General features: G+C 46.8%; 1 long non-coding RNA gene across 1 annotated transcript; it reads left to right on the top strand.

Moving 5' to 3' along the window:
* Positions 1-128,795: 128,795 nt before the first annotated feature.
* On the top strand, positions 128,796-263,569 carry LOC135058021 (uncharacterized). The gene is made up of 4 exons (XR_010244539.1): positions 128,796-128,887; positions 131,822-131,895; positions 210,381-210,623; positions 262,973-263,569. It is a non-coding gene; the product is annotated as an uncharacterized LOC135058021 (long non-coding RNA).
* The last annotated feature ends 24,789 nt before the right edge of the window (positions 263,570-288,358 follow it).

The raw sequence follows: 288,358 nt of genomic DNA, 5'->3' as shown, positions 1-288,358 counted from the left end.
TTTGTGTGTTAATATATTTATATATATACAGGATGTTTATATATATATATGTATGTTTATATATATATATATATATATATATATATAGTGTGTGTGTGTGTGTGTGTGTGTGTGTGTGTGTGTGTGTATAGAAATGGCGCTCAATGGTCTCACAATCCGCTAATAAAAAGACAGCAGTCATGGCATTTTGCAACGTTTCGGGCATTTAATACCCGTCGTTAGGCAACCAGTAGTGGTTACCCGAAGACGGGCATTAAACGCCCAAAATGTTGCAAAATGCCATGACTGCTGTCTTTTATTAGTGGATAGTGAGACCATTGAGCGCCATTTGTTCGGTTTGTGTATGCTACATATGCTAATAGGCACCGTGGCAGATGGATCTGTGATTGGGAATGCCAGCTGATCGGAACACACACACACACACACACACACACACACACACACACACACACACACATATATATATGTGTGTGTTATGATTTTAATTTTAGACCTTAGGGCCCCCTTGTTTTACGTACCCCGGGCCCCCTGAAGCCTTAATCCGGCTCTGGTTCATACTCATACATAATTATGCATGGTTTAATGACAAATACTACCTCCAAATCACCGGGACTGCTATGGGGACGAGGTTTGCGTCAAGCTATGCAAACCTGTTTATGAGCAGGTGGGAAGACTATACCATCTGGTCTGATCGGGGGCTTGATGCAAACCTCGTCCTCTGGACAGGGTACTGTACTGTATATAGACTATCTTTTTTTTTTATTCGGCAGGGGGATCAAGACTCACTCACTAGATTCATCACACACATCAATGACAATAACCGCAACTTACAATTCATTACCATACACAGCAAAACAAAGGTCGTATTTCTAGATCTAAATTTTTTTGTCAAAGACAACAAAATACATACCAACACATTCAACAAGTCAGTGGACGTCAACAGTTTCATATTAGCCTCAAGCGGCCACCACCCAAACCGGCTGAATAGCATCCCATTAGGACAGTTCAAAAGACTCAGGAGGAACTGCTCCCAAGTCAGTGATTACGAGACACAAGGACAAGAATTAAGCTTAAAATTAAGAGAAAAACAGTATGATATGGAAAAGGAACGGGCAGCTTACACCACAGTGAAAGAAAATGATTGGTATCCCCTCCTACAATACAAAAAGAAACCAGAACAGAAAGCGAACAATGAAGAGATACTATTCATAACACAATACACAAAACAGGCAATCCAGATAAAAAGAATCAGAAACAAACACTTGCCCATTTTACTTGAGATGACACACTAGTAGATATCATACCTCCAAAACCAAAAGTAGTGTTCCACAAAGTGGCAGATATCAAGAAAAAGCTGGTACACAGTCACATACCACCAACAAACATAGTGCAAAGCCCCATAGACAGAACACACAGATAGGGGGGTTTCTACCACTGTGGGACCTGCATTGGCTGCATGACAACAAAAGCCAGAATCACTATGCCTACCCAAACAGTAACGTCCGTCTCAAATTCCACTAAATTCAAAATACAGGACAACATAACGTGCCACAGCAAGGGTGTCGTATACATGTTAGAATGTCCCTGCCCGCGACAATACATAGGAAGAACCATACGACCGCCCAAGATGAGAATAAATGAACACATACGGAATATAACAAAAGGTTCGGAAGAACAACCACTTTCCCTACACTACAAAGAATATCACGAATCAAATCCCATACTACTCTGGTTCACAGGACTGAAGGAGGTGAAGAAAAACTTGAGAGTGGGGAACTATATCCACAACATTAACAGGGAGGAACTCCGCACAATAATCAATCTGGGAACCCTGGCACCCAAAGGCATTAACCAGGACAATGAAATCCGGTCCATCATTTGCAAATGAAAACTAACATTTTAAAAATTCCGGGTAGACTATCCTTAGCCCACTGACCTTGACCGCTTCAATCAGAGAAAAACATTTTACAATATGTCAATACCACATATTGAACAGCCAATAGGAATCTTTATTTTAAGTACTATAAAAACAAATAAGAATAAACTGCAGCCAATTAGCACCCAAGCAAACATTCACAGGAGACCAGTTAAAAACCTCTTCATTTCATAATAAAGAAGGTGCAATAGTCATACGCGATCAGAATTAGCAGATTTATACAGCTAATCAGGTTTATTATAAACAGTTTATTTAATTTTACATTAAATATCATATTGAATTAAATGTATTGCAATATAGTCTGTCGCTACAAAATAATATGCAGCATCCAAAACAGACTGCACGAACAGTGGAGCTACATGTATCTAAAATGTGAAACTAAAAAGCACGCAGACCAGATTATGAATGTTACTTATATCAAGAAAGAGAACTTTTGGTTATTTAACTGAACTATTTATTTATACACCCCAGCAATTTGCATTCTCTCATGTGAAATATTGATATTTTATTTGAATACATTGTATTTATGTATTTATGTATTTATGTATAATCTGACCACGAATTGCAAGTAAAGGTTTCAGAACCATCACAATTTCTCTTATACCCATTCCAGAAACAAACCACTTTACTACACAGACACAAACTAGTTAGATTACAGGCAGAGCCGGCCCTAACCAATATGATGCCCTAGGCAAGATTTTGGCTGGTGCCCCCTAGCACCACTGTTGTTTCCACCTCTGACCTTGTTGTACCCCCTATATTTTAAATAGGAACAGTTTGCACATTTGGTGCACAGCCCAAAAAGGGGTGTGCAAGGGGCATGGCCACACGATAACCCCAATTCCAATTCCGAAGCACAGTACTGCAACTTTATTCACATATGATCATGCGATAGTGTCCATAATTCATATTACATCCCGCAGTAGTATCACTTTACCTTATAAACGTTACTTCTCACAGTAGAGCCCCTTATTCACATTACATCACACTGAATTGCTCCTTATTCACATTACACCACACCCTATTGCTCTTTATTCACATTAGATGACACAGTAGTGCCCTTTTTATACGCAACACCATATAGTAGAGCACCTTTTACACATAATGCCACACATTAGTAATGCATTTATACACATTCCACACAGTAATGCCCCTTACACATATGAGACACCTTATTAATGTCCTTATAAACATAATGCACCTTACACATTGTGACAACCTTTATTAATGCCCTTTTACACATAATGCCCCTTACACATATGCCGCACATTATTAATGCCCTTATACACATAATGACACACATAGTGCCCCCTACACATTTGCTGCACATTATTAGTGCCCCTATACACATAATGACACACATACAGTAGTACCCTGTTACACATATGCTGCACATTATTAATGCCCTTATACATATAATGACACACATAGTGCCCCCTAGACATTTGCTGCACATTATTAGTGCCCCTATATACATAATGACACACATACAGTAGTACCCTGTTACACATATGCTGCACATTATTAATGCCCTTATACACATAATGACACACATAGTGCCCCTTACACATATGTTGCACATTATTAATGCATTTTCACATGACACACATAATGCTCCTTACACATATTCCGAACACTACTGCACAACCAACCCACACATATGCACACAGCACTCACACTGCCACTAACACTGTGACCTCTGCCTCTGCTTGGATACAGATGTGTCCTCATAAATATTGCCTCAATGCTAATGTCGGGCACACCTTTTTTATGAAAGTGCATCTTATTTGCATTGCTATGTGGCTAGGATGCACAAGCAGCTTCTGATGATTAAAATGATATGCAGCATGCCTATATACTGTGTGAGACTGTGGCTGTATCTGCATATTAAATGCTACACACAGAATATAGGCATGCCGCATATCATTTTAATCAGCAGAAGCTGCTGATGCCCCTAGGTATATCAAATGCCCTAGGCAATGAACTAGTTTGCTTATGCCTATGGCCGTCTCTGATTACAGGCACCAAACACCTAGGGGTTGTAGCACAGTTAGATTTACAATCTACCCTATCCTACTGTATGAAAGGGGAGTGGACATCCCCCATAACTAGCAGCACACCCCATGAATATCTCTAACATACCTCAATGCGCAGACCTCCCCATTCTTCCACAGTCAATCACAATACACACAAAGGCATCAGAGTGCGACGGGCACACCCAGGAGTGATATATCTATTACACACACAGATATATATAAATATACAGTATATACTATATACTGTATATATCTATCTTTCTTGTCTTCTACTCTCACCATTGTTCCACCAGCTCCCCATTTCCCGTGTTAACCCTTGTCCTCCCATCTCCACCGTGATCTTCCCCTTTCCTCCCACCTCCCCATGTTCACCCCCATGTTCACCGACACTCTGCACTCTGCCCTCTGCCTTATATTGATAGCTCCACTCGCAGTGCAGGCTTAGTGAGCCTGAAGACCGGCTGATTGACACTAAATGGACACCTTTAGCAAAAGAGATGACTACTATATAATCAATTTGGTCGGTTTTGTTTGAATTTTTATTTTTTAAGACTTTTCAGAGTTTGTTTGTTTTTTGGCTCCACATGCTTTCACAGAGACCCCAACCTTTTCTGGGTCTGCAAAATCAGGACTGTCCAGCTGAAATCAGAACAGCTGGAAAGGTTGATTATTTAAGTACTTGCTAAAGGATGAGACAGTTCTTAATAACTTAAGATATACAGCACGGTAGGGGACTGAATGCATTCTACGTCACTCCCATAACAATTTTGGAAAAAAGATACTTGAAAAATATTTTATTAATTAATAAAATGTGATGGCACAATGTTTATGATTATTTGCAAGTGTAAGCAAATAACTAATTTAATAAGTATTGTTTACTGCTCTCAGAATGATGATAACTTTTCCAACAGCAATAGGAGAAAAAGACTTGCTCAGTACAATGCCTACAGCAAAAAGTATTCTTTTCCTAATGTACCATTGTACTTAGATAGCTTTGTTTCACTTCATAGCTTCCTACGTTACTACACCACAGGGGGTCAGAGCTCAGCTTCTCGTTATATGCTGCAGAACTGTTTTATATTTTATCAATAGAAAATGTGCCTGAATCTCCTCAAGGGGCTCTCAGCTATATCCTTCCTTCCACACGTACACTTGTTAGTATCATCTCGATGAGAAATGATAAGGGGAGAGACAAGAAAGGGAGATTTCGTTTTAAACCATGTAACTTTCCTGAGAGCTAAACTAGAACCGTGGAGAGCTGATAAAAAAGGGGAAGAAGTGTCAAAGTGGCTTTGGATCGACATTTTCAAACATTTTGTTGAAAAAGTCTATAATACTCCCCATTCAGTCAAATATCAAAAGTGTTAAATCTGCAATACCCAGGCCATGTTTTTAACCTTACCAGACAAAATTATGCCAAGGGGTACTGAGGACTTGACTAAAGCCTAGATTGAATCATGTTTAAAAGAGATGTTTATATTCTTTCTTTCTCTAGCATCCATAACGGATAGTGGGGGGACTTAGTGGTTCATTCCGACCTGAACGCTCGCTGCAGTTTCTCGCAGCGCAGCGATCGGGTTGGAACTGCGCATGCGTCGGTGCCACAGTCCGCCGGCGCATGGCAGCAGTCGTTGCCTAGCGATCGCCTCTGAGGGAGAGGCGGACGCTGGGTGGGAGGGTGCTGGATGGCGGCATCAAGGGGAAGCGGTTCGGCCAACACAGGCATGACCGGATCATTGGGGGGGCGACTGCGTGACGTCACACGCATCCACTGCAGGCCGGGGAGCGATGAGTAGCTCCCGGCCAGCACGCTAAAGCTGCGCTGGTCGGGAGCTACTCCTGAAGTGCAAAGGCATTGCACTTCTGCGGGGGGTGGGGGGGGTGCGCACTGACATGCGGGGCAGACTAGCCCTGTGCTGGGCATCCCCCCGCATGTCAGTGTGAATGATCGTAGCTGTGCTAAATTTAGTACAGCTACGATCAACTCGGAATGACCCCCTTAGTACGATGGGTATAGACGGAGTCCAAAAGAGCCGGTGCACTTTAAATTTCTTCACTATGTGCTGGCTCCTCCCCTCTGTGCCCCCTCCCACAGGCCAGTTTAGAAAAAAGTGCCCTCAGGAGAGGATGCACATCTCTGCAGCTCCAGAGAGTTTTCTTCAATTTCATTTAAAACTTTTAATATTTTCGGTATGCTGTTTGGGCAACAGCATACCTGCACCGTGGGAGTTTTTGGGGGGAAGAGGGGGACGGCCAGCGGCCATGCAAGGTATCAGAGCCACTTCCCCGCTGCAGGACCAGGGTCCTGAGAGGTTGTTTGTTCAGCGGGGCACTGCGCCTTAGCTGTCACAATCGCAGCACGCCACACACCCCTAACATATGCCTGAAGGTGATGTCTGTGGTGAGTACAAACCAGAGGCCCCGGTTAACAGTGTGGCTGAACATGGGCACGGCATACGGGACCCTCCATGGGGGGCCCGCTAGAGCCCCCCATGTAAACTGGATTGGAAAAGCTTATACTAGCACTAGTGTGAAGTTTTTAAGCATAATAGGAGACTTTGCCAGTATAAAAATCAGCTCCGGCGCCATTGGGGAAGGAAGGGGGGGGGAATGGAGCTACCTCAGAGCAGGACCAGAGGCATTTTAGCACACACAGCTCTTCCTGACACACAAGACACACTGGGAAACTGGTACAGGGTGAAGCAAAATAGGAGAGGAGACCCATGTAAACATGGGTAAGCGATGTGCAGTGTCTGCCACACCAGATTCTCCCCTTATCATCTGATTCTGTTTCATGTGAGCAATGCAGCCAATATTCACAACTCAGTGTGGGGGATGCTGGAGAGGGTCAAGAGCCCTTCTGGTTAGGGGCTCTTAAGAATATGATGTCTGATATGCCATCACAACTCACTGCTAATGTTCAGAAAACTCACCTACTACAACAGGCTGTTGCAGACTTAGCTGCTAGGGAAGATGTTGCACAGCCCCCTCTCTCTAGCTCAGGACAACAAAAGCGTGGTTTACTTGCTCTACTCTCTGATTCAGATGAGGATATACAGGAGGATGGGGATGACTTGGATCCCGTTAGTGGGGATTCCACTTCTGCTCAGGGTATTGAACCCCTCATTCTGGCTATATGGGAAAAGCTCCCTCTAGAGGACGCTGCGTCACAGCAGTTGTTTTTCTTTACACAAAACAAGCCTAATGTCACTTTCCCTGATTCTACAGAGTTAGATGACCTATATAAATTAGCCTGGAAAAATCCACACAAACAATACCAAGTGTCAAAAAGATTTTTGCACACTTTCCCATTTGCTCCTGAAGGTAGGAAATTCTGTGAAGAACCCCCGGGGGTTGACGCATCAGTCTCTTGACTGTCTTTAATGGAGGTGCTGCCTGCCCCTGGCTCCTTTACCATAAAGGACCCTGGGGACAGAAAAATAGAGACTACACTAAAGTCTATCTACACAGCAGCAGGTGTATCGCAGATGCCGGTCATAGGGGGTCATTCCGAGTTGATCACTCGCTAGCAACTTTTGCAGCGCTGCTATCAGATAGTCGCCGCCTATGGGGGAGTGTATTTTTGCTTTGCAAGTGTGCGAACGCCTTTGCAGCCGAGTAGTACAAAAACAGTTTGTGCAGTTTCTGACTAGCTCTGGACTTACTCAGCCGCTGCAATCACTCCAGTCTTTTTGGTCCCGGAATTGACGTCAAACACCCGCCCTGCAAGCGCTTGGACACGCCTGCATTTTCCCAAACACTCCCAGAAAAAGGTCAGTTGACACCCATAAATGCCCTCTTTCTGTCAATCACCTTGCGATTGATTGTGCAAATGGATTCGTTAAATCCATCACCCAGCACCGATCCTGTTTGTACCCACACGACGTGCCTGCGCATTGCGGTGCATACGCATGCACAGTTTTGCAGAGTTTTAACCTGATCACAGCGCTGCAAAAAGTTGCTAGCGAGCGATCAACTCGGAATGACCTCCATAGCACGTTGCTGGATGACCCATGCCATTCACACGTGGGCTTCTCAAATTCAGGAGGGCCTCTCCAGGGATATGCCTCTGGTCACTACGGTGACTCTCCTAAAGCACATTCAGGACACTGCACACGTCCTATGTGACTCACTCAAAGAGATGGGCAATATTAATGCTAGGGCTTCTGCATGGCAGTGTCGGCACGCAAGGCTTTGTGGTTGCGTCAGTGGATAGCGGGCGCAGAATCCAAGCGCAGTGTGGAATCCCTCTCCTTTTCTGGGGAAGTTCAAGTCAAAATGGAATCCCTGAGGGCAGTGATAGCGGGCCTGGAAGTACAGGAATTCCTGGTTTCCTTGGATATCAAGGAAGCCTACCTTCATATTCCAATTTGGCCACGTCATCAGGCTTATCTGAGGTTTTCCCTCCTGGACGATCACTACCAGTTCCCTTTGGCATGTCCACGGCTCCGAGGGTATTCACAAAGGTGATAGTGGAGATGATGTTCCAACTCCGGGTACATGAGGTCAGTGTTGTCCCTTACCTGGACAATCTTCTGATAAAAGCAAGATCCAGGGAGCTTTTATTGCTCCATATCGACCACACTATCCACTATTCTGTCATGACATGGGTGGATTCTCAATCTACAGAAGTCCCACCTGGAGCCAACTCAGCGATTCCTGTTCCTGGGGATGTTACTTAATACGGTGGCCCAGAAGGTGTTCCGCCTGGAGGACAAAGCGAGAACACTTCAGGAGATGTTCTACATGGTCCTTCCACCTGCTCGAGTGTCCATCCATCTTTGCATCAGATTGTTGGGGAAGATGGTCGCCTCATACGAGGTGATCCAATATGGGAGGTTTCATGCCAGAACATTTCAATTGGATCCCCCTGAGCAAGTCTAAAAAATATTTAGCTGATCACAATCAGTGCACCCCAGCAGCCGAAGCAAGAAGTGGACAAAAGTGTCACCAACACTTTAAGAAACATACAGTAAAACAAGTAATTTACCACCTCTTTTTCTCAGGCGCTTAACAATTAAAACGTCCAATAGATATTCAATCTGTATGGTTACAGGGATGATTGCCCTTCAAAAGATAAAACATAACACAGACATAGCGTAATACTGTAGCATTACTATGATGAACAATATGTAGAAAGAAAGTCCTGACTCATACCCAAAATAATGGTCTACTGAATGGTAGACTGTGTCGCTTTTTTTATGGAGCGGATCACCGGCTGGGCAATTTTCTTGGCTTTCTCAATGCATGAGGGATTTCTCTTTCAACCGTTTTAGTACATAAAATGAGAATACTAGAATAGTGTAGTACCGTAAAAGAATTTTTATTATTAAAACAAATAATCTCTAAAAGATGGGTTCTCACCAGACTGAGTGGTCTACACAAAGATAGACAAAAGCGTATGTTATTTAATAACAACCAGGCATCCCCAGGAGTGATCGTCCCCAGCCAGGCGAGAAGTCCACCAGAGTCCTGCTACCTTCACTGACGCGTTTCGATAACAATGGTTATCTTCCTCAAGGTGTAGAGGACGCCTGGTTGTTATCAAATAACATACGCTTTTGTCTATCTTTGTGTAGACCACTCAGTCTGGTGAGAACTCATCTTTTAGAGATTATTTGTTTTAATAATAAAAATTATTTTACGGTACTACACTATTCTAGTATTCTCATTTTATGTACTAAAACGGTTGAAAGAGAAATCCCTCATGCATTGAGAAAGCCAAGAAAATTGCCCAGCCGGTGATCCGCTCCATAAAAAAGCGACACAGTCTACCATTCAGTAGACCATTATTTTGGGTACGAGTCAGGACTTTCTTTCTACATATTGTTCATCATAGTAATGCTACAGTATTACGCTATGTCTGTGTTATGTTTTATCTTTTGAAGGGCAATCATCCCTGTAACCATACAGATTGAATATCTATTGGACGTTTTAATTGTTAAGCGCCTGAGAAAAAGAGGTGGTAAATTACTTGTTTTACTGTATGTCCCCCTGAGCAAGTGTTTTGGATCACATCTACAGATGCACTGGATGATTTGGCTGTCACCTCAGGCCAGGATTTCCCTCCTGTGGTGGCTGCAGTCCTCCAATCTCCTGGAAAGCCGGAGTTTCGGGATTCAGGATTGGATACTCCTCATGACGGATACAAGTCTGCGAGGATGGGGAGTTGTCACCCAAGGGGCGCAGTTCTAGGGCAGGTGGTCAGCCCACGAAACCTTCCTTCTGATCAACATTCTGGAACTTCAGGAAATCTACAATGCTCTGCTTCAGGCCTCTCCTCTGCTCACGGATCACGCAATCCAAGTTCAGTCGGACAACGCCACAGCGGTGGCATACATCAATCGGCAAGGAGGGGCAAAAAGCAGAGCCCGCATGCCAGCTGTGTCAAAGATACTACTCTGGGTGGAAATAAATGCAAGAGCAATGTCGTCAATCTTAATTCCGGGTGTGGAGAACTGGGAAGCGGACTTTCTGAGTCATCATGATCTCCACCCGAGGGAGTGGGGACTCCATCAGGTGTACCAGCAGATCATCCACCAGTGGGGCTGTCCACAGATAGACATGATGGCTTCTCGACTCAACAATAAGCTTCACTGGTATTGCTCACAAACCAGGTGAGGGCAGTGGATGCACTGACGTCGCCTTGGCCTTACGAGCTGGTCTACCTGTTTCCTCCGATTCCGTTGCTCCCAAGGGTGCTCAAATGAATCAGAAATCAAGTCCAGGCAATTCTGATAGCTCCAGATTGGCCTCGGAGGGTGTGGTACGCGGATCTTCTGGAGATGTCCATCGAAGACCCTTGGCCTCTACCACTACGAAGCTATCTTCTTCAGCAGGGTCCGTTCATCTACCCGGACTTATGGCAACTTCATTTGACGGTATGGAGGTTGAGCAGAACATCCTAGCTCACAAGGGCCTTTCCAAGAAGGTTATTGCTCCCAAGGTTCAGGCCAGGAAACCTGTAAAGTCAAAACACTATCATCATATCTGGAGAAGATATGTTTCTTGGTGCAAGGAACACACGTATCTGCCTGCAGAGTTCCACTTGGGACATTTCTTACATTTCCTGCAGGCTGGGGTGGATAAGGGCTTCCGTCTGGGTACCATTAAGGTCCAGATTTCAGCTCTTTCAATTTTTTTTCAGAATAAATTGGCAGTGTTGCCAGAAGTTCAGACCTTCTTGCAAGGGGTACTCCACATACAACCTCCTTTTGTGCTGCCTACGGCACCCTCTGATTTAAATGTAGTGTTGGATTTACTACAGTCCTCTTGGTTTGAACCTCTGACGATGGTAGAAGACAAGTACCTCACATGGAAGACGGAGATGTTCCGGCCCTGGCTTCTGCTAGGCGTGTCTCAGAATTGGGGGCCTTATCGTGTAAAAGTCCATACTTGGTCTTTTACGAGGACAGAGTGGAGCTCCGGACTAGGCAGCAGTTCCTGCTGAAGGTAGTCTCTGCATTCCACTTGAATCAACCTATTGTGGTTCTGTAAAGTTTTGGCACTTCTGCTCCTCTGGAGACATTGGATGCTGTGCGAGCCTTGAAGGTCTATGTCAGGCGAATGGCTCGGATCAGAAAGACGGATTCCTTGTTCGTGCTCTATGATGTATGCAGCATGATGTGCTCTATGATGTGCAGAAAAAGGGTTGTCCTGCTTCGAAGCAGTCCATTGCTTGTTGGCTTAGGCTTACTATCCAACAGGCCTATGTGTCATCAGCGTTACCTGTTCCTAAGTCTCTGAAGGCCCACTCTACAAGATTGGCCTAGGTGGCTGCCCGTGGAGTCTCAGCCTTGCAACTATGCCGAGCTGCTACCTGGTCGAGGTAGAACACTTTTGTTAAGTTGTACAAGTTTGATATCCTGGCCAAAGAGGATTCCCAGTTTGGGCAGGTGGTGCTACAGCAGTCTCCACACAATCCCGCCCATTCTGGAAGCTTTGGGACATCCCCATCGTACTAAATCTCCCCTATATACCTTATAGATGCTAGAGAAAACAGGATTTTAATTACCTACCGGTAAATTCTTTTCTCATTGTCCATAAAGGATATTGGGCGCCCGCCTCAGTGCGTTGACTTTTCTGCAGGATCTCTTTTATGTGGTTACCTGTTCAGCTGTTGCTGTTATTGTTACCAGCCGTTGCTGGTTGTTGTATGTTAGTGGTGTGCTGGTATATAAATCTCACCACTCCTTGTTGTTATGTTCCTTCTCTCATACTGTATGTGTCCTTTCTCCTTTGGGCACTGTTTTACCTATAACTGCCTGTGGGAGGGGGCATAGAGGGGAGGATCCAGTATACCCAGTGAAGAAATTTAAAGTGCATTGGCTCCTTTGGACCACGTCTATACCCATCGTACTAAGTCTCCCCAATATCCCTTATGGACTACGAGAAAAGGAATTACTGGTAGGTAATTAAAATCCTATTTTAGATACTGCAGATTACTGTAGCTGTTACTTAATGGCCTATGACATGTCTGGGAATTGTTTTCAGTGGCATCTGCCATATAGTAATGAAAGCATGAAACAAAGCAATGTTTAGGATACAATGTACAGTGTACTAAAGGGGTTTTGTTTTTTGGGGTGTGGGGGCACCACATTGCCAGTGGTTTTTCAGTTAAAAAGTACTAGATTTACTATCCTGCTTCTGGAGGGTGAAACTCAAAATAAAGGATACTGTATGTGTGGTACAGTACTGTAATTTAAACATTCCTAAATCATCTGCGGTGTACACTAAACCCGAAACAATTTCTGGCAAACTGCTTTTGGACACCAAAAGGAAAGAATATGGGCCCTCATTCCGAGTTGATCGGTCGCAAGGCGAATTTAGCAGAGTTACACACGCTAAGCCGCCGCCTACTGGGAGTGAATCTTAGCTTCTTAAAATTGCGACCGATGTATTCGCAATATTGCGATTACTAACTACTTAGCAGTTTCAGAGTAGCTCCAGACTTACTCTGCCTGTGCGATCAGTTCAGTGCTTGTCGTTCCTGGTTGACGTCACAAACACACCCAGCGTTCGCCCAGACACTCCCACCGTTTCTCCGGCCACTCCTGCGTTTTTTCCGGAAACGGTAGCGTTTTCAGCCACACGCCCCTGAAACGCCGTGTTTCCGCCCAGTAACACCCATTTCCTGTCAATCACATTACGATCGCCGGAGCGAAGAAAAAGCCGTGAGTAAAAATACTTTCTTCATAGTAAAGTTACTTGGCGCAGTCGCAGTGCGAACTTTGCGCATGCGTACTAAGCGGATTTTCACTGCGATGCGATGAAAAAGAATGAGCGAACAACTCGGAATGAGGGCCATGGTTTCACCAAATGCATTAACTTCTGGCTCTGTGCTAATAAGCATAGGTTTAATCTTCTAAGGAGAGTTCTCACACTTAGAGAGCCTGGTCCAATGTTGAGAAGAACTGGGTCTCTTCTTAGATCCAGTTTAAAAAAATTCTAAATTGTAGTGCAATCTAGAATTCATTACTGTACTTCATGAATACAAAAAAACAACACAAAAATCAATTTAAATGTAATGCCCCCAGCAGCATTTGATTGTTGAGCCCATCCCAGTGATTGCAAGTGTTGGTCAATGGGAAGGCACTGGAGGGAGATGAGACACAGTCCTCAAAGGGTTAATGTTAACAACACAGGTTAGCCACATCACTCAAAGATGGCATGGCTTGAAAGAAAGGTGTGATGTATTTTGTATCGTAGCCACCTTTGCTGCAAGTCAGGTGGGATCCAACTCTATAGTAAAACTTTCACACTTGATTTCTTAGGTGCCAAAAGTAATGGGACAAACTTTTAGGGCGTTGTGGCCACTGCCATGGCCCACCCCCAGACTATCAGGAGACCACAGGACTTCTTCCCAGCTCTCTAGCACTCCTGCATAAATACGACTAACGCTGGGATCTCGGCTTTTAGATGCCCGGTGGAGGGCGAGTGTAATGAAGCCACTTGTGGGCTCGGTGGTGAGCTACGCTTGCCACTAGTTCTATTCCCACTCTATGGGTGTCATGGACACCCACAAGTGGGAATAGTCCCTGTTAGTCGGCATGCCGACTGTCGGGACTGTAAGGGGGCGGGATTCTGGCATTGGTAATGTGACCGGCGGTCTCCTGACTGCCGGTCACTTAACTACCTCCCTGTGGAAGAGCCCCATAGCTGCATATTACCAAGCCCCAAATGCCAGGGTGGACGTGCTTCTCAAGTTTGCAGGTCGCTACAGTAAGAATTGCAGACAGTGGAAAAACTTCAGGAGCCCTTGAAGCTGAGAGAAGGGGAATCATCCTGCAATCTGGATTTTTATGCCACTGGGTGAAGGCTTGGGGTGTATGCCATTGCTGTACTCCACAGAGACATGCAGCTTAAAACAACAACAACATTTTTGGGATAAAGAAATGACTGATGGGGGCATAGCCAAATCCACAGATTTCCTGGTGATGCCCCATCCTCAGTTTTACTACTTTCCAATGCTGGGAAAAATGCTACAGTCTTCTATTAGATGGAAGCATGTGTTGGATAAAATCACTAAATATGGTCAGATCTCCTTATATGGCCCTATTCTAACAAAATAACACTCATTTATGCTTTCAGATGGGTTGGGTATGAAATCCCGGTAGTCACTATCCTGATGTCAGGATGCCAACAACGGTATACCAATGGTCAAAATCCAGACTGAACCCAGTAAGTATTTTAAAACTATCAATAAACCTAACTCTCTCCCTCCCACAGCCTAACCCTAACCATCCCTTCCTGCAGCCTAACCCTACCCCCTCCCACACACACTGCATAACCTTAACCTCCCCACCTCCACCCGCAGCCTAACCCTAACCCTCTCCCTAGTGCCTAACCCATGAACTTGACTTCAGGATCCATCAGGATTCACACAACCAGGATCCTGCTGTCAGGATTCTGACTGTCGTGATCCCAACTGCCAGGATCCTGACAACATCCCTTTCAGATATTATAAATGGTAATGTTAAAATACAGGAACAAATGACTTTTGAAATGCTTTGCTTTTCTAGGAAGATTAACCTATCACAAAAGCTCAATTTATTTAGCTTTTATGTGTATTTATATATTGAGTTTTGGGTTGCAAACTTACATGATTTTAGCTGTTTGTTTTATTCATTTTAATAAATTTTTTTTATCAAAGATTATCGATTTTTAATAGATTGGAAACCGTATCGAAATTCAAATACGTACCAAAACACTTGTGGGTGGCTTTGCCAAAACCAAATCACATTGATGAATTAGAACCAAACCCAAAATTAAAAGAAAAACCAAAACACGGGGGTCTGTGCACTTCTCTAAATGAAATCACTATTGCAGTTAATATGTTATCAGATGTGGTGAGGGGATGCAGTCAATTTACCTACAATCAAAATCTCGACAGTCAAAATACCGACAACCATTGACCGACGGTCAAAATCCTGACAAGGTCAAAATCTCGACATGGTCAAAATACCAACATTTAAAATACCGACAAGGTCATAATACCAACATTTAAAACGTCGACAGGTCAAAAAGTCAACATGCGTTTTTCATGATTTTTTTCATTGAAACCAATTTGTTCATACTTTACCATCCCAGTGGACATGGAGGGGGAATATACTGTTCCGTTTCTTGCGGCGGGCGAGCCGTGCAACCGCACGGGGCGCCTGCTGCGGCACTTTGCGGGTCCTTGTTTCCCCCTCCTCCCTCTTCCCGAGTACTCCTGCTCGCGGGGCGGAGTTTCGCGGAATGACGCGGTTGCGTTGTGACATCACGACGCAATCACGTCATTCCGCAAAACTCGGCCCCCCCCGAGCAGGAGTACTGATGACAAGAGGAGGGGGAGCCAAGATAGAAGGAGGAGGCGGCCGGCGCGAGGAAGGATAGGCGGCCCGAAGAGCGGGAAGAACCTCTTCAAATGTAAGTAGTCTCTCTCCCCCCCTCCCTCTCCCTTCCCCCCCAGTTGACACTTGACTGCCCCATGTGTAAAATGGGGACAAATTTGCTTGCCGCACTGTATAAAATGGGGACACTTGCCTGCCGTACTGTGTAGAATGGGGACTCTTGCCTCGTAATGTGTAAAATGGGGACACTTGCTTGCCGTACTGTATAAAATGGAGACTCCTGCCTGCCGTACTGTGTAAAATGGGGACTCTTGCCTGCCGTACTGTATAAAATGGGGACTCTTGCCTGTCGTACTGTATAAAATGGGGACTCTTGCCTGCCGTACTGTGTAAAATGGGGACTCTTGCCTGCGTAATGTGTAAAATGGGGACACTTGCCTGACGTACTGTATAAAATGGGGACTCTTGCCTGCCGCACTGTGTAAAATGGGGACTCTTGCCTGCCGTAATGTGTAAAATGGGGACACGTGCCTGCTGTCTGTAATTTGTAAAATGGGGACTCTTGCCTGCCGTACTGTGTAAAATGGGGATTTTTTTTCCTGTGGTGGCCGTGATGATCAGATCAGATGAGGCAACGCCCATTTTAATGAGACCATGCCCAATTTAATGAGGCCACGCCTCCTTGCTGGGAGCCTTGTTTGTATTTTGACCTTGTCGGGATTTCGACCGTCGGTCAATTGTTGTCGGGATTTCGGCCGTTGGGATTTTGATTGTGGGTATTTCATACTGATCCCATGGTGAGGGAACATTTTCTTTATTTAGAGTGTTATTTATACTGCTGTACTAATTACATGGCCCATGTACTTTTATTGGGACAAGCAAAATCAGTGCACCACATACATAGTTGTCAATAAACTGGGCCTAAGTCATGTTTGTACACAATAGGTGATTATCACGCAACAGAGAGATTACTGGCAGACCACACATGTGCTGTGAACGCAATGCACATTCGCGAAGGTCACGTTGCTATCTCGCAATGAGGATTTTATGGAAAAGTGATTGATTGGAATCGACCATTTGGAGGTGTCAAAGGAGAGTTTACAGGGAGTGGTTAGGAAAATGCAAGCATGTCTTGGTCATTTTCGGGGCATGTATCTGCTGATGGCTGCAAGCTTGTACATGCAAAACCAAGGTGTCTGATTGCTACTGCAGTGTCCAGTCTGCATAGTCATTGACCAACCCTTAGCCACGATGTTCCTCGTTTTTGTGTGTAGATCACAAATGTGTAAGCAAAGGGAAAATTAGTTTGCTAGGGCTCCGGTGAGCATCCCCTTCCATTTCAGGATGGCAGCTTCACTAGCTAACATTAGCAGTTCTGAAGCCTAGAAAATCGCAATTGCATTTGCGTAAAAACATGAATTAGGCCCGTTGGTATAAAACTGTTTTAAGAACAGTGCCACACAATCAGCAGCTTATGGTCACAATGGAAGTATCATCAAAAGCTTCCAAAAGACAGGTAGAAACAAACCAAAGACTGCGATTAATACTTACCTCAGCACAGGCTTGGACTGGCCCACAGGGGTACAGGGGAAACCACCGGTGGGCCCCACTGCCTGGGGGCCCACCTCCTGCTCTAAGGATCAGGTTCCAGATTGTGCACTTGAATTATACATTATACATATGTTACCTTATTCTGGACAATAGTGTATTTTCTACAGTGCATTGCTGTTATTAATCTGGTACATTATCATGAATGCAGCAGCTGAATTTACTGCACATATTTTTGAAGCGGCCCAGACATTGCACTCTCTAATGGTTAGTCAAACCAATGAGGTGACAGGCCACACCCCCTCTGCAGACTGACCACACCCCTAACATGGGCCCCTACCACTGCATTCCCATGGTGGGCCCTGCATGCCCCAGTCCGACACTGCCTCAGCAACAGTAAGAAGTGGGGCGGAGAGTAGCAATACACCCCATGACCAGATCCACAAACTTTCTGTAAACACCTTTAGCATTTATTTAGGATCAAAATGAAAGCAGAACAGGAATTTACAATAAGAAGTCCTGGTAATATCACTGATACTGGAGTGACAAATAAGGAGTACATATCATTTTAACCCTATAATCAGATAGTGCTGTTATTGAATATGATTTTTATACTGAACAAAGACTTGTGTTAATCTACCCATCTTTGCTCTGCACAGATTTTCATGAACCATTTATGATATATGTAATATGTTTTAATAGACTGAGGTTTTTGTGTAGATCTTTTAAATAAATTATTGATTTGTTTTATATATCAATTGGTGTACAAATTTATAGAGCTATTCATATACGAAATTATAGAATTCTGTGGTTATAAACTCTGATATACTGTAGATGATGAAGAAGATATAATATCTTGCACAAGTATCTATTATTGACTTCAAAGGGTAGTCCCTACTTTACGAAGTCAATTATACAGTAGATACATGAATTGAACAGATTGCACACACCTTCATTTAATGGAAATAAAAGTATTTTCTTAGGGTGCAATAATGGCATTGGTATTCCAAAGTTATATAACACCATACATCATTATGAGCAACATAAACCAAAATACAGTACAACCAGTATGAAGGATTAATGAGTCAAGATAAGTTAAAAAAACATTAAGGACTAAAACAACAACAGCTTATGTTTACACAAGAGTAACACAAGAAAGTGAAACTGTGGTACACGCAAGCTACGTTTTGTCTGTAGCGGTATCACTGGACCATTTTTGCTGGTTTTCCATTTTGATACGAATACGTAGTCTGGTTTTACTTTTGGATTTGGTTTTGGGATTTGTCCTTGACTAGTTTTGGATTATACCAAAAATTTACAGAAGAAGCTAAAATCACATAATTTAGGTCTCTTTCATTCCTAGAGTATTATTAACCTTAATAACATTAATTTCCACTCAGCTTCAATCTTTTGGCCAAAGGATGCAGCTAACTGGCTGGATACTAAATGACAGATCAGCGGTGCAAATACACTGTAGTTTATAGCACATCTAAAAAACATTGCCAAACAGAAGTGGCCAAAATGAAAAGTGGTGCATGACTGATGGCAGCAGCTGCAGCGCTAGTATTTGGTTGCTCTTCTCTAAACTGATCATTGTCCAATTTCCAATTCGCAGATTTACAGGATTTATAGGGGTATATTCAATTAGAGTCGGAAACTGCCATCTTGTTGAAAAGACGGCAGTTTCCAACTGGAATAGATCTGAAGGGGTTTCAACCTGTTAAATTTTTTCCGACAAGTCGGGAAATCCGACTTGTCGGGAAGCTATCGGAAAGCATGTGGATCGGTGGAATAGCCACCGATCCACGTGCTGCTGTCAGAAACGGGGCCTGATCTGACAGGTTTTGGTCCCCTATCTGACAATGTCAATCCGACTTTTAAAAAAGTCGGATTGACAATGTCGTTACCGAAACCTGTCGGATTTGGCCTGGCAGCTATTGGGAGCTGATAGGAGGAGATGAGAAGACCAGTGGGGAGAGCGGGAACCCAGTGGCTGCAGCAGCTAAGCAGGAGGATGGGGCAATGTCGCTGCTCACGGCAGCATCCACCCGGCTCCAGCAAGTGAGGTCCCGCTTGCTGGAGCAGGGCGGACACTGCCGTGAGGTGTGGCGGCGGTGCCCCATCATCCTGCTTTGCTGCTTTACCTGCTGGGTTCCTGCTCTCCCCACTGCTCTTCCCCATCTCCTCCTCTCAGCTCCCTCATCTCCTCAAACCAACTTCTTTTAAAGTCGGAATGAGATTGTCGGTACCGGCCAAATTCTGTTGGATTTGTCCGTCCATTGAATAGGTCCTGTTGGATCCATTCTGACAAATGCATGTTGGAATGGGTCCGACTTTAATTGGCTACACTTCATACATGTACATGAACAGTAGAAACAATAGAACTATTATTTTTTTTAATGTGCAGCTCAGTTCAAACTGAACAGTACAAACAATTGAAGAATATGTGACAGTGAGTCACACAATACACAGTGTAATGCTGCTTGTGACCAGCCATTTCAGATGGACACAGCACAGCTAATACAGCAGAGTACAGTGCAGCATACAGCAGCGTGCCTCCGTATATATTGACTGTATACAGAGAACAGCTGCTTCTAAGTCTGCAGTTTGAACAGTGGACACAGAAGAGCTAATACAGCAAAGTACAGCGTAGCAAGCAGTGCCAGGGGCAGAACTCTGGGAGGCAACGGAGTCATCTGCCGCCGGGCTCCTGCTCTGAAGGGGGAACCTCTCCTCTCATTCTGTGACACCATTGAATTAAGTTAATTGATATCTGTTGCTGTCTTTTCAGTGGCCAACCTATTCACTGGTCCCTGCACCTTACAAATCACATCCTTTTCATTATACTGTAGGTACACATTTTACAAGGGTCACACCCAAGATTAGAAACCACGACCTATTACACTGGAAGCAGACACCTTACTAGTGGAGCTATTTGCTCCTGTGTAGGAAATATGAGAATTTTAACTATATGTAGATACTTCTCTGACAATTACACGTAAATTCATATAGTTAGAATTCTCATGCTTCCTGTACAGTAGCAAATAGCTCCATCAGTAAAGTGTCTGCTGTCAGTGTAACAGGTCATGGGTTCTAATCCTCGGAATGACTGCTAAGAATTGTGTGATTTAAAATAAAACACAATTCAATGTATAAATACAGTATATACATTTTTTCAGAACACTCCACACACACACACACACACACACACACACACACACACACGCGTGCGCACACATACATACATTTATTTATCTTAATATAGGAAATATGGGGGGGGCACCAATATTTATCTTGGGCAATATTTATCCGGGCAACTGGGACGAACTTCCGCCACCGAGCAGTGGCGTGCCTGAGAGTGAAATGGCGCTGAGTCCCAGCAGTCGTGCCATATATAGAATCCAAAACCCATGAGAAGATGACACTGGAAGAATGATGTTTTGCCTTGAAGTGGAACCTGACTCTGGAGGAAAAATTGGAGCTGCTGCTCGGGAAGACTTGGATCCTGGAAGATCAGAGCAGATCGGATTCCAAGGAATCGAACCGCTCATCTCTAATTGTCAGAACACTTAAATAGTCAAACTCTTAACACCTTTCACTGCAGGTGATTTTATTAGTGATGTGCACCGGAAATTTTTCGGGTTTTGTGTTTTGGTTTTGGGTTCGGTTCCGCGGCCGTGTTTTGGGTTCGAACGCGTTTTGGCAAAACCTCACCGAATTTTTTTTTGTCGGATTCGGGTGTGTTTTGGATTCGGATGTTTTTTTAAAAAAACCCTAAAAAACAGCTTAAATCATAGAATTTGGGGGTCATTTTGATCCCATAGTATTATTAACCTCAATAACCATAATTTCCACTCATTTCCAGTCTATTCTCAACACCTCACACCTCACAATATTATTTTTAGTCCTAAAATTTGCACCAAGGTCGCTGGATGACTAAGATAAGCGACCCAAGTGGCCGACACAAACACCTGGCCCATCTAGGAGTGGCACTGCAGTGTCACGCAGGATGGCCCTTCCAAAAAATACTCCCCAAACAGCACATGACGCAAAGAAAAAAAGAGGCGCAATGAGGTAGCTGTGTGACTAAGATAAGTGACCCAAGTGGCCGACACAAACACCTGGCCCATCTAGGAGTGGCACTGCAGTGTCACGCAGGATGGCCCTTAGAAAAAATACTCCCCAAACAGCACATGACGCAAATAAAAGTGAAAGAAAAAAGAGGTGCAAGATGGAATTGTCCTTGGGCCCTCCCACCCACCCTTATGTTGTATAAACAGGACATGCACACTTTAACGAACCCATCATTTCAGCGACAGGGTCTGCCACACGACTGTGACTGAAATGATTGGTTGGTTTGGGCCCCCACCAAAAAAAAAGCAATCAATCTCTCCTTGCACAAACTGGCTCTACAGAGGCAAGATGTCCACCTCATCATCATCGTCCGATTCATCACCCCTTTCACTGTGTACAGCCCCCTCCTCACAGATTATTAATTCGTCCCCACTGGAATCCACCATCTCAGGTCCCCGTGCACTTTCTGGAGGCAATTGCTGCTGGTGAATGTCTCCACGGAGGAATTGATTATAATTAATTTTAATGAACATCATCTTCTCCACATTTTCTGGAAGTAACCTCGTACGCCGATTGCTGACAAGGTGAGTGGCTGCACTAAACACTCTTTCGGAGTACACACTGGTGGGAGGGCAACTTAGGTAGAATAAAGCCAGTTTGTGCAAGGGCCTCCAAATTGCCTCTTTTTCCTGCCAGTATACGTACGGACTGTCTGACGTGCCTACTTGGATGCGGTCACTCATATAATCCTCCACCATTCTTTCAATGGTGACAGAATCATATGCAGTGACAGTAGACGACATGTCAGTAATCGTTGGCAGGTCCTTCAGTCCGGACCAGATGTCAGCACTCGCTCCAGACTGCCCTGCATCACCGCCAGCGGGTGGGCTCGGAATTCTTAGCCTTTTCCTCGCACCCCCAGTTTCAGGAGAATGTGAAGGAGGAGCTGTTGACGGGTCACGTTCCGCTTGACTTGACAATTTTCTCACCAGCAGGTCTTTGAACCCCTGCAGACTTGTGTCTGCCGGAAAGAGAGATACAACGTAGGTTTTAAATCTAGGATCGAGCACGGTGGCCAAAATGTAGTGCTCTGATTTCAACAGATTGACCACCCGTGAATCCTTGTTAAGCGAATGAAGGGCTCCATCCACAAGTCCCACATGCCTAGCGGAATCGCTCTGTTTTAGCTCCTCCTTCAATGTATCCAGCTTCTTCTGCAAAAGCCTGATGAGGGGAATGACCTGACTCAGGCTGGCAGTGTCTGAACTGACTTCACATGTGGCAAGTTCAAAAGGTTGCAGAACCTTGCACAACGTTGAAATCATTCTCCACTGCGCTTGAGACAGGTGCATTCCACCTCCTTTGCCTATATCGTGGGCAGATGTATAGGCTTGAATGGCCTTTTGCTGCTCCTCCATCCTCTGAAGCATATAGAGGGTTGAATTCCACCTCGTTACCACCTCTTGCTTCAGATGATGGCAGGGCAGGTTCAGGTGTTTTTGGTGGTGCTCCAGTCTTCTGTACGCGGTGCCTGTACGCCGAAAGTGGCCCGCAATTCTTCTGGCCAACGACAGCATCTCTTGCACGCCCCTGTCATTTTTTAAATAATTCTGCACCACCAAATTCAAGGTATGTGCAAAACATGGGACGTGCTGAAATTTGCCCAGATGTAATGCACGCACAATATTGCTGGCATTGTCCGATACCACAAATCCCCAGGAGAGTCCAATTGGGGTAAGCCATTCTGCGATGATCTTCCTCAGTTGCCGTAAGAGGTTTTCAGCTGTGTGCGTATTCTGGAAAGCGGTGATACAAAGCGTAGCCTGCCTAGGAACGAGTTGGCGTTTGCGAGATGCTGCTACTGGAGCCGCCGCTGCTGTTCTTGCAGCGGGAGGCAATACATCTACCCAGTGGGCTGTCACAGTCATGTAGTCCTGAGTCTGCCCTGCTCCACTTGTCCACATGTCCGTGGTTAAGTGGACATTGGGTACAACTGCATTTTTTAGGACACTGGTGACTCTTTTTCTGAGGTCTGTGTACATTTTCGGTATCGCCTGCCTAGAGAAATGGAACCTAGAAGGTATTTGGTACCGGGGACATAGTACCTCAATCAAGTCTATAGTTGGCTCTGAAGTAACGATGGATACCGGAACCACGTTTCTCACCGCCCAGGCTGCAAAGGCCTCAGTTATCCGCTTTGCAGCAGGATGACTGCTGTGATATTTCATCTTCCTCGCAAAGGACTGTTGGACAGTCAATTGCTTACTGGAAGTAGTGCAAGTGGTCTTCCGACTTCCCCTCTGGGATGACCATCGACTCCCAGTTGCAACAACAGCAGCGCCAGCAGCAGTAGGCGTTACACTCAAGGATGCATCGGAGGAATCCCAGGCAGGAGAGGACTCGTCAGACTTGCCAGTGACATGGCCTGCAGGACTATTGGCTTTCCTGGGTAAGGAGGAAATTGAAACTGCGGGAGTTGGTGGTGTGGTTTGCGTGAGCTTGGTTACAAGAGGAAGGGATTTACTGGTCAGTGGACTGCTTCCGCTGTCGCCCAAAGTTTTTGAACTTGTCACTGACTTATGATGAATGCGCTGCAGGTGACGTATAAGGGAGGATGTTCCGAGGTGGTTAACGTCCTTACCCCTACTTATTACAGCTTGACAAAGGCAACACACGGCTTGAAACCTGTTGTCCGCATTTGTGTTGAAATAATTCCACACCGAAGAGCTGATTTTTTTTGTATTTTGACCAGGCATGTCAATGGCCATATTCCTCCCACGGACAACAGGTGTCTCCCCGGGTGCCTGACTTAAACAAACCACCTCACCATCAGAATCCTCCTTGTCAATTTCCTCCCCAGCGCCAGCAACACCCATATCCTCATCCTGGTGTACTTCAACACTGACATCTTCAATTTGACTATCAGGAACTGGACTGCGGGTGCTCCTTCCAGCACTTGCAGGGGGCGTGCAAATGGTGGAAGGCGCAAGCTCTTCCCGTCCAGTGTTGGGAAGGTCAGGCATCGCAACCGACACAATTGGACTCTCCTTGGGGATTTGTGATTTCGAAGAACGCACAGTTCTTTGCTGTGCTTTTGCCAGCGTAAGTCTTTTAATTTTTCTAGCGAGAGGCTGAGTGCTTCCATCCTCATGTGAAGCTGAACCACTAGCCATGAACATAGGCCAGGGCCTCAGCCGTTCCTTGCCATTCCGTGTCGTAAATGGCATATTGGCAAGTTTACGCTTCTCCTCGGACGCTTTTAATTTTGATTTTTGGGTCATTTTTTTACTGATCTTTTGTGTTTTGGATTTTACATGCTCTGTACTATGACATTGGGCATCGGCCTTGGCAAACGACGTTGATGGCATTTCATCGTCTCGGCCATGACTAGTGGCAGCAGCTTCAGCACGAGGTGGAAGTGGATCTTGATCTTTCCCTATTTTTTTAACCTCCACATTTTTGTTCTCCATATTTTAATGCGCACAACTAAAAGCCACCACAGGTATACAATGTAGATGGATGGATAGTATAGTATTATATAACTTATGGACGACGAGTGCACTGACGACACAGAGGTAGGTACAGCCGTGGCCTACCGTACTGCTATATATAATATACTGTATAATAATAACGGACCTGGTGGACACTGTCAGCAGACTGCTAAACTAGTATGAAGAAAAAAAAAGCCACCACAGGTATACAATGTAGATGGATGGATAGTATAGTATTATTATATTACTTATGGACGACGAGTGCACTGACGACACAGAGGTAGGTACAGCCGTGGCCTACCGTACTGTTATATATATATATATATATATATATACTGTATAATAATAACGGACCTGGTGGACACTGTCAGCAGACTGCTAAACTAGTATGAAGAAAAAAAAAAGCCACCGCAGGTATACAATGTAGATGGATGGATAGTATAGTATTATATTACGTATGGACGACGAGTGCACTGACGATACAGAGGTAGGTACAGCCGTGGCCTACCGTACTGCTATATATAATATACTGTATAATAATAATAACGGACCTGGTGGACACTGTCAGCAGACTGCTAGACTAGTATGAAGAAAAAAAAAGCCACCACAGGTATACAATGTAGATGGATGGATAGTATAGTATTATATTACTTATGGAGGTTGAGTGACGACACAGAGGTAGGTACAGCCGTGGCCTACCGTACTGCTATATATATATATATATATATATATATATATATATAATGTATAATAATAACGGACCTGGTGGACACTGTCAGCAGACTGCTAAACTAGTATGAAGGAAAAAAAAGCCACCACAGGTATACAATGTAGATGGATGGATAGTATAGTATTATATTACTTATGGACGACGAGTGCACTGACGACACAGAGGTAGGTACAGCCGTGGCCTACCGTACTGCTATATATATATATAATATACTGTATAATAATAAAGGACCTGGTGGACACTGTCAGCAGACTGCTAAACTAGTATGAAGAAAAAAAAAGCCACCACAGGTATACAATGTAGATGGATGGATAGTATAGTATTATATTACTTATGGACGACGAGTGCACTGACGACACAGAGGTAGGTACAGCCGTGGCCTACCGTACTGCTATATATATATATATATATATACTGTATAATAATAACGGACCTGGTGGACACTGTCAGCAGACTGCTAAACTAGTATGAAGAAAAAAAAAGCCACCACAGGTATACAATGTAGATGGATGGATAGTATAGTATTATATTACTTATGGACGACGAGTGCACTGACGACACAGAGGTAGGTACAGCCGTGGCCTACCGTACTGCTATATATAATATACTGTATAATAATAATAACGGACCTGGTGGACACTGTCAGCAAACTGCTAAACTAGTATGAAGAAAAAAAAAAGCCACCGCAGGTATACAATGTAGATGGATGGATAGTATAGTATTATATTACTTATGGAGGACGAGTGACGACACAGAGGTAGGTACAGCCGTGGCCTACCGTACTGCTATATATATATATAATATACTGTATAATAATAACGGACCTGGTGGACACTGTCAGCAGACTGCTAAACTAGTATGAAGAAAAAAAAAGCCACCACAGGTATACAATGTAGATGGATGGATAGTATAGTATTATATTACTTATGGACGACGAGTGCACTGACGACACAGAGGTAGGTACAGCCGTGGCCTACCGTACTGCTATATATATATATATATATAATATACTGTATAATAATAACGGACCTGGTGGACACTGTCAGCAGACTGCTAAACTAGTATGAAGAAAAAAAAAGCCACCACAGGTATACAATGTAGATGGATGGATAGTATAGTATTATATTACTTATGGACGACGAGTGCACTGACGACACAGAGGTAGGTACAGCCGTGGCCTACCGTACTGCTATATATAATATACTGTATAATAATAACGGACCTGGTGGACACTGTCAGCAGACTGCTAAACTAGTATGAAGAAAAAAAAGCCACCACAGGTATACAATGTAGATGGATGGATAGTATAGTATTATTATATTACTTATGGATGACGAGTGCACTGACGACACAGAGGTAGGTACAGCCGTGGCCTACCGTACTGCTATATATATATACTGTATAATAATAACAGACCTGGTGGACACTGTCAGCAGACTGCTAAACTAGTATGAAGAAAAAAAAAGCCACCACAGGTATACAATGTAGATGGATGGATAGTATAGTATTATATTACTTATGGACGACGAGTGCACTGACGACACAGAGGTAGGTACAGCCGTGGCCTACCGTACTGCTGTATATATATATATATACTGTATAATAATAACGGACCTGGTGGACACTGTCAGCAGACTGCTAAACTAGTATGAAGAAAAAAAAAGCCACCACAGGTATACAATGTAGATGGATGGATAGTATAGTATTATATTACTTATGGACGACGAGTGCACTGACGACACAGAGGTAGGTACAGCCATGGCCTACCGTACAGCTATATATAATATACTGTATAATAATAACGGACCTGGTGGACACTGTCAGCAGACTGCTAAACTAGTATGAAGAAAAAAAAAAGCCACCACAGGTATACAATGTAGATGGATGGATAGTATAGTATTATATTACTTATGGAGGATGAGTGACGACACAGAGGTAGGTACAGCCGTGGCCTACCGTACTGCTATATATATATATATATATAATATACTGTATAATAATAACGGACCTGGTGGACACTGTCAGCAGACTGCTAAACTAGTATGAAGAAAAAAAAAGCCACCACAGGTATACAATGTAGATGGATGGATAGTATAGTATTATATTACTTATGGACGACGAGTGCACTGACGACACAGAGGTAGGTACAGCCGTGGCCTACCGTACTGCTATATATATATATATATATATATATATATATACTGTATAATAATAACGGACCTGGTGGACACTGTCAGCAGACTGCTAAACTAGTATGAAGGAAAAAAAAGCCACCACAGGAGTGTTTTTCATGCAGACAAACGTATACTGGACTGGTGGTCACTGTCAGCAAAACTGTGCACTGTACTCCTGCTATAACTGCTCCCCAGTCCCCACAATTAGGCAGTGTGAGCAGTGCACTCAGCACAGATATATCATGCAGCAGTGCAGCACACTGAGCACAGATATGGTGGAGCGTTTTTTTCAGGCAGAGAACCAACGGATTAAACTGGTGGTCACTACTATTATAATCAAAACCCTGCACTGTACTCCCTAACAGCTGCTCCCCGTCCCCAATCCTCCCCACAATTATAACTAAGTCACTCTGTGTCTTTTCTACTATAACGGAGAGGATGCCAGCCACGTCCTCTCCCTATCAATCTCAATGCACGTGTGAAAATGGCGGCGACGCGCGGCTGCTTATATAGAATCCGAGTCTCGCGAGAATCCGACAGCGGGATGATGACGTTCGGGCGCGCTCGGTTTACCCGAGCCACACGGAAGAATCCGAGCATGGCTCGGACCCGTGTAAAAAGGCTGAAGTTCGGGGGGGCCGGTTTCCGAGAAACCGAACCCACTCATCACTAGATTTTATAAAACATTGTCTGATAAAAAAGCTGCTAAAATGGTTTGTCTGGGAAGTGCGAAGGCTTTTCAATGCGTTACATTGTCTCAATATACAGTCGCTGAAAGACTAAATGATTTGGCTTGCAATATAAGTGAGTAGATCAAAACAAAAGCATTAAGTTTCAATGCTTTTTCAATTACTTGTGATGAGAATACGGACTCGGTGGTGTAGATCAGTTAGCTGGGTTTTTTCGTGCTTGCAATGCGAAATTCAATATTTTTTAGGAATTATTAGAAATGGTATATTTATTTCTGTTTACGAACTTCTGCAAAAATATAATCTCTATCAAAGTTGACTTCTGTCGTGACGGATTGAGCTCCTTCCATGATGGGAAAAATCAGTGGTTTCATGACACTATTGCAAAAGAAAGCAAATGAAACGTGACGGACCTAATTTTCATCACTTGCATTATACACCAAGACGTTTTATGCACATAAGTTAAGATGGAAAATTTAATAAAACCTGTAAAAGCAACTATTAATTTTATAAGGGTGTGGTATGGCTGACCGGCGGTCAGGAGACCGCCAGTCAGCATACCGACGCCAGGATCCCGGCGGGTAGGGGCGAGTGCAGGAAGCACCTTGCGGGCTCACTGTGCTCACCACACTGCGCTCTCCACGCTGCGGGCACGGTGGTGTCCTGTGTTCGCCACGGGTTCTATTCCCACTCTATGGGTGTTGTGGACACCCACAAGTGGAAATAGTCCCTGTTGGTCGGCATGCCGACCGTTGGGATAGTGAGGGGCCGGGATGTTGGTGGAGGTCATGTGACCATCGGTCTCCCGACCGCCGGTCACATGAATACCATCCATTTTATAAGATCCCGTGGTTTAGACCAGCGACAATTTTCTGCTTTTTAAAAAGATTTAGAAAGTTAATATTCTGTTTTACCATACTATACAGAAGTGCACTGGCTATCCTACTCCATGGTTCTTGAAAGATTCTGAAAAAGATGAAATACTTAAATTTTTAGACATCAAAGAACAAGACAGCAGCCTGTTGTTGGATTCAATGTGATTACAAGATCTATCCTTCATGGTCGATATAACATACTTGTCGGATTTAAATTTGCAAGGAAAAGATAAAATTAAAACGAAAATGTACGGGCCAAGTTAAAACATTTAGATGTGCAGATGTGTCCTCATACATCATTGCTGCTGTCATGTTAAACAGTCCGACGCGTTTTCTCCTGTAATGTGGCATTTTGTATGCAAATAGAGCTGCCATCACATACAGAATATAGGCATGCCGCATAACATTTTAAACAGCAGAGTCTGCTTGTGCGTCTTATGAACACAGCTACTGTATGTGAACAAGATGCATTTTTGGCAAAAAAAGACTCCCGATGTTAGAAGCGTTGCATGGGAGCTGCCGGCTCACTCACGCAAGGGTATCTTGCAGTCAGGAGCGATTCTTGGTGCGGGCAAGCAGTGCCTGCGCCCGGGGCGCTGCAGCCTGGGGGCGCAGCCGCAGGCACCGCCGCCTACCCGCACCCTGCTACCCGCTCCCCGGCTGCAGCAGACCTCTAGTGTCTGTGCGGCGCTGCTATAGGAGAGACGTCATGACGTCTCTCCCATAGAGAGGAGCCGCGGCGGCCAGACGGAGCAGCAGCAGCAGCGGTCGGGAAGCAGGAGCGGGGCAGTGGTAAGTATTGTTTTTTTTATGTTTGTGTGTGTTTGACAGGGGGCACAGCAACAAGAGGCAAAGCAGCAGAGGGCACAACTATGGGCACAGCAGCAGAGGGCACAACAGGGGGCACAGCAGCAGAGGGCACAACTATTGGGGGCACAGCAGCAAAGGGCACAACAGGGGGCACAGCAGCAGAGGGCACAACTATTAAGGGCACAGCGACAGGGGACACAAGTACTGGGGACACAGCAACAGGGGGCAAACTATTGGGGGCACAGCAGCAGAGGCCACAACAGGAGGCACAGCAGCAGAGGGCACAACTATTGGGGGCACAGCGACAGGGGACACAACTACTGGGGGCAAAGCAACAGGGGGCACAACTACTGGGCCAAATCTACTGGGGGCAAAGCAACAGGGGGCACAGCAGCAGAAGGCACAACTATTGGGGGCACAGCAACAGGGGGCACAGTAGCAGAGGGCACAACAGGGGGCACAGCAGCAGAGGGCACAACTATTGGGGGCACAGGGACAGGGGACACAACTACTGGGGGCACAGCAACAGGGAGCAGAGCAGCAGAGGGCACAACTATTGGAGGCACAGCAACAGGGGGCACAGCAGCAGAGGGCACAACAGGGGGCACAGCAGCAGAGGGCACAACTATTGGGGTCACAGCGACAGGGGACACAACTACTGGGGGCAAAGCAACAGGGGGCACAACTACTGGGCCAAATCTACTGGGGGCAAAGCAACAGGGGGCACAGCAACAGACGGCACAACTACTGGGGCAAAGCACCAGAGGTCACAACTACTGGGGGCAAAGCCACAGGGGGCACAGCTACAGGGGGCACAGCTATAGGGGCAAATCAACTGAGGGGCACAATACTTGGGGCTAATCTGGGGGCATAACTGTGGCCACGCCCCTCCCCATATGAAGCCACACCCCTACTTTTTGATGCGCGCCTCAGGCGCGCACAAGTTGTTGTGCCGCGGGGGGGGGGGGGGGGATGTGCAAGTGGTAACTTTCGCACTGGGCGCCACAAGGTGTAGAACCGGCTCTGCTTGCAGTGCATGGTGTATTTAGGCTAGATGTAAGAGTGCACATCTGTAAATTACTTCTCTAAGAAAAACAGTTAAAAAATGAAGACTTAACATGCTTTCTGACTTGTAAGTCTTACAAAACCAGTGAAACTGTTTCGTACAAAAAGTACCCCAAAAGTTTTCTTTGTTTTCAATTGAAATAGAAAAAGTGCCAACTCATATGCCAATGGCTGTAATTGAGATTAAATGCAAATCAAATTTGAAGCTCAATTTCAATTAAGTTAGTTTACGTGACTTTTATAAGTATTTGCCTGCGCGATTTTTCGAATCTCGCAAAATCACACGTGAAGTTATATTTAAGTTCGGAAGTATCTACCAGTGCAAGCAATTATTCAGATTAATGCAAGGAAACAAGTTTCCTCTAGGCCCAGATTGTCAGACTTTCATTTTGGTTCAGTTTTTAAAGTTATCATATGCATTAAGATTTTTCTTGAAATAGTAAAACTAGAGACAGAAAAGAGATGTCAAGTATTGGGAAGAAAACATTAAACTTTCTTGTTGTTTTTTTCTTAATAATAAACCTTACAAAATTGCATATAATACTTATTCTTGCAGCCCACAGAATCTTTGTCCTTGATTATTTGGCTCAATTGCAATTTTGAGTTTGACATGCCTACTGCAGAGTATGGAAAAGCAAAAATAAACTGCAATAATAACATGAAGTACAGTAATTCTAATAGTTCCTTGACACCGTTCTGTGTTCCCAAACTGGAACTATCTAGGTCATCATAATTACCTTTAATAATAAATAAATATCCTTCACTTTGAGTAGACTCTTACTGAAAGAAAGTGGTCTACAGGCTCATCTCAATTTCTTTTCCATATGCCATTATTGACCATCTCCAAATATGAAGGGGTATATAAGGAGAGCAAAGGGTTAAAATCCGCCTTCCCTCTCAGTATCAGTGAACTCAGATGCAGTCCATGACTGCACTGGCTTCACTGTGACTGGCAGTGAGATCCTACCAGTCAGTCACAGACACTACAGGCAGTCCTATTGGGAGGTGATTCCTCCTTCTGGAACTGCCAGACCAGGCTGTGATAGGTAGAGAGCTGGCTTCCAGTAGGAAGCCACTTCCTGCCTTTCACACAGCCCAAACTGGTTTCTACATGCTGCAATTGATGCAGTCCATAGAAGTTGGAAGTTTGCACATGCGTTGTCGCACTGCGGCATCTGCACATGAACCAGTCATACCATCTTCTGGATCAGTGGCGAGCGGTGAGGTCAGTGGCTGGTGAGGCACTGCAGCCATAATGTCTGCCGAGGCCCACCGATGACCCATACCACCGCCGAGCTGATGCCTGCTACTGCCCCATAAGCAAAGCCCACTACCACTGCCGCTAATGGCCGCTGCAAATGCCAATGTACTGCAAAATTGTCACCACCAACCATCCCGGACCCCCTGCTGCTAATTTGTATCTCAGTACGATGTGCAATCGCCAAACTTGCGATTAGCAGGCAGCTAATATATTTTTAATTTTCTAAAATTTAAAATAAATATTATGGAGAGGGTGATGCCAGCAAGAGGATGACAGCAGTGGGTGACAAGATAGGTTGACACTGACAGCATTGGGTGACAGGGAGAGGGTGATGCCAGGGAGAGGGTGACAGCAGCGGGTAACAGAGAGAGGGTGACACTGACAGCATTGGGTGACAGGGAGGGTGATGTCCGATGAAGAGGGTGACAGCAGTGGTTGACAGAGAGAAAGTGACACTGTCAGCATTGGGTGACAGGGAGAGGGTGATGCCAGGGAGAGGTTGACAGCAGTGGGTGACAGAGAGAGGATGACACTGACATCAGTGGATGAGTGGGATGGTGACTCCATAGAGAGGGTGACAGCAGTAGGTGACAGAGAGAGGGTGACACTGACAGCATTGAGTGACAGGGAGAGGGTGATGCCAGGGAGAGGGTGACAGCAGTGAGTGACAGAGAGAGGGTGACACTGACAGCATTGAGTAACAGGGAGAGGGTGATGCCAGGGATAGGGTGAAAGCAGTTGGTGACAGGGAGATTGTGACACTGACAGCAGTGGGTGACAGGGAGAGGTTGATGCCAGGGAGAGGTTGACAGCAGTGGGTGACAGAGAGAGGATGACACTGACAACAGTGGATGACGGGAGATGGTGACTCCATAGAAAGGGTGACAGCAGTAGGTGACAGAGAGAGGGTGACACTGACAGCATTGGGTTACAGGAATAGGGTAATGCCAGGGAGAGGGTGACAGCAGTGAGTGACAGAGAGAGGGTGACACTGACAGCATTGAGTGACAGGGAGAGGGTGATGCCAGGGATAGGGTGACAGCAGTGGGTGACAGAGAGAGGGTGACACCAACAGCATTGAGTGACAGGGAGAGGTGATGCCAGGGATAGGGTGACAGCAATTGGTGACAGGGAGATGGTGACACTGACAGCAGTGGGTGACAGGGAGAGGTTGATGCCAGGAAGTGGGTGACACAGAGAGGGTAACAGCAGTGGGTGACAGGGAGAGAGTGACACTAGGGAGAGCACATTACATGTTGGCATTATAAAATACAACATAAACAGTACAGCCTGTGGTCCGTAGAACAGCACGGGTGAGCTTACACAATGTCACACTGAAGTGCTCGTCACTCTCTCCTGACAACCCGGCCACCCACCGCCGCAGCCGGTAAGAGAGAGGAAACAACAACCTGCTGCATGCAGTGGATCTCCTCGTCCTCCAGTACTTCATAGCTCCGCCGTTCTGCCTGTATTGATATAGGCCGAAACAGGGCTCACGGAAATGGGAATGGAGCAATTGGGAGAGGAGAGGGGATTGCAGTCCCTCCTCCCATTCGGGTCGGATTGCAAATACTCAGTTTGGCAGCAACTGCCTGCTCAGCCTGTCAGCTGCTGTGTGTTGCTGCTGGACATGCTGGGGGATGGGCGGGCACATACAATATAATATAAATGATAATTACAAATAATCCTAGATGACAGGGTGGGCACTATCTTGGTGTTCACACCCGCCCTAGGAATCCACCACTGCCCAATCACATCAGTCTCAGTGACAGGAGCATGCTTTTAAATGGGCTGAATGCATGCCCCTGTCACTTCTATAGGTGCAGTTTATAGGGCTTTTTTAATGGAATTTTGCTGACCAATGCTTGTCCGCGCCCCCCCCCCCCCCCCCCCCCCCCCGTTTACGGCCCTTTTACATTGACAGCGGTAGGCACTGAGAGCTGTGCCTCCAAACACATTTAAAACAGAGGTGAAAATTATTCAAATAATACAAAGTCTAAAGTATACTTATAAGTATTGTTTTAATCATTAATGACAGGGAAAGCACTGCCTCCCTTGCATCCCCTGACTGCACATCCCTGTTCTGGATCCTTTGCGCAGGTGCCGGGACTCGTGGACTTGACCTGTGCTAGGCAGGGCCGGATCTAGGGGGGGCGAAGGGGGCGACCGCCCCCCCTAACACAGTCATAGCCACGCCCACTTTTGAGCAGAAGAGAGCTCTCTGGGGAGAGCCTGAGGCAGAACGATGTGCTGCAGCTTATACCACAGCAGCACAGAGGAGCCAGGAGAGCAAGGGTTACAGAGCATTTGCCCCTCACTTGCTGGTGTGTGGGTACTAGGGCTAATAAAATAAATACAATTACCCCATAGCACAGTCACATGTACATAGAACAATCACAAAGCTCTATCTCAGTCTCACTCAAAAAGTTCAGTCAGAATTGAGAGAGGAGGAGTTAGGATTGCAGATGGGAGGAGTTGGGACTGTAGAGGGAGGAGTCAAGATTAATCAGTAAACCGCCCCCCCTAAAGAAAAGTCTAGATCCATCCCTGGTACTAGGCGGCCCCCAGCATGTGAGGAGGTGGATGCAGATTTTGCTGCATATGCAGCGATCTGGGTCCATCTCTGAATAACCCCCACTGTTACTTGTACACTGGTGATGGAGCGGAGTTTCATACAGCTCATCAGCAAGTGTGTGTATGCTGCAAATGGCTAGTGTTGCAGGGATACTGGAACAGATTTATAGCAGGTATTTACCAAGTCTCTCATAGCAGTTCTGTTTCCCATCATGTTACTCTTCACAGTAAAGACAAGATGAACCCTGTACATTCTCAGTAGTGATCTCAGTGGCCATCTTGGGATAGGACATGAAGCCTCCCTGGAGGACAGGAAGACTGGAGTCTGTGCACTCTTCTTTCAACAGAACCAGTACCCGATTAATTTATACAAGGCCTGATTAATATAAGTCAGCAGTCCCTCAGTGATAACATTAGTTCATACGCAATTTATAGGGTACATAATGGTTCAGTCCCGAAAACAGATGTCTTAGCCATGTGTAGGTGACAGTCGCATCTTAATACAATTGTGTTTGCTTGAAAAGTCTTAATCAGTTTTGTCTTTAATTTATAAAGCAATTTCAGAAATTCATAACTTTTTGCAGACTACTAAATTATAGAATACACTGGTCATCATGGCAAGTCAACTTAGTTACTATAATATTGTAGCAGGAATAGATGACACATACGATATTCTTTCATTGTGCAGTAGAAACTGGAAGTGGCAGACGTAATAAACATTTCAGGGAATGCAAAAACGTCAGATCGTGCAGATATTCTCCACATCTACAAAAAGACTGGCTACTTTGGGAAATCTTATCCCATCTGTTTCTAAAATTTGCATCCCCCGAGGTCAAGGTAAAGACGTCTACAGTATACATCATCCCAGTTTAAACGTACAAAGGAAATAGCATCCAATCACAGATGCATTATGATTTATTGATGCAATAGATCTGTGCCAGGTTAAGCAGCAGAATGCAGTCTAACCACTAAGTTCAGAATTATGTTAGAACCATATGTTACATCTATTTCAGTGCATAATGTGGGCAAGTTCAAGGTGATGCAATAATGGGGGGGGATGCCTTACACCCATTACTGTTAAAATATAAAACATAACATTCACAGGTTTAGCATAGATTTAGCTTATTTATTTGTGTAGTATAAAATAAGATTTTAAACCTACCGGTAAATCTTTTTCTCCTAGTCCGTAGAGGATGCTGGGGACTCCGTAAGGACCATGGGGTATAGACAGGCTCTGCAGGAGATATGGGCACCTAAAAGAACATTCTAGTATGGTGTGCACTGGCTCCTCCCTCTATGCCCCTCCTCCAGACCTCAGTTAGAGAACTGTGCCCAGAGGAGATGGACAATACGAGGAAAGGATTTTGTTAATCTAAGGGCAAGATTCATACCAGCCCACACCAATCATACCATATAACCTGGAATACACATAACCAGTTAACAGTATGAACAAATGACAGTATCGGTCCAAGACTGATTCTAACTGTAACATAACCCTTATGTAAGCAATAACTATATACAAGTCTTGCAGATTTTCCACTGGGACGGGCGCCCAGCATCCTCTACGGACTAGGAGAAAAAGATTTACCGGTAGGTTTAAAATCTTATTTTCTCTTACGTCCTAGAGGATGCTGGGGACTCCGTAAGGACCATGGGGTTTATACCAAAGCTCCCAATCGGGCGGGAGAGTGCGGATGACTCTGCAACACCGACTGAGCAAATGCTAGGTCCTCATCAGCCAGGGTATCAAACATGTAGAATTTAGCAAAAGTGTTTGAACCCAACCAAGTCGCTGCTCGGCAAAGCTGTAATGCCGAGACGCCCAGAGCAGCCGCCCAAGAAGTGCCCACCTTCCTAGTGGAATGGGCCTTTACTGAATGCGGTAACGGCAATCCAGCCATAACATAAGCCTGCTGAATCGCGTTACAGATCCAGCGCGCAATAGTCTGCTTCGAAGCAGGAGTGCCAATCTTGTTGGCAGCATACAGGACAAACAATGCTCCTGTTTTCCGAATTCTAGCCGTCCTGGCTACATAAATCTTTAAGGCCCTGACTACATCCAGGGACCTGGAATCCTCCAAGTCACTCGTAGCCACAGGCACCACTATAGGTTGTTTCATATGAAATGAAGACACCACCTTAGGTAAAAATTGAGGACGAGTCCTCACTTCTGCTCTATCCACATGAAAAATCAGGCAAGGGCTCTTGTGAGACAAGGCCGCCAATTCTGACACACGCCTTGCAGATGCCAAGGCTAACAACATGACCACCTTCTAGGTGAGAACTTCAACTTCACCGTTTGAAGGGGTTCAAACCAGTGTGATTTAAGGAACTGTAACACCACGTTCAGGTCCCATGGTGCCACTGGGGACACAAAAGGAGGCAGGATGTGTAGCACTCCCTTTATAAAAATCTGGACTTCTAGAAGAGAAGCCAATTCCTTCTGAAAGAGTATCGACAGGGCCGAAATCTGTACTTTAACGGATCCTAACTTTAGGCCCATATCCACTCCTGTCTGTAGGATGTGGAGAAAAATGACCCAGATGGAAATATTCCTTCGGAGCATTCTTGGTTTCACACCAAGAGGCATATTCCCGCCAGATACGGTGATAATGTTTTGCCGTCACCTCCTTCCTAGCCTTTATTAGAGTAGGTATGACCTCCTCCGGAATACCCTTCTCAGCTAGGATCCGGCGTTCAACCGCCATGCCGTCAAACGTAACCGCGGTAAGTCTTAGAACAGACAGGGCCCCTGCTGTAACAGGTCCTCTCTCAGAGGAAGAGGCCCAGGATCTTCGGTGAGCATCTCCTGAAGATCTGAGTACCAGGCCCTTCGAGGCCAGTCTGGAACAATGAGAATTGTCTGTACTCTTTTTCGTCTTATGATCCTCCACACTTTTGTGATGAGAGGAAGAGGAGTAAACACATCCAACTGGAATACTATGGTGTTACCAGAGCGTCTACTGCTATTGCCTGAGGGTCCCGGGACCTGGCAGAATACCTCCGCAGCTTCTTGTTGAGGCGTGACGCCATCATGTCTATTTGAGGAACTCCCCCGAGACTCGTTATCTCTGCAAAGACTTCTTGATGAAGTCTTTACTCTCCTGGATGGAGATCGTGTCTGCTGAGGAAGTCTGCTCCGGAATGAAGACTGCTGACAGAGCGCTTACGTGAGTTTCCGCCCAGCGAAGAATCCTGGTGGCTTCCGCCATTGCGACTGTGCTTTTTGTCCCGCCTTGGCGGTTCACATGAGCCACTGCTGTGACACTGTCCGATTTAATCAGAACCGGTAGGTTGCGAAGAAGACCCTCCGCTTGTCGAAGGCCGTTGTATATGGCCCGTAGTTCCAACACGTTGATGTGTGGACAGGACTCCTGGTCTGACCACAGTCCCTGAAAATTTCTTCCTTGGGTTACTGCTCCCCATCCTCGGAGGCTCGCGTCCGTGGTTACCAGGATCCAGTCCTGAATGCCGAACCTGCGACCCTCTAGAACAGAGGTTCTCAAACTCGGTCCTTGGGGGCACACACAGTGCATGTTTTGCAGGTCTCCTCACAGAATCGCAAGTGAAATAATTAGCTCCACCTGTGGACCTTTTAAAATGTGTCAGTGAGTAATTAATACACCTGTGCACCTGCTGGGTTACCTGCAAAACATGCACTGTGTGTGCCCCCGAGGACCGAGTTTGAGAACCTCTGCTCTAGAAGGTGAGCACTTTGCAGCCACCATAGAAGAGACACCCTGGCCCTGGGGGACAGTGTTATTTTTTTTTTTTTTTTTATATAATTGTAGATGGGACCCAGACTATTTGTCCAGAAGATCCCATTGAAACGTCCTTGCATGGAACCTGCCGAAGGGAATGGCCTCGTAAGTTGCCACCATTTTCCCCAGAACCCGAGTGCATTGATGAACTGACACTCTTTTTGGCTTTAGCAGGTCTCGGACCATGTTCCCACGTGAGGAAAACTTCCTTTTGTTCCATGTCCAGTATCATGCCTAGGAACGTCAGTCGAGTTGTCGGAACCAACTGTGACTTTGGCAGATTGAGGATCCAACTGTGTTGATGAAGCACTGTCTGAGTGAGAGACACGTTCTCCAGTAGTTGTCTTGACCTCGCTTTTATCAGGAGATCGTCCAAGTATGGGATAATCGTGACTCCTTGCTTGCGCAGGATCACCATCATTTTCTGAAACTGATAATGACCATCCTGTACCGCGAATCTCAGGTACTCCTGATGAGAGGGATATATGGGGACATGAAGGTAAGCATCCTTTATGTCCAGTGACACCATAAAATCCCCCCCTTCCAGGCAGGCTATCACCGCTCGGAGTGATTCCATCTTGAATTTGAATCTTTTCAAGTACAGGTCTAGGGATTTTAGATTTAAAATGGGCTTGACCGAACCATCCGGCTTCGGGACCACAAATAGGGTTGAATAATACAGTTTTCCCTGTTGGCTCAGGGGAACCCTGATAATCACTCGCTGTTGACACAGCGTTTGAATTGCAGCCAGCACTACTTCCCGTTCTGGGGTAGAAGCTGGTAGGCCGACTTGAAAAATCGACGTGGGGCACCTCTTCGAATTCCAGCTTGTAACCCTGGGAGACTATTTCTATCACCCAAGGGTCCACGCCTGACTGAACCCAGACTTGGCTGAATAGTCAAAGGCGTGCCCTCACCTGTGCGGACTTCCGCAGGGGAGCCCCAGCGTCATGCGGTGGACTTAGCGGAAGCCAGGGAGGACTTCTGCTCTTGGAAACTAGCCGCAGCAGGCGTCCTCTTGCCTCTACCCTTACCTCTGGCGAGGAAAGAGGAGCCCCGACCTCTTCTGGATCTATGCGACCGAAAGGACTGCATCTGATATTGTGGAGGTTTCTTTTGCTGTTGGGGAACAAAAGGTAAAAAAGGTAGACTTACCCGCGGTAGCTGTGGAGACCAGGTCCGCGAGGCCGTCCCCAAACAATACATCACCTTTGTAAGGTAAAACCTCCATATGCCTTTTTGATTCTGCATCCCCCGTCCATTGGCGGATCCATAAGGCTCTTCTTGCCGAAATAGCCATAGCATTGGCTCTCGAACCCAGTAATCCAGTGTCTCTTTGAGCGTCCCTCATATATAAGACTGCGTCCTTAATATGAGCTAATGTTAACATAATTGTATCCCTATCAAGGGTATCCAGATCAGCTGACAGGGTATCTGTCCACGCTGCTACTGCACTACATACCCATGCCGACGCAATTGCCGGTCTAAGCAAAGTACCAGTATGTGTGTAAATAGACTTTAATGTAGTCTCCTGCCTGCGGTCCGCAGGGTCCTTGAGGGCCGCTGTGTCAGGGGACGGTAGCGCCTCTTGGAAAGGCGTGTTAAGGCTTTGTCCACTGTGAGAGAGGATTCCCAACATACCCTGTCCTGTGTAGGGAAAGGGTATGCCATAAGAACCCTTTTGGAAATCTGCAGCTACTTATCTGGAGTTTCCCAAGCTTTTTCACATAACTCATTTAGTTCATGGGAAGGAGGAAAATTCATAACCTGTTTCCTTCCCTTAAACATGTTTATCCTCGTGTCGGGCACAGAGGGCTCATCAGTGATATGTAAAACATCTTTTATTGCAATAATCATGCACTGAATACTTTTTGTCACCCTGGGGTGCAATCTTGCTTCATCATAGTCGACACTGGAATCAGAGTCCGTGTCGTATCTGTGTCCCCTATTTGTGAGAAGGGACGTTTCTGAGACCCCGACGGGTCCTGTGAGTCGGTGCCATCCGTAGATTGAACACCTGTCGACACCCTGGACTCTGCTTTGTCCAGCCTTTTATGTAGTGAAGCTACACTTGCATTTAACATATGCCACATATTCATCCAATCCTGAGTCGGCACCGCTGACTGTGACACACCACTCATCTGTTCCACCTCCTCTTTGGATAAGCCTTCCGCTTCAGACATGCCGACACACACGTACCGACACCCCACACACACTAGGATATAACTATAAGGGGACAATGCCCTAAAGAAGGCCCTTTGGAGAGATAGAGAGAGAGTATGCCAGCACACACCAGCGCCAAACTGACCCAGGAAAACACAGACAGCGCTTTTATATATATATAAATTGATTTCCCCCACTCACTGCGCCAATTATGTGCCCCCCTCTCTTTTTTCAGCCCTCTGAGCTCTTCAGCAGGGAAGAGTCCGGGGAGCCAGCGTTCTCTGCAGCTTCTGAGGAGAAAATGGCGCTGGTTAGTGCTGAGGGATCAAGCTCCGCCCCCTCCAGCGGCGGGCTTTGGTCCCGTTCTGTATCTGAAAATAATGTCGGGGAATCGTTTATTTACTGCCTCAGCAGCCTAATAACATCCTTTTGTGCCAAAACGAGGTTTATTGCTGCCCAGGGCGCCCCCCCTGCGCCCTGCACCCATCAGTGCCATGTGTGTGTGTGTTATGTGGGAGCATGCGCGCAGCTTACTGCTGCGCGCTTACCTCAGGAAGATCTGAAGTCTTCTGCCGCCTGACGTCTTCCTTCTTTTCTAATACTCACCCGGCTTCTTTTTTCCGGCATCTGTGAGGAGGATGGTGGCGCGGCTCCGGGACGAACCCCAGGGTGAGACCTGTGTTCCGACTCCCTCGGGAGCTAATGGTGTCCAGTAGCCTAAGAAGCAGAGCCCTTAACTCTTAAGAAGTGGGTCTGCTTCTCTCCCCTCAGTCCAACGATGCAGGGAGTCTGTTGCCAGCAGAGCTCCCTGAAAATAAAAAACCTAACAAAATTCTTTTCACAGAAAACTCAGGAGAGCTCCCTGTAATGCACCCTATCTCCTCTGGGCACAAGATCTAACTGAGGTCTGGAGGAGGGGCATAGAGGGAGGAGCCAGTGCACACCATACTAGAAAGTTCTTTTAGGTGCCCACATCTCCTGCGGAGCCCGTCTATACCCCATGGTCCTTACGGAGTCCCCAGCATCCTCTAGGACGTAAGAGAAAGAAATAATAGCATATACAGTAGTTTCCATATACTGTACACTAGCTAATAGGGTACTCTGTATGAAGGGCAAAGTTTATCAAAGCTTGGAGAGAGATAAAGGGGTCTATTCATTAAGCAGTGAAGAGAGTGGAGAAGTGAGCCAGTGGAGAAGGTGTCTATGTCAATCGGTCAGCTGCTCCGTACAATTGTATAGTATGCAGTTATAATTGTTACTTCAATGCTGATTGGTTGCCATGTGCAACTTCTCCACAGGCTCACTTGTCCACACTTTTCACTGCTTCATGAATAGATCCCAAAGTACCATCTAATCAGCTTCTGCCATGTTACAGGCTGTGTAACACTGCTTATCCAATGAGCTTTCTTATTTGCAACTAGAGTGACAGCACACATGTCCATGTTTTCTCTACAGACAGAACCATGAAAGCATATGACACATTAGATCACCAGGGTGAGTTGCAGGCATATCTTCTCCTTTATTTCAACCTTGGGTGAGAAAACAGGTATAGCATAGACTGACAGTTGGGACAGCACAAGTAAAATATATATATATATTTTCCTTCCAAGTTTAGTTGTTAAAAACTAATACACAGAGGCCTGCATAAAGAATACTAAGGGGCTGATGTAGCAAATCTTGGAGAGAGAAAAAGTGGAGAGAGATAAACTACCAGCTTGTAACTGTCATTTTAACCACTTACCTGACGATTTTCACCCCCCAAAAAAGGCTCAAAAATTGTCTGGATTTTTATGAGTCAATTAGGTGAAGAACATGAATTTAACCATATCCAAAATGATTTTGGTTAAAAAATTAAAAAATATATTTTTTTGATTATTCTTTGTAAATATTTTTAAACATCGAAACATTGATCAGGAACATCGTGACAATCGGAAACATCGCGACCATCTTGGCTTTCATTTTGAAAGCTGGGACAGCCTCCAGGTTCACAGAGGGGTTAATTTACACTCCCCAGAGGCTGCTATTGTCTGCAGCCGCTGGATGGGCTGGAAGGGGGGCTGGAAGGGTCCTGCCACGCTGACCGATCAGCAGTGATCGGTAGCATGGCAATCAGTTATGGAGAGTGCTGGGAGGCAGAGGGACCTTCCAGTCCCCCTGAGAGCAGCAGCGGAGTGAAGTTTCCCTTCCCCGAAGCTGCAAACACTGTTTATCTGACTGGTCGCATCCTGTTCGACCAGGTAAGATAAAGCACTTGCATGCATGGTCGCATCTGATGCGACCATGCCAGGCAAGTGTTTAAAGGCTGTATTTAAAAATGACTGGAGCAAGGTTTGACACATTTCTCCCTAAAAAGATACAGCTTGCTGTAGTAACTTGCCTGTGCAAGATTTAATCTAACAATTTCTTCAGTAATTTACTGTATGTTATAGTAAGCTACATTCAAAAGATGAGTGATTCAGATTCAGAGAAATCCGTCAGAACTAGATTTTGGGATACCAATGCAAACCCAAAATCAGACCAAAACACATCTTTACCAAAACCAATGCCAAGGCACTAGAACCATAACCAAAACATGGGGTCTGCACTGCACACATCTCTATTACTGTACTGCATATAAAGTAAGTCTGGGGATGAGCTGTTGTTAAAGCCTTTGGTGATCACATGCAGTACTGGTACATTGTGGTAATGTTAGTTGGTGATGTGGTATTGGGGGGTCATTCCGACCCATTCGTATGCAACAGTTCTTCGCTGCAGTGCAAACGGGTCGGAACTGTGCATGTGTGGCACCCCTAATGCGCATGCGCATCGTTGCCCAGTGACAGCCATCGCCGGGCAATGTCCAGAAGAGAGAAGAAAGTGATCGCTAGCGCGTTCGCAAGAAGATTGACAGCAGGGAGGCGTTCCGGGTTGGATATTCACCGTTTTCCGGGCGTGTCCAGGCGTTTGGAGGGCGGATGTCTGGCGTCAATCCCGGGACCTTCGTCGCTGGATCCGTCGCACAGGGTAAGTAAGTCTGACCCTGGTCTTGTTTTGCAGGAAACTTTTTTAGCATAGCAGAGCTGCACAAGCGATCGCAGCCCTGCTATGCTAAAATACACCCCATAGGCAGCATCAAATTGATCGCACGAGCAGCAAAAAGTTGGTACGTGCGATCAACTCGGAATGAGGGCCCTTGTTAGTTGATGATGTGCACATGCGCTAATGGTGCAGTGAACTCTGCTTTGGGGAAAGTTGTTTCAGATATTCTCAGCTCATACCATGAATCATACTTGCCTACCTGACCCTCTCCATGAGGGAGAAAATGCTCTGTTCCTGGACTCTCCTGGTAATGTATGATTGCCATCACCTGTGGTGAGCTAGTTAATTGATAAGAAAGGTGTTTCACCACAGGTGATGGCAATCATACATTACCAGGAAAGTCCAGGAACAGAGCATTTTCTCCCTCATGGAGAGGGTCAGGTAGGCAAGCATGCCATGAATGGATTTCCTATTGCCAGGGCACCGTAGAATGCCCTCACTTGTGAAGAAAGTGGCTATAACAAGTACAGGTAAATTGGTGATTAAAGCAATATAATTATTGCATAGTGGTTATAATTAAATGCATCACTCATACTGACATATGTTCTTGTTTTGCAGCATCACAATGTGACAACACATTAGATCAGAGGTTCTCAAACTTGGTCCTCGGGGGCACACACATTGCATGTTTTGCAGGTAACCCAGCAGGTGCACAGGTGTATTAATTACTCACTGACACATTTTAAAAGGTCCACAGGTGGAGCTAATTATTTCACTTGCGATTCTGTGAGGAGACCTGCAAATCATGCACTGTGTGTGCCCCCGATGACCGAGTTTGAGAACCTCTGCATTAGATGCAATCTGCAAACATGCGTGGGTTCAACTCTGCTATATTGGAAGTTGCAATAGGGAAGGGACTAAAGAATTCAAGGGCCAAATAGGCCTGAAGAATAAATAAGCGGCCTGGTTTTTTAAGGAAGGAAACCTGGGGCTGGGAATGGGAGAAGGGGGGAGGGGAGAGGGAGGGGGAGGGGGAGTATGGAGCATGGAGCAGAGAGATAGCAAAGAGCATCCTGTAGGAAAAGGGGAGGAGAGCTACCTGTGAGGGTACAAAAGGTCAGGAAGGGCAGGCCTGCTTCCTCTTTCACCCTGGACAAGGATCTAAGAAGGCAGAATCCAAGCAGACATTAGGAGTCCAAGAAGATTCACAGAATCCAGGAATGCTACGAGCATAGGCGGATCCAGGGGGGGGACGCCCCTGCCCCCCCTGTCGTTAATGACTTCTTTTTTCAAAAGGATTACAGCAGCAGCACTACTGCTATTTCCGCAGTCAGATTTTATAAAAGAGGTGGCAGGCACTAGGACCCGCCGCGGCTCTAACAGCAAGTTCGTGTGGTAACCAATGGGGAGGCTGGAGCTGCTCACACCGCAACCTACATCCCCCACCCTACATCCCCCACTGCCAGCCAGACAGAGTCCAGAACAGGCGTGGGGTTCGAATGCCAGCATCGAGTAAGACTGTTACTTATGATGGAGCAGAAGGCTTCATTAGCCCTCACTGCACCGCAGTTTCTAGGTGCAGTCAAACTCAGCCTCAGCTTTGAGAAGGCGGCCCGTGTGATTGTGACAGGGCTGTCCTGCAGATGTCTTATGCTGCTTGTTGGAGATCCAGCTGGCTGTTTCTGCTAATCAAAGATGGTGTCCTGCAGTCTGAGTCTCAGTGCAGTGCTCCAAACAAGCTATGCTGTACCTGCCACCACCAACTAAAAACTATAATAATTATATTGTGCTGGGGTGTCTTCCAGGCTCCCATAACTAATGGAACAGGTGACCAACATTTCAAGGCCCAATCAGCCTTTTCATCAGGGTGAAACATTGGCAATAAACCAGGATGCGCTCCTACAGCCATTCATTACCTGATGGTGTTTTCTGTGAGGCCACGCCCCCTGAGATACCACTCCTCTTATCTGGGAGCACGCGTGCCTTAGGTGCATGTAAATATAACTATTACCATTACCCTATCATAGTGCCCCCCCCACTTTCATTTTCTTCTGGATCCGCCCCTGGCTACGAGTGCTAAGTATCGATTTATATCATACTTACCTACTTTGCTGCCTCCTCCTCCTGGAGGAGGCAGAGTTGTAGGTGCATGGGGGCGTGGCCAGCAGCAGGATGGGCGGAACGGGGGCGTGTGCCGAGAAACCGCTGTGCCGAGTAACGAGGCGCTGCATAGCGGGGTCGGAGCAACGATGACTCAATTCAGCGCGAATCGCGTCATCGGACCCCCTCGGGCCGTCCACTTGTTCTCTGATGCGGGCGGCCGAGGGGGAAAGCGGGAGGCTTGCCCACCTTTCCGGGGGTCCGGGAGGGTCACCCGATTTTCGGGAGCCTCCCGGCCATTCCGGGAGGTTTAGGCAAGTATGATTTATATATCCTATATATTACCCCTCCTGGCTCCCTAAGCAGGTTTGTAACCCCTGCAGCAGCACCTTAGCTTCCACCTCCCCAGCGGCCTTCTGAGCTATCATAGCCCCTTAGTACCACCGCACGCTTATGCTTTCCCTGCGCAACACCTGGCTCGTCAGCTACTTTCCATAGCGACAGCATTACCAGGAGAAATGCTCTCCCGCCCGGCGCCTTAGGGAGGGTGCTCACCACCCCTCCTCCCCTGCACAGGGGCCTCATATCCAGAGGACCCCCACACAGCTTCCCCCCACTCCTGCCCTCCGCATGGCCGGCGAAGGTAATCTAGCCCCCCCTACATAGTCGCAGGTTATGTCATGGCCATTCCTGGCATCACCCGCAGCATCGGGCCGCTGCACCCACCCCCCCAGGCACAGGCTATGGGAATCACCTTAAGTCAGCCATTTTTACCGGCAGAACAATGGCCGCACACCCCTACGGACGGACCATCACCCTACACAGCCCACAATTTACAAGGTGCAAATTATTGGCCCCCTCTGCGCACCCTCCCCCTGGTAACAGCATACAGGATACATTATTTATTAATTTATTTTCATTTAATTTATTTTCTTTTATTGTATTTTTTTTTCTCCTTCCTTTTTCCCGTTTACATTTTTTCTGTCATGTTACTATATAATGCTGTACTTTCCCCTTCACTTACTGTATTTACTACAGACGATCAGGCTACATGTCACATTCTCCTTCCGGCTTAGCTTTAGAGGGGCCCACATGAAACTTTGCAAACTATGGGGTAGATGTATTAACCTGGAGAAGGCATAAGGAAGTGATAAACCAGTGATAAAGCAGTGTTAAGTGCAAGGTGATAATGCACCAGCCAATCAGCTCCTAACTGTTAATTTACATATGGGAGCTGATTGGCTGGAGTGTTTATCACCTTGCATTTATCACTGGTTTATCACTTCCTTATGCCTTCTCCAGTTTAATACATCTGCCCCTAGATTAGCTGAAGGCTGCATAAGCCTGAGGCCATATAAGAGCCCAATTTTTTGTGATTGGTTGTTTATGACTAAGCAGTTGCTAGGTAGATTAGTGTTTTCTCGGGTATTTCCTATAGGATTATAGGGCAGTCCGTTAAGGGTTCAGGGGTTGGTCTTGGAATAATATATAAGCCATAGTCATGTGCCTCAGACTTCCTCTTGCCATTTTGGAATGCCCTCCCGCCCGCCCTGATTATATTTTTTCCTGCATCTTGTCTTTCTCGGTGGGCTCTTGACAGCCAGATTGGCGGGAAGTCGCTACCAACCAGCGGTCAGATGGGCATTAGTGGTCATTGTGGGGCACCCTCTTTAGAAGGACGGCAGGTGTGTCCTTACCTTGCGGTTGGACATTTAGACGTTCCCCTGCGGGAACCGAACGTTTGCCAGAGAAAAGAGTGGTGAGTCCGGCACAATGCGGGTTATGCAGGGAGGAGGCGGTGTTGTGGATTAGTCCCCTCCTTGGTTTTTGTGTTTCAATCTAAATGACTGGAGCTGGTTTCTGGTAGCGACTTTTCCTTTGCCATCCTCCAATATAAAATCAATTCAATTACAATTATAGTTTAAAGAACAGGTCAGCGATCAATAAATATCGTCTGACCTTTAACTACAGCTAACCGTGTCCGTGTCGTTATTTTAGTGTGTCGTTATTTTAGTGGTATGCTAGCTTAAAGAAGTGTTTGTCAATCGCCATAAAATTATGGGTACCTTAATGATTCCGTAGGAAGCACACAGAGGGACCACCAAGATAAGTATTATGCATTTACATTCTAGGTGTCTTGCTTCTGCGATCATTCATCTCTCCATCATTGGGGGTAATTCCAAGTTGATCGCAGCAGGAAATTTTTTAGCAGTTGGGCAAAACCATGTGCACTGCAGGTGTGGCAGATATAACATTTGCAGAGAGAGTTAGATTTGGGTGGGTTATTTTATTTCTGTGCAGGGTAAATACTGGCTGCTTTATTTTTACACTGCAAATTAGATTGCAGATTGAACACACCACACCCATATCTAACTCTCTCTGCACATGTTATATCTGCCTCCCCTGCAGTGCACATGGTTTTGCCCAGTTGCTAACAGAATTCCTGCTGCGATCAACTTGGAATTAACCCCATTGCCCGTTTCCTATGTTCCTTTCACTCAGTCCTTTGCTTCATTTTCCCCCTAGCGACTAAGGTAAGATCATACACCCCCCTCCTCAGTGTGTTCTTAGAATGAGCACAATGAGTGAAAAGTCCAGCACGGTCCACTGGTATAGTTGTGACGTTATTGCAAGAACTTTACTATACGCTCTCCAGTAACCTGCAAATAAAATATATGTGGAAGCTTAAGATAATCACTCCAGCCTTGGAGTTTGTTTTAAAAGACAAACGCATGGGAATCAGGTCATATAATAGCAGGACAGGTCATTCAGCTGCTGCAGGGAGAGCAAACCCCACATCTACGCAGCCCTCCCCTTCCCTGTTGCTTCCCTCATAAAGGGCCAGATGTACTAAGCCTGAAAAGTGATAAATATCACAGTGATAAAGTACCAGCCAATCGGCTCCTAACTGTCATTTTTCAAACACAGCCTGTAATATGGCAGTTAGGAGCCGATTGGCTGGTGCTTTATCACAGTGATATTTATCACTTTTCAGGCTTAGTACATCTCCCCCAAAATCTTTGCTCTCACAGTAACACACTAGCTTCCCCCCTTCTTAATTACTGATAACATATCCAGCAGACGCTTCCTGGCTGGGGGTTATCTCCCCTCCTCCAACAATGGGGGTAATTCCAAGTTGATCGCAGCAGGATTTTTGATAGCAATTGGGAAAAACCATGTGCGCTGCAGGGGAGGCAGATATAACATGTGCAGAAAGAGTTAGATTTGGGTGGGTTATTTTATTTCTGTGCAGGGTAAATACTGGCTGCTTTATTTTTACACTGCAAATTAGATTGCAGATTGAACACACCCCACCCAAATCTAACTCTCTCTGCACATGTTATATCTGCCTCCCCTGCAGTGCACATGGTTTTGCCCAATTGCTATCAAAAATCCTGCTGCGATCAACTTGGAATTACCCCCAATGTTGGTGTTTCTCTTTCATCTTATACCTTGCACATAACCCCTCTCAACAGTGTGACCAGTGTACTGTATACGGGGGAGGGGGTGTGAAAAAATAAAATGAGTAAATAAATAAAAGGTCATGAGGTGCTGGGTAAAATTACAGGGCTGTGGGGGTTATTGCAGCACATAGTGTGTATAAGTGTCATGGGAGACAGTATAATACGGGTCAGTGGTTACATTGCTGAGTCAGTATACATTACAGCAGTGGTTCCCAAACTTTTTTAGTCCAAGGCACCCTTTGGGTCTTCCTGACTTTTTCAAGGCACCCTTAAGCCAAAATAATTACCGAACTGTCCCTTTTTTTTAAAGTAGTTGGGTCAAACCAATGTTATCAGTATTTAGATGAGGAAAACATGTATAATCTATTCTATCTATCTCTCTATCTGTCTGTCTATATATATTCTGTCTGTCTGCCGTAATGTGCAAAAAAGAGGACGCTGTCTGCCGTAATGTGCAAAAAAGAGGACGCTGTCTGCCGTAATGTGTAAAAAAGGGGGAAGCTGTCTGCCGTAATGTATAAAAAGGGGACGCTCTCTGCCCTAATGTGTAAAAAGGGGAATCTGTCCGCCGTAATGTGTAAAAGGGGCTCTACCTGGTGTAATTGCATTGCCCCGGTTTTACATTGTGTGGGGCTCAGATGCCGTTTCTTGCACACAGCGCTAAAATGTCTAGTTACGGCACTGTTGCTAGGTATCCATTTCCCTGGCCCTGAGCAAATTCCCCTCACCAGATCCTCTCCAGGGGTGAGGGGGTGGACTTGGATGGGATGGGCGGAGGGGGGTAAAGCATTTTGTCGCACCTGGGCCCACCGCTCGCTAGTTCCGCCACTGATGCAGAGTGTGCGGGCCCCTGGGTCCAGAGGGGGGCCGCACCGCACACACTGCACCCATTTATTCGATACTTACCTTTCCGGCGTCCATTGGTGTTCGTGTGGGCCCCCTCCTCTCCCGTAGCCGCCACCGCCGCTGCTAGCGCACTGAGCACTAGAGATTCTGGCACAGTGCCAGAGTCCACAGTGCATGCACAAGACTCCGAAAAAATGGTGCTGCGCCTATTTTTTCGGCGTCCTGCGCATGCACTGTAGAGTCTCTAGTGCTCAGAGGGCTATCAGCAGCGCTGCTAACTATGGGAGATATAAGTCACTTATAGCAGGCACCCCCCTCCTATAGATTTCCCTATGCAGCATCTCACATACAGTATCACATATTAATATTAATATTTTACTCACTTTCTCAGCCAGCTCCTCTGTCACAGCGGCCAGGACTTCAATCAGCCGTCAGGACCCTTGCCCAGCGCACTCCTCGGTCACTCCAGGGCACTTCTCGGCCACTTCAGCGCACTTCTCGGTCACTCCAGGGCACTCCTCGGCCACTTCAGCGCACTCCTCGGCCACTTCAGCGCACTTCTCTGTCACTCCAGGGCACTCCTCGGCCACTTCAGCGCACTCCTCGGCCACTCCAGGGCACTCCTCGGCCACTTCAGCGCACTCCTCGGTCACTCCAGGGCACTCCTCGGCCACTTCAGCGCACTCCTCGGTCACTCCAGGGCACTCATCGGCCACTTCAGCGCACTCCTCGGTCACTCCAGGGCACTCCTCGGCCACTTCAGCGCACTTCTCGGTCACTCCAGGGCACTCCTCGGCCACTTTAGCGCACTCCTCGGCCACTTCAGCGCACTTCTCTGTCACTCCAGGGCACTCCTCGGCCACTTCAGCACACTCCTCGGCCACTTCAGCGCACTCCTCGGCCACTTCAGCGCACTTCTCGGTCACGCCAGGGCACTCCTCGGCCACTTTAACGCACTCCTCGGCCACTGCAACCTGCTTACACCTGCACCCCCTGCCGGCTGATTCCAGTCACAGGTTCCCCAAAGCACCCGGTCACAACCTGCACAATAACACCTCCCCTCCCCACAGGGTGACTCCCCCAGCACCTGAGCTGGCTAACTTTGGGCACAGCCACAGCACATCCCGCACAAACACCCCCCCCCCTCCCTCCCCTCTGCGCTGGCTAACTCCACACTGGCCAGCCGCAGCTCTCCTCTTCCTCCCTCCCCCGCCGGCTAACTCCACACTGCCCAGCTGCAAGCCACTCCACACTGCCCAGCTGCAGCTTGCCGCCTGCACTCTCTCCCTGCCCCTGCGCCCTCCCCTCCCCTTCGGGCGCCGGCTCTGTGCACACTGTGGTAATCAGCCTGCACTCTCTCCCTCCGGCTCGCCCCCCGGACCCTAACTGTGCGCACTGTATATCAGTTGCTGCCGCCAGCACCCGCTAGCCCCGGCGCCGGCTAACTGAGCGGACTACTGTGACACTGATCCTTCCTCCTGCTGCTGCCCGCACTCCCCTCCCGAAGCCACATGCGGACACATTCCGCACAGTACAGCACAGCACGTCCCGGCGCCGGCCACACTGGCCTGCCTCTCCTGTTGCCAGCACTCCCCTTCCGTACCAACAGGCGGAAGTAAAAAAAAAAAAAAAAAAAAAAAAAGCGGACAATCGGCTGCTAGACTGCGGCACCCCTGTCACAGCACCGCGGCACCCCAGGGAGCCGCGGCGCACAGTTTGGGAACCACTGCATTACAGCGTATAAGGTATGATAGGGTTATAGTATGCGATTGACGCAGATCAAGGATCACAGAAGTGCAATAATACAGATAGGTTACATTACCGTAATTGGGTAAATCGCAGCATTACAAGCAGAATACAATAAACAGAAAATATAGAGCATTGATGGGTCGCCATGTCGATCAGTGATTTCATAACAGTGTATAAGATGTGATAGAATACAGTGCATAAAGCACAATATAGTACAAACCAGTAATGTCACTAATGCAGGTGCCGCAGGTGGGTATTACACATGGGCTAACAGGTATGAGACTTGATAGTGAGATACATGATATTGCCATAAACGTATATGACAGTGTGTAGGCCAAATTAGTGATATCCAGTGGGCGTATAACAGATGTGCTATTGATATAATGTACAAGATAATACAAATCATTGATGTCACTGTGGCATGCGTTATTACAGTGTATAAGATGTAGTAGTGATATAATATACGATATAATACAAATCAGGAGGTTGTTTTGGCATGTATATTGCAGGGTAGAATATGGACTAGTAATATAATATCCAATATAATACAAATCAGGATGTTATTGCCGCACGGGTATATTACAGTGTATTGGGACGTACTAGTGATATAATATACAGCATAATGATTACTGGGGGCATTACTGCAGGAGCATATTTCAGCATTATAGGTATACTAGCGGGCTAATATAAAGTATAATACCAGATCGAATGGCCGGGGGTATTTTGCAGATTATAGAGGGGAATAGCGATAAATGATACAATATAAGGCAGAACAGTCATCACATTGCCGTGACCATGTATTATTGCATTGTAGGAGGTATATAACGAACAGTATAATACAGATCAGTGTTTTCAGTGCTGGCCGAAAATAGGCTGCAGTCTAGGAGGTATATTAGCAACATGTATTAATAAAGGAGCATGGTGACAGTGACACACCATAACTTTCATATTAGCCATTTTTTCTGTATTACCCGTGGCTTTAGCATGATTATTATTAGTATTGCATTTATTGGGAAGCCATCACAAGCTATTTGCAATGCCTTGCAGAGTGCATACATTAGAGCAATGCTGGGTACACAGAGCATAATGTTGCAGTAACAAAAGCTAAAAAAGAATACAGGTAACAATAAGCACCATGATTCTCATAGCACGGTACAGCCCAGCACTACACAGTACAACTTCCACGGTGCTAAACGCATGGTTTAATCCCCTGGCATTGTATTATTCGGTATATACTGATAACCGCTTAGTACAAATTAGCTTGTTCTATAACCTGAGTGTCATACAAAATGCAGGCCTGGGAGGCAAAGCAAGTAAAGATAGCACTCACAGTATAAAAGCCATCAAAGATACTTTAGGGAATGTGCAATATATTATGTTCACTTAGGTAGCATAATGAGGTAGACAGGACAGAAGGAGAATGAAAGTCAAAGGTCTAGGCGCACAGCTATGTCTTTAAACGCTGAATAGTACCTTGTCTCTGCATAAAGTAGGGGTCATTTCTGCATGTGCCTTAGCGGTATACGGGATAACCACGTATGACAACTAGCCTTGCGCAATGCGTGAAAAACAACTCGGTATAAACGCACCATTTATGGTGCAATGGTTAGCATTACTGCCTCACAGCACCGAGGTCATGGGTTCAATTCCAGTTAAGGGCATTTATTTGTGAAGTTTGTATGTTCTCTCAGGTGTCTTAATTCATATTACAGTTACTAGGTGTAGATCCTAGTGCGCTATATGTCGAGTATACTTAACCGGATTAAACCATACCATAAATACATAGGGTAACATCTCATTACCGATATGCCGGGAGTACCGATTTTGGATAGGGGGGATCATCCCATTGGGGAATAGGGAATGATACTTCTGTTGGAGACTCAACATGGTATTAGTAAGCCAGCTTTGTATACATTTAACATGAGTTTTTAAATTAATACAACTTCTTTGGCTCTATAAAGGCAGCAAGGTCACAGGTAACTCAAAGTTGCAGTGGTCAACAGCAGGCCAGAAATATGCCAGAAATGCCCACTGTTGTCCAGACATCAGGCATTCCGGACAGAGTAAGGCTGTGCCTAGGAAGTAACAATTTTATGAGTTTTGTAAAAAGTCCAAGTTTGTTCTAGTAAGGGCTGACCGGTATATATATGGTGAAAGCTATATGTTGGGGGTATGCAAGTACAAGTAAATTAATCTTTATGAAGGAAAACTGGTCAGAGCAGCAGCACAGTTGCAAGAGGAGAGGGTAATGCTGCGTGGGGGGCTTGCAGTAAGGGTATTGTGCATGGCCACAGTGCTTCGCATGTAGCTGCGGCCAGGCAATCATTCCTGGGATACTCAAAAAGCGTACATATAAACATCTACACAGTGCAAACTAACATTGATTTTCTACTTCACAGGGTAATCTCTATCAGCAGATTTCCACTAGACAGCCACAAGATCCTCATAGAGCTAAAGTGTTTTGCAGGATTGCCGGAGGAGGAGCCAGGAAAGCCTTTCGGCGGCAGGCTGGGAGGTTTTTATGTCCGAGGGGTAAAAACATTTAAACAGTCCCACATGGGCTGAATTACAGGAGAGATTATGTGCAGGGAGCCTACATTTACCCGAGTCCGATTGGGACACCTTTCCGGGGGAAGTAAGCTCCCTGAGTGTCTTTTGGGAAACCCAAGGCATTATGCTGCCCGCCGCTTTGGGGGAATGAAGGACTTTCCAATTTTTCCCTCAAAGAGGTTTTGTGGTTTTCACCTTCATATGGGTCACCCAAAAGCACTGTTCCTGCACAGCCATGCGGGTGCGGTTTGCAGGTCACTCCGATAGTTAGCGGGCAGCAGGCATAGGGCAGCTGGTAAACGTCTATTCAGGCATGGGAGGCAAAAGCCGGGGCCCTCATTTTATAAACCGGGGGCAAAAGGCCCCATTTTTCTTAGTCTGATGGAGACTGGCAGCATCATAGAGAGCATCACTATAAGTGGTAGTTAGGAGGCTTGGGGTCGCAGCGGGTGGCGGGCCTGGGTTCTAGGAACCAGGCTATGGCGGCAAGCAGTGCTCCTCGGTGGTCTGTAGTAGCGCAACATCGGTTGGCCGGCACTTCCCACAGATACTCAGCGAGTTTGTCGTGGCCTCAAGGGCCGACAAGGTCATCATCTTAAGGGTGGACCGGTGCTATGCCAATGGGGGAAGTGGTACTGCTCAGCTAATTTGCGCAAGGGCGGGACTTCGGTTCCGCCCCATTGTTTAATCTAGGAGAAACTTAATAATGAGGCTGTAGCCGGGGGCACGCACTGCTTTCTCGCCACCCACTTATAGAGTACCAATTCTAATTCAATCAATAAATTTGGCTGTGACCTTTTAAATCGCAATTCAGTTGTCCGAGTGATTATTGGGGGAAAAGGTAGTAGGTGGTGAAGGGCGAGTGTATTAATAAAACCAATGGACGGCTTAATGGGAATGATTTGCTATTCTCTGCAAAGCACTGCATAATATGATTGTACTATGTAAATAAATAAATAATTTTTGCCCATATACAGTACGCATCTTTTGTGGGTGTACTACTCCTACCTGTATACTTGATTGGGAGATTTCACCACCAGCCAACACTTGGGGGAAATGATGCACTTACATAGGTTTTTGTCCAGCTCTGCATACAACACGAGACCAATTATACGCCTTCACTGAGCTCTGTCAGAATGCCCCCGTTCCTGCTCAGGTGCAATCCTTCACTTGCAAGTGTAAAATGAGATTGAAATATGTTCCTCTCTACATTTCCTATATTTGCATACTTTCAGTTTTGGAGCAGCACAGTAGGAGAGCAGGCAAGATATGCCCCGCAAACAGGCATTCATTCACCTATGCATCAGACCTCAGAGTATAAGCCATAACAATTCCTGGCTGTTTCACTCACAGAAGAGGTATGGAATTTCTTACGTATGTATGTAGGGAATTAAACCCCCGAGTCTGTGAGTGTCTGCCTCCGTACAGGAAGGGTTACATAATGGTGTGAGGTTTTGTGTGGGGTGGGGTTTAAGACATACTTGCCTACCTGACCCTCTCCATGAGGGAGAAAATGCTCTGTTCCTGGACTTTCCTGGTAATGTATGATTGCCATCACCTGTGGCGAGCTAGTTAATTGATAAGAAAGGTGTTTCACCACAGGTGATGGCAATCATACATTACCAGGAAAGTCCAGGAACAGAGCATTTTCTCCCTCATGGAGAGGGTCAGGTAGGCAAGTATGGTTTAAGATTGGTTAGCCTATAGTGTGATGGCAGGGGTGGGGATTAGGGGCCATTTTGTGTTTGTGCCAGTTTGGATGCAGAAGCTCTGAGTGTGTGCAGTTTTCCACCTTCCATCCATTTTTGTTTTGGGTTAGTTGGTGTCAGCTTTCTTTGTGGCTGGAAAGAACAGCTGCAGTAGACATCTGCCTTGGGAACTTGAGGTACTCTCCCCTCCAATAAACAGCTTAGGCTGATTCTACCCTACTAGGGTCAGTGGCACCATTGATCCAGGTGGGCCTCATCTTGTGTCACTGGGGTGGGAGATGCATACCTCAAGTGTGGTAATGGGTGGGGATCTGGTTCCCCACACATAGAAGATCGGTGTGAGTATGCAGATGGAGACATTGCTTTGTGGGGCCTTTCTTTCTGTGAAACATTACTTAATCTATTCTTTCATTATTCTTGATTTAGTTAGTTGCTGGCTAGTACCCAGAAATAGAGTCAATTCTAAATAGATTAAAATGTAACAACAGATGTCCTTCCTTTCCCCCTAACACATGTCTCTGTATCATTACTTTATTATTGTTATGTTTAAGAGGTTTTACTTTGCACTGGTAAGAGCGAGGGGCACGTATCAGACAATGGGGAGTTTATAGGTGAGTTAAATGGATAATGTCTCTGTTATCGCCATGTGTCAATTTTAATTACTAAAACTCAGTCAGCAAGGGAGACCTGCAATAGGATGTATTAATAGAAACCAGTCAGTTAAATTCTCCAGGTAAGGCTTTTCTCATATAATCGGTTGTCAGGAGAATGTAGAAAGGCTGTGTATTGCAAACTTTAATGTATGATTATAGCCCCTCCATGCAGTAAACCAATGTCCAGAAAGACATAAATGTACAGTAGCTACACTCCACTGCATTACATGCTGAAATAGAGCAGCTAGATTAGTGCAGAAATGAAACAGTTTTGTTCTGTGGCAGTGGCGTAAGTTAATACCAGACGCCCGCAGGCGGTGAAAGATTATATTGCTCCCCCCCCCCCCCACCCCCACGGCCCAGTTCAGATATACACACACAGCCACATATACACGCATACACACACTTGCATATATACAAGTACACACCCAGCCACATATACACACAGCCATATACACAGACACACCTTATACAAACATAGCCACATATCTACATACTCACAGCCACATATACACACACACATACTGTATATATATATATATTATATATACAAATACACACAGACACACACACAGCCATATTTACACATACACACACCATCAGTTCCCTCTTCTCACCAGGTGCCGGGCAGCTGTGGTATCAGTTTGTGGGAGCAGGAGTCGGACAGCTGCACTGTGTGGCGGGAGCCGGCCAGCCATGGTCCAGAAGCCGGAGCTGGGCAGCTGCGCTGTCAGGGGGGGCGGAAGCCAGTCATTTCATGCGGGAGCCGGTCGTGTCATGTGGAAGCCGGAAAGCTGGGGGTGTCATGCGGGAGCCGTGCACACAGGGGTGTCATGCGGGAGCCGGCCAGCTGGGGGTGTCATGCGGGAGCCGGCTTTGTCATGCGGAAGCCGTGCACACAGGGGTGTCATGCGGGAGCCGGGCAGCCGCACTGTCACTAGAGACAATGGAGAAGGTGCCCACTTTACTACTGGAGCCCGGCGGCAGCCGACTCCATTGCCTCCCAGACTTCCGCCACTGTTCTGTGGTGAGAGAGGCCACAATAACAAAAGTCCGGATGAAAATCAATACTAATGAGTACTTAAGAATTAAGGGCTTTATTCTGGTTTGTTAGCAAACCAAAAAAGCAAGCAACTGGGCAAAACCATGTGCACTGTAGGGGAGGCAGATATAACTAGTGATGAGCGGGTTCGGTTCCTCGGAAACCGAACCCCCCCGAACTTCACCCATTTTACACGGGTCCGAGGCATACTCGGATTCTCCCGTATGGCTCGGTTAACCCGAGCGCGCCCGAACGTCATCATCCCGCTGTCGGAATCTCGCGAGATTCGGATTCTATATAAGCAGCCGCGCGTCGCCGCCATTTTCACTCGTGCATTGGAAATGTTAGGGAGAGGACGTGGCTGGCGTCCTCTCCGTTTATTGTTGAACTTGATTGTGCTTTATTCCTTAATTGTGGGGAGGACTGGGGAGCAGCTGTATAATATAGGAGGAGTACAGTGCAGAGTTTTGCTGATCAGTGACCACCAGTTTTATCCGTTATCTGCCTGAAAAAAACGCTCCTTATCTGTGCTCAGTGTGCTGCATATATCTGTGCTCACACTGCTTAATTGTGGGGACTGGGGAGCAGCTGTATTATATAGGAGGAGTACAGTGCAGAGTTTTGCTGACAGTGACCACCAGTATACGTTGTCTGCCTGAGAAAAACGCTCCTTATCTGTGCTCAGTGTGCTGCATATATCTGTGCTCACACTGCTTAATTGTGGGGACTGGGGAGCAGCTGTATTATATAGGAGGAGTACAGTGCAGAGTTTTGCTGTCAGTGACCACCAGTATACGTTGTCTGCCTGAAAAACACTCCATATCTGTGCTCAGTGTGCTGCATATATCTGTGCTCACACTGCTTTATTGTGGGCACTGGGGACCACCAGTATATTCTATAAGGGGAGTACAGTGCAGAGTTTTGCTGACCAGTGACCACCAGTATACGTTGTCTGCCTGAAAAACACTCCATATCTGTGCTGCATTGTAGTATATAGTAGGAGTACAGTGCATAATTTTGCTGACCACCAGTATATAATATATAGGAGTACGGTACAGAAGGCCACTGCTGTACCTACCTCTGTGTCGTCAAGTATACTATCCATCCATACCTGTGGTGCATTTCAGTTTTGCACAGTTTGCTGACCACCAGTATATAATATATATGGCAGTACGGTACAGTAGGCCACTGCTGTACCTACCTCTGTGTCGTCAAGTATACTATCCATCCATACCTGTGGTGCATTTCAGTTTTGCACAGTTTGCTGACCACCAGTATATAATATATATAGCAGTACGGTACAGTAGGCCACTGCTGTACCTACCTCTGTGTCGTCAAGTATACTATCCATCCATACCTGTGGTGCATTTCAGTTTTGCACAGTTTGCTGACCACCAGTATATAATATATATAGCAGTACGGTACAGTAGGCCACTGCTGTACCTACCTCTGTGTCGTCAAGTATACTATCCATCCATACCTGTGGTGCATTTCAGTTTTGCACAGTTTGTTGACCACCAGTATATAATATATAGCATTACGGTACAGTAGGCCACTGCTCTACCTACCTCTGTGTCGTCAAGTATACTATCCATCCATACCTGTGGTGCATTTCAGTTGTGCGCAGTATATATAGTAGTAAGCCATTGCTATTGATACTGGCATATAATTCCACACATTAAAAAATGGAGAACAAAAATGTGGAGGTTAAAATAGGGAAAGATCAAGATCCACTTCCACCTCGTACTGAAGCTGCTGCCACTAGTCATGGCCGAGACGATGAAATGCCATCAACGTCGTCTGCCAAGGCCGATGCCAAATGTCATAGTAAAGAGCATGTAAAATCCAAAAAAACAAAAGTTCAGTAAAATGACCCAAAAATCAAAATTGAAAGTGTCTGATGAGAAGCGTAAACTTGCCAATATGCCATTTACGACACGGAGTGGCAAGGAACGGCTGAGGCCCTGGCCTATGTTCATGGCTAGTGGTTCAGATTCACATGAGGATGGAAGCACTCATCCTCTCGCTAGAAAAATGAAAAGACTTAAGCTGGCAAAAGCACAGCAAAGAACTGTGCGTTCTTCTAAATCACAAATCCCCAAGGAGAGTCCAATTGTGTCGGTTGCGATGCCTGACCTTCCCAACACTGGACGGGAAGAGCTTGCGCCTTCCACCATTTGCACGCCCCCTGCAAGTGCTGGAAGGAGCACCCGCAGTCTAGTTCCTGATAGTCAAATTGAAGATGTCACTGTTGAAGTACACCAGGATGAGGATATGGGTGTTGCTGGCGCTGGGGAGGAAATTGACAAGGAGGATTCTGATGGTGAGGTGGTTTGTTTAAGTCAGGCACCTGGGGAGACACCTGTTGTCCGTGGGACGAATATGGCCATTGACATGCCTGGTCAAAATACAAAAAAAAAATCAGCTCTTCGGTGTGGAATTATTTCAACACAAATGCGGACAACAGGTGTCAAGCCATGTGTTGCCTTTGTCAAGCTGTAATAAGTAGGGGTAAGGACGTTAACCACCTAGGAACATCCTCCCTTATACGTCACCTGGACCGCATTCATCAGAAGTCAGTGACAAGTTCAAAAACTTTGGATGACAGCGGAAGCAGTCCACTGACCACTAAATCCCTTCCTCTTGTAACCAAGCTCCTGCAAACCACACCACCAACTCCCTCAGTGTCAATTTCCACCTTACACAGGAAAGCCAATAGTCCTGCAGGCCATGTCACTGGCAAGTATGACGAGTCCTCTCCTGCCTGGGATTCCTCTGATGCATCCTTGAGTGTAACGCCTACTGCTGCTGGAGCTGCTGTTGTTGCTGCTGGGAGTCGATCGTCATCCCAGAGGGGAAGTCGGAAGACCACTTATACTACTTCCAGTAAGCAAGTGACTGTCCAACAGTCCTTTGCGAGGAAGATGAAATATCACAGCAGTCATCCTGCTGCAAAGCGGATAACTCAGGCCTTGGCAGCCTGGGCGGTGAGAAACGTGGTTCCGGTATCCACCGTTAATTCAGAGGCAACTAGAGACTTGATTGAGGTACTGTGTCCCCGGTACCAAATACCATCTAGGTTCCATTTCTCTAGGCAGGCGATACCGAAAATGTACACAGACCTCAGAAAAAGAGTCACCAGTGTCCTAAAAAATGCAGTTGTACCCAATGTCCACTTAACCACGGACATGTGGACAAGTGGAGCAGGGCAGACTCAGGACTATATGACTGTAACAGCCCACTGGGTAGATGTATTGCCTCCCGCAGCAAGAACAGCAGCGGCGGCACCAGTAGCAGCATCTCGCAAACGCCAACTCGTTCCTAGGCAGGCTACGCTTTGTATCACCGCTTTCCAGAAGAGGCACACAGCTGACAACCTCTTACGGAAACTGAGGAACATCATCGCAGAATGGCTTACCCCAATTGGACTCTCCTGGGGATTTGTGACATCGGACAACGCCAGCAATATTGTGCATGCATTACATCTGGGCAAATTCCAGCACGTCCCATGTTTTGCACATACATTGAATTTAGTGGTGCAGAATTATTTAAAAAACGACAGGGGCGTGCAAGAGATGCTGTCGGTGGCCCGAAGAATTGCGGGCCACTTTCGGCATTCAGCCACCGCATACCGAAGACTGGAGCACCACCAAACATTCCTGAACCTGCCCTGCCATCATCTTAAGCAAGAGGTGGTAACGAGGTGGAATTCAACCCTCTATATGCTTCAGAGGATGGAGGAGCAGCAAAAGGCCATTCAAGCCTATACATCTGCCCACGATATAGGCAAAGGAGGGGGAATGCACCTGACTCAAGCGCAGTGGAGAATGATTTCAACGTTGTGCAAGGTTCTGCAACCCTTTGAACTTGCCACACGTGAAGTCAGTTCAGACACTGCCAGCCTGAGTCAAGTCATTCCCCTCATCAGGCTTTTGCAGAAGAAGCTGGAGACATTGAAGGAGGAGCTAAAACAGAGCGATTCCGCTAGGCATGTGGGACTTGTGGATGGAGCCCTTAATTCGCTTAACCAGGATTCACGGGTGGTCAATCTGTTGAAATCAGAGCACTACATTTTGGCCACCGTGCTCGATCCTAGATTTAAAACCTACGTTGTATCTCTCTTTCCGGCAGACACAAGTCTGCAGAGGTTCAAAGACCTGCTGGTGAGAAACTTGTCAAGTCAAGCGGAACGTGACCTGTCAACATCTCCTCCTTCACATTCTCCCGCAACTGGGGGTGCGAGAAAAAGGCTAAGAATTCCGAGCCCACCCACTGGCGGTGATGCAGGGCAGTCTGGAGCGAGTGCTGACATCTGGTCCGGACTGAAGGACCTGCCAACGATTACTGACATGTCGTCTACTGTCACTGCATATGATTCTCTCACCATAGAAAGAAAGGTGGAGGATTATGAGTAACCGCATCCAAGTAGGCACGTCAGGCAGTCCGTACGTATACTGGCAGGAAAAAGAGGCAATTTGGAGGCCCTTGCACAAACTGGCTTTATTCTACCTAAGTTGCCCTCCCTCCAGTGTGTACTCCGAAAGAGTGTTTAGTGCAGCCGCTCACCTTGTCAGCAATCGGCGTACGAGGTTACTTCCAGAAAATGTGGAGAAGATGATGTTCATCAAAATGAATTATAATCAATTCCTCCGTGGAGACATTCACCAGCAGCAATTGCCTCCAGAAAGTACACAGGGACCTGAGATGGTGGATTCCAGTGGGGACGAATTGATAATCTGTGAGGAGGGGGATGTACACAGTGAAAGGGGTGAGGAATCGGAGGATGATGATGAGGTGGACATCTTGCCTCTGTAGAGCCAGTTTGTGCAAGGAGAGATTGATTGCTTCTTTTTTTGGTGGGGGCCCAAACCAACCAGTCATTTCAGTCACAGTCGTGTGGCAGACCCTGTCGCTAAAATGATGGGTTCGTTAAAGTGTGCATGTCCTGTTTATACAACATAAGGGTGGGTGGGAGGGTCCAAGGACAATTCCATCTTGCACCTCTTTTTTCTTTCATTTTTCTTTGCATCATGTGCTGTTTGGGGACAATTTTTTTTAAGTGCCATCCTGCCTGACACTGCAGTGCCACTCCTAGATGGGCCAGGTGTTTGTGTCGGCCACTTGTGTCGCTTAGCTTAGTCACACAGCGACCTTGGGGCGCCCTTTTTTATTTTTCTTTGCATCATGTGCTGTTTGGGGACAATTTTTTTGAAGTGCCATCCTGCCTGATACTGCAGTGCCACTCCTAGATGGGCCAGGTGTTTGTGTCGGCCACTTGTGCCGCTTAGCTTAGTCACACAGCGACCTTGGTGCGCCTCTTTTTTTCTTTGCATCATGTGCTGTTTGGGGACAATTTTTTTGAAGTGCCATCCTGCCTGACACTGCAGTGCCACTCCTAGATGGGCCAGGTGTTTGTGTCGGCCACTTGGGTCGCTTAGCTTAGCCATCCAGCGACCTCGGTGCAAATTTTAGGACTAAAAATAATATTGTGAGGTGTGAGGTGTTCAGTATGGTTATTGAGGTTAATAATACTATGGGATCAAAATGACCCCCAAATTGTATGATTTAAGCTGTTTTTGAGGGTTTTTTGTAAAAAAAAAACCGAATCCAAAACACACCCGAATCCGACAAAAAATTTTCAGGGAGGTTTTGCCAAAACGCGTCCGAATGCAAAACACGGCCGCGGAACCGAATCCAAAACCAAAACACAAAACCCGAAAAATGTCCGGTGCACATCACTAGATATAACATGTGCAGAGAGAGTTAGATTTGGGTGTGGTGTGTTCAAACTGAAATCTAAATTGCAGTGTAAAAATAAAGCAGCCAGTATTTACCCTGCACAGAAACAAAATAACCCACCCAAATCTGGGATGCAGTTAATTTCTCGACAGTTGGGATCCCGGCGGTCGAAATACTGACGCCGGAATCCCGACAGCCATCAAAATGCTGGCAGTCATAATACCAACCGCTGACCGGTATTCCCTCTAGGGTGGTGGTCCATGCCACCACCCGAGGAGGAATATAATAGAGTGGCGAGCAATGCTTGCCACTGAGCCCGATGCATGGCGAGTGCAGCAAGCCTGCGAGGGGACATGCTGTGCTCGATGTCGGGATTTTGACTGTCAAATAATCATACTAAATCCCCAAATCTAACTCCATGCACGTTACATCTGCCCCACCTGCAATGCAGCATGGTTTCGCCCATTTGCTTACTTTTTTGGTTTGCTAACAAACCTGAATAACCTCTTAAGTTGGAGGCCCCAATATTATTAATTATTATGAGTGACAATGTTAAAGGAGAATTCCGCTATTATATATTTCAGTTACTTCCTTCTACCTACTGCATTATTTGGTACCAGTACCAACTATAGAAACTGTCCCATAAAGGAGGAACTCACCCTCTTCAGGTTCTTTATTTTTCTTTCATTATTAACATACCAGGAGAAGAGAAGGGATTGTTTTACAGACCATTTCTAAAGGTGTGTACACACGGTGAATCAATATGTTGTAATTACACTGTCATAAATGTAACTTTTTTGTTTGTACTTGTGTTTTAAGTGTTATTTCCTAATTGCCTATGTCTAAAAAAATATAGAAAATAGCAGTTATCCCCCACAAACTATGCTTTTGTAACCTGGACAGAGAATTTTGTGTAACAGATAATTCACCCTTTTCTCATCTGAATAGGTCATTTTCAAAGTATAAAATGTCCTGGTCACAAAATCAAAGTTTGAGGGGAATAAACACCATTTTACGTACTTTTGAGACATAGGGCCTTGTTCAGGTTGGATTGCTTATGCGATCCAATCCTCAGTTTCCCATGTTCGGGAAATTCTGCATGCACAGGAGCCATTCTGTGCATGTCAGAACAGGACCTCTGCTAGATTGACAGGTAGAGGCGTTCACGCGGAGGCGGCCGTTGTTAGGGAAAACATGTTACCCCCATTTTCCGGTAGTGTGGAGGACAAGGACTGCTGCACAGTAGCAGTTTCCTTGGCGTCACTAGCTTCCCTGTGACTGCAAGTCTGAGTAAGGTCAGACTTACTCAGACTGCAGTCGCAGATGAACATTGCGACTTATGGTTGTGATGTTCATCCCAAACTGTGATAACATCGCAGTTTTTAGCAATCGCAAATGCAGGAAGGAGGTGGTATGCACTTCCTCCTGCATTTGCATTGCTAAGGATCGCAATGCAAAACTGCTAAAAGTAGCTTTGCAGTTACAATCCAAACCGAAAAATTATTTAAGAAACAGCACTCACTGGACTACCCAAGGACAAAAACTTTGTTATATAGGACTTATCTCTGTAATCACATCTTGAAAGCACAGAAACACACTGTTTTCATCTGACCGATACATTGGGAATAACTGACCTTCTTTATTATCTGTAATCATGGGATTACTGCTGTCTACAGATTGTTTCCATGATTACAAATGTTGTGAACTGATAGATGGTATAATGGTTAGCACTATTGTCTCACAGTACTGAGGTATTGGGTTCAATCCCATCATGTCCATAACTTTGTAGAGTTTGTATATTCTTCCCATGCTTGCATGGGATTCCTGGGGGTACTTCAGTTTCCTCCCACAATTAAGAAACTTAGGGTGCTGGTAGGTTAATTGGCTTCTGACAAAAAAATAAAAATAAAATAACAACACATAAAGCATTAAATCTAATGTGTAAACTGTATTAATGTGTCAGTTTCAGGCATCAGAACTATACCCAATATCATAAATTATTATACTAAGCTGTAATATGTGCATATAATTAATAATGTCTGTCTAACTGCCAATTCTGACCACTTGCCCTCTTTTGTGTTAGTAATTGGGAGCTTGAGTCTAAAAAATGAAAATAATAATAATAATAATAATACAAAAACATTTTTTAAAGCATGTCATTCCTTTAAATGTGAATAAAACATGGCATACTTCATATGAATGAAAAAAGTTGTAATTGAATTAGATGCTTGAACCAATTGAATAAAGCACACTTAATGGTGTAATATAACATAAAATGTATATTTATTGCACTTATGAAAAAATGTAGGGAAATAAAATCCAGAAGTCTTTTTTTATACTAAATAGAATTCCACCTACAGATGACTAATTTATTTACTTGAACATAGCCTCCTAAATAATGTACTAGTTTCACCCATAGTTGCTCACTCTCCCAAAATGTCAGGAAGACTCTTGAATAACGGTTAACTCTCCCAAACTCCCAAGAGAACCTATTGGATCTCTCCAATTCCACAGAGAGCTGGGTGTTCCATGGGCTTGGTGTAGTGATTAGTGATGTCACATCCCATGGCTCCTCCCATGTGGACCTCCCCTCCAGTATCCCCTAAATAACCTAGGTAAAAAGTTGGCAAACAAGGTTTTATTGCCTTATCTTTCTTTTATTACCTATGCACAATTGTTTATATTTATTATACAGTATGTGAATTGGATAGAGATCTTGTTTTCATGTGTAGAATAATCACATCCAAACACAAGTTCTGTTTGATAGCTAAGGGCAGCAAAAATAGCCTAGCTGACATTGAGGATTTGGTAAGGAATACAAGAAAAACAATTAAAAGATAAAGCAAGGTACAGTATTTTGGTAAAAGTTTCAGAAGGATGTGCACACAGTCACACACAATACCAATAAACATTGCCTGATGGTGGAAACCTCTTTAAATTATACATTGGCATAAACTATGCCAAAAACATGCAAATATTGAACCTATGCTTTGTAAGGCTAAGCAACCCCCTACAGCAGGGGTAGGGAACCTTTTTTCTTCCAAGGGCCATTTGGATATTTATAAAATCCTTCGGGGGCCATACAAAAATTCTCAACTTAAAAAATTACCCTGCCCCTCAGTAGGTCTGCCCCTTAGAGGTACTATGCGCACGCGCCAAAAAATGGGTGAGGCCAATTAAAATGAGACGTGATACACATGTGCCCACCATTAGTGCAGTGTCAGATCCACAATTGCCCCCACAGTGCCAGGTATACAAATGCCCCCACAGTGCCAGGTATACAAATGCCCCCACAGTGCCAGATCCACAAATGGCCCCACAGTGCCAGATCCACAAATGGCCCCACAGTGTCAAATCCACAAATGCCCCCACAGTGCCAGGTATACAAATGCCCCCCACAGTGTCAGGTATACAAATGCCTCCACAGTGCCAGGTATACAAATGTCCCCACAGTGCCCCCCCCACCCAACTGTGCTGCTTACCGCTGATGCTGCTGCTCCATCCGGCGACGTGTCAGGGGGTCAGGACAGGGAGGAGAGCTTGGCTATGTTGGCGGTGGCGTGTAGGATTTCAAACCAGCCGCCGTTTCGTGAGCCAATCAGAGCCCGCGGACTGGCAGCAGTGGCTCTTGATTGGCTGCCCGTCCGCGAGCTCTGATTGGCTCATGAGCCGGTGGCTGGTTTGAAGTCCTACACGCCGCCGCCCGACATAGCCAGGCTCTCCTGACAGCTGAGACATGCTGCCGCCGAACTGAGCGGCGGCGTGTCTCACTGATACAAGCGGGTACAAGCGGGTGGGCCGGAGCTAACGGCTTTGCGGGCCTTATACGGCACGCGGGCCGGAGGTTCCCCACCCCTGCCCTACAGCAACTGATATACTTAATTCAAGATGTCACTGAACTACAATATCCAGCATTCACAACCATTCACTGACGTTGAAAATTCTGGACATGGTAGTTTTATATCTACTGTATGTATATCAATATTGTGATTGTTCTTTTAACTAAAAAAAAATTAATATACTGTAATGCAAAGATCCAGTAATTATTAAGTGTTGACATTTTTATTTGATTTAGCAAAAGTAAGTAGCCAAACACAAAGGTGCTTATTCTTTAGGAAGAATTGACCCACTACACATCCACAAACAATAGGTTCTGCATGGCTTAAGTAATAGGCCCATTGAAGTTAAAATCCCTCTACCCTCACAAGCCCTACATTTGTGAACTCAGAGTAAACTAGTCTATGTATACTTAAACTCCCTACATTGGAGCAATACTGAATTGCTCTGTAGCTTGATATCTGCCATCGCAACACGTGGTGAGTTGTATACCAAAGTAACGTGGTCTAATTGGGGCACAATGATAAATTTGCCCTTTACAGTAGAGAGACTGCCAGAAAATGGTGTTAAAAATTTGTCTTCATTTTCTGACAGGTTCAATGCTTGAAGCCTACCAGTGAATGCTGCTGTCACAAAAAGTCCCCTCTGGTCTCCACATGACAAACTATTGAAAATAAAGTATTGATCCCTCAGTAACAATCATTATTAATTACCCTTATGGTAAATACCAAGCCCAGTGACAAAAAGGATGGAAGCATGGATTACACAATTATCTTGCCATCATTTATTTAATGCCTATGGCAGTTCCAGTTGGATCTTGGAATAGGGCACTGTTTTTGTAAGGTCTTCCCTATCATTATCAGCTACGAACTTCATTTGTTTTGGAACATGCAACAGCTCCCATAGCTCCCATCTGCATCTAGTACTCTGACAGGTAATCTTGAAATGCCTTGCTCACAGCTCTGTTAATCCTCCATCTAATGTATCACTGAGACACTTACACATCCAGAAGCCTCAGGGATATACACAGTAATCAATCAAAGGGATGCCAAAGTGTGAGCACATAGACTGCATATATTGATGGAATATATGTTGTGTGCAGATCAGTGGCATTTTACATAGCCTGCAGCAGTACACGGTCACATAATTTGCACCTGTGATAAATACCAGCAAATTAATGACCCTACTGTATCTCATTACTTAATCGTAGCCAATTTCACTAATTGAATTTTATGATCACAGTTGTCTTTTCCTAGTATCTGTGTGTGAACATGTACTATTGTAGTCTTTTCTCACAATCTTTGTCCAACAGAAAATAAACCTGAACAAACCAATAAATATGTATTGGGATAGTAATGTTTTTGCAGTATTATATCTGTTGGTATATGGAGTGCGCGCTACTGCACTACCTCCATGATGCTCCATAACATGAAGCATCTATCCTTTACCAAGATGGCCTCTGTTGACTAGTGTGTGCATGCGCTGTGCATTGTGCCACTGTGTTTGAGCACCACAGTACTACACATGTATGAAGAACTCGGCTCCATGGGGGACCTGCAAATGCAATATCCTGCATAACCTGCCTACATACATAACTGTACGGTCTGCTGTATGCTCCGATCCATCTCTGCTAATTGCCTGTGTGACTGTCAGTTTGGATGTACAAAACCTGCGTACTGCAAAAAAACCCAAGCTCCTGGTTAAGTTTATCCAGCTAGTGTGTCTACAATATTTCTTTCAGTTTTTGTCTATTATTTATTACCTGTGTATACCACAAAATAGTGCACACATATCAACAGGATATGGGGCACATATAACATTCCTTATGGACCCATCTAATAAGGTCATCTGACTGTGGTAGGAGGCCCATATTTTGCCCAAAAATTATGCTACAGATGTGTCCTCTTATATCTTTGCCTACAATGTGAACGTAGAATGCCGCAACACAGCATATCATAGCGAGAGCATCTGTATACATGCTCCGGCTGGCTGTACAGCACAACCAACGGAGCTTGCGGAGGTCGGGGGTAGTGATGCTCCCGCTACCCATTATTGAACAGGGGAGCTGGTGGAGGTCTATTAGAGAGGGTAGCCGGAAGCTTAGCTCATGCTACCCATAGCTTTCAGAGTGTCGCCCGGCAGCAGTAATTGGGCCCCCCACTACCCATAGGATTACACGGTGGCTGTGCTCTATTGGGGCAGTGCCAGGATATGCAGCCTCAAGAGGACACATCTGTAAATACCTTAAGTCTACTCTATGCTAAATTTATTATAATTTAGTTTATTACAATTGTTCAGATTATAAATGTATTTTTTATTTTGTCTGTGTGGCACTACAAGTCTCAACATGGTAGCACCTCTTATTATGTTTAGAGGCGTGCAGTCCAGTGCCCCCACCCCATATAGTCTATATTGTGTACATGTGTTTACATTTGAAGGTGGAAACGCCTTTAACTTGGGCCAGCACCACTCCCACCTATCATTGGGTGTTTTTAATTAATATCTGTCTCGGCATTTGCAGTCTACTTATTGGAATAAACACTGTAGGGTATATTTACTAATGTACAGGTTTATAGAAGTGGAGATGTTACCCATAGTAACCAATCAGTTTGTAGTTATTATATTCTAGGTGTTAGATAAATGATAAGTAGAATCTGATTGACTGGTTGCTATGGACAACATCTCCACTTCTAGAAACCCATACTTTAGTAAATATACCCATATTAATGGTAAGTCCTGGATAAATGTATAAAGTATGTAGTAATAAGAATGGGTTCAGGGTGTGGAGCCCCCTGGGTTGGTGTGGCCGGGCTGCTTCAGGGCATCTTACTGTAACACTTTTTATCCTAAAAATTATTTCTTACTACTGTAACACTTTTTAACACCTTAATTACTACTTCTTACCTATATAACACTTCTGAGACTTAGTTGCTATGTCTTAATTATGTAACACTTTTTAACACCTAAACTACTACTTATTACTATTGTGATGCCTTGGTGGCCCGGGGGGGTCCCATGCTCTAGACTTGAGCCTTAGGAATGTTAGGGGTCCACTTGATGAGGTCACCTGGCTGTGGTAAGCGTGCCCATATTTTTGGCCAAAAATTATGCTAATAACCTCAATTTTACGCTATGCTTAAAAATGCACCTGCATTTTTCTTTTTTTCTGTATGAGACTTCAAGCTAAAATATTTATTCCACTAATAACACTAAAAACGGATAACTAGTGGCACTACTGAATATAACAACAAACCTTCAATATCTTTAATAAACATACTTATGTGATGGCCTTGTGAATTTCTTAGGACCATTTTGGGTGAAACTATTCAAAGCTTGGAATGAGATAAAATAGAGAGTACTATCTAATCAGTTCCAAAATGTAATTTCTTCAAACACAGCTAGCTTTGATAAATCTTCCCCTATGTATGTATAGGTAAAAGGTGTCTCTACCTTCAAGTGTACATACTAGTACAGAATAAAGGAAGGGAGGGGGGAGGCTGTTTGGACTGCCCAACTTAATTGTAAAGCCTTTTACTAGTGCCCCACCCACCTGCCCTTATGTGTTTTTAATTAATATGGTCCTTGCATTTGCTGTCTACATATTAGAATGGCCACTATTTTAGGTAAGACCCGGATACATTTATATAATATATCCATATTAGGGATGTTAGGGACACACCTGACGAGGTCACCTAACCATTGTAGGTGGGCCTACATTTTTGGGGAATAAATGTGACTAAGAACCTCAAATTTACTCCATGTTAAATTGTAGAGTTTATTATAATTGTTCTGATTGCTAGTGCTCACAGTGTATTTTCTTTTTTCTCTATGGCACCACAAGTATCAGCAAGGTAGCACCTCATATGTTTAAAATGAGGTTGTGCTGTCCAGCCCCTGCCCCCCTTTTTGTATTCTATAATCATGATCTCACCAGTTAACCTTTTCACTATTCCACGGAATACACTGCCTTAATTAAAACCCTTCCTAATTGAGTGTATTCTGCATCTTTTGAGCATTGTTTAACTTTAAATTAGGATCTCACCTCTGTATGTCATTTTTGGGGAAAAGGAATTAAGACATTGAGAGGATATTAATATTTGTATAAAAATCAAACATGGATATAGATTAAACAATACCAGGGTTGCAAAACAAGAGGATATTATGAAACACGTAAAAACACAAATAATGCAAATAAAAATAATTTATACCTTACAAAGTTAAACTAGTTGCCAAAGGTCAGCAATAAAAATGTGACCAGAACTAGAGTATGATGAAACAACTTTACTGAAGTACAGCATTCATTTGTGTGAACACTGAACATCTAGATTTAAAACTCCATCTCAGTCTGGTGAGATTTGTGCAGAACTATTCATACAATCAGCACCATACTGTAACTAGACATTTAGTGCCTTTGTCGAGAGAGAACATTGCTGCACCCCTACCTCCAGATATATAGTACAAATAATACCAGTGTGGCTAACCCACCTTGGCAGGGTTTTAGTGCATAGAGGGAAAGTCAGCTTTTCAAATTTCTTCCTGCACCCAACAATGCTTTTCATGTAACAACCTACAGGAAAGGGACAGAATCATTCGGTACATAGGTGTGGGGCCCAGAACCAATTGGGGCCCAACAATGTTGGGTCACATTCATCTCCTCAGCCTCTATTCCTCCCTATTGCTCCTAACTTGATGTCAAAAGAACAGAGCCGTGTCCTCTCTGATCACACAACTGTCATTACTATGCTTGTTATTAATATTATTATTTATTATTATTCTTGTTATCCTTTATTTGACACCACAATGGGTACCCAGTGCCTTACAAAGTACATAAACAGAAACATTATGAGTAAAACATGAAAAAAGTGGCTTACCGTAAAAGAAAATTGCAGGACCTAGACATGATTTATAAGCACTGTTGCATCACCAGTCATAATGCTCAAAGAACAGAGGGGTGGTCGAAACCAAAGGTAAGGTACTTTTATTAGCAGAAAAAAGGGGAGATGATGGTATGAGTGAAATTAGGAAAACACGTGAGGTAAGAGGGCCCTGCTCATGACAGCTTAAAGTCTAATGTTGAATGGGCAGACAGACAGGGGTGACAGAGGGGAGAGACTGTGAGCAAAGAACAAGGAGCACATATTTTTAAGAGACCCTTGATCTGCTCTAATAAGAGGGTAAGCCAGGAGGCAGTAGCATCACAAGGTGGGTGCGGGGGGTGCGGCCCACACCTGGTTGTTACCCTCCGAGGGGTGACACCAAAGTGCCGGCTCCTGCTCAGTGGGTGCTGTACTATATCATAACGTGCTGCAACCCGGCTCCTGTCACAGTGCAGAAGCCAGCACTGCAGATGCACCAGTTTCCGGGGGAAGCCCCCAACCCCACAATGTGCTGAAAACGGGGGTTTGGGCACGTAGCCATGCCCCCTGCCGCAAAGCAAAAACCCCTTTTCGCACACAAACAGGTGTTCTTCAAGTCTGCCAGGAGACATGAGTGGAATCTCTAGACCCTGACCCGAATGTTTCTATGGGGTCTTGTGATGCACTGTTCAGCATCTGCTGAAGGATTTATAAAGTCGTAAAATAGAGACCTAGGGCTGACTTAGCGTTAGAAGCATGTTCATTTTCTGTTGGCATTATACCACTCAAATATTGCAAATGCTAAATTTATTGCATTGAACATATGCACAACTTGTACTGGTACTCTCAGTCACACATACCTGATACTTTAAGCTTCTTGCTCTTTCAAAGACACAGTAGATAATACACCTTCATATGCAAGTTGACAACTGTATGGGCATTAGACAGACTTTAGCTATGCCCTTAAAGTCATGTCCCTACAGATGTGTCCACTATTACCTTTCTGAAAAGAGTGCCATGGCAGTAAATTTGGCATGACATGAATTCCTTTTGTTGTTGGGCCATCATGTTGTGCTGTGACAATTCATGACAATTCATAGTTTCACCACTGGGTGTCCAGTGCATCACGTAACGTAGCTTTCCACCAACATTGCTGTTAAATAGACACTGTAATCAGGTCGTTGTGATGTATGGCCAGCTTTAGAGTGTAATTGCTAATTGTGTAGGTGTGAAAATCACAGTGTGAGAGGCCTTTGAAGTAGACTCCTTGGGGGGTACAGATTTTATCCTGGCTGGGGGATGTTACTATATGTTGCTCATAGCACAGAGGTGAATGAAGTCTAAAGTGAAATTAAATAATAAGTTAAGAAAAACCTTAGTGCTAGAGAGTAAAAGAACATATAAGATTTTGCAATGATAAAATATTTCCAAATAAAGGGCCTCATTACGAGTTGATCGCACGAAGCTGCTTTTTGCAGCCCGTGCAATCATCTAATCTCCACCTATGAGGGTTGGTTTTTTCCCATAGCAAAGCTGCAATCGCTTGTGCAGGCCTGCTATGGTAAAAAATGTTGTGCAGTTTCTAAGTAGGTCTGGACTTAGGGGGTCATTACGACTCGATCGCAGCATGTCGTCGTTCGCACAGCTGCAATCGGGTCCGTGCTGCGCATGTGCGGCGGCTGCTATGTGCACGCATGGCCATCGCAGGGCAACGACGCTGGGACCGAAAAAAGCGATCGCAGCACCAATCGCACGAAGATTGACAGGCGGAGGGCGTTCCTGGGCAACTCACCGTTTGCAGCCGTTTTCGGGGAGTGGTAAGAAAAACGCAGGCATGGTGAGAGAAACGCAAGTGTGTCCAGGGCGAGTGTTTGACGTCAGAGCTAGGACCGAACAGGTTGAAAACATTGCAGCAGGTAAGTAAGTCACCGGCACCCCTGCACTGAGCATACTGCCGGCACTGCCGACACCCCTGCACCGAGGACACTTCTGGCACTCCCACACTGTCGACACTCCTGCACTGAGGACACTGCCGGCACAACTGCACTGGGGATACTGCCAGCACTCCTGCACTGAGGACACCTCCTACACTGCCGACACTGCCAGCACTTCTGCACCGAGGACACTTCCGGCACTCCCACACTGCCGGCACCCCTGACTGCTGACACTGCTGGCACCCCTGCGCTGGGGATACTGCCAGCACTCCTGCACTGATTACACCACCTGCACCTCTGCACCGAAGACACTACTGGCACTCCCACATGTATTGGAGATATATTAATACTTCACAATTAGCTGCCGCTGCTGATACTCCCGTGTGCCTGATGGATAAATTGCCCTGCACATATGGATGTCCATGTTGCTGCCCACGGTGCTGTTGGTGGCTAGAGGTGGGAGGAGAAGCCACCGGCATCTGTGATTCTGATGACCGGAAGTCGGACCCGGTCACTTGCTCGTTGCCAGGGGTTACATGCTCGTTGCCAGGGGTTACATATGCTTGTTGCCATAGGGGTTACATGCTTAGTACCAGGAGGTTACATGCTCATTCTGGGTAGCGCTGGGTAATGGTCTAGTACACAGGTTCTCAAACTCGGTCCTCAGTACCCCACACGGTGCATGTTTTGCAGGTCTCCTCACAGAATCACAAGTGAAATAATTAGCTCCACCTGTGGACTTTGTAAAATGTGTCGGTGAGTAATTAATACACCTGTGCACCTGCTGGGTTACCTGCAAAACATGCACCGTGTGGGGTCCTGAGGACCGAGTTTGAGAACCTCTGGTCTAGTAATACCCCTGGCATCTGTCTCCTAGAAGGGCCGTCTTCCATGCTGTCTGCATGGAATCTGCAGCTTCCAGTAGTAGGTAGATCCTAAGCATCTATTGTGCCGCTGCTGCGCCCCCCCCAGCCCCAGGACTCAGCCATCCAGGCTGCAGCCTTATGGCTGATGAGGCCCTGGGTCTCATGTTTCTTCACCTACTTGTATGGCAGGCAGAGCACCCAGTGACTTATTATGGAGCACAGCCCAAGCACTGGACTGATTTGTGGCAGACAGGCACAGCACCCACTTGTATGGCAGACAGAGCACCCGGTTACTTATTATGGCAGCACAGCCCAAGCACTGGACTGATTTGTGGCAGACAGGCACAGCACCCACTTGTATGGCAGACAGAGCACCCGGTTACTTATTATGGCAACACAGCCTCAGCACTGGACCGATTTGTGGCAGACAGATGCAGCACCCACTTGTATGGCAGACACTGCCGATCTTCAGACCGGATCCCAGTGAAATATATGCGGTATTGAAATACCAAAAATTCTCTCTACTCACACCTTAACCACCAAACAATTGCAAAAAATGACAAGTATCAATAGTGCCTTTTAGTTAGTATCATAATTTCCATATCGAATCTCTGTGTGGAGTTTGTATGAACTCTTCATCAGCACATTATCAATCATAAGGGAAAAGATTTTTTCAAACATATAGGCAACATTGAGCCAGGTACATGTTGGAAGTTAGTATGAGAGATGCATTGGAAAAATATTAATACTTCACAATTAGCTGCTACAGCTGATATTCCCGTGTGCATGTTGGATAAATTGGCCTGCACATATGGTTCATGGGGGTCATTCTGACCCGAACGCTGCTGCTGACCAGCCGCTGCGGGGCGTGTAGCGATGATTAGCTCCCGGCCAGCACGCTAAAGCTGCGCTGGCCGGGAGCTACTCCTGAAGTACAAAAGCATTGCCGCTGTGCAATGCTTTTGTACTTCTGCGGGGGAAAGAGGGGCGGAATTGACCTGCGGGGCGGACTAGCCCTGTGCTGGGCATCCCCATGCATGTCTCAGTTCCTGATCGTAGCCTTGCAAAATTTTGCAGGGCTACGATCAACTTAGAATGACCCCCCCCATAGCCGCAATTTTGTTAGCAGATGGGCAAAACCATGGGGGTCATGCAGACCTGATCGCACGCTAGGTTTTTTCGCTGCGCTGCGATCAGGTCATAACTGCGCGTGCGTGTGCACCGCAATACGCAGGCGCGTTGCACGGGTACAAAGTGGATCGTTGCTGAGCAATGGATTTAATGAAGAATCCATTCGCACAGACAATTGCAAGGAGATTGACTGGAAGAAAACATTTGTGGATGTCAACGGAACGTTTTCTGGGAGTGTTTGGTAAAACGCAGGTGTGTCCATGCATTTGCAGGGTGGGTGTCTGACGTAAATTCGGGGCAATCACTTTAGGCTGTTTGTGTCCGGAATTGACGTCAGACACCTGCCCTGCAAAAGCTTGGACATGCCTGCGTTTTTCCAAACACTCCCAGAAAATGTTCAGTTGCCACCCACAAATGCCCTCTTCCTGTCAATCTCCTTGCGATCTGCTGTCTCTGTGTCTCCCACCCTCTGATTTTCTTTCTCCTAGACTTTATCTCCTTCCCCATGACTCTCTCTCACATGACTGTCTCAGTGTCTCTCGCCATCTGACTGTCTCTCTCCCTCTAACTCTATCGCTCTCTCTCCTTTAATCTATCTCTCCCCTTCACTATCTCTGTGTCTCTGTCCCCTGAATTTGTTGCTATCTCCTCCTGACTCTATCGCTCTCCCCCTGACTCTGTCTCTCAGTGTCTCCCACCCTCTCATTTTCTTTCTCCTAGACTTTATCTCTCTCCCCGACTATCTCCATCAAAGTTTGTCTCTCTCCCTATAACTCTATCACTATCTCTCCTTGACTCTCTCTCTCTCCCCTTAACTTTCTCTCTATGTCTCTGTCCCCTGAATTTGTCACTCTCTTCTCCTAACTTTATCGCTCTCCCCCTGACTCTGTCTCTCACCCTTTGATTTTCTTTCTCCTAGACTTTATCTCTCTCCCTCTGACTATCTCTCTCACATGACTATCTCACTTTGTCTCTCCATCAAACTTTGTCTCTCTCCCTCTAACTGTCGCTCTCTCTCCTTGACTCTATCTCTCTCCCTTTAACTATCTCTGTCCCCTGAATTTTTTTGATCTCTCCTCCTGACTCTATCGCTCTGCCCCTGACTCTGTCTCTCAGTGTCTACCACCTTCTAATTTTCTTTTTCCTAGACTTTATCTCTCTCCCTCTGACTTTATCTCTCTCACATGACTCTGTCTCACTTTGTCTCTCTCCATCTAACTCTCTCTCTCCTTGACTCTATCTCTCTCCTCTTTACTGTCTCTCTGTCCCATTACTTTGTCGCTCTCTCCTCCTGACTCTATCGCTCTCCCCCTGACTCTGTCTCTGTACCTCCCAACCTCTGATTTTGTCTTTCAAGTAGACTTTATCTCTCTCCCCTGACTCTATCTCTCTCACATGACTCTGTTTCACTTTCTCTCTCCATCTGACTTTCTCTCTCCCTCTAACTCTATCTCTCTCCCCTTAATTATCTCTCTGTGTCTGTCCCCTGACTTTGTCACTCTCTACTCCTGACTCTATCGCTCTCCCCCTAACTCTGTCTCTGTGTCTCCCACCCTCTGATTTTCTTTCTCCTAGACTTTATCGCCTTCCCTCTGACTCTGTCTCTCTCACATGACTCTGTCTCAGTGTCTCTCTCCATCTGACTATATCTCTCCCTCTAACTCTATCACTCTCTCTCCTTTACTCTATCTCTCTCCCTCCTTTACTCTATCTCTGTCCCCTTAACTATCTGTGTCTCTGTCCCCTGAATTTGTCGCTATCTCCTCCTGACTCTATCGCTCTCCCCCAGACTCTGTCTCTCAGTGTCTCCCACCCTCTGATTTACTTTCTTCTAGACTTTATCTCTCTCTCCCTGACTATTTCTCATATGACTCTTTATCTCCATCAAACTTTGTCTCTCTCCCTATTACTCTATCACTCTCTCTCCTTGACTCTATCTCTCTCCCCTTAACTATCTCTCTATGTCTCTGTCCCCTGAATTTGTCACTCCCTCCTCCTAACTCTTTCGCTCTTCCCCTAACTCTGTCTCTCAGTGTCTCCCACCCTTTGATTTTCTTTCTCCTAGACTTTATCTCTCTCCCTCTGACAATCTCTCTCACATGACTCTGTCTCACTTTGTCTCTCCGTCAAACTTTGTCTCTCTCCCTCTAACTCCATCACTCTCTCTCTCCTTGACTCTATCTCTCTCCCTTTAACTATCTCTCTGTGTCTCTGACCCCTGAATTTGTCGCTCACTCCTCCCGACTCTATCGCTCTCCCCCTGACTGTCTCTCAGTGTCTACCACCCTCTAATTTTCTTTATCCTAGACTTTATCTCTCTCCCTCTGACTATCTATCTCACATGACTCTCTCACTTTGTCTCTCTATCAAACTTTGTCTTTCTCCCTCTAACTCTATTGCTCTCTTCTTGACTCTATCTCTTTCCCCTAAACTATCTCTCTGTGTCTCTGTCCCATGACTTTGTCGCTCTCTCCTCCTGACTCTATTGCACTCCCCTAACTCTGTCTCTCATTGTCTACCACCCTCTAATTTTCTTTCTCCTAGACTTTATCTCTCTCACATGACTGTCTCACTTTCTCTCTCCATCTGACTATAGTTTATTGTAATGTTAGCAGCCACACAGCAAAACACAAGCTAAAAATCATTCTCCATAAAGGAGCTGTACAATAAAGAGCATATTACCCCATATTAATAAAGATCTGTTTACAGACTACAGTGAGTGGCCAATTGAACACAGGAAAGTAGCAATCATGCCATAGCATTAGAGTCCAATTCCTAATTGTTTACAGTAGGTGTGAAAATCTCAGTGTGCGAGGCCTTTGTAGTAGATTCCTTGGAGAGTATAGATAGCATATATCCTGTCTGGGGGATGGCCTGGGATTTGAAATGAATAATTCAATTCCAATTTAAGTGTTTTCAGCTTCTAACTTTAGTCTATGCAGCTACAATATCAAAAGATTTTTTATACATTTCTTGATCCTTGCAATAAACAAATATGGTATTAAAAAATATAATTGATTCAACTTCCTTCATAACTGGTCAAATAATGTAAAATGCTCAGGAAATGCACTCTTGTCTGTGAGGGGAGCCTGTGCCATTCCTTAGAGGAGAGTAGGGAGTGGGCATCACAGCATCTACTGTATAAAAGGGCCTACACAGTACACATGGGGTGACTGTGCTGAGCGATCTGAGCGATGCTAGATCACTCAGCAAGATTGCTCAGCACACAGCGCTGCACAACAATGTGTCAACGATGTGTGCTGAGCGATCTGTCAGGGCCAGTGAACACTGGCCCTGAGAGGCGATCTGACTAGATTTATCCTGCATGCAGGATCTTAATCGCTGCACCATTGCGACAACTGAACATCTATGTACTTGGGATATACAGTACCTATCAGCCACATAATCACTGTTGAAGTCTGGTTCCAGTTTAAGAAATATAGCATCATAACTATTTATTTACAGTTTCTTACATAGCGCAGCATAATTCTTTCCCATTCGTCCATTTAAAAAATATTAGTTATTTTGTGTGCACTGTGACTGTGTAAAGTAATTGCTATCACACAGAGCTGCCACTGCTGTGATCGGGCAGCGTGGGGGATGGGACTTGCTTGAGCTGTGTGCACTGTGCCTGATTGTTGTCATTCTGTTGGGGGAGGGGAGAACACACAGAGCTGCATAAAGGGGGTCATTCCAAGTTGATCGCTAGCTGCCGTTGTTCGCAGCACAGCGATCAGGCTTAAAATCTGCATTTCTGTGCATGCATATGTCCCGCAATGCGCATGCGCGACGTACGGGTACATAGCCCTTTGTGGTTTTGCACAGATTCTAGCAAAGTTTTCCTTCACACTGGCGCCCGCTAGAAGATTGACAGGAAGGGGGCGTTTCTGAGTGTCAACTGACCGTTTTCAGGGAATGTTTGGAAAAACGCAGGCGTGTCTGAAAAAATGCAGGCGTGGCCGGGCATTCGCTGGGTGGATGTGTGATGTCAAATCTGGACACGAATAGGCTGAAGTGATCGCAAGCACTGAGTAGGTTTAGAGCTACTCAGAAACTGCACAAACTGTTTTTGCAGAGCTCGGCTGCACATGCGTTCGCACTTCTGCTAAGCTAACATACACTCCCCAGTGGGCGGCGGCATAGCATTTGCACGGCTGCTACAATTGGCCAGCGAGTGATCAACTTAGAATGACCCCCAATGCTTGGTGCTCAGACCTGCATTAAATGCTTTGCTCACTACAAGGATACTAAAGGTTATGATTTGTGACATGGATAGACAAGGATGGAAAAAGTAAAAAAATATGAAAACATTCCCAAAACCTTGTGTTGACCATATGTGTGTTTTAACCATTTCCATGTCGACCATTTGCTGCTGTGAGTAGTTGTTTCCTAATTTGGGAGCAGTCGGTATATAATGAGCTGTCCAGGCTCATGGTAGTATTATGTAGTTTCAGGGGTGGTGATATCTGCGCTCACCTGATGTCTAGGTGTATGTGTCTTACATTATTACCAGTAATTTATATAGCGCACACATATTCCGCAGCGCTTTACAGAGAATATTCAGCCATTCACATCAGTCCCTACCCCAGTGGAGCTTACAATCTATATTCCCTACCACATGTACACACACACATTTGCACAAGGGTTAATTTTGTTAGGAACCAATTAACCTATCACTATATTTTGGGATTGTGGGAGGAAACTGGAGTACCCGGAGGAAGCCCACTCAAGTACGGGGAGAATATACAAACTCCACACATTATAATGAGTGTACAATGGTGTGTTTGTAGTGTTCTTTATTGCGACACAATGCTCAGGTCACATGCATATTAATTAGACAGGTAAAAAGAGAGGTTTTTAAAACTGCACAGGACCTGTGTTTGGTTCACACTATGATTAGTTAGAAATTCAAAAAACCAACATAAAGGCAATAAAGGGTCAATTACTCCTGGCACTTGGTTGGTGGTGCTCCCAGAAAAAATAGTTCAATAAACTTTAAGCTTAGTACATCAGGCCCAGTGCACTGTCCCAAGACAGACAACTAATTAGATTTCCATTTGCCCTCCCCCCTGCCTTATGTTAATGCTAATTGATGTTGTATTGAGACTTTTGTTCAGTCTCTTAAGCCCAGTACTCACGGGCCGATCAAGGAGAGATGCGTGCTGAGCGAACCGCTCAGCACACATCTCTCCTGCCGCTCAGCACAGCGCGATCTGTGCTGAGCGTGCGGGGGGAGACGGGGGGGGCCGCTCACTTCACCCAGCGGGTGAGGTGAGCGACCCGCTAGATTGGCCTGCATGCAGGCCAATCTAGCAGCGGCGATAGCGATGTGCGGGGCCGCGCATCGCTATCGCCGAGGGGGCTACACACGGAGCGATCCTGCCGATATTCTAAGCAATCTAGTCAGATTGCTTAGAATATCGCTCCGTGAGTACCCCCCTTTACTCACAAAGTAGCACATGCACTGTAAAGGGTCAAATACTCCTGGCACCTGGTTGGTGGTGCTCCCAGAAAAAATAGTACAATAAACTGTATAAATGGAAAATCTTTACATAGGAGGTAAAGACAAAAGGAGACTTTAAGTCTGTCCTGGGGCACACTTGTCAAAAATGATTAATAAAATATAACTTTTAATATTCACAATTAAAAAAGATCATCTCACAAAGCGACATGGCGACATGTAAAAATTGTAATCATAAACTTTTTGATACAGTAATCCAATGTATTATTATAGTGAAATATGCAGTATGCGGTATTGAAATACCCAAAAATCTCTCAGAGGTGTATTACCTCGTTACAATACTTTGAGAGAATTGGCTTCTCTATACTCACACCTTAACCACCAAACAATTGCAAAAAATGACAAGTATCAATAGTGCCTTTTAATTAGTATCATAATTTCCATATCAAATATCTGTGTGAAGTCTGCCCGGCTGCTGGGATGAGAGAGCCAGGTACCTATATGGAAGTTACTGTAATATGAGAGATGTATTGGAGATATATTAATACTACACAATTAGCTGCCGCTGCTAATATTCCTGTGTGCCTGATGGATAAATTGCCCTGCACATACAGATGTCCATGTTGCTGCCCACGGTGCTGTTGGTGGCTAGAGGTGGGAGGAGAAGCCACCAGCATCCATGATTCTGCTGACCGGAAGTTGGACCCGGTCACATGCTCGTTGCCAGGGGTTATATGCTCGCTGCCAGGGGTTACATATGCTTGTTGCCATAGGGGTTACATGTTTAGTGCCAGGGGGTTACATGCTCAGTGCCAGGGGGTTACATGCTCATTCTGGGTAGCGCTGGGTAATGGTCTAGTAATACCTCTAGCATCTGTCTCCTAGAAGGCAGCTGCCATTTTAAAGGGCCGTCTTCCATGCTGTCTGCATTGAATCTGCAGCTTCCAGTAGTAGGTAGAGCCTAAGCGTCTATTGGACCGGTGCTGCCCCCCCCCCCCCAGGACTCAGCCATCCAGGCTGCAGCCTTATGGCTGCTCAGGCCCCGGGTCTCATGTTTCTTCACCAGCTTGTATGGCAGACAGAGCACTGAATGACTTATTATGGAGCACAGCCAGCCCCAGCACTGGACTGATTTGTGGCAGACAGGCGCAGCACCCACTTGTATGGCAGACAGAGCACCCAGTGACTTATTAAGGCAGCACAGCCCCAGCACTGGACTGATTTGTGGCAGACAGGTGCAGCACCCACGTGTATGGCACACAGAGCACCCAGTGACTTATTATGGCAACACAGCCTCAGCGCTGGACCGATTTGTGGCAGACAGACGCAGCACCCACTTGTATGGCAGACACTGTCGATCTTCAGACCGGATCCCAGTGAAATATATGTGGTATTGAAATACCAAAAATTCTCTCTACTCACACCTTAACCACCAAACAATTGCAAAAAATGACAAGTATCAATAGTGCCTTTTAGTTAGTATCATAATTTCTATATCGAATCTCTGTGTGGAGTTTGTATGAACTCTTCATCAGCACATTATCAATCACAAGGAAAAAGATTTTTTTAAACATATAGGCAACATTGAGCCAGGTACATGTTGGAAGTTAGTATGAGAGATGTATTGGAAAAATATTAATACTTCACAATTAGCTGCTGCAGCTGATATTCCCATGTGCATGATCGATAAATTGCCCTGCACACACGGCTCATGGGGGTCATTCTGACCCGATCGCTGCTGCTGACCAGCCGCTGCGGGTCGTGTAGTAATGAGTAGCTCCCGGCCAGCACGCTAAAGCTGCGCTGGCCGGGAGCTACTCCTGAAGTACAAAAGCATCGCCGCTGTGCAATACTTTTGCACTTCTGCAGGGGGGGGGCGTAACTGACCTGCGGGGTGGACTAGCCCTGTGCTGGGCATCCCCCGCATGTCTCTGTTCCTGATCGTAGCCCTGCAAAATTTTGCAGGGTTACGATCAACTCGGAATGACACCCCATAGCTGCAATTTTGTTAGCAGATGGGCAAAACCATGGGGGTCATGCAGGCCTGATTGCACGCTAGGTTGTTTTGCTGAGCTGCGATCAGGACATAACTGCGCATGTGTGTGCCCCGCAATACGCAGGCGCGTCGCACAGGTACAAAGTGGATCGTTGCTGAGCAATGGATTTAATGAAGAATCCATTCACACAGACAATCGCAAGGAGATTGACTGGAAGAAAACATTTGTGGATGTCAACTGACCATTTTCTGGGAGTGTTTGGAAAAACGCAGGTGTGTCAATGCGTTTGCAGGGTGGGTGTCTGATGTAAATTCGGGGCAAACACTTTAGCCTGTTCGTGTCCGGAATTGATGTCAGACACCTGCCCAGCAAACGCTTGGACACGCCTGCGTTTTTCCAAACACTCCCAGAAAGCGTTCAGTTGCCACCCACAAATGCCCTCTTCCTGTCAATCTCCTTGCGATCTGCTGTGCGAATCGATTCTTCGTTAAATCCATTGCTCAGCAATGATCCGCTTTGTACCCGTACGACGCACATGCGCATTGAGGTGCATACGCATGTGCAGTTTCGACCTGATCGCACCGCTGCAAAACAACCTAGCGTGCGATCATTTCGGAATGACCCCCATGGTTTTGCCCATTTGCAAATAAAATGCTGCTAGAATCAGGTCTGAACTACTCCCTCTAGAATCTCTTTATCAGACTTTCTGCTTGCTCAGTTTCTGAAAATGCCACCTGCTGTCTGAAAAGTGGTACTGCACTATATTTCAGAGGAGATACACATGGCTTGCCGTGTATATCTTAAGAGGAAAGCTTATCTCGGGCCATGAACGGCAGGCCATGATACTTTTTTCAGAAAGGTAATAGTGGACACATCTGTATGTTGGTTTCCTGTTAATAATTGAAGACGTTACTTACAAGCTTAACTTGTGTGCCTACACCAGCCCTAGCCAACCTGTGGCTCTCCAGCTGTTGTGAAACTACACATCCCAGCATGCCCAGCTACACTTGTGCTGTTAGGAAATGCTAAAACTGTTGCAGAGCATGCTGGGAGGTGTAGTTTCACAACAGCTGGAGAGCCACAGGTTGGCCAGGCCTGGCCTACACAATGCAGGTGAAAATGATATGCGTGCAACTTGCAACAACATAGGATACATCAATGTTTAGAAAAATAAAGTGAAATATCCTACAGAACTTGAAAACTTGACAGAAGAATATAATGAAATGTCAATGGGAAACCACTGTTCATGTCTACAATAAGACATTGGACCCATAACACAATATAAATCCAGATTCAGATTCTGTCATAAATCTGCAAATCTTGTACAGTTTTTGTTTTCACAAATAGTTTTGTACCTCTTATCCTCCTGCTCTGACCAAGTGTACAGTTTGTAAAGTTAATCTATATGATAGATTTACAGTAAATGGCTGCCACTGTGAGAAAGTCTCTCTCTCTTTCTCTCTCTCTCCTTGCCTTCCTCCTTCCCTCTCTATTTCTCCATCTGAAGGAATCTCCTTGGTAATTGCATGGACTGGTAGACTGAGTATAGGGCTTTACATTATCAAAGGTACAAGGCAGCTAAGAGCTGACTGGTTGGTACTTTATCTCTCTCCACTTTATCACTCTTGAAGACTTAGTACATCTCCCCCTGAATCATTTGTCATATGACTGTAGCTGCCATGGTAACTCCATGTGTCTTCTTATAAATAAACATTGGGGGAAATTGGAGGGAATTGAACCGGATAGTGAGCTTCAGTATTTGGAAAGTTTACATTTCAAACATGAGTAATGACTGAAAGAATTAACAATGAAAATGGGTAGGGGGGGGGGGGGGTAGGGGGCGAAGCCTGATAGGTATAGAGATCAGACGTTTATGTACAGAGCTCATACCTGCATCTAATTTTTATACAAATCTAGCAACATGATGACCGCTCACTGCACATACTCATTCTTTCCAGCCACCTACTGTGTCGCCAAGCTGGGGGTTTAGATCCAAGGAGCCGAGTCATACCTCCTGTGCCTGCGGTTGCGGCCTACTCCTGCACTGCAAGTCTCAGGCTGGATTTAAGCCGGGAATCAGTCGCACACACTCCAGATGCAGACCCATGGACAGCTTGCCAGCTCACATTGCTCAGCTGCCCCTTCCATTCTGCCCCCACTGACATTCCTAGGACTTCTGTAGGCTTCTACTCTTCCCTGCTGTCATCCCCGGGTCTCTTGCAGGCCCCGGTCCGCACCTGTGGAATCTTCTGCTCTCTGGTGGCCAACACATCCAGATGGAGTGGGCACTCACCTCCCTACACAAGGCTCCTTGATGACAACTGACCTCTGCCTCTTGCTCCATCTACCGCAGCCCACTGCAGGATGCACTGAGGTGCTTAGCAGCATAGCTAGTGGAGTGGCCATATGTGGGCAGACCCATACCCCTTTGCCTTTGGGGGGGTTTAATATGGGGTATAATTCCCCAGTGACACTGACCTTTTTGCAGTAAACATACACTTGGTGCCCTTAGGTCACACCTGCTTTAGTCATACTATTGTGTCTCATCCATACAGTAACATTTGGCAGTCAATCTACACATGTAGCCATTAGTTCTGTAATGGCTGCCTAATTGTTGGCCTATGGGGGTTTGTGCTAATCTAAAGCCCTTCTATGTGACATCTTCACAATCACATCATTCCAGTCTGATCATTCTACACTTTTAGCAGCTATTTTTACTGAATGTGGTCAGGAATAAGACATCCACTCAGAAGAAAGGCTATGGTCACCCCAGGGATTCCTCTTCTCAATTCGATATGAGACCATTTCCTCAACCCACTCATTTCGAGCAAGGTCTTGTTCTTGATGCTTCAGATTCTTCCCCCACTACATCTAACCCTCTGAGCCCACCCTTTGATGAGGACCTGACACCCCATCCGTCCTCTAATTTTGGGATCAAGATTAAAGAAATTTTAATCTATATTAAAACACTTCTAATCAAACAGGATCTTCAAGCCACCATCAGGCAAGGAATAGAGTCTGTTAAATGTGACCTGTTCCTATTTTCTAATTGCCTCACAATCCGAGAGGAAAATCAGGAATCTTTGAGTACAACCCTGTCGAAATTGAAGGAAATTTACTCCATAAATTCCACTAAACTGCAATCTTTATGGTCTAGAATGGACGATCATGATAACAGGGAGATGCGAAACAACAATTGCATCAGAGGCTTACCTGAAGACGTCACGCTTTCTGGTCTAGTAGACACTGTGATGAAGATTTTTAACAATATCCTGGGCAGTGATCCAAATAATAAAATAGTCTTCGACAGGATGCACTGGGCCTTTGGTCCCCGTGGACCCCCCTCTGTTAGACCAAGACAGGTAATTTGTCGACTGTGCTGTTTTTACTAAAAATGGGAGATAATGGGGGTCATTCCGAGTTGATCGCTCGCTAGCTAGTTTTAGCAGCCGTGCAAACGCTATGTCGCCGCCCACTGGGGAGTGTATTTTAGCTTAGCAGAAGTGCGAACGCATGTGCTGCCGAGCTCTGCAAAAACAGTTTGTGCAGTTTCAGAGTAGCTCTGAACCTACTCAGCGCTTGCGATCACTTCAGCCTATTCATGTCTGGATTTGACTTCATACACCCGCCCAGCGAACCCCCAGCCATGCCTGCATTTTTTCAGACACGCCCGCGTTTTTGCAAACACTCCCTGAAAACGGTCAGTTGACACCCAGTAACGACCCCTTCCTGTCAATCTTCTAGCGGCCGCCAGTGCGAAGAAAAACTTCACTAGAACCTGAGCACAACCACAAAGGGCTTTGTACTCGTACGTTGCGCGTGCGCATTGCGGGGCATACGCATGCGCATAAATGCAGTTTTTTCACCTGATCGCTGTGTTCAATGGTGACACCATACATATCTATCAGGACCTATTCTGACACATACTGCAACTACGAAAAGCCTTAAAACAGCTCACAGATTAACTTTGCAAACATCAACTAAAATACCACTGGGGCTTTATGTTCCATCTCCAAGTGACCTTCTCCAGTAAAATGCACTCCCTACATGCTTTGTGCAACCTTCCTTCCTGTTTCTCAACCTTAGGTTCTTTGTCTGTTGCGACACCTAACTGGAAAGATCCCATAACCCATCTGGATCTGCCCCTTCACCTGGAACAGCATTTCTCCTGGCAGAAGGTTCAACAACCTTGGAGACTGAGGAGGCCACCCAATTAAACTGAGTCAGATGTCACTTGAGGTCACTGTTACTCTTACTATTCCAGCTGTTATTACTGTTGTAACTGTTGCTTTAGTTTTTCTCAAAGGCCTACCAATAAGAACTGGCTTTAGGTTCTGTAATTGTGTTTTCATTGTACTGTCTTCTTGTGGACTATATTTTGCTTTTTCACTTATGTACAAAGTGGCCTACCCCCACTCAAAGTTTTACAGCTGGCACAGACCTCCAGATGCATTCTTTTTTAACCATCTCTGTGTTTATTTTATTATCCCATATGGGTAGCGCTTTTGTTACCGTTTTTGTTATATGGTTGGATGTTAATTCTCTAGTTCTACATGTTTTCCTTTTATTCTTATGATACCACATATTATTATATTTGCAAAATGTGGGCTTTTTCTATAGATAAATGTATCTGATTCTCAATGTACATTATTTAATTCATGGGGCTGTGTTTGACACTGACCCCTTGTGCCCCCCTAATTGCATTTCTTTGTTACTACCCAAAGAGACATTGGATTATGTTATATGCTCCAATGTCTTGGTCACAAGAATTTCATTACTGTTAGTTCATTTGTTTTTAAGCTATGCTTTTTTACCTTCTCTTTTCCTTCTCTTTTCTCACCTTTCTGCCCCTTGCCTTCTTTCTCAGGGATCACTATTGATTTTATTTTTTTTTTAAATGGGACAGATGACTACAGCTACTGAAATTATAGTTTACTCTATCAATGTCCTAGGCCTAAATATTCCTAAAAGAGGTCCAAGCTGCTTCCTCCCTCTGGCTGATAGGGTGAATGTTGTTTTGAGTCAGGAAACCCATTTAAAATTTGGCCCACAGTACCCTGATCTAAGTGATTGCCGCTTCTCCAAAGTTTTCTTTAGCAATAGTCTAGAGTGGAAATCTAAAGATGTGGCAATATTGTTTTCACTGAGACTTCACATTACCAATGTCACTATACATAAAGTAATTCCAGGCAGACTCCTAATAATTATCCAAATTTTCAACCAAGCTTTTACCTTTATTTACATGTATGCCCCTAACCATGCCCAACACACCTTTATCAAGTCGAGGCTTAATCAACTTGACTCCCTGGTGAAGGGTATTACTATCTTAAAAGGAGAACTCAACTAGATCCACCCTCAACACCTCCAATAATTTCCCTCAGTTTTCCAACAAAATATACTGTCTAGTTCATCGGGTTTAACATAGTTACCATCTGGCCAACTCTTGGAGGATCCTACACTCTATGGGTTGCAACTACTCATTTTACTCTCACCCCCACAATGTGTATCCCCAACTTGACTATCTGATTCTGAGTCATAGACACCTCCATCTTCTTACTGACACCTCTATTGGACTGATTACTGGGTAAGATCATGCCCCAGTATAGATGACTGTGGCTATTCTACACTACTCTATTGGACAATGAAATTGGCATCTTAATGAGTCTCTCCTACAAGGTGTGTATTGTACAGTTTAGATTTAATCAACTCTTGCTAATCACCTCACCCATAATGACACCCCTCATGTGTCTCAGCTTACCTCTTGGGTGGCTCATAAGTGTGTCCTCAGGTGTAAATTTATTCAGTCTGGCTCTTAAAAAACAAATCGGCACAAATTTTAGCTTTTCTTCAGTGGATTAGATTTCTTGAGACCTTCCATAAGTCCTGTCCGGTCGGTGTTTACATTAAAAGGACAGAGGTGCATGCAGCATAGAGATGTGCGTCAGCCCCGAAGATTTGGATTCATCAGCGGGATTTGGATTTGCCAAACAGCCATGACGGGATTTGGATTTTTTGCCAAAATTTGACAAAATACGCCAAAATAACATAATTTTTTATTATTTTTTATGCCCTAGAGTATTATTAACCTCAATAACATTAATTTTCAGTCATTTGCAGACAATTTTGACCACATTAATGCTCACAATGTTGTTTTCTGACACTTTAGGTCAAAGTCAGCAGCCAGCTGGCTGGTTACTTTGTGCCTCTGCCCTGTCGCCTAGTACTAACAGACAGCAGTTTGTAGCATATCTATGAAACACTGCCACACAGCAGTGGTATAAATGAATGGTGGTACAAGATGGAATTGTCCTTGGGCCCTCCCACACACCCTTATGTTGGATATTGAACAGGACATGCACACTTTAACAAACCAATCATTTCAGGGACAAGGACTGCCACACTTGTGGCTGAAATGATTGGTTTGTTAGGGCCAAAAAAAAAAAACAAGCTACCAATTGCCTTAAAGCAACAGCTCTACAGTGTCTACAAGATGTCATCGCCACTGCCATCCTCATCAGTGTGTACATCCACCTCATCATCATACAATATTAATTCCTCTCGGCTGGATCCCCCATTACAGATGTCTCTGTATTTTAATGTAATTGCTGGAACAGGTCTTCTGAGTGGAATTTCCAGTTCATTTTGATGAACATCATCTTTTCCACATTTTGAGGAAGTAGACTCCAACGCCTGTCACTCACAAGGTTTCCAGCTGTGCTGATAACTCTCTCCGAGTACACACTTGAGGGTGGACAGCTTAAGTAATACAAAGCCAGTCTGTACAAGGGCCTCCATATTGACTTTTTTCCTTCCAGTACGCCAAGGGACTCTGTGACATGCCTACTTTTACAGTGTCGTGAAAGTAATCCTCCACCATTTGGACGGTGACCGTATCAGATGGAGTTACGGTAGAGGTGTCACTACTGGGAAATTCATCTAGACCCGACCAGATGTCAAAATGGTCTTTGAACTGCTCTACATCCCCACGTTTTGGGGAAAACTTAGTTTTTTCCTGCCTGTTTCGGAAGAAATTGAAGGAGGAGACATCACTACAGACATGACTTCAGCTGCCAACTTGCTCTCCAGGAGTTCTTTACGACTTGAACCTAGAATCAAGCACGTTTGCCAAAATGTAGTGATCCGATTTCAAGATATTGTCAACCCTTGAATTCTTGCTTAGCAAAAAAAGGGCTTGATCTACAAGTCTGGCATATTTTGCAGATTCACCTTGTTGTATCTCCTGCTTCAATTTCTCCAGTTGTTTTTCCAAAAGCCTAATTAGGGGAAAAACCTGGCTTAAGCTAGCAGTGTTGGAACTGACTTCACAGGTGGCTACCTTGAAGGGTTTGAGCACCTTGCACAAGACAGAAAGTAATTTCCAGTGTGCTGGCGGAGGTACATACCACCCCCTCCTCTCCCAAAGTCATGGCTTATTGTATAGCTATGAATGCTTTCTGTTGCTCCTCCATATACTGAAGCATTTGAAGAGTGGAGTTCCACCTTGTCACCACCTCTTGCTGCAGTTGATGGAAGGGCAGATTCAACTCCTCTTAAAGCTGCTGCAATCTCCTGCATGCTGTTGCTGGACTGCTTGTTATTTTCTTAGCACCAGTTTCTGACACCCTACACATGTGATGAGCTCACTGAGGATGAAGTAATATGGTGGAGGTTCCTAAATGCTTAATGTCCCTACCTCTACTTTTTTAGTTTCCACAAAGGCTATAGATGGCTTGGCAAATGTTGTCAGGATTTGGGTGAAAACAATGACACTCATAGGAGGTGGATTTGTTGATACGTTTCCCAAGCATGACAATGGCTTTTCTTATCATGGCCTACAGATGCTTCCACTTGTGCCTGACTTATACACACAACATCCTCATTCTTATCCTCAAGATCCTCATTAGTGCCATTGTCTGCTACACAAATACCCCCTCATCCTCTTGTTTCTCAACGGTGGCATCTTCAGCAGGTCACCAGCAATACTTATGCTGCTCATCTCCACACATACAGATGGAGCAGTAATGGTGGAAGGCAGCTTCTCTGAGAGTTTAGGCTCACACATAGGATTTGGGGATGCAATTGGACTCTCCTCATGGATTTTTGAAATTTCTGTTTCTGAAGTTCGCACAGTTTGTTTTGCTGTCTTAGTGGTTTTCAGTTTTTTTACACCTCTAAAGTTTGAGTGACAAAGTATTTTATTGTCACGAGAGGCAGAAGATGCCTCACTAACAGTTGCAGAATCATCAGTCATAAATATAGGCCAAGCCCTGAGTCTTTCCTTGCCACTGTGTGATGTGAATGGCATGTGAATGGCACTTTCATTTTCTTACTGCTTGAGGTCTTTTTTTCTTTACCAGTTGTGTAAACTGTCTATGCCCTTGAGCATCAGTTTTAGTACTAGATGACATTAAATCGGCATCATGATTGGTGGAAGCAGCTGGAACGCTAGTATTTGGTTCTGTAAACTGATTGTTATCCATTTTTGAATAAACAGATCACAATTCACAAATCAATGTAAAGATGAGCAAACAAATTATTTTTATTTGTTTTATATTTGGGGGGGGACGCAGATTGTGCCACACTGCGTTGAGTCAGACCGCTTTGACACACGGTACTAAATACAAGTAACTATGGTGTACTAGTGTGCATTTATTTTGCACACAACAAACAATGTAAAGAGCAAAGAATTGTTTTTTTATTTTTGGGGGGACGCAGCTTGTCCCACACTGCGTTGAGTCAGACCGCATTAACACACAGTACTAAATACAAGTAACTATGGTGTACTAGTGTGCATTTATTTTGCACACAACAAACAATGTAAAGAAGAGCAAAAAATAAAAGATTTTTGTTCTATTTTTTGAGGTGAAGCAGATTGTGCCACACTGCGTTGAGTCAGACCGCTATAACACACGGTACTAAATACAAGTAACTACAGTATAGTGTACTAGTCTGCATTTATTTTGCACACAGCAAACAATGTAAAGAGCAAAGAATTGTTTTTTTATTTTTGGGGGGACGCAGCTTGTCCCACACTGCGTTGAGTCAGACCGCTTTAACACATGGTACTAAATACAAGTAACTGTGGAGTATTAGTATGTATTTATTTTGCACCCAACAAAGAATGTAAAAAAGCAACAACTAAAAAAAAAGTTTTTTTTATTTTTTTGGGGGGGACGCACTGACACAGCCCTGATTGACCCTGAAAGACCCTGATAGCAAAGTGATGGACGCACTGACACAGCCCTGATTGACCCTGAAAGACCCTGATAGCAATGTGATGGACGCACTGACACAGCCCTGATTGACCCTGACAGACCCTGATGGCCACTGACTGACAGCACTGTGGTGGACGTTCCACTTCTGACACAGCCCTGATTGACCCTGACACACCTTGATGGCTAGTGACAGCAGAGACTCTGACAGCCTGCCCTGAAAAGTACAGACTAACAGCACCCCACAGTACAGCTCCTCGCAGCATGGAAGCATGCATGAAAATGGCGCCAAGCCGCGTGACGTCAAGCCTTTATAGACTCAAAGGCTTGCAAGAAATCTGATGCGGGATGATGATGTTCAGCCTCTTGCATGCTCCCGAGCTTGTTGTGACGTTTGCGGGCCGGGCTTGCGAACTCTTGAGCCAGGCATGTTCGGAGCTGTTCTGATTCCACGGAATCAGAACCGCTCATCTCTGCATGCAGCATTTAACAAACCTAGGTGTGGAAGTGTAAGAACCATTTATACCAATGGGGGAACAAATCAGGGAGACTTCTGGCTAGGGCTTTACATGCACAATGAGCATCAGGTTTTATACACACCATCAAAGATAATCTCAGGTGTCCCACATTCACTGACCTCTAATATTACCTCCTAGTTTAAACAATACTATTCTACTCTTTATAAGGTGAAGGGACACTCCCCTCAGGCACAATCCCATCCCTCCTCCCAAGAAGTACTAGACTATCTCTAATCAGTAGCCTTCGAAACCCTTTCCGCCTCCGATAGGGACTTCCTAGAATTTTCTTTTACACTACAAGAGGTCGAATTAGCTATATACTCTTCCCCCTCTGCAAAATTCCCGATCCAGATGGCCTTACTATAACTTTCTGTAAAGCCTTTAAGGGTCAGTTGACCCCAATGCTTCTCCACACTTTCAATTCTGTTTCTACAGATAGAAGATCTCTAATCAATCTTTAGAAGCCCACAACTCAGTCATACCTAAATCAGGCAAGGACTCCTCAATCTGCCTGAATTACCTACCCATATTGCTTGTTAATGTCAACCTTAAACTATACAGTAAACTTATCGGTAACAGACATATTCACTCCTCCATAGTGATCAAGTGGGTTTAATCAGAGGCTGAGAAGCTTTTGACAACATAATCCAGGTCCTTAGCTTGATTCATTTAGCATTTCTGGGTATGGTGCCCACCACTTCCTGTCCACTGATGGTGAAAAAGCATTCGACAGGGTAAGTTGAATGTAAATGAGGTTGGTCCCCATCCATGTGGGATTGGGTTCTCCCGCTCTTCAAATTATTTTTGCACTGTACACGGTCTCTTTGGCTAGCGTATGAGTTAATGGTACCCTGTCAGAGTCATTCTCTATTAATAATGGCACTCGACTGGAATGCCCTTTGTCTCCACTGATTTTCATCCTTTGTATAAAGGTCCTGACAAGGACCATTAGGGATAACCCACTCATTTCTGATATCAAGTCGGTGGGGTGGAACACAAGCTAGCATTATTTGCTGATGATTTACTAGCCATAATTCAGACCTGATTGCAGCAGCACATTTGTTAGATAATGGCAAAACCATGCGCACTGCAGGGGGGGGGGGGGGGGTCAGAAATAACATTTTGGTGGGTTATAGTGTTTCTGTGCAGGGTAAATACTGACTGCTTTATTTTTTTACACTGCAACTTAGATTTCCGTTTGAACACACCCCACCCAAATCTAACTCTCTCTGCACATGTTATATCTGCCCCCCTGCACTACACACGGGTTTTCCCATTAGCTAACAAATTTGCTGCTGCAATCAGGTCTGAATTAGGCCCAAGATTTGATGCTTAAATTTGAAAAGTTTGGGAAACTGTCCAACTTTAAAATCAACTACTCAAAGTATAGGGCCTTTAGTATTGCTTCTCCCCGTTCCATAATATCTGGCCTTCAACATGCATTCCCGTTTACCTGCACCACTCTCATATCACATACTGTATCTGGGGATTAAACTAATAAAGAACCTATCAAAATGATGCCACACACATTTTAACCCCTTTCTAGCCTCAATCCTCTCAGATTACAATAAGTGGCATCTGAAACTACTCTCCTGGTTGGGTAAAAAAAATGTGGTTAAGATGAACATGCTCCCTAAACTGTTTTATGTCCTAAAGGCCTTGGCAATAACTGTGCCTGAGTCCTGGTTCCATTCAACTCTCTCTTGATCCGTCTATTTATGTTGTACCTGAAAAGATCAAGAATTAATTGTAAAATATTATCACGTCCTAAACAAATGGGTGGTCTTCAATTACTGGGTATTAAAACATGGGAATAAAATAGGGACATAAAGCAATGGGTTGCATAAGAGGGCCACTACATGAAACAGCACTTTGTAATAGCTCTGTGGTTACACTCCCTCTCCCCAATAATTGTCTCCCTAATCCAATGATATCCCCATGCTTTCCTTGTGGAATGTTCAGAGATGTCATCCTTTTATATTCTCGGTCTTTGGCCTTCTCACCTCCTGGGCTAAACCTAGGTTTCTACCTGGCTTCAATTCTTCTCACTTTCATAGTTGGACCATACTGGGTCTCTTTAAAGTCGGTCAGCCGCTGACTACCTCATTAATTAAACAATTTTCAGAGATTCAAGAGAGGTGGAATATTCCACATTCCAATTTTTTAAAGTTTCTGACAATTCGTCATTTCCTGAATACAGCTATTGGGACAGCCTTTGCCAAAAGGGATATTACCTCTTTCGAGAAACTCTGTATTTCATCTTGACCTCCCTCCTACACAGTGTCTAATTACTACTAGTTAACCAAACTACTTCTATCCCAACATATGCTAGGGTTTGGGATAAGGATCTGGACCTCTCATTATCTGTCCAAGAATGGAAGACTATTTTTCTTAAAGCCTACTCTAACTCAATTCGTACTACTGTAAAAGGGATTCAATAAAAGATTTTAATGCAGTGGTATGGGCATCTTTCTCTGCTTCATACTATGTTTCCCAGCAGGAGCCGGAGATGTTCCTCTGCCTTAGGTTCTGGTGGGATTGCCCTCGTTTATCAAATTTTTGGTCTTACGTTATTGCCATTTTCCAACAAATTCTATGTACTCAAGTGCCTACAAACCCCACATTTTGAATATTTAATCACTCCACAACACTGGTGACTGAATGTAGGATAACATTACTTTGCCACTTTAGTAATGCAGTGCGATCAGTCATTCCAGTTATTTGTAATTCTCCCAGTCCCCCTACACTCAAGGACTGGTTCCATACTTTTTGAAGATTGATTACTTCAGGTCTATGGAAGACATTCTGGTTTCCTAAACAGATAAACCTACTGCTTTTATTAGCAACTGGTTTCCCAAGTTGGAACATATGTCCTCAGTTGCATATCAGACTTTCATGTCCACGGCTCTACCAGACACGTGCATGCTGCGGTTAGGCAGGATGACAGGAGGACCGGATTTCAAGTAGAACACATACATTTGAATGTATGTGTTCACACAGTGCTGCACTGTGTTCTACTTGAAATCCTGTTGTGGCACTGGCCAGATCCTGTTCTTTGGCATCTGGCGAAAAGGCTATGTGTGAATCCAAAAACGCTCCTTCCTGTTGAATGGGTCCTGCAAAACGGGTCCAGCATAAATGTTATGTGTGGCCCAAGCCTAACTGTAATTTTTCAAGCACAGTCTGTTACATGGCAGTTAGGAAACTGGTTGGCTGGTGCGTTATTACTCTTTATCCGTCTCCACTGTATCACTTTTTAATTCTTAATATATTTCAGCATGTTTGAAAAATGACAGTTAGGAGCTGATTGGCACTTTATCTCTGTCCACTTTATCTCTCTCCATAGCTTAGTACAGAGGTTCCCAAGCTTTTTTGAATCACGGCGCCCTAGAGCATCGGAATTTTTTTCATGGCACCCCTAGGCCAAACGTTACATATTGAGAATTTTGAAAAGAAATATTAAATTAAATAAATTGTGTTTATACTGTATGTCATCCTTAGGTTAAATTGTGTGGCGAGGGACAAGATTTGCTTCTGTTTGTCCAAATATGTTATGACTGACTGCCACCAGCACTGGTTTTGTCTATTACACAGACCATAAATAATTTACATTGGTCCTGGACCACCAATTCAAGGCACCCCTGCAATTGCCCTGAGGCACCCCAGGGTACCATGGCACACAGTACAAGGCACAAGGCACCCCTGCAATTGCCCTGAGGCACCCCAGCACCACTGGCTCAGTACATAGACCCCTTAAGTCTCCAAATGGTTCTAGTAAAGGTAACATCTGTTTTATTACTGAATTCAAGGAGGCAGTTCTATATGAGCAGCAACAGATGACAAAAGATTGGCAGGGATTACATACATAATACCGTCGGACAAGATGCCAGCTGTCAGTATCCCGGCAGCGGCATCCTGACAGCCATAATGCCGGCAGCAGGGTGAGCGCTAACAGTCCCCTTGCAGGCTTACTGCACTCGCCACGCTGTGGGCTTGGTGGCTTGCTGCGTTCACCCAGAGTCTGCTGTAGGTATAGGCAAACTAGGCAAATGCCTAGGGCACAAGCAGCTTATGCTGATTAAAATGATATGTGGCATGCCTATATTCTGTGTGTGACTGCCGTTGTATCTGCATATGAAATGCTATATTACAGTGTATTCCTGGAAATCACTGTAACATAGCATTTCGTATGCAGATACAGCCATAGTTGCGTACAGAATATAGGCATGCCGCATATCATTTTAATCAGCAGAAGCTGCTTGTGCATCCTAGTTACAAAGCAATGTAAGTAAGACCCTAGAGCTGCCAGCTGACTCACATCAGGCATATCCTGCTGCATGGCGTATTGAGGCAAGATGTATGAGGACACATCTGCATCCAAGCAGAGCCAGAGGTCACAGTGTTAGCGTCCGTGTGAGTGCTGTCTACAGGTGGGTTGGTTGTACAATAGTGTTCGGCATATGATTAAGCAAGGGGCATTATGCGTGTTGTGTATAAATGCATTAATAATGTGCAGCATATGAATAAGTGGCACTATGTGTGTTATTATGTGTATAAGGGCATTAATTAAAGATGGCATAATGTGTAAGGCGCATTATGTTTATAAGGACATTTATAATGTGTGTCATATGTGTGAGGGGCATTACTTTGTGGTATATGTATATAAAGGCATTACTGATATGTGTCATTGTGTGTATAAGGTGCTCTACTGTGTGGCGTACCTTATAGAAAAGGGACTACTGTGGGTTCTGATATGAATAAAGAGCAATGGTGTGGTGTAATGTGAATAAGGGGCACTACTGTGAAGAGTAACGTATATAAGGTAAAGTGACACTACTGTGTAATGTAATGTGAATAAAGGACACTATCGCAGTATATAATGTGAATAAAGTTGCACTACTGTGTGGCATAATATGAATTGGGGTACTATTGTGTGGCCATGCCAATTCCCAGCAATGAACACGCCCCTTTTTGGGCTGTGCGCTAAACGTGCACACTGTTCCTATTTAAAATATAGGCGGTAGGAGCACCAAAATGAGGCCTGCTATGGATGAGGGGTAGTGAAGCCGGGAAAGGCGTGCAGGATCAGAGGTGGAACTAGCGGCAGTGCTAGGGAGCACCAGCCAAAATCTTGCCTAGGGCATCATATTGGTTAGAGCCAGCTCTGCAATCACCACAGGATCTATACCCACTCTATGGGTGTCGTGGACACCTACGACTGGAAATAGCCCTGGTGCACCGGGATCCTGACAGCTAAGAACTAGTATTTTATATATATTATTTTATTGCATTATTTTATTAAACAATAATGCACAAGGTGGCTACACTCTGTTTTTTCAAAAACAAAGAATTAAAAATAACTCATTTGGACTACTTGCTGCAGAGCAGATGTAGAATGGCATACATACTTGTTCAGATAAGTTCATATACATATATATAACAGTATATAGATATATACTGTACATACACGGCACACATCACATTAATCTCACACACACAGCAATATGCAATGATTTGCGGGTCTTCTGGGAGGGGCCGGAGCCAGTAAGACATGATTCCTTAGAATCATTATCCTTTCTCCAATTACCTGTGAATCGTGGCATTTTGTCATGATGAGGAGGGGCTTAACAAAATGGCAGCTGATACAAAATGGAAAAAAAAAAACAGAAAATGTCAGTCAGGGTTTTATTTGGGTACTCAGAAACTCTCCTGTGTGTGCCACTGCCTTAGAGTAACCATTATAAACTGTGTCAGTGTCACCATTGACCTTGCAGATCACACAATAGGCTAATTGGACACCATCTGAAATTAATTCTAGTGATTTTGATTACTTTAAAATGAAATCAGCTGTTTCTTGAGGATTCCTCTACTAGCACTGTGTGGGAAAGCAAAGAATTTCCCATGGTTGGAAAGGTTTTTTCAAAAACACTCTGGGATTAAGTTGTGGACAGACGAAAGTTAGGAGAAGGATATAATAAGATTTCAAAGGCTATTACGCTCCCTCTGAATACCTTTAAAATCTTTATTGATAATTGGAAAGCGTATGGCACAACCAATACCTTGCATAATGTAGATCAAGCCGACCCTCAAAATTAGATGACAGAACCAGGAGGAGATTGAGCAGAGAAGATACCAAGAGGCCAGTGACAACTTTGAAGGGCTTTCAAGTCTTTATGGTTGAGATTAGTTGGTCTGTGCACATAAAATGGAAGCAAAGAAAGACGGGGTAGCTTACTCAGTGCACATGAACCATATCAAGAAATTATACATTATTACTATTTACATGTTACCTTTTGGGGTAGAAGATAATGTAACCCTTATTTTTGCTATTTAAAATGTAACTTACTTTTTTTTATAAAGTATGCAGATGTTATAAACAATTGAGCAAAATAGCACTAGGGTGCTCAGATCCTGATGCGCATGCACACATCTCTGGGAAAATGTCACGGCGGCCATCTTCTCGACAATTTCTGCAGCACTGCTGCCATCGGGGCTGGACTCCAGAAGTAAGTATTATAATAAAAAAATGCACTGCACCCGTTATAAATATGCCATTGTTGTAAGACTATATAAATGATAATAATAATAAATATACACATCAACAGCATGTCCCCCTAAATGTGGGTATACACTACAGGACAATTCAGACAATCATCAATCAATATGGTGTGTAAACCCAATTCATAATGTAAACACTGCTCAGGTGGCATCGTCCCATCAGATGTGCTGCACGTCAGATGTGGAGATACAATGTATGATTTTGTGTACGAATAGTAGCATGTACACTCAACCGCACAACCACACAATATGTTGGGCAATCATTCCTTTGATGATGTTATTACTTATGTTCCTGGGGTACAATGGGGGTAATTCCGAGTTGATCGCATGTAGCAACTTTTTGCTGCTCGTGCGATCAACTAGACGCCGCCTATGGGGGAGTGTATTTTACCATAGCAAGGCTGCGATCGCTTGTACAGCCCTGCTATGCTAAAAAAGTTTTGTGCAAAACAAGACTAGCCCTGCAGTTACTTACCCTGTGCGATGGATCCAGCGATGAAGGTCCCGGATTTGATGTCAGACAACCGCCCTCCAAACGCCTGGACACGCCTGTGTTCGGATTTCCACACCCGGAAAACAGTATCTGCCCCGGAACGTCTCCCCACTGTCAATCGTCTTGCGATCATGCTAGCGATCACTTTCTTCTTTCTTCTGGTCAAAGACGCACGTGCGCATTGCGGGCGCTGCACATTTCTGACCCGTTCGCACTGCAGCGATGAACCACAGCGTGTGAACGGGTCGGAATGACCCCCATATGTACGCTTGAAATCATGTGTCCTGGGATCGTATCATTGATCGTGAAATTGAAAGTACCATTGAATCATTTGTGAAATGGTGTGTACCCAGCTTTATATAAAGGAGCATCACATATTGATCTGATCTTTTAGTGTCTGACCCACTTTCAAATATTAAGTCTAAGCCTTTGACTTCATAATAATTTCAATGATCACTTCTTTGTATAATACCAACATATTAAAATATAACTTATTCTTAGAATATAACTAACCCATCCTTTCATATTTATAGAATATCTTTAATTCATTGTTATTCATTTGCTGTAGCTTCCAGTTTTCTTTGTGTGACAGTTTTATTTTGATGTAGCTATGGAACAGTTTATTATCAATTACATAAATGCAAATTGCCACAAAACTGTTATTAATATACTAGGTGCTTCATCGCGCCCTACGGGCGCTCTTCACACCGTCGCAAGGGGCTACGCCCCTTTAACCCTTGCTTGCCTATATGGGGTTCAATATTTGTATTATATGGAGTATTACCTGCATTCCTTTGTTAGTGGTTAAATATTGCACAATGAAAGGGCGTGCGATGGTGAAGGAGGCGCAGCCTCTTGCGACGGCGTGAACAGCACCTGCAGGGCACGATGTACAGAATGAGCGGGTGCGGGGGGGGGGACTGCGGATGGGGGAGGTTGTCTGTAGATGCTGCAGGTGGAGGGGGGGCAGATGCGGGGGGGCCTGGATGGGGAAGGGTTGGGAGGTGCTGCGGGTGGGGGAGAGACAGAAGAGTGGGGGCTGTAGATGGGGGAGGGGTCCGGAGGCACTAGAGGTGGGGGAGGAGCAGGGGTGCCATGGGGGAGGGGCAGGTGCAGGGATGTTGCGGATGGGTGAAGGGTTCCGGAGGTGCTGTGGGATGGGAAGGGGCGGGGGTGCCGGGGGTGGGGTAGGGTGTCCGTGTCACAACTGAGGGCCTGAGCTGACGGGAGGCAGCCTCAGTTGTAGGGGCTGAGATGTAACGGAACCTGGGAGGTTGTATCAGACCCCTAGACATGTAAGTAACATGTAGAATAACTGCCCGAAGGCGTGACCACGACAACCAGGATAAAAGTCAATGATGTTTATTATGACAAACTCCGTAACACAGCAGCAGTAAAGGAAACATAAAAGTCAACAGAGGATAAATACAATTCCTGGGTACTACAGGGTGGCAAGGGCCACAGGCACTGGTAGGGTGAGACAGTTCTTATAATCTTCTAGTTGGAAAGTCCTTACCAGACCCGACTGCAGCAATGGAGAGAACCCAGGATCGTACCAGCTGGTGTTCCAGGAAAGGCTGGGTTGCCTAAGACAAAACGGCTGCTGTGGATACTGGCTGGAACCAGACCGTTGCCGGCACGGAGTGGATACTGGCCGGAACCAGCTAAACAACAAACGAACTTGAGAGCGATGAAATAATAATGACGTTTGGAGTTTGAGAGCGGTGAAATAATAATACCGGTGGAGAGTGGTAAACTGCAGAAAGGACACCGGCCCTTTAAGAGAAGCTGTACACTGCTGGAAGCTGGGCTGGAAGCAGGTGATTGATGAAGTTTGGAGTTTGAGAGCGGTGAAATAATAATACCGGTGGAGAGTGGTAAACTGCAGAAAGGACACCGGCCCTTTAAGAGAAGCTGTACACTGCTGGAAGCTGGGCTGGAAGCAGGTGATTGTTGTAACTGGAAACAGGTGAGTCCAGAATGGATCGGAGAGTCAGGCTACACCGCAGATGGAATGCTGGTGCGGGTCTCTATAGCAGAAGTCTGGAGACAGGAGCTGGAACCTGGAAGACAACCACAGGAGAGAGACAAACTGGAACTAGGTTAGACAACCACAGGAGAGAGACAAACTGGAACTAGGTTAGACAACCAAAGCACTGACGCCTTCCTTGCTCAGGCACAGCTTACTTATACCTGCAGCAAGGAAGGGGTTGGCTAGGCAATTATGCAAATCAACAATACAGAAAGCAGATTGGTGGAAATGCTCAGATGACAAAATCCAATATGGCTGCGCCCATGCAGACACTTGGAGGGAAGTTTGGTTTGTAATCCATGTGAGAATTGAAACAGTAATGGCGACGCCGGCCACAGGAGACAGGAGACGCCAGACTGACAAGCGCACATTTAACCACGCGGGCACAGCGGAGGCCGCGGCTGATGAAATCACCACTCTGACATTCTGCATGTGGAAACTCAGGAACAGCGGGATCCGGTCCTGGAACGCTGAGCCAGCCTTAGGAGGCATCTGAAGGGTAAGTAATGGCGTCCAGATACCCGGATCGTGATAGCAACCCCCCTTTAGGAGTGGCCCCAGGACACTTCTTAGGCTTTAAAGGAAACTTTGCGTGGAAATTTCGGACCAAGGCAGGAGCATGGACGTCTGAGGCATTGGTCCAAGAGCGTTCTTCAGGACCATAGCCCTTCCAGTCAATGAGGTATTGTAACTGACCGTAACGGAAACGTGAGTCCAAAATCTTGGCCACCTCGTACTCGACTCCCCGTTGAGTCTGAACTTTGGGAGCTGGAGGAAGTGCGGAATGAAACCGATTCAGGATCAGCGGTTTCAACAAAGAAACATGAAATGTCCTGGGTATTTTCAAGAAGGATGGTAACTGTAACCTGTAGGCAACAGGATTGATGACTTGTTCAATCTTGAAGGGTCCGATGTAGCGAGGTGCAAATTTCATGCTGGGAACTCTCAACCTCAAATTCTTCGTGGACAGCCACACACGATCACCCACCTTGAGGGCAGGAACCGCTCTACGCTTTCTATCGGCAAACTTCTTATACCTGAATGAGGCTTTAAGCAGGGCTGCGCGGACGTTCCTCCAGTTATTTGAAAACTGACGCAAGGTGACATCCACTGCTGGAACAGAAGTTGCGGGAAGCGGTTGGAATTCTGGGACTTTAGGGTGGAATCCATAATTAATGAAGAATGGTGTAGAAGAAGATGAGGAATGGTATTGATTGTTGTGGCTGAACTCGGCCCAAGGAAGGAGTTTAACCCAGTCATCTTGAGAGGAAGACACATATATACGGAGGAAGGCCTCCAAGTCCTGATTCACCCTCTCGGTTTGACCATTGGTCTGAGGATGGTAAGCCGTGGAAAACTTTAACTTGACTTGGAGGGCTTGACACAAACTTCGCCAAAATTTGGCTACAAATTGTACTCCACGATCCGAGATGATCTCTTCAGGAAGACCGTGAAGTCGGAAGATCTCTTGTATAAACACTTGAGCCAACTTGGAAGCTGACGGAAGACCGGTGAGAGGGATGAAATGTGCCATCTTGGTGAACCGGTCAACTACCACCCAGATGGTATTAAACTTGTTGCAGATAGGTAGATCGGAAACAAAGTCCATCGACAAATGGGTCCAAGGTCGACGGGGAACAGATAATGGAACCAGTTGCCCCGCAGGCGACTGGCGGGAGACTTTGTGTTGGGCACACTTTGGGCAGGAGGCAATAAATTCCATAACGTCCTTCTTCAGAGTTGGCCACCAGTAGGACCTAGAAATAAATTCAAGGGTTTTCTGAATGCCTGTATGTCCAGCAAAACGGGAAGCATGGGCCCAATGCATGAGCTTCTTCCTTAGAACTGGCTTAACAAAACTTTTCCCTGGTGGAGGCGTAGAGTCCATCCCTACCGTGGAGAATGCCAACGGATTAATAATAGGATGCTTGTCTGCAGACTCGGACTCATTTTCTTGCTCCCATGAGCGGGAAAGGGCATCGGCCTTACGATTCTGAGAACCCGGACAGAACTGGAGTTTAAAGTCAAACCTAGAGAAGAAAAGTGCCCATCTGGCCTGACGAGGATTCAGACATTGTGCGCCTTTGAGATATAAAAGATTTTTGTGGTCGGTAAGAATGGTGATTGAGTGGGAAGCTCCCTCCAACAGGTATCTCCACTCCTCCAGAGCGAGCTTGATGGCTAGCAACTCCTGATCGCCAATGGCATAGTTGCGCTCAGCTGGGGAGAACTTCCGGGAGAAGAAACTGCAAGGATGTAGATGTCCATCTTTGGCCCTCTGGGATAACACTGCTCCTACTCCAACGGAGGAGGCATCTACCTCTAAGATAAAAGGAGAGTCGGTGTCGGGCTGTTTCAGAACTGGTGCAGAGATGAACCGTTGCTTCAGAAGGTGAAAGGCCTGTGTAGCTTCCTCGGACCACTTGGACGGATTAGCACCTTTCTTGGTTAATGCAGTGATAGGCGCCACAATGGTGGAAAAGTCTCGTATAAATTTTCTATAATAATTGGCGAACCCTAAGAACCTCTGGACCCCTTTGAGGCTTAAGGGTATAGGCCAATTCTGGAATGCTTGGAGTTTCTCAGGATCCATCTCTAGTCCGGAACCGGACACAATGTAACCTAGAAACGGAATGGTTTTAACTTCAAACACACACTTCTCCAATTTACAATAGAGGTGATTGACACGGAGACGGGAAAGAACCTCTTTTACCCAGAAACGATGATCTTCGAGATTATTAGCAAAGATGAGGATGTCGTCTAGATAAACCACGACATGGCGGTACAAGATGTCCCTGAAAATCTCATTCACGAAGTGCTGGAAGACTGCTGGAGCATTGCTCAATCCGAAGGGCATGACGAGGTACTCATAATGTCCGTCACGGGTGTTAAAGGCGGTCTTCCACTCGTCACCCTCACGGATTCGGATGAGATTGTAGGCACCCCTCAAGTCCAGCTTTGTGAAAATAGTTGCACCACTAACTCTATCAAAGAGCTCGGTAATCAGGGGTAAAGGGTATCGGTTCTTGACGGTAATGTCGTTCAGACCTCTGTAGTCGATGCACGGACGCAGACCACCGTCTTTCTTCTTAACGAAGAAGAAGCCTGCGCCGGCTGGAGAAGAAGATGGTCGGATGAAACCCTTCGCCAGGTTCTCTTTGATGTACTCTTCCATGGAGTGTGTCTCAGGCAGAGACAATGGATAAGTTCGGCCTCGCGGTGGAACCTTCCCTGGAATGAGGTCGATTGGGCAGTCCCATTCTCTATGAGGAGGAAGGATATCAGCAGAGGCTTTACTGAACACGTCCGTAAAGTCTTGATATGGAGGAGGCGGAACATCAGATGACCTGGGGAAGGAAGAACAAACAGGAAGAACTTTGGCTAAACAAGTCTCAGCACAGGAGGGACCCCATGCCAGTATTTGCGTAGTCGTCCAGTCAATTGATGGGTTGTGGAGACGGAGCCATGGAAGGCCTAAAACCACTGGATGTGTGGCTCTTGGAATCACTAAAAAAGAAATATACTCAGAATGAAGAACTCCCACTCTCAGACAAACTGGAAGAGTCCTTAAGGAAATGACTGCGTCAAAAATCTTGCTGCCATCCACGGCAGTCAAAGAGATGGACGAGGACAGTCTCTCGGTGGGTAGGGACCACCGTTTAACATAAGCTTCGGTTATGAAATTCCCAGCTGCTCCGGAATCAAGGAGGGCAATGACGTTCCTGTAACGTTGAGCAATTTGGAGCGACACTGGGAGGTTACAGTCATGAGGAGATGGAGAGGAGATCATTACTCCTAGCCGGCCCTCTCCTTGGCGAGCTAGGATCTGGAGTTTCCCGGACGTTTGGGACAGGCATTGATAGTGTGCGACGGAGCTGCACAGTAGAGACAGAGAGACTCAGAGAGACGTCTTCGGCGCTCAGCGGGAGATAGACGAGAACGACTAATTTGCATAGGCTCATCCTTGGATGGAGATGGTTGATGAGGAGGAGGAGCAGAAGATTTAGGAGTAGATGATCTTCCTCGCTCAGTTGCTCTCTCTCTGAAACGTAGATCAACCTTCGTGCAAAGAGAAATTAGCTCATCCAACTTAGAGGGCAAGTCTCTGGTAGCTAACTCATCCTTGATGCGTTCTGATAAGCCATGCCAGAATGCAGCATACAGGGCCTCGTCGTTCCATGCCAGTTCGGATGCCAGGATTTTAAACTGTATAAGATACTGTCCCACAGTACGTGTTCCCTGACGTAAACGGAGAATCTCAGATGAAGCAGATGTTATCCGGCCTGGCTCGTCGAAGATGCGCCTGAATGTAGCTACAAAGTCAGTATAGGAGGATAGCAGGGGATCAGACTTCTCCCATAAAGGTGATGCCCAGTCAAGGGCTGAGCCACTGAGAAGGGAGATGATATAGGCAATTTTGGTACGGTCACTGAAGAAATTGCCAGGTAGAAGCTCAAAGTGGATTTCACATTGATTGAGAAATCCCCTGCAGAACCTTGGAGATCCATCAAATTTTGCTGGCGTTGGAAGATGAAGATGTGGACTGGAAATGGGTAAGGTGGGTGGGGTTACAGCTGGTGTCACTGTAGTGGACGCACCGGACGTGCCAGGTCCACGGAGGGTCGTTTGAATCCCATCCAGCCGTGTAGAGAGATCCTGGAGACAGCGGATGATGTGGCCCTGTGCAGCCTCCTGATGTTCAAGTCGGGCTGCCAGTTCTTGCATTGGCCTGGCCGCTTGATCCTGGTCTCCGGCTGGATTCATTAGGTCAGTGCTTACTGTCACAACTGCGGGCCTGAGCTGACGGGAGGCAGCCTCAGTTGTAGGGGCTGAGATGTAACGGAACCTGGGAGGTTGTATCAGACCCCTAGACATGTAAGTAACATGTAGAATAACTGCCCGAAGGCGTGACCACGACAACCAGGATAAAAGTCAATGATGTTTATTATGACAAACTCCGTAACACAGCAGCAGTAAAGGAAACATAAAAGTCAACAGAGGATAAATACAATTCCTGGGTACTACAGGGTGGCAAGGGCCACAGGCACTGGTAGGGTGAGACAGTTCTTATAATCTTCTAGTTGGAAAGTCCTTACCAGACCCGACTGCAGCAATGGAGAGAACCCAGGATCGTACCAGCTGGTGTTCCAGGAAAGGCTGGGTTGCCGAAGACAAAACGGCTGCTGTGGATACTGGCTGGAACCAGACCGTTGCCGGCACGGAGTGGATACTGGCCGGAACCAGCTAAACAACAAACGAACTTGAGAGCGATGAAATAATAATGAAGTTTGGAGTTTGAGAGCGGTGAAATAATAATACCGGTGGAGAGTGGTAAACTGCAGAAAGGACACCGGCCCTTTAAGAGAAGCTGTACACTGCTGGAAGCTGGGCTGGAAGCAGGTGATTGATGAAGTTTGGAGTTTGAGAGCGGTGAAATAATAATACCGGTGGAGAGTGGTAAACTGCAGAAAGGACACCGGCCCTTTAAGAGAAGCTGTACACTGCTGGAAGCTGGGCTGGAAGCAGGTGATTGTTGTAACTGGAAACAGGTGAGTCCAGAATGGATCGGAGAGTCAGGCTACACCGCAGATGGAATGCTGGTGCGGGTCTCTATAGCAGAAGTCTGGAGACAGGAGCTGGAACCTGGAAGACAACCACAGGAGAGAGACAAACTGGAACTAGGTTAGACAACCACAGGAGAGAGACAAACTGGAACTAGGTTAGACAACCAAAGCACTGACGCCTTCCTTGCTCAGGCACAGCTTACTTATACCTGCAGCAAGGAAGGGGTTGGCTAGGCAATTATGCAAATCAACAATACAGACAGCAGATTGGTGGAAATGCTCAGATGACAAAATCCAAGATGGCTGCGCCCATGCAGACACTTGGAGGGAAGTTTGGTTTGTAATCCATGTGAGAATTGAAACAGTAATGGCGACGCCGGCCACAGGAGACAGGAGACGCCAGACTGACAAGCGCACATTTAACCACGCGGGCACAGCGGAGGCCGCGGCTGATGAAATCACCACTCTGACATTCTGCATGTGGAAACTCAGGAACAGCGGGATCCGGTCCTGGAACGCTGAGCCAGCCTTAGGAGGCATCTGAAGGGTAAGTAATGGCGTCCAGATACCCGGATCGTGACAGTCTGGAGGCACCGCGGTGGGTGAGAGGCAGGTGCGGGTGGTGCAGCGGACGGGGAAGGGGTTCCGGAGGCGCTGCAGGTGGTGGAGGGGCTGGTGCGGAGGTGCCGTGGGTGGATGAGGGGGGACCGCAAATGGAGGAGGGTGTCTGCAGATGCTGTGGGTGGAGGGGGGCAGGTGTGGGGGGAGACATATATGGGGGGTGGATGGTGGAAGGGTTCTGGAGGTGCTGTGGATGGTGGAGGGCTGGGGGAGTAAGAGCCGCTGGTGGTGTAGGGGGTCTGGAGGCACAGCGTGTGGGGGATGGGTGGAGTGTCGCATGTGGTGGAGGGAAGGTGCGGAGGTGTGGTGCATTGGGGAGGGGTCTGGAGGCGCTGCGGGTACTGTACCTGCCAAAAAGGTAGTTGGAGGGTATGCAGTAACAGGGCCAGGACAGGGGTGACAGGGTCAGAACAGGGGTGACGGGGCCAGGACAGAAATGACAGGGACAGGATAGGGGTGACAGGGCCAGGGTAGGGGCGGCAGGACCAGGATAGGGGCGACAGGGCCAGGATAGGGGTGACAGGGACAGGATAAGGGTGACAGGGCTAGGATAAGGGTGACAGGGCCAGGATAAGGGTGAAAGGGCCAGGATAAGGGTGACAGGGCAAGGCCAGGGGTGACAGGGCAAGGCCAGGGGTGACAGGGACATGACAGAACACAGGGCTCGGGAGAGATTGGTATTAGGGACAAAACAGTGGTGACAGACAGATGTGTCTTACCGGAGTCACTGCTGCTGGCTGCTGCTGTTCCACTCCAACCTGTTGAGATCTGCTGCTGGTGGAGACTTGGCATGGCTGACTCTCTCAGGCTGGAGTCCTGCTTCCTCTGCCTGCCCGCATCCCTCCCCCCACTCCTCAGTCACACACCGCGAACCTGGCGCGGCTGCCGGGCACTGTGGTAAGTGGAGACTGGGAGTGACTGGTTAGCCCCCAGGAGACGCTGCGGCTGGAGGGAGGAGGGGGTCATAGCATGCACGCGGCGCGGACCTCGCGGCTGCCGGGCACTGTGGTAAGGAGAGACTGGGAGTGACTGGTTAGCCCCCAGGAGACGCTGCGGCTGGAGGGAGGAGGGGGTCGGACCCTGCAAGCAGCGCGGACTTCTGCAGCGCTGCCCGCCGGCTAAAGTGTGTGAAGGAGCTGGGCGCACCTCACTGCGGGCGGCTGCGCTGCAGCTAGCGGTGGGGTTGCCGGGGCTGGAGATAACAGAGGCAGTACGGAACCTGCACAGCGGCAGGTGCCCCACAAAACTGCAGCTAAGAAGCGTGGAGTGTGCCAGAAAGTGATGCTCCTCCGCGTCAGAGAGACCCTGCTGAGTATGCTGATGTGGGGGGTCAAGCACACAGTGAGCCGGTGCCCGTCTGTCTGCACGGCGTACCCCCTCACACACCCCCATACCTCACAACTGTCCTGATTTTCACGGGACAGTCCCATTTTTTGGGGTCTGTCCCACTGTCCCAACCGCGGGCTGCAGTGTCCCGCGGTGGGGGGGGGCAGTTGGGAAGCTCCTGTACTCGCTGTTCTGCTTAGCATGCACACAGCGTCTATTTAGTGGAGACAGAGGGAGAGGGGGCATCAGGGGGTACGGATTAAGGGGGGCCCCCAGCTGGAGTAGCTCTGTCCCAGCTTTGAAGCTCCCCCGTCCTGCCAGCAACAGCAGCAGCATTGTGCTACAGTCATCACACACTGCTGCGTGTTGGCAGGTCTGTGGTGTAGCAGGGAGGCAGTAGCCTCCCTGCTGTCTTCTGCCTGTGCGGGTGTGTAGGGGGGAGCAACCAACCCCTCTGGATTTACCCCTAGCTGAGGGGCCAAAATCCCATAAAAAATAAATAAATAAAATTCCGGAATTTGCATAAGGGGCGTGGCCACGAGGACCAAAATTAGGCCACGCCCCAAACACACAGCAGGCACAGCAATGAGATAGGGTTCCTGTCTCAAGTGCCCTGGGCCCCCCGGACTCATAATCCGCCGCTGGGGGCATGCCAGCAGCTCACAGAGCATGCCCCCTCACTGACGAAAACAGGGGCGTGGCTCGCGATTGCGGGTCCAACCGCGAAGCCACGCCCCCTTTCTCGTTGGCCATGCCCCCTTTTTGCTGTGCGTGTGTCCCTCCTGCCTGAAGAAAGCTGGGAGGTATGCACCCCTGCTTGTGCCATGCCCATACCATCTGCTCCTGCTCCTGCTCCAAGTCTCCTATAGATTTGCCCAGATCTGTGACTCATTTGACTAACTCCGCCCAGTGTTTTGACTCCACCCAGCATTAGCAAATGAAGCACAAAGTCACAGATCTGGGCTATTATATAGGAGATAAAACTGTTGTTAAAATAAACATAAATACAGTATATGTCTAAAATATTCAGCACTTGTGAACTAGCTTTAAAACAAATAGTGTAAATCCAAAAAAGGGGTTCCATATCAAGAGGTTTATTTATTAAGCCTTAATTATTAATTTAATCAAAAGGCACCATTTTAGGTCCAGAGTTATATAACAAAAGCTGAATTACTAGAGGCGATACCGTACCAGGTATATCTCCTGCATTCACCTAAATACCACATAACTTTGAATGGGGACTCGTTCACCAATTTGTAAACTCCAAGAATCAAGCCTTTTCGAAACTTGACTCCCTGATAACTAACGCCATCTTTAGCAATTGTGTTTGCTATATTTTCACTGGAAAGGGGCACTTGCACAAGCAAGGATTGGTAACATACATGCGCTGTAGGGTGGCCAATCCCAGGCCACTTTTTCAATGCCTGGAATCGGGATTGAAAAATGATCAATCCCGGGATTCCCGGGATTGGCTGCTTTTCAATGTGTATGACCAGCTCAGAAAACTTACACCAATGTAGCTAGGCAGGGGGTGAGGGGGGTGACACATCCTAGGCGACCCGGCGTCAGGAGGCCGTAGCAGGGCAGCGATGAGGTCAGGTTGGTGAGAGGTCGGCTTACTTCACGTCACGCTGTGCAGGCCAGCTGGATCCATGGGGGAAGGTGATCAGGGGGAGCTGAGCAGCATCTGATTGTCCTGAGGATGCTCAACGCTGCCCGGCATATAAAAAAACAGGTTTCTGGCCAATCCTGGAATCCCCTGTATTGGAATCTCCAATCCCGGGTTTGAATCCTGCCCAATTTTAGTGCGGGATCCCGATCCCAGGATTGGCCACCCTAATGCACTGTAGGTAAGCCGGCGGTGAACCTGACAGTAAATTGACAGTGTAGGCTTAGAACTGTACTTTTCACCCATTACCTGCACAGGCTAATGTCAGAGCCACTGTACCAGCAAGATAATTTTGATAAACAGGCATCAAAAAATAATTTCTTATCACCACCATATGTGTCAATGAGAAATTATAATTTACAGGGCCCCACTGCCATCAATGATAAATAGGACCCATGGGAATTTCTGAGCCATGGCACTATGGATCCAAGACATAATTCACAAAGGAAGTGAGTTCACACTGTAAAGGTCAAACAATATTCCTTATTAATTACTAGATCTTCAAATAAGTTATCAATTTCCAATTTAGACTTTAGCAGTAAAAATAGGATTTTATATACCTACCATTAAAATCTTTTCTCGTAATCCGTAGAGGATGCTGGGGTCCATTTTAGTACCATGGGGTATAGACGGGTCCACTAGGAGCCACTGGCCCTTTAAGAGTTTAATAGTGTGGGCTGGGTCCTCCCTCTATGCCCCTCCTACCAGACTCAGTCTAGAAACTGTGCCCGAGGAGACGGACATACTTCGAGAGAAGGAAATACACAGATAGTGGTGACATTCACACCAGCTCACACATAACAAAAGGAAAGCCAAGCTAACCAACTTAAAACGATTCAGCAACGACTGAACTAACAATACTTAACCAAGTAACTGTGCAGGAAAGACGAAGCACTGGACGGGCGCCCAGCATCCTCTACGGACTACGAGAAAAGGATTTACTGGTAGGTATATAAAATCCTATTTTCTCTTACGTCCTAGAGGATGCTGGGGTCCATTTTAGTACCATGGGGATGTACCAAAGCTCCCAGTACGGGAGGGAGAATGCTGAGGTTCCTGCAGAACAGATTGACCAAACTATAGGTCCTCAGAGGCCAAAGTATCAAACTTGTAGAACTTAGTAAACATGTTCGACCCTGACCAAGTAGCTGCTCGGCAAAGTTGAATAGCCGAGACACCCCGGGCAGCCGCCCAGGAAGAACCCACTTTATGGGTAGAGTGGGCCTGAACAGATTTTGGAATCAGCAAACCTGCTGAAGAATAAGCATGCTGGATAGTAAGCCTGATACAGCGAGAAATTGTCTGCTTAGAAGCAGGACACCCAATCCGGTTGGGATAATAAAGTACAAATAGTGCTTCCGATTTCCTGTGACGAGTAGTACTCTTCACATATATTTTCGAAGCCCGCACAACAGCCAAGGACTTTGAGGTAATCGAGGTGTCAGTAGCCACTGGCACCACAATAGGTTGGTTAATATGAAAACCGATACAACCTTTGGAAGAAATTGCTGATACGTTCTGAGCTCAGCTCTATCCTCATGGAAAATCAAGTAGGGGCTTTTGTGCGACAATGCCCCCAATTCTGACACATGTTGAGCAGATGCCAATGCCAACAGTGTGACCGCCTTCCAAGTAAGAAACTTCAAGTCTACCTTCTGTAAAGGCTCAAACCAATCTGATTGCAGAAACTGCAGGATTATATTAAGAACCCAAGGTGCCATGGGAGGCACAAAGGGTGGTTGGATGTGCAGAACCCCTTTTAAGAATGTCTGAATATCAGGAAGAGCAGCCAATTGTTTCTGGAAGAAAATGGACAAGGCCGAAATCTGGACTTTTATGGAGCTCAAACGTAGGCCCACATCCACACCTGCTTGCAGAAAAAGGAGAACAACCTAGTTGAAAATCCACTGTTGGAAATTTCTTGGGTTCACACCAAGACACATATTTTTTTCAAATCTGATGGTAATGCTTAGACGTTACTCCTTTCCTAGCCTGGATCAGAGTAGGAATTACCTTGTTCAAAATGCCCTTCTGAGCTAAGATCTGGCGTTCAACCTCCATGCCGTCAAACGTAGCCGTGGTAAGTCTTGATAAGCGAACGGCCCCTGTTGTAGAAGGTCCTCGCGAAGAGGAAGAGGCCTCGGATCCTCCAGCATTAATTCCAGAAGATCCGCGTACCAAGCCCTTCTTGGCCAGTCTGGAGCAATGAGGATCACCGGAACTCTTGCTCTTTTTATTATCTTGAGAATCCCTGGGATGAGTGGAAGTGGAGGAAAAACATACACTGACCAGAACACCCACAAAGTTACCAGGGCATCCACCGCCACTGCTTGTGGGTCTCGTGACCTGGAACAGTACCTCCAAAGCTTCTTGTTGAGGCGAGAGACCATCATGCCTATCTGAGGTATGCCCCAATGGCTTGTTACCTCCACGAATACCTACGGGTGGAGACCCCATTCTCTTGGATGGAGATCGTGTATGCTAAGGAAGTCTGCTTCCCAGTTTTCGACTCCCAGAATGAAGATCACCGACAGCGCCAGCACATGTCTTTCTGCCCAGAGGAGGATTCTTGTTACCTCTGACATTGCAGCCCTGCTCTTCATTCCGCCCTGCCTGTTTATGTAGGACACTGCTGTGACATTGTCCGACTGAACCTGAATGGCTTGATGTTGCAGAAGATGAGCCGCTTGTAGTAGGCCATTGTATATGGCCCATAGTTCCAGAACGTTTATTGGAAGGAGAGATTCCTGACTTAAACATCTTCCTTGGAAGTTTTCCCCTTGGGTGACTGCTCCTCACCCTCTGAGACTTGCATCTGTGGTTAGAAGGATCCAATTCTGGATCGCGAACCTGCAGCCCTCGAGTAGGTGAGAAGTTTGGAGCCATCAGAGGAGAGAAATTTTGTCTTTCAGCGACAGGCGTATCCGCTGGTGCACGTGAAGATGTGAACCCGACCACTTGTCCAAGAGATCCAGATGGAAGAACCGTGCATGGAATCTTCCATATTGTAGAGCCTCGTAGGAGGCCACCATCTTTCCCAGAAGGTGAATGCACTGATGAACCGATACCCGGGCTGGCCTCAGGACATCCTGGACCATCGATTGGATCACCAACTCTTTCTCCACCTTTAGGAACACCCTCTGCACTGCCGTGTCGAGTATCATCCCCAGGAAGGGCTGTCTCCTTGTCGACTCCAAATGTGACTTTGGAAGGTTCAGGATCCATCGATGATCCAGGAGTAGTTGAGTTGAGAGAGCAATACTCTGCAATAGTCTCTCCCTGGAAGATGCCTTTATCAGAAGATCGTCCAGGTATGGAATTATGTTCACTCCCTGCCTTCGGAGGAGGAACATCATCTCCGCCATGACCTTGGTGAACACCCTTGGTGCTGTGGAGAGGCCAAATGGCGATGCCTGGAACTGATAGTGACAGTCCTGTAGTGCAAACCGTAGGTAAGCCTGATGGGGCGGCCAGAACGGAACGTGAAGGTACACATCCTTGATATCCAGGGATACTAAGAATTCCCCCTCCTCCAGACCTGAAATTACTGCTTGCAGAGACCCCATCTTGAAATTGAATACCCTCAAGTAGGGGTTCAATGACTTGAGGTTCAATATAGGCCGTACCAAACCCTCCAGTTTTGGTACTACAAACAGGTTTGAGTAATAACCTTTGTGTGTTAGGTGAGGTGGAACTGGAACAATGACATTTGCCCGTACCAACTTTTGAATGGCTTCCTGTAGGATAGCCCTTTCTGTCAGCAAAGCTGGTAAGCCTGATTTGAAGAATCGGTGATGTGGGAGTTCCTGAAACTCCAGGCTGTACCCCTGGGTAACAATATCTTTTACCCAGGGGTCTAGGCACGATGATGCTCAGATGTGACTGAAGTCTTTTAGTCTCGCTCCCACCTGCCCGATCTCCAGGCTGGGAGGTCTACCGTCATGCTGAAGGTTTCTTTTCCTGTGAACCCGGTGGGGCAGGTTTTCTGGATTTTCCCCGACCTCCTCTAAAGAAGGTGGGGCTTTGGATTTTTTAAATGTTGCAGTCCGAAAGGACTGCAGTGTATGCGGAGGATAAGATTTCCAAGGCGGTGCAGCTGCGGATGGAAGAAAGGTTGACTTACCCACAGTTGCCGTGGATATCCACGCATCCAGTGCGTTCCCAAACAGGGCCACACCTGTGAAGGGTAGGTTCTCCACACATTTCTTGGATTCTGCATCCGCAGTCCATTGGCTTAGCCAGAGTTCTCTGCGTGCCGACACTGCTATGGCTGTAGCCCTTGCGTTAATAGGCTAATGTCCTTCATGGTCTCCGCCATTAAACCCGCAGAATTCTGTAAGTGACGTAAAAACAAATCAATGTCATTCCTATCCATATTATCTAATTCCTCAAGTAATGTGCCTGACCACTTTACTATGAATTTAGATATCCATGCACAAGCAATAGTGGGCCTTAAAGCCACGCCTGTAGCAGTGTATAGTGATTTGAGTGTAGTCTCAATCTTGCGGTCAGCTGGCTCCTTTAACCACTTGCCTGGCATGGTCGCATCAGATGCGTCCACACCATCAAGTGCTCTCTCTGACCTGGTCGCACAGGATGCGACCAGTCAGATAGAGAATGTTAGCAGCGGCAGGGAAGATAAACTTCCCTCCGCTGCTGCTGTCAGAGTGACCGGTAGGTCCCTCTGCCTCCCTGCACTCTCCCCCTGTGTCTGCCATGCTGCCGATCACTGCTGATCGGACAGCACGGCAGGATCCCCCCCCCCCTCCAGCGGCTGCAGACAATGGCAGCCACTGGGGAGAGTAAATGAACCCTCCCAAGCCACCCCCTGACCCCCCCCCCCCCCCGCATACCTGCAGGCTGTCCCGGCTTTCAAAATAAAAGCCGCGATGGTCGCGATGTTCCGATGGTCGCAATGTTTCCGATCGATGTTTTAACTAAAATCATTTGGGATAGGGTTAAATTCATGTTCTTCACCTAATTCACTCATAACAAAACACAACAATTTCAGAGCAGTTTTCGGCGAAATAAATCGTCAGTTAAGTGGTTAAGGCGGTTGAACCGGGGACAGGTAAAAACTATCTTTTCAGACAACCTAGATACAGAAGCGTCTACTATATAATGAGAATTCCTTTAGTGATCTGGAATTTTTTCTCTGGGTTTTCCCAGGATTTTTCAAGCAGAGAGTTTAAATCCGTAGAAGCAGGGAAGGTAAGGGAGGATTTCTTATTTACGGTAAAATAAGTCTCCTCTTCCTGTTTAGGTACCTTCTGTCACAACTGGCAAGGTTTGAGGATCCGGCAGCTGAGACTTGCCCAAGGAGGTAGTTGTCTGTAGGTGAACAAGACGAGGGGGTTGGATATAGTTCCTTCTCATAGGACAAGGGGCAACGAAGAGCGTAGGCGGGGCTAAGAGTCAGTGGATTGTAGTTCTTGTGGACAGGGCTGAGGTAGAGAACTGTGGCTGGTGAACGATGACTTAAAGACATAGTTGTAGACAAAGAACTGCGGGTTGTGGCTTGAAAGATGAGGTTGTAAATAATGAACTGGGGAACTATGAATGGCGATTAAAGACGTGGCTGGAGACAAAGAACTGTGGACTGTGATTTGAAAGACGAGGCTGTAGACAATGAACTGTGGAACTGTGAATGGTAGTTGGAGACGTGGCTGGAGACAAGGAATGGTGGACTGTGGTTTGAAAGACGAGGCTGGAGATAATGAGCTGCGGACTGTGGATGGTGATTTCAAAGACATGGCTGGAGACAAAGACCTGCGGACTGTGGCTTGAATGATGAGGCAGGAGACCCGAGGCTGACCGTGCCCAAAGAGTCTTACTGGACCGGGTTTTTCCGGGAGCGTTTCCACAGGCAGAAGTGGGTTAGGAACAGCAGGGCTGCAGCAGCAACTGAGAACCGGCTAAGCAGGATTAGGAGTAACCAGAATACGGCAAGAATCCTGGGAGCACAGGGCTAAAGCACCTACGACAGGGTTGTAATTTGAAGCACTGGTGTCCCTGTCCTAAACCAGCCCCCTTTTATAGGAAGAAGTTTCCCTGGATTTGCTGGAAGGAACAGGAAGCAAGAACTATGCCTCAAACTTGGTCTCCAACATGGCGGCGCCCGGTAATGCAGACCTTTTTACATAGCCACAAAACTCACTGCCCCTGGTCTCCTAGCAACAGCTCAGCAAGAGAGACCCGCTGCAGCGGCATCCCACTGCCATGAGCGGACCCCCTCACCACCGCTACCGCTGCCCCTGGACCCGGCGCAAAAGCCCACCTCTGCCGCTGCCCAGCCGCCTGTGAAGCCAGGCCCACGGCCCCAGCATGCCGGTAAGACCCCGGACGCTGACACCTTCCCAGTAATGTGCAAAACCTCCCTAATGGCTTCAATCATTAGTTGCACCCCCTTAGCAAGGGATGCATCCCCCCCTGCATATCCCCATCCCAGTCTCCTGTATTAGAGTCGGTATCAGTGTCAGCTTGCATTATCCGGGCAAGTGCACATTTTTGCGGGTATCTAGGTGGGGTTTTTGATGAAGTAGTGGGGGTTGAATACTGTAAACCCTCCATAGAGCTCCTCAAAAACTGCGTCTCTTTCTCAGAATGTGACATCCTTGCTGAAATCTGGGATCTCATTCCCCTTAAAGAATCCACCCAAGGAGGTTTGGATTCAGAAGTCTGAGAAAGTATATTGCAGTCCTGAGTACATGGAATAGACACCTCAGGAGAAGATAAACACTCTGCAGCACAGAACACAGAGTCCTTAGACATGGTAATGTGGGATATACACACACACTCACACAGGAAAATGTCAGATACAGTTTCCCCCCAGAGTACCTTCAGAGAGTCACAGAGTATAAAGAGCCAGCCACACAGCGCCCCTGTAGGCAGTTATTATGATAAAATCCCGGCGCTTGCTAACTATCCTTAATAGGGTAGTTAGAACTGTTATCACACTCCCCCTTGTCTATAACACCCTGGTACCGCAGAGGTATTGCTGGAGTTATGTGGAGGGCAGCGCTTCCTGTCAGCGTCTCTTCCATCTGATCTGCAGGGAGAAAATGGCGCTGGTGAGTGCTGGATCCGCTCTGAGAGGAAGCCTCGCCCCCTGTAATAGCGCGTGGCTTCCAGCACTTATTCTTTATACTGGCCGGAGGATTTTTAGTGTTAACAGCGGGATTAGCCCATGTTAACGTTGGGACCAGTGTAGGGTTAAAGCGCTGGCTCAGGACACCCATCCAGTGTCTACATATGTAATGTTGCTGAGCCTTCCAGGAGCTCAGCCTGTCAGAGCTACGCTCCAACCCTTGTGCCACCATACCCGCCGGCGACCCACTAACTGGGTCGCCGGCGCTGTATTCACCACTCTTCTATCTTCTGGCTCTGTTAGGGAGTGACGGCCATGCTGCGGGAGTGAGCGGTCGCCTTGTGGGCTTACGATCATCACCCTCAGGAGCTCAGTGTCCTGTCAGCGGAGTAGAGAACCATTAACTCTCCATTAAGTTGGGTCCTACTCCCCAAAAAGTCCCACGAAGCAGGGAGGCTGTTGTCAGCAGCCTCCCTGTAAAACAGCAAACTCTAAAAAAAAAAAACTAAGAAAACTCCTAGGAAGGAACTCCCCTATCTGTGACCGGCTCCTCCGGGCACATTTTATAAACTGAGTTTGGTAGGAGGGGCATAGAGAAAGGAGCCAGCCCACACTATTAAACTCTTAAAGTGCCAGTGTCTCCTAGTGAACCCGTCTATACCCTATGGTACTAAAATGGATCCCAGTATCCTCTAGGATGTAAGAGAAATATGATCATAAATTAATTCCTCATTGTTCCCTAAAATCTAGAGCATCAGCTTTTTTTGTTTGGATGTACTATGGCCTGGAAATCATATCATGCAAGAGGTACTGTAATTGCAAAAGCTATTTTATTAATACTTTAAAAAGCAGATTCATAAATATATTTTAATACGGGTTTCAGACAATAGTTTTGCTGTGCTTCCCAGTTATTTATTATCTAGATAACAGTATTTTCGATTTAAGTGGAGCTTGATTGCATTCCAGCCTCTTATGCATTATTGGCATCCTTGACATGTAGAAACTGGGTCAGTGAAACTCTAAATTCTATCCTATTCATCTTCTGCAAAGTGCTATGTGGAAAAATAAGTTAGAGCATTCAACAGTCTGGACAATGTAGAAACTGTATAACTCCTCCAAGTCACAGGTTCCAAATAAGGCATCAACTCTTAATTCTGTGCCAAGTCAGCAATTATGTTTAAGGTCAAATGTCCCTTTCTCAATAAGGATTTTAATATTTCTTCTCTCACTTAAGACTTTGGGTCTGATGCTGGGTTATATCTCAACTGCGTCTAAGATCACAATCATAAAATACAATTGTGCATATGCAAATGTGCAAGAATTACAAGATGCATTCTGTTTTGCAGCTGTAGCATATGCATCATTTTCACAAAAGGTACCTTTATGCCTATGTTTTAACAGTTGTTTTAGTAGGTAAACACACATTTGCTTTAGGTGTCCACTAGGAGCCATGGGCACTTTTAGGAATTTAATAGTGTGGGCTGGCTCCTCCCTCTATGCCCCTCCTACTAGACTCACTCTAGGAAACTGTGCCTGAGGAGACGGAAATACTTCGAGAGAAGGATAGATAAGGATAGTGGTGAGATTCCGAAGCAGCACACATAACAAGAGGAAAGTCAAGCTAACCAAATTTGAAACAGGAACAGCAACAGCTGAACCAACATTACTTAACCAAGTAACAGTGCAGGAAGAACGAAGCACTGGGCGGGCGCCCAGTATCCTCTACGGACTACGAGAAAAGGATTTACCGGTAGGTAATTAAAATCCTATTTTCTCTTATGTCCTAGAGGATACTGGAAATCCATTTAGTACCATGGGGATGTACCAAAGCTCCTAAAATGGGCAGGAGAGTGCTGAGGTTCCTGCAGAATGGATTGACCAAACTGAAGGTCCTCAGAGGCCAAAGTATCGAACTTGTAGAACTTAGCAAACGTGTTCGAACCTCACCAAGTAGCTGCTCGGCAGAGCTGTAAAGCCGAGACACCCAGGGCAGCCGCCCAGGAAGAACCCACTGACCTAGTAGAGTGGGCCTGTACAGATTTTGGAACCAGCAACCCTGCCGTGGAATAAGCATGCTGGATAGTGACCCTAATCCAGCGCACAATGGATTGCTTTGAAGCAGGACACACATCTTATTGGGATCATAAAGGACAAACAGCGAGTCTGATTTTCTGTGATGAGCTGTTCGTTTCACATACACCTTCAAAGCCCTCAAAACATCCAAAGACTTTAAAGTAGCAGAGGTGTCAGTAACAACTGAAACCACAATATGTTGGTTGATGTGAAACGCAGACACCACCTTTGGAAGAAATTGCTGATGAGTTCTGAGTTCAGCTCTGTCTTTGTGAAAAATTAAATAGGGGCTCTTGTGAGTCAACGACCCCAGCTCCGACACATGTTTTGCTGAAGCCAAGGCCAACAGTGTGACAGTATTCCACGTAAGAAATTTTACGTTTACCTCCTGTAACGGTTCAAACCAGTCCGATTGGAGAAACTGCAGCACCAAATTGAGATCCCAAGGTGCCGTGGGAGGCACAAAGGGAGGTTGGATGTGCAGAACACCTTTCAAGAACGTCTGGACCTCAGGGAGAGGAGCCAATTGTTTCTGAAAGAAAATGGACAAGGCTGAAATCTGGACTTTTATGGAGCCCAGACACAGGCCCACATCCACACCTGACTGCAGAAAAAGCAGGAAACATCTCAGATGAAATTCCACCGCAGAATATTTTCTGCTCTCACACCAAGAGACGTATTTCTTCCAAATATGGTCGTAATGTTTAGACGTTACTCCCTTTCTGGCTTGGCTCATAGTCGGGATGACCTTGTCAGGAATCCCTCTCCAGGCTAGATTCCGCCAATCAACTTCCATGCCATTAAACGTAGCCGCGGTAAGTATTGATAGACGAACGGTCCCTGTTGCAGAAGATCACCTGGTCTGGAAACCGGCCTTTCCCCACTCTTAAGAGCAAAGACGGCTCAGTTTCTCTCGTTGAACGCGGTACTTATTAAGTCCCGCACATAGCCGTGAAAATACGGACCACATCGGTGATTGGAGTAAGTGACATACAAATTAACCACAAACTCAATATACACAAGTCTGTGAGAGTTAAAAATAACACACAGGAGCTTAATAATTATAATATTTATATGGACATATGAACTTTGAAGGTCCACATAATACGTTCTATAATGAGACGCACAGCTCATGCCCATTGTTGCTTTTTTTCTTTCTAAATTGTTTCTGCAACATTGTATTGTTTTCTTGATACATGTCTGTTCTATACTGTGCACTGTACCTTTTAATGTACATTTTGGTTTTAATATAAAATTGAATTATATATATAACAAATGAATGTTTTCCTCGACACACGTTGGTATTTTATACACAATGGCCCTCATTCCGAGTTGTTCGCTCGTTCTTTTTCATCGCATCGCAGTGAAAATCCGCTTAGTACGCATGCGCAAAGTTCGCACTGCGACTGCGCCAAGTAACTTTACTATGAAGAAAGTATTTTTACTCACGGCTTTTTCTTCGCTCCGGCGATCGTAATGTGATTGACAGGAAATGGGTGTTACTGGGCGGAAACACGGCGTTTCAGGGGCGTGTGGCTGAAAACGCTACCGTTTCCGGAAAAAACGCAGGAGTGGCCGGAGAAACGGTGGGAGTGCCTGGGCGAACGCTGGGTGTGTTTGTGACGTCAACCAGGAACGACAAGCACTGAACTGATCGCACAGGCAGAGTAAGTCTGGAGCTACTCTGAAACTGCTAAGTAGTTAGTAATCGCAATATTGCGAATACATCGGTCGCAATTTTAAGAAGCTAAGATTCACTCCCAGTAGGCGGCGGCTTAGCGTGTGTAACTCTGCTAAATTCGCCTTGCGACCGATCAACTCGGAATGAGGGCCAATATTGTTACAAAATTTCAATACCCATTTATCCCAAGCGCAATTGGTTCTTTTCTTTTATTCCTAAACTTATAGATCCATAGAGGTTTATAACACAACAGCGAATGGGAGATACGGTAGATTGAAATTTTACCTATATGCATATTAGCATCCTGATTTATAATTGATTTTCAGCGCCGAGGCTATTTTTTAACCAATAACTGGATTACGAATACCTTTTCCAATGGAAGGAACACCTTCTGTGACTCTGTATCCAGTATCAATCCCAGGAATGGGAGCCTCCGTGTTGGCTCTAGGTGAGATTTAGGAAGGTTCAGAATCCACCCATGATCCTGGAGAAGTTTGGATGAGAGAGCAATGCTGTCCAGCAACCTTTCCCTGGATGGTGCTTTTATCAGGAGATCGTCAAGGTACGGAATTCTGTTCACTCCATGTTTGTGGGGTAGCAGCATCATCTCTGCCATCACCTTGGTGAACACCCTCGGTGCTGTGGAGAGGCCAAATGGTAGGGCCTGGAACTGATAGTGACAGTCCTGCAGTGAAAACCATAGGTAAGCCCAATGAGGCGGCCAGATCGGAGTGTGAAGGTACGCATCCTTGATATCCAGAGACACTAGGAATTCCCCCTCCTCCAGACCTGAGATCACTGCTCTCAGAGACTCCATCTTGAAGTTGAACACTCGTAAGTACAGGTTCAACGACTTGAGGTTCAAAATTGGTCTTACCGAACCGTCTGTTTTTGGTACTACAAACAAGTTGGAATGGTACCCCTTGTTTAGCTGATGAGGTGGAATTGGACCAATGACGTGAGTCTGTACCAGTTTTTGGATAGCATGTTGTAAAGTTATACTTGCCTCTTGTGAAACTAGCAAGGCTGATTTGAAGAATCTGTGAGGTGGGAGCTTTTGGAACTCCAGTCTGTAGCCCCAGGAAATAAGATTTATGACCCAGGGATCCTGGCACGAATTTGACCAGATTTGACTGAAGAATTGTAGGCGTGCTCCCACCTGACAGCCTTCCAGGCATTGCAGTCCACCGTCATGCTGAAGTCTTTGAGAAAGCAGAGCCTGTGCTCTTTTCCTGAGTACCTGCTGTTGCTGGTTTGCATGGTTTACTAATTCATCTCCGATCAAGGCCTCTCCAGTGAATAGTAGGCCTTCCACGCCTTTCCTGGAATCTGCGTCAGCAGTCCACTGGCTTCCACCATAAAGTTCACAGAGTCCTGTATATGCAGGAGTAAGACCACATCCCCCCTAGATAAGGAATCTAACCGCTCAAATTGATCATTTAGCAATGGCTTTAGTGATCCACGCACATGCAATAGTGGGTCTTTGGGCCACCCCAGCAGCTGTGTACAATGATTTGAGTGTAGTCTCAATGGGTTAATCCTGATAAGATTTTTCCATTTTTTTCTTTATCGTCTAGAGGAAAAAGAAAAGATGAGAGCAACCTTTTAGGGATCTGAAACTTCTTATCATGATTAACCCATGGTTCTTCAAACAGGGTATTCAATTCCTTTGATGCAGGAAAAGTGACTGAGGACTTCTTTTTTACATTAAAATAAGATTCCCCACACTCCTCTGACACCTTATCAGGAATATGCAGAACATCTCTGATAGCCTCTATAAGAGCCTCTATTCCCTGTGATAGAGCTGCACCCCCCACCCCCTGAGTCCACCTCCCCCTCCTCCATGTCTGACCTGTCAGCGTCAGACTGCAGGATATGGGCCAGAGATCGCTTTTGCGGACAAATGGGAGGGGACTGAGATGCTGTCTTGGGGACTCTGTTCATAAACTCATCCACAGTCTGTTTTAAGTATTGAGTCTCCTTCTCATTGTGGCACAATTTTGTAGAAAGAGTTGAGATCATTCCCTTAAGAGAATTAATAACCCATTCTGGTTCAGGCCCCGCCACCCCGCCAGCCTGTGAACCCTGAGTACCCAGTAGTGAGCCCCCTGGTGAAGAGGAACACTCTGCGTTACAAGAAACACATTCTTTGCCTGACATAATGTAATGTGACAGAGCACACACACACACACACACACACACACACACACACACACACACACACACACACACACACACACACACACAAGAAAGGTTATGCACAAGTAACCCACAAAGAGCCCTTCAGGGAGACACAGAGTTGTTTGGAGCCAGCCCCCACCGTGCCCTTACCGCTAATGCCAAGCTTAGCCGGGTCGCAGACTAAGTATCCTGATTGGGGACTTAGTACATTAATAGTCGCTCCCCCCCAGCTATGACCCCCTGGTACCGCTGAGGTAATCTGGAGTCACACCGGAGGAGCTGCGCTTCCCTGTCAGCGTCTGTGTCCACTGCAGAGGGAAAATGGCGCTGGTGAGCTGCTGGATCCTCTCATAGTGAAGCCCCACCCCTTCAATGGCGCGCGGTCTTCCCACTTTTTTTATACTGGCTGAGGAATCTGGTGCTTAAAATGGAGACAACCGTTTTAAGGCTGTTGTGCCAGTATGGGTACTGTGTACAGTGTACGGGGTCGCAGTTGTGTACTGTGTCCGGAGACGCATTCCGCCCGTGTAGAAGCAGTGCGTCTCCGTACCCTCATGCTGCCAGAATGGCCGGTGCCCCGCTAGCTGGGACGCCGGCTCAGTACTCAACACTGTTCAGTTCTGTTAGGGGTGGCAGCGTGCTGCGGGAATGTACTCTCACCGTGGTGGGGCATGCAAATAGTTCCCTCAGGAGCTCAGTGTCCTGTCAGCGGGGAATGGGACCATTAACCTTCAAGAGGTTGGGCCATTCCACCCCCCCCCCCCCCCCAAGTCTCACTAAGCAGGCAGGCTGGTGCTAACCTGCCCTGCCAGAAAATAACAAACATATAAAATAAATGCAGAAAACTCTTCAGGAGCTTCCATCAGCGTGACGGGCTCCTCTGGGCACATTTTCTAAACTGAGTCTGGTAGAAGGGGTATAGAGGGAGGAGCCAGACCACACTATCAAATTCTTAAAGTGCCCATGGCTGTCTATACCCCATGGTACTAAATGGACTCTAGTATTCTCTAGGACGTAAGAGAAATAACAAAATAACAAAGCTGAATGTCAACATGGTAAGTGTCAACCATGTGAAAAGTTAGTATTAGTATTAAGGTGCATACGAACCATATCGTTAGAAAACATAGGGGGTAATTCAGATTGCGTCGCTGCAGCGGCAGTGATCACAGTCTGAATTACTATGTGCAGTGCGCATGCGTGGCGGGCGCACTGTGCATGTGCAGCTAGTGAGATCGCCTCTGCCTGATTGACAGGCAGAGGCGGGGCGGGAGGGGGCGTGCCAACAGCATTAGAACGCCGTTGACGGGGTGCTGTCCGGACAATAGAGGCATGTTCGGACCGTTGGGGGAGGTAGTCCGCGGTGGCTGCGTGATGTCACACGCAGCTGCTGCGACCCGGGACGCGGCGGTTAGCCCCCTGCCAGCACGTAGGCGCTGCGCTGGCAGGGAGCTACTTGTCAGGTACAAAAGCATCGCCGCCGTACAATGCTTTTGTACCTGTGTCGGGGTGTGGGGCAGTGCCTGACATGTGGGACGGATTAGCCCTGTGCTTGGCTTCCCCCCGCATGTCAGAGAAACTGATCGTAGATGTGCTAAATTTAGCACAACTATGATCAGGTCTGAATTACCCCCATACTGCATATTGCACCGTGTGGATACACCTTGCGATGCCGATGCATGGTCCTGCGGGGTCGGTATCTCAAGAAAAAATAGACTCTGCAGGCATGGAAATGTTCACTATATTGTGTACAATCTAGTGCATATTGCACGTGTTTCCAGTAGTGACTGATATTAGCTTGCGATACCAATCGATGTCCCCCTGACATATCAGCCCAATATTCAAATGAGCTGTCAAAATCTGCCATAGCCAAAGTCGCACATAGTCAAAATCGCAAGTACATATAGAAAAAAATCGCAAGCAAATATAGGCCCTCATTCCGAGTTGTTCGCTCGCAAGCTGCTTTTAGCAGCTTTGCACACGCTAAGCCGCCGCCTACTGGGAGTGAATCTTAGCTCAGCAAAATTGCGAACGAAAGATTCGCAATATTGCGAAAAGACTTCTCTGTGCAGTTTCTGAGTAGCTCGAGACTTACTCTTCCAGTGCGATCAGTTCAGTGCTTGTCGTTCCTGGTTTGACGTCACAAACACACCCAGCGTTCGCCCAGCCACTCCTCCGTTTCTCCAGCCACTCCCGCGTTTTTCCCAGAAACGGTAGCGTTTTTTCACACACTCCCATAAAACGTCCAGTTTCCGCCCAGAAACACTCACTTCCTGTCAATCACATTACGATCACCAGAACGAAGAAAAAACCTCGTAATGCCGTGAGTAAAATACCAATCTTCATAGCAAATTTACTTGGCGCAGTCGCAGTGCGAACATTGCGCATGGGCAATTAGCGGAAAATCGCTGCGATGCGAAGAAAATTACCGAGCGAACAACTCGGAATGACCACCATAGTCAAAATTGGTGGTTCTGGGCTCCGGGGAGTTCAAGGGAAATTGCATAGTCAAAATTAGCCATAGTCAAAATATCACCGTGTGTATGCACCACAGCCTAAATAGATAACTGCCATGTAGTTATCACACACTATACCAATGCTTCAGGGAGAGGAGCGATTTTTTACAACTACATGTCCATGAAAATTTTTGAAAAGCCCTACGACTCATGCGTTACACAGTGTATGCAGAAAGATTCTGTTTTGATTGAGTTAAACAATATAAAAATTTAGAAAAATGATGGAAGTTGACTGGGAAGTAGCTACTAGTGCACGCAAAAATGGGCCATTAGGTGGGCGTATTATGTGAGTGTTGTGGGCGTATCAATGCAAGAGGCTGAATTCACAGACAAACAGCAGCAAGCAAAGGAGGTGTGGTCAGATGGAAACAATGCACTTTTCTTGGGTCTGGTGCAAGTTTCGATGGTGTGACTGATGGTGGCATATAAGGATGCACCAATCGACATTACACCATACATTTATGTTAAGTGGGCATTTGAGTCCTTGCCCATCCGGCCGAGGGAATGAGTTTGTAGGCAATTTGCATAAACTCACAGAGTGAATACCTCCGATAGATGCTGCTCCGTGTACTTTATTTGTAGTGTTAGAGCCAAATGAATGCACTCAACTAGGAGCATAAGTTCATCCCACTTGCCTAGACGCAAGTAGGAGTTTGGTGCCCCCCCATAAAAAAAGAGAAAACAAATGAAGTGATAACGCTCTCAGCTGGCCTACAGGAACCAGAGCTGCAAGGAAATGGCAGGACTCCAACTAAAGGATTTACTTGATCACCCCCAAAAGGACTTTGCACTGCTGGGAGCATTTGCCAATCGATTGACCATGTGGGGGACTTATTGTGAGCCATGGATGCCTTGGGTGTCTGCATGCCAGAGTTATCCACCAGCTGTGTCTCACTGATGAGAGACCAGGGACGTGTAGTCAGGGGAGGCAGAGCCTCACCTGTCAGGCTCCCTGTCATACTCAGAGTTCTCACTATGATTGGGAGAACAGAAAGAACATATTTACAACTTACAGTATAAGCATCTTTATACTAATGCAATCATCTTTATAGATAAAACTTACCAGAGTTGCAGGGCTCCTTCAATTGCAGGGAGAGATAGAGAGCAGGCAGCAGCACCTCAGTCTCATCTCTCACACTGTCAGACACTGCCTGTACAGATGGGCAGGGCTACACAGCGGCCAATCAGACCGCAGAGAACAGAGAAATGTGAGGCATGCCTCACAGTGGGGGCGTGTGTGAGCTCTAATGGACAGCTCAGATTGGTCATGTGACCAATCCAGGAAGTGCAGGAAGCCAGGAAGACCGGAGCTGAGCAACATGGCAAGGGAGGAGGGAAATGGGGAACCACAGTGCCAGCAGCAGCAGCCGGTGCACAGTGACTGAGGTTAGTAGCTGCCAGAACCTGAACTCTGTGTGTGTCAGGAATCTGTGTGTCTGGCATCTGTGGTGAGTACGGGCACAGGACTCTGTGTATACCTCCCAACATGACCCTCTCCAGGAGGGACAGAATGCTCTGCTCCTGAACGTTCCTCTTTATTTATGATTGCCATCACCTGTGTTGAAACACCTTTCTTATCCATTAACCTGTTCAAAACAGGTGCCGGCAATCATAAATTAAGAGAAAAGTCCAGAAGCAGAGCATTGTGTCCCTCCTGGATAGCGTCATGTTGGGAGGTATGCTTTGTGTGTGTGTTATCTGTAGTGAGTGTGGGGACAGGACTCTTTGTATGTGTGTTTGTGTGTGTGTGTGGCATCTGTAGTGAGTGTGGAGACAGGAACTCTGAGTGTGAGTGTGTGGCATCTGTAGTGAGTGCAGGGACAGGTGTGTGCGTGGCATCTGTAGTGAGTGCAGGGACAGGTGTGTGTGGCGTCTTTAGTGAGTGCGGGGACAGGTGTGTGTGGCATCTGTAGTGAGAGTGGGGATAGGTGTGTGTGGCATCTGTAGTGAGTGCGGGGACAGGTGTGTGTGGCATCTGTAGTGAGTGCGGGGACAGGTGTGTGTGGCATCTGTAGTGAGTGCGGGGACAGGTGTGTGTGACATCTGAAGAGAGAGCGGGGACAGGTGTGTGTGGCATCTGAAGAGAGAGCGGGGACAGGTGTGTGGCATCTGTAGTGAGTGCGGGGAAAGGTGTGTGTGGCATCTGTAGTGAGAGTGGGGATAAGTGTGTGTGTCATCTGTTGTGAGTGCGGGGACAGGTGTGTGTGTGTGTGGGGGGGGGGCATCTATAGTGAGTGCGGGGACAGGTGTGTGTGGCATCTGAAGTGAGAGCGGGGATAGGTGTGTGTGGCATCTGTAGTGAGTGCGGGGACAGGTGTGTGTGTGTGTGTGTGTGTGTGTGTGTGGCATCTGTAGTGAGTGTGGGGACAGGTGTGTGTGGCATCTGTAGTGAGTGCGGGGACAGGTGTGTGTGGCATCTGTAGTGAGTGCAGGGACAGGTGTGTGTGGAATCTGTAGTGAGTGCGGGGACAGGTGTGTGTGGCATCTGTAGTGAGTGCAGGGACAGGTGTGTGTGGAATCTGTAGTGAGTGTGGGGACAGGTGTGTGTGGCATCTGTAGTGAGTGTGGGGACAGGTGTGTGTGGCATCTGTAGTGAGTGCGGGGACAGGTGTGTGTGGCATCTGTAGTGAGTGCGGGGACAGGTGTGTGTGGAATCTGTAGTGAGTGCGGGGACAGGTGTGTGTGGAATCTGTAGTGAGAGCGGGGACAGGTGTGTGTGGCATCTGTAGTGAGTGCGGGGACAGGTGTGTGTGGCATCTGTAGTGAGAGCAGGGACAGGTGTGTGTGGAATCTGTACTGAGCGGGGACAGGTGTGTGTGTGGCATCTGTAGTGAGTGCGGGGACAGGACTCTGTGTGTGTGGGGACAGGTGCGTGTGTGTGTATTATCTGTAGAGAGTGCGGGGACAGGTGTGTGTGTGTGGCATCTGTAGTGAGTGCGGGGACAGGACTCTGTGTGTGTGGGGACAGGAGCGTGTGTGTGTATTATCTGTAGAGAGTGCGGGGACAGGTGTGTGTGTGTGGCATCTGTAGTGAGTGCGGGGACGTGTGTGAGTGTGTATGTTTGGCATCTGTAGTGAGTGCAGGGACAGGTGTGTGTGTGTGTGTGTGTGTGTGTGTGTGTGTGTGGCATCTGTAGTGAGTGCGGGGACAGGTGTGTGGAATCTGTAGTGAGAGCAGGGACAGGTGTGTGTGGCATCTGTAGTGAGTGCGGGGACATGTGTGTGTGCCATCTGTAGTGAGTGCGGGGACAGGTGTGTGTGGAATCTGTAGTGAGAGCAGGGACAGGTGTGTGTGGAATCTGTAGTGAGTGCGGGGACAGGTGTGTGTGTGTGTGGAATTTGTAGTGAGAGCGGGGACAGGTTTGTGTGTGTGGAATCTGTAGTGAGAGCGGGGACAGGTGTGTGTGGCATCTGTAGTGAGTGCGGGGACATGTGTGTGTGCCATCTGTAGTGAGTGCGGGGACTGGTGTGTGTGGAATCTGTAGTGAGAGCAGGGACAGGTGTGTGTGGAATCTGTAGTGAGAGCAGGGACAGGTGTGTGTGGCATCTGTAGTGAGTGCGGGGACAGGTGTGTGTGGCATCTGTAGTGAGTGCGGGACAGGTGTGTGTGGAATCTGTAGTGAGAGCAGGGACAGGTGTGTGTGTGGCATCTGTAGTGAGTGCGGGGACAGGACTCTGTGTGTGTAGGGACAGGTGCGTGTGTGTGTGTTATCTGTAGAGAGTGCGGGGACAGGTGTGTGTGTGTGTGGCATCTGTAGTGAGTCCAGGGACAGGTGTGTGGAATCTGTAGTGAGAGCAGGGACAGGTGTGTGTGGCATCTGTAGTGAGTCCAGGGACAGGTGGGTGTGTGTGGCATCTGTAGTGAGAGCAGGGACAGGTGTGTGTGGAATCTAGTGAGAGCAGGGACAGGTGTGTGTGTGTGACATCTGTAGTGAGTGCGGGGACAGGACACTGTGTGTGTGGGGACAGGTGCGTGTGTGTGTGTGTTATCTGTAGAGAGTGCGGGGACAGGTGTGTGTGTGTGTGTGGCATCTGTAGTGAGTCCAGGGACAGGTGGGTGTGTGTGTGGCACCTGTAGCGAGTGCGGGGACAGGTGTGTGTGTGTGGCATCTGTAGTGAGTCCAGGGACAGGTGGGTGTGTGTGGCATCTGTGGTGAGTCCAGGGACAGGTGGGTGGGTGGGTGTGTGTGTGGCATCTGTAGCGAGTGCGGGGACAGGACTCTGTGTGTAATCTGTAGTGAGTGTGAGGACAGGACACTGTGTGTGTGGCTACAGTAGTAAAACATAGTGTACAGATATGTTCCTGCTCTCCCTCCCCAGGTGCTGCTGAATCTATCACTGATGACTGTATTGCCCTGTGTAACCTGCTGCACCAGGCCAGCGATGTTCTGCAGGTAAGGGGGCAATGGGGGCACCTCACCCAAAAGTTAGTATTCAACAGTTTACTCACAACACTTGGGTGATGGCTGTGACCTGGCTATTACTGTATGTATGTTCTCCCTGTGTTTGCATGGATGTAGTGCAGGGACGTAACAGTTAAATTGTGTAGGAGGTGAGGCTCCTGGCACTGAGAGCCACCATTTGTGCCTCCCCAACTCTGACTTCACCGCACGTCACTGCGAGAGACGACAAATAACCCGCAGGGCGGGGAGCGTTGCCTAGCTACGGTATACAGTCTAACAGCAAGCAGCTTCGGCTTTCACAAACAACGGCCGGGGAATAAGTAAGCAGGTGAGAAATAGGCATGTACTGCCACGAACAACACTAACCAGTGCCGGTATATTACACATTGGATAAGCTTTTCATTCATCCATTCTTCATACAGCAATAATGAAATGCACATGAGAATGCGAAGGACAGTTTATAGCATTGCCTGAAGCAGTGAGTTAATCAAATTTCTGTAGCAGGGTAAACTGGGTTCCACAGGGAATAACATCGGGGTGTAGAGTAGGATCTTGATCCGAGTCACCAACAGGCTAAAAGCTTTGACTGTTCCCAGGATGCATAGCACCGCCTCCTCTATAACCCCGCCTCCGTGCACAGGAACTCAGTTTTGTAGTTGGTGCCATGCAGTGCAGGCAGACAACAGGCAGGGCTGCTCCAAGTAGCCCTCAGAAGAGCTTTTTTAAGTGAAAATTGAAGAATTCAAGGGCTGTAGCAGAGACACTGTGGGTGTTAGATGTCAATCAGACATCTCCTGCTGCAGCTCCATCACCTCCCCCAGCGGCGCCGTATACTCCCGCGCCCTGGTTGCCGGATACTTACAGTGGAGGCTCCGGTTTCAACATACAGGCACACACACCACCTCAGTCTCCAGGATCGCGTGGCCGCACTCTGTTATGAACCACAGGTAGTGGTTCATTCCTATTTTATGTTTATAGTTCTCTTGCCGGCCAGGATTTCCCTTTTCTCTAGTTTAGAAGGCTCTTGTTTGCTGCCGGTGGTGAGTCTGTGTAATTGCAGCTTGTTCCCATGTGTTCAGCCTCACCTGTCTGTTAATTGCACCTCTCAGTTGTGCAGCAGGGCAGCTGCACGACATAATTAATTAGGACTCTCTGTTATATTCTGGCTCAGTGCAATACACAGACGCTGGTGATAGTTCCAGAGTTCTTGAGTTCTGAGCTAGTCCCTGCCAGTTCCTGAGCTCCTGTCTAGCAGTGTCTGTCTAGCTGCTTCCAGTGTCGGTTCCAGTGTCTGTTCCAGTGTCTGATCCCGTGTCCTGCCGTGAAGCATTCCTGTCCAGAAGTCCTGTGGCTTTGTCTGTGCCTGGTCGAGTATCTGGCTTCTTGGTGTCCACCGGTCTGTCGTTTGGGATACTGCCTGTCCTCCGGTTCTGAGAGTCTGTGTCGGCTACATTGGGGGTTCCTGTCCATTTGCCAGTATTTGTACCGGTTCCGTGAGTAGCGGCTTTGCCGCGTCCGTCGGCCTAGGCCGCAGTATTCTTTGGTTATATTTGTTACTGGTGTTTTGCAGAGGGTTCTGCTTATGCTGTCACCACCGGTACACAACAGTATTGTGTCGGCGTGTGGACAGCATTTCCTTTGTTGTTCTTTTGCTTTGGCGGCGTGCCGCACATATATTTAGTTTTAGGGTTGTTAGTAGCCCCTAGCCTTCTGTTTGCTTTAGTTAGAGGTCCCCTTGTTATTATCCTGTCTCGGTTCACGCCTTGTCTCACTCTAAGACCTGGGGGCATCGGAGTTGGGCAGACCTAATCCGCCCTTCAAACGCGGCTGCCGTGGGCCCAAGAAACCATAGTCACTCAGGCGTGAACTGACCACACGGGTGAAACAATGGAGGTAGGGTGCTAGGGGCTATTTCCACACCATACCTTATTTCAGCGTCACGTTCTGGTGCTCTGGACTCACTACGCAACATCTCCCTTGTTCTGAGCACCAGGAACCTAACATTATCACCAGCCCTACAACAAAAAAGAAACAAAGCTAAATAGTAGTTTTTTTTCTTTTTTGGTCCAGTGTCTTGTCTAGAATTCAGTGTGCAGAATCCAGTCCGGTGTTTAGAATCCAGTCCTGTCTAGAATTCAGTGTTTAGAATCCAGTCCGGTGTTTAGAATCCAGTCCAGTCTAGAATTCAGTGTGCAGAATCCAGTCTTGTCTTGTCTAGTTTAAAAAAAAAATCCAGTCCAGTCTTGTCTTGTCTAGTCTAGTTTAGTCTTGTCTTGTCTAGTTTAAAATCCTCCTATGCCAACTATGCAAGCCCTGCAGGCATCTCTCTCAGCCCTGAACTCTGCTTTCAGTGCTTTGAAACCGAGCGACTGGAAGTTTTGCAGCAATCCTTAAAGCAACTGCAAAACCTTCTGACTAAAATATTGCTTATCTTGGCAGAAGTTCTTGAGAGTTCATCTACCTCTAAAGAGACTCTTGCTCACAATATGGTGACAAGAGAATCCTCAGGTTCAGTTGGAGAGAAAAAGTTTAAAAGTTTTCTGCGGCCCAGGCTCTCAGAAGAGGAGCGTCTGCGTCGCAGAAACTTAAATTTATGCCTATATTGTGGGGGTTTAGGCCACTATCTGCAGACCTGTGAGTTGCGCAAGCCAAAGTGTGGCGACAAGTCCTGCCCTCTGGCCAAGTTGAGTCAGGATACAAGACCTACTCCTGTCTCTACTGTGGCAGAGGTACTTGTCACACAACCCACACTAAAAAGCACTCTGTCCTATAATTGGGGTCCTTGGGCTAGGGAGCCCCGTTATAGATTCAGGAACCAGAGGAGAATGTTTCTCTCCTCTCTTGATTTTCCTGTTGAAGCAGAGTTGCAAACCCCTGGAGTGGTGCCCGATGCCCAGGGTCCTGGAGCGGTGCCCGATGCCCAGGGTCCTGGAGCGGTGCCCGATGCCCAGGGTCCTGGAGCGGTACCCGATGCCCAGGGTCCTGGAGCAGTACCCGATGCCCAGAGTCCTGGAGCGGTACCCGATGCCCAGAGTCCTGGAGCGATACCCGATGCCCAGAGTCCTGGAGCGGTACCCGATGCCCAGAGTCCTGGAGCGGTACCCGATGCCCAGAGTCCTGGAGCAGTACCCGATGCCCTGGGTCATAGAGGGACATCGAATATTATAGCTCTGGTGTCAATACCAGAAGGGGTCTCAGAAGCTGTTACCCCAGGTAGGGACTTGAAAAGCGCAACTCCAGAGAAGGTGTCTAAAACCATAGTTCTAGAAGGGAACTCGAGAAGCAAAACCCCAGAAGGGATCTTTGAAGTAATATCCCCAAGTGGGGTCTCGAGAGACACAGCCCCAGAGAAGGGTCTAGAAGTCGCTTCCCCAGGAAAGGACTCAAGAGGCATAGCGTTAGTGGAGGTTCTGAAGGTTATAGCTTCAGCAAAAGTCCTGGAAGTCATTGTCCCGGGAGAAGTTTCGATAATTATCGACTCAGAGAGGGAGGCTGACGGCCCGGTCCCAGAGAGGGAGGCTGACGGCCCGGTCCCAGAGAGGGAGGCTGACGGCCCGGTCCCAGAGAGGGAGGCTGATGGCCCGGTCCCAGTAAAAGAATCCGAGGTGCTGCCCCCAGCGGGGTTCCCGAAGGCCACTGCCCCAGAGGGGGTTCTGAGGGCCACTGCCCCGGGTGGGGTTCAGAAAGTCACTACCCCGGGTGGGGTTCAGAAAGTCACTGCCCCGGGTGGGGTTCAGAAAGTCACTGCCCCGGGTGGGGTTCCGAGGGTCACTGCCCCGGGTGGGGTTCAGAGGGTCACTGCCCCGGGTGAGGTTCCGAGGGTCACTGCCCCGGGTGGGGTTCCGAGCGTCACTGCCCCAGGTGGGGTTCCGAGGGTCACTGCCCCAGGTGGGGTTCAGAAAGTCACTGCCCCAGGTGGGGTTCAGAAAGTCTCAGCCTCGAGTAAGGTCAGTAGTGACCAGGTCCTAGCAAAGCACTCTAGTCAGTCAGATGGGAAGGAAGCAGATCCTGACTCTGTTGATATCTCAACATCTATAATCTTTGATGGGGACTTAGTCCAATTTCTGGCGCTTTACAAACACTATTACATCATTATGTTGTCTAGACCATTTCTGGGCATCACTTCAGAGAACCTTGTGCTCTATCTGATATATTCCTTTAGAGGGGAGCCTTTTGAGTGGGCATCCAATTTAATGAAAACTGAAGATCCCATTCTTCAGGATCCCCCAGCATTCAGTGATGCAGTTATTAAAAGATATGGTTCCAAAGAAATTGGTTCAGGTTCCTCTAGGTCACCCGTCTTATCTGCTGAGAGTTCACCGTATACTGTAAACTCGGCACAAGAGTCTCAGCCCGTTGTTTTGACTGCAGGATGTGCTTTTCTGTCTTCTTCTAATAGTAGTACTTTGCCTGAAAGTTCAGCTCCCAAGGTTAAGAAACCAATCTCTGATTTGAACCCAGTTTTGCTGGGAGGTACCATCAGTTCAGACAATGTTTGGGGAATTACCTTGGTCAGACCTCAAGAACTTTGTAAAAATAATAAGAAGAAAAAGAAATAATTATTGACTCTTGCCTTGATATTTAATTAAAAAAAAAGATTTTTTTTTCTCCTTGTCTTGTGTCCAGTGGCCACCGTCAAAGGGGGGGGGGGGGGGGCACTGTTACAAGCTGTTGCCACAGCTTGTTTCTGTTTTCTTGCCTGTTAGACCAGTGTGTCAGGTTTTTTTTGTATCCCTTGTTTTGGAAAGTCTGAATTTTGGGGTCCGTTGACCCCTCCTCAAGGGGGGGGTACTGTTATGAGCCACAGCTGTGGCTCATTCCTGTTTTGCATTTTGGTTATGTATTTTATGTTGTACTTCTGTTTCTGTTCCCCGTGGGTGTCATGGGGTGTTCGGAGTCCACCATTAAGGAGAGGGTACGGTTATGAACCACAGGTAGTGGTTCATTCCTATTTTATGTTTATAGTTCTCTTGCAGGCCAGGATTTCCCTTTTCTCTGGTTTAGAAGGCTCTTGTTTGCTGCCGGTAGTAAGTCTGTGTAATTGCAGCTTGTTCCCATGTGTTCAGCCTCACCTGTCTGTTAATTGCACCTCTCAGTTGTGCAGCAGGGCAGCTGCACGACATAATTAATTAGGACTCTCTGTTATATTCTGGCTCAGTGCAATACACAGACGCTGGTGATAGTTCCAGAGTTCTTGAGTTCTGAGCTAGTCCCTGCCAGTTCCTGAGCTCCTGTCTAGCAGTGTCTGTCTAGCTGCTTCCAGTGTCGGTTCCAGTGTCGGTTCCAGTGTCTGATCCCGTGTCCTGCCGTGAAGCGTTCCTGTCCAGAAGTCCTGTGGCTTTGTCTGTGCCTGGTCGAGTATCTGGCTTCTTGGTGTCCACCGGTCTGTCGTTTGGGATTCTGCCTGTCCTCCGGTTCTGAGAGTCTGTGTCGGCTACATTGGGGGTTCCTGTCCATTTGCCAGTATTTGTACCGGTTCCGTGAGTAGCGGCTTTGCCGCGTCCGTCGGCCTAGGCCGTAGTATTCTTTGGTTATATTTGTTACTGGTGTTTTGCAGAGGGTTCTGCTTATGCTGTCACCGCCGGTACACAACAGTATTGTGTCGGCATGTGGACAGCATTTCCTTTGTTGTTCTTTTCCTTTGGTGGCGTGCCGCACATATATTTAGTTTTAGGGTTGTTAGTATCCCCTAGCCTTCTGTTTGCTTTAGTTAGAGGTCCCCTTGTTATTATCCTGTCTCAGTTCACGCCTTGTCTCACTCTAAGACCTGGGGGCATCGGAGTTGGGCAGACCTAATCCACCCTTCAAACGTGGCTGCCGTGGGCCCAAGAGACCATAGTCACTCAGGCGTGAACTGACCACACGGGTGAAACAATGGAGGTAGGGTGCTAGGGGCTATTTCCACACCACACCTTATTTTAGCGTCACATTCTGGTGCTCTGGACTCACTACGCAACATCTCCCTTGTTCTGAGCACCAGGAACCTAACACACTCAGGGAGGAGGTAAGAGGATTCCCCAGGCGGGACCCACTGGAAATCGCGATCCGGCGTGGCCGGTGGGCCGCGCGCGCTGGCGTGGACACTGTGGCAGTACAGAGGTGGTCATTCCGAGTTGATCGCTAGCTGCTTTCTTTCTTTCGCAGCGATCAGGTCAAAAAAACTGCAATTCTGCGCATTCGTATGGTGCGCACTGCGCACGCGCGTCGTACTTTCACAAAAGCCGATGTAGTTTTACACAAGCTCTAGCGACGCTTTTCAGTCGCACTGCTGATCGTTGAGTAATTGACAGGAAGTGGGTGTTTCTGGGTGGTAACTGACCGTTTTCGGGGAGTGTGTGTAAAAACGCAGGCGTGCCAGATAAAAACGCAGGAGTGGCTGGGGAAACGGGGGAGTGGCTGGCCGAGCGCAGGGCGTGTTTGTGACGTCAAAACAGGAACTAAATAGTCTGAAGTGATCGCAAGGTAGGAGTAGGTCTGCAGCTATTTTTTTTTGTAGCAATGCTGCGATCCTTTCGTTCGCACTTCTGCTAAGCTAAGATACACTCCCAGAGGGTGGCGGCTTAGCGTTTGCACTGCTGCTAAAAGCAGCTAGCGAGCGAACAACTCGGAATGAGGGCTAGAGTCCCCACTAGACCACCAGGCCAAGGGCACAGGTGGTTTTGGCAAAAACTGTTTGTTATGTGGCCCACAGTACCCGGTGGTGAAGTCCAGCAAGGGGATAAGGCTTTGACCTGTAGCCCCTCCCCCAGCCCCAGGGCGCCATTTAGAGTAAATGTTTCAGCCCTGGAGCTGCATCTCTCTCTCCCTCTCACTCCCTGTCAGCGTTTGGGCCCCATTTTCAAATGCTGAGCTGATACTGGGACTGCTTGGGCAAATCCTCCTCTGTAAAGCCGCCTGCATGTCAGCACTGTCCATTTTACAGGACACTTACAGTAAGTATTCTACATGTCTATTGACAGTGTTAGTTAAGAAACAGTACATTTAGTCTGGGTAATGTAGTACAAGTTCCCTGTGATATACATCCAGTGTTTCACTGTGCATTGATATATCTGTTAATCTGTATAGCTTTACTTAGTATTGCTAGCCAGTGCAGTTTTATTGCCTGTCATAATTTCTGCATTGTACATGTGACTGTGTGTGTGCATATACAGCTACTGCGTGACTTCCATTCCGTGTATCACACAGGGGGCTAAGTGCATCAGGGTTAATATAGGTGTCGCACAGGATATACTCTTTGTGTATTTTCTCTGTGATTTTCAGTCACCATAAACCTCTTGAATCCTCTTTTCGTGCTTTCACTGCACAGGGGATTCTTGGTCAGGTATTATTCTGCTGATATTGGGGGTCATTCCGAGTTGATCGCCAGCTGCCGTTGTTCGCAGCGCAGCGATCAGGCTAAAAATCGGCATTTCTGCGCATGCGTATACACCGCAATGCGCACGCGTGATGTACAGGTACAAAGGCATTTGTTGTTTTTGCACAGGTTCTAGCAAAGTTTTCAGTCGCACTGATGGCCGCAAGAAGATTGACAGGAAGGGGGCGTTTCTGGGTGTCAACTGACCGTTTTCAGGGAGTGTTTGAAAAATGCAGGCGTGTCTAAAAAAACGCAGGCGTGGCTGGGCGTTCGCTGGGCGGGTGTATGACGTCAAATCCGGACACAAATAGGCTGAAGTGATCACAAGCGCTGAGTAGGTTCAGAGCTACTCAGAAACTGCACAAACTTTTTTCTGAGCTCAGCTGCACATGCGTTCGCACTTCTGCTAAGCTAAAATATACTCCCCAGTGGGCGGCAGCATAGCGTTTATGCGGCTGCTAAAACTAGCTAGCGAGCGATCAACTCGGAATGACCCCCGTTGTACTGTGTTGTCCGAGGTTCACTCTGTCATATAGTGTCAGCTTCTCAGGGCAATGGGTCTGCGGATGATCCCACAACACGTGGTGGTGACGCTACAGACACATTTGAGGAAAAAATAGCAGCGGAGGGTTCTGGTTCTGGGGGTTCTTTGCCCCCCAGTAGGGACATAGCGACGGGTGTCCATAATGAGCCACCTTGGGCTACTTTCTCTACTTTACTGAATACGCTTGTAACTAGAATCACGCCCCCTATGGGACCTCACGTGTCGGTACAGCCACACATTGTCCCTGCGGTTAATCCGCCATGGGCAGAACCCCTGTCCACTCAGTTACAGCAATTGAACCACTCACTGACTAAACAGAAATCTAACCCTCGCCCGCCTAAGACCAAGGGGTCCTCTAAGCGGGCCATTACTTCCTCACAATCCACCCACGTCCCAGACACTTCGTCTGATGAGGATGGCATGTATACTGTATACTGACCCCACAGACACTGATCCAGATACTTCTGATGGGGAATCTGTCTCACAGGTGGATGTTCCTTACTTATTGGAGGCTATCAGGCTAATTCTTCAAATTACTGATGACCCAGAGCAACAACACCGGTATCTATTCCCAAAAGATGATAACATTGCCTCAGTGCCTAGTGGGAAATATCTGTTTGGCAAAGGGTATCTAGGCGCTTCCATTACAGTAATAGCAGCATGATATGCCAGGTGTCCTGGTAATACTTTTAATGTGGTGCATTTTGTACCTTCCTTCAGCACTTTAGCGGAAAGCTGGATTTTTATTTGTGCTTTAAGCAATATATAAAAAACACATACAAAGGTGTTCCATGTCTCCTTACTCATTTGATTAATTTAAACCATAAATAAGTCCACGCACATGAGCATTTTTTAGAGAAAATACTTTTGCACAGTGGGGGTAATTTAGACCTGATCGCTAGGGTGCGTTTTTTGCATCCCTGAGATCAGATAGTTGCTGCCTACAGGGGGAGGGGGAAATCGCTGTGCCGGCGTGCGACCGCATGTGCAAGAGAGCTGCACAAACAGCAGTTTGTGCACTCTCTGCACAGCCAGAGCCGGCCATAGGCATAGGCAAACAAGGCAATTGCCTAGGGCATTTGATATGCCTAAGGGCATCAGCAGCTTCTGCTGATTAAAATGATATGCGGCATGCCTATATTCTGTATGTAGCATTTCATATGCAGATACAGCCACAGTCTCACACAGTATATAGGCATGCTGCATATCAGTCTAATCAGCAGAAGCTGCTTGTGCATCCTAGCCACATAGCAATGCAAATAAGATGCATTTTCATTAAAAAAAGGTGCCCGACTTTAGCATTGATGCAAGATTTGTGAGGACACATCTGTATCCAAGCAGAGGCAGAGGTCACAGTGTTAGTGAAAGTGTGAGTGCTGTGTGCATGTGAGCGGGTTGGTTGTGCAGTAGTGATCAGAATATGTGTAAGGAGCATTATGTGTGTCATGTAAAAATGCATTAATAATGTGCAACATATGTGTAAAGGGCCACTATGTGTGTCATTATTATGTGTATAAGGGCATTAATAATGTGCGGCATATGTGTAACAGGGTACTACTGTATGTGTGTCATTATGTGTATAGGGGCACTAAAAATGTGCAGCAAATGTGTAGGGGGCACTATGTGTGTCATCATGTGTATAAGGGCATTAATAATGTGCATCATATGTGTAAGGGACATTATGTGCAAAAGGGCATTAATAAAGGTTGTCATAATGAGTAAGGTGCATTATGTTTAAAAGGACATTAATGTGTCTCATGTGTAAGGGGCATTACTGTGTGGAATTGTGTATAAGGTGCTCTACTATGTGGCATTGCATATAGAAAGGGCACTGCTGTGTCGTCTAATGTGAATAAAGAGCAATAAGGTGTGGTGTAATGTGAATAAGGAGCAATTCAGTGTGATGTAATGTGAATAAGGGGCTCTACTGTGGGGAGTAACGTTTATAAGGTAAAGTGATACTACTGTGGGATGTAAAATGAATTATGGACATTATCGCAAGATAAAATGTGAATAAAGTTGCAGTACTGTGTGGCGTAATTGGAATTGGGGTTACTATTGTGTGGCCATGCCCCTTCCTAGCAAGAAGATGCCCCTTTTTGGGCTGTGCTTCAAATGTGCGAACAGTTCCTATTTAAAATATAGGGGGTACAAGGACTGCTATGGGTGAGGGGTGATGGTGCTGGGAAAGAGGTGCAAGGTCAGAGGCAGAACCAGCGGTGGTGCTAGGGGGCACCAGCCAAAATCTTGCCTAGGGCATCATATTGGTTAGGGCCGGCTCTGTGCACAGCCCAGGACTTACTCAGCCACTGCGATGATCAGGGCCGGAGCTGACGTCACTAATCCTCCCACAGAACGCCGGGTCCCTCCTGCATTTTTCCGGACACTCTCTAGAAACGGACAGTTGTCACCCACTCTCTTCCTTTCAATCTTCTTGTGATCGACGGTGTGATCGGATTTGTCGCACCATCCCGATGTTACACGGCGCTCCCCATTGCTGCGGACCGTCGCGTCTGCACATTGCAGCGATCAGGTCTGAATTAGCCCCTGTGTGTCTTGTCTGATTTTTTTCAAGTCATATCCATAGGCAGAACGGTAACCGTTTGGATGGTCGACCATGTTAAGGTCTACAGTCATTAGGTCGACCACTATTGGTCGACATTGACATGGGCATATGGTCGACACATGAAAATGGTCGACACATGACATGCCAACACATGAGATGGTGGACATGGCTTTTTTTTTAATAGATTTTTTACTTTTTCATAATTTACCATCCACGTGGACTACGATTGGGAACGGTAACCTGTGCTGAGCGCAGCGGCAGCGGAGCGAGGCACCTTGCTTCGCTCGCCATGCAAGGGGACATGGTGCACTAATTGGGGTTCCTGTTCATGTTATGGAAAAAAATGACACAAAATACAGTAAAAAAATCCATGTCGACCTTTCCATGTGTTGACCTGTCCTGTATCGACCATTTTCATGTGCCGACCATTAGTCCATGCCGACCATGTCTATGTCGACCAATAGTGGTGGACCTAATGAATGTCGACCAATAGTGGTCGACCTAATGAATGTCGACCTTAACATGGTCGACCATTCATACCAGAACCAGGCAGGAAGCATACATGCACCTTGGAGAACAATATAGGTCTGGCAAAGAAAATTCAGTGATTTGCGGTGTGCATCGAGTATCCTTTGTAAATGAAGCTGACTGTCTCATCAGTACTTATTTGCCGGAACATCAGCCTCTGTGATTTACAAAAAATATATATTTGACTAACTCTCTTATTTGTTGCACAATGCGGCTGTGCCATCTAGTGTACAATACAAAATATTACACACTACCCAAATGAAATAATTCAAATTATACAGTATCCCAGGCAGAGACTACACAATGTAAATACAGGATGCCAACTGACATAATAGAACAATTATTAAACGTAACATAATATACTGTAGATGTATTTCTTTAAAAAAAAAAAGTTAACTAAATATTTTTAACAAAATTGTTAACTCCATTAAAGTCAGTTGCAGCCGCTTATTTTTTATTTAAAACTAGCTGAATACCCGTGCTTCGGCTACGGAATTTAAAGAATAATGCCAATCTTTGTCAGGCTGTACCTCTGGGCTTCCCCGGATTGAAGCTGTCAAAATGCTGGTGCTGAAGAGAATAATCCGCCTCCTTCTCTGCTTCGTCCCGCCAGTGATGCTGCCCTGCTCAGTGCTGTAAATCCTGGGACGACAGGCCAAGCTCCGCCTGCTGTATGTTACATATGTTAGGTTTGTAGGCTGACTATGTCAAAGGGCCCTAGATCTCCTTGCTTAGCTTCGAAACTAAAATATGCCTCTGCCCCCACCCGTGTGTGCTTCTACCCAGGCCTGGCGCATACCTCTCAGCAAAGGGATGCAGTGCAGGTAGGCGCCAGGGTGGAGAGGCTCTACCCGCTCTGCATCCCTGTGCTGAGTTCCCCTGTCCTGCTGATGCCAGCTGCTGCGCATGTCAAACTCTATGACAGGCAGCGGCGCCGGCATCATGAAGCCTCCTCTCCCCCTCCCCTCCTCCCCTGTCACATACTCACAGTGCAGCCAGTCACAGTGTGCTGGGCAGATCTAAAAGGGGCGGGGCTTTGTGGAATAAGGAGCGGGGCTACACGGGACCAGGCTGCAGCCTGCATCACAGGAGGACGAGTTTCCAGACTTTTTCATGTAAGTGGCTGGAAAGTGTGTGTGTGTGTGTGTGTGTGTGTGTGTGTGTGTCTGTATGTATGTATGTACAGTGGGGGTCATTCCGATACGATCGCACGCTGCACTTCTTCGCAGCCGTGCAATCGGGACGGAACTGCGCATGCGCAGCGGCTGCATTGCGCAGGTGCGTCTTCGCCGTGCAGTAATGCCGTGAACGAAGAAAGCTGTCGCAGCGGCGACCGCAAGAAGATTGACAGGAGGAAGGCGTGTCCAGGGTGTCAACTGACCGTTTTCTGGGAGTGGGTCGGCAAACGCGGGCGTGTCCAGGCGTTTGGAGGGTGGATGTCTGACGTCAATTTCTGGGCCCTGCATCGCTGGATCTATCGCACAAGGTAACTATTACCCTGGTCTAGTTCTACACAAAACTTTTTTTGCATAGCAGGGCTGCACAAGCGATCGCAGCCTTGCTATTACAAAAAGCCCTCCCCCATAGGCAGCGTCGAGCTGATCGCACGGGCAGCAAAAAGTTGTTACGTGCGCTCAACTCGGAATGACCCCAAGTATGTACATGTGTCTGTATGTATATGTGTATGTGGTGTATGTGTGACTGTGCAGCATAATGTGTGTAAGCGTTACTTCTTCAGGGGGCATTACATGTATAAGCTTCAACGCTACAGGGTGCGTTACGTGTGTAAGTGTCACTGCTGCAGGGGGCGTTATGTGTGTAAGCATCACTGGTACAGGGGTCGTTGCATGTGTAAGCGTCACTGGTACTGGGGGCGTTACATATGCAAGCGCCACTGCTACAGGGTGCTTTACATGTGTAAGCGTCAATGCTACAGGGTGCGTTACGTGCATCAGCGTCACTGCTGCAGGGGGCGTTATGTGTGTAAGCATCACTGCTACAGGGTGCGTTACGTGTGTAAGCGTCACTGCTGCAGGGAGCGTTACGTGTGTAAGCGTCACTGGTACAGGGGTCATTATGTGTGTAAGCGTCACTACTGCAGGGGGCGTTACGTGTGTAAGTCCCACTACTACAGGGAGCATTGTGTGTATAAGCATTATGTGCGCTGTCCCTTTGTAAAGTACGGGAGGGCGCAAATTTATAGTTTGCAGGGGGGGCGCCGAACACCCTAGCACCGGCCCTGCCTCTACCCCTACCAGTGTGTGCCTCTATTCTTACCTGTGGTGCCTCTGCCTTACCCGTGTTTTCATCTGCCCCTACCCATGTGTGCCTCTATCCTTACCTGTGGGTGCCTCTGCCCCTACCCATGTGTGCCTCTGCCCGTACCCATGTGCCTCTGTATATTCCAGAGTTATGCCGAAAACCATGGGTTTTTACATCAACTCCTTCCCACCCCGACCCCTAGGGGTGCTAAGGGTGTCTTACCCCCACAGTATTTTTTTCCAGATTGTAAGTCATATGTGTCCCAAGTTTGGTGTAAATTGCTCCAGGCTTTCCAGAGTTATGCCGAAAACGATGGATTTTTACAATTCACTTTCTACCCAGCCCCACCCCTAGGGATGCTAGGGGTGTCTTACCCTCACAGTATTTTTCCCCAGATTGTAAGTCATATGTGTACCAAGTTTGGTGTAAATTGCTCCAGGCATTCCAGAGTTATGCTGGAACACACACACACACACACACACACACACACACACACACACACACACACACACACACATTAATTCTTAATTTTTTATATATATATATATATATATTACAAACAGGCTACACGAAGTCTTGAGACAGGATAATACAATGTTGTAAGCTTGTTCTAAAATGATACCATACTGTATACCATCAGAGGCGTCTCTAGAGAGGAGGGGACCCGTGTGCAGACTCCGTGTGTGGGCCTCCTCCTCTCCCGTAGCCGTCGCGCCGCTGCTAGCGCTCTGAGCGCTGTAGACTCTGGCACAGTGCCAGAGTCTACAGCGCATGCGCAGGAGTCCGAAAAATGGCCACCGTGCCATTTTTTCGGAGTCCTGCACATGCGCTGTAGACTCTGGCACTGTGCCAGAGTTTCTAGTGGTCAGTGCAATAGCAGCGGCGCGACGGCTACGGGAGAGGAGGGGGCCCACACACGGTCAGCGATGGACTCCGGAAAGGTAAGTATAGGAGAAATGGGTGCGGTGTGGGCCCCCCCCTGGACTCAGGGGCCCGTTTGCACCGCACATACTGCACCCATTATAGAAACGCCAATGTATACCATGAGTGGTCAAAATAATGTAAGCCAGGAGCTAGTCAGTCATGGCTTGTGCATGTGAAGATTTCGATAGATACTGTATCTAAACCAGGGGCGAAACAAGAAATTTGTAGGCCCCATAGCAAAATCTTAAAAGCCCCTCACACCCCACCCCCATTAGCACCGGGGGGTAAATAAAACACACATTTGCCCCCCACATGGAGAAAAAGGCATACCCAGCACTAGCACTGTAGGCGCAGTCCCTCTATGCACTACAACATTCTATTAGAGATGAGCGGGTTCGGTTCCTCGGAATCCGAACCCGCCCGAACTTCATGTTTTTTTACACGGGTCCGAGCGACTCGGATCTTCCCGCCTTGCTCGGTTAACCCGAGCGCGCCCGAACGTCATCATCACGCTGTCGGATTCTCGCGAGGCTCGGATTCTATCGCGAGACTCGGATTCTATATAAGGAGCCGCGCGTCGCCGCCATTTTTCACACGTGCATTGAGATTCATAGGGAGAGGACGTGTCTGGCGTCCTCTCCGTTTATAGAGATTCGAGAAGAGAGTGAGACAGAGAGAGACACAGTAGTAATTTGGGGAGCATTAGGAGGAGTACTACTACTACTAGTACTTGCTGAAGTGATAGAGAGAGATAGTGTGACTGTATTATCTGACTTGTGGGGGAGACACTGACAGTGGGGAGCAGTTAGAGTCTGAGAGCAGGACTCAGGACTCAGGAGTACATATAACGTACAGTGCACACTTTTGCTGCCAGAGTGCCAGCCACACTGCCATTGTTTGTGACCACACTGACCACCAGTATAATATATATTGTGATTGTCTGCTTAGGACTCAGGAGTACTACTTGCAAGTTGCTGATAGTGTGACCAGTGACCTGACCACCAGTTTAATAAATCACCACCAGTTTATGAGTTTAATATATATTATATATATATATATAATTGTATATAATATATATATAATATTGTATACCACCTAGCACCTACCCGTGTTTTTTTTTTTCTTCTTTATACATACTACTATAGTAGCTTACTGTAGCAGTCTGCGGTGCTGCTGAGCTGACAGTGTCCAGCAGGTCCGTCATCAGTCATTACATAATAAATATATAATATATACCTGTCCGGCTGCAGTACTAGTGATATTATATATACATATATATTGATTTCATCTCATTATCATCCAGTCTATATTAGCAGCAGACACAGTACGTTAGTCCACGGCTGTAGCTACCTCTGTGTCGGCACTCGGCAGTCCATCCATAATTGTATACCACCTACCCGTGGTTGTTGTTTTTTTCTTTCTTCTTTATACATACTACTATAGTAGCTTACTGTAGCAGTCTGCGGTGCTGCTGAGCTGACAGTGTCCAGCAGGTCCGTCATCAGTCATTACATAATAAATATATAATATATACCTGTCCGGCTGCAGTACTAGTGATATTATATATACATATATATTGATTTCATCTCATTATCATCCAGTCTATATTAGCAGCAGACACAGTACGTTAGTCCACGGCTGTAGCTACCTCTGTGTCGGCACTCGGCAGTCCATCCATAATTGTATACCACCTACCCGTGGTTGTTTTTTTTTTTTTTTCTTCTTTATACATACTACTATAGTAGCTTATTGTAGCAGTCTGCGGTGCTGCTGAGCTGACAGTGTCCAGCAGGTCCGTCATCAGTCATTACATAATAAATATATAATATATACCTGTCCGGCTGCAGTACTAGTGATATTATATATATATATATATATTGATTTCATCTCATTATCATCCAGTCTATATTAGCAGCAGACACAGTACGGTAGTCCACGGCTGTAGCTACCTCTGTGTCGGCACTCGGCAGTCCATCCATAATTGTATACCACCTACCCGTGGTTGTTGTTTTTTTCTTTCTTCTTTATACATACTACTATAGTAGCTTACTGTAGCAGTCTGCGGTGCTGCTGAGCTGACAGTGTCCAGCAGGTCCGTCATCAGTCATTACATAATAAATATATAATATATACCTGTCCGGCTGCAGTACTAGTGATATTATATATACATATTTATTGATTTCATCTCATTATCATCCAGTCTATATTAGCAGCAGACACAGTACGGTAGTCCACGGCTGTAGCTACCTCTGTGTCGGCACTCGGCAGTCCATCCATAATTGTATACCACCTACCCGTGATTGTTGTTTTTTTCTTTCTTCTTTATACATACTACTATAGTAGCTTACTGTAGCAGTCTGCGGTGCTGCTGAGCTGACAGTGTCCAGCAGGTCCGTCATCAGTCATTACATAATAAATATATAATATATACCTGTCCGGCTGCAGTACTAGTGATATTATATATACATATATATTGATTTCATCTCATTATCATCCAGTCTATATTAGCAGCAGACACAGTACGTTAGTCCACGGCTGTAGCTACCTCTGTGTCGGCACTCGGCAGTCCATCCATAATTGTATACCACCTACCCGTGGATGTTGTTTTTTTCTTTCTTCTTTATACATACTACTATAGTAGCTTACTGTAGCAGTCTGCGGTGCTGCTGAGCTGACAGTGTCCAGCAGGTCCGTCATCAGTCATTACATAATAAATATATAATATATACCTGTCCGGCTGCAGTACTAGTGATATTATATATACATATATATTGATTTCATCTCATTATCATCCAGTCTATATTAGCAGCAGACACAGTACGGTAGTCCACGGCTGTAGCTACCTCTGTGTCGGCACTCGGCAGTCCATCCATAATTGTATACCACCTACCCATGGTTGTTGTTTTTTTCTTTCTTCTTTATACATACTACTATAGTAGCTTACTGTAGCAGTCTGCGGTGCTGCTGAGCTGACAGTGTCCAGCAGGTCCGTCATCAGTCATTACATAATAAATATATAATATATACCTGTCCGGCTGCAGTACTAGTGATATTATATATACATATATATTGATTTCATCTCATTATCATCCAGTCTATATTAGCAGCAGACACAGTACGGTAGTCCACGGCTGTAGCTACCTCTGTGTCGGCACTCGGCAGTCCATCCTTAAGTATACTAGTATCCATCCATCTCCATTGTTTACCTGAGGTGCCTTTTAGTTGTTCCTATTAAAATATGGAGAACAAAAATGTTGAGGTTCCAAAATTAGGGAAAGATCAAGATCCACTTCAACCTCGTGCTGAAGCTGCTGCCACTAGTCATGGCCAAGACGATGAAATGCCAGCAACGTCGTCTGCCAAGGCCGATGCCCAATGTCATAGTACAGAGCATGTAAAATCCAAAACACCAAATATCAGTAAAAAAAGGACTCCAAAACCTAAAATAAAATTGTCGGAGGAGAAGCGTAAACTTGCCAATATGCCATTTACCACACGGAGTGGCAAGGAACGGCTGAGGCCCTGGCCTATGTTCATGGCTAGTGGTTCAGCTTCACATGAGGATGGAAGCACTCAGCCTCTCGCTAGAAAAATGAAAAGACTCAAGCTGGCAAAAGCACCGCAAAGAACTGTGCGTTCTTCGAAATCCCAAATCCACAAGGAGAGTCCAATTGTGTCGGTTGCGATGCCTGACCTTCCCAACACTGGACGTGAAGAGCATGCGCCTTCCACCATTTGCACGCCCCCTGCAAGTGCTGGAAGGAGCACCCGCAGTCCAGATTGAAGATGTCAGTGTTGAAGTACACCAGGATGAGGAGGATATGGGTGTTGCTGGCGCTGGGGAGGAAATTGACCAGGAGGATTCTGATGGTGAGGTGGTTTGTTTAAGTCAGGCACCCGGGGAGACACCTGTTGTCCGTGGGAGGAATATGGCCATTGACATGCCTGGTGAAAATACCAAAAAAATCAGCTCTTCGGTGTGGAAGTATTTCAACAGAAATGCGGACAACAGGTGTCAAGCCGTGTGTTGCCTTTGTCAAGCTGTAATAAGTAGGGGTAAGGACGTTAACCACCTCGGAACATCCTCCCTTATACGTCACCTGCAGCGCATTCATAATAAGTCAGTGACAAGTTCAAAAACTTTGGGTGACAGCGGAAGCAGTCCACTGACCAGTAAATCCCTTCCTCTTGTAACCAAGCTCACGCAAACCACCCCACCAACTCCCTCAGTGTCAATTTCCTCCTTACCCAGGAATGCCAATAGTCCTGCAGGCCATGTCACTGGCAATTCTGACGAGTCCTCTCCTGCCTGGGATTCCTCCGATGCATCCTTGAGTGTAATGCCTACTGCTGCTGGCGCTGCTGTTGTTGCTGCTGGGAGTCGATCGTCATCCCAGAGGGGAAGTCGGAAGACCACTTGTACTACTTCCAGTAAGCAATTGACTGTCCAACAGTCCTTTGCGAGGAAGATGAAATATCACAGCAGTCATCCTGCTGCAAAGCGGATAACTGAGGCCTTGACAACTATGTTGGTGTTAGACGTACGTCCGGTATCCGCCGTTAGTTCACAGGGAACTAGACAATTTATTGAGGCAGTGTGCCCCCGTTACCAAATACCATCTAGGTTCCACTTCTCTAGGCAGGCGATACCGAGAATGTACACGGACGTCAGAAAAAGACTCACCAGTGTCCTAAAAAATGCAGTTGTACCCAATGTCCACTTAACCACGGACATGTGGACAAGTGGAGCAGGGCAGGGTCAGGACTATATGACTGTGACAGCCCACTGGGTAGATGTATGGACTCCCGCCGCAAGAACAGCAGCGGCGGCACCAGTAGCAGCATCTCGCAAACGCCAACTCTTTCCTAGGCAGGCTACGCTTTGTATCACCGCTTTCCAGAATACGCACACAGCTGAAAACCTCTTACGGCAACTGAGGAAGATCATCGCGGAATGGCTTACCCCAATTGGACTCTCCTGTGGATTTGTGGCATCGGACAACGCCAGCAATATTGTGTGTGCATTAAATATGGGCAAATTCCAGCACGTCCCATGTTTTGCACATACCTTGAATTTGGTGGTGCAGAATTTTTAAAAAAACGACAGGGGTGTGCAAGAGATGCTGTCGGTGGCCAGAAGAATTGCGGGACACTTTCGGCGTACAGGCACCACGTACAGAAGACTGGAGCACCACCAAAAAACAACTGAACCTGCCCTGCCATCATCTGAAGCAAGAAGTGGTAACGAGGTGGAATTCAACCCTCTATATGCTTCAGAGGTTGGAGGAGCAGCAAAAGGCCATTCAAGCCTATACAATTCAGCACGATATAGGAGGTGGAATGCACCTGTCTCAAGCGCAGTGGAGAATGATTTCAACATTGTGCAAGGTTCTGATGCCCTTTGAACTTGCCACACGTGAAGTCAGTTCAGACACTGCCAGCCTGAGTCAGGTCATTCCCCTCATCAGGCTTTTGCAGAAGAAGCTGGAGACATTGAAGGAGGAGCTAACACAGAGCGATTCCGCTAGGCATGTGGGACTTGTGGATGGAGCCCTTAATTCGCTTAACAAGGATTCACGGGTGGTCAATCTGTTGAAATCAGAGCACTACATTTTGACCACCATGCTCGATCCTAGATTTAAAGCCTACCTTGGATCTCTCTTTCCGGCAGACACAAGTCTGCTGGGGTTCAAAGACCTGCTGGTGAGAAAATTGTCAAGTCAAGCGGAACGCGACCGGTCAACATCTCCTCCTTCACATTCTCCCGCAACTGGGGGTGCGAGGAAAAGGCTCAGAATTCCGAGCCCACCCGCTGGCGGTGATGCAGGGCAGTCTGGAGCGACTGCTGATGCTGACATCTGGTCCGGACTGAAGGACCTGACAACGATTACGGACATGTCGTCTACTGTCACTGCATATGATTCTCTCACCATTGAAAGAATGGTGGAGGATTATATGAGTGACCGCATCCAAGTAGGCACGTCACACAGTCCGTACTTATACTGGCAGGAAAAAGAGGCAATTTGGAGGCCCTTGCACAAACTGGCTTTATTCTACCTAAGTTGCCCTCCCACAAGTGTGTACTCCGAAAGAGTGTTTAGTGCCGCCGCTCACCTTGTCAGCAATCGGCGTACGAGGTTACATCCAGAAAATGTGGAGAAGATGATGTTCATTAAAATGAATTATAATCAATTCCTCCGTGGAGACATTGACCAGCAGCAATTGCCTCCACAAAGTACACAGGGAGCTGAGATGGTGGATTCCAGTGGGGACGAATTGATAATCTGTGAGGAGGGGGATGTACACGGTGATATATCGGAGGATGATGATGAGGTGGACATCTTGCCTCTGTAGAGCCAGTTTGTGCAAGGAGAGATTAATTGCTTCTTTTTAGGTGGGGGTCCAAACCAACCCGTCATTTCAGTCACAGTCGTGTGGCAGACCTTGTCACTGAAATGATGGGTTGGTTAAAGTGTGCATGTCCTGTTTATACAACATAAGGGTGGGTGGGAGGGCCCAAGGACAATTCCATCTTGCACCTCTTTTTTCTTTAATTTTTCTTTGCGTCATGTGCTGTTTGGGGAGTGTTTTTTGGAAGGGCCATCCTGCGTGACACTGCAGTGCCACTCCTAGATGGGCCCGGTGTTTGTGTCGGCCACTAGGGTCGCTAAGCTTAGTCACACAGCTACCTCATTGCGCCTCTTTTTTTCTTTGCGTCATGTGCTGTTTGGGGAGGGTTTTTTGGAAGGGACATCCTGCGTGACACTGCAGTGCCACTCCTAGATGGGCCCGGTGTTTGTGTCGGCCACTAGGGTCGCTTATCTTACTCACACAGCTACCTCATTGCGCCTCTTTTTTTCTTTGCGTCATGTGCTGTTTGGGGAGGGTTTTTTGGAAGGGACATCCTGCGTGACACTGCAGTGCCACTCCTAGATGGGCCCGGTGTTTGTGTCGGCCACTAGGGTCGCTTATCTTACTCACACAGCTACCTCATTGCGCCTCTTTTTTTCTTTGCGTCATGTGCTGTTTGGGGAGGGTTTTTTGGAAGGGACATCCTGCGTGACACTGCAGTGCCACTCCTAGATGGGCCCGGTGTTTGTGTCGGCCACTAGGGTCGCTTATCTTACTCACACAGCTACCTCATTGCGCCTCTTTTTTTCTTTGCGTCATGTGCTGTTTGGGGAGGGTTTTTTGGAAGGGACATCCTGCGTGACACTGCAGTGCCACTCCTAGATGGGCCAGGTGTTTGTGTCGGCCACTAGGGTCGCTTAGCTTACTCACACAGCTACCTCATTGCGCCTCTTTTTTTCTTCTTTGCGTCATGTGCTGTTTGGGGAGTGTTTTTTGGAAGGGCCATCCTGCGTGACACTGCAGTGCCACTCCTAGATGGGCCCGGTGTTTGTGTCGGCCACTAGGGTCGCTAAGCTTAGTCACACAGCTACCTCATTGCGCCTCTTTTTTTCTTTGCGTCATGTGCTGTTTGGGGAGGGTTTTTTGGAAGGGACATCCTGCGTGACACTGCAGTGCCACTCCTAGATGGGCCCGGTGTTTGTGTCGGCCACTAGGGTCGCTTATCTTACTCACACAGCTACCTCATTGCGCCTCTTTTTTTCTTTGCGTCATGTGCTGTTTGGGGAGGGTTTTTTGGAAGGGACATCCTGCGTGACACTGCAGTGCCACTCCTAGATGGGCCCGGTGTTTGTGTCGGCCACTAGGGTCGCTTATCTTACTCACACAGCTACCTCATTGCGCCTCTTTTTTTCTTTGCGTCATGTGCTGTTTGGGGAGGGTTTTTTGGAAGGGACATCCTGCGTGACACTGCAGTGCCACTCCTAGATGGGCACGATGTTTGTGTCGGCCACTAGGGTCGCTTATCTTACTCACACAGCTACCTCATTGCGCCTTTTTTTTTCTTTGCGTCATGTGCTGTTTGGGGAGGGTTTTTTGGAAGGGACATCCTGCGTGACACTGCAGTGCCACTCCTAGATGGGCCAGGTGTTTGTGTCGGCCACTAGGGTCGCTTAGCTTACTCACACAGCTACCTCATTGCACCTATTTTTTTCTTCTTTGCGTCATGTGCTGTTTGGGGAGTGTTTTTTGGAAGGGCCATCCTGCGTGACACTGCAGTGCCACTCCTAGATGGGCCCGGTGTTTGTGTCGGCCACTAGGGTCGCTAAGCTTAGTCACACAGCTACCTCATTGCGCCTCTTTTTTTCTTTGCGTCATGTACTGTTTGGGGAGGGTTTTTTGGAAGGGACATCCTGCGTGACACTGCAGTGCCACTCCTAGATGGGCCCGGTGTTTGTGTCGGCCACTAGGGTCGCTTATCTTACTCACACAGCTACCTCATTGTGCCTCTTTTTTTCTTTGCATCATGTGCTGTTTGGGGAGGGTTTTTTGGAAGGGACATCCTGCGTGACACTGCAGTGCCACTCCTAGATGGGCCGGGTGTTTGTGTCGGCCACTAGGGTCGCTTATCTTACTCACACAGCTACCTCATTGCGCCTCTTTTTTTCTTTGCGTCATGTGCTGTTTGGGGAGGGTTTTTTGGAAGGGACATCCTGCGTGAGACACTGCAGTGCCACTCCTAGATGGGCCCGGTGTTTGTGTCGGCCACTATGGTCGCTTATCTTACTCACACAGCTACCTCATTGCGCCTCTTTTTTTCTTTGCGCCATGTGCTGTTTGGGGAGGGTTTTTTGGAAGGGACATCCTGCGTGACACTGCAGTGCCACTCCTAGATGGGCCAGGTGTTTGTGTCGGCCACTAGGGTCGCTTAGCTTACTCACACAGCTACCTCATTGCGCCTCTTTTTTTTTTCTTTGCGTCATGTGCTGTTTGGGGAGTGTTTTTTGGAAGGGACATCCTGCGTGACACTGCAGTGCCACTCCTAGATGGGCCAGGTGTTTGTGTCGGCCACTAGGGTCGCTTATCTTACTCACACAGCTACCTCATTGCGCCTCTTTTTTTCTTCTTTGCGTCATGTGCTGTTTGGGGAGTGTTTTGTGGAAGGGACATCCTGCGTGACACTGCAGTGCCACTCCTAGATGGGCCAGGTGTTTGTGTTGGCCACTAGGGTCGCTTAGCTTAGTCATCCAGCGACCTCGGTGCAAATTTTAGGACTAAAAATAATATTGTGAGGTATTCAGAATAGACTGAAAATGAGTGGAAATTATGGTTTTTGAGGTTAATAATACTTTGGGATCAAAATGACCCCCAAATTCTATGATTTAAGCTGTTTTTTAGTGTTTTTTGAAAAAAACACCCGAATCCAAAACACACCCGAATCCGACAAAAAAAATTCGGTGAGGTTTTGCCAAAACGCGGTCGAACCCAAAACACGGCCGCGGAACCGAACCCAAAACACAAAACCCGAAAAATTTCAAGTGCACATCTCTACATTCTATGCCGCTCTGCACCCCCCTATAGTGCTTTCCACCCCTTTGTGCTTCTCTACACCCTTCTGTACTTCTCTATTTCCCTCTTTGCTGCTCTGCACCACTCTGTTCCTCTACATTCCTTAATAATAATAATAATAATGTTATGCATATAGCTCTTTTCTCCTAATAGGACTCAAAGTGCTTTACATTTGCCTTTACAGCACACAATACAAAACAAGCTTCACAATGGACATTAGTGAAATGCTTCAGTATACTTCTGTACACTATTCTAATTTATGATAACGCTGGTCCGTTTGCTGGACAGATGGAGGCGCATAGGATGGAAACACCCACCACTGAGAGGGACTGACATCATCACTGAGCATCCGCAGCCAGACATACACTGCCCATTAGGAGGAAAACAGAGGATTGGGAAGGATGCGAGGGACATAGAGGGGTGTAGAGGAGTGCAGAGGAGTTGAGAGGAACATAGAGGGTGGCAGAGGGGTGCAGAGGAACACAAAGGGGTGCAGAGGAACACATAGGGGTTCAGAAGAACATAAGAACATAGAGGGGTATAGATGGCTTCAGAGGAGCACAGAGGGGTGCAGAGTGATGCAGAGTAGCACAGAGGGGTGCAGAGGAACATAGAGGGTTGTACAGCAGTACAGAGGGATACAAAGGAGCATAGAGGGGAGTAGAGCCATAGGAGTTTCTGTAATGGGTGCAGTGTGTGCGGTGCACACGGGCCCATGGGTCGAGGGGGGCCCACACCTCAAACCCAGCACCCATATATTATACCTACCTGCCGGAAGTCCTGCGGTGAAAACCCTGCAGTGAGGACACAAATCACTTGGAAAATGCACTACCATTTCCGAGTGATTTGTGCATGCGCACTGGAGATGTCCCCGGGAACAAGGTGCGGGCATCCTGTTCCCAGAGACCTGCGCATGCGCAGTAGACTCTGGCATTATGCCAGAGTCTACTTGCTGCCAAATCGGACGGGACCCGTGTCGGAGGCTGCATGCGGATCCCATCCTCTCTTAAAATGCCCCTGTGTAGAGCAGTAAAGAGGGAAGCAGAGGTGCATAGAAAGGGTACAGAGAAGCAAAAAGGGATGCATAGCAGTACAGAGGGATGTAGTGGAGCACAGAGTTATTCTGTGCCGTACAATAGTGGGCTGTGGGTGAGGTGAGGGATGAATTCTATAAATATTTTACTTTCCTTCAGTGATAAAATGGGAATGAGATATGTTTTGGGGTACTCACACTGCTGTTGTTCCCCCCAATCCAGTACACCATGGCTTGGTTGTGAGTTGAGTCTCCAGTCAGGGGGAAGATGGTGCTATTCAGTCTCAGTTCCTTCATCCAGGCTTGTAACTAGAAATGTGCGGCGGGCACTTTTCGTGTTTTGGTTTTCGTTCTAATTCCATTTTCGTGTTTTGATTTTGGCTTGGTTTTGCCAAAACCACCCTTTCGAGTTATAATTTTGGTTTTGGATCTGGATGATTTAATAAAAAAACATAAACAGCTAAAATCACAGAATTTGGGGGTAATTTTGATCCTACGGTATTATTAACCTCAATAACATTAATTTCCACTCATTTCCAGTCTATTCTGAACACCTCACTCACAATATTGTTTTTAGGCCAAAAGGTTGCACCGAGGTGGCTGGATGACTAAGCTAAGCGACACAAGTGTGCGACACAAACACCAGCCATCTAGGAGTGTCACTGCAGTGGCAGACAGGATGGCACTTAAAAAAAAAAAGGCCCCAAACAGCACATAATGCAAAGAAGTAAAAGAGGTGCAATTAGGTAGCTGTATGACTAAGCTAAGCGACACAAGTGTGGGGCACAAACACCTCGCCCATCAAGGAATGGCACTGCAGTGACATACAGGATGGCACTTAAAAAAACTAGGCCTAAACAGCAAATGATGCAAAGAAGAAAAAGAGGTGCAAGATGGAATTGTCATTGGGCCCTCCCACCCAACCTTATTTTTGTATAAACAGGACATGAACACTTTAACAAACCAATAATTTCAGCGACAGGGTCTGCCACACGACTGTGGCTGAAATGACTGGTTTGTTTGGGCCCCCACCAAAAAAGAAGCAATAAATCTCTTCTTGCACAAACTGGCTCTACAGAGGCAAGATGTCGACCTCATCCTCTGATTCCTCACCCCTTTCAGAGTGTACATACCCCTCCTCACAGAGTATTAATTCGTCCCCACTGGAATCCACCATCACAGGTCCCTGTGCACTTTCTGAAAGCAATTGCTGGTCAAGGTCTTCACGGAGGAATTAATAATTCATTTTGATGAACATCATCTTCTCCACATTTTGTGGAAGTAACCTCCTACGCCGATCGCTGACAAGGTTACCGGCTTCACTAAACACTCTTTCGGAGTACACACTGGAGGGGGGGCAACTTAGGTAAAATAAAGCCAGTTTGTGCAAGGGCATCCAAATTGCCTCTTTTTCCTGCCAGTATACGTACGGACTGTCTGACATGCCTACTTGGATGCTGTCACTCATATAATCGTCCTCCATTCTTTCATTGGTGACAGAATCATATGCAGTGACAGTAGACATGTCAGTAATCATTAGCAGACAAACAATGGTAGTTGCTCGGTCATTCCTGGAGATAATTATGTATCAGGTGCTGGAAAGGGGGAGGGGTCACAGACAAACAGACAGAGAGGGGGGGTTGCAAATCCCACCCCTACATTTCCCTTCAGCAAACTAAAAATTTCCTGTAACCATACCTGAACCTATCTGGTAATAGAAATTCAGAGAATTAGTTTACACATGTTTGCAAACACATGTTTAAGCTGCTGAGCCACTTCAAGGCTTCTCCGATGTCAGCAGTCCTAACACTACATAATAGCAGTGCCCACATAGGATGTGGATGTGTTTTAGTAATAGCCTTTATCATGAGGCCTACTGTGACAAATTACATGGCCCTATGTGTGCATTCCCCCTCCTTTGCCTATATCGCAGGTGGATGTATAGGCTTAAATGGCCTTATGCTGCTCCTCAATCCTCTGAAGCATATAGAATGTTGATTTCCACCTCGTTACCACCTCTTGCTTCAGGTGATGGCTGGGCAGGTTCAGGAGTGTTTGATGGTGCTCCAGTCTTCAGCAGGCGGTGTCTGAATGCCGAAAGTGGACCACAGTTTTTCGGGCCACCGACAGCATCTCCTGCATGCCCCTTTCATTTTTCCAAAAATTCTGCACCACCAAATTAATTGTATGTGCAAAACATGGGACGTGCTGGAATTTTCACAGATGTAATGCACACACAATATTGGTGACGTTGTCCAATATCACAAATCCCCCGGAGAGTCTAATTGGGGTACCCCAATGTGCAATGATGTCCCTCAGTTTCCGTAAGAGGTTGTCAGCGGTGTGCCTCTTACGGAAAGCGGTGATACATAGCGTAGCCTGCCTAGGAACGAGTTGGCATTTTCGAGATGGTGCTACTGGTGCCGCTGCTGTTGTTGCTGCGGGTGGCCATACATCTACCCAGTGGGCTGTCACAGTCATATAGTCCTTAGTTTGTCCTGTTCCACTTGTCCACATGTCCGTGGTTAAGTGGACAGTGGGTACAACTGCATTTTGTAGGACACTGAGGACACTGTTTCTGACATCTCTGTACGTTCTCGGTATCGCCTGCCTAATGAAGTGGAACCTAGATGGGATTTGATACCGGGGACACAGTACCTCAAACAATTCTCTAAGTCCCACTGAACTAATGGCGGATACCGGACACACGTCTAACACTAACATAGCTGTCAAGGCCTTAGATATCCGCTTTGCAAAAGGATGACTGCTGTCATATTTCATCTTCCTCACAAAGGACTGTTGGACAGTCAATTGCTTAGTTGAAGTAGTACAAGTGGTCTTCCAACTTCCCCTTTGGGATGACGATCGATTCCCAGCAGCAACAACAGCAGCGGTAGCAACAGCAGGCGTACAACTCAAGGATCTTCTAGAGGAATCCCGGTTAGGAGAGGACTCCTCAGTCTTACCAGGGACATGGCCTGCAGGACTACTGACGTTCCTGACTGAGGAGGAAGTTGACATTGAGGGAGTTGGTGGTGTGGCTTGCAGGAGCTTGGGTACAAGAGGAAAAAGGGATTTAGGTGTCAGTGGACTTCTAACGCTCTTACCCAAAGTTTCACAACTTGACACTGACTTCTGATGAATGCGCAGCAGGTGACATATAAGGGAGGATGTTCCTAGGTGGTTAACATCCTTACCCCTACTTATTAAAGATTGACAGAGGCAACAGATGGCTTAACACCTGTTGTCCAGATTTGTGGAGAAATAATTCCACACCGAAGAGGTGGATTTTTTGGTATTTTGCCCAGGCATCACAATGGGCTTTTCATCCCCCGGTGCCTGATTTAAACAAAGCACATCACCATCAGAATCCTCATTGTCGGCTTCCTCCTCAGTGCCAGCAACACCCATATCCTCATCTTCAATTTGAATATCAGAAACTGGACTGTGGGTGCTCCTTCCAGCACTTGCAGGGGGCGTGTAAATGGTGGAATTAGCCACCTCTTCCCGTCCAGTGTTGGAATGCCAGGTATCGCAACCGCCGACACACTTGGACTCTCCTTGGGGATTTGTGATACCATCTTAGAACGCACAGTTGTTTTCTGTGTTTTATACAGCTTAATCCTTATCATTTTTCTAGCGGGAGGATGAGGGCTTCCATCATCATGTGAAGCTGAACCACTAGTCATTAACATGGGCCAGGGCCATTCCTTGCCACTCTGTGTTGTAAATGGCATATTGGCAAGTTTACGTTTCTCCTCAGACCATTTAAATTTATTTTTTTGGGTCTTTTTACTGAACTTTGGCTTTTTGGGTTTTACATGCCCTCTGCTATCACATTGGGCATTGGCCTTGGCAGACAACGTTGATAGGATTTCATCGTCTTTGTCATGACTAGTGGCAGCAGCTTCAGCACTAGGAGGAAGTGGTTCTTGATCTTTCCCTATTTTATCCTCCAAATTTTTCTTCTCCATTATTTTTCTGGAGTTATATAGCAATGGGGGTCATTCCGAGTTGATCGCTAGCTGCCGTTGTTCGCAGCGCAGCGATCAGGGTACATGCGCGATGTACGGGTACAAAGTCTTTTGTGGTTTTGCACAGGTTCTAGTGACGTTTTCATTCGCACTGGCGGCCGCAGGAAGATTGACAGGAAGAGGGCGTTTCTGGTAGAGATGAGCGGGTTCGGTTCCTCGGAATCCGAACCCGCCCAAACTTCAGTTTTTTTTACACGGGGCCGAGCGACTCGGATCTTCCCGCCTTGCTCGGTTAACCCGAGCGCGCCCGAACGTCATCATCCCGCTGTCGGATTCTCGCGAGGCTCGGATTCTATCGCGAGACTCGGATTCTATATAAGGAGCCGCGCATCGCCGCCATTTTCACACGTGCATTGAGATTCATAGGGAGAGGACGTGGCTGGCGTCCTCTCCGTTTATAGAGAAGAGAGTGAGACTAGAGTAGAGAGAGACACAGTAGTAATTTTGGGGAGCATTAGGAGGAGTACTACTATACTACTACTTGCTGAAGTGATAGATAGATAGATAGTGTGACTGTATAATGTATATCTGACTTGTGGGGGAGACACTGACAGTGGGGAGCAGTTAGAGTCTGAGAGCAGGACTCAGGAGTACATATAACGTACAGTGCACACTTTTGCTGCCAGAGTGCCACACTGCCATTGTGACCACACTGACCACCAGTATAATATATATTGTGATTGTCTGCTTAGGAGTACTACTTGCAAGTTGCTGATAGTGTGACCAGTGACCTGACCACCAGTTTAATAATCACCACCAGTTTAATATATATAATATATATTTCTCTAACGTCCTAAGTGGATGCTGGGGACTCCGTCAGGACCATGGGGTTTAGCGGCTCCGCAGGAGACAGGGCACAATAATAAAAGCTTTAGGATCAGGTGGTGTGCACTGGCTCCTCCCCCTATGACCCTCCTCCAAGCCTCAGTTAGATCTTTGTGCCCGGCCGAGAAGGGTGCAATCTAGGTGGCTCTCCTGAGCTGCTTAGAATAAAAGTTTAAGTTAGGTTTTTTATTTTCAGTGAGTCCTGCTGGCAACAGGCTCACTGCTACGAGGGACTTAGGGGAGAGAAGTAAACTCACCTGCGTGCAGGATGGATTTGCTTCTTAGGCTACTGGACACCATTAGCTCCAGAGGGAGTCGGAACACAGGTCTCACCCTGGGGTTCGTCCCGGAGCCGTGCCGCCGACCCCCCTTGCAGATGCCGAAGTTGAAGAGGTCCAGAGGTCCAGAAACAGGCGGCAGAAGACTTCCAGTCTTCATAAGGTAGCGCACAGCACTGCAGCTGTGCGCCATTGTTGTCAGCACACTTCATACCAGCGGTCACTGAGGGTGCAGGGCGCTGGGGGGGGCGCCCTGGGCAGCAATGTATTATACCTTTTTTATGGCTAAAATACATCACATATAGCCCTTGAGGCTATATGGATGTATTTAACCCCTGCCAGATCTCACAAACTCCGGGAGAAGAGCCCGCCGTTTTAGGGGGCGGGGCCTATTCTCCTCAGCACACGGCGCCATTTTCCTGCTCAGCTCTGCTGTGAGGAAGGCTCCCAGGCTCTCCCCTGCACTGCACTACAGAAACAGGGTTAAAACAGAGAGGGGGGGCACTTATTTGGCGATATGATTACATATGTGAAAATGCTATAAGGGAAAACACTTGTATAAGGGGTTGTCCCTGTATAATTATAGCGTTTTTGGTGTGTGCTGGCAAACTCTCCCTCTGTCTCCCCAAAGGGCTAGTGGGGTCCTGTCCTCTATCAGAGCATTCCCTGTGTGTGTGCTGTGTGTCGGTACGTGTGTGTCGACATGTAGGAGGACGATGTTGGTGAGGAGGCGGAGCAAATTGCCTGTATTGGTGATGTCACTCTCTAGGGAGTCGACACCGGAATGGATGGCTTATTTAGGAATTACGTGATAATGTCAACACGATGCAAGGTCGGTTGACGACATGAGACGGCCGGCAAACAAATTAGTACCTGTCCAGGCGTCTCAGACACCGTCAGGGGCTTGTAAAAACGCCCATTTACCTCAGTTGGTCGACACAGACACAGACACGGACACTGACTTCAGTGTCGACGGTGAAGAAACAAACGTATTTTCCTTTAGGGCCACACGTTACATGTTAAGGGCAATGAAGGAGGTGTTACATATTTCTGATACTACAAGTACCACAAATAAGGGTATTATGTAGGGTGGGAAAAATCTACTTGTAGTTTTTCCTGAATCAGATAAATTAAAGTGTGTGATGATACGTGGGTTTCCTCCGATAGAAAATTATTGGAGGTATACCCTTTCCCGCCAGAAGTGAGGGCGAGTTGGGAAACACACCTTAGGGTGGATAAGGCGCTCACACGCTTATAAAAACAAGTGGCGTTACCGTCTCCAGATACGTCCGCCCTCAAAGAGCCAGCTGATAGGAAGCTGAAAAATATCCTAAAAAGTATATACACACATACTGGTGTTATACTACGACCAGCAATCGCCTCAGCCTGGATGTGCAGCGCTGGGGGGGCTTGGTCGGATTTCCTGACTGAACATATTGATACCCTTGACAGGAACAATATTTTATTGACTATAGAGCATTTTAAGGATGCATTTCTATATATGCGAGATGCGCAGAGGGATATTTGCATTCTGGCATCAAGAGTAGATGTGATGTCCATATCTGCCAGACGATGTTTATAGACACGACAGTGGTCAGGTGATGCAGATTCCAGACGGCACATGGAAGTATTGCCGTATAAAGGGGCGGTCCATCGGACCTGGTGGCCATGGCAACAGCTGGAAAATCCACTTTTGTTACCCCAAGTCACATCTCAGCAGAAAAGGACACAGTCTTTTCAGTCTCAGTCCTTTCGTACCCATAAAGGCAGGCGGGCAAAAGGCCAGTCATATCTGCCCAGGGTTAGAGGAAAGGGAAGAAGACTGCAGCAGGCAGCCCATTCCCAGGAACAGAAGTCCTCCACAGCTTCTGCCAAGTCCGCAGCATGACGCTGGGGCCATACAAGCGGACTCAGGTGCGGTGGGGGGTCATCTCAAGAGTTTCAGCACGCAGTGGGCTCACTCGCAAGTGGACTCCTGGATCCTACACGTAGTATCCCAGGTGTACATTGGAAATTCGAGACGTCTTCCCCTCACAAGTTCCTGAAGTCTGCTTTACCAACGTCTCCCTCCGACAGGGAGGCAGTATTGGAAAGAAATTCACAGGCTGTATTCCCAGCAGGTGATAATCAAAGTACCCCTCCTACAACAAGGGAAGGGGTATTATTCCACACTATATTGTGGTACTGAAGCCAAACGGCTCGGTGAGATCTAAAAGATTTGAACAATTACATACAAGGGTTCAAATCAAGATGGAGTCACTCAGAGCAGTGATAGCGAACCAGGACGATATGGTGTCACTGGATATCAGGGACGCTTACCTACATGTCCAAATTTTGCCCTTCTCACCAAGGGAATCTCAGGTTCGTGGTACAGAACTGTCACTATCAGTTCAGACGCTGCCGTTTGGATTGTCCACGGCACCCCGGGTCTTTACCATGGTAATGGCCGAAATGATGATTCTTCCTAAAAGAAATATGGACGCTTTCCTGATAAGGGCAAGGTCCAGAGAACAGTTGGCGGTCGGAGTAGCACTATCTCAAGTAGTTCTACGACAGCACGAGTGGATTCTAAATATTCCAAAATCGCAGCTTTTTCCGACGACACGTCTAATGTTCCTAGGAATGATTCTGGACACAGTCCAGAAAAGGATGTTTTCTCCCGGAGAAGAAGACCAGGGAGTTATCCGAGCTAGTCAGGAACCTCCTAAAACCAGGAAAAGTATCAGTGCATCATTGCACAAGGGTCCTGTGAAAAATGGTGGTTTCTTACAAAGCGATCCCATTCGGTAGATTTCACGCAAGAACCTTTCAGTGGAATCTGCTGGGAAAATGGTCCGGATCGCATCTTCAGATGCATCAGCGGACAACCCTGTCTCCAAGGACAAGGGTGTTTTCTTCTGCGGTGGCTGCAGAGTGCTCATCTATGAAAGGGCCGCAGATTCGACATTCAGGACTGGGTCCTGGTGACCACGGATGCCAGCCTGAGTGGCTGGGGAGCAGTCACACAAGGAAAAAATTTCCAGGGAGTGTGATCAAGTCTGGAGACTTCTCTCCACATAAATATACTGGAGCTAAGGGCAATTTACAAGGCTCTAAGCTTAGCAAGACCTCTGCTTCAAGGTCAGCCGGTATTGATCCAGTGGGACAACATCACGGCAGTCGCCCACGTAAACAGACAGGGCGGCACATGAAGCAGGAGGGAAATGGCAGAAACTGCAAGGATTCTTCGCTGGGCGAAAAATCATGTGATAACACTCTCAGCAGTGTTAATTCCGGGAATGGAAAACTGGGAAGCAAACTTCCTCAGCAGGCATAACCTCCACCCGGGAGAGTGGGGACTTCAGCGGGAAGTCTTCCACATGATTGTAAACCGTTGGGAAAAACCAAAGGTGGACATGATGGCGTCCCGCCTGAACAAAAAACTAGACAAATATTGCGCCAGGTCAAGGGACCCTCAGGCAATAGCGGTGGACGCTCTGGTAACACTGTGGGTGTACCAGTCAGGGTATGTGTTCCCTCCTATGCATCTCATACCAAAAGTACTGAGAATCATAAGAAGGAGATGAGTAAGAACGATACTCGTGGTTCCGGATGGGTCAAGAAGGACTTGGTACCCGGAACTTCAAGAGATGCTCACGGAAGAACCGTGGCCTCTACCTTTAAAAAAGGACCTGCTCCAGCAGGGGCCTTGTCTGTTCCAAGACTTACCGCGGCTGCGTTTGACGGCATGGCAGTTGAACGCCGGATCCTGAAAGGGCATTCCAGATGAAGTCATCCCTACCCTGGTCGAAGCCAGGAAGGATGTAACCGCAAAACATTTTCACCGCATTTGGCGAAAATATGTTGCGTGGTGTGAGGCCAAGAAGGTCCCTACAGAGGAATTCCAACTGGGTCGTTTCCTACATTTCCTGAAAACAGGACTGTCTATGGGCCTAAAATTAGGGTCCATTAAGGTTCAAATTTCGACCCTGTCAAATTTCTTCCAGAAAGAACTGGCTTCAGTGCCTGAAGTTCAGACGTTTGTAAAAGGGGTACTGCATATACAGCCTCCTTTTGTGCCCCCAGTGGCACCTTGGGATCTCAATGTTGTTTTGAGTTTCCTAAAGTCACATTGGTGATCCACTCACCACTGTGGAATTAAAATATTTCACATGAAAGGTGAAGATTCTATTAGCCCTGGCTTCAGCCAGGCGTGTGTCAGAATGGGCGGCTTTATCATATAAAAGCCCTTACTTAATTTTTCATTCTGACAGGGCAGAATTGAGGACTCGTCCTCAATTTCTCCTTAAGGTGTTTTCTGTTTTTCACATGAACCAGCCTATTGTGGTACCTGCGGCTACTAGGGACTTGGAGGACTCCAAGTTACTTGACGTTGTCAGGGCCCTGAAAATATATGTTTCCAGGACGACTGGAGTCAGAAAATCTGACTCGCTGTTTAGCCTGTATGCACCCAACAAGATGGGTGTTCCTACTTCTAAGCAGACGATTGCTTGCTGGATTTGTAGTACAATTCAGCTTGCACATTCTGTGGCAGGCTTGCCACAGCCAAAATCAGTAAAAGCCCATTCCACAAGGAAGTGGGCTCATCTTGGGCGGCTGCCCGAGGGGTCTCGGCTTTACAACTTTGCCGAGCTGCTACTTGGTCAGGGGCACACCCTGACTGAGGAGGACCTGGAGTTCTCTCATTCGGTGCTGCAGAGTCATCCGCACTCTCCCGCCCGTTTGGGAGCTTTGGTATAATCCCCATGGTCCTGACGGAGTCCCCAGCATCCACTTAGGACGTTAGAGAAAATAAGAATTTACTTACCGATAATTCTATTTCTCGTAGTCCGTAGTGGATGCTGGTCGCCCATCCTAAGTGCGGATTGTCTGCAATACTTGTACATAGTTATTGTTACAAAAATCGGGTTATTCTTGTTGTGAGCCATCTTTTCAGAGGCTCCTTCGTTGTTATCATACTGTTAACTGGGTTCAGATCACAGGTTGTACGGTGTGATTGGTGTGGCTGGTATGAGTCTTACCCGGGATTCAATATCCTTCCTTATAATGCACGCTCGTCCGGGCACAGTATCCTAACTGAGGCTTGGAGGAGGGTCATAGGGGGAGGAGCCAGTGCACACCACCTGATCCTAAAGCTTTTATTATTGTGCCCTGTCTCCTGCGGAGCCGCTAAACCCCATGGTCCTGACGGAGTCCCCAGCATCCACTACGGACTACGAGAAATAGAATTATCGGTAAGTAAATTCTTATTATATATAATTGTATATAATATATATATAATATTGTATACCACCTACCCGTTTTTTTTTTTCTTTCTTCTTCTTTATACATACTACTATAGTAGCTTACTGTAGCAGTCTGCGGTGCTGCTGAGCTGACAGTGTCCAGCAGGTCCGTCATCAGTCATTACATAATAAATATATATTATATACCTGTCCGGCTGCAGTACTAGTGAAATTATATATATTGATTTCATCTCATTATCATCCAGTCTATATTAGCAGCAGACACAGTACGGTAGTCCACGGCTGTAGCTACCTCTGTGTCGGCAGTCGCTGGTCCATCCATAATTGTATACCACCTACCCGTGGTTTTTTTTTTTTCTTTCTTCTTTATACATACTACTATAGTAGCTTACTGTAGCAGTCTGCGGTGCTGCTGAGCTGACAGTGTCCAGCAGGTCCGTCATCAGTCATTACATAATAAATATATCTACCTGTCCGGCTGCAGTACTAGTGTGATATTATATATATATATATATATATATTGATTTCATCTCATTATCATCCAGTCTATATTAGCAGCAGACACAGTACGGTAGTCCACGGCTGTAGCTATCTCTGTGTCGGCAGTCGCTGGTCCATCCATAATTGTATACCACCTACCCGTGTTTTTTTTTCTTTTTCTTTCTTCTTTATACATACTACTATAGTAGCTTACTGTAGCAGTCTGCGGTGCTGCTGAGCTGACAGTGTCCAGCAGGTCCGTCATCAGTCATTACATAATAAATATATCTACATGTCCGGCTGCAGTACTAGTGTGATATTATATATATATATATATATTGATTTTATCTCATTATCATCCAGTCTATATTAGCAGCAGACACAGTACGGTAGTCCACGGCTGTAGCTACCTCTGTGTCGGCAGTCGCTGGTCCATCCATAATTGTATACCACCTACCCGTGGTTTTTTTTTCTTTCTTCTTTATACATACTACTATAGTAGCTTACTGTAGCAGTCTGCGGTGCTGCTGAGCTGACAGTGTCCAGCAGGTCCGTCATCAGTCATTACATAATAAATATATCTACCTGTCCGGCTGCAGTACTAGTGTGATATTATATATATATATATATATATATATTGATTTCATCTCATTATCATCCAGTCTATATTAGCAGCAGACACAGTACGGTAGTCCACGGCTGTAGCTACCTCTGTGTCGGCAGTCGCTCGTCCATCCATAAGTATACTAGTATCCACCCATCTCCATTGTTTACCTGAGGTGCCTTTTAGTTGTGCCTATTAAAATATGGAGAACAAAAATGTTGAGGTTCCAAAATTAGGGAAAGATCAAGATCCACTTCCACCTCGTGCTGAAGCTGCTGCCACTAGTCATGGCTGAGACGATGAAATGCCAGCAACGTCGTCTGCCAAGGCCAATGCCCAATGTCATAGTACAGAGCATGTAAAATCCAAAACACCAAATATCAGTAAAAAAAGGACTCCAAAATCTAAAATAAAATTGTCGGAGGAGAAGCGTAAACTTGCCAATATGCCATTTACCACACGGAGTGGCAAGGAACGGCTGAGGCCCTGGCCTATGTTCATGGCTAGTGGTTCAGCTTCACATGAGGATGGAAGCACACAGCCTCTTGCTAGAAAAATGAAAAGACTCAAGCTGGCAAAAGCACCGCAAAGAACTGTGCGTTCTTCGAAATCCCAAATCCACAAGGAGAGTCCAATTGTGTCGGTTGCGATGCCTGACCTTCCCAACACTGGACGTGAAGAGCATGCGCCTTCCACCATTTGCACGCCCCATGCAAGTGCTGGAAGGAGCACCCGCAGTCCAGTTCCTGATAGTCAGATTGAAGATGTCAGTGTTGAAGTACACCAGGATGAGGAGGATATGGGTGTTGCTGGCGCTGGGGAGGAAATTGACAAGGAGGATTCTGATGGTGAGGTGGTTTGTTTAAGTCAGGCACCCGGGGAGACACCTGTTGTCCGTGGGAGGAATATGGCCGTTGACATGCCTGGTGAAAATACCAAAAAAATCAGCTCTTCGGTGTGGAAGTATTTCAACAGAAATGCGGACAACATTTGTCAAGCCGTGTGTTGCCTTTGTCAAGCTGTAATAAGTAGGGGTAAGGACGTTAACCACCTCGGAACATCCTCCCTTATACGTCACCTGCAGCGCATTCATAATAAGTCAGTGACAAGTTCAAAAACTTTGGGCGACAGCGGAAGCAGTCCACTGACCAGTAAATCCCTTCCTCTTGTAACCAAGCTCACGCAAACCACCCCACCAACTCCCTCAGTGTCAATTTCCTCCTTCCCCAGGAATGCCAATAGTCCTGCAGGCCATGTCACTGGCAATTCTGACGAGTCCTCTCCTGCCTGGGATTCCTCCGATGCATCCTTGCGTGTAACGCCTACTGCTGCTGGCGCTGCTGTTGTTGCTGCTGGGAGTCGATGGTCATCCCAGAGGGGAAGTCGTACTCGTAAGCCCACTTTTACTACTTCCACCAAGCAATTGACTGTCCAACAGTCCTTTGCGAGGAAGATGAAATATCACAGCAGTCATCCTGCTGCAAAGCGGATAACTGAGGCCTTGGCATCCTGGGTGGTGAGAAACGTGGTTCCGGTATCCATCATTACTGCAGAGCCAACTAGAGACTTGTTGGAGGTACTGTGTCCCCGGTACCAAATACCATCTAGGTTCCATTTCTCTAGGCAGGCGATACCGAAAATGTACACAGACCTTAGAAAAAGAGTCACCAGTGTCCTAAAAAATGCAGCTGTACCCAATGTCCACTTAACCACGGACATGTGGACAAGTGGAGCAGGGCAGGGTCAGGACTATATGACTGTGACAGCCCACTGGGTAGATATATGGACTCCCGCCGCAAGAACAGCAGCGGCGGCACCAGTAGCAGCATCTCGCAAACGCCAACTCTTTCCTAGGCAGGCTACGCTTTGTATCACCGGTTTCCAGAATACGCACACAGCGGAAAACCTCTTACGGCAACTGAGGAAGATCATCGCGGAATGGCTTACCCCAATTGGACTCTCCTGTGGATTTGTGGCATCGGACAACGCCAGCAATATTGTGTGCGCATTAAATCTGGGCAAATTCCAGCACGTCCCATGTTTTGCACATACCTTGAATTTGGTGGTGCAGAATTTTTTAAAAAACGACAGGGGCGTGCAAGAGATGCTGTCGGTGGCCAGAAGAATTGCGGGACACTTTCGGCGTACAGGCACCACGTACAGAAGACTGGAGCAACACCAAAAACGCCTGAACCTGCCCTGCCATCATCTGAAGCAAGAAGTGGTAACGAGGTGGAATTCAACCCTATATATGCTTCAGAGGTTGGAGGAGCAGCAAAAGGCCATTCAAGCCTATACAATTCAACACGATATAGGAGGTGGAATGCACCTGTCTCAAGCGCAGTGGAGAATGATTTCAACGTTGTGCAAGGTTCTGCTGCCCTTTGAACTTGCCACACGTGAAGTCAGTTCAGACACTGCCAGCCTGAGTCAGGTCATTCCCCTCATCATGCTTTTGCAGAAGAAGCTGGAGACTTTGAAGGAGGAGCTAACACGGAGCGATTCCGCTAGGCATGTGGGACTTGTGGATGGAGCCCTTAATTCGCTTAACAAGGATTCACGGGTGGTCAATCTGTTGAAATCAGAGCACTACATTTTGGCCACCGTGCTCGATCCTAGATTTAAAACCTACCTTGGATCTCTCTTTCCGGCAGACACAAGTCTGCTGGGGTTCAAAGACCTGCTGGTGAGAAAATTGTCAAGTCAAGCGGAACGCGACCTGTCAACATCTCCTCCTTCACATTCTCCCGCAACTGGGGGTGCGAGGAAAAGGCTCAGAATTCCGAGCCCACCCGCTGGCGGTGATGCAGGGCAGTCTGGAGCGACTGCTGATGCTGACATCTGGTCCGGACTGAAGGACCTGTCAACGATTACGGACATGTCGTCTACTGTCACTGCATATGATTCTCTCCCCATTGAAAGAATGGTGGAGGATTATATGAGTGACCGCATCCAAGTAGGCACGTCACACAGTCCGTACTTATACTGGCAGGAAAAAGAGGCAATTTGGAGGCCCTTGCACAAACTGGCTTTATTCTACCTAAGTTGCCCTCCCACAAGTGTGTACTCCGAAAGAGTGTTTAGTGCCGCCGCTCACCTTGTCAGCAATCGGCGTACGAGGTTACTTCCAGAAAATGTGGAGAAGATGATGTTCATTAAAATGAATTATAATCAATTCCTCCGTGGAGACATTGACCAGCAGCAATTGCCTCCACAAAGTACACAGGGAGCTGAGATGGTGGATTCCAGTGGGGACGAATTGATAATCTGTGAGGAGGGGGATGTACACGGTGATATATCGGAGGATGATGATGAGGTGGACATCTTGCCTCTGTAGAGCCAGTTTGTGCAAGGAGAGATTAATTGCTTCTTTTTTGGTGGGGGTCCAAACCAACCCGTCATTTCAGTCACAGTCGTGTGGCAGACCCTGTCACTGAAATGTGTCACGAACCTCGGGCAGCGGCGACCGCGCTTGTCCCTGCGGGTGGCCTGGTCTGCCCGGCGCCTCTCTTCCCCTGTCAGTCTCCGGCTTCAGCGGCGGGTCGGCGCTGCTCTCCGGCGGCTTCCCGGAAGCAAGGGCGCCGCCATCACAAGCAAGGGCAAGGAGGCGGAGCAGGTCTGACGTCACCTGCCTGCTCCGCCAATCAGGCTAGGGCGGGGAATTTAAAATCAGATACCAGGCAGAGATCCGATGCCTGAGTATCTTCGTTTCTCCTGTGGAAGCTATGATCCAGAGCTCCCTCGTCCCTGCAAGCATCCTGTGCTTCCAAGCATCCTGTCCCTGCAAGCATCCTGTGCTTCCAAGCATCCTGTCCCTGCAAGCATCCTGTGCTTCCAAGCATCCTGTCCCTGCAAGCATCCTGTGCTTCCAAGCATCCTGTGCCTACAAGCAACCTGTGCTTCCAAGCATCCTGTGCCTACAAGCACCTCCGTGCCTCCAGTTACCTCCGTGTCTCCAAGCACCTCGTGCCTCCAAGCACCTCCGTGCCTCCAAGCACCTCCGTGCCTCCAAGCACCTCGTGCCTCCAAGCACCTCGTGCCTCCAAGCACCTCCGCGCCTCAAGCACCTCCGTGCCTCCAGTTACCTCCGTGCCTCCAGTTACCTCCGTGCCTCCAGTTACCTCCGTGCCTCCAAGCACCTCCGTGCCTCCAAGCACCTCGTGCCTCCAAGCACCCCGTGCCTCCAAACACCTCCGCGCCTCAAAGCACCTCCGTGCCTCCAGTTACCTCCGTGTCTCCAAGCACCTCGTGCCTCCAAGCACCTCGTCCCTCCAAACACCTCGGTGTCTCCAAACACCTCCGTGCCTCCAAGCACCTCCGTGCCTCCAAACACCTCCGTGCCTCCAAGGGTCTCCCCGCACTCCCTGTACTCCCAGTACCTCAGTGCCTTCAATACCACAGTGTCTCCAATATCTCAGTACCCCAGCCTTCATTATTTCTACAAGTCTTGTCTTACAGGAGACCTACAAGAATTCCTCTGGGCCTCCCGCCTGCCGTCTTAGTTCTGCATGAGGAAGACCTACATCCGGCCATCTCTACTACGACCCAGTGGCGGTTCCTCTTCCCGGTCATCGGAAGAAGCCCCGAGTCCACAACACTCCCAAACCAGGTCAGTGATAGTATACTCAGGCCTCATGGACTCGGGGGATCGGAACACGGACTCTAGTGCCATCCAGAACCTGGCTTCTCGAGTGCAAAGTCAGGAAGCAGCACAAGGTCAGGTGATGCAGTACCTCCAGCAGTTGTCCGGGCGTCTGGATCAGATTCAGGCGTCTCTGGCCTCAGTAATTCCGGCTCCTGTTCCAGCAGTCGCACCAGTTGCCGTTGCCAGCAATGTTCAACCATCGGCCGGTGTCACTCCACGCCTTCAGTTGCCTACTCCGTCCCGCTATAATGGGAATCCCAAAAATTGTCGTGGTTTCTTGAACCAGTGCGAGGTACATTTCGAGCTACTTGCACACAACTTTCCTACAGACCGGTCCAAGGTAGCATATATTATTTCTCTGTTGGAAGGTTCTGCTTTGGATTGGGTGTCTCCATTATGGGAACGATCTGATCCCATGGTTTCCAACTACACCAACTTCATCTCGTCCTTTCGAAGGATTTTCGACGAGCCCGGCAGAATGACCACTGCTTCTTCCGATTTGCTCCGTGTTCGGCAGGGCGCCCGTTCCGTGGGCCAGTACGTGGTTCATTTCCAGACCATTGCTTCCGAACTACGCTGGAATAATGATGCCCTGAGAGCTGCCTTCTGGAACGGTCTTTCCGACCGGCTGAAAGACGAGCTGGTTACTAGAGATCTGCCGGATCCATTAGAAGATTTGATTTCCCTTTGCGTCAAGGTGGATCTTCGGATGCAGGAGCGTGGAAGAGAACGTAACCGTTCGGATCGTTCCAGGTTCCGGAATCCTACTCCTAGGCCGGTGGCCTCACCTAGCTCAGATGAGCCCATGCAAATTAACCGCTCCCGACTGTCTCCGGAAGAACGACAGCGTCGTCGTGAGGGTAAACTCTGCCTTTACTGTGGAGCCGCAGATCATTTTCTTAAATCTTGTAAAGTCCGTCCGGGAAACGGGCAGACCTAGCTTGTTCCGGAGGAGTCAAGCTGGGAGTTACGACAAAAGCTTCTCCAACTTCGGACTGCTTGCTTCCAGTAACTCTAGTCTCCAATTCAGTCTCCAGGTCTTGTGAAGCCCTATTGGATTCCGGAGCTGCAGGGAACTTCGTTTCTTCCTTCTGTGCCCAAAGTTTGGGTTTAAAGTTACGGCCTATCGAGCGGCCAATTTCACTGACGGCTATCAACGGGACTAGAATTTCCAAAGGTCTCATAATGTGGCGCACGGGGCCAGTTAAGCTGCGGGTCGGGGCTCTACATCAGGAAGATTTGGAACTCTTGGTAATCCCAGAAATGCCCCATGATCTGGTTCTTGGAATGCCTTGGCTGAAAAGTCATAACCCCCACATCGATTGGAAGTCGTCACAAATTCTGTCCTGGAGTTCCTTTTGTCACACTAATTGTCTTACTCCTGTTTGTCCGCTCCGTGTTACCTCCAAAACGGATGAAGAGCACATTCCGGAGGCATATCAAGGGTACAAGGACGTATTTTCGGAACAAGCTGCTGACCTGTTACCACCTCACAGGCCTTGGGACTGCCCTATTGACCTTGTCCCAGGGAAGACGCCACCTCGTGGTCGCACATATCCTCTGTCTCTTCCCGAGACTCAAGCCATGTCGGAGTATATTAAGTCCAATATGCTCAAGGGATTCATTCGCCCCTCTTCCTCCCCTGCTGGTGCAGGCTTCTTTTTCGTGAAGAAAAAGGACGGGGGGTTGAGACCATGCATCGACTACCGCGGCCTAAACGACATTACTATTAAGAATAAATACCCCTTGCCACTAATCACAGAGTTATTTGATAGGGTTCGTGGTGCCCGCATTTTTTCAAAACTCGACTTGAGAGGAGCTTATAATCTTATACGCATCCGAGAGGGGGATGAATGGAAGACTGCCTTTAATACCCGAGATGGGCATTACGAATACTTGGTGATGCCGTTTGGTCTTAGTAATGCTCCCGCGGTTTTCCAGGGATTCGTCAACGAAATCTTTCGTGATATGCTGTATCAGAGCGTTGTGGTATATCTGGACGACATACTGATTTTTTCCAAGAATCTTGTCGAACACAGGACTCAAGTCAAAGAGGTGCTACACCGTTTACAAGAGAATCATCTCTACGCCAAGCTTTCCAAATGTACCTTTGAAGTAACATCTATTCCGTTCCTCGGTTATGTCATCTCGGGGACGGAGCTTCGCATGGATCCGGAAAAGTTGTCGGCCATTCGTGATTGGACTCAGCCTCTTTCCCTGAAAGCAATACAAAGGTTCCTGGGCTTTGCGAACTACTACAGGAAATTCATTAAAGGTTTCTCCACCATTGTTGCACCCATTACTGCCCTGACGAGAAAGGGTTCTAATCCTAGTTTGTGGCCTCCGGAAGCCATTGTAGCTTTTTCTCGCTTAAAGTTAGCTTTCACGACGGCTCCAGTTCTCCAACAACCAAATTTCGAGGAACCCTTCTTCTTAGAAGTTGATGCATCTTCAGTCGGGGTGGGGGCTGTCCTCTCCCAGCATTCCTCTGATAAGAAATTACATCCGTGTGGCTTCCACTCTCGTAAATTCTCTCCAGCCGAACGAAATTACTCTATTGGAGACCAGGAACTCTTGGCAATCAAATCTGCCTTGGAAGAATGGAGATATCTTCTAGAAGGGGCTAAACATGTGTTTACCATCTACACGGATCACAAGAATTTACTGTACATCAAATCCGCACAATGTTTGAATCCTCGCCAAGCGAGATGGGCACTTTTCTTTTCCCGATTCTCGTTCATTATCAAGTACCGTGCCGGGACTCTCAATATTAAAGCAGATGCGCTTTCCCGTTCACAGGTTCCCACAGACGAGGATGAACCTCCGGAGCGGGGTTTAATTCTGAATCCAGTTTCTGTCTCTGCTGCTTTAACTACTCCAGCTCCTCCTCCTGGAAGAATGTCCGTACCAGCTAGATTCCGCCCAGGAATACTACGGTGGGTCCATAACTCCAAGTTTTCCGGTCATCCCGGCGCTCAGAAGATGTACAAGTTTCTGCAAAGGTCTTACTGGTGGAACACCATGAGGAAGGATGTACAAGATTGCGTTAATTCATGTCCCCAATGTACACAACATAAATCTCCTCGTCTGCCTCCTGCAGGGTTACTTCGTCCTCTGCCTATCCCTGTGAGACCCTGGACTCACATTTCCATGGACTTCATCACTGACTTGCCCTGTTCCAAGGGTTGCAACACCGTTTGGGTTATCGTTGACCGTTTTTCGAAGATGGCACACTTTGTGCCCTTGACTGGTCTTCCGACAGCACCGAAACTGGCTCTATTGTTTATCCGAGAACATTTTCGTTTGCATGGGTTGCCACAAGAGATTGTTTCTGACCGTGGAGTACAGTTCACCGCCAGGTTTTGGAAAGCCCTTTGTTCAACTCTACACATTAAACTTAAGTTTTCGTCGGCTTATCATCCCCAAACAAATGGACAAACGGAACGAGTCAATCAAGATCTAGAGACTTTTCTTCGGTTGTATCTCTCTCCTTCACAGGACAACTGGGTGGAGTTGTTGCCTTGGGCGGAGTTTGCCCATAACCATCTGTTTCATTCTTCCACTGGGGAATCACCATTTTTCGTCAACTACGGGTTCCATCCCCGTGTTCCGGAATTTCCAAGCCTTCCGATAATAGAGGTTCCTGCTGTAGCGTCCACTCTACGACACTTTGGACAAATTTGGAGAAAGGTTCATGCTAATCTTAAGCAGGTTTCTGTTCGGTACAAGTTCTTTGCAGATAAGAAACGGCAAGCCGCACCTCAATATAAAGTTGGGGACAGGGTATGGCTGTCCACACGGAATCTCCGGTTGAAGGTGCCCACCATGAAATTCGCTCCAAGGTTCATCGGTCCTTACCCTGTGCTACAAGTCTTAAATCCTGTGGTCTGTAAACTGGGTTTGCCTGCCCATCTTCGCATACCTAACGCCTTCCATGTTTCTCTACTCCGTCCCCTCATACTGAATCGATTCCACTCAGCACTCCCAAGGCCAACGTCCGTAGTGGCAGAAGCTGGAGCGGAGTTTGAAATCAAAGCTATTCTGGACTCTCGTTATCTTCATAAAAAATTACAGTACTTGGTGGACTGGAAGGGTTATGGACCTGAGGAGAGAAGTTGGATTGGGGCTACTGAAGTAACGGCTCCTCGTCTGATTCGGATCTTCCACTCCAGACATCCGACTAAGCCCGGGAAGTGTCCAGGGGCCACTCCTGGAGGAGGGGGTACTGTCACGAACCTCGGGCAGCGGCGACCGCGCTTGTCCCTGCGGGTGGCCTGGTCTGCCCGGCGCCTCTCTTCCCCTGTCAGTCTCCGGCTTCAGCGGCGGGTCGGCGCTGCTCTCCGGCGGCTTCCCGGAAGCAAGGGCGCCGCCATCACAAGCAAGGGCAAGGAGGCGGAGCAGGTCTGACGTCACCTGCCTGCTCCGCCAATCAGGCTAGGGCGGGGAATTTAAAATCAGATACCAGGCAGAGATCCGATGCCTGAGTATCTTCGTTTCTCCTGTGGAAGCTATGATCCAGAGCTCCCTCGTCCCTGCAAGCATCCTGTGCTTCCAAGCATCCTGTCCCTGCAAGCATCCTGTGCTTCCAAGCATCCTGTCCCTGCAAGCATCCTGTGCTTCCAAGCATCCTGTCCCTGCAAGCATCCTGTGCTTCCAAGCATCCTGTGCCTACAAGCAACCTGTGCTTCCAAGCATCCTGTGCCTACAAGCACCTCCGTGCCTCCAGTTACCTCCGTGTCTCCAAGCACCTCGTGCCTCCAAGCACCTCCGTGCCTCCAAGCACCTCCGTGCCTCCAAGCACCTCGTGCCTCCAAGCACCTCGTGCCTCCAAGCACCTCCGCGCCTCAAGCACCTCCGTGCCTCCAGTTACCTCCGTGCCTCCAGTTACCTCCGTGCCTCCAGTTACCTCCGTGCCTCCAAGCACCTCCGTGCCTCCAAGCACCTCGTGCCTCCAAGCACCCCGTGCCTCCAAACACCTCCGCGCCTCAAAGCACCTCCGTGCCTCCAGTTACCTCCGTGTCTCCAAGCACCTCGTGCCTCCAAGCACCTCGTCCCTCCAAACACCTCGGTGTCTCCAAACACCTCCGTGCCTCCAAGCACCTCCGTGCCTCCAAACACCTCCGTGCCTCCAAGGGTCTCCCCGCACTCCCTGTACTCCCAGTACCTCAGTGCCTTCAATACCACAGTGTCTCCAATATCTCAGTACCCCAGCCTTCATTATTTCTACAAGTCTTGTCTTACAGGAGACCTACAAGAATTCCTCTGGGCCTCCCGCCTGCCGTCTTAGTTCTGCATGAGGAAGACCTACATCCGGCCATCTCTACTACGACCCAGTGGCGGTTCCTCTTCCCGGTCATCGGAAGAAGCCCCGAGTCCACAACACTCCCAAACCAGGTCAGTGATAAAATGATGGGTTGGTTAAAGTGTGCATGTCCTGTTTATACAACATAAGGGTGGGTGGGAGGGCCCAAGGACAATTCCATCTTGCACCTCTTTTTTCTTTAATTTTTCTTTGCGTCATGTGCTGTTTGGGGAGTGTTTTTTGGAAGGGCCATCCTGCGTGACACTGCAGTGCCACTCCTAGATGGGCCCGGTGTTTGTGTCGGCCACTAGGGTCGCTTATCTTACTCACACAGCTACCTCATTGCGCCTCTTTTTTTCTTTGCGTCATGTGCTGTTTGGGGAGTGTTTTTTGGAAGGGCCATCCTGCGTGACACTGCAGTGCCACTCCTAGATGGGCCCGGTGTTTGTGTCGGCCACTAGGGTCGCTTATCTTACTCACACAGCTACCTCATTGCGCCTCTTTTTTTCTTTGCGTCATGTGCTGTTTGGGGAGTGTTTTTTGGAAGGGCCATCCTGCGTGACACTGCAGTGCCACTCCTAGATGGGCCCGGTGTTTGTGTCGGCCACTAGGGTCGCTTATCTTACTCACACAGCTACCTCATTGCGCCTCTTTTTTCTTTGCGTCATGTGCTGTTTGGGGAGTGTTTTTTGGAAGGGCCATCCTGCGTGACACTGCAGTGCCTCTCCTAGATGGGCCCGGTGTTTGTGTCGGCCACTAGGGTCGCTTAGCTTAGTCATCCAACGACCTCGGTGCAAATTTTAGGACTAAAAATAATATTGTGAGGTGTGAGGTATTCAGAATAGGCTGAAAATGGGTGGAAATAATGGTTATTGAGGTTAATAATACTTTGGGATCAAAATGACCCCCAAATTCTATGATTTAAGCTGTTTTTTAGGGTTTTTTGAAAAATACACCCGAATCCAAAACACACCCGAATCCGACAAAAAAAATTCGGTGAGGTTTTGCCAAAACGCGGTCGAACCCAAAACACGGCCGCGGAACCGAACCCAAAACCAAAACACAAAACCCGAAAAATTTCAAGTGCACATCTCTAGTTTCTGGGTGTCAACTGACCGTTTTCAGGGAGTGCTTAGAAAAACGCAGGCATGCCATGGAAAACACAGGCGTGGCTGGGCGGGTGTGTGACGTCAAAAGCCAACCCTCCGTTAGAATCAAGGCACACGAAGAGTAAGTAGAGGGCTGGTCTTGTTTTGCACAAAATGTTTTTGCAGGTGTTCTGCTGCACAGGCGTTCGCACTTCTGCAAAGCGAAAATACACTCCCCGGTGGGCGTCGACAATGCGTTTGCACGGCTGCTAAAAACTGCTAGCAAGCGATCAACACGGAATGACCCCCATTGTATGGTACAAAAGAGAGTAGCTCTACACCACACAGGGCAAACCCTGTGAAAATTATTAGGATTAAATATTAATAACCCCTTTTTTGGAGTAAATAATACACAGCACAGGACAGCACCACTGAACTTATATGGCAGCACCACTGTACTAGACTTATACAGAATTATATGGACTTATATGGAATTATACGGTAGTATCACTGTACTAATACGCCAGTACCACTGTAATTATACGGCAGGATCACTGGACTTATACGCCAGTACCACTGTAATTATACGGCAGGATCACTGGACTTATACGCCAGTACCACTGTAATTATACGGCAGGATCACTGGACTTATACGACGTACTGCTGGACATATACGGCAGTATCAATGGACATATACGGCAGTACCGCTGGACATATACAGCAGTATCAATGGACATGTATGGCATTATCAATTGACATATACGGCAGTATCACTGGACATATACATCAGTATCACTGGACTGGACTTATACGCCAGTACCACTGGAATTATACGGCAGGATCATTGTACTTATACACCAGTACCACTGTAATTATACGGCAGGATCACTGGACTTATACGGCAGGATCACTGGATTTATACGACGTACCGCTGGACACATACAGCAGTATCACTGGACATATACGGCAGTATCAATGGACATATATGGCAGTATCACTGGACATATACGGCAGTATCACTGGACTGGACTTATAGACCAGTACCACTGGAATTATATTGCAGGGTCACTGTACTTATACGCCAGTACCACTGTTTTTATACGGCAGGATCACTGGACTTATACAGCAGGATCACTGTATTTATACGACGTACCGCTTGACATATACGGCAGTATCAATGGACATATACGGCAGTACCGCTGGACATATATGGCAGGATCACTGGACATATACGGCAGTATCTCTGGACATATGCGGCAGGATCACTGGACTGGACTTATACGCCAGTACCACTGTAATTATACGGCAGGATCACTGGACTTAAACGGCAGGATCACTGGATTTATACGGCAGTACCACTGGACATATACAGCAGTATCAATGGACATAAACGGCAGTACCGCTGGACATATACGGCAGTATCAATGGACATATACGGCAGTGTCAATGGACATATATAGCAGTACCACTGTAATTATATGGCAGGATCACTGGAATTATACGCCAGAACTAATGTAATTATACGGCAGGATCACTGGACTTATACGGCAGGATCACTGGATTTATACGGCAGAACCGCTGGACATATATGGCATTACCACTGGACATATACGGCAGTATCAATGGACATATACAGCAGTACCGCTGGACATATACGGCAGTATCACTGGACATTTACGGCAGTATCACTGGACATTTACGGCAGTATCACTGGACATTTACGGCAGTATCACTGGACTGGACTTATATGCCAGTACCACTGTAATTATACGGCAGGATCACTGGATTTATACGGCAGTACCGCTGGACATATACCGCAGTATCAATGGATTTATACGGCAGTACCACTGGACTGGATTTATATGGCAGTACCACTGGACTTATACGGCAGTATCTCTGGACTTATATGGCAGTACTACTGGACTTATATGACAGCACCACTGGACTTATACGGCAGTACCACTGGACTTATACGGCAGTATCACCGGACTTATACGGCAGTACCACTGGACTGGACTTATACGGCAGTACCACTGGACTTATATGGCAGTATCACTGGACTTATACGGCAGTATCACTGGACTTATACGGCAGTAGCACTGGACTTATACGGCAGTACCACTGGACTTATACGGCAGTACCACTAGACTCGACTTATACGGCAGTACCACTGGACTGGACTTATACGGCAGTACCACTGGACTTATACGGCAGTACCACTGGACTTATACGGCAGTACCACTGGACTTATACGGCAGTACCACTGGATTTATATGGCAGCACAGGGACACCACCACTGGACTGATGCAGGACAACCCAGCACCACTGCAATGGTCTGGACTTTTACAGCAGCACTGGACATATAGCAGCAGAGGACACCACCACTGTGACTGGACTGATGCAGCACAAAACTCCACCACTGGACTGATGCAGCACAAGACAGCACTGGAATGGCACATAAGACATGGCTGGTTGCCACACCACTTTCCTACACAGACAGACACTGAGGTGAGAGACACATCCTCTTGCTACACTCTCCAGGACTGTAGTGAAAATGGCGGTGATGCGCGGAACCTTATATGGAATCCAAACCCCGCGAGAATCCTGTAGCGGGTTGATGACGTTTTACCTTGTTCTGGTTTCTGAAAACCCGAGCCTGACTCGGATCCGGGCTCGGGCAGTGAAGTCTGGTAGGGTTCGGTTCTCTGAGAACCGAACCCACTCATCTTTTTCAGGCTTTTTCTCTGGAGCCCTTTGCTTCAGATCTCTTAATCTTCTGCCCTTCTGACGGGACACTAGCTAGAGAGTCCTCCTCATTAGGATTAGTGGGAAACATCATCTCTTTGCCCAGGCTTCCCACATCACCTAGAAAAGTGCTGCATCACAGCTGGTTTCCTGCATGGCCGGCTACACAGTGGGGGGGGGCTAGCGGCTATCCTATTTGGATGGAGAGCTGGAGGTGCCAGGCAGCTATAGGTATTGAAGCGGTGGGTGAGCTTGTCGGATTGGGACACTGGCCGCACAGACCACCCTTGCAGCCCTGGGCTAACAAGTGGCTCACGCGGTTGGCTGGATCTGTGCATGACGGGGTGGAGGGGGAGCAGCGGGCCCTAAAAACAGCTCATGCCCCATTGCAGCTGTGTCCCCTCCACCCACGATAGTTACGCCACTGATCTAAACGTTATGTATATTTTTGGTGGAATTTTTTCTGACACTTAGGGGTCTATTTAGTAAACTAAAGAAAATAAAACAAATAGGCTTCCCCATTTTACTAAAGCTCTTAGGACTAAATTTACTAAAGGGCTAAATTTTACTTTTCAAACACAAATAATCAGTACATTCTCTTGATCAACCAATAACAAAATATTATTAAGTATAAATAGCATAAAACTATATAATAAAAGAAAAACTGGGCAAAATCCACAAAAGGTTAGAAAGAATACTGAATAAACATACTGTCAAACTCTCATAAAAATCTACTTTATACAGTATACTCTTCAAAATATAGTAAAATACAGTTTGAAATGAAATAATATATCACTGAAGTAATACAATATGAAAGCAAGTAAACCCACTTTCAGACAGAAAAAAATCAAAATCCTGGGTTTTTCCCGGATTTGTAAAACCAGGAAAAACCCAGTTCCTGACCCCCTTTCATACAGCACATTTAACCCGGATTATTCCCAGCTCGACCCCTTTCAGACAGAACCCGTGTCAGCCCTGCAATAGACTTGTGTCATAAGATATGAGCTGTTTTTATGGCACACAGAGATGAGGTCATGAAAAGTGTGTGGTGACTGCTAACTACATTGCATTAACCATGGCCAACGAGTTACTGTTGAGTTTTTGCTGTTTTACACAACAAATGAGAGCATGATGCAGCTGCTTGCACTGTGCTACCTGGTCTTATGCCAAGAGGAGAAGGGAGTAATTTCTGTCGGAGAGGGCTAATACTCGACACCGGTATTTGCGCAGGAGGAGAGCCCTGATTTTGGGCAGCATTACGTCTACACTGAGATTTACCTGCACGACTAATCGATCGTTGTGGACCAAAGACCGCAGGCTTGGACAAGCTTTCTGGGCGACCGTGGAAGCTTTTCAACCAGAGCAGTGGATGGCACACTTTCGGATGTCGGGTGCTACGTTTTACTACCTGCTGGAACTTCTCACTCCAGCACTCACCAGGGGAAGCACCAACTGCTGCAAGACCATCGAGCCGTGCAGGAGACTGGCGACTGTGTTCTGGTGGTATGCAACTGGGGGAATACCGCACCAGGGGCAAATGCAGGATTTTCATGGGGGGGGGGGAGTTCCATACATGCATGCGTCCGTGTATAATATATATATATATGTACATGCACATCTGTACTTATATACATACATACTATATATATATATATATATATATATATATACACATACAGTACATACAGCATTCTTACAACACATAGCATACATACATTACACACGTAAACATACACATAGCATCCACATGCAAAATAATTACAAACACACACACAGCATATACACACACACAAAGCAAGTATACTTACACATTGGTTTAGTGGTTTGGGTTAGGGTATTAGGGCTACAGTAGTTTAGGGGTCGGAGCTAGTGGTTTGGGTATTAGAGCTAGTTTAGGGTCTGGGTTAGGGCACTAGGGATAGGGCTTGGTCGAGCGGCCTAGGACAGGGTACCAGGGCCAGTTTAAGTGTTTGGTTTAGAGGAAAGGGCATTAGAGATATGGCAACAGGGTTGGTTTAGCGGTTTGGTCCGGGGGCCAGAGCACTAGGAATAGTCTAGGGGATTGGGCTAGGGCAACAGGGTTAAAGGTACCAGGGTTGGCCCAGCGGGCCAATCTAGGATAGCAGGGCTAGGGGCCAGGGTGAGGTTTGAGACCAGGGTCGGGGTTGAGGGCCGACAGGGTGTGAGGATCAGGGCCACACATCCCAGATCCCCCAGGTCTGCACCAAACTTGGGGCATATGCCACGGTGTTTCAAACAAAAGCAATTATAAATAGGAGCAAGCAAAGTGGCTGCTCATTGCAGTGTCCATGCAGGAAGCTCAAACATACAGCACACAGGTATCTTCAATACACAGTACACAGGTATGTCCAAGCCAGAGCACTAGAGTGTTTCTTTAAATGCACAATACATAGCATAGGGTGTTTCTTTAAATGCACAATACATAGGTATCTCTAATGCTAGTTATATACCCACCTTGTTCCCTCCTATTCTATACTATGTGTTCCCACCTTGTGCACCCACCTTCTTTTGTCATATTCTACACTATGTATTTTTTATGTATGTAGTGGTTACTTACTGTTTCACGTGCAGAGCCAGGCCTGAGTATAGAGACTAGGGGGGTCATTCCGAACTGATCGCACGCTGACGTTTTTCGCAGCGCAGCGATCAGGTCATTACTGCGCATGTGTATGCACCGCAATGCGCAGGCACGTCGTACGGGTACAAATCGGATGTTGCTGGACGATGGATTTAATTAAGAATCCATTCGCAGAGCCGATCGCAAGGAGATTGACAAGAAAAGGGCGTTTATGGGTGTCAACTGACCGTTTTCAGGGAGTGGTTGGAAAAACGCAGGCGTGTCCAAGCGTTTGCAGGGCGCGTGTCTGACGTCAATTCCGGGACCGGATAGGCTGAAGTGATCGCAGCGGCTGAGTAAGTTCAGACCTACTCAGAAACAGCACAAACTATTTTTGTAGTGCTCGGCTGCACAGGCATTCGCACACTTGCAAAGCTAAAATACACTGCCTAGTGGGCGGTGACTATGCTTTTGCACGGCTGCAAAAAGTAGCTAGCGAGCGATCAACTCAGAATGACCCCCAAGACCTGTTGTGACTATACATTAGCTCACTCAGGCCTCACCTCACAATGCTGCTATGCCTGCCCCTTCTCTTCCCTGCAGCCTGTGCAGGCTGACACTGCATGAAAATTGGCTGGTCACCTGATAGGCACAGCAGAGGAGCTGAGAGGAGCTCAGAGTCAGTGTCAGAAATCACTGAGCTTAGCTGTGCTGTTGAAGAGGGATCCGATCGGTAGTGGTGGTCGGCTGCCCTCCTCCATGACTCATGGCCGAACCCCCTCCCCCACTCACGGGTGCCTCCTTCCCCTGCCCTCTCATGAATGGACACCACTCTCGCATCTCATGGATGGACCCCCCCCCCTCGTTCTTAGCAGTAACAACTTTCCCCCCACTCACAGGTGCCTCCTTACCCCGTAATCGGCTGGAACCTCTGCTACTCAGTGGGCCTCCTTAACAAAAAGGAAGATGCCAAACCTGACTGCCAGCAGCTCCAGTAATGGCAACGGGTGGCCTGTGCTCAAGTGCAGAGAAGGAGACAAGGTTCTCCTTCTCTGAAAGAAATAATGATGTCCATCAGGGGCGGGTTCTGAGTACTCAAAAAAAAAACCTCTGCGTGCGCCACTGTGCACCATCTCCTGCTTATTCGGTGTAGGCATATCAACGGTGTGTGTGCTAGTGCGGGAAGTGACCCAGGCATTACTGAAAAACCCTTTACCACTGCTTCATCTCCTTACCGCAAGGTGACCGACTGGATGATACCATAAAAGGTATCCTGTGATGTGGATATCCTCAGTGTGCTGGAGCCAAAGATGGGACCCACATACCCATTATTGCCCCCAGATACAACCCAGCTGATTACTACAACCGCCGGCCCCTCTATCATTCCCTGGTCTGGATAATTAGTACCCGCTCCCTCCCCCTTCTTGGTGTCACTGCTGACATTCTACAGAGCAGCTGCTGGAGTTACAGCCTATGAGAGATAGGATCAGAAGGCAGAGCCGGGACCTCCTGCAGGTACTGGACCGCGCTGTGGAGGGAATGAGTGCTGTACCTGGCATAATGTATACAAGCGGCTCTACCTGGCATAACATGTATAAGGTGCTCTACTGTGGCGTAACGTGTATAAGAGGCTCTCTTGTGTCGCGTAACATGTATAAGGATCTCTACTGTGTGGCATAAAGTGTAGAAGAGTACTGCTGTGCTATGTAATGTGACTAACGGACACTGCTGTGCTATGTAATGTGACTAACGGACACTACTGTGCTGTGTATTGTGACTAATGGACACTGCTGTGCTGTGTAATGTGACTAATGGACACTGTGCTGTGTAATGTGACTAACAGAAGCTGCTGTGCTGTGTAATGTGACTAACGGACACTACCGTGCGGTGTAATGTGACTAACGGACACTGCTGTGCTGTGTAATGTGACTAATGGACACTGCTGTGCTGTGTAATGTGACTAATGGACACTGCTGTGCTGTGTAATGTGACTAACAGACGCCGCTGTGCTGTGTAATGTGACTAACAGACACTACTGTGCTGTGTAATGTGACTAACGGACACTGCTGTGCTGTGTAATGTGACTAATGGACACTACTGTGCGGTGTAATGTGACTAATGGACACTGCTGTGCTGTGTAATGTGACTAACGGACACTACCGTGCGGTGTAATGTGACTAACGGACACTGCTGTGCTGTGTAATGTGACTAATGGACACTGCTGTGCTGTGTAATGTGACTAATGGACGCCGCTGTGCTGTGTAATGTGACTAACAGACACTACTGTGCTGTGTAATGTGACTAACGGACACTGCTGTGCTGTGTAATGTGACTAATGGACACTACTGTGCGGTGTAATGTGACTAATGGACACTGCTGTGCTGTGTAATGTGACTAACAGACACTACCGTGCGGTGTAATGTGACTAATGGACACTACTGTGCGGTGTAATGTGACTAACGGACAGTTCTGTGCTGTGTAATGCAGGTGTGCCGGCAGTGTTGGCAATGCAGGAGTGCTGTGTAATGTGACTAACGGCTGCTACTGTGCAGTGTAATGTGACTAACGGACAGTTCTGTGCTGTGTATTGCAGGTGTGCCGGCAGTGTTGGCAATGCAGGAGTGCTGTGTAATGTGACTAACGGACGCTACTAACGGACACACTACTGTGCTGTGTAATGTGACAAAACTGACTGGAAATTAGGGGTGTGCACCGGGCCATTTTTCAGATTTTGTGTTTTGGTTTTGGATCTGTATCTCCTTCGTGTTTTGGATCTGGATTGGTTTCGCCAAAACTGCCATTGCGGTTTTGATTTTGGATCTGGATTTTTTTTTTTTTTTTTACAAAAATCATAAAAACCGCTAAAATTACAGAATTTGGGAGTATTTTTGTTCCTACAGTATTATTAACCTCAATAAAATTCATTTCCACTCATTTGCAGTCTATTTCGACCACCTCACCAACATAGGTCAAAGCCTGGCTAAGCAACAGAGCAGCGGCACAAACACAAGGCAGTTATTTCTGTTTAAAAATGTTTTACAAATTAGTAATATATTAGCAATAACCAATTGAACCAACTCACAAGTACTATCAATAGAAAACAATCCAACACGGATATTTCCTGAGAATTGTGTGTACAATATCATTGCTCTAAACTAGTTACCAAACAGCAGAGAAAAAACAAACAAAACCATGTGTAAAATAGCAACAGCAGACATTGATGCCTCCTACACAAGTGCACATGCCTATTCTCAGTGCCCAGTCTGTACCTACCACCTGGGGGCCCTGGGTCACTGATGACTGGCACTCTGTGCCCATGTAAAGCCCTAATCAAGCAGACTTTTTTGCTGAGCAGCTCCTCAAAATCTCTCCAATCACAAAAAACAGCATTATGTACCTGCGTAGTACAGTGCGGGAATACTTTGGGACACACAGTTAAATATTGACCAGGTTACAGTGCTGGTCGGATACAGCGCTGGTCAGAATTAGTGTGGGTTACAGTGCAGGTTGGATACAGAGCAGGTTGGATACAATGCAGGTTACAGTGTTGGTCAGATACATTGCAGGTGGATACAGGGCAGGTCGGATACAGTGTACGTGGAATTCATTGCAGGTTGTATATAGAGCAGGTCGCATACAATGTGGGTTGGATACAGTGTAGGTCAGATACAGTGCAGGTTACAGTTCAGGTTGGATACAGTGCAGGTCAGAGTGCAGGTTGGATACAGCGCAGGTCTGATACAGTGTGCAATGGCTACAGTGCAAGGTCAGATACAGTGCAAGACACAGTGCGCTTTCAGCTACAGTGCAAGTTCGGATACAGTTCAAGATACAGTTTGGGTCAGATACAGTGTGGGATACAGTTTGGGTCGGATACAGTGCAGGTCGGAGTGCGGGTAGGATACAGTGTTGGTTGGTTACAGTGCAGGGTACAGTGAAGGGTGAAACAGTGCATGTTGGATACAGTGTGGTTTGGATACAGTGCAGTTTACAGTGGGTTGGATACAGTGCAGGTCGGACCAGTCGGATACAACAATAGTGCAGTTACTGTGGCAGTGGATGTCGGCATTGTCTTCAGTGCAAGGCTGTCAGCAGTGCAGGGGTGTCATCAATGCAGGGGAGCCAGGGTGTGTTGGCAGAGTGAGAATGCCGGCAGTGTCTGCAGTGGGGGGTTACAACAGTGTCCTCAGTGCGAGGATGTTGGTGGTGCTGGCAATGCGGGGTGCCGGCGGTTTTCTCAATGTGGGAGGACTGACAGTGTTGGCAGTGTTAGGGTGTTGATGGTGTCCTCAATGTGGGTATGCTGGCTATTGGCAGTGGGGGGTTCATGCATTGTCAGCAATGTAGGTGTCCCAGTGGTGTACTCATTGCAGGGGTGCCAATGCTGTCCTCAATTCAGGGGTGTCGGCAGTATCGGCAATGCAGGTGCCCAAGTGGTGTCCTCAGTGCATGGGTGCTGACAGTGTTCTCGTTACAGGAGTGCTGGCAGTGTGGGTGTCCCAGTGGTGTCCTCAGTGCAGGGGTGCCAACGGTGGCATCACTACAAAGGTGCTGCCGGTATTGGCAGTGCGGGTGTCCCAGTGATGTCCTCAGTGCAGGGGTGCTGTCAGTGTCAGTAATGCGGGAGTTCCAGAGGTGCCCTCAGTGCAGGTGTGCTGGCAGTGTTGGCAATGAAGGAGTGCTGGAGGTATCCTCAGTGCAGGAGTGCCAGCAGTGTCCTCAGTGCAGGTGTACCAGCAGTATGGGCAGTGCGAGGATGCCAGCAGTGTGGGAGTGTCGGCAGTGTGGGCGGTGGTGCTATTAGCATTGTGGGGGCATCCACCTTGCCCATCATACCCTATGGGGCCATGCTGATTTGCTGAGAGCCAGATGCTCTATCAGCCAATCAGCGGTCTTCCATAGGTTACTATGGAGACCTGCGTCCAAGCCAAAATCTCAGGATCCGACAGCGGGATCCTGAGGTTTTGCCTTGTTTTTGGATCCGAGTCAGGCTCTCAAAACCGAGCCTGACTCTGGGGTTGGGCTCAGATCTCAAAGTTTGGGGGGGTTTGGTTCTCAGAGAACCGGACCCGCTCACCCTACTGGAAATTAATGTCATTGGGGTTAACAATTCAATACTAATACAAAAATAGGTCAAAATTACATAATTTAAGCTGTTTTTATAAATTTTCAAGAAATCCAAAACCGAAACTAAATCATAATCTGGACAAAAAAACACTTGAGAGTGGTTTTGCCAGAACCGAAAAGCAAAACCAAAACACAAAGGTCCACGCACATCTCCAATATATGTGTGTGCATGTAAAGAACAAAACTGCAAAAAAACAAAACAAAAAACAAAATGTATCACATTCTATACAAACATCTATTTCTTGACTATCATTTTTATATTTGTGACTAGATGGTTCTATTTATAAAATAATATTTGTTGGAGACCTGCAAACATTACATATCCCTCCAATATACCATGGATGGACCTCAGCAAGCGATCTTTCTATTTTTCTAACAGCAGCAGCAGCAGCAACCCCCATGGGTTTTTGGAGCTAGCCTTAATAGGTAATGCCATCTTCAGATGGCATTATCCTATAGTAGACTGCAGGCTACATTCCACAGAAATCACTGGGAAAACCTGGCAATGGCATACGTAGTCAGTATACCGCACATACATAGAACGTCCCCATCTCCAAAGTAGAAGTGAAATTATTGCTTTGCGATCATTTTACTTCTTTACACATTTTGCAGCCCCTGTCCCTGCATGTAAATTTAAGTACATTTGGGCAAATGGCAATTTCTTAATGCTGTGAATAGCAACGATAATATATTTTAATGATTGGGTGTAAAGCCCAATATTTTGTAAATATACCCCCTGCAGCAGTGGTTTCCAAACTTTTTTGAATCAGGGCACCCTAGAGTATCAGTTTTTTTCTCACGGCACCACTAGGCCAAAAATTTCTTATTGAGAAATTTAGAAAGAAATATTAAATTAAGTAGATTGTGTTTATATGTCATCCTTAGGGTCGGTTGTGTGGTGAGGGACAGGATTTGCTTCTGTTTGTCCCCATATTTTATGACTGACAGCTACTAGCACTAGTTTTGCCTATTATATTGACCATAAATAATTTTGAATCGGTCCTGCACCACCAATCCAGGGCACCCCTGCAAGTGTCCCGAGACACCTCAGGGAGCCACGGCAAACAGTTTGGGAACCACTGCCCTAGAGCGTTTTTTTTTTTTTTGGGTGGGTGGTTCCCTGGTTCCCTCCCCTCCTTTCCCTGTTACATCTTCTATTGCTTTCTAATATAAAAAAAAAAAACTATGAACAGTAGTGTTGTGTTACTGTAGGAAATGTTTTGGGGTTTAATAAGTTTCAATTTTGTTCTTCATATTTCATATGTGCTCCTGTGCTCTCAACTTTTAATGATATTTCATTTTATCCCACATATTTAAGTACACATCCACCTTCTAAAAATATATGGTTGATGCTGTCATGCAGTTTATAAGGTGTTTAATTTGAAAGCATTGAAATTACTGGAATAAGTAAGAGTTCTCCTTTTGGAGGTGACAAACCTACATATGTTTTAGTGATTACATCGGAAAAAAAACCTTTGTGTGCGTCCCATAAAAAATTGTCTCAATTTTATGCACATTCCTTAAACTTCTAGTGGCTGATGTTTGCCTTTCAGGATACAATACACGACAGAGCGGTAACTAGACTTTTTGGTGCCCTGTGCCAGAGAGAGAATTGGTGTCTACAGTATGTAGTGTGCAGCCACACTTCCATTCCCTTGCAGCCACACACTACATAGATCTGCTCAGCCACAATGCTGATCAATTTTTTCACAAAGTACAAGGTAAGCTTCAAATAGTTGAATTCTCTATCTTAGAATTATCTACCTTTCTATGCAATGACAGATACTGCAGCTCATTGAATAGATTGTCTGACTGCAATGCCACATGTATTGGGTTTGAACCCCGGGTATGTCAGCATCTTGAAATGTAATAAAGGACAGTGTGACTGAATAATAAAGAAGTTGAGTTCATGAATGCTATATAGCTATTAGCAACAGAAAGGGTGAGAATAGGAGACAGGGGAGGTCCGGAGATGTTGGTATTCATAAAGGAGGGAAGCTGCAAGTGAAAGTACTTAAAACAGATAATTAACAAGTCCCGCCAACAGCGCCCCCTGCCTTGCAGTGATATGTGCGGTGCCCCCTCCGCACACACCTAGTTACGGCCCTGATACATGGATAGCTACATCACCACAGCAGTATGGGGTCCATTAATGTGTTAACTCAGTGATTATTAAACAGATTTCTGATTTCACTCCTCCATTCTATTTATTGATCCATAAATATTGGTAGAAACTTTTTTCTAAACTTTTGTACAATAAGCTGAAAACTGCCCCTTAAAATGTTATATTGTTCAAAACTAACAGGAATGTGTATCTCCAATGCAATTACTTAAATAAATGGTAAACAGTTATCCATTTTCTCAATTTTGTGAGATTAACTCTAAATTAAACTTTGAAAATGAGCAGTTTTCTTACTTTATCATATTTCGCATATGTCCAAAGTACAGTCAGTACTGCGATTATTACTGCAAATAAAATTATGAATTTGTTGTCAAATGCCAATAGATAGGGGAAAAGAAGATGAAGCCAAGTACAACTTGGATGCACATAACCCAGCTAAAATATTATCTTTATTATGGATTTAAAATCCCCTATATTAATATCAATTGATGGCTTAAATGCATTGGATGCAGTGCCGTTTCTAGCGGCGGGCGAGCCGTGCAACCGCACGGGGCGCCCGCCGCGGCACTTTGTGACTACTCCTCTCCTCCCTCTCTCTCCCCCCGAGCGCTCCTGCTCGGGGGGCGGGGCTTCGCGGAATGACGCGTTTGCGTCGTGACGTCACGACGCAAACGCGTCATTCCGCGAAGCCCCACCCCCCGAGCAGGAGCGCTCGGGGGGAAGAGAGAGGGAGGAGAGGACTGGAGATAACCATCGACGGAGGAGGCGGCCGGCGCGCGGGACCCGAAGAGCGGCAAGTTGTAAGTATTCTCTCTCTCTCTCTCTCTCCCTCCCTCCTCCCACTTGACACCTGCCGCACTGTGTAAAATGGGGATACCTGCCGCACTGTGTAAAATGGGGACACCTGCTGCACTGTGTAAAATGGGGACACCTGCCGCACTGTGTAAAATGGGGACACCTGCTGCACTGTGTAAAATGGGGACACCTGCCGCACTGTGTAAAATGGGGATACCTGCCGCACTGTGTAAAATGGGGACACCTGCTGCACTGTGTAAAATGGGGACACCTGCCGCACTGTGTAAAATGGGGATACCTGCCGCACTGTGTAAAATGGGGGCACCTGCCGCACTGTGTAAAATGGGGACACCTGCCGCACTGTGTAAAATGGGGATACCTGCCGCACTGTGTAAAATGGGGGCACCTGCCTGCGTACTGTGTAAAATGGGGACACCTGCCTGCGTACTGTGTAAAATGGGGACACCTGCCGCACTGTGTAAAATGGGGACACCTGCCGCACTGTGTAAAATGGGGACACCTGCTGCACTGTGTAAAATGGGGACACCTGCCGCACTGTGTAAAATGGGGATACCTGCCGCACTGTGTAAAATGGGGACACCTGCTGCACTGTGTAAAATGGGGACACCTGCCGCACTGTGTAAAATGGGGATACCTGCCGCACTGTGTAAAATGGGGGCACCTGCCGCACTGTGTAAAATGGGGACACCTGCCGCACTGTGTAAAATGGGGATACCTGCCGCACTGTGTAAAATGGGGGCACCTGCCTGCGTACTGTGTAAAATGGGGACACCTGCCTGCGTACTGTGTAAAATGGGGACACCTGCCTGCGTACTGTGTAAAATGGGGATATCTGCCTACGTACTGTGTAAAATGGGGACACCTGCCTGCCGCACTTTGTTAAATGGGGACACCTGCCTGCCGTACTGTGTAAAATGGGGACACCTGCCTGCCGCACTTTGTAAATGGGGACACCTGCCTGCCGCGCTGTGTAATATGGGGACACTTGCCTGGTGTAATGTGTAAAAAGGGGACTTTTTTATTTTTATTTTTTCCCCCTGTGGTGGGTGTGATATCAGACGAGGCCACGCCCACTGTAATGAGACCACGCCCATTTTAATCAGGCCACACAGCCTTGTCGGGAGCGCGCGCGCCTTTGGCGCGCGCATGCTTTTTTTCTGGCTATATGGGGGGGGCACGCAATTTTTTTTTATAGCAATGGGGGGGGGGGGGGGCGCATTTTGAAATCTCGCACTGGGAGCCAAATTGTCTAGAAACGGCCCTGAATGGGGACACCTGCTGCACTGTGTAAAATGGGGACACCTGCCGCACTGTGTAAAATGGGGACACCTGCTGCACTGTGTAAAATGGGGACACCTGCCGCACTGTGTAAAATGGGGATACCTGCCGCACTGTGTAAAATGGGGACACCTGCTGCACTGTGTAAAATGGGGACACCTGCCGCACTGTGTAAAATGGGGATACCTGCCGCACTGTGTAAAATGGGGGCACCTGCCGCACTGTGTAAAATGGGGACACCTGCCGCACTGTGTAAAATGGGGATACCTGCCGCACTGTGTAAAATGGGGGCACCTGCCTGCGTACTGTGTAAAATGGGGACACCTGCCTGCGTACTGTGTAAAATGGGGACACCTGCCGCACTGTGTAAAATGGGGACACCTGCCGCACTGTGTAAAATGGGGACACCTGCTGCACTGTGTAAAATGGGGACACCTGCCGCACTGTGTAAAATGGGGATACCTGCCGCACTGTGTAAAATGGGGACACCTGCTGCACTGTGTAAAATGGGGACACCTGCCGCACTGTGTAAAATGGGGATACCTGCCGCACTGTGTAAAATGGGGGCACCTGCCGCACTGTGTAAAATGGGGACACCTGCCGCACTGTGTAAAATGGGGATACCTGCCGCACTGTGTAAAATGGGGGCACCTGCCTGCGTACTGTGTAAAATGGGGACACCTGCCTGCGTACTGTGTAAAATGGGGACACCTGCCTGCGTACTGTGTAAAATGGGGATATCTGCCTACGTACTGTGTAAAATGGGGACACCTGCCTGCCGCACTTTGTTAAATGGGGACACCTGCCTGCCGTACTGTGTAAAATGGGGACACCTGCCTGCCGCACTTTGTAAATGGGGACACCTGCCTGCCGCGCTGTGTAATATGGGGACACTTGCCTGGTGTAATGTGTAAAAAGGGGACTTTTTTATTTTTATTTTTTCCCCCTGTGGTGGGTGTGATATCAGACGAGGCCACGCCCACTGTAATGAGACCACGCCCATTTTAATCAGGCCACACAGCCTTGTCGGGAGCGCGCGCGCCTTCGGCGCGCGCATGCTTTTTTTCTGGCTATATGGGGGGGGGCACGCAATTTTTTTTTATAGCAATGGGGGGGGGGGGGGAGGGCGCATTTTGAAATCTCGCACTGGGAGCCAAATTGTCTAGAAACGGCCCTGATTGGATGCATTTGAAAAAGTACATCTTCAGTCTTAATATCATAAACAATTATAATCATAACATTATCTTTAGTATATGTAGGCATTTAAGCCATCAATTTCGTTTGCAGGCCAGGTGTCTGACGTCTATTCTGGTCCCGGACAGGCTGAAATGAGCGCAGCTGCTGAGTAAGTACTGGTTAACTCAGAAACTGCACAAAGTTTATTTGTACTGCTCGGCAGCACATGCGTTCGCACAGCTAAAATACACACCCCTGTAGGCGGCGACTATCTGATCGCAGCGCTGCAAAAAACTGCTAGCGAGCGATCAGGTCTGAATTGCCCCCATACTGTATTTCAATTTAAACCAGTTGGTAGCACCATCAGAACCTTTAGCTATTTACCTTTTTGGACTCATCTACAATATATTTCCAAAATTTGGGTTAATTAGATACAAGAGAAGGTACCCCAATTTCTGTTTACATAATAATGATCTTAATCTTGGTGCGGGTTATCTCCCAGGAATGGTAAGAATATCAGTCTTTCCATTGTTGGACCTTTTCAAAATTATGACTTTGCCTTTTTTCTCCTGTTATGTGTGAATGTAAAGTTTAATTTCATGGGGTACTGCAAATAGCAAAAAGTTGAATTAAGAAATAATTAATACCGTTTTTCCACTGCCGCAGTAACCTGGGTCATTGCTGGGTCTACTCGGGTCATGGCTCAGTGGAAAAATGTTCTAGAGACATAAGCTGGGTGCAGTTACCTGGAAATATGACCCAGGTAACTATCAGGGTCGGAGCTTGGTAATGGTGCAATGTAAATGGATGACCTAGTTCAGTTACAAGCCTATGGAGAGCTGGGTCAGTCTATGGTTGTTGTTGAACAAATTTGCGCTTCCTGATCTGGGGATGCAGTTACTATCCTGACAGTCGGGATGCCAGCAGTCATGTGACTAATGCCAGAATCACAACACCACTCAGAATCCTGACGCCGGAACACCAAATGCCGACATCACAAAGGTAAGTATTGGGTCCACTGTTAGGGTTAGGACCAACCCCAGTGTCTTAGCGCTAGCCACCACCTCCACTATCTTAGTACTGTCAAGTCCTTGTATTTTTCATCCCATCCATGAGTGTACCAGGTGAGGCAGCCATGTTGGGCACACTGCAAAGAATACACTGTGGGAGATAAGCCGTGCAAGGACCCAGGGCATAAGTAGGAAAACTGACACTGGTATATAAGTATTATATACACTGTATGAGAACATCCACATGTAGTACATTCTCCCCCTGAAGGTACAGCATACAGGCATAAATACAGTGGGGTGGAAGTACATGGTGAAGCAAAAGCAGTAGCTAGGGAAGAAATAATGGTAGGCAGAGTGATAGTGGTTGGTAGACAAAAGTAATGCAGTAAGCATGGCAGTGAATGTTGGACAGTGCAGCGAGAAGGAGTGGCCAGTAACTTAAGCAAACTAATGCTGTCTGGGCATAGTCCATGATGGAGAAAAGCTGTGGCTCCCCCCTCTACTCCTTGTTCACCTGTAGGGGTCTGAAGTTGTCATAGGCCTGAATGTAGTGACGGGGCCAATACCTGCAGACAGGGGTGATGTGAGGCCACTGGGCAGCTGCAAGGGATAGGCATGTGGAAACAGAGAGGTGAATAGAGGCATCTCCAGCAATGCAGCTAGCAGGCTGGTAGTCTAGGAGATCGGGAAACGAATGGGAGCATCTCCAATAATGCAGCTTGCAGCAGGATCAGTGGTGGCATGTGACAAGGAGCCCCTGGAGCTGTGAACATCAGTCGTGGGCAAAGAGATACATTGAAATGAGTAGAGACACATGACTTAGCTCAGTGGAGCGTCTCAGAACAGTGTCTCAGCACACAGCTCCTTTGGAGTGCATTGCAAACTGTGCACATGCAGTGTGTGCATGAGTGAGTGCAGAGACTGCTGGCAGTGCCGGGACTCATGGAGGGTGTGACTCAGACCTCTGGTAGTGGGTCAGCTATTTGGCTGCACTGAATGAATCCAAATGGATAAATTAATCTGATTCGTCTTCACTGAGTCTGCACTAGTGTATCTCATAGGCAGTCAGGCACAGCAGCAGCCCTGACCCTGAGCAGCATCACACTACTCCCTTCCAGGGGGGGGTGGCACCTGGGAGTGCTGCCACCCAATCACTGTGACTGAGAGAGGCTACTGGTGGCTGTCTCAACACACCAAACTTTGAGTGATTTAAATCAACTTGTATTGAGACATGCACTCAGTAGCCATCTCTAGTGGACATCGATGCAGCTGGGAATGTGACTTACCCAGCCTGCAGGACGATGAAGCGAGTAGCCACCATGGCAGGAGGGCCAGCCAAGATGGGGGTTCTGTCAGGGAAGGGTGTAGTTGCCTGGACCGGCTCAGATCAAATAAGAGCCACACACACAGCAGGTAGCAGGAGGTCTGGACATCTACCGGACTGGAACCAGTTCCTGATTAAATGCCAGAGAAAACTTTTGACGACATGGCAGCTGGACTAAAGATCCAGCCTGTGGCCCCACCCATGGAAGCAGGCCGCGATAAAGATCAACCGCCTGTGGCTCCGGGAACAGCTCAGCAGGTTCCCCCTAGCAGTAAGTGAGGTGTGGGACGGCACATGGAGAGCTGCCAACAGGGAGGGGATCTCCCGAAATTGCAGGATGCAGGGTGCTCGTGGTGTGATCATGGAGCTAGTAATAGCAATCTGTGTGACTATCCTCTGTATAATTGTGTGACTACCCTCTGTATAACTTATTTTACTTTTTCCATATTTTATTAGTTCATCATCTTCAATACACTTTTTATTTTACATGGTTTTACGCAATCTATTTTTGGGTTCAATATGGAATACCAGTGATTGGGATGCCGGCTGTCAGAATACCGACAGCAGCATCCTGATGAGCAGAATCCCAACAGGGAATGGTAAGTATACTTACCTTCCCCACATGCAGGGGTTAAAGTGGGGGGGAACAGGGTGGAACTAAGGTCCACCACTTATAGTGGTAGGTTCCACCTCTGCCATGACCCTGCACAGTACTGTAATTCCAACAGAAAAGTTGGCCATCCACGCCAAAAGATGCAGGCGGTGCTAGTGTCACTGATGAGCTGAAGCTACCTCTCCCTTCCTCAGATCCTGATGGCTCCATGGTCCTCTTTCACCTGCAGCTCGCCACTGCTAGTACTCATACATGCTTAGGTCTCAGCAGCTTCCTTTTCTGGCACAGTGTATGTAATGTCATGGCATCACCACTGCTGAAGTGAACTCTGTGCATGCTGAATACAAGGTGAGAAGGACACAGGGCATGAAGCTGCAGGAGGGACATGGAAGGTGAGCTGCTGGAGTAACAGAGGCAGAGATGTGTACAAGGGGCAATACTGTGGGCGTTATGTGTAAGGGCCACTACTGCTGTGGACATTTTGTATAAGGGGCACTACTGAGTGTCATAACATGTGTAAGGGGTACTACTGTGTAGTGTAATGTGAATAAGGGACACTACAGCGTGACGTACCATGAATACAGGGCACAAGTGTGAAGTAAAGTGAGTAGGGGGCACTACTATGTGGTGTAATATGAATCGGGGCACTACGTGCAGTGTGATGTGAATACGATTGTGCTACTGTGTGGCATAATTTTAATTGGAGGTGCTATTGTGTGATCATGCCCCTTCCTTGTGAGACCACACCCCTTTTTTGCAACACGCACCTTCAGTGTGCACTGTCTCATTATGAAGTATGGGAGGTAGGGCATAAATTTATAGCTTGCAGAGGGGTGCCGAAAACCCGAGCACTGGCCCTGGCTCTGCCTAATAGAAGGGGGTATGTGGTGGGGGAAATGAGTTCCACCACCTTTCCAGGACAACTTTAAGCCCTACCCACATGGCTCCCTAACCTTAGCCCTCCCTCTCCACAGCCTAAACCTAAACATCCCACTCCCGCAGCCTAACCCTCCATGGTGATGCCTGAACCTAACCCCCTCTTCCTGCATCCTACTCTAACCCTCCACCCCCTGTAGCCTAACCCAGCGTGGTGTGCCTAATTATAAACCCCCCTCCCCACAGTTTTAACCTAACCCCCCGGCCCGCAGCCTAATCCGTACCTAGACAGCCTAAGCCTTAAACCCCCTAGGGTGGTGTGCCTAATTATATACTCCCCTTCCACAGCCTAACCCATCCCTTGACAGCCTAAACCTTACCTTCCACCCTTGGTTTACCTGTCCAGAGTCCCGACACTTGCTAGTTTGGGATCCCGAGGGCCGAGATTCCGGCATCAGGCAGTTGAACCTATTAGAGATGCCGAAGTCAGCATTCCAAGTAGTGTTGGAATCCTGGCGTTGGTAATGCGACTGCCGGGATCCCGACCGGATCTTCTCTTTTCACATATCTTCATTGTTGAGGGCTGCATGGCCTTTTTCCATTAGTCTGTCACCTACAGTATTATATACGTAACAGTTATTTGACCACTATATCCAGCAGTATCTGCAGTGTACAGCCTACATCACAGTGCACAGCCTGCATTACAGTGTACAGTTTACATTACAATGTACAGCCTGCATTACATTACAGCGTATAGCCTGCATTTCAGTGTACAGCATAAATTACCATACGTCCCACCTGTCTCGATTTTGTCGGAACAGTCGCGTTATCCACGGTCTGTCCTGCTGTCCCACATGCGGGTCAAATATCACACAGTGGGGGGAGAGAGCAGTTGGGAGATCCCCCCTGTCACTGGCTGCTCTGAGCAGAGCAGCAGTGAATAGATGCTGTGCGGATGTGCACAACATCTATTCCCCAACAGGGAAGGACGGGGCATGGCCAGCAGCTCACTGAACGCTGTCCATGCCCCCATAGTGACATAAATGTGGCATGGCTAGCGATCGTGATTCTTGCCACGAGGCCACGCCTCCTTACAGTGAGACCACGCCCCTTACAGTGAGGCCACGTCCCCCAATTCTGGTTGCGCACGTTGTTGTCCCTCCTGAGCTGTCACAGAAGTTGGGAGGTATGCTTTATAGTGTACAGCAGGCATGTCAAACTCAAAATCCCAATTGGGCTGAATGATCAAGGTCTAAGTCTAATGGCCCTCATTTTGAGTTGATCGCTCGCTAGCTGCTTTTAGCAGCAGTGCAAATGCAAAGCCGCCGCCCTCTGGGAGTGTATCTTAGCTTAGCAGAAGTGCGACCGAAAGGATCGCAGAATGGGGTGAATTTTTTTACAAGCAGTTTCAGAGTAGCTGCAGACCTACTCCTTCCTTGCGATCACTTCAGTCTGTTTAGTTCCTGTTTTGACGTCACAAATATGCCCTGCGTTCGGCCAGCCACTCCCCCGTTTCCCCCGGCATACCTGCATTTTTACCTGACACACCTTCGTTTTTTAGCACACTCCCGGAAAACGGTCAGTTACCTCCCAGAAACGCCCACTTCATGTCAATCACTCACCGATCAACAGAGCGACGGAAAAGAGTTGCTCGACCTTGTGTGGAAATCAAATGTATTAACCCATGGAGGTCTGGATTTGAAGTCACACTCAAAATTAAAGTGGAAAAACACACTACAGGCTGATCCAACTTTGATGTAATGTCCTAAAACAAGTCAAAATGAGGCTCAGTAGTGTGTGTGGCCTCCACGTGCCTGTATGACCTCCCTACAATGCCTGGGCATGCTCCTGATGAGGTGGCGGATGGTCTCCTGAGGGATCTCCTCCCAGACCTGGACTAAAGCATCTGCCAACTCCTGGACAGTCTGTGGTGCATCTTGGTGGATGGAGCGAGACATGATGTCCCAGATGTGCTCAATTGGATTCAGGTCTGGGGAACGGGCAGGCCAGTCCATAGCATCAATGCCTTTGTCTTGCAGGAACTGCTGACACACTCCAGCCACATGAGGTCTAGCATTGTCTTGCATTAGGAGGAACCTAGGGCCAACCGCACCAGCATTTGGTCAAAAGGGGTCTGAGGATCTCATCTCGGTACCTAATGGCAGTCAGGCTACCTCTGGCGAGCACATGGAGGGCTGTGCGGCCCGCCAAAGAAATGCCACCCCACACCATTACTGACCCACTGCCAAACCGGTCATGCTGGAGGATGTTGCAGGCAGCAGGACGTTCTCCTTGGCGTCTCCAGACTCTGTCACATGTGCTCAGTGAGAACCTGCTTTCATCTGTGAAGAGCACAGGGCGCCAGTGGCGAATTTGCCAATCTTGGTGTTCTCTGGCAAATGCCAAACGTCCTGCACGGTGTTGGGCTGTAAGCACAAACCCCACCTGTGGACGTCGGGCCCTCATACCACCCTCATGGAGTCTGTTTCTGATCGTTTGAGTAGACATGCACATTTGTGGCTTGCTGGAGGTCATTTTGCAGGGCTCTGGCAGTGCTCCTCCTGTTCCTCCTTGCACAAAGGTGGAGGTAGCGGTCCTGCTGCTGGGTTGTTGCCCTCCTACGGCCTCCTCCACGTCTCCTGATGTACTGGCCTGTCTCCTGGTAGCGCCTCCATGCTCTGGACACTACGCTGACAGACACAGCAAACCTTGCCACAGCTCGCATTAATGTGCCATCCTGGATGAGCTGCACTACCTGAGCCACTTGTGTGGGTTGTAGACTCTGTTCCATGCTACCACTAGAGTGAAAGCACCGCCAGCTTTCAAGAGTGACCAAAACATCAGCCAGAAGGCATAGGAGCTGAGAAGTGGTCTGTGGTCACCACCTGCAGAACAACTCCTTTATTGGGGGTGTCTTGCCAATTGCCTATAATTTCCACCTGTTGTCTATTCCATTTGCACAACAGCATGTGAAATTGATTGTCAATCAGTGTTGCTTCCTAAGTGGACAGTTTGATTTCACAGAAGTGTGATATTGACTTGGAGTTACATTGTGTTAAGTGTTCCCTTTATTTTTTTGAGCAGTGTATATATATATATATATATATATACACAAACAAACAAACATAAAACCACAGCACTCGCCACCCCAGAAGCGGGGTGCAATGTCTGCACTTTCCACTCATGGCCACCTACTTAAATATATACAAACAGAAAATTCTGCACTCACCATAGCAAGATCACTCATCCTCACAACATCAATAAATAAATGATGGGGGCTTAGTTATATATACAGGTCGAGTTTCCCTTATCCAAAATGCTTGGGACCAGAAGCATTTTGGGTAACGGATTATTTTGTACTGGATTTCAGAATACTGTTGTTTTTATACCCCCACTATAGTGCTAGTTACACATAATGTCCCCCATATAGTGCCATTTATAAGTAATGCCCCCATTATAGTGCAAGTTACATATAATGCCCCCCAGTATATTGCCAGTTACACATAATGTCCCCAGTACAGTACAAGTTACACATAATGTCCCCCGTATTGTGCCAGTTACACATAATGTCCCCCTGTATAGTGCCAGGTACACATAAAATCTCCAAGTATAGTGCCATTATAATGGCAGTTACACATTTCTCCAAGTATAGTACCAGTTACACATAGGGGGTATTCAAATGTTATCGCTCCTCTGATCTCCCATCTAAAGTGATCCAGCATGATCCCCCACCGTATCATGACAACAGTCTGTCCCCCTCCCCCAACATGACACCAACCTCATCCCCCCCACATCATGACACCAGCATCATCCCCCCCCCCCCCACAGCCTGGGCCTCCACCACCACATCCATCCCACATCATGATACCAGCCTCATCCACACCCCCCCACATCATAACACCAGACAGGACAAACCAGCAGTAATAACATGAAGTCCAATGCCTTGCCAGTACAAGCACTATGTCCGCCAGTCGTTCCTTACACCCTCTATTGCCCCGCAGCATCACTGTATCTTACCGGTAGCAGCTGAGGCACTGTGTGGCATCTGCATTGGGGACCCCCAGTGACGTCCTGAACAGGAAGAAGGGCGGACCGTCCTCTGGTCACGCCTACCGGTAACGTCTCGAGCTCTCATGGTATACCATGCCCACCACTCCAAGCTGCAAGCCGAATCATTCCAAAAGGACCCCTGCCTGCGGGCCGCAATAGGATGAATTATGGGCCACATGCGACCATCGGGCCGCGAGTTTGACACCCTTGGTGTGCAGCGTACATTACAGTGTACAGCCTGCATTTCAATGTACAGCCTACATTACAGTACAGCCTACATTACAGTGTACAGCCTGCATTACAGTGTACAGCCTGCATTACAGTGTACAGCCTACATTACAGTGTACAGCCTGCATTACAATCAGGGCCAGTTCTAGACCTTGTGGCGCCCAAGGCGAAATTTTCCTTTGCACCCCCCCAATAGGAAAAAAGGGGTAGTGCGTGTGGCAAAAATAGGGGCGTGGCAAAAATAGGGAAGGGGCGTGGTCACAGTTATGCCCCATGTAGCTGTGCCCCCTGCTGCTAAGCCCTCAGCAGTTGTGCCCATGTAATTTTACCCCCTGTTGCTGTGCCCTCCGTAGTTGTGCTCCCTGTTGTTGTGCCCCCTGTTGCTGTGCACCTGTAGTTTTGCCCCCTGTTGCTGTGCTCTCAGTAGTTGTGCCCCCTGTTGCTGTGCCCTCAGTAGTTGTGCCCCTGTAGTTGTTCCCCTGTAGTTTTACCCTCTGTTGTTGTGCCCTCAGTAGTTGTGCCCCTGTAGTTTTGCCCCCTGTTGCTGTGCCCCTGTAGATTTGTCCCATGTTGCTGTGCTCTCAGTAGTTGTGCCCCTGTAGTTTTGTCCCCTGTTGCTGTGCCCTCAATAGTTGTGCCCCCAGTAGTTTTGCCCCTTGTTTGTCCCGATCCGGGTATCTGGACGCCATTACTTACCCTTCAGATGCCTCCTAAGGCTGGCTCAGCGTTCCAGGACCGGATCCCGCTGTTCCTGAGTTTCCACATGCAGAATGTCAGAGTGGTGATTTCATCAGCCGCGGCCTCCGCTGTGCCCGCGTGGTTAAATGTGCGCTTGTCAGTCTGGCGTCTCCTGTCTCCTGTGGCCGGCGTCGCCATTACTGTTTCAATTCTCACATGGATTACAAACCAAACTTCCCTCCAAGTGTCTGCATGGGCGCAGCCATCTTGGATTTTGTCATCTGATCATTTCCACCAATCTGCTGTCTGTATTGTTGATTTGCATAATTGCCTAGCCAACCCCTTCCTTGCTGCAGGTATAAGTAAGCTGTGCCTGAGCAAGGAAGGCGTCAGTGCTTTGGTTGTCTAACCTAGTTCCAGTTTGTCTCTCTCCTGTGGTTGTCTTCCAGGTTCCAGCTCCTGTCTCCAGACTTCTGCTATAGAGACCCGCACCAGCATTCCATCTGCGGTGTAGCCTGACTCTCCGATCCATTCTGGACTCACCTGTTTCCAGTTACAACAATCACCTGCTTCCAGCCCAGCTTCCAGCAGTGTACAGCTTCTCTTAAAGGGCCGGTGTCCTTTCTGCAGTTTACCACTCTCCACCGGTATTATTATTTCACCGCTCTCAAACTCCAAACTTCATTATTATTTCATCGCTCTCAAGTTCGTTTATTATTTAACTGGTTCCAGCCAGTATCCACTCCGTACCAACAACAGTCTGGTTCCAGCCAGTATCCACAGCAGCCGTTTTATCTTCAGCAGCCCAGCCTTTTCCTGGAACACCTGCTGGTACGATCCTGGGTTCTCTCCATTGCTACAGTCAGGCCTGGTAAGGACTTTCCAACTAGAAGATTATAAGAACTGTCTCACACTACCAGTGCCTGTGGCCCTTGCCACCCTGTAGTACCCAGGAATTGTATTTATCCTCTGTTGACTTTTATGTTTCCTTTACTGCTGCTGTGTTACGGAGTTTGTCATAATAAACATCATTGACTTTTATCCTGGTTGTCGTGGTCACGCCTTCGGGCAGTTATTCTACATGTTACTTACATGTCTAGGGGTCTGATACAACCTCCCAGGTTCCGTTACATCTCAGCCCCTACAACTGAGGCTGCCTCCCGTCAGCTCAGGCCCTCAGTTGTGACATTGTTGTTGTGCCCTCTGTAGTTGTGCCCCTGTAGTTTTGCCCCCTGTTGCTGTGCCATCAGTAGTTGTGCCCCTGTAGTTTTGCCCCCTGTTGCTGTGCGCTCAGTAGATGTACCCCCTGTGCCCCTAGTAGCGGCGCTGGAAAAAAAAATACTCACCAGCCCCGCTCCTGCTGTCCTCCATCTCCGTACGCCACTCCTCGGATCTATGGGAGAGACGTCATGACGTCGCACACCGCACAGACACTAGAGGTCAATTATGACCTCTAGCATCTGCTCCCACAATGCTGTGTGGTGCGCAATGATGTCAGGTGCACGGCAGCGGCAGTAGGGCTCTTGCCTCCGCAGTGGTGCCCTGAGGACATCGGTGCCCCGGGCAAAAATCCTGCTTGCCCGTGGCAAGAGCCGCTACTGATTACAAGGTACAGCCTGCATTACTGTGTACCGCCTGCATTACAGTGTACAGCTTACATTACAGTGTACAGCCTGCATTACAGTGTACCGCTTACATAACAGTGTACAGCCTGCATTACAGTGTACCGTTTACATTACAGGGTACAGCCTATATTACAGTGTACAGCCTGCATTACTGTGTACCGCCTGCATTACAGTGTACAGCGTACAGCCGGCATTAGTGTGTATGGAAATCAGTTACTGCCTGTTGGGATCCCGGCGATCGCAATACCGACGCACGAATCCCGACAAGTGGAAAAATGGCGGCGCCGGAATACCTGCGACACAGGCTGTTCTCCCTCTGTGGGTGTCCACAGCACCCATAGAGGTAGAATATAATCTGTGGTGAGTGCAGCAAGCTACTGTGCTCGCCTCACTGCCGGCATACTGGTGGCCTTGATGCCGTGGTCGTTATACTGATGGACGGCATCCTGGCCGCCAGTATACTGTATCATACCGAATCCCTATGTACAGCCTATATTACAATGTAGGGCTTACATTACAGTGTATGGATTCAGTATGATATGCCGGCTGTCTGGATCCCGGCGGGCAGGAGACACGCCGGGATCCTTTGGCGAGCGCAGCTTCGGTCACCACAGGGTAATATTCCCCCTTGGGTGGTGACGTGGACCACCACCCAAGTGGGGATACCGGGCGGAGGTCAGGATTCCGACTACCGTTATTCCACCAGGTGTCGGGATAACAGTTTCAGTATCCTGACAGCCGGGATCCCAATAGCCAGCAAATTGAATGCCTCCCCAGTGTACTGCCTACATTACAGTGTACAGCTTATATTACAGTGTACAATCTACAGTGCATTACAGTGTACAATTTGCATTACAGAGTACAGCCAACAGTACATTACAGTGTACAATCTGCATTACAGTGTACAGCCTATATTACAGTGTACAGCTTACATTACAGAGTACAGCCTACAGTACATTACAGTTTACAGCCTACATTATATTACAGTGTACAACCTACAGTGCATTACAGTGTACATTCTGCATTACAGTTTACAGCCTATATTACAGTGTACAGCTTGTGTTACAGTGTTCGGCCTACAGTACATTACAGTGTACAGTCTACATTACATTACAGTGTACAGCCTACAGTACATTACAGTGTACAATCTGCATTACATTAGTGTACAACCTACAGTGCATTACTAGAGATGAGCGGGTTTGGTTCGTTGAGATCCGAACCCCTCCGAACTTCACCTATTTTACACGGGTCCGAGGCAGCCTCGGATCTTTCCGCCTTGCTCGGTTAACCCGAACGAGGCCGAACGTCATCATCCCGCTGTCGGATTCTCGCGAGATTCGTATTCCATATAAAGAGCCGCACGTCGCCGCCATTTTCACTCGTGCATTGGAGATTGAATGGAGAGGACGTGGCTACGTTCTCTCCCTGAAAAGCTCCATATCTGTGCTCAGTGTGCTGCAAATATCTGTGCTCAGTGTGCTGCAAATATCTACGTTCTCTGCCTGAAGAGCTCCATATCTGTGCTCAGTGTGCTGCAAATATCTACGTTCTCTGCCTGAAAGCTCCATATCTGTGCTCAGTGTGCTGCAAATATCTGTGCTCAGTGTGCTGCATTGTGGGGACCACCAGTATATAATTATAGTAGTACAGTACAGTAGGCCATTGCTGTATCTTGCAGCTCCGTGTCAGACTCAGTTCTAGACAGTATCCTGATCATCAGTGCTCAATATCTGCTGCATTGTTGTGTGACCAGTATATACTATATATATATATTATATATAGTAGTACAGTGCAGCATTTTGGTGACCACCAGTATACTAGTACAGTACAGTAGTCCATTGCTGTATCTTGCAGCTCCGTGTCACTTCAAGTATCCATATATGTGCTGCATTGTTGTGAGCTGTATATATAGTAGTACAGTGCAGCATTTTGGTGACCAACAGTATATAGTTGTACAGTACAATAGTCCATTGCTGTATCTTGCAGCTCTGTGTCACTGCAAGTATCCATATCTCTGCTGCATTGTTGTGAGCAGTATATATAGTAGTACAGTGCAGCATTTTTAGGACCAACAGTATATAGTTGTACAGTACAGTAGTCCATTGCTGTATCTTGCAGCTCCGTGTCACTTCAAGTATCCATATCTGTGCTGCATTGTTTGTGAGCAGTATAGTAGTACAGTGCAGCATTTTGGGGGCCACCAGTATATATATATATATATATATATATATATATATATAGTAGTAGTACAGTACAGTAGTCCATTTCTGTATCTTGCAGCTCCGTGTCACTTCAAGTATCCATATCTGTGCTGCTTTGTTTGTGAGCAGTATAGTAGTACAGTGCAGCATTTTGGTGACCACCAGTATATATATATATATATATAGTAGTACTGTACGGTAGGCCATTGCTGTATCTTGCAGCTCTGTGTCACTTCAAGTATCCATATCTGTGCTGCACTGTATGTGAGCAGTATAGTAGTACAGTGCAGCATTTTGTGGACCACCAGTATATATATATATAGTAGTACTGTACGGTAGGCCATTGCTGTATCTTGCAGCTCCGTGTCACTTCAAGTATCCATATCTGTAGTGTAGTGCATTGTTTGTGAGCAGTATAGTAGTACAATGCAGCATTTTTAGGACTAAAAATAATATTGTGAGGTGTGAGGTGTTCAGAATAGACTGAAAATGAGTGGAAATTATGGTTATTGAGGTTAATAATACTATGGGATCAAAATGACCCCCAAATTCTGTGATTTAAGCTGTTTTTGAGGGTTTTTTGTAAAAAAGCACCCGAATCCAAAACACACCCGAATCCGACAAAAAAATTTCAGGGAGGTTTTGCCAAAAGGCGTCCGAATCCAAAACACGGCCGCGGAACCGAATCCAAAACCAAAACACAAAACCCGAAACATTTCCGGTCCACATCTCTATGCATTACAGTGTACAATCTGCATTACAGTGTACAGCCAATATAACAGTGTACAGCTTACATTACAGTGTACAGCCTACAGTACATTACAGTATACAGCCTACATTACAGTGTACTACCTACAGTGCATTACAGTGTACAGCTTATATTACAATGTACAACTTACAGTACATTACAGTGTACAATCTGCATTACAGTGTACAGCCTATATCAGTGGCGGAACTAGCGAGCGGTGGGCCCAGGTGCGACAAAATGCTTTGGGCCCCCCCTCCATCCCATCCAAGTCCACTCCCTCACCCCTGGAGAGGATCTGGTGAGGGGGACCTGCTCAGGGCCAGAGAAATGGATACCTAGCAACAGTGCCGTAACTAGACATTTTAGCACTTTGTGCAAGAAACGGCATCAGAGCCCCACCCCTGCATGCAAAACAGGGGCAGTGCGTGTCGTAGGCGTGCGCAAAAATACATAGGGGCGTGGCTTCGTGGGGAAGTGGTGTGGCCACAAAATAATACCAATTCATAAAACGGTGCACAGTAGTCTCCATTATTCAAATTACGCCGCACAGTAGCACCACTGCACCAGGTAGAGACCCTTTTAGACCTTACGGCGGACAGATTCCCCTTTTTACACATTACGGCAGACAGCGTCCCCTTTTTACACATTACGGCAGACAGCGTCCCCCTTTTTACACAAAATGGCAGACAGCATGCCCTTTTTACACATAGCGGCAGACAGCGTGCACTTTTTACACATAACAGCAGACAGCGTCCCCTTTTTACACATAACGGCAGACAGTGTGCCCTTGTTACACATAGCGGCAGACAGCGTACACTTTTTACACATAACGGCAGACGGCGTGCCCTTTTTACACATTACAGCAGACAGCGTGCCCTTGTTACACATTACGGCAGACAGCGTGCCCTTGTTACACATTACGGCAGACAGCGTGCCCTTTTCACACATTACGGCAGACAGCGTGCCCTTGTTACACATTACGGCAGACAGCGTGCCCTTGTTACACATTACGGCAGACAGCGTGCCCTTGTTACACATTACGGCAGACAGAGTCCCCTTTTTACACATTACGGCAGACAGCGTCCCCTTTTTACACATTGCGGCAGACAGTGTCCCCTTTTTACACATCACGGCAGGCAGATTCCCCCTTTTTACACTTTACGTCAGGCAGATTCCCCCTTTTTTTACACATTACAGCAGACAGTCCCCCTTTTTGCACAGAAAGAAAGAAAGAAAGAATGAATGAATTATACTTACCCTCTGCCGTGGCACAGGCTCCTCGGTGCAGCTTCTCCAGAGATCCCGGGCAGGAGAGAAGGAGGAGGAGTTAGGTGGAGGAGGGAGCCGCAGCAGCGCTGTGTAATTGGTGGAGGCGCTGCTGCTGCTGTCCCTCTGCTTCACTATAGGCTCTTCTCCGCCGCTGTGAATGCTGGGATGCACTTCACAGCGGCGGAAGACAGCCTATAGTGAAGCAGAGGGACAGCAGCAGCAGCACCTCAACCAATGAAACAGCGCTGCTGCGGCTCCACCTCCCTCCTCCTCCTTCTCCCCCCCCATGCCGCTGCGCTTTTCTTCTCTCCTGTCCGGGCGGCTGTGTGCTGCGGGCAGGGGTTGCCCGCAGCACACAGCGGCATGTAATGAGTCAGTTTGACTCATTACATGCTTTGGGCCCCCGGACAGAGGTGGGCCCCAGTGCAACGCACTGGTTGCACTGGCGGTAGTTCCGCCTCTGGCCTATATTATAGTGTGCAGCTTACATTACAGTGTACAACCTGCATCACAGTGTACAGCCTTTATTACAGTGCACAGCTTACATTACAGTGCACAGCCTACAGTACATTACAGTGCAGAGCCTTCATTACAGTGTACAGCCTATATTAGTGTACAGATTACAGTACAGTGCACAGCCTACAGTACATTACAGTGTACAACTTGCATTACAGTGTGCAGCCTATATTACAGTGTAATAGCCGGCATGCAGACTGTCAGGATTTTGAGGCAGAGGTATTGTGACCGGTGGTTCCTTTTTAAAAAAAATATGCATATTGCTCTCCACATTTAATTTATCCCTTATGTTTTACCAAGCACTGTGTCACTTATTTTGACTGTTAATGTATATGCACTTTTTCTCTCCTCCCCTCGTCCTTCCAGGGTGCTGCCAGCATTACCGTCATATCCCAGTTGGATTTTCCACTGTTCCACACACACCAACCTTGTACTGAAGCTATCCTTACTCTACATTGCTGTTGCCTAGCATCCGCCTCTTCGCCCTACCCAGTTCCCAGCACACCCTGCACCGATAGACAAGCGCCGATGACTTTGCGATGCCAGCGCCACCCCGACGCGCAGCGGAAGGAGAGACCACACGCTGAGACTTCGGTCTCCTTATTTAAGGTAAACCTTGCACCTATCACTTTTATATACACACACATACAGTACATGTACAGAAACCCCCACATTAAATTCCTGCATTTGCCACTGACTTGCATTACAGTGTGCAGCCTATATTATAGTGTACAGCTTACATTACAGTGTACAACCTACAATACATTACAGTGTACAGCTTACATTACAGTGTACAGCCTATATTACAGTGCACAGCTTACATTACAGAGTACAGCCTACAGTACATTACAGTGTGCAACTTGAATTACAGTGTGCAGCCTATATTACAGTGTACAGCTTACATTACAGTGTACAACCTACAATACATTACAGTGTACAGCTTACATTACAGTATACAGCCTATATTACAGTGCACATCTTACATTACAGTGCACAGCCTACAGTACATTACAGTGCAGAGCCTTCATTAGTGTACAACTTGCATTACAGTGTGCAGCCTATATTACAGTGTACAGCTTACATTACAGTGTACAACCTACAATACATTACAGTGTACAGCTTACATTACAGTATACAGCCTATATTCATACTTACCGACAATTTGGCTGCCCCCTCCGGGAGGAGGCAGCCAGGTCGGAGCAGCGGGGGTGTGGAGATGCGTCTTGATGATGCTTAGGGGCGGGGTTGGGGGTGTGGCTGCACGATCACGTCATCGTGGCCCCGCCCCCTGTCTAGCAATGCCGTTAATATTGACATTGCAAGGCAGGGGGCGGGGCCAGGATGACGCGAATCGCGTCATCTGACTCCCGGACCGCGCACTTTGAACTGCGCCGCCGGGGGTTATGCAGGTGATGCGGGTGGGTTGCAGGTGGTGGGCACTCGTCCGGGAGACTTGCCTTTTCTTCCGGGGGGCCGGGAGCGCCACCCGATTTTCGGGAGCCTCCCGGCCATTCCGGGAGAGTAGGCAAGTATGCCTATATTACAGTGCACAGCTTACATTACAGTGCACAGCCTACAGTACATTACAGTGTAGAGCCTTCATTACAGTGTACAACTTGCATTACAGTGTGCAGCCTATATTACAGTGTACAGCTTACATTACAGTGTACAACCTACAATACATTACAGTGTACAGCTTACATTACAGTGTACAGCCTATATTACAGTGCACAGCTTACATTACAGTGTACAGCTTACATTACAGTGTACAGCCTATATTACAGTGCACAGCTTACATTACAGTGCACAGCCTACAGTACATTACAGTGTACAACTTGCATTACAGTGTGCAGCCTACATTATAGTGTACAGCCTAAATTATCAAATAGAAATGCATAATTCACTGAAACAAAAATATTTCCTATTACATACACAATGTTGTAAATTAATTTATTTTATACAAGTACCTGTAGAGGGCAGCATGTTACCTCCATTGTGAAATTGAAGTATGTCAGAAAAGCTAAAAATATAAAGCTAACATACAGCTGTATTTAGATAATGTAATAATGTTAAAAATTCTTATAATGTATGTTCCCTGAAAATGATCCTTTATACTGGAAAATACTGTATTGACAAAGTTTAGAGAAATCATTGCAAGGCTAGAGAAGATGTGCTTTAAAGTGGGTACACACTAGGCGATGTGCTGTATGAGTGACGTCGCCTAGTGTGTTCCCTTCCCTGCCCGGGCGGGCGGCGGCAGTGCGTACACACTGAGCGATATGCAATTGCTATCATTCAGTGATAGCACACCATGGTCGGGCCGTGCATGCAGTTTTTGAATGACAGTCCAAATTGAACGGCATGCACGGCTGACAGCAAGGGTCGATAACGATCCGTGGGACCACGCATCGTTCATCGATGGCGGCATACACACTTAGCGATAAAGTAAACAACGTCGCCCAGGAAGGGTCAAAATTAGCGACGTTTAATTTATCTCTAAGTGTGTACCCACCTTAACATAATCTTCTGAGATACTGTAGTACGGCTACATGGCAAAAGCTCAGAGATCTATATGAACTCAGTCACAAAAAAGCACAATTGGCCACAGACCGCAAATGAAAACAGTTTATTTGGAGGCTGTCACGACAATAGGATGTATAACTGGAACCTCACCGACAAAGATTATTGAAAATTGAATAAGCAAAAATAAATACAACATAAACTACACATGGCCAGTGATTGGATTAAAACTACATAATCTCTTTTTTTTTTTTATATAATAACCTATTAGGACATTTCATTAGCTGAATATTATTAGTAGCTGGTCCATATGTAGGAAACAGTTGTTTATTAACCCTTTTACACCCACACAGCCGGGTCACTCCCGGGATGCGTCCAGGGATGCATTCCCGGGACTGACCCCTTTCACGCTGCAGTAAGACCTGGGATCGACCCGGGACAGCTCCATTTACACTGATCCTGGGATATCCCTGCAAATTAGAGATGTGCACCAGAAATTTTTCGGGTTTTGTGTTTTGTTTTTGGATTCGGTTCCGCGGCCGTGTTTTGGATTCGGACGCGTTTTGACAAAACCTCCCTGAATTTTTTTTTTCGGATTCGGATGTGTTTTGGATTCGGGTGTTTTTTTTACAAAAAACCCTCAAAAACAGCTTAAATCATTTGGGGGTCATTTTGATCCCATAGTATTATTAACCTCAATAACCATAATTTCCACTCATTTCCAGTCTATTCTGAACACCTCACACCTCACAATATTATTTTTAGTCCTAAAATTTGCACCGAGGTCGCTGGATGACTAAGCTAAGCGACCCAAGTGGTCGACACAAACACCTGGCCCATCTAGGAGTGGCACTGCAGTGTCAGATAGGATGGCAGATTTGAAAAATAGTCCCCAAACAGCACATGATGCAAAGAAAAAAAGAGGTGCACCAAGGTCGCTGTATGACTAAGCTAAGCGACCCAAGTGGCCGACACAAACACCTGGCCCATCTAGGAGTGGCACTGCAGTGTCAGACAGGATGAAAGATTTAAAAAATAGTCCCCAAACAGCACATGATGCAAAGATAAATTAAAGAAAAAGAGGTGCAAGATGGAATTGTCCTTGGGCCCTCCCACCCACCCTTATGTTGTATAAACAGGACATGCACACTTTAACAAACCCATCATTTCAGTGACAGGGTCTGCCACACGACTGTGACTGAAATGACTGGTTGGTTTGGGCCCCCACCAAAAAAGAAGCAATCAATCTCTCCTTGCACAAACTGGCTCTACAGAGGCAAGATGTCCACCTCCTCCTCATCGTCCGATTCCTCACCCCTTTCACTGTGTACATCCTCCTCCTCACAGATTAATAATTCGTCCCCACTGGAATCCACCATCTCAGGTCTCTGTGTACTTTCTGGAGGCAATTGCTGCTGGTGAATGTCTCCACGGAGGAATTGATTATAATTCATTTTGATGAACATCATCTTCTCCACATTTTGTGAAAGTAACCTTGTACGCCGATTGCTGACAAGGTGTCCGGCTGCACTAAACACTCTTTCGGAGTACACACTGGAGGGGGGGCAACTTAGGTAAAATAAAGCCAGTTTGTGCAAGGGCCTCCAATTTGCCTCTTTTTCCTGCCAGTATTAGTGATGAGCGGGTTCGGTTCCTCGGAAACCGAATCCCCCCCCCTGAACTTCACCCATTTTACACGGGTCCGAGGCATACTCGGATTCTCCCGTATGGCTCGGTTAACCCGAGCGCGCCCGAACGTCATCATCCCGCTGTGGGATTCTCGCGAGATTCGCATTCTATATAAGCAGCCGCGCGTCGCCGCCATTTTCACTCGTGCATTGGAAATGTTAGGGAGAGGACGTGGCTGGCGTCCTCTCCGTGTATTGTTGATGCAAATATTTGTGCTTGCTTATTGCTTAATTGTGGGGACTGGGGAGCAGCTGTATATTAATAATATAGGAGGAGTACAGTGCAGAGTTTTGCTGATCAGTGACCACCAGTTTTATCCGTTCTCTGCCTGAAAAAAAACACTCCTTATCTGTGCTCAGTGTGCTGCATATATCTGTGCTCACACTGCTTAATTGTGGGGACTGGGGAGCAGCTGTATTATATAGGAGGAGTACAGTGCAGAGTTTTGCTGACAGTGACCACCAGTATACGTTGTCTGCCTGAAAAACACTCCATATCTGTGCTCAGTGTGCTGCATATATCTGTGCTCACACTGCTTTATTGTGGGGACTGGGGACCACCAGTATATTATATAGGAGTACAGTGCCGAGTTTTGCTGACAGTGACCACCAGTATACGTTGTCTGCCTGAAAAACCTTCCATATCTGTGCTCAGTGTGCTGCATATATCTGTGCTCACACTGCTTTATTGTGGGGACTGGGGACCACCAGTATATTATATAGGAGGAGTACAGTGCAGAGTTTTGCTGACCAGTGACCACAAGTATACGTTGTCTGCCTGAAAAACACTCCATATCTGTGCTGCATTGTAGTATATAGTAGGAGTACAGTGCATAATTTTGCTGACCACCAGTATATAATATATAGGAGTACGGTACAGAAGGCCACTGCTGTACCTAGCTCTATGTCGTCAAGTATACTATCCATCCATACCTGTGGTGCATTTAAGTTTTGCACAGTTTGCTGACCACCAGTATATAATATATAGCATTACGGTACAGTAGGCCACTGCCGTACCTACCTCTGTGTCGTCAAGTATACTATCCATCCATACCTGTGGTGCATTTAAGTTTTGCACAGTTTGCTGACCACCAGTATATAATATATAGCATTACGGTACAGTAGGCCACTGCTCTGCCTACCTCTGTGTCGTCATTCGTCAAGTATACTATCCATCCATACCTGTGGTGCATATCAGTTGTGCGCAGTATATATAGTAGTAGGCCATTGCTATTGATACTGGCATATAATTCCACACATTAAAAAATGGAGAACAAAAATGTGGAGGTTAAAATAGGGAAAGATCAAGATCCACTTCCACCTCGTGCTGAAGCTGCTGCCACTAGTCATGGCCGAGACGATAAAATGCCATCAACGTCGTCTGCCAAGGCCGATGCCCAATGTCATAGTAGAGAGCATGTAAAGTCCAAAAAACAAAAGTTCAGTAAAATGACCCAAAAATCAAAATTGAAAGCGTCTGATGAGAAGCGTAAACTTGCCAATATGCCATTTACGACACGGAGTGGCAAGGAACGGCTGAGGCCCTGGCCTATGTTCATGGCTAGTGGTTCAGATTCACATGAGGATGGAAGCACTCATCCTCTCGCTAGAAAAATGAAAAGACTTAAGCTGGCAAAAGCACAGCAAAGAACTGTGCGTTCTTCTAAATCACAAATCCCCAAGGAGAGTCCAATTGTGTCGGTTGCGATACCTGACCTTGCCAACACTGGACGGGAAGATGTGGCGCCTTCCATCATTTGCACGCCCCCTGCAAGTGCTGGAAGGAGCTCCCGCAGTCCAGTTCCTGGTAGTCAAATTGAAGATGTCACTGTTGAAGTACACCAGGATGAGGATATGGGTGTTGCTGGCGCTGGGGAGGAAATTGACAAGGAGGATTCTGATGGTGAGGTGGTTTGTTTAAGTCAGGCACCCGGGGAGACACCTGTTGTCCGTGGGACGAATATGGCCATTGACATGCCTGGTCAAAATACAAAAAAAATCAGCTCTTCGGTGTGGAATTATTTCAACACAAATGCGGACAACAGGTGTCAAGCCGTGTGTTGCCTTTGTCAAGATGTAATAAGTAGGGGTAAGGAGGTTAACCACCTCAGAACATCCTCCCTTATACGTCACCTGCAGCGCATTCATCATAAGTCAGTGACAAGTTCAAAAACTTTGGATGACAGTGGAAGCAGTCCACTGACCAGTAAATCCCTTCCTCTTGTAACCAAGCTCCTGCAAACCACACCACCAACTCCCTCAGTGTCAATTTCCACCTTACACAGGAAAGCCAATAGTCCTGCAAGCCATGTCACTGGCAAGTCTGACGAGTCCTCTCCTGCCTGGGATTCGTCCGATGCATCCTTGAGTGTAACGCCTACTGCTGCTGGCGCTGCTGTTGTTGCTGCTGGGAGTCGATCGTCATCCCAGAGGGGAAGTCGGAAGACCACTTGTACTACTTCCAGTAAGCAATTGACTGTCCAACAGTCCTTTGCGAGGAAGATGAAATATCACAGCAGTCATCCTGCTGCAAAGCGGATAACTCAGGCCTTGGCAGCCTGGGCGGTGAGAAACGTGGTTCCGGTATCCACCGTTAATTCAGAGGCAACTAGAGACTTGATTGAGGTACTGTGTCCCCGGTACCAAATACCATCTAGGTTCCATTTCTCTAGGCAGGCGATACCGAAAATGTACACAGACATCAGAATAAGACTCACCAGTGTCCTAAAAAATGCAGTTGTACCCAATGTCCACTTAACCACGGACATGTGGACAAGTGGAGCAGGGCAGACTCAGGACTATATGACTGTGACAGTCCACTGGGTAGATGTATTGCCTCCCGCTGCAAGAACAGCAACGGTGGCACCAGTAGTAGCATCTCGCAAACGCCAACTCGTTCCTAGGCAGGCTACGCTTTGTATCACCGCTTTCCATAAGAGGCACACAGCTGACAACCTCTTACGGAAACTGAGGAACATCATCGCAGAATGGCTTACCCCAATTGGACTCTCCTGGGGATTTGTGACATCGGACAACGCCACCAATATTGTGCGTGCATTACATGTGGGCAAATTCCAGCACGTCCCATGTTTTGCACATACATTGAATTTGGTGGTGCAGAATTATTTAAAAAACGAGAGGGGCATACAAGAGATGCTGTCGGTGGCCCGAAGAATTGCGGGCCACTTTCGGCATTCAGCCACCGCGTGCCGAAGACTGGAGCACCAGCAAATAGTCCTGAACCTGCCCTGCCATCATCTGAAGCAAGAGGTGGTAACGAGGTGGAATTCAACCCTCTATATGCTTCAGAGGATGGAGGAACAGCAAAAGGCCATTCAAGCCTATACATCTGCCCACGATATAGGCAAAGGAGGGGGAATGCACCTGACTCAAGCGCAGTGGAGAATGATTTCAACGTTGTGCAAGGTTCTGCTACCCTTTGAACTTGCCACACGTGAAGTCAGTTCAGACACTGCCAGCCTGAGTCAGGTCATTCCCCTCATCAGGCTTTTGCAGAAGAAGCTGGAGACATTGAAGGAAGAGCTAAAACAGAGCGATTCCGCTAGGCATGTGGGACTTGTGGATGGAGCCCTTAATTCGCTTAACCAGGATTCACGGGTGGTCAATCTGTTGAAATCAGAGCACTACATTTTGGCCACCGCGCTCGATCCTAGATTTAAAACCTACGTTGTATCTCTCTTTCCGGCAGACACAAGTCTGCAGAGGTTCAAAGACCTGCTGGTGAGATAATTGTCAAGTCAAGCGGAACGTGACCCGTCAACAGCTCCTCCTTCACATTCTACCGCAACTGGGGCTGCGAGGAAAAGGCTAAGAATTCCGAGCCCACCCGCTGGCGGTGATGCAGAGCAGTCTGGAGCGAGTGCTGACATCTGGTCCGGACTGAAGGACCTGCCAACGATTACTGACATGTCATCTACTGTCACTGCATATGATTCTCTCACCATTGAAGGACAGTCCGTACGTCAGACAGTCCGTACGTATACTGGCAGGAAAAAGAGGCAATTTGGAGGCCCTTGCAGAAACTGCCTTTATTTTACCTAAGTTGCCCACCCTCCAGTGTGTACTCCGAAAGAGTGTTTAGTGCAGCCGCTCACCTTGTCAGCAATCGGCGTATGAGGTTACTTCCAGAAAATGTGGAGAAGATGATGTTCATCAAAATGAATTATAATCAATTCCTCCGTGGAGACATTCACCAGCAATTGCCTCCAGAAAGTACACAGGGACCTGAGATGGTGGATTCCAGTGGGGACGAATTAATAATCTGTGAGGAGGGGGATGTACACAGTGAAAGGGGTGAGGAATCGGAGGATAATGATGAGGTGGACATCTTGCCTCTGTAGAGCCAGTTTGTGCAAGGAGAGATTGATTGCTTCTTTTTTGGTGGGGGCCCAAACCAACCAGTCATTTCAGTCACAGTCGTGTGGCAAACCCTGGTATGGATGGATAGTATACTTGACAACACAGAGGTAGGTAGAGCAGTGGCCTACTGTACCGTACTGCTATATATTATGGTATATTATGGTATGGATGGATAGTATACTTGATGACACAGAGGTAGGTAGAGCAGTGGCCTATACCGTACTGCTATATATTATATACTGGTGGTCAGCAAAATGATGCACTGTACTCCTACTATATATACTGCGCACAACTAAAATGCACCACAGATATGGATGGATAGTATACTTGACGACACAGAGGTAGGTAGAGCAGTGGCCTATACCGTACTGCTATATATTATATACTGGTGGTCAGCAAAATGATGCACTGTACTCCTACTATATATACTGCGCACAACTAAAATGCACCACAGATATGGATGGATAGTATACTTGACGACACAGAGGTAGGTAGAGCAGTGGCCTACTGTACCGTACTGCTATATATTATATACTGGTGGTCAGCAAAATTATGCACTGTCCTCCTACTACTGCGCACAACAACTAAAATGCACAACAGGTATGGATGGATAGTATACTTGACGACACAGAGGTAGGTAGAGCAGTGGTCTACTGTACCATACTGCTATATATTATATACTGGTGGTCAGCAAAATTATGCACTGTCCTCCTACTACTGCGCACAACAACTAAAATGCACAACAGGTATGGATGGATAGTATACTTGACGACACAGAGGTAGGTAGAGCAGTGGCCTATACCGTACTGCTATATATTATATACTGGTGGTCAGCAAAATTATGCACTGTACTCCTACTATATATACTGCGCACAACAGGTATGGATGGATAGTATACTTGACGACACAGAGGTAGGTAGAGCAGTGGACTACTGTACCGTACTGCTATATATTATATACTGGTGGTCAGCAAAATTATGCACTGTACTCCTACTATATATACTGCGCACAACTAAAATGCACCACAGGTATGGATGGATAGTATACTTGACGACACAGAGGTAGGTAGAGCAGTGGCCTACTGTACCGTACTGCTATATATTATATACTGGTGGTCAGCAAAATTATGCACTGTACTCCTACTATATATACTGTGCACAACTAAAATGCACCACAGGTATGGATGGATAGTATACTTGACGACACAGAGGTAGGTAGAGCAGTGGCCTACTGTACCGTACTGCTATATATTATATACTGGTGGTCAGCAAAATTATGCACTGTCCTCCTACTACTGCGCACAACAACTAAAATGCACCACAGGTATGGATGGATAGTATACTTGATGACACAGAGGTAGGTAGAGCAGTGGCCTACTGTACCGTACTGCTATATATTATATACTGGTGGTCAGCAAAATTATGCACTGTCCTCCTACTACTGCGCACAACAACTATAATGCACCACAGGTATGAATGGATAGTATACTTGACGACACAGAGGTAGGTAGAGCAGTGGCCTACTGTACCGTACTGCTATATATTATATAATGGTGGTCAGCAAAATTATGCACTGTCCTCCTACTATATATACTGCGCACAACAACTAAAATACACCACAGGTATGGATGGATAGTATACTTGACGACACAGAGGTAGGTAGAGCAGTGGAATACTGTACCATACTGATATAATCAGAGCTGCCCCTAACCAATATAATGCCCTAGGCAAGATTTTGGCTGTTGCCCCCTAGCACCACCGCTGGTTCAGCCTCTGACCTTGCACCTCTTTCCCAACACCATCACCCCTCACCCATAGCAGTCCTTATGTTGGTGTTTGTACCCCCTATACTTTAAATAGGAACAGCTCGCACATTTGGCGCACAGCCCAAAATGGGGTGTGTTTTTGCTGGCAAGGGGCATGGCCACACAATAGTAACCCCAATTTCAATTAAGCCACACAGTACTGCAACTTTATTCACATTTGATCATGCGATAGTGTCCATAATTCATATTACATCCCACAGTAGTATCACTTTACCTTATAAACGTTACTCCTCACAGCAGAGCCCCTTTTTCACATTACATCACACTGAATTGCTCCTTATTCACATTACACCACACACTATCGCTCTTTATTCACATTAGACGACACAGTAGTGCCTTTTCTTTACGCAACGCCACATAGTAGAGCACCTTATACACATAATGCCACACATTAGTAATGCATTTATACACATAATTCCACACAGTAATTCCCCTTACACATATGAGACACCTTAATAATGTCCTTATAAACATAATGTGCCTTACACATTATGACAACGGTGATCTCACCATGTGCTTTCTTCTAAAAAACGAACAAACAAAACAAACACTTTTACTTCATACTTCCACCCCACCGTGTGGTATTCCTGTGAGGTGTGCCTCCACTGATTGCAGCATCTAACACAGTGCACCACAAATTGGGACCTCTGGTGGTTTCTCTGCGGGCAGGATGTGCCTCACGTGGATTGTTCATACAGGTTATATCATACGACTACACAAGTGCCCGTTCTCCCTTGTATGCACTGGGCCCATGTATAGCTTACCTCCCAGTGTAACCTCTCTAGTGCGCCTAAGATGGCTGCCTCATCTGGTACGCTTGTGGATGGGCTGAAAATACATGGACCTGCTAGTTTTGTTTGTAACCTACGCTGAATGTTAGGATGCTGCAATCAGGGCCGGCGCTACCATTAGGCAGCTTTAGGCAGCTGCCTATTGGCGCCAGCCATTGGAGGGCGGCACGCTCCTCCGGAATTAGTTTTATTTAAAAATCATATTGTGCTGGGCTGGCTAGCGGCGGCTGCAGTGCGGGTCTAGGCGGCCGCAGCCACCACAATCAGTCACCCTCAACCCCGGCCTCAACCCCGGCCCGGCCACTGACGTCTGCCGCGCCCCCTCTGCTGGCGGTCCAGACAACAAGCAGGAAAAGCTGCGCGATGCTTCTGTGTCCTAAAGTCCGGGCAGGCAGCAGTATTGTCCTCTCCCTCCTCCCCCTGCAGCCATAGGCAGGAAGGTCTGATCGCTGCCCCAAGCCTTCCATGCTCCCTCAGCGGACGCCGTTTACCACCTGAGCTGGCCGCCCACCTGCTCCTGGCTCCTTCCCTTGTGTTTTGCCTGTCCCGGGCATGCTCCACCTCCTGCCCCTGATTGTTCAGTGTATAGAGAGGAGCGACGCAGTGCTGCCGTGGAACCGCACAGCAAAGACAGTCCCAGCCACTGTCAGCAAAAGAAGTATGTAAAAATTGTGTATGGCATCTTGATCTTAAACTACATAAGGGTTAATGGGTATAATTTATATAAAGGAGGGGGGGGGCAGGGTGGTAGGCACAACATATATAAGGGGTAGGGATGATTTAAAGAAAATCTGTAAGGGTGTTCACAAAATGCTACTATATATTACATTTATATATATATATATATATATATATATTAGTGATGTGCACCGGAAATTTTTCGGGTTTTGGGTTTTGGTTTTGGGTTCGGTTCCGCGGCCGTGTTTTGGGTTCGGACGCGTCTTGGCAAAACCTCACCGAAATTTTTTTGTCGGATTCGGGTGTGTTTTGGATTCGGGTGTTTTTTTCAAAAAACCCTAAAAAACTGCTTAAATCATAGAATTTGGGGGTCATTTTGATCCCATAGTATTATTAACCTCAATAACCATAATTTCCACTCATTTTCAGTCTATTCTGAACACCTCACATCTCACAATATTATTTTTAGTCCTAAAATTTGCACCGAGGTCGCTGGATGGCTAAGCTAAGTGACCCAAGTGGCCGACACAAACACCTGGCCCATCTAGGAGTGGCACTGCAGTGTCAGACAGGATGGCCTTTCAAAAAAATTGTCCCCAAACAGCACATGATGCAAAGAAAAAAAGAGGCGCAATGAGGTAGCTGTGTGACTAAGATAAGCGACCCAAGTGGCCGACACAAACATCTGGCCCATCTAGGAGTGGCACTGCAGTGTCACGCAGGATGGCCCTTCAAAAAAATACTCCCCAAACAGCACATGATGCAAAGAAAAATGAAAGAAAAAAGAGGTGCAAGATGGAATTGTCCTTGGGCCCTCCCACCCACCCTTATGTTGTATAAACAGGACATGCACACTTTAACGAACCCATCATTTCAGTGACAGGGTCTGCCACACGACTGTGACTGAAATGACTGGTTGGTTTGGGCCCCCACCAAAAAAGAAGCAATCAATCTCTCCTTGCACAAACTGGCTCTACAGAGGCAAGATGTCCACCTCCTCCTCATCGTCCGATTCATCACCCCTTTCACTGTGTACATCCCCCTCACAGATTATTAATTCGTCCCCACTGGAATCCACCATCTCAGGTCCCCATGTACTTTCTGGAGGCAATTGCTGCTGGTGAATGTCTCCACGGAGGAATTGATTATAATTCATTTTAATGAACATCATCTTCTCCACATTTTCTGGAAGTAACCTCGTACGCCGATTGCTGACAAGGTGAGCGGCTGCACTAAACACTCTTTCGGAGTACACACTGGAGGGAGGGCAACTTAGGTAGAATAAAGCCAGTTTCTGCAAGGGCCTCCAAATTGCCTCTTTTTCCTGCCAGTATACGTACGGACTGTCTGACGTACGGACTGTCCTTCAATGGTGAGAAAATCATATGCAGTGACAGTAGACGACATGTCAGTAATCGTTGGCAGGTCCTTCAGTCCGGACCAGATGTCAGCACTCGCTCCAGACTGCCCTGCATCACCGCCAGCGGGTGGGCTCGGAATTCTTAGCCTTTTCCTCGCACCCCCAGTTGCGGGAGAATGTGAAGGAGGAGCTGTTGACGGGTCACGTTCCGCTTGACTTGACAATTTTCTCACCAGCAGGTCTTTGAACCCCTGCAGACTTGTGTCTGCCGGAAAGAGAGATACAACGTAGGTTTTAAATCTAGGATCGAGCACGGTGGCCAAAATGTAGTGCTCTGATTTCAACAGATTGACCACCCGTGAATCCTGGTTAAGCGAATGAAGGGCTCCATCCACAAGTCCCACATGCCTAGCGGAATCGCTCTGTTTTAGCTCCTCCTTCAATGTCTCCAGCTTCTTCTGCAAAAGCCTGATGAGGGGAATGACCTGACTCAGGCTGGCAGTGTCTGAACTGACTTCACGTGTGGCAAGTTCAAAGGGTTGCAGAACCTTGCACAACGTTGAAATCATTCTCCACTGCGCTTGAGACAGGTGCATTCCACCTCCTTTGCCTATATCGTGGCCAGATGTATAGGCTTGAATGGCCTTTTGCTGCTCCTCCATCCTCTGAAGCATACAGAGGGTTGAATTCCACCTCGTTACCACCTCCTGCTTCAGATGATGGCAGGGCAGGTTCAGGTATTTTTGGTGGTGCTCCAGTCTTCTGTACGCGGTGCCTGAACGCCGAAAGTGGGCCGCAATTCTTCGGGCCACCGACAGCATCTCTTGCACACCCCTGTCGTTTTTTAAATAATTCTGCACCACCAAATTCAATGTATGTGCAAAACATGGGACGTACAGGAATTTGCCCAGATGTAATGCACGCACAATATTGCTGGCGTTGTCCGATGTCACAAATCCCCTGGAGAGTCCAATTGGGGTAAGCCATTCTGCGATGATCTTCCTCAGTTGCCGTAAGAGGTTTTCAGCTGTGCGTATTCTGGAAAGCGGTGATACAAAGCGTAGCCTGCCTAGGACTGGTTTGGCGTTTGCGAGATGCTGCTACTGGTGCCGCCGCTGCTGTTCTTGCAGCGGGAGGCAATACATCTACCCAGTGGGCTGTCACAGTCATTTAGTCCTGAGTCTGCCCTGCTCCACTTGTCCACATGTCCGTGGTTAAGTGGACATTGGGTACAACTGCATTTTTTAGGACACTGGTGAGTCTTATTCTGAGGTCTGTGTACATTTTCGGTATCGCCTGCCTAGAGAAATGGAACCTAGATGGTATTTGGTACCGGGGACACAGTACCTCAATCAAGTCTATAGTTGGCTCTGAATTAACGATGGATACCGGAACCACGTTTCTCACCGCCCAGGCTGCCAAGGCCTGAGTTATCCGCTTTGCAGCAGGATGACTGCTGTGATATTTCATCTTCCTCGCAAAGGACTGTTGGACAGTCAATTGCTTACTGGAAGTAGTACAAGTGGTCTTCCAACTTCCCCTCTGGGATGACGATCGACTCCCAGCAGCAACAACAGCAGCGCCAGCAGCAGTAGGCGTTACACTCAAAGATGCATCGGAGGAATCCCAGGCAGGAGAGGACTCGTCAGACTTGCCAGTGACATGGCCTGCAGGACTATTGGCTTTCCTGGGTAAGGAGGAAATTGACACTGAGGGAGTTGGTGGTGTGGTTTGCAGGAGCTTGGTTACAAGAGGAAGGGATTTACTGGTCAGTGGACTGCTTCCGCTGTCGCCCAAAGTTTTTGAACTTGTCACTGACTTATGATGAATGCGCTGCAGGTGACGTATAAGGGAGGATGTTCCGAGGTGGTTAACGTCCTTACCCCTACTTATTACAGCTTGACAAAGGCAACACACGGCTTGACACCTGTTGTCCGCATTTGTGTTTAAATAATTCCACACCGAAGAGCTGATTTTTTTTGTATTTTGACCAGGCATGTCAATGGCCATATTCCTCCCACGGACAACAGGCGTCTCCCCGGGTGCCTGACTTAAACAAACCACCTCACCATCAGAATCCTCCTTGTCAATTTCCTCCCCAGCGCCAGCAACACCCATATCCTCATCCTGGTGTACTTCAACACTGACATCTTCAATTTGACTATCAGGAACTGGACTGCGGGTGCTCCTTCCAGCACTTGCAGGGGGCGTGCAAATGGTGGAAGGCGCAAGCTCTTCCCGTCCAGTGTTGGGAAGGTCAGGCATCGCAACCAACACAATTGGACTCTCCTTGGGGATTTGTGATTTCGAAGAACGCACAGTTCTTTGCTGTGCTTTTGCCAGCTTAAGTCTTTTCTTTTTTCTAGCGAGAGGATGAGTGCTTCCATCCTCATGTGAAGCTGAACCACTAGCCATGAACATAGGCCAGGGCCTCAGCCGTTCCTTGCCACTCCGTGTCGTAAATGGCATATTGGCAAGTTTACGCTTCTCCTCAGACGCTTTTAATTTTGATTTTTGGGTAATTTTACTGATCTTTTGTGTTTTGGATTTTACATGCTCTGTACTATGACATTGGGCATCGGCCTTGGCAGACGACGTTGATGGCATTTCATCGTCTCGGCCATGACTAGTGGCAGCAGCTTCAGCACGAGGTGGAAGTGGATCTTGATCTTTCCCTATTTTTTTAACCTCCACATTTTTGTTCTCCATATTTTAATGCGCACAACTAAAAGGCACCACAGGTATACAATGTAGATGGATGGATAGTATACTTATGGATGACGAGTGACGACACAGAGGTAGGTACAGCAGTGGCCTACCGTACTGCTATATACAGTATAATGGACCTGGTGGACACTGTCAGCAGACTGCTTAACTAGTACTACTAGTATAAAAAAAAAAGCCACCACAGGTATACAATGTAGATGGATGGATAGTATATTTATGGACGAGTGACTGACGACACAGAGGTAGGTACAGCAGTGGCCTACCGTACTGCTATATACAGTATAATGGACCTGGTGGACACTGTCTGCAAACTGCTAAACTAGTATAAAGAAAAAAAGCCACCACAGGTATACAATGTAGATGGATGGATAGTATACTTATGGACGACGAGTGACGACACAGAGGTAGGTACAGCAGTGGCCTATCGTACTGCTATATACAGTATAATGGACCTGGTGGACACTGTCAGCAGACTGCTTAACTAGTACTACTAGTATAAAAAAAAAAGCCACCACAGGTATACAATGTAGATGGATGGATAGTATATTTATGGACGAGTGACTGACGACACAGAGGTAGGTACAGCAGTGGCCTACCGTACTGCTATATACAGTATAATGGACCTGGTGGACACTGTCAGCAGACTGCTAAACTAGTACTACTAGTATAAAAAAAAAGCCACCACAGGTATACAATGTAGATGGATGGTAGTATACTTATGGACGACGAGTGACGACACAGAGGTAGTACTAGGTACAGCAGTGGCCTACCGTACTGCTATATACAGTATAATGGACCCAGAGCCGTCTTAACAGCAGTGTAGGCCCCTGGGCACAGCAATGCACTGGGGCCCCCACCCACCCATCAGCGGTAGGGGTGGGGGGTGCTATCAGCAGCAGCTTTGATGTCCCACGGGGGGGGTAAGGGGGTTCTATCTATCGCTCAGCATGTAGTACCTGGAGATATAATTTCTGCTAATTACTCCTTTACTGCACAAATGGGACCGGAAGGAGAACACTAAACTGGAGAAAGGGACATTGGGCTGAATGAAGGGGCCCTGGTACATGAATTCCCGGGTGGTAGGGGGTGTTTAATACACAGGGGAGGGGTGGATAGAGGAGTGGGCTTAATAATATTCATAATTTTCCGGGGGTCAGGGCAGCTTGCTTTACTGCAGATATCTCCAGTTCCTGGAAATAGATTTCTTAGCTTTAATGGGATAAAAAAAAAACAAGATAGTCCCACCTTTCAGGAGGTACTGGGGACACCTTTCAGGAGGTACTGGGGACTTGGGGATCAGACTTCAGGAGCCAGAGCAATCCACCAACAAAATATAAAACTGCATATTAAGCGTGTGGAGCTGGAGCAGGGACCAGCTGCTTGAAGGCTGATATATCAGGCTCTGGGCATAGTAGAGACAAGCCACTGAAAGGGGAGAGTCCCAGCTTTTGGAGTATACCTTCAGAAAAACTCTAAGTCTGACAGAACCTGAGATATCTGGCTGGGAAAACAATTAACAGGCTTAACAGGCTTGGATGGGGACCACTGCTTTGAAGTCAGATATCTCCGGTTCCCCAGGGCCGATTTTCAAAATTCTGGTACCCCTGGAAAGAGGGAACCCTCAGCAATCAGCCTAGGGCCCTTTTACTCCTGGGGCCCTTGGGCAAGAGCCCATTGAGCCTATACGAAAAGACGGCCCTGAATGGACCTGGTGGACACTGTCAGCAGACTGCTAAACTAGTACTACTAGTATAAAAAAAAAGCCACCACAGGTATACAATGTAGATGGATGGTAGTATACTTATGGACGACGAGTGACGACACAGAGGTAGGTACAGCAGTGGCCTACCGTACTGCTATATACAGTATAATGGACCTGGTGGACACTGTCAGCAGACTGCTAAACTAGTACTACTAGTATAAAAAAAAAGCCACCACAGGTATACAATGTAGATGGATTGATAGTATACTTATGGACGAGTGACTGACGACACAGAGGTAGGTACAGCAGTGGCCTACTGTACTGCTATATACAGTATAATGGACCTGGTGGACACTGTCAGCAGACTGCTAAACTAGTACTACTAGTATAAAGAAAAAAAGCCACCACAGGTATACAATGTAGATGGATGGATAGTATACTTATGGATGACGAGTGACGACACAGAGGTAGGTACAGCAGTGGCCTACCGTACTGCTATATACAGTATAATGGACCTGGTGGACACTGTCAGCAGACTGCTAAACTAGTACTACTAGTATAAAAAAAAGCCACCACAGGTATACAATGCAGATGGATGGATAGTATACTTATGGATGACGAGTGACGACACAGAGGTAGGTACAGCAGAGGCCTACCGTACTGCTATATACAGTATAATGGACCTGGTGGACACTGTCAGCAGACTGCTAAACTAGTACTACCAGTATAAAAAAAAAAGCCACCACAGGTATACAATGTAGATGGATGGTAGTATACTTATGGACGACGAGTGACGACACAGAGGTAGGTACAGCAGTGGCCTACCGTACTGCTATATACAGTATAATGGACCTGGTGGACACTGTCAGCAGACTGCTAAACTAGTATTACTAGTATAAAAAAAAAGCCACCACAGGTATGCAATGTAGATGGATGGATAGTATACTTATGGACGACGAGTGACGACACAGAGGTAGGTACAGCAGTGGCCTACCGTACTGCTATATACAGTATAATGGACCTGGTGGACACTGTCAGCAGACTGCTAAACTAGTACTACTAGTATAAAGAAAAAAATCCACCACAGGTATACAATGTAGATGGATGGATAGTATACTTATGGACGACGAGTGACGACACAGAGGTAGGTACAGCAGTGGCCTACCATACTGCTATATACAGTATAATGGACCTGGTGGACACTGTCAGCAGACTGCTAAACTAGTACTACTAGTATAAAGAAAAAAAGCCACCACAGGTATACAATGTAGATGGATGGATAGTATACTTATGGATGACGAGTGACGACACAGAGGTAGGTACAGCAGTGGCCTACCGTACTGCTATATACAGTATAATAAATGGACCTGGTGGACACTGTCAGCAAACTGCTAAACTAGTATAAAGAAAAAAAGCCACCACAGTTATACAATGTAGATGGATGGATAGTATACTTATTATTATTAATGGATGACGAGTGACTGACGACACAGAGGTAGGTACAGCAGTGGCCTACCGTACTGCTATATACAGTATAATGGACCTGGTGGACACTGTCAGCAGACTGCTAAACTAGTATAAAAAAAAGCCACCACAGGAGTGTTTTTCAGGCAGACAAACGTATACTGGTGGTCACTGTCAGCAAAACTGTGCACTGTACTCCTGCTATAGCTGCTCCCCAGTCCCCACAATTAAGCAGTGTGAGCACTCAGCACGGATATATCATGCAGCACACTGAGCACAGATATGGTATGGAGCGTTTTTTTTTCAGGCAGAGAACGGATAAAAAAAAACTGGTGGTCACTATCAGCAAAACTCTGCACTCTACTCCGAGTCCTAACAGCTGCTCCCCAATCCTCCCCACAATTAGTAATAAAACAAGCAATCAACTGTCTCTTCTACAATTATAAACGGAGAGGACGCCAGCCACGTCCTCTCCCTATCAATCTCAATGCACGTGTGAAAATGGCGGCGACGCGCGGCTGCTTATATAGAATCCGAATCTCGCGAGAATCCGACAGCGGGATGATGACGTTCGGGCGCGCTCGGGTTAGCCGAGCAAGGTGGGAGGATCAGAGTCTGCTCGGACCCGTGTAAAAAAAGGTAAAGCTCGGGTGGGTTCGGTTTCTCGGAAACCGAACCCGCTCATCACTAATATATATATATATATATATATATATATATATATATACATACATACATACATACATACACACACACAGTGGTCGAAGTGGGGCGGTATACAGCGGTATGGTATACCGCCACTTCTTCCACTCTCCTGGAAATGAAAATGTGCAGCAGGAGGCGAGGGAAATGGCCATCCTGCTGCACATTGTGCTCCTGTCCCTGATCGGCGGCTGTGTAGAGCGCTGTACTAGCTCACAGCCTACACCAACCCTGCATTATGATTACTCTATGCATATTAGGTTTACATTTTTATGCCTGTGTATTGCTGTATTAATCTTCTGTATTATGCTTGTTTTGATGTAAAGCGCCTTGAGTCCTGTTTGGAGAAAGAGCACTATATAAATAAAATGATTATTATTAATTATTATTACCCACATAACCAGATGTTTAACAATTGGGGAATTGTGCTGTGTGTTAAAAATTGTAAACATTTACTTACTATTTTTCTGCAAAGTTGGGGTGACGGTCACGGCACTTTGTACAGTCCCACTGTCACTGGTCTGAGCATCCACGACGTCATCAATGGTGGCAGTTATGCTGTCATCGTTTCTGTATATGTTGATGGACGGGTGGGGGGATGTGTCATGTTCGTTGTCCTCAGGTGTGTCGGCAATTATCAAGGGTGATGGCGGGCAGACGTCACTGATTGTCTGTGTATCTTCTGGACTGCCTTCTGTAGCAGTGTACTGTGAACTGGAAGACAGACTCACCGGACTGCAGATAGCTGTGTGTCCAAAGATATTTGCACAGATGTCATAGTACTGCCAGTCGATATAGCCAACCCCGCTCTTTTTACGGTTGTTGTCATGCACCTTCAAGAACTGCTTTTTAAGAGTTTTCATTTTGTTTAACACTTGCTGTTGTGTGCGGATGATTCCTCTGGCTTCCAGCATCTGTCCAGGTCACCATGCTGCCTTCCTCAATCGCTTCCAGGACGCTCCCCTGGGCTCTGAAAGATGACATCATCTTTTCTGAGCCTAAGAAAGCTCCAATCCGAGGCCTTTTAACAGTCCTGGGTAGTGAATCCCGGGACGGGCCCTATCACACTACACAGCTTCCCGGGACGGTCCCGGATTCAACCCAGGTCGAGACCTGGGTGGAAATCCCGGGATGCTTGTCCCAGGAAATTGTCCCTGTACCCTTTCACACTGAGAAAAATCCCGAGATGATGTGCGTTCATGTGCAATATCCCGGGATTTTTTTTGCGAGTGTAAAAGGGGTTGCTCGAGTAGCATACAATGGTTAGTACAAATATTTGGACATACAGTAACTTCCTACTGTAGGTCCTGTCAGTCACAGGCAGTCCCATTGGGAGGTGTTTCCTCCCTCCGGGACTGCCAGACTGGGCTGCGATAGGCAGATAACTGGCTTCTTGTAGGAAGCCATCTCTGTGTCATCAGCCCTATCCAGCTTCTATGGGCTGCAGCCGGTGTTTGTGCATGCGGAGTCAAGCCACAGCTTGTGCGCATGCTCTAGTCCCAGCTCCTGACAACTTCATTATGCAAGTGCTGGGACCTGGCCAGTGGCAGCAGCAGCAGGGGTTCTCTTACTCCGGCAGACCAGGCCCTGGCAGCGGCAGCCCTCCCTCCTCCATATAGGTAGGAAGAGCCGCTAGTCCCAACTCATAATGACTCCAGAACTGTACTAGTAGGAATTGATAAATATTCCTTATATCAACTTTAGTCTGCATTAGTATGAATGGTTAATGTTTCTCTGACGTCCTAGTGGATGCTGGGTACTCCGTAAGGACCATGGGGAATAGACAGGCTCCGCAGGAGACTGGGCACTCTTTAAAGAAAGATTAGGTACTATATCTGGTGTGCACTGGCTCCTCCCTCTATGCCCCTCCTCCAGACCTCAGTTAGAATCTGTGCCCGGCCAGAGCTGGATGCACTTAGTGGGCTCTCCTGAGCTCACTAAAAAAGAAAGTATTTGTTAGGTTTTTTATTTTCAGTGAGATCTGCTGGCAACAGACTTACTGCTACGTGGGACTTAGGGGAGAGAAGCAAACCTACCTGCTTGCAACTAGTTTGTGCTTCTAAGGCTACTGGACACCATTAGCTCCAGAGGGATCGAACACAGGGCCCGACCTCGATCGTCCGTTCCCGGAGCCGCGCCGCCGTCCCCCTTGCAGAGCCAGAAGACGGAAGATTCCAGAGAAAATCGGCGGCTGAAGACTCTGGTCTTCAATAAGGTAGCGCACAGCACTGCAGCTGTGCGCCATTGCTCCCACAGCACACCACACGCTCCGATCACTGGTGGGTGCAGGGCGCTGGGGGGGGGGGGGGGGCGCCCTGGGATGCAATTTGTATACCTTACTTGGCAAAATGCACATAATACAGCTCTAAATTGTATATGTGCCTAATCCCCCGCCATAAATATTATTAAAAAAGCGGGAGAAGCCCGCCGCTGAAGGGGCGGGGCTATCTTCCTCAGCACAGCCAGCGCCATTTTCTCTTCACAGCTCCGCTGGAAGGACGCTCCCCAGGCTCTCCCCTGCAGTATACACTACGGCAGTGGTTTCCAAACTTTTTTGAATCACGGCCCCCTAGAATATCAGAATTTTTTTCACGGCACCCCTAGGCCAAAAATTTCTTATTGAGAAATTTAGAAAGAAATATTACATTAAGTAGATCGCGTTTATATGTCATCCTTAGGGTCAGTTGTGTGGTGAGGGACAAGATTTGCTTCTGTTTGGCCACATATTTTATGACTGGCAGCCACCAGCACTGGTTTTGTCTATTATATTGACCATGAATAATTTGAATTGGTCCTGGACCACCAACCCAGGGCACCCCTGCAAGTGTCCCGAGGCACCCCAGGGAGCCATGGCACACAGTTTGGGAACCTCTGCACTACGGAAAGGGTAAAAAAAAAAAGAGAGGGGGGGGCACATACATTTAGGCGCAATTGTGATAATAAGCAGCTATTGGGGGGGGGAATTAACTTTGTACTAGTGTAAATCCCTCTGTTATATAGCGCTCTGGTGTGTGCTGGCATACTCTCTCTCTGTCTCCCCAAAGGACTTTGTGGGGTCCTGTCCTCAGTCAGAGCATTCCCTGTGTGTGTGTGCGGTGTGTCGGTACGGCTGTGTCGACATGTTTGATGAGGACGCTTACGTGGAGGCGGAGCAGGTGCCGATAAGTGTGATGTCGCCCCCTGCGGGGCCGACACCAGAGTGGATGGATATGTGGAAGATATTAACCGACAGTTAATAAAAGGTTCGATGACACAGCTTTGGGACAGCCGGCATCTCAGCCCGCGCCTGCCCAGGCATCTCAGAGGCCATCAGGGGCTCAAAAACGCCCGCTACCTCAGATGGCAGACACAGATGTCGACTCGGAGTCTGTCTCCAGTGTCGACGAGGATGAGACAAATGTACAATCCACAAGGGCCATCCGATGCATGATTACGGCAATGAAAAATGTGTTGCACATTTCTGACATTAACCCGGTTACCACAAAAAAGGGTATTATGTTTGGGGAGAAAAAGCAGCCAGTGACTTTTCCCCCATCTGATGAGTTAAATGAATTGTGTGAAGAAGCGTGGGGTTCCCCAGATAAGAAACTAGTGATTTCTAAGCGGTTACTAATGGCGTACCCTTTCCCGCCAACGGATAGGTTACGCTGGGAGACATCCCCTAGGGTGGACAAGGCGCTCACACGCTTATCAAAAAAGGTGGCACTGCCGTCTCAGGATACGGCCGCCTTAAAGGAGCCTGCAGATAGAAAGCAGGAGGCTATCCTGAAGTCTGTGTATACACACTCAGGTACTATACTGAGACCTGCTATTGCTTCAGCATGGATGTGTAGTGCTGCAGCAGCATGGTCTGATTCCCTGTCAGATAACATTGATTCCCTTGACAGGGACACTATTTTGCTAACCATAGAGCATATTAAAGACGCAGTCTTATATATGAGGGATGCACAGAGGGACATTTGCCGGCTGGCATCTAGAATTAATGCAATGTCCATTTCTGCCAGGAGAGTATTATGGACTCGGCAGTGGACAGGTGATGCTGATTCTAAAAGGCACATGGAGGTTTTGCCTTATAAGGGTGAGGAATTGTTTGGGGACGGTCTCTCGGACCTCGTATCCACAGCAACAGCTGGGAAGTCGCCTTTTTACCTCAGGTTCCCTCACAGCCTAAGAAAGCACCGTATTATCAAGTACAGTCCTTTCGGCCTCAGAAAGGCAAGCGGGTCAGAGGCGCGTCCTTTCTGCCCAGAGGCAGGGGTAGAGGGAAAAAGCTGCACCAGACAGCCAGTTCCCAGGAACAAAAATCCTCCCCTGCTTCCACTAAGTCCACCGCATGACGCTGGGGCTCCACAGGTGGAGCCAGGTGCGGTGGGGGCCCGTCTCCGGAACTTCAGCGACCAGTGGGTTCGCTCACAGGTGGATCTCTGGGTTCTACAAGTGGTATCTCAGGGATACAAGCTGGAGTTCGAGACGTCTCCCCCTCGCCGTTACCTCAAATCAGCCTTGCCAGCTACTCCCAAGGAAATGGAGGTAGTACTGGCGACAATTCACAAGCTGTACCTCCAGCAGGTGATAATCAAAGTTCCCCTCCTTCAACAGGGACGGGGTTACTATTCCACAATGTTTGTGGTACCGAAACCAGACGGTTCGGTGAGACCCATTCTAAATTTGAAATCCTTGAACACTTATATAAGGAAGTTCAAGTTCAAAATGGTATCGCTCAGGGCGGTTATTGCAAGCCTGGAAGAGGGGGATTATATGGTATCACTGGACATCAAGGATGCTTACCTACATGTCCCCATTTACCCACCTCACCAGAAGTACCTCCGATTTGTGGTACAGGACTGCCATTACCAATTCCAGACGTTGCCGTTTGTTCTGTCCACGGCACCGAGGGTATTTACCAAGGTAATGGCCAAAATGATGATACTCCTTCGAAAGAAGGGAGTTATAATTATCCCGTACTTGGACGATCTCCTTATAAAGGCGAGGTCCATGGAGCAGTTGTTGGTCGGAGTAGCACTATCTCAGGAAGTGCTACAACAGCACGGCTGGATTCTGAATATCCCAAAGTCGCAGCTGGTTCCTACGACGCGTCTGCTGTTCTTGGTTATGATTCTGGACACAGAACAGAAGAAGGTGTTTCTCCCGGAGGAGAAGGCCAAGGAGTTGTCATCTCTGGTCAGAGACCTCCTGAAACCAAAACAGGTGTCGGTGCATCACTGCACGCGAGTCCTGGGAAAGATGGTAGCTTCTTACGAAGCAATTCCTTTCGGCAGGTTCCATGCAAGGATATTTCAGTGGGATCTGTTAGACAAGTGGTCCGGATCGCATCTTCAGATGCATCGGTTGATCACCCTGTCCCCGAGGGCCAGGGTGTCTCTGCTGTGGTGGCTGCAGAGTGCTCATCTTCTCGAGGGCCGCAGATTCGGCATTTAGAACTGGGTCCTGGTGACCACGGATGCAAGCCTCCGAGGTTGGGGGGCAGTCACTCAGGGAAGAAACTTCCAAGGACAATGGTCGAGTCAGGAGACTCCCCTACACATAAATATTCTGGAACTAAGGGCCATTTACAATGCCCTAAGTCAAGCAAAACCCCTGCTTCAAAACCAGCCGGTGCTGATTCAGTCAGACAACATCACGGCGGTCGCCCATGTAAACCGACAGGGCGGCACAAGAAGCAGGATGGCAATGGCAGAAGCCACAAGGATTCTCCGATGGGCGGAGAATCACGTGATAGCACTGTCAGCAGTGTTCATTCCGGGAGTGGACAACTGGGAAGCAGACTTCCTCAGCAGGCACGACCTCCACCCGGGAGAGTGGGGACTTCATCCAGATGTCTTCCAGCTGATTGTAAATCGTTGGGAAAGGCCACAGGTGGACATGATGGCGTCCCGCCTCAACAAAAAGCGAAAAAGATATTGCGCCAGGTCAAGGGACCCTCTGGCGATAGCTGTGGACGCTCTAGTGACACCGTGGGTGTACCAATCGGTTTATGTGTTCCCTCCTCTTCCTCTCATATCAAAGGTACTGAGGATAATAAGAAAGAGAGGAGTAAGAACTATACTCATCGTTCCGGATTGGCCAAGAAGAACTTGGTACCCGGAACTACAAGAAATGATCTCAGAGGACCCTTGGCCTCTGCCGCTCCGACAGGACCTGCTGCAGTAGGGGCCCTGTCTGTTCCAAGACTTACCGCGGCTGCGTTTGACGGCATGGCGGTTGAACGCCGGATCCTGATGGAAAAGGGCATTCCGGTTGAAGTCATTCCTACGCTGATAAAAGCTAGGAAGGATGTGACAGCAAAACATTATCACCGCATATGGCGAAAATATGTTGCTTGGTGTGAGGCTATGAAGGCCCCAACAGAGGAATTTCAGCTGGGTCGATTTCTGCACTTCCTACAGTCAGGAGTGACTATGGGCCTAAAATTGGGATCCATAAAAGTCCAGATTTCGGCCCTGTCTATTTTCTTTCAAAAAGAACTGGCTTCACTGCCTGAAGTTCAGACGTTTGTTAAGGGAGTGCTGCATATTCAGCCCCCTTTTGTGCCTCCAGTGGCACCTTGGGATTTCAACGTTGTGTTGGAGTTCCTAAAATCACATTGGTTTGAGCCACTTAAGACCGTGGAGTTGAAGTATCTCACGTGGAAAGTGGTCATGCTTTTGGCCTTGGCTTCGGCTAGGCGTGTGTCAGAATTGGCGGCTTTGTCATGTAAAAGCCCCTATCTTATCTTCCATATGGACAGGGCAGAAATGAGGACTCGTACCCAATTTCTCCCTAAGGTGGTATCAGCGTTTCATTTGAACCAACCTATTGTGGTGCCTACGGCTACTCGGGACTTGGAGGCTTCCAAGTTGCTGGACGTAGTCTGGGCCCTGAAAATCTATGTTTCCAGGACGGCTAGAGTCAGAAAAACTGACTCGCTGTTTATCCTGCATGCACCCAACAAGCTGGGTGCTCCTGCTTCTAAGCAGACTATTGCTCACTGGATCTGTAGCACGATTCAACTTGCACATTCTGCGGCTGGACTGCCGCATCCTAAATCAGTAAAAGCCCATTCCACGAGGAAGGTGGGCTCTTCTTGGGCGGCTGCCCGAGGGGTCTCGGCTTTACAACTTTGCCGAGCTGCTACCTGGTCGGGATCAAACACGTTTGCAAAATTCTACAAGTTTGATACCCTGGCTGAGGAGGACCTTGAGTTTGCTCATTCGGTGCTGCAGAGTCATCCGCACTCTCCCGCCCGTTTGGGAGCTTTGGTATAATCCCCATGGTCCTTACGGAGTACCCAGCATCCGCCAGAGAAAATAAGAATTTACTCACCGGTAATTCTATTTCTCGTAGTCCGTAGTGGATGCTGGGTGCCCGTCCCAAGTGCGGACTTCTGCAATACTTGTATATAGTTATTGCTTAACCATAGGGTTATTGTTCTGAGCCATCTGTTGAATGAGGCTCAGCTGTTGTTCATACTGTTAACTGGGTATAGTTATCACAAGTTGTACGGTGTGATTGGTGTGGCTAGTATGAGTCTTACCCTGGATTCCAAATCCTTTCCTAGTAATGTCAGCTCTTCCGGGCACAGTTTCCCTAACTGAGGTCTGGAGGAGGGACATAGAGGGAGGAGCCAGTGCACACCAGATATAGTACCTAATCTTTCTTTAAAGAGTGCCCAGTCTCGTGCGGAGCCCGTCTATTCCCCATGGTCCTTACGAAGTACCCAGCATCCACTACGGACTACGAGAAATAGAATTACCGGTGAGTAAATTCTTATTTTCTCATATGAACTAGAGCAATGTCCCAGTCAGAGACAGAATAAGAAAGGGGTTACCAGGGGCAGCCATCCCACACCACTCACACATTAGGGTCCCCCACATACTGCAATTTGAACAGGAGGAGACTTCCTCCGGCAACTCAGCTGTTTAGTAACAGTGGCTGCCGAGGAGCTCCTCCATGCACAGTCAGTGTCAGTCTTGCGGGATAGGGAAATCCCGTGAGACAGTGACTGTGAGAAGTCGGCTGCTGAAGCGTGCTGTCCCAGTGCTACTGTTCTCTGTAGGTGACGTCAGGGAGTGAGAGTGTGTCTGTTGGTGTGTGTGTGGGGTGGGGTGGGGGTGGGGGGGAGCACCATTGCCGGCAATTTTAGTGGTGGTGCGGGACCATATAACCTCCATTGCTCCGGGCACCCACCAGCCGTAATCCAGCCCTGGTACCAGTTAATTAACTCCAGATCACACTTGCAGATAGGATATTGTTGAATTCCAGTACCACTGTATCTCTTACCTACTGGCTGCTGGTAGTGCTATTTTGCAGAAAACAGGAGGACAGCATGGTTAGCAGAGCCATAAGTTAAAAAGCTGGTGTGATTCTTACCTCCCAGCTGATATGCAAATTACTTGGAGCTCTAGGAAAGACGGCCCCAGGTGTACAAGACAGGATGTTGTTGATTTGCAGGCGGTAAGGATACTAACACTGGAATCCCGACCGCTAACAATGCCGACAGCAGGAATGTCGGATAGCAGGGGCTATTCCCACTTGTGTGTTTCCACGACACCCATAGAGTGGGACTAGAACCTGTGGCGAGCACAGTGAGCGACCGAGCCTGCTGCGTGGCAAGCACATCGAGCCTGCAAGGGGCTCCAATCCTGGCCCCCACCGGCATTCTGGCGGCTGGGATCCTGGGGTCGGTATGCTGACCTCTCGGATCCCAACCACCGGCATTACAGCCCCAACCCTACAAAACATGCCAACTTCCAAATACACAGTGTACTCTGCAGTTCACATGAGGGCGGCCCCAGGATCGGAAGACTGTAACAACCGCAATGTGTAACTGGGATAAAGTAATGCTGAACTGTAACCACATGTGTGACTTGATGCATTTTTCATACTGAGCCAGTTTAGCATTACATGGTCCCAATTGAATCTATTGTAAAGAAAGAGAATGGGGTTGTACTGCTAGGTGCACAAGAATATTAATTAAAATTTAACTTTTATTTACATTCATTTAAGAGACCGATGCTCGGTCAAAATGCGAAATATGGAGGTTAAAACTAAAGGAAGTAAACGAATGTGCTCAAGATAGAAGGTGAAAAGAATTAAAAAATGTGTCTGCTCCTTTGGTTGTGCTGACTCTGTTATAGCTTGTATTAATTCAGAATAAATGTCCTTATGTGTCACATGTGTCTCTGTCTAATTAGTACTTTATTTAAATCCTAATATCTATGAAGCTGCTGTCCTATTGTGTTCACTATGTCAGATGCGGTGGAAGTGTCCACCCTAAGTTGAACTACTCATCTCTATCCCCCATGTTCTCACGTCTCTTATAAATGGTTAATAACCATATTCCATTTATTATAATGACACTCATATTGGCTGTGATGTCATTGAACACCCGCCGTTGTTTTGGTTATATATTTCTCCCTGGATGCACATGTATAAAGGTGTCCACCCTAGTGTATAAATGCCAGCAGTAACAAGGTATTGGATTAAACACGTTGTTATTGCTACTGATGGGCCATCTGATCTACATTAGTTTCTATGCCTTGCCATTCAGGCTAGGGGACATAATATAAAAAGTATGCCAATGGGGATTGATAAGCACTGTGGCTGGGCTTCTGTTCCTTATTATTACAGGAGTCTTTGGTGATCAGGGTATTTAAAACACCCGTGGCATACTTAATTGAAACGATGGTGTCACGGATTACTTGTACTACCCTATTTTGCACAGCAAAATCTAACTACCATCCTGGGAGGATCCTCACTCCCAAATGACACTCTGGTGAGGGGATTGCAGATGGCAGTGCTTTCGTGCTGCTAGGTAGACTGTATGACTGTATAATACAAATGTGTGATTATTCCATATGAAACTATTGCGGCATTAAATACGGTGCTATCTAATTAATGACAGGGTGTGATATTCTGAGCATCAGATGGACTGGGGACATATACCGTATATACTCGAGTATAAGTCGACCCGAATATAAGCCGAGGCACCTAATTTTACCACAAAAAACTGGGAAAACTTATTGACTCGAGTATAAGCCTAGGGTGGGAAATGCAGCTCTAGCCGTACACATCCATTCGCACAGCGAGCATGTTGATGCGCAAGAAAAGATTTATATATACACACGTACACACACAAACATATAATATGCACACACACACATGTAACTGCATGTATACAGTATTTGGCGGCTCCAGCATCTGATACAACACTACATACACATGTATAATTGCAGCCCTGTATGAGGAGTAACTTGCCGCCCACTCCCCAGGCATGGAGGGGTCTAACATACATGCCAGCAGCCCCCGGCCAGGGCACATCAGCTCTTTGCTGCTTGTACATTATTCAGGACACTACCAAATTGCATAGATAAACTGGTGGTACCTGAAACACAGCACAGGATCCCAAACGACACTCAGCATGGTCCTAACATCCGGGAGTCGGGAGGACGTTCTTTTTACTTCTAGTGGTTGTTCAGCCTCAGCGGTGCCAGCCACTGATTGGATGGTTCCGCCATCAGCCATCAAAAAGTGAGAGGGGCTGTATTTGGGGCGGCTGTTTGGCTGCAGCTGCTGTCATTCAGGCCAGCTGGGAGGGAGGAACGACTATTGGTGCTGCTGTCCTGCAGAGCTATCAGCCGTCACTAGGAAGTTAAGCAGCTGGGCCATGAGATACTGCACTGTTGATGCTCTCCGCAGCCGCACTTTACATGCACAGATCGGGAAAGGCTGAGCTGTGTAACTTTGAAGCTGTGTGTGTTAGCGGCAACGGTGGTGAGGTCCGGCCGGGTGACTGTTCAGCAAGAGCAGCAGCGGCGGCAGTGCAGCGCGTATCTCACTTGCTGAACAGTCACCCGGCCGGACCTCACCGCCGTTACCGCTAACACACACAGCTTCAAAGTTACACAGCTCAGCCTTTCCCGATCTGTGCATGTAAAGTGCGGCTGCGGTGATGTCACTGAGAACGGGCCGTGGCTACTAATAAGAAAGGGGTCCTGTCCAGCAAGACTCCAGCCCAATACACCGCTGGCGGGTGGCATGCGACCCGGGCCCTCCACTCGCTGTCAGAGAGGCCGGGCCCGGGACAGTTGTGGCCCCAGCACCCCCTTGATGCCGGCACTGGCCGCTCAACCGGAAGCAGGAACTTTTGATTGTGGTCCTGGAGCATCACTCGAGTATAAGCCGAGGGGGGGCTTTTTCAGCACAAAAAATGTGCTGAAAAACTCGGCTTATACTCGAGTATATACGGTAATTGTCCACTTGCCATGTATGATCCAATCCTGATATAGTAAAAAAAGAAAGAAAGACAGGTGTATCCACAATCTCTACATGATACCTGTATTCTCCTAATCTGTAGGCGATGTCTGAGACCTGCTGGCTGAAGTATTTAACCTAATTAGCGGGTATTCCCGTGTTAGCCATATATTATACAGACCATTCTAACTAAAGAATGGGTGGAGATGAAATTAGAAGTCTATTTCTAATGAAGATGGACAGAATAGAGATGGTGGCATTGCATCAGTGTATAGCCTAATCAGCATTTGTCCGATTAGTGGGTATTCCCATGATCACTGTGCAGTGCCAATTACTTTAGCAAGAAACTCTAGAATAGAGAGTGAAAGTGACAGAGGTACTAATAGTGAAATATTGATTGTTAGATGGGTATCCCGACTGCATCGGCTATTGATCAGCATTTGTCCGATCCATGGTAACTACCATGTTTGCCGTGCAGTACTTGAATATCCCAGCAGACACATGAAGCAAGCTACAGTCAGCACAAGAGCATCGGAGCAGATCACTGTGCCGATGCGCGCATTTCGCAACAAGCTTTTTCGAGGCTGGTGATGGTCCCAATTGAACACTGCAATTATCTGATAACTGCCGTGTGAAGGACCTAATTCAGACCTGATCGTCAATGTACTAAATTTAGCATATCTACGATCACTTTCACAGAAATGCAGGGGGACACCCAGCACAAGGCTAGTCTGCTCCGCATGTCTGGCTCTGCCCCCCCCCCCCCTCCCAGATGTACAAAAGCATCGCACGTGGCAATACTTTTGTACCTGAGGAGTAGCTCCCTACCAGTGCAGCTCCTGCACGCTGGCAGGGAGCTACTCGTCGCTTCCTGGGTCGCAGCGGCTGCATGTGATGTCATGCAGCGGCTGCATGTGATGTCATGCAGCCGCTGCGGCCTGCCCCCCCCCCCGGTCCGGGCACGCCTGCGTTTGCCGGACTGCACCCCAAAACAGCGGGCAAGTGCTGCCGGCCCGCCCACTCCCATCCAGCAACTGCCTCAGCCTGTCAGTCAAGCAGAGGCGATCGCTGGGCTGAGATGGCCATCGGCTCTCTGGCATACTCAAGTCAGACCTGATCGCCCGCTGTGCACAAACAGCAGAGATCAGGTCTGAATTAGGCCCAAAGTGTAGTCACTTGTTAGCAAATGGACAATGATGAGATGTCACCATAATTAGAAGGTTGACAAAATATCCCTGGTGGTATAGAAGTGAGTTTCCTGTTTCAGCGTGTGCAACAGCTCCAGAGACTTCCCAGTGAATAGTGTATGCCAAATCTAAACCCTAACCCTCTGCAGCCAGTCTGTGCAGACGTGTCAATATAATAACGGAAACAAACAAAGCCAGTGGTATTGGAAACCAATTCCTATGCAACTCTCTCAGAAATCAGGGGATCGCCAACCCCTTTTAACTCAAAAATGAAAAATAAAAAAATGGAAGTAAAGGGAGCACGAAAGTGAAGGTAATATCAAAATTTAATGTAACAGAATATTTATATAATTGTTACAAGAATACATTTGTATTATACAATAACCTCAAGCCACTGTGAAAACTGACAAATCTCAATAATTTGATATCTTGCATCTCTCCTAAAAATAACAAATATCTAAGAAAAAATATATACTGTATGATACATAATTGTTTGTTACAATATAGCTATCACCTCCAAACAGTATTCAGGATTCAAAATCTTACACAATAGAATCCAAAATCACGAAAACACAATACTATATGTAATACCATTTATATGATTAGTATTTTAGCTCTATATTTTTTTTCATGATTATTAGCAGTATCCAGAAAAACTTGAAATGGTTTTTATAGGTATCCGGTCAGGTGGTCGACAATGATAAGGTCGGCACTCATCAGGTCGACCACTGTTGGTCGACATTGACATGGTCGACGTGGACAAATGGTCGACACATGAAATAGGTGCACATTAAACCAAGTAGGCATATTTGCAGTTATATTATGTGTGATACAGTTGCCAGGTTTTAATTTTCTGTTTGTATATATTTAAGTAGGTGGCCATGGGCTACATGCACCCCACCCTATGAGTGGTGAGTGCAGACATTGCACCCCGCATCTGGGGTGGCGAGTGCTGTGGTTTTATATTTATTTGTGTATATATATATATATATATATGTATATATATATATATATATATACACACACATACATACATACATACATACATACATACATACATACAGGGTCTGTCCGGAAAGTAATGAGACTAAATCCGAGAAAAGTTTTTATTGAACTTTCAGATACATAGGGTTACTAATCTTCAAAGTATGACCCTTGAGCATCGATAAACCATTCCCAGTGTGTCTGCCAAGCTTGGTGTGCCTCCTTGGAGGCATTAACCGGAACGTCCTTGAGTGCTCTTGTCACGGCTGCTTCCACTTTGTCAACAGTCTGAAAATGGTGTCCTATCAGGGGGGACAAAAAGTAGTCAGCCGGGGCCAGATATGGACTGTAGGGTTAGAGGCAGCGTTGTCATGTTGTGCTTGGCCAAAAACATCCTCACTTGCAGCAATGTGTGACTTGGCACATTGTCGTGATGGAGAACCCATGTAGTGGCAATCTCCTTGCGGATGTGGAGGACCCTGTTTTTCAACCAATTGAGCACTCCCGTGTAAAATGCACCATTTACAGTTTGGCTGGTAGGTAGAAATTCCTTGTGGACCACACCATTCGAGTCGAAAAAGAAAATGAGCATGGATTTGGTCTTTGATTTGCTCATTTGGCCCTTTTTGGGGTGAGGTGACCATGGTGTGTGCGAATCTGCACTTTGCCTTTTGGTCTCCGGATCGTACTCAATGATCCAAGTTTTGTCACCTGTTATCACTCTGTCAAAAAAAATTATGCTCACTTTGCACACACTCCAAAAGTTGGCAAGAATTCACCACACGCTTGTCTTTTTGATCATGAGTCAAAACCTTGGGGCCCAATCAGGCACACACCTTTCGCATCGCTAATTCGTTTGTCAAGATCTCCTGCACAGTAGTTTTTGGAAGTCCCAACCTTTCTGCTACCATTCTAACACTCAAACGATGGTTAGTGTTCAAAACATCGTGCACTATGTCCACATTTTGCTAATTTCGGCTTGTTGAAGGTTGTCCAGAGCATGGTTCATCCTTAACATCTTCTCTGCCCTCCTCGAAGAATTGAAATTAGCTATAAATTTGCACCTTGGACAAGGATTCCTCCCCGAAGGCCTTTTGAAGCATGGCAAGCGTCTCGGTACCCGCTTTCCTGAGTTTAACACAAAATTTGATCGCATATCGTTGCTCGATGGTACGCTCCATTTTGAACCTCGACCTAGGTAAAAAAGGGAAACTTCATTTAGAGATCGATCCATACACTGTAGAGGCTCAAAGGCAACTGCCGCCACCGGGAATGTATAGCAGAGACACCCCTCCACCTATCTCATCTAAAACTACATGTTCCAAGGCTTTAAAGGAAAGGTTATCTATTTTTGAGTTACAACATTTAGCAAAATGTTTCTTATGTGTTCTAATAGTCTTATTTTTAACTGCCTTTTAGTTTTTCCAACATATCTGGCTCCACAGCCACAATCCAATAGATACACTACAAGTGATGTTTGGCAATTCATTACTCCATTGATTTCCCATGATTTGGTTTTATCTAGACTCCAACCCCTTTTCCTCTCTTTAATTACGTATTTACACATCTTGCATTTCTTACATGGAAAGAAGCCACTCGTAGTTCCTAGCCACATTCTGTCTGTAATCTCAGGCAATTTGCTTGGTGCCAACCTATTTTTTAAAGTCGTAGCTCTTCTAAATATCAATTGTGGGGTACCTGGAAGTATCCTGGATAACACTGGATCTAGTTTTAATACATCCCAATGTTTATTTAAGATGCTTCTTATTTCTTTATTTTTAGTATTATAATCAGTGATGAAGGGTATAAAGGTATTATCAGTCTTTATATACTAGTAACTTAGATCTCTCCGTATTTATGAATTTTTCCTGACATTTATCAACCAATGCTTCAGGATAATTTTTCTCCTCAAATCTATCTCTATAGAGCATAGATTGTTCATCAAATTTCATGTCACTCACACAATTGCACCTTATCCTAATAAACTGAGAATATGGTATATTATTAATTCATTTCCTAAGGGGGCAACTATTGTAATGGATGTAATTAAACCCATTACTATTGTAATGGATGTAATTAAACCCAAGATGTAATTAATAGTGATGAGCGGGTTCGGTTTCTCGGAAACCGAACCCCCCCGAACTTCACGCTTTTTACACGGGTCCGAGGCAGACTCGGATCTTCCCGCCTTGCTCGGTTAACCCGAGCGCGCCCGAACGTCATCATCCCGCTGTCGGATTCTCGCGAGGCTCGGATTCTATCGCGAGACTCGGATTCTATATAAGGAGCCGCGCGTCGCCGCCATTTTCACACGTGCATTGAGATTGATAGGGAGAGGACGTGGCTGGCGTCCTCTCCGTTTAGAGTAGACTAGAGAGTAGTAGAGACACTTGATTTACTAATTTTGGGGAGCATATTAGGAGTACTACTTGCTGATAGTGTGACCAGTGACCACCAGTTTAATTAATCCGTTCTCTGCCTGAAAAAAAACGATACACAGTGTGACACAGTCACATACCATATCTGTGCTCAGCCTCAGTGTGCCCTCAGTGTGCTGCATCATCTATGTAATACTGTATATCTGACTGTGCTGAGTGCTCACTGCTCACACAGCTTAATTGTGGGGGAGACTGGGGAGCAGTTATAGCAGGAGTACATATTTTAACAGTGCACACTTTTGCTGCCAGAGTGCCACTGCCAGTGTGACTGACCAGTGACCACTGACCACCAGTATATTGTGATTGTCTGCCTGAAAAAGTTAAACACTCGTGGTGTGGTGTTTTTATTCTATAAACGCATTCTGCTGACAGTGTCCAGCAGGTCCGTCATTATATAATATATACCTGTCCGGCTGCAGTAGTGATATATATATATTTTTTATATCATTATCATCCAGTCTATATTAGCAGCAGACGCAGTACGGTAGTCCACGGCTGTAGCTACCTCTGTGTCGGCAGTCGCTCGTCCATCCATAATTGTATACCACCTACCCGTGGTGTTTTTTTTTTTTTTCCTATCTTCTTGATACTAGTAGCTTACTTTAGGAGTCTACAGTGCTGAGCTGACAGTGTCCAGCAGGTCCGTCATTATATAATATATACCTGTCCGGCTGCAGTAGTGATATATATATATATATTTTATATCTCATTATCATCCAGTCTATATTAGCAGCAGACACAGTACGGTAGTCCACGGCTATAGCTACCTCTGTGTCGGCAGTCGCTCGTCCATCCATAATTGTATACCACCTACCCGTGGTGTTTTTTTTTTTTTTCTATCTTCTTGATACTAGTAGCTTACTTTAGGAGTCTGCAGTGCTGACAGTGTCCAGCAGGTCCGTCATTAATTATATAATATATACCTGTCCGGCTGCAGTAGTGATATATATATATATTTTTTATATCATTATCATCCAGTCTATATTAGCAGCAGACGCAGTACGGTAGTCCACGGCTGTAGCTACCTCTGTGTCGGCAGTCGCTCGTCCATCCATAAGTATACTAGTATCCATCCATCTCCATTGTTTACCTGAGGTGCCTTTTAGTTGTGCCTATTAAAATATGGAGAACAAAAATGTTGAGGTTCCAAAAATAGGGAAAGATCAAGATCGACTTCCACCTCGTGCTGAAGCTGCTGCCACTAGTCATGGCCGAGACGATGAAATGCCAGCAACGTCGTCTGCCAAGGCCGATGCCCAATGTCATAGTACAGAGCATGTAAAATCCAAAACACCAAATATCAGTAAAAAAAGGACTCAAAAATCTAAAATAAAATTGTCGGAGGAGAAGCGTAAACTTGCCAATATGCCATTTACCACACGGAGTGGCAAGGAACGGCTGAGGCCCTGGCCTATGTTCATGGCTAGTGGTTCAGCTTCACATGAGGATGGAAGCACTCAGCCTCTCGCTAGAAAAATGAAAAGACTCAAGCTGGCAAAAGCACAGCAAAGAACTGTGCGTTCTTCGAAATCACAAATCCACAAGGAGAGTCCAATTGTGTCGTTTGCGATGCCTGACCTTCCCAACACTGGACGTGAAGAGCATGCGCCTTCCACCATTTGCACGCCCCCTGCAAGTGCTGGAAGGAGCACCCGCAGTCCAGTTCCTGATAGTCAGATTGAAGATGTCAGTGTTGAAGTACACCAGGATGAGGAGGATATGGGTGTTGCTGGCGCTGGGGAGGAAATTGACCAGGAGGATTCTGATGGTGAGGTGGTTTGTTTAAGTCAGGCACCCGGGGAGACACCTGTTGTCCGTGGGAGGAATAGGGCCATTGACATGCCTGGTGAAAATACCAAAAAAATCAGCTCTTCGGTGTGGAAGTATTTCAACAGAAATGCGGACAACATTTGTCAAGCCGTGTGTTGCCTTTGTCAAGCTGTAATAAGTAGGGGTAAGGACGTTAACCACCTCGGAACATCCTCCCTTATACGTCACCTGCAGCGCATTCATCATAAGTCAGTGACAAGTTCAAAAACTTTGGGCGACAGCGGAAGCAGTCCACTGACCAGTAAATCCCTTCCTCTTGTAACCAAGCTCACGCAAACCACCCCACCAACTCCCTCAGTGTCAATTTCCTCCTTCCCCAGGAATGCCAATAGTCCTGCAGGCCATGTCACTGGCAATTCTGACGAGTCCTCTCCTGCCTGGGATTCCTCCGATGCATCCTTGCGTGTAACGTCTACTGCTGCTGGCGCTGCTGTTGTTGCTGCTGGGAGTCGATGGTCATCCCAGAGGGGAAGTCGTACTCGTAAGACCACTTTTACTACTTCCACCAAGCAATTGACTGTCCAACAGTCCTTTGCGAGGAAGATGAAATATCACAGCAGTCATCCTGCTGCAAAGCGGATAACTGAGGCCTTGGCATCCTGGGCGGTGAGAAACGTGGTTCCGGTATCCATCATTACTGCAGAGGCAACTAGAGACTTGTTGGAGGTACTGTGTCCCCGGTACCAAATACCATCTAGGTTCCATTTCTCTAGGCAGGCGATACCGAAAATGTACACAGACCTCAGAAAAAGACTCACCAGTGTCCTAAAAAATGCAGTTGTACCCAATGTCCACTTAACCACGGACATGTGGACAAGTGGAGCAGGGCAGGCTCAGGACTATATGACTGTGACAGCCCACTGGGTAGATGTATGGACTCCCGCCGCAAGAACAGCAGCGGCGGCACCAGTAGCAGCATCTCGCAAACGCCAACTCTTTCCTAGGCAGGCTACGCTTTGTATCACCGCTTTCCAGAATACGCACACAGCTAAAAACCTCTTACGGCAACTGAGGAAGATCATCGCAGAATGGCTTACCCCAATTGGACTCTCCTGTGGATTTGTGGCATCGGACAACGCCAGCAATATTGTGTGTGCATTAAATCTGGGCAAATTCCAGCACGTCCCATGTTTTGCACATACCTTGAATTTGGTGGTGCAGAATTATTTAAAAAACGAGAGGGGCGTGCAAGAGATGCTGTCGGTGGCCAGAAGAATTGCTGGACACTTTCGGCGTACAGGCACCACGTACAGAAGACTGGAGCACCACCAAAAACGCCTGAACCTGCCCTGCCATCATCTGAAGCAAGAAGTGGTAACGAGGTGGAATTCAACCCTCTATATGCTTCAGAGGTTGGAGGAGCAGCAAAAGGCCATTCAAGCCTATACAACTGAGCACGATATAGGAGGTGGAATGCACCTGTCTCAAGCGCAGTGGAGAATGATTTCAACGTTGTGCAAGGTTCTGCAACCTTTTGAACTTGCCACACGTGAAGTCAGTTCAGACACTGCCAGCCTGAGTCAGGTCATTCCCCTCATCAGGCTTTTGCAGAAGAAGCTGGAGACATTGAAGGAGGAGCTAACACAGAGCGATTCCGCTAGGCATGTGGGACTTGTGGATGGAGCCCTTAATTCGCTTAACAAGGATTCACGGGTGGTCAATCTGTTGAAATCAGAGCACTACATTTTGGCCACCGTGCTCGATCCTAGATTTAAAACCTACCTTGGATCTCTCTTTCCGGCAGACACAAGTCTGCTGGGGTTCAAAGAACTGCTGGTGACAAAATTGTCAAGTCAAGCGGAACGCGACCTGTCAACATCTCCTCCTTCACATTCTCCCGCAACTGGGGGTGCGAGGAAAAGGCTCAGAATTCCGAGCCCACCCGCTGGCGGTGATGCAGGGCAGTCTGGAGCGACTGCTGATGCTGACATCTGGTCCGGACTGAAGGACCTGACAACGATTACGGACATGTCGTCTACTGTCACTGCATATGATTCTCTCCCCATTGAAAGAATGGTGGAGGATTATATGAGTGACCGCATCCAAGTAGGCACGTCAGACAGTCCGTACTTATACTGGCAGGAAAAAGAGGCAATTTGGAGGCCCTTGCACAAACTGGCTTTATTCTACCTAAGTTGCCCTCCCACAAGTGTGTTCTCTGAAAGAGTGTTTAGTGCCGCCGCTCACCTTGTCAGCAATCGGCGTACGAGGTTACATCCAGAAAATGTGGAGAAGATGATGTTCATTAAAATGAATTATAATCAATTCCTCCGTGGAGACATTGACCAGCAGCAATTGCCTCCACAAAGTACACAGGGAGCTGAGATGGTGGATTCCAGTGGGGACGAATTGATAATCTGTGAGGAGGGGGATGTACACGGTGAAATATCGGAGGATGATGATGAGGTGGACATCTTGCCTCTGTAGAGCCAGTTTGTGCAAGGAGAGATTAATTGCTTCTTTTTTGGTGGGGGTCCAAACCAACCCGTCATTTCAGTCACAGTCGTGTGGCAGACCCTGTCACTGAAATGATGGGTTGGTTAAAGTGTGCATGTCCTGTTTATACAACATAAGGGTGGGTGGGAGGGCCCAAGGACAATTCCATCTTGCACCTCTTTTTTCTTTCATTTTTCTTTGCGTCATGTGCTGTTTGGGGGGTGTTTTTTGGAAGGGCCATCCTGCGTGACACTGCAGTGCCACTCCTAGATGGGCCAGGTGTTTGTGTCGGCCACTAGGGTCGCTTAGCTTACTCACACAGCTACCTCATTGCGCCTCTTTTTTTCTTTGCATCATGTGCTGTTTGGGGAGTGTTTTTTGGAAGGGCCATCCTGCGTGACACTACAGTGCCACTCCTAGATGGGCCAGGTGTTTGTGTCGGCCACTAGGGTCGCTTAGCTTACTCACACAGCTACCTCATTGCGCCTCTTTTTTTTCTTCTTTGCGTCATGTGCTGCTGTTTGGGGAGTGTTTTTTGGAAGGGCCATCCTGCGTGACACTGCAGTGCCACTCCTAGATGGGCCAGGTGTTTGTGTCGGCCACTAGGGTCGCTTAGCTTACTCACACAGCTACCTCATTGCGCCTCTTTTTTTCTTTGCGTCATGTGCTGTTTGGGGAGTGTTTTTTGGAAGGGCCATCCTGCGTGACACTGCAGTGCCACTCCTAGATGGGCCAGGTGTTTGTGTCGGCCACTTGGGTCGCTTAGCTTAGCCATCCAGCGACCTCGGTGCAAATTTTAGGACTAAAAATAATATTGTGAGGTGTGAGGTGTTCAGAATAGACTGAAAATTAGTGGAAATTATGGTTATTGAGGTTAATAATACTTTGGGATCAAAATGACCCCCAAATTCTATGATTTAAGCTGTTTTTTAGGGTTTTTTGAAAAAAACACCCGAATCCAAAACACACCCGAATCCGACAAAAAAAATTTGGTGAGGTTTTGCCAAAACGCGTTCGAACCCAAAACACGGCCGCGGAACCGAACCCAAAACCAAAACACAAAACCCGAAAAATTTCCGGTGCTCATCACTAGTAATTAAACCCAAAATCACTATATTAGACTGCTAAATGCCGTACCTCGAACGGAAATGGATATATACTGTATATATAATTCCACAGTGTCCGACACAGACCAATAAGATTACTTTGCAGGGTTTCCTCGCAGCAAAGCTTAATAGCTGCAACACATAGGCATCCAATCCATATTGATATCAAGTTAGGTCAGCGTATTTATTCTATGGCGGGAATGCCGCACGTTTGGATGCCTATGTGTTGCAGCTATTAAGCTTTGCTGCAAGGATACTCTGCAAAGTAACCTTATTGGTCTGTGTCGGACACTGTGGATTTACATATACAGTATATATCCATTTCCCTTCCAAGTACGGCATTTCACAGTCTGATATAGTGATTCAATCAGTCAGCTTAATAGCGACGTTTTGGGTTTATTAACCCTTTTTCAAGCAGCAGTTATTTGTGCTGCTTGAAAAAGGGTTAATAAATCTGAAGCTATTAAGCTGGCTGTTTGAATCACTACAGTATATGAGACTGCTAAATGCCGTACCTCGAACGGATGTATTGATGCTTGTAATGTGCACCGCAGGATGGAGGGTGTCTGCTATTCGTTATATGTATATGTGTGTTTATATATATATATTATATATATATATATATTGTAACACTGTAGGGGTGCAAGGTGCCTTTTCCTGGGGAATATGGCAGCCCGCAGCAGCTGAGGAACAACACAAGTCCAGTTTCTGGTACAACCGACCCCGGCCAGTTTTATTGAAACAGAAAATAAAACAAACCCCAAAATAAAAATACCTTGCCTGTCCGGCACTAACTAAACATAAGATGTTCCTAACTGTCACTAAACAAAACACAGAGTTCTTCAGTACATACTGTATAGCTTACTTGCATCAGAAAGCGTGTCTCTCACACACAGATCCTGCAGCCTTCCCAGGCAGTCTGCCCATACTAATCAGGTTAGAAGCACTATATCACTCTTACACAGCTGAAACCCTGATTAGCCCTCTGTGAGGCCAAAGACCCGAACTGGGCCCAATGTCTAGAACTCGCCTTATCTCTCTCTCAGAGCCTTTTCCCAGCTTTTACAGCAAACTGAAAAGGTTCAGACAAAACAAAAAGCATTTTTCCTAGAAGTTAACATTTTCTAAAACATGTAAGACAAGAACCTGGGACAAATATACCTGCCCTCAAACACTATCCCAGTGTTCTTGTCACATATCCCCCTCCCCTGTTTCGACCTAGGGGCCGGAACACTTGTAGCCCCCAAACAGAAGATGCGAGACAATGCATCTGCGTTGGCCAATTGTGTTCCCGGTCTATGTTCGACAGTAAACTTAAAGTCCTGCAACGCTAGAAACCATCTAGTTACACGAGCATTCTTGCCTCTATTTACATACATCCATTTTAAAGGGGCATGGTCTGTCACTAGTCTGAATTGTCTACCCAAGAGGTAATATCTCAAGGTATCTAGTGCCCACTTAATGGCCAAAGCCTCCTTTTCCACAATGGCATACCTTTTTTCATGCTCATTGAGTTTCCTACTCAAATAAATGATAGGGTGTTCGTCCCCATCTCTGGTTTGGGACAGCACAGCACCTATCCCTACCTCTGAGGCATCTGTCTGTACCACAAATTCTTTTGAAAAATCTGGTGTTATCAACACCGGTTGTGAACACAAAGCCACTTTTAATGCTTGGAACGCCTTTTCTGCATCAGGGTTCCATTTCACCACATTTGACTGCTTCCCTTTGGTAAGGTCTGACAACGGCACCGCTGTGGTCGCAAAATTAGGAATAAACCGTCTATAGTACCCAGTAATTCCCAAAAAAGCCCTTACCTGTTTTTTATTCACTGGACGAGGCCAGTTTTGAATAGCATCAACTTTATTCAATTGGGGCCTAATCAGACCTCTGCCTATGGTGAAGCCCAAGTATTTGACCTCCTCCATTGCGAGGCAGCACTTCTTTGGGTTAGCAGTTAACCCTGCCTCTCTGATTGAGTCCAGTACTGCTTGTACTTTAACCAAATGGGACCCCCAGTCTGTACTGTGAATTACCACATCATCCAAATAGGCAGCTGCATATTTTCTATGGGGCCTCAAAATTTTATCCATCGCCCGTTGAAAGGTTGCTGGAGCCCCATGCAACCCAAAGGGTAACATCTTATACTGGTACAGCCCCTCCGGAACTGAAAAGGCTGTTTTTTCTTTGGCGCTATCAGATAAAGGTATTTGCCAGTAACCTTTGGTCAGGTCCAATGTGGTGAGAAACCTGGCTGTTCCCAGCCTTTCTACAAGCTCATCCACACGGGGCATGGGGTATGCGTCAAACTTGGACACCTCATTTAACTTACGAAAGTCATTACAGAAGCGTATGCTACCGTCGGGCTTCGGGATGAGCACTATGGGACTGGACCACTCACTGTTAGACTCCTCTATGACTCCAAGTTCTAACATGGTTTTAACTTCCTTAGAAATAGCTTCTCGCTGAGCTTCAGGAATCCTATATGGCTTTAAATGAACCCTGACCCCTGGTTCTGTGACAATGTCATGTTTTATTATGGTCGTTCGGCCAGGCAGCTCTGAAAATACCTCCCTATTTTGGATGAGAAATTCTTTAACCTGATTGTTCTGATCAGCTGATAATGTCTCTGACACCTTCACTGCGGGAAGCAACCGGGGTGAAGACACCGAAGGGCAAGGCTCCGCTGACAGAGACAACCTATCTTTCCAGGGTTTGATTAAGTTAACATGGTAGATCTGTTCGGGTTTTCTCTTTCCCGGCTGGTATACTTTGTAATTAACCTCATTCACTTTTTCCCTAATCTCAAATGGACCCTGCCATTTAGCTAGGAATTTGCTTTCCACAGTGGGTACCAAAACAAGAACTCTATCTCCAGGAGCAAATTCCCGTATCTTGGCACTCCGGTTATAGACCCTCTGTTGAGCACTTTGGGCCTGTTCCATGTGCTCTCTGACAACAGGTACCACGGCTGCAATCCTATCCTGCATTTGTGTTACATGCTCAATAACGCTTCTATAAGGAGTGGGCTGTCCTTCCCACGTCTCTTTGGCAATATCCAACAGCCCTCTGGGGTGTCTACCATACAACAAATCAAATGGAGAAAACCCCGTAGAGGACTGAGGGACTTCTCTGATGGCCATTAACAAGTAGGGCAACAAACAATCCCAGTTTTTCCCATCTCTCTCAACAACCTTTTTTAACATACTTTTTAATGTTTTATTAAACCTTTCCACCAACCCGTCAGTTTGGGGATGGTAGATGGACGTCCTGAGGTGAGTGACCTTAAATAACTTGCACAATTCTTTCATGATCCTTGACATAAATGGAGTACCTTGGTCAGTCAAAATTTCTTTTGGTATTCCCACTCTACTAAATACCTGCACCAGCTCCCTAGCTATCGCCTTGGTTGTGATAGTGCGTAAAGGGACAGCCTCAGGATATCGAGTGGCATAGTCCATAATTACCAGGATATACTGATGGCCCCGAGCAGACTTTAACAAGGGCCCCACGAGATCCATGGCTATTCTGTCAAACGGGACCTCTATAATAGGCATGGGAACTAGTGGGCTCCTGAAATGGGGTCTAGGGGCATGATACTGGCATTCAGGACAGGAAGAACAATATTCAGACACTTCTTTATAAACCCCTGGCCAAAAGAACCTTTGTAAAACTCTTTCAGTGGTTTTTTCTGCCCCTAAATGTCCTGCGGTAACGTGACTATGAGCTAAATCTAGTACCGTTCTCCGATAAGGCTGGGGAACTACCAGCTGTTCCACCACATCCTCACCCCTTTTGACAATGTGGTACAAGAGCTCATTACAGATGGCCATGTGGGGATACGTAACCCTGTCACCTGGTACCACAGGTTCCCCATTAACAATCTTAACATTCTCTCTAGCCTTTATTAAGGTAGGATCCTTTAACTGTTCAGACGCAAACAGATCCTTCTTTACCTCCAGGTCAGGCACGCTTTCAGTTCTAACTACTATGTCTCTGTTCCCGGCAAGAGGGTCCTCACTGGACTCCCCATCTGTTACTTCCCCAGCCAAACTAGCAAAAGGCAAAGGGCCAGAAAGTTCCGAAGACCCACGTACATCCATAAAATCACCGGTATTATCAACTGGCTTTTTACTTCTCACATCTGTTGATAACCGTGATTCCCACAGTTTCCAAAAATGAGGAAAATCCCTCCCTATTATGGCCTCATGCACCAAGGTAGGGACCAGTCCCACTTTAACCATTGCTGACCCACAACAAGTTTCTATATTCACCTCAGCAGTGGCATAATGTTGGGTATCCCCATGTATGCAAGTTACCCCAATAGGTATTTGCTGGACCTTTAAGGGGTTCACTAACCCAGCTTTCACGAGGGTAACTAAACTTCCTGAATCTAGCAAGGCCTCTACCCGGTTACCTTCTAAGAACACATCACACATTTGTTTTTCCAGCTCAGGTGAAGGTACCACAGTACAAGCTAACCTAGCAAAGAAAGACATTCTGCGACATTCAAAGGCAGCATCACATTGCATGGGTTCTTGCGTGACTGGGCAATTGGCAATAACATGACCTGGCATACCACACCTAAAACATTTAACCACACGATTATCAACCCATTTGGGCAGCATAGACCGTTCTAGCCCCATTGGCCTGTTTCCAGGGCCAGTGTTTACAGTCTCTCCAGCCTTGCGTTCTCTTAACCGCCCAGCAACGTTTTCCCACGGAACAGTCTTACCAGTCTTTACTGAAGGGCGCTGTCGAGGACCTATGGGTTGCTGGGTGGTCATCAGTAGTTCCTCTGCTGCCAAATACCTCTCTACCATGTCCACTAACTGGTCAGCAGTACCCGGGTTTCCATGGCTCACCCACTTGCGCAGGACCATGGGCAAAGATCTCAAGTAGCGGTCCATGACGACTCTTTCCACCATCTGGGGACCAGTTAATGTCTCTGGCTGCAGCCATTTTTTTGTTAGCTGAATAAGGTCGTGCATCTGGGAGCGCGGAGGCTTCTCCATGGCGTACAGCCAACGGTGCACCCGTTGCGCTCGTACTGACAGCGTGACTCCCAGGCGGGTCAGGATCTCAGTCTTTAGTTTATCATAGTCCCGAGCCTCAGCAGGGCTTAAATCAAAGTAAGCTTTTTGGGGCTCACCTGACAGGAAAGGTGCCAGCAGACTGGCCCACTGTGCTTTCGGCCAGTTCTCACGCTCGGCAGTCCTTTCAAACGTGGTCAGATAGGCCTCCACATCATCAGCCTCTGTCATTTTCTGCAGGAAGTGACTGGCTCGTATAGAACTAGAGCTGGTTGGAGCACTGACGGCCACATCTCCAACCCGAGCTGCAAGTCTCTGCACCACTTCTGTTAAGGCCTCTCTATCCTGACGCTGTTGCCTGTAAAGTTCATCAACAACTGCCTGCTGTTGTCTCTTATTTTCCTCCATTGCCACCTGCTGTAGTCTCCAATTTTCCTCCATTGCCACCTGCTGCTGTCGGTTGGCCTCCTGCTGAGCCGCTGTAGCTTGCAGCAAGGCTTTAAGCAGATCCTCCATGTCAACAGATTTTTCAGGCGGCTTTGCAGCTGCTTTCACCCAGGACATATATCAAACCCTCAGGGGTGAGTCTCAGTAACTTCACACTGGGCTGTATCTGCATAAACCACCGTTTTCTGCAGGCCTCACAAAGCTGCTGCTTTCACTTATGCGCAGAACGGCCTGCTCGCATTCTCCACCAAGTTGTAACACTGTAGGGGTGCAAGGTGCCTTTTCCTGGGGAATATGGCAGCCCGCAGCAGCTGAGGAACAACACAAGTCCAGTTTCTGGTACAACCGACCCCGGCCAGTTTTATTGAAACAGAAAATAAAACAAACCCCAAAATAAAAATACCTTGCCTGTCCGGCACTAACTAAACATAAGATGTTCCTAACTGTCACTAAACAAAACACAGAGTTCTTCAGTACATACTGTATAGCTTACTTGCATCAGAAAGCGTGTCTCTCACACACAGATCCTGCAGCCTTCCCAGGCAGTCTGCCCATACTAATCAGGTTAGAAGCACTATATCACTCTTACACAGCTGAAACCCTGATTAGCCCTCTGTGAGGCCAAAGACCCGAACTGGGCCCAATGTCTAGAACTCGCCTTATCTCTCTCTCAGAGCCTTTTCCCAGCTTTTACAGCAAACTGAAAAGGTTCAGACAAAACAAAAAGCATTTTTCCTAGAAGTTAACATTTTCTAAAACATGTAAGACAAGAACCTGGGACAAATATACCTGCCCTCAAACACTATCCCAGTGTTCTTGTCACAATATATATATATATATATACACATATACTCGTTGAGCCCGGCACTTCTCCGCATATGTATGATTACCTTTGCCCGTTGCCTTCCTTGAAAGGAGACTGGATCAGTTTCCCGATAGAGACTGGCGTGTACGGCGGCACTCAGGTCAAAAAACGACAGGACACACAGCCTCTGTTGCCAACGTTTCAAAGATTCCTCTTTTTTGTCAGGGCATGAATACAAACACATACATTTACCCTATTTAAGTGCTCACCATTCACCACGTTCTCCAATCGCGGCGGCGTCCCCCGTGGCACGCCGTGCGCATCTTGATGACGTCACCCGTGCAAACCCGTCACCATAACAACAACAATATACAAAATATTAAAAACATCAGAATGCGGTATTGTTACTGCAAAACACCATGGTTCAATGCCTATCAGTGCTAATCACTCCATTGAAAACTCAGAGTCACCTAATGCATTATAAGAATAAATATGTATGAGGCTGAATAGATCACGGCATACAGCCGCTAACGACCCATACAGCCCATGCCCAATTCCCAGGCCATACAATATACCTAATGCAACAACCACTCATAATATATCACAAATAACTATTCAGACCACTGCTCTCATTCAACCCTCTAGGATTGATGGTGTCCAATAAAAAAATCCATTTTGCTTCTCGCTGCAACAACAATTTGGATCTATTACCTCCCCTAGATAATGGAGGAATGTGATCAATGACCATGTGTCTCAGGGAAGTGGGTGAATGACCGGCCATAGCAAAATGCCGAGCCACCGGCTGTTCGCTCCTGCCTGACAACACTGCCTCCCGAATTGCATATCTGTGTTGCCCCATCCTCACCTTAAATTCACATTCTGTTTTGCCAATATAATACCACAAATTTTGAAGAACAAGACAAAAAATGTTTTATCTAAAATGTTTTGTTTAAAGATGGGTGTTTGATCGTGTTTCCCGTCAGCATATAGCTGCAAGTCACACATCCAACACACATCTCAACTCAGTTGTGGTAGTTCGGAGAGTTTGGTGAGGAAGTCCATGGTGTCCCTGATGTAGCTATCTGACTGCTGTACTAATGGTTGCAAAAATGAGTCCACGTATACTGCCAGTGGTTGCAACAATGAGTGTTTTGCCGAAATGATTGGCCTACCTGGTGGATGAGAGAGTGTCTTGTGGACTTTGGATAGAGTGTATATAATGGGACACTGGGTGCGGGACTGTGAGAAAATCGAAGGTATGTTTATCTATCCACTTGGATTGGAGGCTATGTTGTAATAGTTGCAACCACTGGCAGTATACGTGGACTCATTATTGCAACCATTAGTACAGCAGTCAGATAGCTACATCAGGGACACCATGGACTTCCTCACCAAACTCTCCGAACTACCACAACTGAGTGGAGATGTCAGATTGGCAACTATGGACGTATGCTCGTTATACACCATTATTCCACATGAAGATGGACTGCAAGCTCTAAGGGAGGCCCTCAGGACCCACCCTCCGGCTAATCCACCGATTGACTTCATCATCCAACTAGCGGAAGCAGTTTTGAAGTTTAATCATTTCTCATACCTGGACAAGTACTATGTACAACAATCCGGGACCGCTATGGGTTCTAACTTGGCGCCGGCATACGCTAATATCTTTATGGCGGCCTACGAGAGGAAACATATCCTACCAACATATGGGGCTTACATTTTGATGTACAAACGTTTCATCGACGACATCTTTATTCTCTGGACTGGGACGATTGAGATGTTTCACCAGATGGTCGAGGCGCTAAATGAACTGGAAAACCCGGTGAGATTCACACACCAGATTGATGACCACCACATTAACTTCCTTGATATCACGGTCTACATAGAAAACCATGTGATCAGCACGACGCTCTTCAGGAAACCCACCGACAGGAACACCCTCCTTCAATCTACCAGTCAACATCCACCAGCACTTAAAGAGAATCTGCCCATTTCCCAATTTCTGAGGGTCATGCGGATTAACTCCAACCCATCGAACATGGAACAACAGTTGAATGATATGTCGCGGAGATTCCGAGAACGTGGATACTCTGATGGCTGCATACAGCGATGTCTACATAAAGCCCGTGTGAAATTTACAGCAGTAGACACCACCGGCACGAGTACCAGCATTGTGACCGCAAGCCCAATCACCAACACCAATAGGATGGTCATCACCACGACATTCGACAGCCAGTCTGGTAACATCAATAAAGCCCTCCGCAAGAGGTGGCCTATTATCACAACAGATGCATCACTAAAGGCAAAAAATACACGACCTCCAATGATGGCATATCGTAAATCACCGAACCTCAAACAACTCCTATTGAGACCAACAGCGACCCCGATCGCTCCAAGTAGGACAACATGGCTGCAAGAGCAGAAACCGGGATGTTATAAATGCACCGGTTGCACCACATGCCGGAGCATGCTCACCGGACCTACCTTTCCCCATCCACATTCTGGACGTCCAATAAAGATTAAATACAAATTACACTGTCTGATGGACCATGTCATCTACATTCTTACATGCCCTTGCGGGCTATATTATGTCGGGATGACATCAAGACGGTTCCGTGATAGGATGGCAAATCATAGGACCACCATCCACCAGGCCATTGAATCCAAGAAGGCAGAACAACCAGTACCAAGACACTTTTTGGCACATCAACACCAGGTATCCAATCTCAGGTGTAAGCTTATTGATTGGGTACCCCCACCCGCCCGCGGCGGAGACCACACCCTGACCTTGAAACGAAGAGAAAGCTTTTGGATCCACAGACTAGACACTATTTCCCCCAGAGGGATGAATGAAAATAATCCTCTTTCAATATTCCTTGGTTAGCGATGTTTCGTCCCTTCTCGAATCCTTCACCATGGACATCGGCCATAAGACTTACCTGACGAAGACTTAAACTAGTCTTACTATTGACCTGGTGCTGTTGGCATTCCTATATGGACTACGGCGATGCTTAATGTATATAAAGGTACCTATTATCATAGCATTGCCCCAATCACATATATTAGATAGGTGGCAATACTTGGGTATGCACTAATATACTATTGTCCTGGGGGGCTATATGCACAAGGCACACTGTTAGCACACCATAGGTCTCTGCTGGGTCATTAGATATGCCCACAAAAATGATTGGGTTGACTCAGATTTGAACCTAGTGGACATCCCCTCCGCCCTGAGTTTATGTAACAAATCTATGTATAGGATATAAATTATACATATATTAACATAAAATTGTACTCTGTATACATCAATATTATTTTCTGCACTGGTGTGACGCGCGTAGCGCACACTAATATGTATGTTATGATTTGACCTATATTCATGTACTATGTGTGGCTCTCCAGGTCCCCGATATACCGAATTAAAACTTGCCTCTATATATCTTTTATTATATACAAGTTGTTCGTTCTATGTGCCTGTTATGGCTTAAAAAAAAAACCCACTTCCTGTATGCATTAGTCCTTGCTTGAAACGCAAGTTCCACGAGTGTGGAACGCATGACTTCCGGTCTAGACCGGAAGTGACGCGGCGGTATCGCGCGTCACCATAGCGACCAGCGGCTCAGCCGAAGAAACTATGCGGCTGACCGCTGTGGATGCTGAAAACATAGAGCGGCTGAGTAGGCCGCTCATGGGGGCTTGTAGAATATATATTATCTGTTGCCCCACAGGATTGTCCATACATAATGCGGCTGACTGTATGCAACTTCCGGTAAAACCGGAAGTGACGCCGCAGCCAATGAGGCACATGACTTATGCATTTATTAGCTCCTGGGTATATATAGGGGGCCTAGGAGGCATTATGCAGATCTTGGTTCCTTTTTGAAGCTGTCAATGATGCTACTGATATCCTGACTATGTACTGACTGGCATATACCTTGAGAAAGGTCCGAAAACAGGACCGAAACGTTGGTAAGCCCCTTCTGTGTATATACTTTGTTTATGACATGAAGATTACATGGAACCAAGTTTATTGAATAAATGACTTTATCACTTATACTATATCCTACAAGTCTGGAGAGTGCTATCTTTCTCCACTGATATGTGGAGAAACACTGTATTGTATTATATATATATATATATATATAAACACACAAATATATGTATATATACATAAATTACGTAAATGTCTAATTTAAGAGTCACTCTCACTTTTTGATAATCTGCTCGGTTGTACTGCTATACAGGCGCAGCCTGCAGTAGTGGGCAAGGAGATATGGTGTCCACTGCAGCCACTCCCCTCTCCCACAGAGATGCTGACCTGTTTGGAGCACACAGGCACCACAGCAAACAGTACTTTGACCTTTAAAGGGGGCATGGCCATGTCTTCCCAGATTTGGCAATGCCCTCATTCAGTACCTGAGCCCATCACAGCTCTTGATGGCCCTGGCCATACCTCTTGTCATACAGTTACACTGGGGTCTGTGGGTCTGTAAGTATGCTACTGCCTTCGAATCCTAACTCAGTCAATCTTATCAGATATCCACACTTGGCTTAAAAAATGACATGTACTGATATACCGCCCAAGGTAACAGGGCCGTCTTAACAGCAGTGTAGGCCCCTGGGCAAAGCAATGCACTGGGGCCCCTACATATCCTCCAGCAGTAGGAGTGGGGGGTGCTATCAGCGCCAGCTTTGATGTCTGGATCTTGAGTAGGAATTTCTGCTAATTACTCCAATACTGCACAGATTGTGGGAGATGGGGTGGGAGGGAGAACATTAAACTGTAGAAGGGGCATTGGGTTGAATGAAGAGGCCCCGGTATATGACTTCCAGGGTGGTAGGGGGTGATTAGTGGAGTGGGCTTAATATTCATAATTTTCCGGTGGGAGGGCAGCTTGTTTGACTGCAGATATCTCCGGTTCCTGGAAATAGATTTCTTAGCTTTCAACAGGATTAAAAAAACTAGAGAGTCCCACCTTTCAGGAGGTACTGGGCACTTGGGGATCAAAGTTCAGAAGCCAGAACAATCCACCGACAAAAATATAAACTGCATACCAGGAGTATGGAGATGGAGGAGGGACCAGCTGCTAGAAGGCTGGTATCTCTGGTTATGGGCATAGTAGAAACAAGCTGCCAGTGTTCACCATAAGGGGAGAGTTCCAGCTTTTAGAATATATCTGCAGAAAAACTCTAAGTCAGACTGACCCTGAGAAATCTGTCTGGGAAGAGAAATTAACAGGCTCGGATGGGACCACTGCTTTGAAGTCGGATATCTCCGGTTCCCCATGGCTGATTTAAAAAAATCTGGTACCCCTGTAAAAAGTAGACCCTCCGCTATTAGCCTAGGCCCTTTATACTCTTGGGGCTCTTGGGCAACTGCCCATTGAGCCCATACAAAAAGACACACTTGGTGAACAAGCCAATCAGGCGAAACGCGCATCCAAGTTTGGAGGTTCCAGGCCCTGTGCCTAGGACTGGAATAGCACATGACACAAGTCCTCTGATAAGTATAGTGTTATTGTTTTTTTATGTAATTAGTCACTACTTCTGATATATTTCTTGTGCATACCACATTTCTATTTATACTCTTATCTCATTATAGATTTCTGGGGGACTCTCATTGGACCTGAGCCAGGATACACCCTCTGCACTGGTATTTCCATCAGGGGGAGCTACTGGCCACAGACCCAACATCAGATCCTCCACCTTTAAGTATATTTTCACTCATTTTTAGACCTGTCCACCTGTACTCTCACCTGTCTGGTCACTGTTTTAATAACACACGAGTAGGCAGTGGATGCAGAACAGGGGCTAAGTGAGCCTTTTTTTCTACAAACCACTCCAATTTGGAGCTTAAACAGAAGACCCACACCCACACCAAATATATCTATAATTAATAGAGATTACACTATTATTTACTCCTTAGAGCACAAGAGTACATTTCATCTTAAAGTTACAATACTTATTATTATATATACATATATATCTTTTTGTGACTTGTGCGTCTGTGCCAATTTGTTGGATATTACCCATTCAAGACTAGTATAGTACTAATATAGGGCATTTTGAGATAAATATCCTACCATTCAGTTATTTTTGCCAATTTTATAAAAATTTGTGTATTTCATTTTGTTTAATGTCTATTTGTCATGCACATGTATTGTGTATTTAATTTTGATTTTATTACGCACATATATAATAAACACAGCTGTGATAAAAATGACTAGCATTCATAATTGAGAGTAATTTATAATACTGTCTGTTACACACTATATATATTTATTTAAATAATATCTGATAAACATACATGTAACTGAATTTTTCTGTGAGAAAGCTATGTGATATATATAGTTTCTATAGCTCCACTGTTATATGTCTTTTAGTATTTAAGTGGATATAGATTTTTAATACATATCAATAAATTTTGAATTCTTTTATATTTGACTATATTTTGTCATATATATTTTTTTTTTCGAGTGTGCCCCAACAAAAAGAGTCTTCTTTTTTTTCTTTTCATTGTTGCATGATACAATATAAGACTCTAGGGAGCACCACCAACAGAGAGACTTTGATTCATCCCATTTTGGAGTATATTCTACCAGATGTTGTTTTTTTCAAACTATTAAAACTACTTATCCATATGTCCACTTTAATTTATGGTCAGTGCGCAACATTTTTCTTTTCTTTTAATTAAAAAGACAGCCCTGCAAGGTTGCTAGTTAGTGATGAGCACCGGAAATTTTTCGGGTTTTGTGTTTTGGTTTTGGGTTCGGTTCCGCGGCCGTGTTTTGGGTTCGAACGCGTTTTGGCAAAACCTCACCGAATTTTTTTTGTCGGATTCGGGTGTGTTTTGGATTCGGGTGTTTTTTTCAAAAAACCCTAAAAAACAGCTTAAATCATAGAATTTGGGGTTCATTTTGATCCCAAAGTATTATTAACCTCAATAACCATAATTTCCACTCATTTTCAGTCTATTCTGAACACCTCACACCTCACAATATTATTTTTAGTCCTAAAATTTGCACCGAGGTCGCTGGATGGCTAAGCTAAGCGACCCAAGTGGCCGACACAAACACCTGGCCCATCTAGGAGTGGCACTGCAGTGTCACGCAGGATGGCCCTTCCAAAAAACACTCCCCAAACAGCACATGACGCAAAGAAAAAAAGAGGCGCAATGAGGTAGCTGTGTGAGTAAGCTAAGCGACCCTAGTGGCCGACAAAAACACCTGGCCCATCTAGGAGTGGCACTGCAGTGTCACGCAGGATGGCCCTTCCAAAAAACACTCCCCAAACAGCAGCACATGACGCAAAGAAGAAAAAAAAGAGGCGCAATGAGGTAGCTGTGTGAGTAAGCTAAGCGACCCTAGTGGCCGACACAAACACCTGGCCCATCTAGGAGTGGCACTGCAGTGTCACGCAGGATGGCCCTTCCAAAAAACACTCCCCAAACAGCAGCACATGACGCAAAGAAGAAAAAAAAAGAGGCGCAATGAGGTAGCTGTGTGAGTAAGCTAAGCGACCCTAGTGGCCGACACAAACACCTGGCCCATCTAGGAGTGGCACTGCAGTGTCACGCAGGATGGCCCTTCCAAAAAACACTCCCCAAACAGCACATGACGCAAAGAAAAAAAAGAGGCGCAATGAGGTAGCTGTGTGAGTAAGCTAAGCGACCCTAGTGGCCGACACAAACACCTGGCCCATCTAGGAGTGGCACTGCAGTGTCACGCAGGATGGCCCTTCCAAAAAAACACTCCCCAAACAGCAGCACATGACGCAAAGAAGAAAAAAAAGAGGCGCAATGAGGTAGCTGTGTGAGTAAGCTAAGCGACCCTAGTGGCCGACACAAACACCTGGCCCATCTAGGAGTGGCACTGCAGTGTCACGCAGGATGGCCCTTCCAAAAAACACCCCCCAAACAGCACATGACGCAAAGAAAAAAAAGAGGCGCAATGAGGTAGCTGTGTGAGTAAGCTAAGCGACCCTAGTGGCCGACACAAACACCTGGCCCATCTAGGAGTGGCACTGCAGTGTCACGCAGGATGGCCCTTCCAAAAAACACCCCCCAAACAGCACATGACGCAAAGAAAAATGAAAGAAAAAAGAGGTGCAAGATGGAATTGTCCTTGGGCCCTCCCACCCACCCACCCTTATGTTGTATAAACAGGACATGCACACTTTAACCAACCCATCATTTCAGTGACAGGGTCTGCCACACGACTGTGACTGAAATGACGGGTTGGTTTGGACCCCCACCAAAAAAGAAGCAATTAATCTCTCCTTGCACAAACTGGCTCTACAGAGGCAAGATGTCCACCTCATCATCATCCTCCGATATATCACCGTGTACATCCCCCTCCTCACAGATTATCAATTCGTCCCCACTGGAATCCACCATCTCAGCTCCCTGTGTACTTTGTGGAGGCAATTGCTGCTGGTCAATGTCTCCACGGAGGAATTGATTATAATTCATTTTAATGAACATCATCTTCTCCACATTTTCTGGATGTAACCTCGTACGCCGATTGCTGACAAGGTGAGCGGCGGCACTAAACACTCTTTCGGAGTACACACTTGTGGGAGGGCAACTTAGGTAGAATAAAGCCAGTTTGTGCAAGGGCCTCCAAATTGCCTCTTTTTCCTGCCAGTATAAGTACGGACTGTCTGACGTGCCTACTTGGATGCGGTCACTCATATAATCCTCCACCATTCTTTCAATGGGGAGAGAATCATATGCAGTGACAGTAGACGACATGTCCGTAATCGTTGTCAGGTCCTTCAGTCCGGACCAGATGTCAGCATCAGCAGTCGCTCCAGACTGCCCTGCATCACCGCCAGCGGGTGGGCTCGGAATTCTGAGCCTTTTCCTCGCACCCCCAGTTGCGGGAGAATGTGAAGGAGGAGATGTTGACAGGTCGCGTTCCGCTTGACTTGACAATTTTGTCACCAGCAGTTCTTTGAACCCCAGCAGACTTGTGTCTGCCGGAAAGAGAGATCCAAGGTAGGTTTTAAATCTAGGATCGAGCACGGTGGCCAAAATGTAGTGCTCTGATTTCAACAGATTGACCACCCGTGAATCCTTGTTAAGCGAATTAAGGGCTCCATCCACAAGTCCCACATGCCTAGCGGAATCGCTCTGTGTTAGCTCCTCCTTCAATGTCTCCAGCTTCTTCTGCAAAAGCCTGATGAGGGGAATGACCTGACTCAGGCTGGCAGTGTCTGAACTGACTTCACGTGTGGCAAGTTCAAAAGGTTGCAGAACCTTGCACAACGTTGAAATCATTCTCCACTGCGCTTGAGACAGGTGCATTCCACCTCCTATATCGTGCTCAGTTGTATAGGCTTGAATGGCCTTTTGCTGCTCCTCCAACCTCTGAAGCATATAGAGGGTTTAATTCCACCTCGTTACCACTTCTTGCTTCAGATGATGGCAGGGCAGGTTCAGGCGTTTTTGCTGGTGCTCCAGTCTTCTGTACGTGGTGCCTGTACGCCGAAAGTGTCCCGCAATTCTTCTGGCCACCGACAGCATCTCTTGCACGCCCCTCTCGTTTTTTAAATAATTCTGCACCACCAAATTCAAGGTATGTGCAAAACATGGGACGTGCTGGAATTTGCCCATATTTAATGCACACACAATATTGCTGGCGTTGTCAGATGCCACAAATCCACAGGAGAGTCCAATTGGGGTAAGCCATTCTGCGATGATCTTCCTCAGTTGCCGTAAGAGGTTTTTAGCTGTGTGCGTATTCTGGAAAGCGGTGATACAAAGCGTAGCCTGCCTAGGAAAGAGTTGGCGTTTGCGAGATGCTGCTACTGGTGCCGCCGCTGCTGTTCTTGCGGCGGGAGTCCATACATCTACCCAGTGGGCTGTCACAGTCATATAGTCCTGAGCCTGCCCTGCTCCACTTGTCCGCATGTCCGTGGTTAAGTGGACATTGGGTACAACTGCATTTTTTAGGACACTGGTGAGTCTTTTTCTGAGGTCTGTGTACATTTTCGGTATCGCCTGCCTAGAGAAATGGAACCTAGATGGTATTTGGTACCGGGGACACAGTACCTCCAACAAGTCTCTAGTTGCCTCTGCAGTAATGATGGATACCAGAACCACGTTTCTCACCGCCCAGGATGCCAAGGCCTCAGTTATCCGCTTTGCAGCAGGATGACTGCTGTGATATTTCATCTTCCTCGCAAAGGACTGTTGGACAGTCAATTGCTTGGTGGAAGTAGTAAAAGTGGTCTTACGAGTACGACTTCCCCTCTGGGATGACCATCGACTCCCAGCAGCAACAACAGCAGCGCCAGCAGCAGTAGACGTTACACGCAAGGATGCATCGGAGGAATACCAGGCAGGAGAGGACTCGTCAGAATTGCCAGTGACATGGCCTGCAGGACTATTGGCATTCCTGGGGAAGGAGGAAATTGACACTGAGGGAGTTGGTGGGGTGGTTTGCGTGAGCTTGGTTACAAGAGGAAGGGATTTACTGGTCAGTGGACTGCTTCCGCTGTCGCCCAAAGTTTTTGAACTTGTCACTGACTTATGATGAATGCGCTGCAGGTGACGTATAAGGGAGGATGTTCCGAGGTGGTTAACGTCCTTACCCCTACTTATTACAGCTTGACAAAGGCAACACACGGCTTGACAAATGTTGTCCGCATTTCTGTTGAAATACTTCCACACCGAAGAGCTGATTTTTTTGGTATTTTCACCAGGCATGTCAATGGCCCTATTCCTCCCACGGACAACAGGTGTCTCCCCGGGTGCCTGACTTAAACAAACCACCTCACCATCAGAATCCTCCTGGTCAATTTCCTCCCCAGCGCCAGCAACACCCATATCCTCATCCTGGTGTACTTCAACACTGACATCTTCAATTTGACTATCAGGAACTGGACTGCGGGTGCTCCTTCCAGCACTTGCAGGGGGCGTGCAAATGGTGGAAGGCGCAAGCTCTTCCCGTCCAGTGTTGGGAAGGTCAGGCATCGCAACCAACACAATTGGACTCTCCTTGGGGATTTGTGATTTCGAAGAACGCACAGTTCTTTGCTGTGCTTTTGCCAGCTTAAGTCTTTTCTTTTTTCTAGCGAGAGGATGAGTGCTTCCATCCTCATGTGAAGCTGAACCACAAGCCATGAACATAGGCCAGGGCCTCAGCCGTTCCTTGCCACTCCGTGTCGTAAATGGCATATTGGCAAGTTTACGCTTCTCCTCAGACGCTTTTAATTTTGATTTTTGGGTAATTTTACTGATCTTTTGTGTTTTGGATTTTACATGCTCTGTACTATGACATTGGGCATCGGCCTTGGCAGACGACGTTGCTGGCATTTCATCGTCTCGGCCATGACTAGTGGCAGCAGCTTCAGCACGAGGTGGAAGTCGATCTTGATCTTTCCCTATTTTTGGAACCTCAACATTTTTGTTCTCCATATTTTAATAGGCACAACTAAAAGGCACCTCAGGTAAACAATGGAGATGGATGGATACTAGTATACTTATGGATGGACGAGCGACTGCCGACACAGAGGTAGCTACTGCCGTGGACTACCGTACTGCGTCTGCTGCTAATATAGACTGGATGATAATGATATAAAAAATATATATATATCACTACTGCAGCCGGACAGGTATATATTATATAATTAATGACGGACCTGCTGGACACTGTCAGCAGAATGCGTTTATAGAATAAAAACACCACACGACGAGTGTTTAACTTTTTCAGGCAGACAATCACAATATACTGGTGGTCAGACAGTGGTCACTGGTCAGTCACACTGGCAGTGGCACTCTGGCAGCAAAAGTGTGCACTGTTAAATAATATGTACTCCTGCTACTGCTCCCCAGTCTCCCCCACAATTAAGCTGTGTGAGCACTGAGCACTCAGCACAGTCAGATATACATAGATGATGCAGCACACTGAGGCTGAGCACAGATATGGTATACTGTTACTGTGTCACTGTGTATCGTTTTTTTTCAGGCAGAGAACGGATTATATTAAATAATAATATAATAAAAAAACTGCACTGGTGGTCACTGGTCAGTCACTAGTAAACTCTGCACTCTCTGAGTACTCCTAAGCTCCAGTAAATCAAGTGTCTCACTCTCACTCTCTCTCTTCTAATCTAAATGGAGAGGACGCCAGCCACGTCCTCTCCCTATGAATCTCAATGCACGTGTGAAAATGGCGGCGACGCGCGGCTCCTTATATAGAATCCGAGTCTCGCGATAGAATACGAGCCTCGCGAGAATCCGACAGCGGGATGATGACGTTCGGGCGCGCTCGGGTTAGCCGAGCAAGGCGGGAAGTTCCGAGTCTGCCTCGGATCCGTTTAAAAAGGCTGAAGTTCGGGGGGATTCGGATTCCGAGGAACCGAACCCGCTCATCACTATTGCTAGTATTTTTTTAGTCTCATACTAAACCATTTCATTGACAACAGTAGCAACCCTGGGCCTAATTCAGACCTGATCGCAGCAGCAAATTTGTTAGCTAATGGGAAAAATAGGATTTTGGTACCTACCGGTAAATCCTTTTCTCGTAGTCCGTAGAGGATGCTGGAGTACACATTAGTACCATGGGGTATAGACAGGTCCACCAGGAGCCATTGGCACTTTAAGAGTTTGAGAGTGTGATCTGGCTCCTCCCTCTATGCCCCTCCCACCAGACTCAGTCTAAAAACTGTGCCCGAGGAGACGACATACTTCGAGAGAAGGATATTACACAGATAGTGGCGAGATTCATACCAGCTCACACATACAAGGCACGTCAAGCCAACTAGCTTGAACTACTCAACAACAGCTGAAACATTACTTACCAAGTAACAATGCAGTACTCAACTAAAACGAAGTTGTACTGAACCAAATAACATTTGCAGGAAAATGAAGCGCTGGGCGGGCACCCAGCATCCTCTACGGACTACGAGAAAAGGATTTACCGGTAGGTACCAAAATCCTATTTTCTCTTACGTCCTAGAGGATGCTGGGGTCCACATTAGTACCATGGGGATGTACCAAAGCTCCCAGAACTGGAGGGAGAGGCTCCTGCAGAACTGATTGACTAAACTTCAGATCATCAGAGGCCAAAGTATCGAACTTGTAAAACTTTGCAAAGGTGTTCGACCCAGACCAAGTTGCAGCTCGGAAAAGTTGCACTGCCAAGACACCCTGGGCAGCCGCCCAGGAAGACCACACCTTTCGAGTAGAGTGGGCCTTAACAGATTTTGGACACGGCAGTCCTGCCGTAGAATAAGCATGCTGGATAGTGAACCTGGTCCAGCAAGAGAACATATGCTTAAAAGCAGGACACCCAATTTTCTTGGGATCATATAGGACAAACAGAGAGTCCGACTTTCTGTGATGAGAAGTTCTCTTCACATATATCTTCAGAGCCCTTACGACATCCAAGGACTTTGATGTAATTGAGGAGTCAGTAGCCACTGGCACCACAATAGGTTGGTTGATATGAAATGCCGACACAACCTTTGGAAGAAACTGCTGACGAGTCCGGAGCTCAGCTCTATCTTCGTAGAAGATCAAGTACTGCTGCTTGCAGAAAGAGGAGGAAACGTCCCAGTTGAAACTCCACCTTAGGAAACTTCTTGGACTCACACCAAGATATATATTTCTTCCAAATACGATGGTAATGTTTAGACGTTACCCCTTTCCCAGCCTGTATGAGAGTAGGAATAACCTTCTTCGGAATGCCCTTCCAAGCAAGAATCAGGCGCTCAATTTCCATGCCGTCAAACGTAGCCACGGTAAGTCTTGATAGGCAAACGGCCCCTGTTGCAGCAGGTCCTCCCGAAGAGGAGGAGGCCTCGGCTCTTCTTGCAGTAGATTCAGAAGGTCCGCATACCAAGCCCTTCTTGGCCAGTCTGGGGCAATGAGGATCGCTTGAACCCTTGTTCTCCTTATGAGCTTTAGGATTCTTGGGATGAGTGGGAGTGGTGGAAACACGTACACCAACTGGAACAACCATGGAGACACCAGGGCGTCCACAGCCACTGCCTGTGGGTCCCTCAACCTGGAACAATAACGCCAAAGCTTTTTGTTGAGACGAGAGGCCATCATGTCTATTTGGGGTAAGCCCCAAAGATCTGTTATTTCCTTGAACACCTCCGGATGGAGTCCCCACTCTCCTGGATGGAGATCGTGTCTGCTGAGGAAGTCTTCCCAGTTGTCTACTCCCGGAATGAAGATGGCTGACAGGGCTAACATGTGCTTTTCATGTCCAGAGGAGTATTCTTGTCACCTCTGACATTGCCACTCTGCTCTTTCCACCATGTCGTTTTATGTAAGCCACTGTTGATACGTTGTCCGACTGCACTTGAATGGCCCGATTTCTCAGAAGAGGAGCCGCCTGAAGAAGACCGTTGTAGACTGCTCGTAGTTCCAGGATGTTGATGGGCAGGCCGGCTTCCAGGCTTGACCACCATCCTTGGAAGGTTACTCCTTGTGTGACTGGTCCCCAGCCCCAGAGGCTCGCATTCGTGGTTAGAAGGACCCAGTCCTGAATCTCGAACCTGCGGCCATCCAGAAGGTGAGGCAATTGGAGCCACCAGAAGAGTGAAACCAATGCCCTTGGTGACAGATGAATTATCTGGTGCATGTGGAGGTGAGATCCCGACCACTTGTCCAGGAGATTCAGTTGGAAGGTCCGAGCGTGGAACCTCCCGTACTGGAGAGCCTCGTAAGAGGCCACCATCTTTCCCAATAGGCGAATGCATTGATGAACCGACACCCGGGGTGGCTTCAGGACATCCCGGACCATCGCTTGTATCACCAAGGCCTTTTCCTGCGGAAGAAACACCTTTTGCACTTCTGTGTCCAGGATCATTCCCAGAAATGACAACCTCTGGGTTGGTTCCAAATGTGACTTTGGAAGGTTCAGAATCCAACCGTGACTCTGGAGCAGTCGTGTTGTGAGAACAATGGACTGCAGTAGCTTCTCCTTGGACGATGCCTTTATCAGCAGATCGTCCAGATATGGAATGATGTTCACACCTTGTTTGCAGAGGAGAATCATCATTTCCGCCATCACCTTGGTAAACACCCTCGGTGTTGTGGAGAGGCTCAATGGTAGGGCCTGGAACTGGAAATGACAGTCCAGCAATGTGAAGCGGAGATAAGCCTGATGCGGCAGCCAGATCGGAAATATGGAGGTACGCATCCTTGATATCCAGTGATACCAGGAATTCCCCTTCTTCCAGACCTGATATCACCACCCTGAGAGACTCCATCTTGAACTTTGAACCCCTTTCTAAAGGAGTTTATGGTTTTAGGTACAGAATGGGCCTGACCGAACCATCCAGTTTCCGTACCACGAAAAGGTTCGAATAGTAACCTTTGGTCAGCATGTGAGGTGGCACTGGCACAATGACCTGTGCCTCCACCAGCGTTTGGACAGTGTCCTGTAGTACAGTGCTGTCCTCCAACAGAGTTGGTAAGCCTGACTTGAAAAAGCGATGAGGAGGGAGACTTTGAAATTCCAGCCTGTATCCCTCAGACACAATATCTATTACCCAGGGATCCAGGCCGGACGACACCCAGACATGACTGAAGTGTCTGAGTCTCGCTCCCACTGGCCCCACCACCGGGGCGTGCAGTCCACCGGCATGTGGAGGACATAGGCGTACCCGAAGTAGGCTTTTGTTCCTGGGAACCTGCAGCGGCAGGTTTCTTGGACTTAACCCGACCTCCCCTAAAGAAGGTATTGGTTCTGGCCTTTCTAGGCTTGTTAGGCCAAAAGGACTGCGTTGCAGCTGGAGAGAAAGATTTCTTCGGAGCAGGTGCTGCTGAGTGAAGAAACAGAGACTTACCCACTGTAACGGTGGATATCCACGCGTCTAGAGCTTCCCCAAAGAGAGCCTGACCTGTATAGGGTAGGGACTCCACACTTCTTCTGGATTCCGCGTCGGCCGACCACTGGCGCAGCTACAGTCCCCGACGAGCTAAAACAGACATGGAGGATATTCCCGCAGCCATGGAACCCAGGTCTTTCATGGATTTTACCATAAAACCTGCAGAATCATGTATGTTGTTTAAATACAATGCAACGTCATACCTATACATCGTATCCAAATCCTCAAGTAAGGTAGCCGACCACTTTACTATTGCCTTTGCAATCCATGCAGTGGCAGTAGTGGGACGTAATATGGCCCCTGAAACAGTATACATTGATTTAAGCGTGTTATCAATTTTCCTATCGGCCGGCACCTTTAAGGCGGTAGATCCTGGAACAGGTAAAACCACCTTCTTTGAGAGTCTGGACACAGAGGTGTCAACAATCGGCGGGTTTTTCCATTTTTTCCTATCCTCATGGAAAGGAAATACCACCTGGACCCTTTTAGGGACCTGGAATTTTTTCTCAGGGTTTTCCCATGCTTTTTCAAATATAGCATTCAATTCCTTTGATGCAGGGAAGGTTAGCAAGGCTTTTTTATTTTCTGTGAAAAAAGCCTCCTCAACCTGCTCAGGTGTGGTATCATTAACATATAACACATCCCTGATAGCTTCTATTAGCAATTGCACCCCCTTTGCAAGAGATGCGGACCCTCGTAACACATCCCCAATCACCATCTGTAGTGTCAGAATCAGTATCCGTGTCATCTTGAGTGACATGCACAAGCGCACATTTGTGGGGGTATATAGTGGGGCGTCCTGAGGTACCAGAATCAGGCCATACTGCCATAGAGCTCTGTAATACCTGGGATGCAGATTCATTACTTGCAACCCTGTCAGAAATCCAAGATTTGATAGAGGAAAACCACTTGCTGGTATCTGTGCTAAACCAGTGCTATAGGAAAAGAAAAAAGGCTGTATTGTCGGTGCACAAAAGGAAGAGTGACCTGATACTCACATCTACCTATGAGTTCATAAAATATAACTTTTATTATTGTTGAATTAAAACAGTGTGACAATGACTAACACACAAACTACAGGTATAGGCGAAACATAGAGGTTAAAATTTAGACACATACAAAACATACAGAAAGTGCATGAGAATAATAAATGTGATTGAAGATTAAAAATACGTGTCCGCGTGTTTATTCTAATGCCCAATTAGATATACTATCGTTCTTGGTTTAAACCAGTGTATTGATTTATTTGATTATCAGTAATTTATCTCCTAGATCACTTATTCATATATTGAATGCCATAATTGTCCCACTCATATGATGATGTTGGTGGCTGACAATATAATTCGGCTTCTCTCAACCGATAATCATATGTTACTTGTCATATTTTCAGCAATCTCATAATAGTGCTAGTAGTACTGATAATACAGTCTGCAATTATCCACACTGTATAATTCCTCTGGAGGATGATATCCTTTATTAAATGTTACTTAATTATACAACTGCTCAAATAAGATTCTTTGCAGACATATGGAGTGTCCAGGTCAGATATCAATTTATTTGATTATCAGTAATTTATCTCCTAGGTCACGTAATGGTATTAATAGTACTGATAAAATAGTCTGCAATTATCCACAGTGTGTAATTCCTCTAAAGGATGATATCGTTTATTATATGTTAATTATTACATAACTGCTCAAATAAGACTCTTTGCAGACATATAAAGTGTCCAGGTCAGATATCTAACCCTATTAAATTGTAATACTCATCAGCTTAATTAGGCTGATGGTAAAGTCAGCATGTGCAGTTAATAAATCAAATATGACCACCAAGGTCAAATTCTAATATGTATAATATGCAGCAAGAGATAAATATCTCCCCCACTCCTCAGTATTAGTATATTCAAATGTATAGCAAATCGCCGTATTGGTCAGCTATTCACAATGGCCCTCATTCCGAGTTGATCGGTCGCAAGGCGAATTTAGCAGAGTTACACACGCTAAGCCGCCGCCTACTGGGAGTGAATCTTAGCTTCTTAAAATTGCGACCGATGTATTCGCAATATTGCGATTACTAACTACTTAGCAGTTTCAGAGTAGCTTCAGACTTACTCTGCCTGTGCGATCAGTTCAGTGCTTGTCGTTCCTGGTTGACGTCACAAACACACCCAGCGTTCGCCCAGGCACTCCCACCGTTTCTCCGGCCACTCCTGCGTTTTTTCCGGAAACGGTAGCGTTTTCAGCCACACGCCCCTGAAACGCCGTGTTTCCGCCCAGTAACACCCATTTCCTGTCAATCACATTACGATCGCCGGAGCGATGAAAAAGCCGTGAGTAAAATTACTTTCTACATAGCAAAGTTACTTGGCGCAGTCGCAGTGCGAACATTGCGCATGCGTACTAAGCGGATTTTCATTGCGATGCGATGAAAAATACCGAGCGAACAACTCGGAATGAGGGCCCATATGCGTATCCCTAGAAGGGAGGCATATTCAATAATAGGGATTAAATACCTGTCCTTTAATTTTATATTTATATATCTAATTCATCTGTACTATATGTACTCAATAATACCAATTCGGGTGCAGATTTTCTGTATTATTATGCCACTTCCCTGTGGCATCAGTGTATTCACTATATAGCTACACACATTGATACTGAAGTATTTCTTGTGTTTGTATTTGTCATATTGTATCGTAAGTGTTTCAATGTAGCTACTGAGCAGCTCTGGGGAATAGCTTTAAAACATTGTTGCATTTCTATCTGTGGATTAAATCACAGAGACCTCACACTGCTCCCGGGTTGCTGACATGAATATACACAACACATCTGCTGAATTCACCCAGCCAGTGTCCTTCTGTTAGAGCATATGACACTTAATGTAACATTCTCGCTGGGCTGTTTGTCTGAGAAATAAAAGTACAGATCCCTATGATTAAATGTAATCGTCTGCCAAATACTGAGTTTAGTTGTGTCATGGGTACTTCTGCATAATTAGTAAGTGGCTTTGAGGGTTAGCTTTGAAATATTATTGCATCTATCTATTGATTTACGCTACAGAACCTCATACCACTCCTAGGGGGTCATTCCGAGTTGTTCGCTCGTTATTTTTTTGTCGCAACGGAGCGATTAGTCGCTAATGCGCATGCGCAATGTCCGCAGTGCGACTGCGCCAAGTAAATTTGCTATGCAGTTAGGTATTTTACTCACGTCATTACAAGGTTTTTTCTTCGTTCTGGTGATCGTAATGTGATTGACAGGAAGTGGGTGTTTCTGGGCGGAAACAGGCCGTTTTATGGGTGTGTGCGAAAAAACGCTACCGTTTCTGGGAAAAACGCGGGAGTGGCTGGAGAAACGGAGGAGTGTCTGGGCGAACGCTGGGTGTGTTTGTGACGTCAAACCAGGAACGAAACTGACTGAACTGATCGCAGATGCCGAGTAAGTGTGGAGCTACTCAGAAACTGCTAAGAAGTGTCTATTTCCAATTCTGCTAATCTTTCTTTCGCAATTTTGATAAGCTAAGATTCACTCCCAGTAGGCGGCGGCTTAGCGTGTGCAAAGCTGCTAAAAGCAGCTTGCGAGCGAACAACTCGGAATGACCCCCCTAGTTCACTGACCTAGATGCACAGCATGAGTCTGCTGAATTGACACAGCTATCATCCCTCTTTTAAATGGTATCAGAGTGTCTGACAGTTAGCCTAACACAAGTGGCACTTGTCCTAAACTGTGAACTGGAGAGCAGGACTAAGTCTCTATATTTGGATATAATAATCCGTCTACTGTTCAGTACTTAAAGTTATAAGAGTTAACAATACATATAGATTAGAACTGGTTTAAACATTCATTTTATGATAGAACACGAGCATAGACAACACGCGGACACACGCTGCCCACACGCGTGTTCCGCCGTAACACTGACAGCTTCGTCAGGGCTGAACCAGAACGCCTCCCCTTGCAGGGGATTCGAGCTCTCCCCATTATACAAATCCGTGTGGTTCGGCTAGTCACGTGTAGTTACTGGCCAATCGCCATACTAATTTCATGATCACGTGACCTGTGCAGCCAATCACGGGCTATTATGATCCCCATGGCGACGGCCGCTGACGGCGCGGCATTCCCGGACATTACCAAATACTAATGCCCCTGCATCTGTATACAAAAAATTACAATCCTTGGTTGCACATATTAGGTTAGTTCTGAAAGTCCGTCCTTCACTGGCCAAAATCCCATTAGTTCATATATACACGGAAAACCTAATACTTATTCATTTTATATGGTTCATGTTTGTTTTTACTAATGGTGCTTTTATTAGTATACAGATTCAGCACCCGTATCACCCTGTACTCTGTATAGTATAAGGGTCCCCTAATAAACCAGTGCTATCCTGATTACATGGAATGGGATCATCCTGGGAGGATAAATCCTCTGCAGCATATGACACAGTGTCCCTGAACATAGCTAACGGAGACCACCAAACACTCCACACACACAGGTGGGGGCAGACAGAGTTTTCCCCCCCAAGAAAGGCAAGAGAGACACAGAGATTGGAGCCAACCCACACACAGCGCTTTCAGCAAAGGGAGACCCCTTGTCAGCGCAGACTGTGTCCCTTAATAGGAGACAGTCGTTTTCCAGCCTCGCCTCCTTTCTACAACCCCCTGGTACCGTGTACTGATAGCTGGAGTTGCTATGGAGGGACCTGTTCTTCCATCCAGCGCTGTGCAGGCAGGAAAATGGCGCTGGAACACTGCTGGGTCTGCTCTGAGGAGAAGCTCTGCCCCGTTAATGGTGCTGTCTTCCCGCTCTTCAAGAATTATACTGGCCTGAGGTAAAACTTGCTGGCTGAGATCCGCGGACCCCGACAGACTTGTGGACCCGTGTGGGGTAAGCACTGGCTCAGGGCGCCCCTCACAGCGCCGCACCATGTGCCTCTGAACCTTCACAGGAGCGCAGTTAATACTGCGCTCCCTCCCCATTGCCGCTATCTTCACACCGGCCCCCCGCTTGCTAGGGGGATCGGTGTCTCACTCTCCACTCTTTAGCACTGTAAGGGGTTGGCGGCATGCTGCTGGGGGCGAGCGGTCCCCTGCGGCAAAGAACGATCCGACCCCTCTGGAGCTCAGTGTCCAGTCAGCAGAGACAGTGGCTCAGAGCCCGCAGGGCGGACACTGCTCCTCCCCTTAGTCCCTCGTTGCAGGCAGGCTATTGCCAACAGCCTCCTGTAAAAAAATAAACTCTAAAAATAACTTTAACTAGAAAAACTCAGTAGAGCTCCCCTAGCTGTGAACGGCTCCTCTGGGCACATTATCTAAACTGAGTCTGGTGGGAGGGGCATAGAGGGAGGAGCCAGCCCACACTCTCAAACTCTTAAAGTGCCAATGGCTTCTGGTGGACCCATCTATACCCCATGGTGCTAATGTGGACCCCAGCATCCTCTAGGACGTAAGAGAAAACCATGTGCACTGCGGGGTGGGGGGGGGGGGGGGTTCAGATATAACATGTGCAGAGAAAGTTCATTTTGGGTGGGTTAATTTGTTTCTGTGCAGGGTAAATACTGGCTGCTTATTTTTTAAACTGCAATTTAGATGTCAGTTTGAACACACCACACCCAACTCTCTCTGCACATGTTATATCTGCCCCCCCCCCACCCCCCTGCAGTGCACATGGTTTTGCCCATTAGCTAACACTTTTACTGCTGCGATCAGACATGCATTAGGCCCCCTATCCTCTTTCATGACATCATTATGTTTAAATAATTATTAGTTTAATAATAGAATATACACCAGAACAAAATCCGCATCACATGTAGCTCCTGATGTAATACAGCATACAAATTCCAACAAAAATATTTCTATTCCAGGAATTAAATCCCTCTGTAATTGCTTTGTCACTGAAACTCCAGAATGCTTCTCTGATCTGCATAATGTACTTGCCCATTTTTAAATAAAAGGATCATTTACCGGTAAGTCAGAAACTAGACAGGGAAGGTTGTTTCAGGCGAGAACATCTATATAATAATCTTTTATTCAGAGGTTTATTTAACACCATGCAAAAAAATCATTGTAATCATTTTTCATCTGACCTTTGGGGGAAAAAATAGAAGCCTGTATTAATATTAAATATTTCTAAGACATTAATTGTGCATGACACTTATGTATTAGTCAAATAAACTCATTTTACTGCATTCACCTAAAACACCTGTTACTGTATGACCATAAAATGACAGCTTTGCAGTTTTATTCCGAAGGGACTTGGAGGTTATTCAGAGCTGTTAGCAAACAAAAAATAGGATTTTAATTACATACCGGTAAATCCTTTTCTCGTAGTCCGTAGAGGATACTGGGGTCCATTTATTACCATGGGGTATAGACGGGTCCACTAGGAGCCATGGGCACTTTAAGAATTTGATAGTGTGGGCTGGCTCCTCCATTTATGCCCCTCCTACCAGACTCAGTCTAGGAAACTGTACCCGAGGAGACGGACATACTTTGAGTACTTTGAGAGAAGGATAGATAAGGATAGTGGTGAGATTCTGAACCAGCATACACAACAAGAGGAAAGCCAAGCTAACCAAACTTGAAACAGGAACAGCAACGGCTGAACCAACATTACTTAACCAAGTAACAGTGCAGGAAGAACGAAGCACTGGGCGGGCGCCCAGTATCCTCTACGGACTACAGAAAAGGATTTACCGGTAGGTAATTAAAATACTATTTTCTCTTACATCCTAGGGGACACTGGGAATCCATTTAGTACCATGGGGATGTACCAAAGCTCCTAAACCGGGTGGGAGAGTGCTTAGGGTTCCTGCAGAACTGATTGACCAAACTGAAGGTCCTCAGAGGCCAAAGTATCTAACTTGTAGAACTTAGCAAATGTGTTCAAACCTGACCAAGTAGCTGCTCGGCAGAGCTGTAAAGCCGAGACACCCTGGGCAGCCACCCAGGAAAAACCCACCGACCTCGTAGAGTGGGCCCGTGCAGATATGGCAAACTTGCCGTGGAATAAGCATGCTGGATAGTAAGTCTGATCCAGTGTGCAATCGTCTGCTTTAAAGCAGGACACCCAATCTTATTGGGATCATAAAGAACAAACAGCGAGTCCGACTTTCTGTGACGAGCTGTTCTTTTCACATACACCATCAAAGCCCTCCCAACATCCAAAGACTTTGAAGTAGCAGAGGTGTCGGTGACAACCGGAACCACAATAGGTTGGTTGATGTGAAATGCAGACCCCATTTTAGGAAGAAATTGCTGACGGGTTCTGAGTTCAGCTCTGTCCTCATGGAAAATTAAATAGGGACTTTTGTGAGACAAAGCCCCCAGCTCCGACACACATCTTGCTGAAGACAAGGTCAACACTGTGACAATCTTCCACGTAAGATATTTTACATCCACCTCCTGTACCTGTTCAAACCAGTCCAATTGGAGGAACTGCAGCACCACATTGAGATCCCAAGGTGCCGTGGGAGTCCCAAAGAGTGGTTGGATGTGCCGAACACCTTTCAAGAACGTCTAGTCCTCAGGGATAGAAGCCAATTGTTTCTGAAAGAATATGGACAAAGCCGAAATCTGGACTTTTATGAAGCCCAGACGGAGGCCCACATGCTCGCCTGCCTGCAGAAAAAGCAGGAAACATCCCTGATGAAATTCCACCACAGAATAATTTCTGCTCTCACACCATGAGATGTATTTCTTCCAAATACGATGGTAATGCTTAGACATTACCCCCTTCCTGGCTTGGATCATAGTCGGGATAACCTTGTTAGGGATCCCTCTCCTGGCTAGAATCAGCCATTCAACTTCCATGCTGTCAAACGTAGCCGCTGTAAGTTCTGATAGACGAACGGGCCCTGTTGCAGAAGATCCTCGAAAAGAGGTAGAGGCCATGGCTCTTCAAGGAGCATCTCCAGAAGGTCCGCGTACCAGGCTCTTCTTGGCCAGTCTGGAGCAATTAATATTTCTTGAATCTTTTCCCTTTTTATTCGTTTTAGAATGCTTGGGATCAGAGGAAGTGGAGGAAACACGTACACCATCTGATAGACCCATTGAGTCAGGGAGTCTATCGCCACCGCCTGTGGGTCTCTCGACCTGGAACAATACCGCCTGAGCTTCTTGTTGAGATGAGGCCATCTTGTCAATCTGTGGATATCCCCATCGACTTGTCAAGCACCTGAACACTTCTGGGTGAAGGCCCCACTTCCCCGGGTGCGGGTCGTGTCTGCTGAGGAAGTCTGCTTTCCAGTTGTCTACTCCCGGAATGCAGACTGCTGACAATGCCACAGCGTTTATTTCTATCCAGAGGAGAATTCTTGACACCTCTGACATTGCTGCTCTGCTTTTAGTTTCGCCCTGTTAGTTTATGTATGTTACTGCCATCACATTGTCCGACTGGACGTGAATTGCCCAATCTTGAAGAAGATGTGAGGCCTGCAGAAGGATGTTGTTTATGGCCCTGAGTTCCAGAATATTACTTGGAAGGATGACTTCCTGATTTGACCATCTTCCCTGAAACTGCACCCCCTGAGTGACTGCTCCCCAACCTCTGAGGCTTGCATTTGTGGTTAACAGAATCCAGTTCTGAATTACGAATCTCCGTCATGCAATGAGGTGAGAAGACTGTAGCCACCACAGAAGGGAGATCCTGGCCTTTGGCTACAGACAGATCCTCTGGTGCATGTGCAGATGTGATCCGGACCATTTGTCCAACAGATCGAGCTGGAAGGGTCTTGCGTTAAGGCAAATGCACAGATGCACCGACACCCGGGTTGGCTTCAGGACATCCTGAACCATCGACTGGATTACCAATGCCTTTTCCAACGGAAGGAACACCTTTTGTGACTCCGTGTCCAGTATCATTCCCAGTAATGGGAGCCTCCGTGTTGGCGCTAGGTGAGATTTCGGAAGGTTCAGAATCCACCATGATCCTGGAGGAGTTTGGTTGAGAGAGCAATGCTGTCCAGCAACTTTTCCCTGGACGGCGCCTTTGTCCGGAGATCATCCAGGTACGGTATTATCTCCACTCCCTGTTTGCGGAGTAGAAACATCATCTCTGCCCTCACCTGGGTGAACACCCTCAGTGCGGTGGAGAAACCAAATGGCAGGGCCTGAAACTGGTAGTGACAGTCCTGCAGTGAAAACCAGAGATAAGCCTGATGAGGCGGCCAGATCTGAATATGAAGGTAAGCAGTCCTTGAGATCCAGAGATACTAGGAATTCCCTTTCCTGCAGACCTGAGATCACTGCTCTCAGAGACTCCACCTTGAATTTGAACACTCGTAAATATGGGTTCAAAGACTTGAGGTTCAGAAGTGGTCTTACCAAACCGTCCGGCTTCGGTACTACGAACAAGTTGGAATAATGGGGTCATTCCGACCCGTTCGCTCACAGCGGTTCATCGGTGCGAATGGGTCAGGAATGCGCATGCAGAGGTCGCCGGGCAATGACGCTAGCAATGAAGAAAGCGGTAGCAGCAGCGACCGCAAGAAGATGGACAGCAAGAGGGCGTTCCTGGGCATCACCTTACTGTTTCCTGCCATTTTCGGGGAGTGGTAAGTAAAACGCAGGCATGTCCAGGTGAACAGAGGGCGGAGGTGTGACATCAAAGCCGGCCCCATCAACACTGAGATCATCACACAGGGTAAGTATGTCCAAGGCTGGTCTTGTTTTACACAAAACTTTTTTAGCAAAGCAGGGCTGCACAAGCATTCGCAGCCCTGCTAAGCTAAAATACACTCCACCATAGGCGGGGATTAGTTGATCGCACCAGTAGCAAAAAGTTGCTGGCTGCGATCAACTCGGAATGACCACCCATATCCTTTGTTTAGTAGATGAGGTGGAATTGGAACAATGACCTGAGTCTGTACCAGTTTTTGGATGGCATGCTGTAAAGTTATACTTGTCTCTTGTGAAACTGGCAAGCCTGATTTGAAGAATCTGTGAGGAGGGAGCCTTTGGAACTCAAGTCTGTAGCCCTGGGAAATAAGATCTATGACCCAGGGATCCTGGTATGAATTTGACCAGATATGTCTGAAGAATTGGGTAGTTAGGCTCCCACCGGACAGCCCTTCATGCATTGCGGTCCACCGTCATGCTGAAGACTTTGAGGAAGCACAGTCTGAGCTCTGTTCCTGAGCACCTGCTGTTGGTGGAATGCATGGTTTACCTCTTGCGCCGCTGGAGGACGTAGAAGCACCTCTGGATTTGCCCTTGAACTTGGCCGTCCAAAAGGACTGAAACTTAGATGCTAAATAAGTTTTCTTGGTCACGGGGGCTGCGGCAGGCGTGGAAAAAATGCTGCAAAGTAAAGGGCCCTATACACTACAACGATATGTCTGAGGTTGAAGTCGGAGGCGATTTCCCTTGAACTCTCCCGGGAACTTCCCAGGAGTGGCTCCATATGATTCCATAAGATTTGGTACATTTTGCATGTGATATGTCTATCGTATGCGATCCCAGCCATGCCTGCGGGAACCGACATATCACGAGTGCAGCACTAACGATCTAGGGGAGCTGATCCAACCCTCATGGATTGGATCGGATACACAACCAAAATGCCCGATTTCACCCAATATATTGTCCCGAATGCCCGAATTGGGCTGAAATCGGGCATAATTGTTCTAGTGTATGTGGCCCTTAAGAATGCTTTAAAACATTAAAGTGTTACTAGTTTATTTTTAGCATTTAACAAAATGCAAAGTAATGCAAAAATGCAAAATGCAAAGTAAATGAACAGAAGAGAGATTGAAATCAAATCAAGATTTGGTGAGAACTGTTTACCTTCAAAACAGCATTAATTCTTGCCTTGCACACAGGTACACTTGCACACAGGTTTTGAAGAAGCTCAGCAGAAAAGTTGTTCAAACATCTTGGAGAACTAACCACAGATCTGTGGATGTAGGCTTTCTCAAATACTTCGGTTTCTTTATGAAATCCCAGACAGACTCAAGGATGTTGAGATCAGGTCTCCATGGGGGCAATATCATAAATTTCAGGACTCCTTGTTCTTCTTTACGCTGAATATAGTTGTTAATAAACATTGGTTGTATGTTTGGGGTTGTTGTCCTGCTGCAGAAAAAAATTGGAGCCAATCAGACTCCTCCCTGATTGCATTGCATGATGGATAAAGACACCAAGGGCCAAATGTAATAGGGTCCGAATTTTCAAAATGTGTGAGTTTAGCGCTAAACTCACACATTTTGTAATCTTGACTAATGTAATAGGGTCTGAGAACAAGCAGACTTGCATGTTTTCCAGACTTCTGAAACTTGCACTGTTCGAACTCTGATACAGATGTTTTTCCATTTAGTACATAAAACTTGGCCAATGTAATAGGGTCAGAGTTTGAAACCTGGACCTAAAACATGACTAAAAACTCTCAAAATATAGAGAAGGATGTTTAACTAGTTGAGATGTTTGTGACACTTTGTAAAAACAACTAAAAACACTAGAGATGACCGTGTCCAGTTCTCTGCCTGACTCAAATCCCAAAATGAGGGAAAACATCATTCTCCCACTGTCAGATGCTTCTGGGTTTTGGATTCTATAAAAGGTCCCCAGTGATCACACCATTTTCACTGTGGCTGTGGAGCTTGTATGTTGTATCTGTGTCCATGTTGTGTCCGTCCAGGGGTTTTGTCCATCTGGGGGTGCTGCTGTGTTGTCCATCAAGGGCCTGGGGCTGCTGTGTCTGACCAGGGGTGCTCTGTCCATCCAAGGGTGCTGTGTTGTATTGTGACACTGTAGTTGGTAGTGCAAGTAATATTCATACATGTATTGTGACACTGTAGGTGCTACCCCAATTTCATCTGTGTATTGTGAAACTGTAGGTGGTAAAACAATGTAATATTCATACATGTATTGTGACACTGTAGATGGTACTGTAGTGTAATATTTATTCAAATATTGTGACGCTGCATGTTGTACCCCAATTTCATCAAGTACTGTGACACTGTATGTGGTACCGCAGTAATATTCGTACACGTATTATGACACTGTAGGTGGTATTGCAGTGCTATATTCATACATGTATTGTGACACTGTAGGTGGACCTCAATGTGATATTCACACACATGTTGTGATGCTGTAGGTCATACCCCAAATCCACACAAGTATTGTGATGCTGTAGGTGGTACCTTAGGGTAATATTACTACATGTGTTATGACACTGTAGGGCATTCCCCAGTTCCATACAAGTATTGTAATGCTGTAGGTTTTACCCCAGTGCAGTGGTTTTGTGAATAATATTTTTTTAACATTGTACAAATTGTGATGTGTGCTGTACCCTACTTTGTTTATGTTTGTTGATATAGAGCAGTGATTTTCAACCTTTTTTTACTCACGGCACACCGAACAATATTTTAAAATTGCCAAGGCACACCAAGAGTTCCCCACAGAAAAAAACAAAGCACACACATTGGCCCTCATCGTAAAAAAAAAAAAAGAAAAGAAAATCCACACATACATTGGCCTACACAGAAAAAACAATCGCATTGCTCCCCACATAAATCATGTTGCTCCCTACATAGATCCTACTGCTTCTCACATAAATCAATCACATTGCTCCCCACATAAATCCTATTGCTCCCCACATGAATTGTTCACATTGTTCCCCCCATAAATCCTTATTCTCCCCACATAAATTCTATTGAAATCCTATTGTTCCCCACAGGAGAAATAAAATAAATATTGGGGCAGATGTATTAACCTGGAGAAGGCATAAGGAAGTGATAAACCAGTGATATGTGCAAGGTGATAAAGGCACAAGCCAATCAGCTCCAATATGTAATTAACAGTTAGGATCACCTTGCACATATCACTGGTTTATCACTTCCTTATGCCTTCTCCAGGTAAATACATCTGCCCCATTATCAGCTGTCCTCCTCCCTGTCCCTCAGTGGCGGGGGTTGTTCATAGTGAAGTTCTGCGAATACTGAGCAGCGGGTGGTCGGGCAGGTGTGGATGTGGGTGGGCAAGGAAAGCTGTGTATGCAGACCGGAACTGGAAGATGTGTATGCAGGCGGGTGATATCACATCGTTTTCAAGGCATAGGTCATGGCCGGAGCACGACTGATCCTCTAAGAAGAGCCCGGGTCAACAGTTCACTCTGAAGGTGCAGGAAGCTGCTCTGGCTCCGCAGCACACCTTGCAACTGGTTGCGGCACACTAGTGTGCCACGGCACACTGGTTGAAAAAGCCTGATATAGAGGATGATCAATTGTAAGGAGAGCCAGAACCACATACTAGTGCTGCAGCTGCTGCCACCAGTCATGACAATACAAGTCCGTCAACATCATCTACTAAGGTTGATGCCCACAGGCATAGAGGGCTTGCGTCAGGGCATGTAAAATAAAAAAAGCAATATCATTTTACAGTGGTAAGAAAATAACATTAAAAGGAAAGTTACAATAGCTGCATAGAAAGATACAATTGGTAATATGCTATTCCCCACACAAAGTGGCAAGGAAAGGCTAAGCCTTGGCCTTTATTTATGAGTGGTGGTTCGGTCTCTTATGATAATGTAAGCCCTTCTTCCTGTAGAAGTGTCAAAAACATGAAATTGGTTAAGGCACAGGAACTAACTGTGTGTTCAGAAACATCACAAATCCCATAGGAGAGTCTAAGTGTGTCTGCTGGTGCCATGTGTGAGCCTGAACTTTCCAATACTGTACTCTAAGAGGAGACTCCTTCCACCATTTGAGCGCCCTCTACAAATGTGGGGATGAGCAACACAAGTCAACATGCTGACATAGAAATTGAGGGTGCTTCTGTGGAAGTGCACCAGGATGAGGAGTATATTTGTGTGTTGATGATGAGGATGTTGATTGTGTAATTCAGGCACCAGTGGAAACAGTTGTTGCCTATGATATGAAAAAGCCCATTGTCATGCCAGGGCAAAAGACAAAAAAAAATCCACATCCTATATATGGAAATTTTTCTACACAAATCTGAACAACTTTCAAGCCATCTGTGCCCTTTGTAAAGTCATATTAAGTAGAGGTAGGGACCTTAACCATCTATGAACCTCCTCCCTGTTACATGACTTGCAGAACATTCATCAAAAGTTTTTGACAAATTCAGAAACTTTGGCTAAAAACATTACAACCAGTCCATATTCACCTAACTCCCTTCCCTTTGTTAGATCCAAGCACCTGCAATATCCACAACTAACACCTTCATCGTCAGTATCCTCAATTATGATTGGAAGTAGTCCTGCATCCAATTCCATAAGCATGACTGACTCCACTACTATCCGGGATTTCTCAGTAGAATCCTTGAGTGCTATACCTTCTGCTGCTGTTGTAAGTGGATGTTCATCCCAGAAGGGGACCAGGAAGACTACTTGCAGTAGTTTAACAAAACAATGCACTGTTAAACAATCCTGCCCAAGGGGTAGCAAGAATGACAGCAATCATTCAGTTGGACAGTGGATTACTGATGCCATAACAGCTATGCTGGTATTAGATGTGCGAACAGTATCCACCATTAATGCAGTGGGGTTTAGACAGTTAATTGAGGTCATGTGTCCCTGCTACAAAATCTTATCTAGATTCCACTTCACTAGAAAAGCAATTCCCAGTATGTACAAGGAAATTAATAAAAAGCATTATGTGCCCTCTGAAATGCCGTTGTACCCACTGTCCACTTAACCAGAGATATGTGAACAAGCAGAACAGGGCAAACTAAAGATTACATGACTGTGATAGCCCACTGGGTAGGTGTATTACCTTGCGCAAAACATACCATAGCATCATCTAACAAATGTCAGCTCAATCAGAATCAGTCTACTCTGTGTATCACCAGTTTCACTAAGAGGCATACCGCGGACAACCTCTTACAAAAACTCAGAGAAATCACTGCAAAATGGCTTACCCCACTTGGCCTGTCCTTGGAATTTGTGATTTCTGACAATGCCACCAATATTGAGGGAGCATTACAGCGGGATGAATTCCAACACATCCCATGTTTTACTCACACAATTAACTTGGTGCAAATAATTTTTTTAAATGACAGGGGCATGCAGAAGATGCTCTCGGTGGCCCAAAAAATTTGGGGACATTTTTGCCATTCAGCAAGTGCATGTCAAAGATTTCAGCACCTGTAAGAACTATTGATTTGCCCTGCCACCAGCTGAAGCAAGAT

Source organism: Pseudophryne corroboree, chromosome 3, assembly GCF_028390025.1.
Source record: "Pseudophryne corroboree isolate aPseCor3 chromosome 3, aPseCor3.hap2, whole genome shotgun sequence".
Taxonomy (NCBI): Eukaryota; Metazoa; Chordata; class Amphibia; order Anura; family Myobatrachidae; genus Pseudophryne; species Pseudophryne corroboree.
Note: the sequence above shows the minus strand (reverse complement) of the source record. Positions and strands in the feature narration are given on the sequence as shown.